Source organism: Bactrocera tryoni, chromosome 1, assembly GCF_016617805.1.
Source record: "Bactrocera tryoni isolate S06 chromosome 1, CSIRO_BtryS06_freeze2, whole genome shotgun sequence".
Taxonomy (NCBI): Eukaryota; Metazoa; Arthropoda; class Insecta; order Diptera; family Tephritidae; genus Bactrocera; species Bactrocera tryoni.
The window spans coordinates 63225850-63514207 of NC_052499.1; the positions used below are offsets into that span (position 1 = coordinate 63225850).

At 35.5% G+C, this 288358-nt stretch overlaps 18 protein-coding genes and 1 long non-coding RNA gene across 28 annotated transcripts; 9 read left to right on the top strand and 10 right to left on the bottom strand.

Moving 5' to 3' along the window:
• Positions 1–35687: 35687 nt before the first annotated feature.
• Positions 35688–36287, bottom strand: LOC120766846 (general odorant-binding protein 99a-like). Its single transcript, XM_040092562.1, has 2 exons — positions 36214–36287; positions 35688–36153 (listed from the first exon to the last, which is right to left on the bottom strand). Exons 1-2 carry the CDS (start codon positions 36250–36252, stop codon positions 35743–35745), a joined length of 450 nt encoding a protein of 149 aa, XP_039948496.1. The 5' UTR covers positions 36253–36287; the 3' UTR covers positions 35688–35742.
• Positions 36288–50687: 14400 nt separating this feature from the next.
• On the top strand, positions 50688–54405 carry LOC120766845 (tetraspanin-13). Of its 2 annotated transcripts, none has more exons than XM_040092561.1 (4): positions 50688–50900; positions 51059–51226; positions 51785–52114; positions 52214–52524. In XM_040092561.1, the coding sequence occupies exons 1-4, from the start codon at positions 50841–50843 to the stop codon at positions 52286–52288; spliced, it is 633 nt and encodes a 210-aa protein (XP_039948495.1). In that variant the 5' UTR covers positions 50688–50840; the 3' UTR covers positions 52289–52524. The 2 variants fall into 2 exon arrangements, with proteins under 2 accessions (XP_039948495.1, XP_039948494.1); XM_040092560.1 differs by lacking the exon at positions 52214–52524 and adding an exon at positions 54186–54405 and having other exon boundaries at positions 50689–50900.
• Positions 54406–67828: 13423 nt separating this feature from the next.
• LOC120766843 (uridine phosphorylase 1-like) lies at positions 67829–118597 on the top strand. Of its 4 annotated transcripts, XM_040092557.1 has the most exons (8): positions 68206–68362; positions 68667–68840; positions 86560–86650; positions 111416–111539; positions 115994–116341; positions 116409–116547; positions 116620–116813; positions 117919–118597. In XM_040092557.1, exons 3-8 carry the CDS (start codon positions 86598–86600, stop codon positions 118093–118095), a joined length of 1035 nt encoding a protein of 344 aa, XP_039948491.1. In that variant the 5' UTR covers positions 68206–68362; positions 68667–68840; positions 86560–86597; the 3' UTR covers positions 118096–118597. The 4 variants fall into 4 exon arrangements, with proteins under 4 accessions (XP_039948492.1, XP_039948491.1, XP_039948490.1 ...); XM_040092558.1 differs by lacking the exons at positions 68206–68362; positions 68667–68840 and adding an exon at positions 67829–67861; XM_040092556.1 differs by lacking the exon at positions 68206–68362 and having other exon boundaries at positions 68573–68840.
• Positions 118598–128414: 9817 nt separating this feature from the next.
• LOC120766839 (probable cytochrome P450 304a1) lies at positions 128415–133163 on the top strand. The gene is made up of 5 exons (XM_040092550.1): positions 128415–128613; positions 128737–128988; positions 131650–132518; positions 132574–132718; positions 132775–133163. Exons 1-5 carry the CDS (start codon positions 128520–128522, stop codon positions 132957–132959), a joined length of 1545 nt encoding a protein of 514 aa, XP_039948484.1. The 5' UTR covers positions 128415–128519; the 3' UTR covers positions 132960–133163.
• A 5413-nt stretch (positions 133164–138576) lies between these two features.
• LOC120766841 (probable cytochrome P450 304a1) lies at positions 138577–142243 on the top strand. 2 transcript variants are annotated; one of them, XM_040092551.1, is made up of 5 exons: positions 138577–139090; positions 139167–139418; positions 140643–141511; positions 141581–141725; positions 141793–142243. In XM_040092551.1, the coding sequence occupies exons 1-5, from the start codon at positions 138997–138999 to the stop codon at positions 141975–141977; spliced, it is 1545 nt and encodes a 514-aa protein (XP_039948485.1). In that variant the 5' UTR covers positions 138577–138996; the 3' UTR covers positions 141978–142243. The 2 variants fall into 2 exon arrangements, with proteins under 2 accessions (XP_039948485.1, XP_039948486.1); XM_040092552.1 differs by having other exon boundaries at positions 139004–139090; positions 139139–139418.
• Positions 142244–142336: 93 nt separating this feature from the next.
• On the top strand, positions 142337–143845 carry LOC120766842 (endonuclease III-like protein 1). Its single transcript, XM_040092553.1, has 4 exons — positions 142337–142502; positions 142568–142960; positions 143023–143193; positions 143252–143845. The coding sequence occupies exons 1-4, from the start codon at positions 142419–142421 to the stop codon at positions 143711–143713; spliced, it is 1110 nt and encodes a 369-aa protein (XP_039948487.1). The 5' UTR covers positions 142337–142418; the 3' UTR covers positions 143714–143845.
• A 444-nt stretch (positions 143846–144289) lies between these two features.
• On the bottom strand, positions 144290–145364 carry LOC120766844 (mitotic checkpoint protein BUB3). Its single transcript, XM_040092559.1, has 2 exons — positions 145173–145364; positions 144290–145111 (listed from the first exon to the last, which is right to left on the bottom strand). Exons 1-2 carry the CDS (start codon positions 145362–145364, stop codon positions 144323–144325), a joined length of 981 nt encoding a protein of 326 aa, XP_039948493.1. The 3' UTR covers positions 144290–144322.
• Positions 145365–147365: 2001 nt separating this feature from the next.
• Positions 147366–161925, bottom strand: LOC120779438 (lysoplasmalogenase-like protein TMEM86A). 2 transcript variants are annotated; one of them, XM_040111680.1, is made up of 5 exons: positions 161404–161925; positions 150361–150527; positions 150099–150289; positions 149579–149796; positions 147366–147909 (listed from the first exon to the last, which is right to left on the bottom strand). In XM_040111680.1, the coding sequence occupies exons 1-5, from the start codon at positions 161449–161451 to the stop codon at positions 147772–147774; spliced, it is 762 nt and encodes a 253-aa protein (XP_039967614.1). In that variant the 5' UTR covers positions 161452–161925; the 3' UTR covers positions 147366–147771. The 2 variants fall into 2 exon arrangements, with proteins under 2 accessions (XP_039967614.1, XP_039967623.1); XM_040111689.1 differs by having other exon boundaries at positions 161431–161914.
• A 2871-nt stretch (positions 161926–164796) lies between these two features.
• On the top strand, positions 164797–176023 carry LOC120782872 (head-specific guanylate cyclase). 2 transcript variants are annotated; one of them, XM_040115419.1, is made up of 9 exons: positions 164797–164923; positions 166739–167076; positions 168922–168995; positions 169071–169311; positions 169889–170273; positions 170352–170536; positions 172736–173351; positions 175305–175473; positions 175540–175735. In XM_040115419.1, exons 2-9 carry the CDS (start codon positions 166912–166914, stop codon positions 175733–175735), a joined length of 2031 nt encoding a protein of 676 aa, XP_039971353.1. In that variant the 5' UTR covers positions 164797–164923; positions 166739–166911. The 2 variants fall into 2 exon arrangements, with proteins under 2 accessions (XP_039971353.1, XP_039971361.1); XM_040115427.1 differs by lacking the exon at positions 164797–164923 and having other exon boundaries at positions 166912–167076; positions 175540–176023.
• LOC120782887 lies at positions 175899–181410 on the bottom strand. 2 transcript variants are annotated; one of them, XM_040091510.1, is made up of 5 exons: positions 181237–181410; positions 178357–178745; positions 178068–178277; positions 177854–178003; positions 175899–176306 (listed from the first exon to the last, which is right to left on the bottom strand). In XM_040091510.1, the coding sequence occupies exons 2-5, from the start codon at positions 178735–178737 to the stop codon at positions 176088–176090; spliced, it is 960 nt and encodes a 319-aa protein (XP_039947444.1). In that variant the 5' UTR covers positions 178738–178745; positions 181237–181410; the 3' UTR covers positions 175899–176087. The 2 variants fall into 2 exon arrangements, with proteins under 2 accessions (XP_039947444.1, XP_039971373.1); XM_040115439.1 differs by having other exon boundaries at positions 178357–178778.
• On the top strand, positions 178602–185072 carry LOC120766194. The gene is made up of 3 exons (XR_005704583.1): positions 178602–178688; positions 178824–179146; positions 184752–185072. It is a non-coding gene; the product is annotated as an uncharacterized LOC120766194 (long non-coding RNA).
• Positions 185073–186939: 1867 nt separating this feature from the next.
• Positions 186940–187586, top strand: LOC120766177 (general odorant-binding protein 99a-like). The gene is made up of 2 exons (XM_040091535.1): positions 186940–187038; positions 187111–187586. The coding sequence occupies exons 1-2, from the start codon at positions 186994–186996 to the stop codon at positions 187495–187497; spliced, it is 432 nt and encodes a 143-aa protein (XP_039947469.1). The 5' UTR covers positions 186940–186993; the 3' UTR covers positions 187498–187586.
• A 4071-nt stretch (positions 187587–191657) lies between these two features.
• Positions 191658–192148, bottom strand: LOC120773907 (general odorant-binding protein 99a-like). Its single transcript, XM_040103126.1, has 2 exons — positions 192134–192148; positions 191658–192059 (listed from the first exon to the last, which is right to left on the bottom strand). The coding sequence occupies exons 1-2, from the start codon at positions 192146–192148 to the stop codon at positions 191658–191660; spliced, it is 417 nt and encodes a 138-aa protein (XP_039959060.1).
• Positions 192149–195795: 3647 nt separating this feature from the next.
• On the bottom strand, positions 195796–196678 carry LOC120766186 (general odorant-binding protein 99a-like). Its single transcript, XM_040091546.1, has 2 exons — positions 196598–196678; positions 195796–196220 (listed from the first exon to the last, which is right to left on the bottom strand). The coding sequence occupies exons 1-2, from the start codon at positions 196634–196636 to the stop codon at positions 195837–195839; spliced, it is 423 nt and encodes a 140-aa protein (XP_039947480.1). The 5' UTR covers positions 196637–196678; the 3' UTR covers positions 195796–195836.
• A 2953-nt stretch (positions 196679–199631) lies between these two features.
• On the bottom strand, positions 199632–200196 carry LOC120766169 (general odorant-binding protein 99a-like). The gene is made up of 2 exons (XM_040091522.1): positions 200158–200196; positions 199632–200093 (listed from the first exon to the last, which is right to left on the bottom strand). Exons 1-2 carry the CDS (start codon positions 200194–200196, stop codon positions 199683–199685), a joined length of 450 nt encoding a protein of 149 aa, XP_039947456.1. The 3' UTR covers positions 199632–199682.
• Positions 200197–207502: 7306 nt separating this feature from the next.
• On the bottom strand, positions 207503–208098 carry LOC120782809 (general odorant-binding protein 99a-like). Its single transcript, XM_040115288.1, has 2 exons — positions 208024–208098; positions 207503–207923 (listed from the first exon to the last, which is right to left on the bottom strand). The coding sequence occupies exons 1-2, from the start codon at positions 208060–208062 to the stop codon at positions 207513–207515; spliced, it is 450 nt and encodes a 149-aa protein (XP_039971222.1). The 5' UTR covers positions 208063–208098; the 3' UTR covers positions 207503–207512.
• A 6595-nt stretch (positions 208099–214693) lies between these two features.
• On the bottom strand, positions 214694–215352 carry LOC120782732 (general odorant-binding protein 99a-like). Its single transcript, XM_040115164.1, has 2 exons — positions 215189–215352; positions 214694–215091 (listed from the first exon to the last, which is right to left on the bottom strand). Exons 1-2 carry the CDS (start codon positions 215225–215227, stop codon positions 214705–214707), a joined length of 426 nt encoding a protein of 141 aa, XP_039971098.1. The 5' UTR covers positions 215228–215352; the 3' UTR covers positions 214694–214704.
• Positions 215353–222038: 6686 nt separating this feature from the next.
• LOC120777346 (general odorant-binding protein 99a-like) lies at positions 222039–222698 on the bottom strand. The gene is made up of 2 exons (XM_040108599.1): positions 222612–222698; positions 222039–222509 (listed from the first exon to the last, which is right to left on the bottom strand). The coding sequence occupies exons 1-2, from the start codon at positions 222648–222650 to the stop codon at positions 222099–222101; spliced, it is 450 nt and encodes a 149-aa protein (XP_039964533.1). The 5' UTR covers positions 222651–222698; the 3' UTR covers positions 222039–222098.
• Positions 222699–253503: 30805 nt separating this feature from the next.
• On the top strand, positions 253504–263554 carry LOC120779000 (doublesex- and mab-3-related transcription factor A2). Of its 2 annotated transcripts, none has more exons than XM_040111106.1 (4): positions 253504–254149; positions 255932–256105; positions 257720–258065; positions 261887–263554. In XM_040111106.1, exons 1-4 carry the CDS (start codon positions 254003–254005, stop codon positions 262867–262869), a joined length of 1650 nt encoding a protein of 549 aa, XP_039967040.1. In that variant the 5' UTR covers positions 253504–254002; the 3' UTR covers positions 262870–263554. The 2 variants fall into 2 exon arrangements, with proteins under 2 accessions (XP_039967040.1, XP_039967051.1); XM_040111117.1 differs by having other exon boundaries at positions 255932–256033.
• The last annotated feature ends 24804 nt before the right edge of the window (positions 263555–288358 follow it).

Below are 288358 nucleotides of genomic sequence, written 5' to 3' on the forward strand. Positions count from 1 at the left end.
AATTACCTAGAAAATTTAACGCTTTTTAGGACAACTTTTATTGCTTTTCAATTAGTGCGCACTTTCCCATATTTTATTTTAACCCTAACCGGCTCGTGTTCCATTAAATATTCAGCGCTTGATCGGTTATTTATCGCCCGGGTTTGCACTGCCATCCGCCATAAGTTGCCAGCTGTCAATTTAAAGTCGAGTACAATCGTTGAATTATGTAATTGAACATTTATTTACAATCTGCTCAAAGTCCAATAAATCGATTGACTAATTTCTCTACTTCGGGGAGTACAGGTAGTCGTCATAAAATCTAGCCAGTGAATGGGTAAGTAGTCGGTTATAAAAACTATAAATTAGAAACGTGCGCTGGAATATTTTACGCTTGTATACATTAGCAGCCGCGGTACCAGTGTGATCTTTCGCTAATATGTTATTTGCATAGGACGTCATGTTTTCAAATTGCATGCATTTTTGTAAACATTTGTAACGATTCAAATGAAGCTTTCACTATTTGCATATTCAAATTCAAAATGCTAATTATTTGCACAAACATGTACATGTAGCTTTAGCATTACTGTTTACAAATTATAAACAGGTTTTATGGTTAAAAGTGTTTTCATGTTCTTTATCTATTTTTGGGTAGTCGAGAAAGTCTTTTCGTATTTCTAATCAAACTTCAACTTAATTTTTTTATTTATTATGAACTTTAATGATTTTTGGTAGACCACTTTTAGCCATTTTTCCGCTAGAGGCATTATTACATCAGTGTAAAACTTTTCTGTTTTCTCGGCGAAAAACTGCGACAAGTAATTTTCTTAGACTTTTTTTGAAGCCAACTTTACTCTAATACGGGAGTTCTGCATTGACCGAAACAAACGGTTGTCCGATGGTGCAAAGTCAGAGCTATATGGTGACGGCATAAAAACATTCCAGCCAAGCTCTCCCAGTGAGTCAGCAAAGATGTGTGTGATCTAGTGTTGTCCTGATGGAAGACGAAGCCCTTTCTGTTGATCAGTTGTGGTTGTTTTTTTTCGATTGCTTGCTTCATTCTCATCAATTGTTGACAGTAAAATGTAAAATCAATCGTTCGACCAGGCTGGAGCAACTAATAGGGAATGATTCCTTTCCAATCCCACTAAACACTCATCATAACCTTTCGAGGCGTCAATACTGGCCCTGCGACCATTTTTTGAGTTTGACCATGCTTGAACCATGATCTTTTTTGCACATTACTGTCGTATTTGATCCACTTTTCGTATCCTTTTACCATTTGCTTCAGAAATGGTTCGATTTCATTTCGTTCTAGCAAGTAAGCGCAGATGTTGATTTGGTCCATTAAATGATTCACAGACAATTCATGTGGTACCCGAACATCGAGCTTCTTTTTGTAGCCAGCCTTTTCTAAATGGCTCAAAGCCGCTTGATGATGAATGTTAAGTTCCTTAGCGATGGCATGGCTGTTTGTGTGACAATAACAATAACAATAATAAAATAACAATAATATGCGGCTAAATTCTGCTTTTAATTTCCTTAAAAATAGTCTTTATGTGAGCGAGTATATAAAGTTTCCATTTTGACATGGGTTCTCTAAGAACATTAGTAATCGGTTATAGCATTAGGGGTAGTCAGAAACAAAAAAAAAATTGCTTAATTTTTGCATTTTCTTTAAGTAAAATGTCTTAGAAATATTCTCTGAAGTAAATTCGACAAATATGTATCTTTCCAGTTATTTGTAAATTAAGAGTTACTACGAGTTGTGCAAAACTTTCAAAAACGTTCGAGAAGTCGTTGAAGGCATGCCTCGTTCTGGACGACTTTCGACCTCTTCAACCAATGAAAATATTAAAAAAGTGAAGGATATGTCGCTTGAAAATCGCCACGCAATCGCCGGAGCTCTCGAGAGTCCGTTCGAATTAATTTGGTGGATATTTTGGGTATAAAAGGCGTTCTTGCTCGAATCGTCGTGATAAAGCTAAGCTCTATTTCCAAAAAGAGTACCGTTAACAGGTCTCTTTGTACATGCTTGATCGTGCACATTCCGATCCCACATTTATGGAGAGCATTATAACTGCCGAAGAGACATGGTTTTATGAGTTTGACATGCAAACAAGTCAAGTATAATCGGAACCAGGCTAAAGCCGTTCAAAAATCAAGCTGATGCTAATTTTTTTCAATATTCGTGGTTTGAAGAATTATGAATTTGTTCCGGAGGACGGTCAATAAGAAGTTATTTTTGGCCGTATTGAGGCGTTTGCGTGAGAACATCCGAAACTAGCTGGAATTGTGGAAGAACAATTCATGGAATTTACAGAATGATAATGCATCGAGCCAAGATTGTGACCGAATTTAAGGCCAAAAATGCGTTGAATATCATCGATCAATCACCGTATTTACCAGATTTGCAACCGTGTAATTTTTTCTTGTTACTGGATTTACTTGAAGGTGACAAAATAAATATTGAGGAATAATCAAATATTTGCATCTTCTTATAATCTCGCAACATGTTGCAACAGAGATTACATTGGCAGATTTGCAACCGTGTAATTTTTTCTTGTTACTGGATTTACTTGAAGGTGACAAAATAAATATTGAGGAATAATCAAATATTTGCATCTTCTTATAATCTCGCAACATGTTGCAACAGAGATTACATTAGGTTACTTCACTTAACGGTTGTTTTTATCACCTAAAAATAATGAGTTAGATATAATAGGGTTGTATATGTAGATACATATGTATGTATAAATGATCAATTTGCCGAGACGAGTTGAAATCCGGGTGACTGTCTGTATTCCCGTCCCTTTGCCCATTTTCTGTCTATTTGTCTGTCCGTTTCCCCCTGCTAACGATAAAAATCGAGATATCTTATGTTTCTTAGCACCCAAGTGGCTTGATATTGCAGTTGTGCGGAATCGGTCTATTGCCTAAATATTAGTTATAAACATTACTACTTAACCACAGGTATAAGAGCATTGTTTACTTTATAAACTTCAGTTTTTCTGTGTTGTTTTTGGTAAGTGAAGGCATTTTTGTTTCGTCAAGTAGATAAATTATGACTCAGTAGCTCAAAATTTACATTTAGACCGAGCAAAATAGAGACAAAAACTCGTATCTATTGGTCTACAAATATGCATAATTGGCAAATTCCAAATCGATGAAATGGCATATTTTGCTTTGGTTCTTTTTCTTAGGTTAAGGGAATGTACTTTTCCTGCAATATGTTGCTAAACATACATATATACAAGCATACATTAAAGATATGAATGGAATAAAGCAGGTGTTGACACTTTTCAGTGTGTGTAAGTATTCATAAGCCTATCACAATAACGGTTTAGAAATCATATCAACGATATTTGCTATTACTTCTTGGCATCTGGATTTCTAGGCACGACTTTTTCACGTGAAATGTAGCTAGATATTTTAGATGAAGGGTTGTTCCATAACATTTTTGTAAACAAATATTTGCTAGCAAATTGTTTCTATTAATTTTCTTCTAACACCTGTGCTCATTTACTGAGCGCTTTTATTCATATAATTGTCATGTATTCTCATTTGTAATGAGTTCAATGGATACTTTATGGGGATTTTATAATGTTATGTAAATTTTGTTATTTTATAGGAGGCTTAACTTTGTCAACTAGTGACAGTTACAATATACCATATTTAGTATGTATATGTATACAAGTCACGAATGACCATGGACTCGAGATTAAATTTGGAGTAGTCGATTTTTTTATGTTCGTTTAAAGGTACAGGGGACCAAATTTAGTGGTTGTGCGATGACTATCGTTTTATGTTTGTCCAAAAAGTCAGTCACAATCATGCTAGAATGTGAAAGCGCATTCAGGTCTTTTGGTACGAGTTTAGCATTAAGAGGCTTCATACCCAAAAATTAACCAAAATATGTTGAGTCCATAAGAGATGTTGAGATGCATTCCGGGAATATCATAAAATTAGAGAAAACAAGTTTCAGCTAAGCCTCATGCTCGATAATAAAATCTCGTTCAACTGGCGCTATTTTGTCTCTTAGCTTCTACCTAAATTCTAAGGTTATTTAAAGGAGCACATTAAGTACCTGGCCGACAGGGGTAATGTTCGCAAAACTCTACGAAAAGATACAGCGTTTAGCAGAATATTTCAAGAGCAGTGCAGACTTTTGTATAACCCCCAGAGGTGATCTAGTGATTGAGTTTTTGCCGCAGTATCCGGCACAGAAAGCAGAGGAAGAGAAAGACCTCCACTCCGTTGGAAAGGTCAGGCTATACATAGAATCTTCAATTGGCGTCAAACAGCGAAAAGGAAGAACGACTGACGCTCTGTTATAAACTCAGCTTTAAACGCGTAAAAGTGGTGTCTACGCCAATAAAGAAGAAGAAGGTATTACTGGTTGTAAATTGGCCATATTATTGGGGATATTTGATTCGGATTATTATTTGTCACGAAAATTTATTTTATTTTATTTTTTAACAGACCTAGCCAATTTTAATATAATGTACTCGAAATTTATACATAAGACTATAGTACTTCAAGAATAGCGAAGACGAAATAATACTGTGTAGAAACACTGTTCAATGTATTTTTAATGTTAACGGGTTTTCCCACAATTCGCTGTCATCATCAATAATTCCCGAAAATCCAAAATATTTGCTTAATAACCCAAAACTCCGTCATCAAATTTATAAAGCTGTCCGTGTACATATTTACATAGAGACAAATATCGTAAGATTTTTTTCTTCTTCTTTCCTTGAATACTAAAACTTTGTTGGCGTAATATGTGCAAATATTTTGGCTTTAAAACACACACTCAAGTTAATAAATATGTCTACAAATAACAACATATTTTGTTTAGCTTTGTCTGCATTGTTCAGACATTATTTTTGGTTTTATTTGAACAGATTCAAGTTTGTTGAATTTTTTACTGTTATAAGGTTTATTCAACCTGTTTTCTTTAAAGTTTTAATTTTTGTATTAAAAAATAAAAGAATCGGGATTTTTATGGTAAAATATAACTATTTAATGAATGAAAGATGAAATTAACATATTCATTCAAAAATCCATTTGGATAACTTGAACTCTCAGAATTTAGCATAAATATGCAAATATATTTGGTTAAACCCAATTAACACAAAAATTGTAGTACACACTTTCAATTTTTAATAGAAAAAATCCCCTAAGAAATAAAAAGTAAGTATATCGTGAGAATAGTAGAAAGCATCATGAGAATTGAATACCATTCTAACTAAGCGTTGTAGTGAAAGGAAATAACATTTTTGTATTGGATTTTGCTTAATTAGCTCATAATTGAAACTGTTTGAAAAAAAAAATTAATTATTTAATAGAGAAAAAAGGACATTTCTTAACCGTAAAAGAATGTCTGCAACTTTTAGAGTAGCGTTTAAAAATATTGATTTCATAATATCTGAAACTCTTGCCAACAGATGGTATTTCGGGCTGAGTAGGCAATTGAGAATTGCTCTCTCGACGAACAAAGGCCAAATTCTATAAGTCACGCATTATTCCCGTCCTGCTTTATGGTGCAGAGGCATGGACGATGGCAACATCTGATGTTTTTTTTTTTAATTTTCAGCTGTGAGAGTGTTCGACGAAATACCCGCGGGGGGAAGCAGAGGAAGAGAAGGCCTCCATTCCGTTGCAGAGATCAGGCGGAGATGGACCCGGCTACACTTGGTATCTCGAATTGGCGCCAAATTTTGAAAAGAAAAAGCGACTGGCACGCTGTTGTTAACTCAGCTGTAACCGCGTAAACGGTGACTACGCCAGTAAAGAAGAAGTAAGCTCAAGTTGGGAAGATTTTGATCATGCAAAACAAAAAAATTTAGTGAAGTCGATGTCAAATCGTGTTTTTCCAATAAATGTCGTTGAAGTCGTATATCTCCAGTGCTACCAATCACATTGTGTAATCCCATATAATGTTGGAAAGGTGATATTTTAAGCTTCATTTAACCAAAAAAAATTAAATTCGGGGAAGTTGAAAAAAAGTTACAGCTGTTCAAAAATATGTGAAAATAATGAAGAAATTCACTATATTTTGAATTTTTTGTATAAAAAGGGAAGAATGCAAGCCACCAATGAAATTTGCGAAGTTTACGAAGACGATGTTGTATCAGTTCGTGTAGCACAACAATGATTCGCTCACTTCCGTTCTGGAATTTCAAAATTTTGACTTACATGGATAAAAGTTTTACATTGATGGAATAATGTATGTAGTGAAAAAATGGCTAAAAGTGGTCGATCAAAATGGTATTATACATATTTGATTATTTATTTATTAGTATGAATATAAACAAAATAAGTTAAAATTTGGTTTGAAATACGAAAAGACTTTTTAGACTACCCCCAATATTAAAAGTTAAGTTGGTACGTATTCGATCTCTTTTTGTCGTATTATTAAACAGAATTTAACTAAATACATTAACAACAACGAAACAGGTTTTGCACTAAATACAAATTTACAATATTTTACCAAGCAATATGACATAGAATATGTTTTAAGTAATCCACTGATAAAAACGGGAGAGGGAAGCTAAATTAAAACTGAGCCTGCGTTTAAACGAGTCTGTGGCACTGTATTAGTAATTAGTAATTAATAAATAAAATCGTGGAATCTATTATAATACAGCGTATATTCGGTTGATATCCCCAATGCTAGAGTCAAACCGTTTCCAGGCTTTCAACGAAGCTTTATTTGATTTTTAATTTCACTGTTCTTATTACATAGAATTTAGTGAGTAACAACCTTCGTATTATTATGGGCATTTTTGCTAACGATGCGTTGCAAATTATGCTAACATCGCGTACTACATCTAATTATTTCATTACTACATACAATTGCTACTTATAAAAATTTACAATTTGTAATTATATTTATAATTTGAGTGAATGCACTCTATCGAACTACCTAGATACATACAAATATTCATACAATATAAATTATTCACCTTTTTCCAACCAATTAGTGTGGCACCTAAATACTCGCAATTTACTGTGCACGCGCAAGCGATTGCCAATTCATGAGGAATGAAATTAGAATTCGCACAATGGAAAAATTAAATGCAGAATGCTATTCGAAAAACACCAATTTTCATTGCCAATTAAACGCAAAAACCTGGCAACGTCCATGCGGTGCCGACAATCGCATGGGTTAATGTGTGCGATTTTTTGTTTGTTTTTGGTTTAACCGACATTCTCCTCAACGGCAAATGTGTGTGTAGGTATGTTTGTGGGCTGGTAACTACTGCTGTACTTATAAAAAATATCAGTTTCGTTTAATTGTTCAAAATTACAACAACGAAACTCACTTAAGCAGTACGGGAAATATTTGTTGCAAATACACACACATATTTACATATAAACAAATGGGTGCAAAAGTAATTTTTTATCGAACACAAAACATCATACCTGCCGGAGCAATTCAATTTGTTTTGAAGCAAACATTTTTATTTTAAAATTTCGATTAAATCAACAGCTCATTTCTGGTGAACTGATAACAGCAAACAAACGCAATTTAATGCAATTTCACTTATTGATTGAAGGTTCAGTAAGTTCGACAAACTGTAGAGCCGCTGAAAGGTTTACGAAGTTCGATAAACCGATGTAGCACATATCAAGGGTTCGAGACTGTGCGAATTGCTATAACTTTATGTAATTTTTTTACTTCCAAAGTCATTTTTTTCAGTACTAACAGGTTTTAATAGTATAGTATATTTTTAATAGTGTATTGCGACCCTATGCTCCTTGCAACACTAACAAGATTATACGTATTTAATATTGTTGATTATTAATTTCATAAATAAATCGCCTGCAAGCTACCTTTCCGGTCAATCCGTCATATAATTCAAAGAAAAATATATATCATAAATATTGACATTCCGGATAACTTGTATTCTAGCATGCTAATATCATAATTTTATCATAATTTTAAATTCTCAAGTTATTCTTCAAAATCTATGTCGTTACTCTCAAAATAATCCCCAACGTTTTTTCCAATCCTCGAAACAGTTGTTAAAGTCAATTTCCGAAATAGCCTTCAATGCGCGTAGCGATTGACATTAAAAATCTTAAATTGACTCAAAGCGATGTCCCCGGAGCGGTCGTTTGAGTTTGTTGAATAGCCACAAGTCACGCGGAGCTAAATCAGACGAATATGGTGGTTGCGGTACGATATTGGTTGAAAATTTGGCGAATAGTTCACGTAGAATCAATAGTGCATTGATGTGGTGCAATCACCAAGAGTTATCGGTCCATAATTCTGACCTCTTTTTACAAATAGCTTCGCGCAAACGACGCACCGACACTCAATCCTTGTGGACAGCTTGGCCGGTCGGAAGGAATAAGGAGTGCGCCATACCTCGAATCGCAGAAAACTGTCAACATAAACTTGTTTTTTGGCCTTGCTTTTGTGTATTTTTCGACTTCGGCTCACCTTTGCCACGATATTCGGCCAACTGATCGTCTGGTTTCGAGCCGTAAGCATAGATCTAAGACTTATCGTCAGTAGTAATACGTTTCATGACGCCCTGGTAGTTGGAAAGCATTGTTACACAGACGTTAACGCGACGCTATTCTTCGAAAAAATTGAGTGATTTTTGAACGAATCTGTCTTGTATGTACTTGTCTTAGGCCAAAATGGTTTTAACTCATCCTTCCGATATTTCAATGAAGCCAGTAATATCTCTGCCTGTTAATCGAAGATTCTCAAGCACCAGTTAATTTATTTTAGTGACATGTTGATCATCAGTTGATGTTGATGGCCATCTTGGATGTCGTTCAATTATCACTGAAGGCCTTTATTGTGAACATTCTGAACATTTATGTACTTCAGAAAAACTAGCGTATACTAAACACTAATGATCATTTTGAAGTGATATTTGGTACAGATGTTGAACTCTTTGTTGTTGAGTCTTACTATTTTCTTATTTATACCCTGAACAGGGTGTATTAAGTTTGACGCGACATAATTACACATAGAAGGACCGTCGGAGACCCTACTCTCCCTACTCCTTTGGTACTCTGAAAATTCGATTGATAGACACCTGTAAAAAAGGCTATCCAAGTATGAGCTTTTAAATGTAAAAATATTTCGTTTTGTGGATTTGGTAGGAAATTGAACGCTTTTCAAAAAGGTCTAAAACGATATTTTCGTAAATCTAATTAAGGATATTAACGGTTAAAGTTTGATTATTTTATTTTATTTTTTATTGTTTGTAATATTGTTTCTAAAGTACATTTAAAAATTAATATTAATTTGCGATTTTGGCGTAATTACAACATTGTACCATTTGATCATCTGCGACCCGAACGTTTACTTTAATGCTTTGTGTCATTTAAATACTACATGTGATCGTGTTAAAGTGGACTCCCCAAAACCCTTACGGAACAGCTTTAGCGATTCCGCAGTCTTAATTCCATTGGAATTAAATTTCGAGGAAACTCGTTATTCTGTTTTTTTTTTGGGTAAAAATTATCAGATAAACTTTTCGTGTCGCAAACAAACAGCTATCAGACACCCTCTAATTGATATTTGGAAATCCAAATTTACGCAGATATAAAAAGGTTATATCAAACTAAGAAATAAATTTTCATTTTTTTAGGTTTGAGCAAATTTGATTAGATTGTATGGTACAGCACACCTGGAATTATAAGAGCAATTTCCTATTATAGTACTTTGGTATGAATTGCTGGATTTAATGAGAGTGAAATGAAGTCAGCGTGATAAAAAAAATGCTTAAGTTGAAAAACACCTCGGTTTGAGTCAGTTGAAAGGAATGTGGAAACTTGCTGATGCTCTATTTTAAACAAAAGCTTGCGCTCTTATGTTAAATAATGCAAATATTGATTCACTTTTTTAATGACAGTGATGAACTTGTTTATTTTGTTGAACGCATTCATTTTGCGCTTAAATTGCAAAGCATTGTCATGACTCTTATTATTGCATGGCGCTACAATACAGGGAAATATTTTTATTGTAAATAAGATAATTTTTTGCATGACCTTGATCAAAGTCACTGTCCAATATAAATTACACGAGTTGCGATTATTTTGAGATGTATCTGTTGTTGTTGCCGCGCTGGCAAGGGAACGCTTTTTTTTAGCGCAAATACCACAAATTAGAAATAAACAATTAGAAAGCGTTTGACTGTAACTAATTTAATTTATTCGCAATTTGGTTAGTTTTTAATTTGTTATGGAACAAATGGAAGAGATTATTCATCATGGAAATACTAAACACCGGTATAGAATGAAAGAATAGGTAAAAAATCAATTATATCTAAGTTTCTAAACGCCCTCAAAAGATATTTTTTCAGCTAGTATAGTCGCTTAGGTACAATAGAATTTTTGTATTGATAAGTTAGTAATATATGGTCATCTAAAATGTAAAATAACGTAACATCACTTTTCACAATGTTGCATGATACGGAAAAAAACGATATACAAAAGTAAGAGAGGGCTATGTTTGGGTGTTATCGAATATTTGATACTCTCACAACTTGCAAGGATGTCGTCTCAAAAATATTTTCAGCGAATTTCCATATTAGGCCCCACAGATTGACCGACCTGTTCAGAAAAAAAAACTATATAGACTGGGGTCCACATTTTTGGTGTCTGGGTGATTGAAAAATTTCGATTTCGACAATTAGGTAATATAGGAAGTAGGCGTGGGTGCCATCGAATTTCGCATTCTTTAATAGGAATGTTTGGGTAACCCCACACACCAAATTTGATTGATATCGGTGAAGTAGTTCCAGTGATATAGGATTTCGTTTAAATGTGGGCGGTGCCCGTATTGAAACAAAACTTAAAATTTGTATATTGCACTTTTAGATATCATGTAATTCCTTCCTCTTCCTGGCGTAACATCATGTTTCCTGCTTCTCCGCCTCTACATTTTTCTACAGCAGTAAATTTCCTACAACATTTGTATGAGCTAACAATATTTATTATTATTGAGTTTTGTCGATTATTCAGTTACATACAAAATTTATGAATCGGAATATTTTTTTATGTACCATAGTTGAAAGGGAGATACAATTTTTCAAACTGATAATAAGAAAAACTATAAAACCGTCAGGCGGACGACCTGCACGTTATAATTAAGAGGTCATACTTGGAGAGACTTTCTTAGATGTGTCTAAGAACCTATTTCTCAGAGCAGAAAACAGAACAGATAATAGTTTCTCTGGCCCACTCTAATGTATACCATATATTTGCACTAAAATGGGTCAAATAACTTTTAATTTTTGTTCCTTAGATACCGTAAAAATAACGTTCGAAATGACGATAAAAATTAGGTAGAATTTGAGCTCTTAACATAAATATTACAGGTGCATTATGATTTTTTATTTCCCATATAAATAACTCAGGAGTATTTTCTTTTTTGTCTGAACCCACAAGAAAGGTCTGACAGCTATGTTAACTCGTTCAAAAGTTATTTGGGTTCATAGTCTAACCTTAAATTGTAAAAGATGGTTTTTAATAATTCTTTAGAAACATTTTCTTGTCAATCTAGTATTTTATATAATTAAGCATACAGAAAATTTAAGAAAAACAATTTTATGGGTAAAATTTTGAAGTCAGCAAACAAAAGATATGTTAAATTTATTTCTTGAAATAACTTTTTTTAGAGGTTGTACATTTGAAATGTTTTAGGTTATTAAATTTAAGAAATAATAATAAATTAATTTTTTTTATCCTTCACAATTACCTATATATATCTTGAAAATGCAAAGAGTTTACTCAAACAGCTGACAATTAGCCCACTTCATTTGTTTCTCAAAACAACAGCAGACTATCGTGCCGCAGTTTTGCAATGAATAATGAAGGCCATCCATGTAATCATCTAACTTCTTAGTAATTTTATTTTGAAATCACTTTCGTGTTAAAAATACAATGCGATTTATTTTTATTTAAGCTTTTTCCAACACGAGATCAACATTATTGCATGCATAATCATTTAAATCAATTTCTACTTATTTTTGCGTTTTCCTCTGGTCTTATTTGAAAACATTATTTGATTATATAAAAAAGTTGCAGGCAAAACAAAGATAAACAACACTCACGTTTATTCTACGGACAATTAATTCTACTACGAGTTAATTGTGGCTGCGCATAATTGCCTTAAATATAAATTATCAAAATGCATGAGTTATTTATTATGTTACCTGCCCCTATAACTGATAATAATTCGACTTACTCGTATGAGATTGCATGTTTCTAATTTTGATCATTCAATTATATGCATAAAAATCACATGTGGGTTTGCAAAAATGGGTAAATTTTCTGCTGTCACTTGTGAAAAATGTGCCAAGCCACCTGACCTACTATATCAGGCCCTGCAAATGTAGAGATATTCGAGTGTAATAATAGAAAGTAGCTTTCTCTTCGACAGATTTGTGGCCGCTATTATCCGGCAAGTAAAGGGCGCTGCAGTTTAAAAATTAATTGAGTGTTAATTATGGTATATTGCGTATATCAATTCTGTAATATTGAAAATTCTATACGTATATTAATATTCACTGCCGGCGCGCCTCTAACGTCATGTGTAACTATTTCGTCTGCTTGTGTTTTGTACACCAAACTAATCGCCTGATTGTCACATGCAAACTCAGTTGTCTATTACTCTATATATGCCCATAAATCTATGTACTTTGTAGGTTTTTAATCACAATTTGAAATGTAAATAAGTGCACCAATTAAAAATGGAAATGATATCGCGGAAATGGTAGTAAATATTTATGTAAATAAGTAAACAGAAACTGTAAGTTAGATTTCTAATTAGAAATGCTAAGTGAAATTGAATGCAGTAAAAAGTGTGAACTTCACACAGTCAATGTTGGCAAGTGAATTTTAGTTCTTTCAATATATTATTTTTAATTTGATTAGCGGCTACATTTACCCCTTTCTTTTTAAGCGAAATTCAAGTTATCACTTCTTCTGAGTTGATTGAAGTTGGCTGCAGACTTGCTTGATAACAACTCGATTATATCCTTGCATCTTCTAAATAAAATTTTAAAAATTATTAGGATATTTTGAAACTTTTGTGCAAAGTGTTAAAAGTTTATACCCGTAAGTTATTCAACATTTTACTAAATTAAAAATTTAACACAGATTTTTTCAAGATTGTTTTTTGAATAGGCATTTTGTTTAATTAATAAAAAATAAAACTGAGTTTGTACAGAATTTAATATATTTTAATAATCGGTGATTCATTTTGAAACATTTTGGATTTGCTTGATCCCGTAGCAGATCCCTAGGAGGACCTTCGAAAACAGTGTCTGGTGGTGAAGAAGATTTTCGATTTAAAATCGTCTCAAATTCAAAAACAAAAAAAAAGATATTTACAATGAATTAATACAAATAATAATGATGGAAGGACAAGTTAAAATTGTGATTTCCAAAAAAGGCGTTTTTTTTTTTTAAATTATACAACAGAGTGGTTTAAAAGATCGAAATTATTATTAAAACTCCTCTGCCTTCGAACATTTTCTCACAAATACATCATTGAAGAAAGGAAGGGAAAAAATTTTAAGCCGATCAGTCAGCTTTTTCGAAGAAATTTTCTTACTAACGTTTTGAGAGCTGATTACGCTAAGTTAAAAAAATTCTTATACCTCCGGAACTATGCATCGTATCAACTTTTCCAAAAATATTTTGAAGCTTATGACATTTAATATATAAGCAAAGAAAATCGATTTTTTTTAATTTACAAATGGATGGATCCACTTCATAAGGAAGAGATAAAGGATTCATCTTCATACAGAGTCCGGCACTCGAAGTGCCAATTAAAAAAGCCATAAATTTGGTTTGGAAAATTATTTTTATGTATTTTAAAGTACAAAATGTGTGAAAATAATCATAAATTCAGGACCAATTCACTTTTGCTCGAGATAACCACCTTTTGCCTTAACTATGCCCTTGAGACGGTCAAAAAACGAATCGCAAGCTGCCCGAAAGTGACTTGCCCGTATTTTGGCCCACTCACGTACAATAAATTTCTTCAGCATCTCGAGACTGGTGTATTTTTTACTTTCGAGAGCCATTGTGTAGTCGTAATGAAGTTCGGAACGTTGCTTTTCAGCCATTCTTGATTAACTTGCGCTTTCAGACGGTGCTGTGTCTTGTTGAAACGTCCATGTTTTGCGACCGAAATATTTGTTTGCCCACGGCTTCAAAGCAGCCTCCAGAACACTTTGCCGATAATATGTCGCATTTATTTTGACGTCATGCTGGACAATTGGAGAGCGCCCATCTGCGGTGACAGCGGCCCAAACCATTATTTGTGGCGGTTGCTGCCTCCTGGTGTCGAACCGATGACTTAGATTCTCGTATGAACGGTCGGTCAAGTAAACCCTATCGTTTTGAGAGTTTACGATTTGCTCAATTGGAAATTTTTTTTCATCAGAAGTTGACCGCTTTCGGCCAAGCGAAGCAACTGCTTCGCTCTCTCAAGTCTTACTTGTTGCTGCTTCGGTGTGAGATGATGTGCCTTTTGGAACTTGTAAGGCTTCACCTTGAGCTCATTTTTCAATATGCGTCGGATGCTGTGGTCGGATATTTTCAGTTCTTTAGCCATTTGATTGGCACTTCGTCGTGGATTTCGCTCAAGTCGCTTCTTCACTTTCCAAACCATCTAAAATGACGTTGCAGTCTTTTGATGACCACCTCCATGGTGTTTTGTGATGCTACCAGTATCAATGTAACAAGTGATGGTGCGATAAACAAAAACTTTATTCACATTAAGGTGTTTGAGCTCACGAACAATTGGTGGCTGTGATTTTCCAGCTAAATATAGAGCAATCACACTATTACGTTTGAATTCCATCGCTTATCACTTTTTTTTGCGTTCACTTTTGGCAAAACGCGTTTGCACACTTGTGAACAATACTCCGAACTGTCATTCAGCAGATTTATAAACAGCTTCCTTCCTGTGCGACAGCTGCCTGTCTGAAGTTGGTTACACTTCGTGTGCGAATTAACTTTATTCTGAATATTAGCGATTAAATCTGTTTTGAAGCAAACCCTAACGGGCAAAAAAAAAATTTCTAACAATAACGAAAAATACTACTTAGGAAGCTCTGACAATTTGATGTCAAAATATACCAAGTGTATTGATGTTATGTTGAACTTAATTTAAAAATTATAATAAAATGAATTTCGAATTGGTTTTCCACAACATTTAGAACATTAATGTCTGTTTTTTTCTGTCAGAAATATTATTTTGATAACGCAAATTCCCTTACCTGCAAGCTTTACCCAATCCATTACAGTGTATTCTTTCATTGCCCTTATATCACTTGCATTAATTAGCTTTGATCAGTATGTAAATACTTAAAAATATATTATATTTAATTGCAAAAGTGCCGCTAATTTAAAACGATCCGCTGCGTAATTATTGTAAAACATCAAAAATATCATGTAAATATATGTAATTACATGTCAATAAATAAAGTATTTGTCACACAATTAAATTAATTTTGTCTAAGTTTTCATATATATGTACGTAATTAAAACAGACATTTAAAATATAACTTCAGGCTTTTCAATAACAGTGATATTTTCACACATACAAAATGAATAATTGTATGGTTTTGTTGAAAACGGAGGCACACAGGCGACGTACCGCAAGGGGCCGCACTTAGACCAGCGTTGTGCCAGCGTTAGGCCTATTGTGCCATGATTATATACAAGTACTTAAATACAAGCTGTTGTAATTATAAAACAGTATTTGTAATTTAATATTCAGTATATGCATTTTGTATCTGTGTGCACGTTTTAATCCACGTTTTTAACAGCACCGGAATCGAAAGAATAAATAAAACCTCTGAAATGTATTACATATTTAGATCTAAAGTGATCATCAAACTGTTTTTTTTTTAATTTTATGTCCTGTGATTTTTTTTAAATATTTTGCTAGAAAAAATTGTCTAATCAGCAGAACTCCAACGTTCTCAAATAAGATATAATATGATATCAGCTCTTGACAAAGTTAACTTTTGTTTAAAAAGTCGGGAAAGAGGGAGAACAAAGACAAAGCGAAATACAAGAATCTAGAGCCCCTGGGTGGCGCCATCTATATGTCGACTGATGTGTGCACGGTTTGTTCCGCACAAATTGACTGACGACCAAAAATTGCTCTCATCGATCGACGCTTGTGACCGATTATTTGACCAAAAATCACATTTTAACCATTAACCACTCCCCGTATTCCCCTGATATGGCAGCGTGCGTCTTCTTCCGTTTCGAAAAAATGCATTTGCCCATGAAAAGAAAGCATTATGCAGACGTAGAAGCCATTCAAGGGGCTTGCAGCGCATACTGGCGGCCATACCGACCAACGAACTAAAACATTCGTTCGACATGCTTTTGGACCGTGCAAAAAGCTGTATTGAAGCAAAAGGAGACTATTTTGAATAAAACAAATTGATTTTGCCGAAAAAACCATTTGTTCTGTTTTTTTTAAGTCCTGTTTACTTTGAAACGCACCTTGTAAATTACATACTTTCGAAGAATCATATTTATCAGTAAGTGGAACTTGGTTTAGTTATGTTGCTAGTCTCCCCTATGTATACTCATACATTTTTATTAGTCTCTTATGAATCTTTCACATAATTATAAAAAAGAAAATCGCAGCATATTCTGAACAACATGTACCCAGCGAGTATAAGTCAGACTTTGTCTTTTCTGCGTTAATCTTAAAGGAATGCTTTTAGGTGAAGTTATATCCAGAAACCCTACAATATATAGATGTATAAATACAATCAGCTTTAGGAGCAGAGTCTGTTTATCCACGTCCGTCTGAGTAAATTTTGTATATGTTACTTTCTCCCCTAGATCATTAATCGGAACCGCTGATATCAGACCATATAAACTGATCGATCAAACTCAAGTTACTGTTTAGAAAACTGTTTTATTTGACAAAGTATATTTCAATTCCATGGCATGAATTATTATTCAAGGCAGCGCTTCAATTGTGTTCAAATTGGAACCATACATACTTGTATTTAATCTGGCAGCTCAAGCTCAAGTTCTTATATGGAAGCTAAGATAAGATACTTGGAACGGAATATTTAAACAGAATATTTTCCAAGGCAACTCTACAATCTTTGAGCCAATTGCTTAGATCGGATCACCATAGCATATAGAGGTCAAAAATTAACCTCAATTATGGGCACCAAGTGGCTCTTATCGAAACTATATTTTGACTCATTTTCTATATACTAATTTTATCAGAATTTTCAAAGCAAAACGGCTAAGTTTTGAGAGTGTAGACTGAAATGAAAGACCACACAACAATCAAGCCATAGAGAAAGCTACCGTCTACCGGTTATGAAAATGAAGTACTAATTTTGACTGGGAAAGGACAAAAAAAATTATTCATAATTACACATACATACATATTTTAGCCACCTTTCTGTCAATTTGTGGAAACTTTTCCCAAAGGAAATGTGCGTATTTTGAAGCAAACCAATCAGACACCCAATATTCGACTTGCGTGTGGGAATCGAAGTGCTGCTCAGCCAATGCGTATTCCATCGATGAAAATAAATGGTAATCGGAAGGGGTCCAAGTCTGGTGAATACGGCGGGTGGAGTAGCAGATCCCAGCCAAGTATACTGAACCAATTTTACTTTGCCGTGTCTTATGACCCATTCTGGTAATTTTTCAATCAATTCATAGTTCAAATTAATCATTTGTTGTCTGTGGCGATTAGTATTAACAGTTTCACTAGCTTTTAGAGGTTCATGGCATACCACACCTTTCTGATCCCACCAAACACAGAGTATTACCTTCTTACCGAACAGTTTTTGCAGTCGATATTGATGATTATACAGGATTAACTCATGATTTTCTCCTTTTAGTATTCTTAAAATAAATCAATTTCTCATCGTCTGTGACTTTTCTTCAAATGGAAACAGAAAATTAAAGCCTTCCGCAAACCATCAGTTTTCGGTACAAATGTTGTTCAATGACTGCAAGGTTCATTGAATATGTTTCACAGATGTCATGCCAGCCAAACAGAAAAAAATTTAAAGATCCACAAGACCAACACATTTGTATCCTAACGTTCACTTCATATGGGTACACGGTAGTTGCTGCCTCTTCATAGCCGCTGATATGACAAAATATTGTGGAGGTAGGTGACAATTGTTCAAAAGCAAGGCAGACGTAAAAAAATTAACTATCATTTAAAGAACAATTAAGATTATTTCACTTGGCATGAAAAAGTAAATCCAGTGATTCTACAAAGAGCGTTCCCAAGTAAACTCAAAAAAAAAACAGAACAAATGATTTTTTCGACAAAATCAATTTATTTTATTCAAAATAGTCTCCTTCTGCTTCAATACAGCTTTTTGCATGGTCGAAAAGCATGTCAAACGAGTGTTGTAGCTAGTGGCCGGTATGGCCGCCAGTATGCCGGTGCAAGCCTTTTGAATGACCTCTACGTCTGCATAACGCTTTCCATTCATGAGCAAATGCATTTTTCCGAAAAGGAAGAAGTCGCACGATGCCATTTTAGGTGAATACGGTGAGTGGTTAATGGTTAAAATGTGATTTTTGCTCAAATAATCGCCCTTAGAATGTTGGATTCTGAGCAATTTTTGGTCGTCAAACAATTTGTGCGGAACAAACCGGGCACACACCTTTCGAGAGCCCAAATGTTCGGTCAAAATGCGATAAATCGATGTTTTGGAGATGTTCAATTCGCTGACTTTTGATGAATTCACGCATAGTAAAAAGTAATAACTTCACTTCCAATCAATGAAATGTCATGAAATTGTCACTGGACAATCGATAAGGATAGCAGATTCTGACGGAGCGGTCGTGTTTACTTCGGAAAGCTCCTTGTATAGTAGTTTCTATGAGATTTATTTATACCAATTCCATTCAAACCAACATTTTAGCCATGTTTAACTTCGCACAGTCTTCACTTCTACGTGCGCCTATTGCTTATGAATTTCTTTCGCTTAAAAATCGCACACCATTTCAAAAGAATCGAAAATCGGGGCAATCACTTTTTATACGCCACTAAGCACCTGATCCTCAAATCATTTGTACATATAAACCTAATAGACGTTCAACGTTCGCAGATTTTCAATGTCGCCTGACGTTGTTAGCATTTCAATTTAGCAAAATATTGGCTAAAAGGTTGATTATTCGTAGCAAGTACTATGAAAGTGTTTATAATATGTTTGTTTGTATGGAGATATTTAGGCATATAAGTAGGCAACACGATGTCATGCAATTTGATTGTCATTTCAACATGGGCCGTTTACAAGAAAATGTCACGTGCTAAATTGCAACTAAAACGTGCAAACATTGCAAATCCAAAAATACAGTGAAAAATAAAACTATTTTGCGGAAGGTCTATAGAAAAATATTAAATATACCCTTGACAACAATCCAACTAATGTTAAATATGACAATTACATCTCTAGAATGTTTTCTTAATTTTCAATTTGAGCCTAGTGAGAGGATTGAAGGTATAGTCTTGAAAAGTTTCGAACTCGAGGTCAGCTATGTACATATACAAGTATATATGTTAACTTAAAACTTTAAAAGCGTTGTTTTCGAAAATGTGACTTCAAAAGCGACTGTCATGATTTATCGCGAGCTACTCAATCGATCTTAATGTGTTAAACACACGATTTTTGTTGTTCAATTACAACTATTGAAGAAAAAAAGATCGAACAATTTTCGCTAAAATTTGAATATTTTCACTTTTCTTTCCCTCATCCAATACCTAGTTTATGGTCATATTTTTATACTCTTCCAACATGTTGCTTCAGAGTATAATAGTTTTATAACACCTAACAGTTCTATGTATCCCCATAAACTCAGCGAGATAGATATACTTATGGGGTTATATATGTATATTCAAATGATCGGGATGACGAAACGAGTTGAAATCTGATTGTCTGTCCACGTAAGCAGTAACTTGTGTAAAAATTAGGATATCTTGATGAAACTTGGTATACATGTTCCTTGGCTAAAAATCTTGCAGATGGCCGTTATCGGACCACTGCCACACCTACAAAACGACATTAACGGAAAATCTATAAAGTGCCTTAACTAAGCACTAAAATTAGATATATAACTTTAATTTGGCAAGGGGGATCACAGTAGGTAGAGTCCCCTGGGGGTACAAAATTTTGAAAAAGTGGGCGTGGCCCCGCCCTTTAATAAGTTTAATGTACATATGTATATCCTAGGCCGCAAAAGATAAAATAACCAAATTCGTTTAAGACAACTTTTATAAGAATTTTTGCCGAAGTGTGAAAAAGAATGAAATCGAATGTTAACTCCGCCCACAAGCATAATCAATAACTAAATACTCCCCGAGAATGGTAAGAAGAGTTTTAAACGAGCTGGTGTAAAAATCGGACGATGGGTGTGGCACCACTAAATTTTAGATAAAATCACATATCTCAGGATCTGCTCGTCCGATTTCATACGTTACATTCTTCTAACAATCTTGTGTCACAGCGTGAGAATTACGCTTACTTCCCATATAACACAATTTTAAATTCCATTTGATTCCTTCTCTTTCTAGTATATGAATCAAGACGCAGTTAATATCACGAGCTAAAACATTGCGTGAATAGTGCCTCTGAAGTATTCCACCATATTTTCTGAATTTATGCAAATCGGGCCGAAACTGCTCAAGCCCTTAGTGACCGAATATGTTGAGCCTAGTATTTATATTTGACTTTTAACCGAATATTTCGGTCAATATATGTGTAATATATGTCTATGTGTCAAAATTAGGTTGAATCGAAGCAATACTCTCTTTAGCTCCCATATACTAACACAACAATTTTCGAATTTCCAGGTTACTTTATACCGCATATATCGGTCAATATGTGAGTTCTTTCAAGGAAAATGAGAGGGTGTATATAACCCATAACAGGGTATGTTTGTACATAAAATAGATGAAATTGGCTGAAAACTTGACCTTGCTCCCATATAACTAATATCAGGATTTTCGAATATCCGGCTGACTTTACTACATATGATGGGTGATTGTAGGTGAGGAACCTTGATGAACCTCAGGGAACATTTTTTTAGTATGTGGTTTATTAATAATATGCAGTATTGTTGAAAATAGATAAAATCGAGTCTATACTATCCACCAATTCCCATATACTACATATGCATAATAATATTCGCTTCTCTAATAAATCTAATGCCGAATTTGTCTATCTGTTTATGAGTTCTATAGAGTAAAAATTTCATATCGGCATACTATAAATTAAACAGAAAGCATGTTCTTGTAATCGTCTATTTAGCTTCAACTTAAACAACTGCAAATTTTCAAAAAAAATATACAAATCGTATGCCTTATCTCTTAAAATAATTTGTAAGTGTTATCAAAAGTTTTATACCATATTTAAGGGGAAAAGTCTTCATTAGAAAAGCGAATATAAAAATATTGAGTTCCCTTAAAACTTAGCAGATTAAAATCAATTTACAGTAAATTCAAAACTATAAGTGGAAAATAGCAACAAAAAAACTGAAAAAATGGTATACAAGTATATAGCAACTTACCTTAATTAAATTTTTGGTTAGTATCCCAGAGTCCATTCAACCATTCTCGCTGATGGTATTTTCTGTAATTGAAAACATTGTTTAAGAAAACTTGTATTGATTAAAAAAATGTTTAAATATCCAATTTATTGTCTTATACCTATTGTATGGTATACAAATAAATAGTATTATTTCGAAATGTTATTAAAAGAACTTTCCTAGAGGAATAACTGTCAAACCAAATATGTATGCCACATACTATATCCGTTCAAGTGTTTTCTTGAATGGTACTTTTAAAAAATTCAAAGATCAAAAAACGATGAAATCACACGGTAAATAAATAAGTAAAAGTTGATCCAAGTAGAGGTAATTTTTTCAATACTGTTATGACATTAAAATTTTTTTATTATTGTTTGGCATTTCATCGTGGAAGGACTTACATTTGAACAACGCTTACAACTCGGGCTGACGTATGACTTGGCGCATTTTATATCGAGATCTTAAATTGAAAGCTCTTGAAAACTTTCAAGAAGATCCAACGTTTTCAAGCCAATTTTCGTTCAGCAAAGAGGCCCATTTATGGCTCCATGGGTAATGAAACAAACAAAATTGCCACATTTAGGACGAAAAGTAACGTGAAGAGATTCAAGATAGAAGAAATATGCCGGTGAGAACGTTACAATGGCGACCATTAAAGCGCGATGACAACCACTATTTGATGCCGGAAATTGAAGATCTCGGCGACATATGGCTTTCAATCAATGGATTTATTGAGAGAACACTTCGCTGTGCAGATAATTTCATGTTTTTGGGCCAGTCGATTGGCGACCAAAATCGTCTGATATCACACCGTTAGACTTTTTCCGTTGCGAATATGTAAAGTCTAAAGTTTATGCGGACAATTCCGCTTCGATTCAGTGCTTGAAGCAAAACATCACGTGTGTCATTCGCCAGTTACGAGTCGAAATGGTCAAACGAATTAAAAGGTCAACATTTGAAAGAGATAATCTACAAATGATAAATAACAAAGAATGATCTTTCGATTGATAATAAACATTCCCCATTAAATTTGAAGTTTCTGTGTTATTGCATTTCAAAAGAAATGACATTTAGTGGGGTTCGCTCGACGAAGGCAATATTGTTCCATTTTGTAGTAAAACTGAAATTAAATGCAACGTTCCAGTTAATAATGGGTATTAGAGGCAAGTGATTGCAATGTCAATATCAATCAACTGAATGCTAAATAATTTCTCGAATGCAACTACTCATACGACATAAAATGGTCCTGCCATTGGGCCGCCTAAGTCACTTGATTTAATTCCGTTAAACTACCTTCGAAGGGTTCGTCAAAACAATGGTGTATGTTGATTAATTAACATATACTGACCATTTCAAAATCAAAGCTTCATCGACAGGATAGTCTTCAGTAGAATTTATGGACTAAATGGTTAAACAGCTAGAAATAACGTTTGGAGGTTCTCGAGTACGTGAAGCATGGGTACAATTGCCTCGGATATGCAGACTGAGAGTGTGAAACTATTGGAGGTATAGTAGATACTCAATTTATTCACATATTTCGACTTTATACTTGCATACCTGTATATAAATAGTAACTTAAAATCCCGCTATATAATTCCGTATACAATACAAATAAATTGCTCGGCTCCCAAGCCAGAGGAGAAATAATAGTTCTCAAAAAAGGAATGAAATTAAAATCGCTTACTTAGCATACTGATTTGTAAATACGAAACTTCGCATTTGTTAGAAATTCTTAATGAATTTTTGTATTTTAAGGACTTCCGCTTGGGTAATATTGACTTTACAGAGTGAAGTGGAAATTTGTTCATGAATTTCCATTTCACTGATGATACTATTATGTTCTGAAGGATGAAGTTCAATGATCGCTAGCACATATACATTAACTTTATACTGTAATAAAAAGCTAACTGCTAATTTATTAGCACCGTTAAGAGCAGTTAGTCCATCGCTTGGAATGCTTTAGTTGAACCGGTTGGCTTTTCTATTACTATGCATCAGATGTGTGGAAACAAATGCAATGCAATTAAATAGTCGCTATGTATGGTTTTAAATTTATGCATATGCTTAGACGAGGGCAGTTTGATAAGTCTATGAAGATTTTAAATTTTTTTCGGCTTGAAAAAATTATACCAAATTTATTGTAGTCAAATTTTGATCCCGTGTATATATTTATATATCAAGCCTAAAATATGGTGGATATCAATGACTCTCAGGTGGAAGCATCTCTGTAGTCATATCACGAGGCAGTCAAACAAGGAGACATGTCAACTGAAAAGTCTCCCAGCTTACCGTAGTAAAATACACTTTTTTTGCAAAATTAGTTTTTTTAATTGAAAATAGTTTAAGGGTAATGTACTGATTATAGTGAACGTCCAACTTTTTGATAATTTTTTTGTAGTATGATTTGTCCTTTGCTTCAAAATAGGCCTCAGTTATGGCGACCCCCTCTTCAAGCGACGAATGTATCTTCCCAGCTAACATTCTTTTGAAATCTGAGAACAGTAAATAGTCCCTTGGGGCCAGATTTGGAGAATACGGTTGCTGCGGAAGCAATTAGAAACTCAATTCATGAATGCTATCGTTTTCGCTGACTTGTGACACGGTGCATTGTCTTGGTGAAACAGAAATTCATTTTACTTCAAATACGGCTTTATTTCAGCAAATTCCGTCCTTCAAGGTAGTTAATAAAAAAGATTTAAACAAATTTGTCATAGGCTCAAAGCGCCTTGTTGATTTATGACGATCAATAGAATTTAGGTACGACAATGAACTGGAAAGCATGGTGAAAGTACTGTTAGGATTGCCATTTTAACGTTACCTTACCTAACCCTATAAAATTTACACTATTTGTTCCACTATTATACACTATTTATCCCTAAAAATTTTTTTTTTTGAAAGCAAAATTTATTTGAGTATAATTCCTTAATTTTAAACTATTTATTTTTTTATTCAGCTATATCCACGAAAACTCTGTAGACTAAAAAAATAACTCAGAAATACGTCTAGGAACAGGAGGAAAGGCGTCCATATCCGAAGCCCAGATCCGGAGACTACAAACGGAGGCGAAATTCTAACAAGTTTTGCCATAGATTTCGCTAAGGACAGTGGCGTAGCTAGGGGAGGGGCGAAGGGGGCCGTTGCCCCGGGCGCAACGTCTTGGGGGCGGCAAAAAGACTTTCGCTGTTTTTTAATATTCAGAAAAATACTTCAACAAATTTTAAAGATAAAGAGTTGTACACTCACAATGTAATAATCTAAATAACAATGAAAAATATTATTTTTTACTCGAATACACTTCAGTCTATGAATTTTTCTTATAACTTTTGGCTTATATCTTTCTTAAAAATAGTAGGCAAAATAGGCAGAAATTCCTGCAAATTGGGCAAAAGTGTACAAGATATAGGGCGAAAATGGGTTTTTTCTGTGGCTTTTAATAAGATGTCTTTTAAATTTACTATCAATTTCCTCAAAAACCGTATTGTGAGAATTTTGGAACTTCAGAATTTGCGTGGCCTCTAGTTCCTAAATTTTATATACTTAATATCGAAGATATTTTGTAAAAATTCACTTTTGTTCGAACCACCTCATGAAACTTGTAGGCAGGTAGACCGGGTAAACCGGGCGCCCGAAGTTGTAGCTACGCCACTGGTTAAGGAAGAATGCTTTCCAAGTTGATTTATAATTTATAGACTAATTGCATTCTTGTTTTGATTTTCTTAATCTGCCTCTGTACATTTCTATAGAATTTGGTGCATGAAACTTAGATAAAATTTGCATAATACAAATTAATGTGGTTATGTTAGACTTCGAATTCCTATCAACAACGATAAATGTTGAGCTCATCGAACCGCCCTCGTATATAAATTTGCATAGGTATTTAAGTGAGATGGAAATAATGTCGCTCAACCGAATTCATTCATATCTTCATTTGGCTTTGCAAATGATATACTACAACGAGCTTTGCCTTTGGAGGCGTTAAGACGCCACAACAATGCATACATATATTTATTTGAAATATGTTTATAAATTTCGCACGATGAAACTTGTATCGATGACAAGTTAAATACATATATGTATATGTGTGTGCATATATTAAAAATTGTACAAGGTGCGTCAATAAATAAGGCACCCTACACAAAAATGTTGCAATTAATTGTTTAGTAAGCGAGTGACAATCGACAGCCCAACTCGGATAAAATTTGTCTAGGTCAAATGTTCCGAATGGATGAAATCACTCCAGCTCTGAGAGTATTCGACTTAGTACCCGCTGGGAAAAACAGGTGGAGAAGGACCTGGCGACACTTGTAATCTCCAATTGGCACAAAACAACGAAAAGGAAGAACAACTGACTGGTTGTTGTAAGCTCGGCTATAACCGCGTAAGCGGTGTCTACGACAATGAAGAAAAAGAAAGAACGGGGAAGAAAATATTTTTCCACTATTCCAACAATTTAATCATATTGTTAGGGGACTTAGTGTATTTTAAGCCAAAAAAAATAAAGTCTTTTAGAAAACACCACCAAAATTTAGTAAAGGGAATTGTGCAAAAAAAAAAGAAATTAGCTCCAAAAAATAAAAATTTCGACTGATCAGTTTTATGATTAATGCAAACACAATTTTGATTTAACACCCACACACCACCACTATTTATACCATATTATATGCGTAGTCCCTCCTAACTAGCTCGATATTGTCCACACCACTGAATGTAGCGTGCATGATTTGTACATATATTAACTGACATTTTTACATATCTACATACATATATGTATTTGATCACATGATGGTCGAAATTGCATAATTTGAAAGTCACATGATAACTTTATAAGCCGTCGAGCGCGTGATTCCTGATTAGACAACCAACGAAACAGAAAAAAAAAACAAAAAATGTTAAGAAAAAATCGAAAACAACTATGGTCGAGAAAATAAAAACACGCATATGTATCTATTCATTAACTTAACCCAATGGTTTTGAACAAGTTTAAACGCCAGCGTTTTTCAAACAGCAAATGTCGCAGCCTAACTTTCAGTTGATCTTCATTGGCGTTGTGCCCAAATCGGGCTGTGGCCGTACACGAGTGCTGACCACTCGTCACCCCACCACGGAACAGGCAAAACGCGTGGCGCTAACGCAGGCAACAGAAATCATCAACACCGGTTGTGGCACCGCAAGCGCCCACGGCACTTACAAACACACCGTTGTAATTACAAGTTGCTTGTCATTTAGCATGCGCCACGTGATCTCTGCAGCATTGATCGATGGGGTTTTTACAAGAAAGCAAAAACGAAAAAGCGCTCTCAGCTTTACGCTCCGAAAAACTAACAAAGTTTTGCGGTATGTAACGGCATATTGACAAAACAGCCAATTTACATTTCTCCACTTTGCAGCGCTGGCGAAATTTTATCATTTATCTAGATGTTGTTAAGGTTTGGGTATGTATTATGGTATGTTTGAGAAATACGATTAGGTATAGCAACGCTAATTTCGAAAAAGTGATGCGAACTCGTTAAAATCGACACTTTTATGTCAAGGCGTTAAATGTAAACAAGTAATTATTAGCGAATGTCGAGAAAAAGGCAAACGCTTATCTTAAATCATCATAGCACAAAAGGGCTATAAATTAGCTACGACAGCATTACATTGCAATTATTAGAAAGTTTAGTAGCTCACCATGCTGAAGGTAGTAATTAATTTCGACCCGTACTATTTTCTAAATAAAGAAATGAGGTCCAATATTAAAAGCATTTTAAGCTTTACTTGTAGATTCACATATATACATATATAACTATTAAAGTGGTAGACAACCCTCTAGTACTTCAAAGTGTTGTTTGAGAAATGCTGAATTCTAAAAGAACTAAAATATATATATGTAGTAGGCACAATCGCACTGGTTTCTTCACCAAATAACATACTGCTAAGAAGCTTAAAGTGCAAAGGCACTCTTAGTATGATGATGGCAGAGTTTTGTAGTCTCGCTTTGGTCTTTCGGTTCACTACTGTATGGCTGACACTTAGCCAAACATGGCGAGTTTTGCTAAACAGGTAAAAACTCTCAAGACCCCTGAACTTTCTCTAGTAGTGTACATATGTTGCGGTGACTAAAAACCAATTGATTTTTTTCGCTTGGTACTCTAAAAAATAGGTTCACCTCAAAAGAAAGTGTCGGCAAGAATAAACGCTTAATTATAACGCCTTGCAGTTTTCTATTATGAGATCGCTGAAAACTGCACAGCCAAATCGGAACGACTACTGGCTACAGGAATATTTACATGTAGAACCTTTGGGCATAGCTTGGTGGGTAATGGCGGTTGGTTGGGAAAGTGCCGATTACATGACACCACTATTCAACTGGGAAAGAGGGTTCAAAGTAAACATAGAAAAATATGGCTGGGGAGTAAAGGTTTGTTATCTACGCGGAACGCTCTATCAATACTGATGGCTTAAAAATAGACGATGGAGTTGGTGCGCAAATATACTGACCATAGTTAGGCATTAGGCAACCTTTCAAGTTGCCGGACCACTGCAGTATATTTCAAGCTGAGGTCTTTACTATTGCGAAAGCAGCGGAGCAGGCAATTCCAGGGTCAACAACTACGTAGACAGACAAGCAGCAAACAAGGCAGTAACCTTGCATCGCGTATCGGCCAGAAGTGTCTTGGGAGACAAGGTAGGAGTGGAAATTGTTGCCAAAAGTAAGCAACTTAACTTCTACTGGGTGCCAGGCCACAAAGGCATCGAGGGTAATGAAATAGATGAGGCGATTGCCAAGATTGTACAGCTAACATCCGAAAACGTGATAAACATTGGGAAACCCATGCATTGTCTATATGACGATCCCGACAAAAGCATGAAGGAGGTATCGACAGTGAGGCCGAAGAGTCTGTTAAAAATCGCGTCAAGTGCGGGCATCCTAAGCGATGACTGCTCCTCTGGGACTTAGCAAGTGAACTCCATCTGGTATCGCAAAGGACCAAACTCTTTTTTTCAGAGTACAAAATGCTTTATGCACTCATAATTCCCGTCCTGCTATATGGTGCAGAGTCTTGGACGATGTCAACAACGGATGAGTCGACGCTGCGAGTTGTCGAGAGAAAAGTTCTGCGAAAGATTTATGGTTCTTTGCGCGTTAGCCACGGCGAATACCGCATTCGATGGAACGATGAGCTGTGAGAGATATATTACGACATCGACATAGTTCAGCGAATTAAAAGACAGCGGCTACGCTGGCTAGGTCATGTTGTCCGGATGGACGAAAACACTCCAGCTTTGAAAGTATTCGACGCAGTGCCCGCCGGGGGAAGCAGAGGAAGAGGAAGACCTCCACTCCGTTGGAAGGACCAAGTGGAGAAGGACCTGGCTTCGCTTAGAATATCCAATTGGCGCCACGTAGCGAAAAGAAGAAACGACTGGCGCGCTGTTGTTAACTCGGCTATAATCGCGTAAGCGGTGTCTACGCCAATTAAGAAGAAGAAGACAAAATGCTTTTTTATCCACCCTAGTGTATGTTCTATTCAGTCACTATTCAAATCCATGCCAAAAGCCAGCTATCCAAACTTATTGTTAGCTGATGAATTCTACCTCATTCTTGCTTAATTAACCTAGAAATGTTAAGTCAATTCTGAAAGGCTGATACATTTTTATGAAATGTACCCCGAATTCAGCTGGGTCAGGTTCACCATTGCGTATAAGTGCCATAATAATAATGATTGTCGGAGCAGGACTATTTAGCGGAAGACCCATCAATTCGATATTTTAGTCGATCACAACTGACATCGCATACATCGCGTTTTATGTATTAACCAAGTAATATTTTTTTGTATTTAAAGTAATTTGGGATATGTAATACAGTATTTTTGAAAAATTTAAAGAAAGGAGGTGACAGTCCGAATCCCTTCCAAAAAACATTGCTTTAGACTACCGCTCACCTGAGAGATTTTTATATAATTTTGCCTGCACTGAAATTCAACGACAACATCGGAGAGTATGGTTGTTGTCTGTGCCCTTCAAAGTCTTAATTGTGCAATTTTGAAATCACTTTCATTAATTTGTTTTTAATTACATTGCCATTGTAACTAGTTAACATAAAATAAACTAACAAACGATTTGGTTTGCTTATTGTATAAAACCATAAATTAAAGTATAAATTGCAGAGAGTCTGGCTACTGTATAAGGTGTGCTTAAGTCTTTCTTTCTTTTAAATTTGATGGACAAGAGCCCTGGCTTCAGCGTTCACGTGGTCAGAAGGTCTTTCCATATGAGACGTTGCATATTTGTTGATTGATGCTGCAACTGAGCCAATTCCGAGATTGCGTTCAAGATCGTGACTCTCTGATCGTGAATCGCTGTATTTGTACAAAGTGCTAGGGCTTGAGCAGCCCCAAAGTTGTATCACATAAGTCCAAACTGGTCTGAACACCTGCTTGTAACCAAAAATTTTGTTATATGTGGATAGGGAGATTTTCTACACAAAGCTAATAGATGTTTATGAATTTTATTTCTAATTCTTCTTTTTCCTTTTTGACACGTGCACTCCATCTAAGTTTTGTGTCCAGGGTCATGCCTAACGATTTCGCAGTATTGTGAAGCGTATATAGGCATAGGATGTGTCTAAACACACTAACCTGTTTTAGTAGAAAAATACTTTTTTCTGAATTATTTTGAAAAGACATTCCATTATTAAAATTCATATATCATCACCGAATTTAATAAGACAATAAAAAAAACCGAAAATCGGTGATTCATTTTGAAAAATTTTTAATTCCCTTCATCCAGTGGCCGATTTCCAGGACGTGCCTGGCGATGCCAGAGAGTATAATAGTTTTGTTCACCTAACGGTTTTTTTTAAGACCTAAAACTAATGGAATTACATATAGAGCTTTATATATATCCTGATCATTTAGGATGAAGACGAGTTCAAGTCTGGGTGATTGTCCGGCCGCCCGTCCGCCCGTCCGCCAGTGCTGTGATAGCTGTAACTTGACAAAGACATATCAATAAGTGAACGCGTCAAAAATATAAAATTTTACATTCGAGATCTTAGGAGGTGCTCATGGCCCACTTTTAGTTTAAAAGACTTATCGACAAATAGCATTGTCCTATTTTCTTATATTGCAGCGCGAAAGTGACCGAAATCGAACCACGCCTACTTTCACCTACCAGTATTAAAATTAAACACAAATTAATATATAGGGATAAAACTTTCCATCGGGTCAAAACTGTTCAAGCCCCCAGGTACCGAGTTCCTATTGCGAACTTGGTATCAAAAATATAATAAATATATATATATATGTATATATAATATATATATATATGTATATAGATAATTTAGATATACTATATATTAGAAACTCATAGAGAATCCTTATCTGATAATGACAGGTCCAGCAGCCAAAAATTGGTTGAATCGGACCTTAGACCCCATATATCTAATACAAAAATTTATACTACGTACATCCATATATTGGCCAATATGCGAGTTACATATGTTAATGAAATTGAGTGAGCGTGTTTTTCTAATAACGGCGCGTCTTTGCGCTTAATGGGGGTATTCTGGTCTAGAAATTTAAACAAATCGAAATTTTTTTTTATATTTTCAAAGTTTAACTATTCAAGAATATGTGTAACAGAGAATTTTTTAAAATTCAAATTATTTTCGGAGATATAGGCATTTTTCTGACCCGGCATCCAAACTGGTTCGGCCGGAACTAATAGACTGCAAAAAACTTCACGCGAAATTTTAAACGCGTTTTTCTCAAAACTGACTTTTTCGGAACGATGCCCACGATTTCTCAGGTTCTACTTGACCGATTTACTTGAAATTTTTACAGAGTCTTCTTTATAGGCTTGTCTATGGTTGGAACTAGCCCCATCCCCAAATTTTTATTTTTATTATTATTAAAACATTCGAAATAGTCAGAAAAAGTGATCCAAAAAAACTTTTTTTTCAGGCAGTCGCCATTTTGTGAAAAAAATTTTTTCCCACTTTTCCGTGGTTCTGGCCATTGCGACATTATTCTAGATTAATAATCTTTTTTTTTTTGGTTTCAGATAACTAGGAGGGTCAAAATCATGGGTATGGTCACGTGGAAATTTTTAGAGACCGCCCACTTCGTCAGCTCATAATTTTTGAAATATTTTATTTTTTTTTTGGTTTTTAATTTTTTCTGTACTCTTCTAAAATTAACAAATAACTAATAAAAAAATGGTTAGTAAAAATATTAATTGCCTTTTTTTTCGACACTTTAAAAATTACCTGCAATTCATGCTTCTAGACCAGAAGACCCACTTAAAATAAATAAAATCGGGTAAAAACTTGACGTTGCCCCCATATAATTAATAAAATGATTTTCAAAAATCTAGTTGACTTTACTTCTAATATTATACATATATTGGTGATGGCATGTGAGGTACCTTCTTCAAACTCAGAGAGCATTTTTTCTGTGAAGCGGTTACATGGGTTTTTTTATTGTCTTATTAAATTCTACAACACCAACATTAGAATAAGTCCTAAATTTTCAAGTTGATCCGAGCCATAGTTTCGAAGAAACAGCCTTGAGAACTTGTGCGCTAGAGGCTGGACTACATACTAATATATAGTAAATATTAATAAAACTAAGTGAGTACAATACCTTCGGTATAGATTAATAATATACCTAAAATATATATGTACCTATTTTTTCGAACAATGGATTTCCTTACTTGTTGTTTTTTTTCTTTAGTTTTTTGTCTTTTTTTTCTAAACTGGCACACAATTGTAAGTTTCACTTATAAAAATTCTCGGGTTGAAGCTTTTATGTCACCTTATTGCAAGTAGAATAATTTCTGGTCTAGAATTGTATTGCTCTTTGGCTGAACATGCTAGAAGTGAAGCTTTTTCCCTAATCGTCCTTTAATTGCTGTTTACTTGTAGTTTGAATATACAAAAACTTACCAAGCTCTGATGTGCCAGCATTAATTAATGAGACAAAAAATGCCAAATCACCACAAAACAAGCACATTTTAGCATTTTAAAGTTAGCAAACTACTTCATACAGACGTTTATATCTTAACTTTTTTATGAAGGTAATACGATTATAACACCTCGCATTAATATTTAATATTTAATTCTTCATTCTTTTTTTTTTGCTGATGCTTAGCAAATTGGCTTCATTTTGCAAAATAATACGAAAAGCACGATCTCATAATTGCTGACAGCCGCGCTGATTGTCATTTATAAGTCATTGTCAAGGCTGAAATTTCTTCGGTCATGTAATGCTGTCGTCGCTTAATAGATATGCTTGTTGAAGCCAGTGTTATATTGACATTTGAATGCATGTGTAAATGTATGTGTAGTTGCTCAGATGAAGCATAATTATTTCTTTACTAATTCGTGAGTGTCGAGCGCATCGCACCAGCGGTGCTTACCTCTAATTGCGCGCAATTTAAAAGCTTCAAAGGAAAATAAAAATATATTAGCTTATGCATGTGGGTATGTACATGTATACATACTATATATGTATGCGTAAGATTCAAAGCGCATGTGTGGAGGAAATTTATAATATAAGAAACATCCATTGACTATAATATGTACAAACATATGTACATTTTCTGGATCTTTAGCCCAGTTGTGCTGCATATGTACTTATACTTACATGTAGGTATAACTTGTATATACATACATATTTCAAAATAAAACCGATTTGGTTCAAACTAGAAATTTGGAGTTCAAAGCGGTACTTGCCGCTGATCATTTGCTCGCCGCGGTGGAAGAAGAAACGCTCTGCCTATAGCTTGTAAGCGCCAGACACAGGTGAGCTAATCAACTTTGAAGCAGCCACTTCAGCCACATGTATATATCATCTTTGTTTGCACAGTATTGTAGATTATTTTTATGGAATGCGTACAAGAACTAATAATGATAAATGAAACTGAGGCTGGATTGCTTCTGCGCTGTGTATTTGATAGCAAAGAGTATGCTTATGTTTAATTAAGGACGTCGCACATACACACATATGTACATATAATATCTACTCTACATATTTATATACTTAAATGCTATAAATGTTATTACTCTGATAACAGATTTAACATGTGATTGTTGAGGCATGGTGTGGCTTTTTAAATCACTTTTTGCTTTTGACAACACAACATTTGAAGAACTCAGGATAACTTACAAACAGAGCAAGAAAAACATTAACTTCGGGCGCTATAATACCCTTCAAAGGCATTTCCTATAGTGTGATCCCTACTTTTTTAAAGAAAAAACACAGAAACATATTCGAAAGAACATTCTTTGGCATTTATTTTTTGAAGATTATCTCTTTCAAATATTGGTCGCGGCTACGCCTCAGTTGGTCCATCCACTGAATCAAATTTTTGATGACTCGTTCGGGCATTTCGACTGGTAACTCCAAGGCTCCAAGGCCTGAGTCGAAACGGGATTTCCGCATATACTTTAGACTTTACATATCCCCACCGAAAAAAATCTAACAGTGCGATTCCACACGATGTGATTGGCCAACTGACCGGCCCAAAACGTGAAATTATCTGCTCACCAAAAAGTTCTCTCAATAAAACCATTGATTGTGCAATGTGTTTTGTTCAAACCAAATGTCGCCCAGATAATGAGCTTCAATTTTAGGCATCAAATTATCGGTTATAATAGCGCGATAACGGTCACTATTGACGGTTACGTTCTCATTGATCACGGCATCATTTTCGAAGAAATATGGGCCGATAATTCCACCAGCCCAGAAACCACATCAAACCGTTGTTTTTTCTAGATGAAATGGCAGCTCTTGAATCCCTTCAGGTTGAACTTCATCCCAATTGTGGCAATTTTCCTTGTTTGCATACCCATTGCGCCAGAAATGGGCCTCATTCATTTTTGAAAAACAATAAAGCGATTTTCTATTTTTAAAATTTGTTTTTGTTCTCGAATCCCGAAATATAAAAGGCAAATGAGATACATGTGATACCAACTTAACCAAAGCTGCCGAGAAAAAGTCAACCAGTTAAACTGAAATCATTATATTCAGGATATATGACATAGACCATGGTCTAGGCCAATCTCATTCACATTCGGCACCAAACTACATTATGTTTAGGAAATTTTTTCACCTAATTTCATTGAAAATCACTTATACTCGTATATATACCAACATAGGCAGCCTAAATATTACCTTAAAGTTGGCAATCATTATATTGGGTGTATTTGGGTCAGGAGAATGCCGGCCAAACTCGAAAACTTTGCTAGTCAACCAACATCTTTTCTATTATATTGTGGTCTGGGGAGAAGTCGGCCACTGCATTTTTCATTTTATGCAACAGACTTAAAACTCTGGGCAGTGTGAACCGATGCTTAATCGTATCGTGCAATTTTCCTAAAAAAATCGAAATGGGGAAAACCAGTTTCATATAGTTTTTTTACGGGTTTGTGTTCATATTAGCATTCTTGTGCAGGTTGCACATACGACATTAGAAGACGACTCCCCACACCGTTTAAATTCTCACTTGACTGCGCAGCGCCAATCAGATTTTTCGGCTTTGTGCTCCGAGTGTGAGAAAGTTATCGTGTTTTTTCGAGCATAGTAAATTTCAATATTCTCAAATATAGGGCCTTTCTAATAGCATACAAACATGGTCTCAAATTTCCTAAAGTAATGCCAAATGTTAATGCAATAAGCCTTGACCTTCTCATTACCCAAACGCTGACATTAAATCGTTAATGATATTTAAATGAAATTAAGTGGATATGTTTTCTTAAATTAATACAAATTATATATGTGCTCCTGCATATGGTTCAGTATTTTATGATTAAACTACTAACAGGTTCATGTTTACTTTCTAACGAATTCAACCAAGTATCAAGATCTCTTTCTGCACCCTCTCCACGTTGGAGTAGAATGAGATAATGCCACAATTCTCATACCCGCATATTTGATAACTGAATCGTTTATCAATATAGAGTGATAATGTCTATATTGTACAGCTTCACTTTATTGCATAAGATTCCATTAATACATCTTGCATTGCCTTGTCACATGATCCAATGTATAATTTTCGGAAGTATGTCTTATAGATGAAAACCATACTTTTTTGCACAAATTTAAATAAAATAAAACATAACCACACAATTATAATACTTAATAAAATATACTTTATTGTTCAACGAAGGGCAGTTCTAGTAATTTAAAGTTTATTGGCTTCTTCCTTGAAATTTTGAATGTAAGTTTTCACACGTTCACCGAGTTTGCTGGCCATCACACACTTGTGAATACGATAGGCCCATACATCAGCGCTGCTACCCTCAACGTTCTTGTCCACGCAACCCTCAGCGACGGCAACGATCTCAGCTTCATCCAAATCCACATTGCATTGTTTGGCAACACGATCGATATGATAGCCCTCATGTTCGGTGAAGAAACCCACTCTCTTAGCGGTACAAAGCATGTACTTGCGAATCGGCTCTTCATCGGGATATTCGAAGCTCGAAAATGTTTGCAGTTGGTCCTTGGTAAGTGGAAAATCCTTGAGGCATTCCTGGACGATAACTTCAAGCTCTGCAACATTTTTCGGCATCCATTCATCTTCAGCGTATGTCTAAAATAGAGATTATATAAGATATAGTAATGGTGTAAAATATTGGTGTGATGTACGTACCAATGCAACGACTGCAAGGATCACAATGAAGAATTTCATTTTGGAATTTGGCTTGTTTGACTTACTCCGCTGGACTCAGAGCACAACTAATGAATGGGACTATTGCAATCCCATATTTATACATCCAACTCGGTTGGTGAGCGGAGAAATGCATTGACTCAATTTCATATTTTTTTGCTGTTTGATAGTTCGTTTGATCGATTTAGTCTCATTACATGACTTACATATTTACGTATATGTATTTAGCGATCTTCTTAACTTAAGCTTGCTTCGATTATTTTTTGATTTATTGACTCAAATTTATGAACTACTACATACAGACATATTTGCAATCATGCATTTGCTTATCTCCTTGATACTCTCCAAAAACTGATTTGAGCATCGGTTATTGATAGTACATGCATATATTAAATACGAGTGTAATTCGGGTCAAAAGTGCACCTGATAATTTTTTAGTATCAAATTTTGTATTTCTAATCAAATTTCGTTTGCGGAATCGTTGTGAATGTTGGAAAAGGCTTATGGTGATTCAGTTTTATCAAAAACACAAACCTACGAGTTGTACAAATCATTCAAAGACGGTCGAGAGATCGTTGAAGACTTGCCTTGTTTTTGACCTCTTCAAGTGATGGAAATATTAAAAGATTGAAGGATATGGTGCTTGAAACTCGTTAGGCAAGTGTTAGAGAGATGGCAAGAGAGCTCGACATCTTTCCCGAGTCCGTTCGAATAATTTTTGTGGATATTTTTCGTACAAAACACGTTCTTGCTCAACTCGTCTCGATAAAGCTGAGCTTTCTTTTCAAAAAGAGTACCGGAAACAGGTCTCTTTGGACATGCTTGATCATGCGTATTCCGATCCCACATTCATGGAGAGCATTGTAACTGCTCATGCGACATGGGTTTATGACTTTGATATGCAAAGAAGTTAGCAATCAACGGAATGGAGAAAACAAAGCGAGCCGAAACCAAAAAAAAAAACAACGCCAAGGCCGCTCAAAAATTAAGGTGATGCTCTTTGTTATTTTCGATATTTGTGGTTAGGTGCATCATGAATTTGTTCCGGAGGTACAGACGGTCAATAAAGAGTCATATTTGGCCGTATTGACGCGTTTGCGTGAGAATACTTCATGAATTTTATGCGATGATAATGCACCATAGAATCGAGCCACGATTCTGACCGAATTTAATGCCATCGGTCAACCACCCTATTCACCAGATTTGGCACCGTGTGATTTTTATTTGTTCCCTAACTGAAATTGCCGCTCCACGAAACCCGCTTTCAGTCGATCGAAGAGATAAGCGATGTCGCTTGGGGAGGTCGAGCGGCTTCAGTTTTTGCACAAGCTGCTTTTGTAAGCTTTCAATTTAAGATTTTGACGTAAAATGCGCCAAGTCGTTTCATGCGTCAGTCCGAGTTGCTGCAAACAGCGCCGAATTGACTCTCCACGGTCTTCGTGCTCACTCGCAGCTACGACTGCTATATTTTCTTGATTGCGGACCGAATGTGGTCTATTCGGTCGAATATTATCCAATAATGAATGCCGGTGATGTGATGGTTTTTCAAATAGTATTCTCAGTAGGCCGATTATGCTGACCATAAGTTAGCGAAGCGCTCGAAATACATTCTTTACAGAACGTGAATTTTCGTAATAAAAATAACGATTTGTAAACATTGTTCAGGCGCAGGTCTTTCGACGATGAAATGCTAAACAATACTAAACAAAAATAACATGACAGCTTGACGAGACTCACGCGTGATCTGCCAAATAAAAGGCTTTTGAAAAAAGTTTGTACGGCAACTATACGCTCTAGTAGTCTGTACAATAACTTCGCTGATTGTACCATACCCTTGGACAGTAATTTTTTCTAAACTTCATGAGGATAATTTGTCACATAAAAAAGTGTTACATACGAGGAATTGATTTTAAGCTATCAGTTTGTATGACAGCTATATGCTATAGCTCCTATATCGACGGTTCCAACAAATGAGCAGTCTTTTGAGGCGGAAATTGTGTGCAAAATTTCAGAACGATATCTCTATTAAAGGACTAGTTCGAGTATAGACAGACAAAGAAACTTAATAGCAAACTTAACATACCTTGTTCAGGGTATAAAAATCTTTCATACACATACACGTGTACATGAAGCTGACGTTTACTTGTTGTTTACTTCCATGCTTATGATTTGCGTAAGGTCAGGTATTTGTTGCCGTGCGTGGCAACATTTTCCCCAAAATAAACAGAATTTAACTGAAATGAATAACAAAGTTGTAAAAATATATGATAAGCGCAAACAAATTTTTTTTACGCAATTGTTGTTGTTTTTTGGAAGATGCAAATATTATGAACCCAAAAAACTGTGCGCGTTATCGCCTCGCAAATGAAACGAACCGGGCAGAGTCTTTCGTCACGTGTTAACAGCTGCTAAACAATGATTTTTGTGTACCAGAGTATTACGAGTAACATTGGCATACATATGCTTAATAACTTATAATCCCTATTTTATTGTGACAAATTAAGAATAGACAAAAATGTTTCATTCCGAGTAATAAAACTATAAATTCTGCAAATTTGAATAAGGAGGTAAAGGTACTTTGCACGGACGTGATACTGAGTAAATGTTGAACTTAAGCAAAATACTCATTTTGTCATTTCTGTCAATGTCGTCGTATATCTCATACAGCGGATCGTTCCATCGACTGCGTTATTCACCGCTAATGCGCAAAGGACCATAAATTCTCCGTAGAACCTTTATCCCGAAAACTCTAATCGCCGACTCATCAAATGTTGTCATCGTCTATGCCTCTGCCCCATATAGCAGGTCGGAGAAGATGAGTGACTTGCAGAATTTAGTCTTTGTTCGTCGAGAGAGGACTTTACTTCACAACTGCCTACTCAGTTCGAAGTATGTTGCCCTGTTTAGCAAGAGTTATTCTCCGTTGAATTTTGAGGCTGGCGTTGTTGTTTGTGTTAATGTTGGTTCCAAGATAGACAAAACTAACTGAGAAATTTGGCCGTAAGTCGTTATATTTACATTTCTATATCTTTCTATATCACCGGGCCGATCCGAATTAATATCCAGCAAAGAGCTGCCAATTCGGCAACAGTTTCTAAGGAACTTTAGCCGCAACAACCACAATAACCGATTCAAAATTGTCATTTTAAATTTGTATATGACAAGTAATTTTTCTGTTGTTGTAGGCATGAGGGAGGTCTCAACGAATAACTTAATTTAAGTCAGAAGAAAGTGTCATCATCATCGCTGAGGAGAAAATATTAATAACGAACTGAACAGCGGCTGCTAATATACAGGATTAAAAGGCACAAGGACATTCCAGGTAACAAACTAGCTGATGGAGTATGCCAAATGTGCCATCCGTCTGTTGCCAAAATTGTATAAAAAAGTAGTCGCCAAAACGATACATAATGAAATTTCCAAAAGGGCTGACAGCCGGTTCATGGAGAGGTGGAATGCCTTAAGGACAGTCAAAATCGCCCAGATCATGTGCCTAGGCCCCGAAAAATACGCGCTTACTTTTTACTGACACGGTCTCGAAAAGACTACAGAAAGGTTGTTGGCTTAATGACAGGTTAAAACTTTCTAGCATCATATACGAACCGGATAGGTATTAGTAATGACGATTCATGCAGAAAGTGCAGGGAAGTAGGCATGAGAGACGCTGGAATGAGGAGGTATTCCGCTTCTGTCTAGCGCTATCTAAAACTCATCTTGGTTATCGAGTAGTTTCGCAGTTCAAGGAACTAAATTTAATATCAAAACTAGAAAACAAATCTTTCTTAAAGTTCGCAAAAAGCGTTGACGTTATTTTTGACTTCTTGACTTTTGCTCGAATTGAAGTGTACACCTCCATCAGACATTGTTGTGGTCTATGTATGGCGTGGCAGTCGGCCAGTAAAACCTAACATTACCTTATAAATGATGGTGAACTTGGTGTATACAATAAGATCCCTATTGTTTGACCGGACGACTCAAGAAGATAGATAGGTCAAGGTTTTACTAAATTTTTCATTCATTTACTCTGTGACAGTGTATAACAAATTCATACTAAAAGACTTTACGGTCAAGAGACTTACAATGCTTTCAAGTTATATAAGCAAGTAAATTGGAATTGGAACTAAAATGCTTCGCCACCTCGATAACGACCATACCCATTGCTGTATGATTTTTAGCATAATATGTAGAACACGTAATTTATATCAGGTCAGGAACTACCTTACTCACACTGTGGGAAAAGTACCAAAACCTATAAAAGAACAAATATTTTAGACTATTCAGAACATAAAACCTCATCACTGTCAGATATTTAAAGATGTACATTCAACGATTGAAGGCAGTGGACTAAGGTTCAAAGATATCAGTGATGGCTTTAAAAACCATAGATTTAGCAGACGTCCTCGTCTTTCACAAGTTCGATATTAAGGGGTCAGTAGGGCAATATTTTTTCAATTTTTTTTTTTTTGCATTTTCTGTTCTCTTATAGCCTTAGAATTATTGCATAAACCCACTTTACCATTGGAAGGTTTCGAAAAAGGCCCAAAAATAATAATACCGCTCGACATTCGGAGCGCTCGGAGTGCGCTTTAAACGCGTTTTTCTCAAAACTGTTTTAAACTGGCGGACATGATTCCAGTCGAACTACTCAACCGATTTTCTTAATTGTTTTAAAATGTCCAAAAAACGCCTGGCTATCGTCCCTACTAGATTCATAATTTTTTATTATTTATTGACAATGTTATGACGAAATTTATGCAAAAAAACAAGGGGAAAAATAAAAAAAAAAAACGTTAATTCCTTTTTTATTTATCAACATTTTTTCATGATTCTAGTAGAGACGATAACCATTCACGTACTTTTTAAGAATAAGTTGGATTTTGTGTTTCAGATGATCCAAACAAAAGAAATCGTGTCCGCCAGTGAAAAAAACGCATCTCATTCACCCAGCATAAAATGTATAAAATTGTTTGCTTTAAAAAATCTTTTAAAATTATAAAAACAACAAATTCTCAACTGATAATCATACACATGCTTACGACAATGATAATCACGAGCAAACGCAAAAAAATATCCGTTAAGGTAATGAAGATAATATCTTGATAGGTAACTGCTCATATGGGTATGTTTAAAATTTACATAATAAGTTGCTAAGTAAATATTTTCGGTATTTCTTTCTTTTGCGTATCTAAGTATGAACTTTTTTGTTGCAAAACCAAGAAAAGCTACATACATACGAGTATGTGCATATAGATGCAAGATATACATAAATAATGTTATAATAACTAACCACAAAAATAATATAGCAATTTATTTTATCTCTGCTCATTACGTTTTATGTTATGGCCTCTACACACGCTCATATCTAACCCTATACGTGTATGGTAAATAACAGTAACATCATCTGTAAGTGCGATGTAGAGTATGCAGCTTGAAAATTGAATTCTCTCACGTTTGTGGGCTGAAGTTTAGAGCCAACAAAATGTATATACTTACATTGTGACAAAAAAACAAATTCCGATCACATATTCTTGGAGAACATTATAACTGCCGATGAGATATGGGTTTATGAGTTTGACAAATTTCGGGACGGAACCCTAAGACTGGAAAGATCGTTTGCATAATTGTATTACATCGGGGCGTGACTACTTTGAAGGCGTTCAAGGCGGTACAAAATTTGACATTTTCAGTATAAGGAAAAGGTTACTGAATATGTCTTACAGATGTGATGCCAACCAAACAGAATAGAAATTACGGCTCGTTCACAACAAATGTTCCCTACCAACACAACGGTACGTCTAGATAGCGCCACTACCACAGCAGAAATGTACTGTAATGGATTTTAGATCGAAATCGAAGAAAGTGGAATATCAACCGTCGTATTGATTATGCAGTGGAATTAAAGAGCGCTTGATGAAGCACACCCAGGTTTCCCGTAAACGACTACCATGGAGGAAAACGTGACAAAATTCCACAATATCACGTTGGCCCACCGGCGATTGAAGGTGAATGAGATAGATGAGACAGTGGGCATCCCAAAAAATGACATCTGTCATATACTATATGAAATATTGGACTATGGAAATCAATGGGTGCCGCGCCAAAAAGTGCAACCTTGAGACCACATCACAAATAGTCTTCTAGTACACCGACCCTAAAGACGGTGACCACCGTTTTCTGCACTTGACAAGGTGTTATCTACTTCAAATACCAGGATATGGGTAAAATGGTCACAGTTATCTACTGTGTCGAACTGCAGAAAAATTTGCCCTATTTTGTGAAGAAAAAAGTGCGCTTCCATCATGACAGCCGGTGCCTAATAACTCGCCATGCCCAATTTGATCTAATTAGGTTACGAACTACTGCCCCATTCAACTCAGATTTCCCTTCAATTCGTTTAAAAAAATCGGCCTAAGCGTTTGTATCTCCATTTATATTTTTTATAACAAATACACAAGAAGACTATGGACCATTGCTAATTGACTCAAATACGCCTGAACTGGAAGCGATAACGAGTATGAGTATGCCCCATTTGCCTCCTAAAAACTAAAAAGAAAACTTAACCAGCACTTTAATACGAATACAATTATGACTAACTCGGAGAACTAAAATTACAGCATTTAGTGTTAATTTCTTTATAATGGACTTAAAAATACGTAAATAAAAAAAGTCTGGCTGTTTGGGCGAATTTCATTGAAACATTAGCTCTTAACCATTATGATGGTATAAATAATTATTTATCTAGTGATTAGCACAAACAATTAGCGAGCAGTCTACTGATCCCCTAAAAACCTAAATAGCAGAGTTCAAAATAAATCTTTCCATTATTGCATGGCGCCTTGAGTCACCGGTGGATGGGTTTATTCTACGAAAATGGCAACAGTCGATGAGGAAGTGCTATATATCACTTACTTGGCGTTTATATCATTGAATATGCACAGTTGTTTTTAACTAAAAATTTTTAGCAAATAAATAGCTGATATTTTGTTGCTTTTGCGTAAATCCGATTCAGATGTTAAATGCTGCGCTAATTCCTTGTGTCAATGAACATATACACATATATGCTTTTCACACATAAATACCTGTATGAATGAGTATACAAAATATAATTCTCAAGCGGGTGAATTTTGATGTGCAAATTTAATGCAAATTTTCATGTGGGTGTGATTTAATAATGCCTTAAGTAAATATTGTTAACTCCAAGTTTGATAACAGTAAACATTTAACACATACATACGTACATATTTATATAGCTATACTAAAATTTTCCTTCTTTGGCTAGAAGTTATTAGAGAACATTTAAATATTATTTATTGATTTCAGTGGCTATATTTGAAAGTTCCTCATTTAAGAGTTTCTTTTTTAGTTTTGACTATTGCCTTCATGGTTATGTTAGAGTGCCAACTACGGGTTGATAATGAACTCTCTGTGGCTTTGTGAAATATTTTATTAATTTCGTAATCCTCTGCAGTTCTATTTGCACAACACAATAGATTTCAGCCCCAGGTTGCTTGAATCATTGATTGATTGATTAATCTTTACCTTCACTGCAATTATTATGCTATTCCTTTGCTTCCCCGGCGGGTACTACGTCGAATACTTTCATAGCTGAAGTGTTTTTATCCATTCGGACGACATGGCCTAGCCGTCTGCAGAACCATTTTCTCGAAAATTCGTAGCGCCGACTTATTAGATGTTGACATAGTTCATGCGCCTGCACCATATAGCCATATACCCCGAGGATGATGAGTGACTTGTAGAATGTGCTCTATGTTAATCGAGAGAGAACTTTACTTCTCATTTGTCTTCTCAGTCTGAAGTAGCATCTGTTGGCAAGAGTTATTCTACCTTGGATATCGGGTTGATTATATTGTTGGTGTTAATACTGGTTCCAAGATAGAAGAAATTATCTACGACTTCGAAGCTATGACTGTCAACAGTGACGTGTTAGCCAAGTCGCGAGTGAGACGATTGTTTGTTTGATGATAGGAGATATTTCGTCTTGCCTTCGCCCACTGCCAGACCCATCTGTTTCCCTTCTTTAACCCGTTTGGAGAAAGCAGAACTAACGATATCAATATCATCGGCATACGCCAGCAGCTGTACACTCTTATAAAAGATTGTACTTGCTCGATTAAGTTCTGCAGCTTGAATTATTTTCTCCAGCAGTAGATTGAAGAAGTCGCATGAAAGGGAGTCGCCTTGTCTGGCGGAGCTTTTGGTATTGCTCCTTTTCGTGCTGTCAAAAGCAGCTTTGAAATCGACGAAAAGGTGCTGTGAGTCGATTATCTTCTTACGCGTTTTACATAATATCACTCACAAGTATTTGGGTATGAGAAAGCTCTGGACCTTTTGTTTAATTTTTGACCAAAAAAAGATTAGTTGGTGATTCGGAGCAGTGTTTGGAGATATCCTAGCGTAATAAATCCGAGTACATTGTTAGACTGTGGCATAGTTTTCATCGACTACCTTGAAAAGGGAAGGACTAACAACACACGCTATTACATAGCGTTATTGGACCGTTTGAAAAGAGAAAGTGCTGTTTCACCAAGCTAATGTACGGTGTCACAAGTCAATGAAAACGATAACAAAAATCCGTGAATTGGTCTTCGGATTGCTATCGCATCCGACGCATTCTCCAGATCTGGCCCCCGGCGACTATTTGCTTTTCTCAGAACTTTGAAGGAAACTTTGTTGAATGAAAAAAGGAATTTTTCATAAAAACTGTATTTTACTTTGGTAGGCTAAGTTGGCAATAGTCAATTTACCCAAGATAAGGTTTGTTCGATTCGTTACTTTCTACAACACACGGCTGTGAATAAATTTTTTCGAGAAATTAAGTTATAATTAAAAAAAAATAGTTCCTGCATTTATCAAAGTTAGTTAAGCGGAAAAGATGAGGTGTTTGTTAACTCTGAAAAATCATGGGAATCACGTCGTGTTGCTATTCAAGAGATATTATCTTAGAGGCCCTTAAGATCTGATATGGAACAGAATTTTAAGCAAAATTAACATTGAGTGGAAAACACACTGTATATCATTCTAATGAAATGGACATAGCAACACTGAAAGTTCAGGCACCATTTGCGCCAATTTTGAATTATTTATAAAAACTAGGATATTTTGGGGAACTGTGTGATATATGTAAGACCACTTGTCATATATACTAAATCTATATACTATTCAAACAAGTGTTTAATATGTGTATTAAAATACTTCTTAACACAATACTGAAAAGCAATTTGTTAAAACAAACGAAAACAAAAGCAAAATCATATTTTTCCATTTATTTCCATTGTCTTTATCGCTTGTGGAATATGCGTAAATGAGTTGAGCAATTATTTTATTAAATTGTTGGAAATTTTTGCGCAATCGCTAACTAAGCGTGACAAAAATATCACAACCATGTACAGTTATGCGGAATCAAATAATTAAGAGCAAAATTGTATACAAAACTGCAAAAAGGTTCTTTGTAAAAGTTCTTGCTTCCAACACTATCATATTTATGCTAGTATATGAGTTTTTACGGTATTTAATGTTAGTTATCTGAAAAATATAGTTGATGATAATGTCATGTGCAAACAGGTCAATTAGCTGAGGGAATTCTTATGTAAACAATGAGTGTTTGAAAGTGGTCTATAGAAGAAAAGGAGGATGATTTTGTAAATATTTACAAATTGAAATTTTATTTTCCACTTGCAAGTCGGAAAAAACGCATTTTTCGCGAATTTGTCTTAAGAGGGGAGTAAGGTTTGAGAACTATTTTTCCATTTTTTTTTATCAACATCTCAAGAATATTGTGTTAAAGTTTTAGGTCATTCGGAGAAAAACTAACGAAGTTACAGCAGGTTGAATAACGCTATCTCTAATTACCTGCGCTGAGTGTACAAAACTTTGAATCGATTTTCCCAAATATGTCATTTTTAAAGGCTGTGACCAGCCTACAGAAAAAACTACTGCATCGATTGTTTTGAAATTTTGTACAAATATTCTACATATATATAGCTCACGAATGACGTCGAGTTTTTTCCAAAAATTTTAATTTCTAAGAATTTTACAGTAACAAATAGGACGATTTTTTCGTCCAAAATCGTCATTTTGGCTTGAAAATGGTACCAAAAATTGAAAAATTGAAAAATTAAAAAAAAACTCGACGTCAATTGAAAGATAAACTAATAAACTAAAGAAAGCATTTTAATTTTTTGGTTTCAGATGATCAAGTGACGCTGTAGGCTGGTCACCGCACAAAAACTTTTTTTCGAGGTGCCTGCAGAGATCGACGATAAATCCGTTATTCCTCGCTATTTTTCGACAAAACTTTTTTAAGTATCCTTCAAAGGTTGTACTTTCATATAATAATAAGTAAAATAAACCTACAGCAATAATTTTTTCTAAAAAAATTCACGAAAAAAGCAAAGCTGTAGGTAATGAAAAGGTCTATAACTTTTGTATACAAACTTTTCACATGTAACCTCAAAATGTATGTGAAAGATTATAATATTTTAGTGATAACAAAGTTTTTGGACTTTTATCTTTATCTCCTCAAATCACTCATAAATTACTTTATCTTCCTTTTCCAAAGATTTTCATCCACTTGCATCTTCATATATACATATGTATATATGTACTTATGTATACATATATACATTTTTATATGTGTAACATAGAGATATTTACATATATACTCATATCTAAGTAAGTAAATTTGTTCAACAATTAAAAATATACAAATGTGAAATCATAACTGAAATTATTTATTATTATTGCTTACTGTTTTTGCATTTCTATTTGTAGGCATTGCAACTGAATTGCACCGTTTCGCATCACTGCACGCTTTGGAATGCTACAATTGTACCGGTGTGACGTCATGGCAGCGCCAACGAGTGTTAAGCAATAATAACAGACACCACTCGCCCGTATAAATATTTGTTTGTATAAAGCAAAGAGAGCACAAACTTAAAAGAAAATCATAAGTGAGTTGGAAAAATTCGCTTCACTGCTTTTCTTTGCACATTCCCACACTTTAGGGTGTGCACGCACGATTATTTCAATTTGTTATGTTTAATTATATTCGCTTCCGTTTGACAGCCATAGAGATTTTATATACATTTACATATGTTTATTTTTAAAATTTCAAGTGCTTATGTACATATGTCCATACATACTTGCAAAGTTGCAGACGTCTGTGTGCATGTGTATATTATACGCAAGCTCACGCTAGGGTGCCGCAAAATGTTTGCAGTTTAACTAAGCGACGCTTCGGATTTGGGAATGTCGGACTAATAACACAGCATTTGCTTTCTAACTTTACTTTAACTAAAAACCACTGAGATCAAAGCTTGGTTTAAGGTAAATTCAAGTCGACGAATTATATGTATATATATAGATCCGGAAGAAGTTTTTTGAAAAATGAAAGTATAAAATGATCCAAGGTGCTTTTTACAGTAGCTTTTTTTGACAGATCACGTATGATTCCTGACAAGCTGTCATGTGGAGAGTCATTTGAACAAACTCGTTTTATGTTGAGATCTTAAATTGAAATCCAATAAATTACGATGGGCTCTTGAAAAGCTCCAAGACGATCCAAGGTTTTCGAGGGAAATTTTGTTCAGCGGTCAGTCCCATATCTGGCTCAATGAGTGTATAAACAATGACGCATTTGGGACGAAGAGCAACCTGAGGACTATTTGATGCCTGAAATTGAAGCTTGTGATCTCGGCGATCAACAAAACTCCGCCACTTTTTACACGTCGCATAAGTTAATGGATTTATTAAGAGAACATATCTGTGACGGATGGATCATCTGAGACGTAGGCGTGGCCAACATTTCAAAGAGATTTAAATTTGAAGTTTATGTGTTTTTTCTTTAAAAAAAAAAAGGGAACCTTGGATTGGATTACACTATACTCGTATAACTGATCAGCGTGACAAGTGAGTCGACGCCTGTATAAAGCAAAGTCTGTTCGTATATACGCGATGTTTTAGATGTCGCTATGAAAATTTGCACACGTCTTTTTCTGTCAAAGAAGCTGCTGATTTGTTGGAACCGTCGATATCTGGCCACTATAGCACATAGCTGCCATACAAACTGATCAAGCAAGACATCGTTCAAAATTAAATTCTTATATGGACATTTTATTATTTAACTTTATTTAACAAGATATCTTCACGAAATTCGGAAAATATTATCACCCAAGGCAACGATAGAAACTACAAATAAATTGTTAGGATAGAAGAACTGTAGCATTTAGCACCATACAAACTGGTCGACTGATAAGTTGTGATCGTATTTGGGACATAAAAAGGTTAGTTTAGCCAAAATTTCGTGAAAAGTAATATATATTTTTTTAAATATAAAAATTAAAATTGAAAACAAAAATCAAGAAAAGTAAAAAATGCATCTATGAAGGGTATTTAACGGTACTTAACGGTTTTTCTTGTTTTTAACAAAATTTTAACATTTAAGTTTATTTTTGAGCCAAGTCCACAACTCATCAACACACCTTCGTACTGCTTTTCTTATGCGTTGAATTAGTTCAATTTTGCTGAAAAATACAGCTTTCTTTGTTGCGAATTTTTAATTAGTATTAATTATATAAAAATTCACTAACTAACTAGCTTTACGCATACATGTACATATCTACATAAATACATAAATATGTAAATGTGGGTATGCTGTCTATGTAAGCAATCACTAAAAGGTTTATTGTTTTTGTTACTTTTGTTTCGTGATTTTATTTTGCTATTATTTTTTATTTAGTATATGGCATCGCTTTGGTTTTAGCCACGTTTTCACACTTCGTTTCGGGTTTTGGTCAAAGTGGGCCGCTTAAGGTGAATACAAAATTGCCAATTTTCAAACGCAACCACCTGCCTGCGTTAAATATTATATACTAAGTTAAATGTTAACAGCTGTATAATCTACTCACTTTGCTTGATCGCCAATACTAACACAAAGCAGACACTGCTTGAAAAATTTACACACACACTCAAAGAAATAAAAAACAAATTATTATATATACTTGTATACTTGTATAATTGTATATATTTATATTTATTTTATTTCTTTTCTCATATAATTTATCAAAAATTGCATTCACAGAAATCGTTCACTTGCAAAAACTGGCAAAAAGTTCACCGCAAACAATAAACAGACAGAAACTGACTAATAATCCGCAAACGCCGCTCAATTAGCACGAGTGTAAATACCGTAAGCTGCTGCTGTTTGTTAGCTAAGAGTGGCTCTTTGGATTTCATTTTTCCCTTCCATTTCACGAAGATCGCCACAAGTGTTTGCTGCGTGTGGCATTTGATTATATACATATATTTATATATGTAAGGATGTGTGTGTGTTTGATTGTTACAGAGCAAAGCTTTAATGCAAAGTCAAGCGCAAGCGATAATTACTCGCATGATATTGTCAACTGCTCTGATAGGTGAACGCATTTTGCGAATATCTATTGGTTACTGCGAAGATATGTTCAGCAAAAGTACGCATGAGAAATGAGGTGTGCTTTTAGGCGCAGTTGCTTGCTTATAAATTACTGTTATTTATTATTCTAATGAGAATTATGTTTTTATGTAGAAATAATAAATTAATTCCGCTTTCGTTACTTTTATAGTTCATTAGTCGATATTTTGTGGTTATTAGGCAATTAAGTTCAAGTTGAAAGCTATTAGGCCAGTACAGAAGCTTTTGAAAATGATAAAAAATGGAAAAAATTGTAGTATTCTACCTACTAAGCCTACCAAATTAAAAAAAAATAATATTTCAAAGTAAGAATTTTCGATTGACAAGTAGGGTTTTTTCCAATATTAGGTTAAAAGGAACAAAATAAATATTTTACATCAAAAAAAAGTTACGGTTATATTTGGTACATAAAAACGTTAGTTTACCCAGAATTTCATTAAAGAAAATATTTTTCTTTTGTATTTTACTTTTTTTGTATAGGACCCATTAGGTAAAACTATGCCAAAAATCGAGATAAGCCGCTGTGAGTGCTAAAAATTCAAATTCTCTCCTCCCCTTCCTATTGCCATATATTTTTTTAGTGGTATGGAGAAAAATAAATGTGAATATTTTGAGAATTGTAAATAAGCATAACAAAATTAATTACAATTTCCAATAAATTTTATATTTTGAAAAAAGTTCTTTTCCAAAAGCGTTTTTTAATTTTTAATTTAAATATTAATAGATAAATGCATTTTCAAATGACTGATCTAATTTTCTTTATATAAACTAAATTTTAAATTGTGGATTTGCATATCATGTAATTTCCAATACACTTTTAAAACACCCCAGCAGTGCACTTCAAATATAACATGCTCTTATCAAAACTGTTTTATTTTCATACATTCTCACATTCATACCTTTGCCTACCAACGGCAACCCTGCTTAACAGATGTATATGAAATGAAACAATTGGATTGGAACACTAAGAAAATTTGGAAAATGCAAAGCAAATGTATAACAAAAGCAAAATCAAGTAAAGAGCAGCTGGTATACGATTTATAGTTAAGTTAGCGCATAAAGTTTAAAAAAAATAATAAAAAAGTTAAAGTGACTTTTTTTTAATAAGTGTAAGTAGTTATATATAGCAGCTGGTGTTAAAATGTGTGGAGGTTTTACTTGTTCGAAGAATGCGCTAATTGCGCTGAATATTTTGTATGTGGTAAGTACATACTGAGGACTTTTCTTTGGCCTTCTGTCACAATGGGGCAATACCCTCAGGGTCGTGATTTTGTGCATGCACGGAAGTGCCCAAGAGAATCCTTAAAAGAGTTATTGATTTTACAATATTCTCCTGTATGAATATGAATATGTTTACAGATGGTGGGATTCCTGTTGATTGGCGTTGGAGTCTATGCGCGTGCAGCTTCCATTGTCACAAATCTACCAATTGTAGGTGGTATTTTAGCCTGTGGCGTGATACTGATATTAATATCAATTCTCGGACTGGTCGGTGCAGTGAAGCATCATCAAGTCATGCTATTTTTTGTATCCTTTTAAAAAAATATCAGTAAAGATATCGTAAAATATTTAAGAGGTTTAAGAAAGTGCTCGTGTTAAATATAACTGTGATAATAAGATTAGTTATATTTATATAAGGAGATAATGAAGAGTGCAAGATTTGTTTATCTCCAATTAAAAGCACCTAATTTTCTTAAGTGATAATTTATAGTATTTAAAAGCAAAGTAATTAAAGTACTTTGTGTGAATAAAATAAACAAACTGGTGGTGCCGCTTAAAATTTATACACAAAAATGAATTTACATTCATAATTAAATACATATTCAGTATGTTTCCGACTGCGATAATGATATCATTGGTTGTTGTAAAGAAGGCTATCGCTTCGATTGACCTTATGTACACAGACATATTTAATTTAAATTCAAATATTGAAGCTCATATTTATTTGCCTTAACGCAATTTAATTAAGGCAATTAAGTTGTTAATACGAAAGCTCATGTGTTGCGAAAGTGAATTCATTGACTAAATAATGCCAAACACTTTATTCTTGTTTTCCTTAACTTGAAATCGTTTTAAAATGCACAGTACATGATCATTCTCTTCATGCTCTTCCTCATTCAATTCTCCATTGCCAGCTCTTGCTTGGCTGTCAATTCGGAGCAGCAAAAAGAGTTCGCTGAGGAGGGTTGGAATAATGTACCAGATTCGATGCGCATGCAAGTTCAGGATACATTTACTTGCTGTGGCTTTAATTCGACCAACACGGGCACATCATGCGAAGCAGTCACCAAGAAATGTTGTCCAGATTATGTGGACAATTGCGCTTGCCCACCATGTCTACCCGCTTTGGAGGATAAGATCAGTTATGCATTTAAATTGTGCGGCGGTTTGGGTATTTTCTTCAGTTTCACTGAGGTAAGCATGCATTTCATTTTATTTTCATCAAAATTATTTGTTTGATTGTACATTAACGAATTCATATTAATTCTTTTATTTGGACATGCAAACATGCAGTTCATTGGTGTATGGCTAACAGTCCGTTATCGCAATCAGAAAGATCCACGCGGTTTGCCGAGTGCATTTCTATAAAATGCCTTGTGCTGCAAGCAATTAAACAACTAATAATACATATTTAAACAATATATATATCATACTAATACGTATTCATACATAAATCATCCATACTACATTCCTTAACCTATTTAAAAAACAAAAAAAAAAACAAGAAACCGTACCAACGTCATAGGTTTTCATGCATTTATATAATTAACATACCTACATACAATCATAGCTGTTTACGAAACTGATTCATATACATATATGTACATATAGTTATAAATATATATATAAAGTGAAACTACACACATAATATGAAACATATTTAACGATAACTTACGCATTTCAAACATAACACAAATGTTTGCCGCAATTTTGGCGTCTTTTTTAATAACTGCAAAAGTAATATCATAAAACTGCGATTTGATCACTTAAGCCAGGTATCAAATGTATTTATGTATGTATATTGTACCGCCGTTGCCGCTGATCTCAGTAGTACCGTTATTGGATTGGGCATGCAATTAATAACACCACCTTAGTATACACACAAATTTACAATATATATGCACTTTAACAGCAGTTTCAAGTGGATTATACAGCTGACTTTTCTCCACCGTCATCAATATTATACATACCTATATGAGTGTTGTACTTAAATACTAGGGTGAGCAATCGTTGTACTACTTTTCAAATTTTAGTATGTTCTTTGGTCTTTAGTTCATAATTTTTTAATAATATGGTCAATTTCTTTTTCGGCTTCTATGCATTTCTATTGCACTTTGTTATCGTAAATTGTTTAGCACGCAGCCTTTTCGCTTTCTGTTGAGTAATTGTTATTGTATTATTTTAATACATTTAAAAAACTGTAATTATTATCTTCTGTGGTAGTTATTGATATTAAATATTTAAAACTGTTTGGCGCTATAAAAATTATTGGTTTAAAATTTATTCACCGTTAATGTAAAATTTTCTTGAAAAGAGAATATAACGGTTACCAGCCCCTTAAGGGGTTATATACAGTTAGAAGCCCGAATCAAGCAAATTTTTCAGAATTTCGTTAAAATAATGTTAAATCTAGTAATTAGTCGGAGGAACAAGTAAAATAATTTTTTTTTTACAAAATGGCTATTTCTAAAAAAAATCGATGTTCGACCAAAATATCTGACTTAAATTGTTTATATTAATTACTAAAAAATATATTTAAGCTTGTGTCAAAATTTGAGAATAATCGGTTAAGCCGTTTTCTAGTAATGTTGGTAACTGAATTTGAAGACACCATTTTGAGAAAACGCGCACTTTCACTTCGACTGCATCGAAGCTAAAATACCATTTATTTTTTAAGCAGACTGTAGCGTAAATTTCGTGAGGATGTCTCGTTAAACAAAGTTTTCTACACAAGGACTTTATTTTGACCTCAGAGTTTGTATGACAGCTATATGTATGTATGTATGTCATAGTGGTCGGATATCGGTTCTTCCGAGATAGAAGCAGCTTCCTGGTAAAAAAAGAACTTGGAAAATTTCAAAAACAGAGAGTAGTTCGCTTATATACAGACAGGCAGACGGACAGACAATCGGAAATTACTAAATCTACTCAGCTTATCTAGCTGATATGTACTTTATACGGTCACCGTGATTTCCTTGTGGGTGTTATAAACTTAATGTTAAACTAAATATACCCTGTTCATAAAAAAAATTTCAGCCTTTCTTTAACATACAGATAATTTGTATACTAAAATTACTTTCGTGGAAATTACTGTAAATATTTATATTTCAATATCGCAGCATTCTGGCACCTTTGACAAACATAATTTTTTATTTATTTTAATTTAAATTAAATTTCTGCTTTATTCTTACGTTGATTATATAGCTGTAAATGTAAACAGTACTATTTGAATTATATTTTTATACACATTGCATTTATGTTCCAGGTACTGGCAGTCTTCTTGGCGCGTCGCTATCGCAATCAACATGATCCACACTATCCAGAAGCGCGCGCAATTTTCCCACACAATTACCAGTATTAGCAAAATATCATGAAACCAGTTTGAAAAGAAAGCAGTTAGCGCAAAATATTTACCTAAATTAAGCTTTAAGTTTGCGCGGACGAGTATATTTTGGCTTGGAACCGATTTAGAGGAAACGAACAAATTACAAAACACATACATACACTAATTTAAATGTTCATATATATTAGGTTGTCAAAAAGTCTTGCGGTATGGTTTCAACGTTTTCGTTCTGGTGTAGAGGTGGTCGAAGATGCGCCACGCTCCGGAAGGCCTGTCGTCGAAAATTGCGATAAAATCGCTGAATTGGTCGAAAGAGACCGGCATAGTACCAGCCGTAGCATCGGTCAAGAGCTGGGAATGAGTTATCAAAAATTCATTTCAATTTCAATAAAAAAAAATTAATAAAAATACCGCAAGACTTTTTTGACAACCCATTATGTATGTATATTTTTCGAACATTTTTTTAGTCACAATTTATTAGTTTGCTTTTGAAAATTTCCAATTCTTTTCTATGTACACTTATTTTGGTTGTAATTTTTGTATTCAATTTTCGCTTGCATTCACTTAGTCAAAGTTTAAATTAAGTTTATATAAACTACATTTGCATCTTTAATATTCTAGTGATTTTTAATAACTAATGCAAATTGTCTTTACTTTTGTTTACAATTTGTTTAATTTAGTTAATTCTTTGAGATTATTATTTTTTAAATAAAGTATATAATTTAAATAGCATAGCTGTAATTTTGTGTATAGGTTGTTAAGAACAAAAATAATACACATAATATATACCTTACATGTGCTATCTATGTTTGCTCAATAGCTCCATTTTAAAATACGTGTATATGATATCCAGGGTTGCAAATAATGCATTAAAAAATAATGGAATTAACATTTGAATTCAATAATTTTGTAATTCCGAAAATATAATTTTAAAAATCATTTAAAAATTTTTAATCCAAAATACCAGCTCAAAAACGTTGTGTGTAATGGCAAATACTGGATTAAAAAAAAACAGAAACATACCAAATACGGGATTAAAAAATAAAAAAATAATAATAAAAGTAATTGTTCAATAAAATTTTACAAAAAATACAATCTCAAATACGGAATTAAAAATAAAAAAAAATTTCATCCCAAAACCAAATTAATTCTTTTTTAAAAATTTATTTTTAATTTGGTTTAGACTTCAAAAGATTAAATTTAAAAATTTATTTATATTTTATTAATTTCTGTTTTAATTTTGATTTTGGCTTAAAAAAATAAATTTTAAATATATTATATTAAATTAAAATACAAAGTTTAATCCCCCACATATTTGGTTGTAAGTTAAATTTTAATTTTTTAATTCCGATTTGTGATTAAAATAAAATTAAAAATTAAATTTTAGTTTTTTGATTTCGATTTTGAGAATAAAAACCAAAAACCAAGATGTTTGGTATTAAAAATTTAAAATTGATTTTTTTTAATTTAGTAGTAAAAAATTGTAAAAATATAAAATTTTTAAACCATAATTTTTTGCATGAAAAAAATCGCAACCCCGCTGGTATGTAGATTTCTATTGTAAATGCTCCTTAAATTTTTAACAACTATCCAACACTGAAGGCAATCAAGTAAAAAAGCGTAGACATTATCGAGAAAATATTACAAAAATAATGTCGTAAGGCGCTCACATCAAATCCAATAATTAACATAATTATGAAACACTCTAAATACGATAAATACGAATCCTACCGCAGCAGCTTCCTTGCAAACAGGTGCTTTATTGAGGTATACAGACCCCGTTCTTCGGTTAAAAATCTTTGCTAATTTCCACAAATCATTCATTACACATTCATTACACTCGAAATGCATTGTAGCAGCAAATGCACACACATAAATACATACAAATTTATTAACAAAATTCTTAATATTGTATGGGCATTTGCAAATAACATACTTATACATACATACATATACGATGAAGTACGATAATATTCTCTGTATTCTGTGCTGTGATTGAAATAAATATGATCTTTAAACTGTACACCAAACTAAATTTAAAGTTATACTTATATAAACACATACATACATATATAATAAGGCTATAATGGAAACCGAGTGCAAGTCATTTGATGCCGTTGATGCAATTTGCTGAAAACTGGCAACATAAATACAAACGAACGTGTGTAGTGGGTGAAAAATATGCAAATACTTTCTATTATGCAAATGATTTATGGGAGAAATATATGCACGCCAATATATAATATATACAAATTTCTCGTGTGTGTGCGCATCATCCTGCGTCCTGCATGAATAAGTTCAGCTCATATTGCTCGCTTATTTTGCATTTCATTATTCATGTCAACTAAAACGCTTCTCAAGCAGCTAAGCAATAACAACTGTGTGGTAGTCAGTTGTCTAGTGAGATGATGGCAAGCACTGACAGTGAACTGTCGTCATTGTTGTTGGGTTATTGCCATTATTTATATTGTTGTAAGCAACTTGTCTGCGTCAAATAAATTTATACAAAACAAGTGCATACGAGAATGTACATACATATGTATATGCATATGTATATGCGTGTCCACGTAAGGACAAAGATGCTGACGCTAATTCAAGGCGTTTTTTAGTGGCAGATTTAGAGACTGTCAACAACATTTTGTGCTAGAGACATGGCTAGATCAGGCCAAAAGGCTTTTACAGGGTTTGTCCGGAAAGTAACAGGACTGAGTCGATTTAAAAACATTTATTGAACTAATTGGTACAATTGTTTAAAACTTTCCAAATAGGCTCTTTCTGCGTCGATGCAGCGCATTCTCCGGAATAGCCTTGAGAACCGAGGTGCTTGCTGCTTGAATCCCCTCTGTCGTCTCAAAAGGTCTCTTTCAAAAATTGGAGATCACTTTCACACATGTTAAAATTTTCTTGGCACACTTCCCTCGCCGCGTTTTCTGGTCGTCAGTGAGTACTTTTGGTGCCATTTTCGCGCACACCTTGCGCATGTTCAAGTTCTCCGTCACAATGTCATGAACCACAGATTATGATACATTTAACATCTGGGCAATTAAACGAATACTTAGTCGACGGTCTGAGTTCAAAACTTTGCGCACGCGAGTCACATTGTCGGTGTTTGTCTAAGTCGCAGGTTTCCCAGAACGGTTTTCATCAGCGACCTCTACGCGGCCCTCCAAAAGGGACTAGTGCCACCAAAACACACCACTTCTTCCTAAAGGCACATCTAGGTAAGCCTGCTTGATCATATCAAAAGTCTCAGTCACAGATTTATTGAGTGTCGTAGGAACAGTGTGAACTAAGGAATGATCCAAGTAGAGGTACTTTTTTCAAAATAGCCTTTTTTTGACAGATCACGCGTGAGTTGTGTCAAGCTGTCATGTTATTTATGTTAGTATTGTTTGGCATTTCATCATGGAACGACTTACGCCTGAACAAGGTTTTCAACTTTATGTCGTAAAGTCACATTCTGAAAAGAATGTGCTACGCGCGCTTCGCTCAACTTATATCAACATAATCGGCCTACTGAGCGTATTATTTGTAAAACCATCACCCATCTTGAGGGATAATATTCGACCCGAGAGACCACTTTCAGCACGCAGTGAAGAAAATATAGCAGCGGTAGCTGAGAATGTACATGAAGATCGTGGAGAGTCGATTCGGCACCGTTCGCAGTAACTCGGACTGACGTATGAAACGACTTCGCACATTTTACATCGACATCTTAAATTGAAAGCGTACAAAATATAGCTTGTGCAAGTACTGAAGCGGCTCGATCTTCCCAAAGAAGATCGCCTCGCTCTATGGGCTCTTGAAAAAATCCAAGAAGATCCGACTATCTGATCCGTTCCGATCCGAAGCCAACATTTGAAAGAAATAATCTTCAATAATTAAATGCCAAAGAACGTTCTTTCATATGATAATAAACATTTCCCATTAATTTGAAGTTTTTGTGTTTTTCTTTGTGTGTGTGATCCATTTATTTCATTGATATATAAAATAAGGACATTTGTAGAAATTAAATTGGTGTTCCGCTCCACCCAAGGATTTTAAATCACTGATTACAAGGTTAAAAACAAAGAACAAATAAAGAACTAATTTGAAAAAAACTAAAGATATAGAAAATTATCCGAAATAATATTTTTGCTCTCTTTTTATCCGATAACCTGGTTAGATTTCCCAGACAATCAGCTGTGATGAATATTATCGTTACTGAGGCTGTTGACTTGGGAACTTAAGCGTTATTTAGAATATAAATAAATAGTGGTCCAATCTGAGCAATACTGGCTTGAGAGATTACTTCGTTGCCTTGGACAATAACTATGTGAAATTCAATATAATAAAAAAATGCTTTCCATACAAGGACTTGATTTTGATCGGATAAGAATTTTGTTCATACCTCAATATATCAAAAACAAATTGTAACGGGTTTGTTTCTCGCTAAAATATTTTACACTCAGAATTGAGCATTGAGTGAAATGCTCAAAGTGCGCTCTAAAAGCTTTCCGTTTACGCCGAATCGGCTCATCATATGCTAATATGTATGCAGCTACGTAACTAATGATGCCTTATATATTAAATATATACAGTTATCTCAACGTTGTTGTTATGCAATGCAATATATTTCTTTCCTGCGGCTCACGTGCCCCCTTTTTGTCGTCTATGGCAACGACAGTGGTAAAAGTTTTGACGCTTTTGACCGATTATCTGTTTGGCCGTCTGGCTTTTGTTGTGTACACATACATATGCTTATATTATATAACAGTATAATAGATATTAAGTGCAATCTACATAGTATATATTTTGGTACTATAGAACATTCAATTTATATGTATTCATATATATTATACATATACATATATATATACATCTATACAAGTCTATACATATATCTGTCGTTTTATATTTCATGAGAGTATTGCATTCAAATTTTAGTTATCAATTTCCTCATTGTTCTGTAAATAATACATGTTTTATGTATGAATGAGTGACAGTTAGAAAAATGGGCGTGGTAGTTGCGCCTGCTTACTTAAGCTTAACGGAGAACGTTTTGTTGTATTTTGGTATAGTATTTATGCACTTAGCCAAAACCGGTCGAAAATCCTTCTGCATTTCGTACAGCTTGGCAAGCAACAACCCAATTCTCTTCCTTCGCTGTGCCAGTGCGCTTCCCACACGCTTCTCTCACGCTTTCCCTCACCCTTTCTATTTTTTCTATTTCTCTCTTCCGCCCACTTTCTCGCTGGTTTTCGACGATTTCGTGTCACTAAAGTGCCGGAATGCAATGCTTATCTTCAACGGAATTTCCGGTCTATGACGTGCTTGAAGGGATTCTTACGAAACTAATGCCCTTACAATTTTAGTATACTGAAAGTTTGTATACACATATTATAGAGTGTGTACTCACACATTGTCCTGCAATTTCAAAGACATTATTTACACATTTTAATGGCGAAAAAATAAGCAGTGTTTGTTTGACAATGATAAGGGGCTAGGACAGTATATAGTATGATTTTCAAAAAATCGATTTTGTTGACTATAAACACAATTTCATCAAATAAAGAAAGTTTTCCATACAAGAACCTGATTTTGATCGGTCAGTTTGTATGGCAGCTATATGCTAAAGTGGCGGTTTCGATAAAAAGTAGCGTTTTGTAGAGAAAAGGACATATGTGAAATTTCAGATGTATGTATATCTCAAAAACTGAGAGACCAGTTCGACTGTGTACAGAAAGGAGAACAGACAGCCGGACATGGCTCAATCAATTCAGCTTCGACAGTTATCCGAATTATCCGACGTTGCCTTCTGTGTCTTACAAGCTTCGTGTTAAGGAGTTACATGGGTATCCTCGGCTAAAAAACAGTATTTTTTCAATCTTTTTCTTATATAAAAAATGAAATATTTTATTTGAACTTTTTATTTTTACCAACACACATTATTAACAAAGAAATTCTGAAATTTTTGGAAAAAAAAAAATTTTAAATTCGACCATTGCGAGCCATTCTCGTGACCCTTCGGAAAAAAGATGTACGGGGGCAGGATAACTCCTTACAGGATTATCTAAAGTTAAAAATACGGGTTTAAGTTAAAACCTTAACTCAGAACTTGGACGAAGGAGAAAACCTGAAAATTGCTTTTTTAGCAGACATTTTTACAAAATAATGAAAATTTCTTTGAAAATTTCGCAATATTTTTTTCCAAATAGTTGTAATTGAAAAAAATCCTTCGTCCAAGTCTTTAAGATTTATATCTCAAAGACCTGTATGAAATTCCATGAACATCGGTTAAGTAGTTCTCGAGAAATCTAGCCAAGCGACTTCAAAAACACAGTTTTGAGAAGAAGGCGTTTAAAGACGGCATACATAGCCTAGCTAGCTTCGACCTCGCAAGTTCTCAAAATTGTATCTCCGAAACTATTATTTGGATCAACTTGAAATTTAGGACATTATTCTAAAGCTGTTGTAGAATTTAATAAGACAATAAAAAATTGAATTTTTTGAAACCGCTAAACACATGTAATCCCTTAAAATTAATATACTCTTTCTAATTTTTATACCCTAAAGATGTTTTTAGTAAAGTCTAAGTGCCTTTCCTTTTCTCTCACTTCCAGAATAAATGAGGGTTTAACGACTTTGTTTTTTTTCAGCTACAAGATTTACGCATTCTGCGTTCTTTACAAATTTCTTTATACCCACTTCATATGCCAAACCCCTTTAAACTTTCCTTTGTTGATCATTTTATCTGCTCGCTTTTCCCATGTTTTCCTTGGCGCTGCCGACAACATCAGCTGTCGCTGGCAATTTAAATAATTCTCGAATTGCCTGTTTGTGTGGCACCAGTTGCCAGCTGTGCGTGTGGGCCGACTAGATTACTAACAACAACAATAATCACAATAATCAGGCGGCTGCCTGCCGCCTCAAACGTGCTGCTAATGGCAACTCGGTTCCTCTTACAGTCGACGAGGGAGAGTGCCGGGAGTTCTGCGACCCACTTTCGATTATTTTCTTGCCATCCAACAAGTGAATCAACACAGTCTTATATCTTATAAACGAGTATGCCGTTATGATTGACGTGCGGCGCTACAGGCGAAGCACACTTGTTTGTTGTTAGTGTCACTCACTCTCAACTTAGCGTACAAGGACATCAACGGGTATACAATTTAGAGTTATTAAGAACAGTTATTGTGTTGTGCGATAGTTGGCAGCATTTTAAATTGAATTACATAACAATATTTCTAAATTGCCGCTGTTAGGGATTTGAATTTCAACTGAAAGTGAGTAGAAGTGCGGCGGTTCGCCTTAATTGCTACGCATATTTTAGAATATCGAATTCGCACCAATGTCAGCGTTGAGATTTCTAAAGGTCACATAGGTCATAGGCTTTGAAAAATATGAGTATATGTCTGTTCATATGTATATAAAAAAGAAAACTTGCGTGAGATGTGTGAAAGCCTATCTGCGATGAGAGCAACTATTCTTACGCACACTTATGCTTACTTACATATACACATTTGTATAGTACATACTATACATATGTGTAGTTTTGTACACGAATGCTGTTGATTCGCTTCTCCGCTTTGGCAAGTTGCTTAAAAAGTAGGCATTATAGGCGCAACAAGCTTTTTTTGGTTGCTGTAGATTATAGTGGTCTGATACTGCCGGTTCCGACAAGTGAACAGCTGTTGGGAAGAAAAGAGCGTGTGGATAATTTTGGATCGATATCTCAAAAACTGAGGGACTAGTTCGCGAAAACGAGACAGATATACGGTCCGACGGATATTGCTAAATCTATTCAGCTTGAATCACTGATCATTTGTGCATTTATTTTAGTGGTCTCCACCGTTTCCTTCAGGAACACTTCGTGGCAAGCTTAACAAACCCTGTTCAGGATATAAAAATATCCAACAAAATACTTTAGTGATATCCAAAAATTGCTATTGAATTGGCCCCACCAATGACCAAAAAGAAGTCTAACGGAGTCTAATCACATGACTTAGGTGGCCAACTAAGAGTCAGAGTCTTAGAGTCTGAGGATTGAAATAATTCGGTCAATAAAAATCACCCACATAAAGTGATGGTTTAGCGCGCTGTATGGCTTGTTCATCACTTTTCAGGAATCATTTAATATCTAGGCGATCGATATTGCCATAGAAATCCAAGAAGTTCACTTCTCTACATCGGTTACCATTGGTGATAACTTCGGCCCCATCGTCAGTTTCACTAGGCAAAACAGTATACTGATGCAGCAACTTTTTCGAAATAAGTGTTAGACAGGAGATAATACCTGGAAATTGTTACTTTAGGTCAAAAACGAGACTTATCGCTGATATTTTGGATTTTCTGTAAGCTTCTTGCATAGAGCCGAAATTTCAACGGTTTTAAAAGTGTTTCCATGACATATACCTATATTTTAGCATTTTATTTTTTCGCATGGGTTTACTTTAATAAATATGGTGCGAACGATCTCTCTAGAAAACTCTATATTTATAAAAAAAAAACTCTATAATACTATGTGCAAGAGTCTTCTTCCTAATCTAAGCTTAATATCTATAAATAAAGTATATATTCCGAGAACTTTTGAAGAAGCAGAAGAAGTTCAACTATTTTTTCTTAGAAATCGCAGCTTAATGGTTAGTGGTCTTAAGGGGTTACATGGGTTTCAAAAAATCGAATTTTTTATTATCTTATTAGGTTAGGAATAGGTTAGGTTAGAATATTGTTCTAAATTTTCAATTTCATCCGAGTAATAGTTTCGGAGATACAGCCTTGACAACTTGTGTACTAGCTAGGCTAAATGCGCTGTCTTTAAACGCGTTTTTTTCGAAACTGTGTTTTTAAAAGTCTTTGAGATACAATTCTTAAAGATTTGGACGAAGGATTTTTTTCGATTACAACTATTTGAAAAAAAAAAATGTCGAGGAATTTTCACTGAAATTTCCATTTTTTTGTAAAAATGTCTGCCAAAAATCCAATTTTCAGTTTTTTTCCCTTCGTTCAAGTTCTAGGTTTTAACTAAAACACGATTTTTTCATTTTAGATGATCCTGTAAGAAGTTATCCTGCCAACGCGGGCACATCTTTTTTCCGATGAGTCACCGGGAATGGCGTCGCAAGGGCCAATTTAAAATATTTTTTTTTTCAAGAATTTCAGAATTTCTTTGTTAATAGTGTATGTTAACAATAAAAAATTCGAATAAAATATTTAATTTTTTATATAAGAAAAATATTGTTGAAAAAAAATGCAGTTTTTTACCCGACGAAACCCATGTAACCCCTTAAATGCAGTAAGTAATGCACAGAAAATTAGAGCTTTCGTGCGACTTTTCCCTTTAATATATCTCCTGAAATATCTGAAAACTTGAATAAAATATATCAACTTTACTTTATTTATTATCAAAATAATTTCAATTTAAATATTACTGAAAATGTAAATAAATACGTATACACACGTGTCTACTTATATTGGCATGTACATATGTTTGTTCGCAAATCATTCCTAAACCATACCGGTCCACACACATAAGCATTTGTATAAGTTTGACATTCGAATTTGTCATATTAATCTGGTGGATGTGTGTGCGTGTACCTCTTTTGGGCACCCACACATTCACGCCTTGGCGTATGAGTGACCTCAGCCGACTGCATTACGAAAATTAGTTGCTCATACGCAATGGTGTGAAAAGCTCTGCTGATTTATTGATTTGTGTATGCATTATTTACATACTTATAAACACAAATCTATTGAAACACAGAAGCGTTTACACATATTTATGAATCCATTTAGGTGTTTATAGATAAGTTTACCTCCAAAGTAGTTAAAGTGACTAAGAGTTGAGGTTATGCTAATTACATATATTTTCTATACATTTATTAGCAATTAATCAAATCGATAACTAATAAGATGAATACCCTCACTTTCGACTTCGGAACGGCAACTGGGTTCCGAATAACTGCTAATATTGGCAGTAAGAAGGGTATTTTATTGAGATTGGTGGTATTTATGGCAAAGAAGTCAACGAGGTTTATGGTCTAAGTTAATATTACGCCTTTTATTCATTTGCGCTAATTGAGTTGTTACTATTCAAGTCATAATATTTGTACTACATATGCATGTAAGCATGTTCATGGGTATACATGTGCGTAAATCAGTGTCTTTCACTAGGCAATTATGTTTTATATACAGCTGCAAATGTGCATGCTCTAGAAGCTTTCAAGGTCAGTTGATGTGAGCCAAATTTTCTGTTATTACAGGGTTCGGCACTCGACCAATTAAAAAAACCACAAATTCGGTTTGGAAAATTATTTTTATTTACTATTTTAAAGTACAAAATGTGCGAAAATAATCATAAATTCAGGACCAATTCAATTTTGCTTGATATGACCACTTTTTGCTTTAACTATGGCTTTGAGACGGTCAAAAACCGAATCGCAAGCTGCCCGAATGTGACTTGCCGGTATTTTGGCCCACTCACGGGCAATGGCTTTCTTCAGCATCTCGAGACTGGTGTATTTTTTACTTCGGACCTTGCTCTCCAAAATGGCTCAGAGAGAATAATACATTGGATTCGCATCTGGTGAATTCGAGAGCCATTGTGTGGTCGTAATGAAGTTCGGAACGTTGTTTTTCAGCCATTCTTGATTCACTCGCGCTTTGTGAGACGGTGCTGAGTCTTGTTGAAACGTCCATGGTTTGTGACCGAAATGTTTGTTTGCCCACGGCTTCAAAGCAGCCTGCAGAACACTTTCCCGATAATATGTCGCATTTACTTTGACGCCAGGCTCGATGAAAATAATTGGAGAGCGCCCATCTGCGGTGACAGCGGCCCAAACCATTATTTGTGGCGGATGCTACCTCCTGGTGGCCAACCGATGACTTAGATTCGCGTATGAACGGTCGGTCAAGTAAACCCTATCGTTTTGAAGGTTTACGAATTGCTCAATTAGAAAATTTTTTTCGTCAAAAAACACAATGTTCGGAAGTTGACCGCTTTCGGCCAAGCGAAGCAACTGCTTCGCTCTTTCAAGTCTTACTTGTTGCTGCTTCGGTGTGAGATCATGGGCCTTTTGGAACTTGTAAGGCTTGACCTTGAGCTCATTTTTCGATATGCATCGGATGCTGCGGTCGGATATTTTCAGTTCTTTAGCCATTTAATTGGCACTTCGTCGTGGATTTCGCTTAAGTCGCTTTTTCTCTTTCCGAACTATCTCACACCGATGTTGCAGTCTTTTGATGACCACCTCCATGGCGTTTTCCGATGCTACCAGTATCATTGTAACGAGTGATGGTGCGATAAACCAAAACTTTATTCACATTAAGGTGTTTGAGCTCACGAACAATTGCTGGCTGTGATTTTCCAGCTAAATATAAAGCAATCACACTATTACGTTTGAATTCCATCGCTTATCACTTCTTTTGCGTTCATTTTTGGCAAAACGCTTTTGTACACTTGTGAACAATACTCCGAACTGTCATTCAGCAGATTTATAAACAGCTGATTCCAGTGCGACAGCCGCGCGAACGGTTGGTTACACTTCGAGTGCTGGAGGTGCCTTTCACATCAAAATCATCATTAGTGTTTAGTATACGCTTGTCTTTCTGAACTACATGAAGTGCTTTCGGCAATTTTTACGGTAAGTGAAATTATTCAAAAAAGAAGTTCCATTAAATTTTGTGTGCGGAATCCAATTTCTGGTGCTGAAGCGCTCAGAATGTCTTCGGTGATAATTCTTTGTCGCGAGCAAGTGTATTTGATTGGTACAAATTATTCAAAGAGGGTCCGAAAACGCGTTTAGGACGGCCATCAACATCAACTGATGATCACACGATAATAAAATAAAGAAACTGATACTTGAGAATCGACGATTAATAGTCAGAGATCTTTCTGGCATCGTTGGATAAGTGAAAACAATTTTGGAGGATCATTTGGGCATAAGAAAAGTGAAAGCACGATTGGTTCCTAAATCTCTAAATTTGTTCGAAAAACACTGTCGCGTTAACGTTTGTGAATCAATGCTTTGAGACTACCAGAATGTCATGAAACGGATTATTACTGGCGGTGAGTCTTGGTTCAATGCTTTCGATCCAGAAACAAACGATCAATCGGCCGAATATCAATAAAATACAAGTGAAGAAATGGCAAAAGTGCGCCAAAGCTAGAAAAACTACGTCAAAGCAGGTCAAAAGTCAAGGTTATTGACATTTTTCCTTGATTATTGAGGTGTGTTGTATTCCGAATTCCTTACCTCCAGCCAAACTGTCAACTATTCTATTTCTATTCTATTTGAATGTTATGCGTCGTTTGCGCAAATTTATTCGTAAAGAGAGGTCGGAATTATGGGCCGACAACTCTTGGTTTTTACCCCACGATAATTCACCCTCACACACTGCATTGATTCTTTCTTCCTTTTCACCGAAACCACCGTATTTACCTGTTTTAGACTTCTAACTCAGTAAACTCAAATGACCGCTCCGGTCAGACCGTTTTGAGTCAATTGAAGACATTCAACCTCAATCGCCAGGAGCATTGAAGGCTATTCCGGAATTTGAATGAACTTCTGAGATAAGTTTGATTTGCTTAAAGCCTTACTCATATATAGAGTAATAATATATAAATTATTATTTTTCGTTGATTGAGATATCTATTTCGAAAGTCTTGACATAACAGTTTTTTATGCTAAAAGTAAATCGTATACATATTTTGGAATACAAAAGACGGAAGGTATAATGTGAACCCACAAAGGGTACATACACATATACATACATATATGTAAATAAATGTTGCGCATACGCCGAAGTGAGCAATCCATGTTGATATGCCACCGCCAGACATTCCTACGTGTGTACACAGAAATGTCTCTATATATTTGGCTGCGTGCATTTGATGTTTAACTGCAAGTGTTAGCAGGGCTTACAACAAGAGCAACAAATAAAATACAAGTGAAGAAATGAGCATTCCAATACTTGCAAGAGAGTGGTGTGTGTGTGTGAGCAACTGTGCTTAAAAAATAAAATAAATCGCTTTAGTGCTTACTTAAAATGTAGAGATATACTTACATACAGTTATAATTTTATAAGCTTAAAGGTGCACGCACTCATACATTAATCAACATTTGGTTCGCAGCTTTGTGACATTTGTTGATATGACCCCGACCAACGTCACACCAACAGCCGCTGCAAGCGCACTCCATTCAACGTCATTGCTGACAAAGAACTTGTGTGAATATAGCTATATACAAATATTTCGTTTATATATGTACATATTGTGGTATATACATAAATCACAAAGCGTTAGGAACGTCACTCTGAGAGTGCGTCTGTGTGAGTGTTGTTGCTGCAGGATACCATGCGCACAACTCAGCGCTTTCCTGTTGTTGGTGACTGCGCTCACAATCACTCTATATTGAGTGAAAGTGTTGTGAGGAGAAAAGCTTTCTCTCTGACTTAATTGGCGTGTGAGTGCTAGTGCGCTCTTCATTTAATGCTCCGCTATTGAGTCATTTGCCGCTACGGCGTTAAACATTAAAGTAAATTACAATTTTTTTCTCATTTTCATTATCTTCGCTTTCCATTGAAGCCAACCGAGCGCCGTCAAAGTCAAACGAGTAAAGGTATGAATCAGCGACCGAAAAAAATTAACTTTTATTTCGGTTTACCTCATATTTGTATGTATGTATATAAGTATATATTCTGGCATTTTTCGGCAAACCTTGGCAGTTTGCTTTGTTGTTGTTGTATGCTTATGCCGTAATTATCTGACGTATTGTTTGGTGTTGAGGAAGTTGTGCGCAGCTTTCGCCAGCTGTGAGTGAAATGTCGCATGAGCGCTTCTGGCCAAGCACCACATAAGAGCTTAGCTGTTTATTTACATTGTTACTGAGCCACTCAGATGTGTCGAACATGGAGTTGTACATACACATAGCATATACAGTTAGTTTGGCCATAAAACAGCAAAATCAGTTAGCTTTGTACATTTCGGGGTGTTGGTTGTAATTGTGTGTTCGCATCGCCGCATTGGAGTAATATTTTAGGTGCACGATATTGGCCAGTTGCAGTGACAGATTATTGCTAACACCAATTGACAGCGTGCATGCCACGAGAATTATACAACGGTAGCTTAGTTGAAGTAGCAAAAAAAAGAATCTAACGAAAAAATAATTAATGAAATTCAATTTAATTGAAAAAATAAAATAATAATAATTTGAAAAATCAAAAAAAACTGTATCGAAAAAAAATTTCAAAAAAAGTTTATCAAAACAAATTATCTAAAAAAAGTTATCGAAAAAATTATCGAAAAAATTATTGAAAAGGTTATAGAAAAACTTTCGAAAAAGTTATCGAAAAAAATTTATCGCAAAAGAAATTATTTTAACCCAAAAAAAGCCTATCATTAAAAAGCAATTATCGTTAATTTAGTGACCGTCATAAATCAAAGCTGTTCATACACATCTACTGTAGATAAAATTTGAATTTTCTAAGAAATTTACTAAATTTCGGCATAAAAGTAAAAGTGTAAAGGTTGCTGGACGCCAACTTGGTAGCTAACGGGAAAACAGCTTTTAACCATAACTGCCATAAATTCAAAATTCAGTAAGTAGATAAGCTACCTATTTACATATGTATATATAAGTAGAAACTGACATATATGCATATATCACATAAAATGCAAAACAACGTATCCTCAAAAAAAAATATTATTAATTGAAAGTCGTTGTCAAATAAATAACCGTTTTATAACCAAAACTCATATTTTGTTTCAATATGAGTGAATGATAACCAATATATAACCATTTTACAATCAAAACTTAAATGTTGCTTCAAGATAAGTGAATGATAACCAATATATAAGCATTTTATAACCAAAACTCACATATTTTTTTCAATATGAGTGGTTTATCCTTCGCCTGTAAACTTATAAAAAGTGATGTTACGTTATTTTGTACTTTAGGTGACGATAAATATGTATAAAAATGTATGTACATATGTATATAAAAACATGTAGATATTTGCACATTTGTATGTACATATATTAAGTAAATATGGGCGCAATTGGGGAACCTAACTTAAATTTATGCTTCAATTTGGCAAACAACAAGCAAAGGTCACACAAATATTTACATATCTACCTACGCAGATACCAATTACTAATTAACTATTTCTTGTTATAATATTTAAGCATATTTTGTTTAAAGCCAACATTGAAAATTAAAAAGTCTAGTTTGTTTGATTTTAAAATTTTTTTGTTTGCATGAGTAACAATGCTTACTTATACTATATACATATGTATGTACGTAGAATAAGTATGTAACCTCTCTCAACCTCATTACTCACTGCTGTCCACAGCACACCCACACTACTAAAGCAAGTAACAATTTCTTTGAAAATTTTTACGAAAAAATAATTATTCTTGAAAATGCTAAAACAAAAAGCGCCGCACCAAAAGCGACAAGTGTATGCCGAAGAAAGCGCCCAAAATATGAGCATTCGCAGACCAACAGACACAACAGAAAAATCAATAGCAAAAACTTGCCTTAAGCGTTAGGCGGGACGGGGGAGGGGTACGGCTGGCAAGACATGCATTGAACAGTTATTCATATTCATATTCTATGTTGCATGACAGCGTATTGCTTTAAGATGCCGATGTTGAAATGCCAATGAGGCACATTTATTACTCCTTACTGTCATTATTTATGTATAACGGTTATATAACTACATAAGTGATAGAAAAATGAGTCGGCTGCAGACTGTTGAAATAGTTGACGACAACTGTTTACTGATTACATATACAGATACAGTTTTATATCAATTTTATTACATGCACGTTTTATATAACTGTATGTATCTAAATATATAAAGATTTATTGATACATAAAAACTAAATAAACCATATGAGAACACATGCTATTGTCATCATAAGGAAGATTTGTCGTGATTATGATTCATGAAGATCGTTATATAGGTACATACTATATATTGTGTGTTACTTACGTTATACTTACATATATGTATAATATTTACTTGAATTACATTTCATTGTAATGGGTATTGTAATTTCATATCAAAAAGCATTTTAAAAATATTGAAATTTGAGCTAGCTGTGTTACTCTACATACATACTCTTGCAACTTGCAAGGATTATGGGGTTACATGGGCTTACGGGTTTTAAAAAATCGAATTCTTTTATTGTCTTATTAAATTCTACAACACCCTTAGAATAGTCTCATAAATTTTCTTGTTGATCAGAGTTTCGGAGATACAGCCTTGAGAACTTGTGCGCTTGAGGCTAGTTAGGCTAAGTGCGCCGTCTTTATCGCGTTTTTTTCAAGACTATTTCGGTTGGCGAGAACTAGTCAAATGATCTTCATGCATTTTTATACAGGTCTTCATGATACAATTCTTAAAGACTAGGTCGAAGAGTTTTGTTTTTTCGATTACTATTTGAAATAAAATGTCTCAAAATTTTCATTTTAAGTTTTTTTTCCTTCGTCCAAGTTCTATGTTAAGGTTTTAACTAAAATACGTATTTTTCACTTTAGATTATCCTTTAAGGAGTTATCCTGCCAACGCAGGCGCATATTTTTTCCGAGGGGTTACCGGAAATTTGAAATATTTTTTCCCCAAAATTTCAGAATTTCTTTGTTAATAGTGTAATTTTCTAACAATAAAAAATTCTAATAAAATATTTAATTTTTATATGAGTAATAAGTTGTTGAAAAAAGGCAGTTTTTTACTCGAGGAACATAGTATGTAACCCCTTAAGCTTTGTAGTAACATGTTACAAGAGTATAAAAATAGACTAACATCTTACAGTACGAGTTTGATTATTTATTCGAAAGTCATGCTGATTTGAATATTTGAGTACCAAAGGTTTGTGAAAGGTATAGTAAAGCGTACGAGTATATTTCTCTCCTGGAAATACTTCTCTTCTTCAATTAATAGCGGCGGTTTAATACATGTACAATCTTCCTTTACAACGTTATTACGCTTGCCCTTACAATCTAACTGTAAGTTATTTCTTGATTGTTTCTCCTTGCTGCAGTAAAAATCTTTTTGAAACGTATTAGGTTACCAGGACAGCGATAGTCGTTTCAAAGGAAGAAGCTATCCTTGAAAATCGGGGAAACATTTTCTTTTGATTACTTGTGACCTTGAACACTGAAGTTAACAAGAGTCGCAATTTTACAGAAGGAGACTATAAACGAGAGCTTTTGGGTTAATCAAATTCTCTTACAACTTTTACCAAAGCTGCAAAGTTTTTCTTTGCCTTCGAACAAAAGTTTCCATAGAAGAACTTGATTTTGATCGGCCAGTTTGTATGACAGTTATATGCTATAATGGTCCGATCTGAACAATTTCTTCAAATATTACCTTTATATCGTTGCTTTTGACAATAATGAAGACATTTTCTCAAATAAAAAAGTTTCCCATCAAAAACTTGATGCCGATCATTCAGTTTGTAGAAAAGGGCGTATACAAAATGTCAGATCGATATCTAAAAAATTGAGGGACAAGTTCTCGTTTATAAAAACAGGCAGACAGAAAGACATAAGTAGGTCTTCGAAGCTTCTTCTTAATGAAAAACTTTATATACCCCGTTTAAGCTATAAATACCGTGCAACATAAATGAAGACAAAGTTTTTTTTTAATATCTTCCTTATTTTTAGGCTTTTGTATAAGTATTTCCACATATAAGCTTAGCAGAGTTATCTTGAGAAAAACCTCTTCAATCAGGTAGGTTATGTTACACACTGATTTCAAGTCCGATAATTCAATTTGGATAATAACAGTTATGCTTTGATGATTGTAACATTAGCACACCTTTATATGTCAACAGTATGTCTTGGGTCCAGCTTAGATGATTTATTTTAATACCAAAAATATGAAAGTGCTTTCATCTAGAACAGGTCAAACGAAAAATTAAATAATTTTAATTCACAATTTTCTATGCAGCTTCTATAATTGGTACCAGTACATGTTTTCCTTCTTATACAATGGAAGAAAATTTGACAGGCCGATTTTTTTTGTGTAGAGAGAGTTATATTTTGTTGAGCCGAACCTAAGTAGTTCACGAGTCCTTCTGAGATTCACCAAGGTCAGAAGCACTTTGCAACAAACTAAGCTCACAGAGCTAGAACAAGTCAAGTGAATTTTTAGTATTATATTCTAAATGAGCCCAACGTATCTCCAAACGTATCAGTTATCCATCGCTACAATAGTAACAAAATGATTTCTAGCAGTTAGTTCTATATTTTTGGTCAAGGTTATTAAAATCCTTTGTTTGAATGAAGTGTCAAAGCCATCCCCAATTCAAAGTCAATTCTACTTAGAGAACACTTTGAAGCCTTTAAAAACATATCGCACTACGAAAAAATATAATAACGTAGACAATTCAAAAACTTTAACTTCAAAAGCTTTGAACTTTGCGCGTTAACTTTCCGCATTTTCGTGCAGTTTTATTAAAATTTAGTACAGCAACGCAAATAAAAGTAAGCTTAAGTACTACAATTTAAATATAATTGCATATTCATACACACACGCACACTCGCATACATATGCATTCATGTATACGTCATTATGTAGACGGTTGCCACTTGAAAGAGCGCAAGTGTTGTTAACTGCCGCTAAGTTTCGGCGAAGGCAAAGTTCATTTTTCATACTTTCGGTAGTTGAATTACTTTTTCAAGGGCACTTTCAGACAACAGTATGTGCACAGTGGTTGGTAAATGCAAATATCTGGAACTATGGCAACTCTATGATAAATAAAAAACAAGTTAATACCTTTGAAAATGAAATAAAAGCATGAAAGGAAACCAAAAAACGAAATTTATATTCTGCAGACAACAAAATGTAATACATACTAGTACATACCCATTACATATGTACAATCAAGCTACAACAAATTCCATTTCGATAGTCATAGGTTGCACTTTTTATTGACTTCGAGCAGTTGGGAACCTAATTTTCATTAAAGCAAGTCTAATTAAAGATAATTATGCACACTTAAAATCATTTGTGGTGTGTCCATTTAATTACCGTTATTCAAATTTCGGAAAACTGCTTCCAGTTAGTTAATTGCTGTACATTGCACATGTTGACAACGGTGGTCGGTACCAGATAATAAATACTGTTTGTTCGAGCATTTTCTGTTATTTCAAAGAATGATTGTGAACATTTCCAGGGGGTTCACATAGAGAATGATGTCATCCCATGTTTAAACGGAGATTTACAAACAATATATATCTGAATTTCAATTATATATACATATACTCGTATATATATACATATATGTATATTTGGTACTTAATAGGTCTTTTTGCGTTTTTTGTTTCAAAATTTTAACGTTCTTTAATAAAAAACAAGTACATACTCGTATATATGTGCATAAAGTATTGCTCACCTGAAGCTGGAATATTTTTTCATGTTTCTGGCAAAGTGTGGAAAGAATCAAATACATTTTTTATTCCCTGTTCTGATGTGAACCTTATTAAGGATGTGAGTGAGGACCAGAATAAAGAGTAAAACTTCCTGACCGCTGTTTTCCAAATCGTTTCTAACCGGTCTGCAGCACGAGGTCGAGCGTTATCAAGATTGAAATTGTTTTCCACGTATCTAGTCACAAAATTCCGGGCATGGGCCATCGCTCGCTACAGTTTTACGAGTTGTTATCGGTAACGTTTCCCATTATTAGTTTCACCAGGTGTTCATAATCCATCCTTTTTGATCCTCTAAAAACGGAGCATTATTTTGTCGGCAGGGATATTCGGCCTTGCCGTTGATTTGGTTGGTTAAACAGGTTTCACATATGACTTTAGCGTTTTATGTTGTCGAAATGGTTCGATTTTTTATCGTCAGTTACAATCTGATGCAAACGAGACTCCTTTTTGCGTTCAAGCAGCATTTCTTACATGCAAAAACGCTTTTCAATGCCTTTTGGCTTCAATTCATATCCAGTTTCTTAGCTTTTGAATGTATTCGGCTACTTTTAAAATTTGGAAATGGTTGGTGATTCACAACAATCTTCTTCGAGTGAAAGTTCCAGTTGCTCATCTTTAATCTTGTTTGATCGCGCAGAACTTTTTTCACTTTCTATGGCGGCTATAACCGCGTGACCGGTATCTACGCCGGTAAAGAAGAAGAAGAAGTCAAAATCACCACTTTTAAATAGTGTGAACAACAACACGTTTGCTCAGATATCATAAATAATGTTCACCATAAACTATCACCAAAATTCGATGACTCAATTTTTACTCAAGTTACAGCATGCACGGACAGACGGACGGACGGATAGGCAGACATCCGGATTTCAACTCTACTCGTCACCCTGATCACTTTGGTATATATAACCCTATATCTGACTCTTTTAGTTTTAGGACTTACAAACAACTGTTATGTGAACAAAACTATAATACTCTCCTTAGCAACTTTGTTGCGAGAGTATAAAAATCCTATTATTATTAACAAGTATGGAAGAGCTAAGTTCGTGTGTAACCTAATTTTTTATACTTGCAAGGATTAAAGCCAGGGAAATACCAGTCTCCGATATGTGATTTCACCTAAAAATGCGGTGTGCCACGTACATCGTCCAATTTTGACACCGGTTCCTAGGAAGCCCTCTTAAACCAGGGAGGTACCTCCCGGTCGAGGGTAAAATTTAATGTATCTGGATGTATTTGAGATTTATCACACTTTTTATCGTTTTTAACAGTACTGTTGGGGGAGTGGGCGGGATTATCATTCGATTTCATCCATTTTCACACTGTCAGAAGGAGTTCCCATACTATTAGGGCTAAATACAGGAACTAAGTACCTTTAGTGGTTTAAAAGACTTACCTACGTGTATGATAAATACATATGTAGGTACATACATAGTATGCACCACTCCTGTTCTCATGCTATACTCCAAAACCTGAATTTCGTCTTAACATCAATGCCAAATTGCAAAATAGTTTAGGCGAAAAATGGTCCATTTCAAACCTTTTTCTGTAAAGCTTACATGAACAAAACATACCACTAATATAAAAAGTTTTGAAGTTTTGAAGAGATACTTGTATGTTGCTAATATTACCATCTCTAACAGATACTTTACTACCGCATAATGAAATAGGATTAACGTCTCCGCGTTTAGTCACGCAAGCGAACCTCAATGACCTGGTTTGTGATGCAAAAACGACAAACGAAAAGAAAGCCGAAATAATTGGTTTTCGTTTGTAAAACTTGATGAATGTAACAGTTTATATTGAACAGCTGAGCGTAAAGCCGCTTGCAGACTTCAATATAACGAATAAGCATTTTGTTAGAGAGCTGTACTATAATTACATACTATATATTATATAATAAAAATATTCGTTTCAAATGCTTAAGCTACTTGTCTATCTGAAAACTGTGAAAATAATATGACAACACTGGATTTTATAAAATGTAGTCGACACATTACTTGCTAATATTGAAAAATGCTTTCAAATACATCAAAGTTTTTTTGTGCATATGAGAAGTAGGTGTATCTCCAAACACAAACTGGCTGGCTTTCCATATAATTTTTCCGTTAGAACAGTTCCAACCAACATTGACCACATACTTTAGCCGGTAAATTAGCGTCTTATACATATCGAGCTTCGATTTCCGATCGTGAATTATAGCACGTAAAAAAGGCAGGCATACAAGTTAGTTGTCTAATTAGACTTAATCCCCAAAACACGTGTGTAAATTTCACTGCTGTTTTGTTTTTTTTTGAAAACCTCAAGTTTTGGTATTTGAATAAAATGATGCGGAGGATGAATGATGCTCCAAGCGAAGCGCCAATTAAAAGGGTAGTGAGCTTAATTCCGTACAGGCGGTATGATTACCGAAGAGATAATCTATTAGATGTCGAAAAAAGGCCGATATAGATGAAAACATCAAAAACTCGAAACATAAGACGAAATAAAGTTGATAAATTTGTAAGTCAAAATTTTAATATAGTTTAATCTATTCGAATTATTGTCAACAGTAGCATCTGGGGTCCACACGGTATGATACACTGAATGAGTTATCGATAGTGAGGCTGCCGAGTTTGTTAAAACTCGCGTCAAGTGCAGGCATCTTAACAGATGACTACTTTTTTTGGGCCTAGGAACTGAACTCCATCTGATATCGCAAAGGACAAAAACTGTTGCTTGCATGGCTTATTGGCCTACCGGTTTAATTTGACCTAACCTAATGTCGACAGGAATTTCGCTGCATCCAAAGTGTGAAAAGACGTAACAATGTACTGGCAAAGTTGTGGCTTCGTAGAATTCAAATGAAATAATATATTATATGAATATTTAAAATGGTGTAGCAATGGTACTGTGATCGACAGTACCAGCAACGAAATTTATATATTCCCCCATGTATCAAAGAGTGAAAGAGGAACAGGACAAACTTCTTCTGCAGCAAACCATAAATAGAAAGTTGCTTCTAATAAAATTACTAAAATTCAGTCTTTCAGGCCGAAATTGTTGGAATAATAGAGGGTGCAATAGAAGGTGCTGGGTGGGTAAGTCCATTAACTTCCTATCGGATGTAGACAATAAAGACAATGCACATCGCCAACACGAATTGTCACTACGTCAGATTATGTATGGAGGGAATAATTAGACTTTTAGTGGAAAACTCGGTGAATATCATCTGGGTATCCAGTTAGATAGTAGCAGCAGGAATTGAAATCCCTTAATCTTCCCTAAACAATGCAGCTTTTTTAAAACAATCATATCAAGAACACAGTGCATACCACACTAATAACAGTACTTTGGGATATTATTGATAACGGGCAGACTAAAAATCTGCTACATACATGTAAAGGAGAATCTGTCTCTAAAATACCGCCTTCAGCTCTTGGTAGAGGAGAATCGGCAGAATGCAGAGCATGTGCGGTGGACGATGAGACGCTGGATCAATACCACTTTGAATGGTCAACATTCAGTCGATTGAGACAGGATATTTTGTCACTTAAAAGGTATTGTAAGGTTAATATGCCAAAAATCAGATTTTTTCATATCCACTGAACCGCTGAAAAATGCATAATTTCTTACGAATTGGGAGCACCATGACCCTAATGATGGCTGAAGAGCAGCCGCCTGCATCTTTAAAAGCAATAAAAAACATCAAAAGCGAATCTTATTAATGCTCATATACTTGTATAATATTTAGTGGCGGAATACCGATTCCATGTGTAGGAGGAAATTGTTTTTTCATCAAAATTATGTATTTTGCTTCAAATCAATAAAGACGATGACAAAATTGCATGATTCGGGTTTCGATGCGGATTCTAGGTAATTTTCTCTGTCTTGAAGCTTGAATAAAATGATTGCTGGAGAGGTAATAATAGATAATGAGGCTTTCTATATTTTGAATCAAAAGATAAATTGCATTATAAATATTGTAACGAAAAGTTGAAATCTCCATAATCGGTGAGTCAGCCTTGATGGTAAATATATTGATAATGAAAACGAAAAATCGCCGAAGAACTAAATTTGTCTTAAAAACGAAGTACCAAAGAGTTACTGTTCCATTAACTAAATTTTAAATTCTAAAGGATCCAATGTAATAGTTGTCTGCATTTTTTCAACGAAACACATGTGGTGTGGGTAATTTTAGTCCGATAATCATTCGGTCCATTCATTTTACAAGTGGAATGATTGATTTAATCTTGAAACACTAACAAAACATTTTAAACCCTCCTTTTAGAATATACAAGTCTGGCTACTCTGCACAAAGTTTTGTTGCATTATAATAACAGACAGTTGTAAATAACGGCATTTATATTTACTCCCACATTTGTTTCCGCAATTGTCCTTTGGCAACGAGATCTAACAATATCATTTATTTACCTATTACGTTTCACTTTATTGTCACGTGAAATTTATTGAACATATTTGCTCTTTAACGTCCGCAAAATAATATAAAAAATAAATAAATACTTTAGCAATAAAACAGTTTTTTTATCTCATGAGACAAAGTTATTTCAGCATGATTTGTTGCATATGCGAACTCCAGTGACGCACACATTTCATGTCGCTGGCATTTATTGTAAGACTCACTAATCGCAGAGGTCTTTGCAAACATTTCACCACTGAGCCCTGCTCTATTGTCTCACTTTTTGCACACAAAAACCTTGAACTCTAATATTGTGCAGAACAGGGGAAAAAGTGAAAGCTTAAATGCTTTGCGGGAAATTAGTTCCCCCAGTCAACACATATTATATACATAAAAACATATATGTATATGTGTGTGTAAGGTATGTCGCCCATCTTTTATTCACACGAATATGCCTTGTTTGCGGACGTGCTTAATCTAATATTTTACTACCAAAAAAATTGCGGAAAAACAAAAAGCCAGAAGTGTACTAGAAAAATGGCAGAGCAAACAATGAAAAACACGACAACATACGAGTCACTACTCACAGGTGATACAGTTGAGATAGTGTGCAAAACCCATCTTTACCTAAGTTGAAAAAGAAAAACGAAATACAAATTAAGTTTTCGCCAAATTTTTGGTGCAGACAAAGTGGTAATGGATGAGAGTTGTGTAACATACCCAAAAGCAAATATTCATGATTCTGCTGACGTTTGCGTTCGCCAATTCGCTGTCAACGGCAGTGCCCTGGCTGTCTACCGTTAGTAAACTGGCAACCACACACCTTTGGAAGCCACATATCTACGCATGTATGTATGTGCATATTAGCCTATTGATAGGGTGAGCCTAAAACATTACGAGTTCGGGTGATTGCTTTCTCTCTCTCTCTCGGTGAATATCCTAACAGAAACACAGTGGCGTATCTGTAAAGAACGAAATGATCTCTTTAGAATTAATTTTATTTTGAGAGGCCTAGTAGCAATATCCAACCGCTGGTGTTTCGAAACTACCGTTAGTCTGACAAGTCCTTTTCTCTCCAAGAAACTGCCCATTTATCGGACCACTATGGCATTTGTATAGCTGCCATGCAACTAAACACCCAAAATGAAGTCCTTGTTTGGAATTTTTTTTTATTTGACGAGATACTATTATGTTCTCGAAAATTGACATGGATAATTATTCAAGGTAACGTGACGATCTCCGAATTAATTGTTCAGATCGGGATTGTATATCATATAGCTGACATACAAACTGTCTGATGAAAATCAGGTTTCTGTATGGGAAATTTTTTTATTTGTGAAACTACAGCTTCGTTGCAACCGAAGTTAACGTTTTTTTCTTATTTTTATTCTTATTTTTTCAAATCCAACATTAATACTCTCTCACTTAACAAGCGAGAATAAAATAATGGATACCTTTGTAGAGTATTTGATAGTGATACTATATTAAAATAAAGTTATCGATACACTCGATTGTTTTCCATCACTAGAACATACCACCATAAATGCCAATTCGATCGACAGAACTTTTTTACGTCAAGAAATTCGAGATAAGGGCGTAAGCTTGGATGTGACCTCAATTTTCACCTTCAAACCTGTGCTCAGCAAGTCAACTAACATCTAAAACCCACTTTTTTACCAGATGGTCCTACTTGAGAACTCTGTTAAAGCGAGTGATCTTTCTTACTAAGAGAATTAAGTCTTTTTATATACGATTTTTCAATAGGGCACTACAAAAGTAGACCGAGACGCCATATTTTTTCCCGCTCTTTTGACATTTCTCTTCAGTAAGGTTTGCCATTTCATCATGAAAAGAAATACGATCCAAAAACGAGTCAAAATTATTAAAATTTATTATCGAAAGTCGGAGTCAGTGGCCTTAACTTTTAGAGCGGGTTTTTCAATAAGAACGCTACAAAAATGTTTTATTAATAAAACAAAAACTTTATGCCTGTAAAAGAACATTCGAGGCCATTATGTACGGAACTCGATTTCTTTTGCATGGTCATCATGAGCACTACTATAGAAGGAAATAATTGCACGGACCATCTTGCATACACATAATTTAACTGTAACTGTGCTGGTGTCGGCAATTCGGCTTTTATGAAATTTCAACTTGAACAACTAATGGCCGCTCTTTGCAGGACAAAAGGTGAGAAGTCAGCATGAAGGACACGTGCACCTCCAAATCTAATTACGCCCAAAACAAAAAGCATTAACCACTTCTCTTCGCACAATGTGACCCCTGCAACACGCTGCACAGGTTGTAGCCGTAACAATTGGCTAAAATGTGAATACTTTGACGCCTTTGTGCGCACCTGAATGTATGTGTAAGCACAGATTCTTTCGCTTGTGTTGGTGAGTGCGCGATTTTGTCGAGTTGCTACCACAACATCTGTAAAAGGAAGTGCGTTGGTTGCATGTAGTTGTTTGGTGGTCGGTGGAGCATGGCAGCTCACTATCGTAAACGTCTGCTATTAAACAGACTGAAAAGTTTTAGCAGCAATGCTGTCAAAATTTTGCTGCAGTGTTGCGTAACTTTTTTATTACATGCCACAAAAACATACACAGTAATCATAAAAGAATATACATATATATGCTGCTCAGAATGCATTTAACATTCAAATGTGTTTCATTAGGGTGGGTCGCGTAAGCTACTGATTATTTATAATACTTCAAAAATTTAAAATTCTCTCAGTTCGTCTGTATATATTTTTAATATTGTAGCGACAATTTTTCTTGAATAAATGTTATTAAAATTATCTGTAAAGATTTTGTATCGTTTCGAAAGAAATATAAGGCTCATAGATGTTTTTTGTGAAATATTCGACTAGGGTACTGCAAGATTAAGACTTAAGCTAGATAAGTACTTAGGTTCAGCGTCGTATGATGCCAGATGGCGCAAAATGGCGCACTATGGTGTACTGAATACAACCGATTTCGAATTTTAATTTTGTGGTGGCCTCCTGTGAAAGCTGATGTGTCCGCGTATCAAAGAAAAATGGGAAAAGAGGAACATCGGTCTGAGCTCTTCACCTTCGAAGACGAAGACCCAAACGATGACATTTCAAAAACCGTGTGGGCCGTAGAGAGGCCGGGAACGTAGTAAATTTTTGTAGAAAAAAAACTAGAACACATTGTTCCAAGGTACCGGGCTCCACCGAAAACTGGCCTGGAAAGTATTGCTCCCGATCTCCCCCAATATACTTCACTAAGTGTTGGTCATATCCTATATCAAATATTGGGCATATGAAACTGTCAGCGTGTTGGGCGTCACTTTGCTCACTCACTGGAAAACCAGCTCTTAATTCTAATTGCGGATAAACGATGCTACTTCACCATCGAAGATGAAGACCCACACGATAGTGTTGCAAAATGGGCAGTCAGTGTCAGGTAGGAATTTGTTCTCGATCTCCCCCTTATTTTCTTTACAACATGGGTCAGGTCCTAAATGAAATATTGGTCATGAGAAACTGTCAGCGTGATTGGTGCCACCGTTGTTCATTATGAAAAACCAGCGCATCCATGAGACCTTGTCACAACAGTGCTCTGACGCTCTTTAACAACCTGAACGCGAAGGAGTTGCTGCGTCGTTTTGTGACCATCCACGAAATATGATTATCCCATTTAAAGAAAAAGTCTTTTCCATTAAGACAGTCCATCAGTTTACACCTTCGTCATCCCACAGCTAATTTGTTCGCACAACTCTAATTACTACTGCCCCATCCACCGTGTTCTCCGGATTTGGTCACGTGCGACTTCTTTTCGTTTCCAATCATGAAAAAGTCACTCACCGTGCATAAATTTTAGTCGAGGCTACCACGGAGACCTATTTTGTAACCTCACAGGAAACGTATTTTTCAGACGGATGAATAAAGTTGGAGCATCGCTAAGTAAAGTGTATCGAGTTAAAAGCAATGTTGCAATTTTTCCAAAATTTTCGTTCTTCTTTCGTTGGCTAAGTAGTTATTGGATCGCCTTCGTTTGACGTTCATACTAATTTTACTAAGGGCCTCCGAGATAACCTTTTAAGCCTAAGGAACAAATAGAGAGGCACAACTGTTAGGTAGGAAATTAACAAATCAATTTAGTTAATAAAGTGGTATACTTTCTCCCCATATAGGGTTTTAAAGGTGTCGTAATCGGATAATAATCGCTAAACGCCCACATGAGTTTTAACTCATTAAAAGAGGTCTTAAAGTGAGATTTCGATTATATTAACGACTATAAAACCCGTGTGCTAGTTTTTCCGCTCGGGTACTAAGGAGAGTTGGTTTCAATAATAAACCATAGTTGGGTGTGCTGGTCTAATGTGCATTCCTAACATTAGAGTCGGTCGATTTATGGTACGTAGATATTAAATTTCATTCGGTTTTCTCAAAAACTGACGAACAAATTTTTACACACACTAAAAGCTAAAGTTCGACTTAAAATTCGCCAGCTTGAAATCAAGTTTAGACCTATAGTTTCTTAAGCTATGTTGCTCAAAATTTTCCATACAACATTTTCTGCATTTGCGATTTTATAGAAAAAATCGACCCGCTCTAATATATATACCCAAAAAGGCATTATTAGCTATGAAATTGTATAATCATTTTGTGCAGCAAGTTTGCGAACGTTTTGGATTCGCTGAAACCATCAAATTTTCAGTTTCTTTGTAATTTTATTTTAGTGGTGTTCATAAAGTTGTGGTTTACCACGCGATTTCAATTTTAACACCGTCTGGTAACGACACGTTTATAGAGATTGATAGAAAGTTATGAAAATAAAATTATGTAATTATGTAGAGGGATAATGCGGAATAAATATTTGCTTGCTGTATACTGGCAATTAGCGACGGTTTGCAATTTATACAAATTAAAAAGTTTCGTTTCATTTCTGTGGTTTCCCTTTGTTATTCAAAATGAAAAACTAGTAAGTTGAATTCAACAAATATTTACAACTTAGTGCTATTGTGAGAGTGATGGAGGTGGAATTGCTATGGAGTTTGGAGTATAAATAATATTTTTTCCGACTATTGGTATCTTAAATCAGTTTCGAACCAGCGATTTTTATGGCGAAGTGTTTTAGGGATTATAAAAGTTTTTCATTAGGTTTTGAGATATTCAATTGAAATTTGGATGGGTGTATATTGATATCCGATTGATAATTAATCGAAATCGGTCAGATCGGACAACTATATCACTTATCTCTCAAACAATCGATTATTCGGAATTTTTAAACTTAGCCTTTTCTCCACTTTAGGCACAAAGATATACTGTTATCAGTAAAACACGCTCTTTCATTTTCATTGAGGAAACTCACATAATAGCCATTTTAGTCGGGATAAAGTCTCCCGGAAATTCGAAAATCTTTAAATTAGGTTTAGGGCGGCTAAAGGAAGTGTTGACCCGATTCAACCAATTACACACTATTGTCAGCAAAGGAGTATATCCGAATTTCAATTATCAATGTATGAGAAATGATCGATGTTTACATTGGAATGTCACAGACAAAATTTAGCCGAAATCAGTCGGACGGGTCCCAAGATTTGTGATTTCGCCTAAAAGTGGGCGGTAGTATGCGCATCATCCAATTTTTACTCTGGATCCCCTAACGCCCTCTCATACCTCTCATACACATGTCTCTGGCATATTTAGTCATTGATTTATCGCACTCTTGGTAGTTTTTAACAGTACCGTTATATGGGTTATCTTCCGATTTCATTCATGGTTACAGTGTCGATTGGGGTGCTATAGGAATTTGTTGTCAGCGAATTTATTTGTTGCCTAAGTGGTTTAGGAGATACATTTGTATATACAAGTAAAGTCAAAAAAAGAATTTTTTTTCCCACAAAAGCCCTCGATCTTCAGTTCTATGTCGTAATTTAGTGCTTAGTTATGACCGTTTATACGGCTTTTCCGGCTTATTTTTTTGCCAAGGGATATGTGTACCAAGTTTCATTAAGATGACATCTTAATTTTTACTCAAGGGGAGACAGACATCCACTCGGATTTCAAATCATCTCGTCCCCCTGATCATTTATACATGCATATATAACCCTATATCTATATCGATTAGTTTTAGGTTATAGAGACAACCGTTAGGTGCACAAAGCTATCATAATCTGTAGCAACAGGTTGCAATACTATCTATAAAAATTGACCCGCTCTAGTATTTATAGATAGACGGAAATGGCTAAATCGACTCAGCTCGTTATGCTGATTACTCTGGTCCACAGTGGTTTTGTTGCCCTAAACATAAGAATGATTTTGGATATATTATATTTGTTCTCACAATTCATGACATCATATCAGTTTCTCGTTTATTTTTAAATCCTTATTTTTATTATCCATTTTCTAGGTAATAATCTCTTTTAAGGAATCAACAGCAATCTGCCATCGTTGTATGACGATCTCAGCAACCTCAATACCATTCTTCCATCACTTCCCGTTTCTGGTTGAACCGTTCTAGCTGTTCCGCACTATTATCGCCAAAATTATCTCAAAATGTATCCAGATAAATAGGGAGATAGTCTAACTTTTTACTCTAATTTGGAGTCAGTTCTGAGTCTGACAGTTGGTCTGGTTGTTTCGGAATTTTCAACTATTAACATAAACCTTTTACAAGCTTTAATTTATGTTAGTTATAAACTTGATATATTCTGTATATTTTATTAAGTAATTGCGTTATTGGAGGACTATCAAATATTCCACCGTTCAACTTTTTCATACTTGAAAATTACTTTTCAAACGTTTCGTTCGGGTGTTACGAACTTCGTGGCGAACTTAATACTTTTCTTCAATATAAATTTTACTGAACACTGAGTGAATATACGCGTCTTATACCTGTCTAAGGGGCTATAAAAGTACCTTTTTTAATTGCCGCAATTACCTCGACGCTGTGCTTTTGATTTCAGTTAATGGCTGTTTAATGTTCATGGCATGTGATGCGAACAGCTGTGACCAAATGAAATATTAATGTTGGAATATATAAGCTCACAGCATAGTTACCAACACGTTCATAAATTACATTCTGGATAAATTTTATCGTTTAATTGCGTATAATCAATTTATTTAATTGGTAATATATAAATACGGATTATAAGCAGCCATAGGAAGCTTATGTGATTTTGTGAATATTTCAACAAAATAAAATACTAGCGTTAGAGATTAAATATCATTTCTAAATTAAATTTTTAGACATTAAAAACAACTGCAAAAAGAGAAAAACTGTTGATGTTCATACAATAATTTTCGAATTTGATTTAAGGGTGTATGTGTATGTTTTTTGAAAATTTAGATGTTTATCTGCCGATAAGGTTTTTTAAAATTGAAGTGGCTTTTAAAGTTCTACCTATTTTAGTGTCGTTGACACTACGCCGGCTTAGGTTTAACTTAAAGCTTTAAGCGCGATTTTCTCGAAACTGTTTTTTTCAAAAGGATACCCACGTTTTGTCAGGTTCTATTTATTGGAAATTTTAAAAAAAGTTTTCTCTATAGACTTGTCTATGTCCGGAGCTAGTCAAATAAACAAATTTAAAATATTACTATTTTTAAAAAATCCGAAACATTAAATAAAATTGGTGAAATTAATGTCTTTTCTTCATGCAGTCGTCATTTCGTGAAATTTTTTCCAGCTTTTCCAACATGGGTACCATTGAGTTATTTTATTTATTTTAAAAATTTTCAAACGATTTACATTCTGACAAAAAAGTACCCGAAAATTGTAATTTAAATTTCCCGGGTACATGATATGCCTCGTTCTGGACGACCAAGGATATGGTGCTTGAAAATGGTCAAGCAAGTGCTATAGAGATGGCAAAAGAGCCCCACATCTCTCGCGAGGCCGTTCGAATAATTGTGGTAAATATTTTGGGTACAAAATGCGTTTTGCACGACTCGTCCCGATACAGCAGATTTTTTTTCAAACAGGGTACCGCAAACAGGTCTCTTTGAACATGCTTGAACGTGCGAATTCCGATCTGACATTCATGGAAAGCATTATAACTGCCGTTGAGACATGGGCTTATGCGTTTAACAATCAAACGAGTCAAAAATCATCGGAATGGAACAAGTTTGTATTCAAACGAAGAGATAAAACAAAATTCGTTGAATGAACTGAAGGCCATCCCAAAAGTGCTTATGAAAATTGTTTCGAGGACTGGAAAAATCATTGGCATGAGAATATTACATCTGTCGGGGATCACCTTGAAGGCGACGAAATAAATGTCAGTTATTTCATTGATTCTGTTCTATAAAAAATCGGTGGCAACGCTTGCCAAGGCACATACTTTCCTGTCAATTTACTTTTATGGCACTTTAAAATTTCAAATATATGGCAACCTTATTTTTTGTTTTGTAATAAACTACTGTTAATATACTATTCTTAAGAATTATTCAACTTATGATAATAAACGCAAAAATTTAACTATTTTCTCACTTTTAATCTAATTGCAGAAATATTTAAGTTCGAGGATTTGCCGATAAGACCCAAGATGTCTCTTTTCGGCGGCAACAGTCACTCCATTTCCGAGGAAGAGATCGATGAGTGAGTCCATATTACGCTTAACATATGTATATTTCTTAAAACACAGCTATGAAAAGTTTTTTTGGTAGTCGAATTGGCATGTGCAAGAGCAAAATTATTTAGCGATAGGGTTACCACTTTATGAATGATCTTTTTTATTATTACTATGGAACTTTTTTCATATTATACATACCTGCATACTTCGAACACAAATAAACATACATACATCAATACTTAATTGCAAATATGCTGCGGAAACAGGTAATGGATTCATGCATTTAATTATATGTTATAATTATTTTTAGTTATTTTTTCAAGTATGGTAATCAATATGCAACTCTTTTGGTGCCTAAGAGCTTTTTATGTCAGAAATAAGTTCATAATTTTAGTTAGTTACTAACTGTTTGACCGCAGAGCTTATTTTGTTGAAAAACTGTAGCGCCATCATGATATGGTTTAAAATTATGTATAAAAGTGTGCGTAATCATGCAAAATATTTTTTTTAGAATTGTTCATATTTGTTGCTGTTTTGCGCTCTATTTTTATTTCAATATCTGTTCTTTTATTAAGTACATTTTAAGTTGCCAATGACCTTTAGAATTACCATGACTTTGCAGAGTACCATTTTTATAATAGTTTAATTTCGAGCTATGTTATGTAAGTAGATAGCAAATTGTGTTCAAAAACTAAACATTTAACAATCAATTTACAAACAAAATGAATTCAACCTGTCAAGAAATCCAATACTTTTATAACATATATACAATATCCTACACCGAACATTGAAATCAGATACTGGAAAAAGTGAACAATACCAAATTGAATTGCAAATTAAGAAAACTTAAGAGGAAATGATAGAAATTATGCTACAGGTGGCAACACAGAACCGGCACAGTGCCAATTATTAAATTGAATAGCATATATTTAGGCGCGCATACAGGAGGATGACATCGCGTCGCCTATAAATGCCCTTCACATAAACTAACCTTCATAGATCGCTGATTTCCCTCGTCAACATATCCGCCCGCATAATTGCGGTAATGCTATCAGAGCAACGCAGCCAGGCTGCTGCACCATTTACCCACTACACAAGTAGTCTCAGACACATCCTGATAAATATTGTCATGTTGGCATACGCATTTCTTTTGTGTTTGTTTGGCGCAGTCAATGGGGATGCTTAACAGTGTGTAAACCTGTCAAGTACTCAGTCAATTGTTAAATTGAGTTCCGATCGAAAACAGAAAACAAAAGCGCACACGCTATATATACACACACGTGTGTACGCTCTCGGACGTTCACATATATGAGCTAATACTTGCACATTGAATGCGCTCTTCACGCTTTTTTCCTAGCATAATTTTCAGTTCTAGCTCGTGGTACAACAAGCATAGAATAATGAGATTTGCCCACAGTATACTGCAGTGTGAGAAAATAATATGTTAGCATAACAACTTCTTATGGAAAATTGTAGTCCAATTTTTTTGTTAATTAATAATAATATAAATCTATAAATTTATAATAATGAAGAAAAGAAATTGAAATTGGCTGTAAATGAAATCCTCCAATAATCTATACATTGAGTAGGTAGGTAGGAGTGCAGCCCTATCGGGCTCAATTAGCACTTGATGTGCCATTTTGATACATTGAGTAGTCGAAAAAGTATTTTCGTATTTCATCAATAGATGTTGCAGTCATATATCTCCAGTGTTACCAAACACATTGAGTCATACCACAGAGTATTGGAAAGGTGAGATTTTAAGCTTCATTTAACCTAAAATAAATTTGGAGCGATTGAAAAAAGTTACAGCTGTTCAAAAATGACAAATTGGAAAGGAAAATAGAAACATTTCAGATTAAAACTTCAATACGATATCGAGATGAAAAAATACAACACTGTTAAGGTATCCAATTTATTTTTTTTTAAATAATCACAATAAGGAGAGTTTCTGTGTTTTAATTTTGATCAAAGCAGTGATCGCCGCTTACGTTCTCACAGTAATCTCTTGAATCTCTTCATGTTGCTCCTCCTCCCAAATATGGCAATTCTGCTTGTTTATATACCCATTGAACCAGAAATGGGCCTCTTGGCTGAACAAAATTTGACTCCAAAACGTTGAATCTTCTTGGAACTTTTCAAGAGCCCATAGAGCGAAGCGATGTAGCTTAAAAAGGTCGAGCGAATTCAGTTCTTGCACAAGCTGTATTTTGTACGCTTTCAATTTAAGATCTCGACGCATTCTACGCCAAGTCGTTCTATACGCCATACGAAAATTTTCAAATTTTCGGATACCGAATATCAGAAGTTCCGAGCCTATAGCTGGCTTCCAACTGAAATTACCAATGAATTTTTAAGATAGCTTGATAAAATTTAGTGAACATTCTTTCCTGTTGACCATGTAGACTGGTGCTAAAACTAAAATCGGAGAGTTCTCATATATCTAATATATATTTCCGGTAGTCTGGTTGACTTTATACCACATAACAGAACTGTAATCGGAAATTGTAAATACAAAAGGCAAAATATTTAAATATTCATCAATATTTACTTTGTCGCCTTTAAAGTAATTCCACCAGATGTAATACACTTGTAGGCATAAGTTTTTAGTCCTCGAAAAACTTTTCATAAGCTTTTTTGTGTGATGGCTTTCAACTCCTTCAGTGAATTTGGTTTTATCTCTTCGATCGACTGAAAACGGGTTACATTCCGATCATTATTGACTTGTTTGCATGTCAAACTCATAAATTCATGTCTCATTAGCAGTTGTGATGCTCCCCATGATCGTGGGATCGGATTCGCACGATCGACATGTCCAAAGAGACCTGTTTTTGGTACTCTTTTGAAAAAAATTCAGTTTTATCGGGATCTCTTGCCATCCCTCGAACACTTGCTTTTTAAGCGCCGTATCTTTTACTTTTTTTAAATATTTTCATCAGTTGAAGAGCTCGAAGGTCGTCCAGAACGAGGCAAGTCTTCAACGATCTCTGTCCGTCTTTGAAGGCTTTGCACCACTATTAGATATTTTTATTCATTGTAAAAATCGCAACGCACTACTGATGTGTACCGACTGCTGTAGATGCTGTAAACAAACTGGTTGACAGATCGCGCTCATATTTGGCATAATAATTAAGGACAGTCCTACGAACTTAGCAAAACACATAGTTTTGAAATATCAATATAATTTTAATTTCCGGCTACTTTTTCACAATTTATATCGGACACAACGTAAGTTGAGTGCACTCATTATTTTAGAGTTCAGACTAAGACTAGGTCATAGTCATGTGAGAAATCCCATATTCTGAATGTAATGATTTTCGTTTTAATTCTAGTGGACTTATTCTATTATATCGCTCAATTTGTTAATTGTACTAATAAAAATGTGTAAGAATATTTTCTATATAGGTAATTTGGTGCAATGCCAAGAAAATCGGATCAGATCCTGTACCTCATAATGTAATGATATGTGAGGTGTTTTTTGGCAATAGGGAACAAATTATTTTAGGCATAATGTGGTTTGGTGGTAAATATTAATGGAACATACTTGTATGAACAAATTTTTTATAACCTATATAGAGCTCAATATAATGCTTCAAATTCTTACCAAATGGAAAAAAGAAAAAGAGGGTTCTTAAATTCATTTCGTATACTACTTTTTGTAACACATGATTATTTTTTGAATGCACTGTATACATGTATACGTATTTATGCACAAGTTTTATGCATGACGAGGTGTTCTTCACATTGCTTTTATAAAGCCGGCCTCTGTTGAGTAAATGAGTGCATGAACCTATTTCTATCGAGGACTTCTAAATATGTAAGTAGGTATGTTTGCAGGTATATTTCTTATGCAGACGTCTATTTACACAATTTCCTCCTTATACTTTTAATGCACTTAATATATTTACATTTGCGTATGTTTGTGCGTGCCTTAGTTGATGCATACCTATATAGGCTTGAATAAATAAGTACGTAAGTAAGTAGGCTTTATAGATACATATGTGTTTCAAGAATGCAGATGCGCACATGCTGCGGCCTTTTTATGGCAGGGCAAATATTGACCTGCTAAGGTGAGATGTACACAGAAACTGTACACATTGCAATTTAATACTTTATATTGCCAGTGACGTTCATTACAACTAAATTATTAAAATACAGTGTTGATTGCATAAATCTGTATGAAACGGATCTAAACAAAATAAAATTTTAAATTAATTTTCAGTATTTCCACCAGTGGTTGGCAGCTCTATTATATAATATATCTAAATTGGAGACTTCTCCATGAGTTTTTCGGAACAGTTTTAATCGTCTTAGATTTTGTAATATTTTCTATGGGTGGCGCCAATATCGAAAATTATACATATATTTCTTAAAAACTCGCCGGACGGGTTGCTTATAAGCGTTGATCCATCTTTTCTTAAGTGGGTGGCAACTCTATTCCAAAATATTTTTAATATTAAATATATAATTTGATGACTTCCTCAATAGTTCCACGAAAGACTTTTTAAATGTGTTACATTTTGTACACGCTTTGTAATATTTTCTAAGAATGGTAACAATATTCAAAATTTTTTTTAAATTGAGGAAAATTAAACATTTCTGAAAAACTTATCCGACGATCGGTTTAAATATTAATTTTTTCATCGGCGCGTGGCAACTCTATTTCAAAATACACATTTTGTAATATTTCCTGTCGATTTTTTTGATTTCATTAGGGGGCAACTCTATTCCAATACATATATAATGGTACACTCAAACATGCTCTTCAATATTACTGTTTTATACATATGTGCATTATAGTTGACTTCCCTATTTAAGATATCTGAAAATTAAAGCTCTCCGCAGCATCTTCCGTTTAAAACAGCTTTCAACAAATTTGTCCAAAATGGCTATTAGGGATTGATATGCCCAAGCTTAAAAACTATAGAAAAGACGTAGAAAAGTGGTTTACTAAGAAAATGTAAGGTTTATAGGTATCTTTATTCTGGCTTCCTATTATACATACATACATACATATGTACATCACTTATTCATTATGTTCGTTCCCCAGTACCTATAAAGGCAGCATAAAACCACTACGCAAAAGCTTTTAATAAGAGAAAGCATCAATCGACATTTCATGAAGAGTCATATGATTAATATCTAATTAAACGAATTACATTTCTTCTCTCTGTTGCTTGTCGTTTCATTTTTCTCATCTTCTTTTAAACTCATTGAAGCATGAAAGCTTTTGCATTTGGTTCTAGGAAGAAATGCGAAATTAAGTTTATTTTAATTAGGGCAATTAGTCTCTGTAAAGAGTATGATTGAAGATTATTTCTTCATTATTACATATTGAGTGTTAGGGGTATTTCGAAGAACAATAAAAGTGGAAATGCTCCGTTCTGAAAATAGGTGAGACACTATGATAAAGGAAAATATTAAGATTTAATTATGATTTGGGTTTAAGGGTTCATGTGAATTTGTTACAGACTGGTTTTTAAGCGGTATAGAAGTTCTTAAAATAAGAATATATTGACATGATCAAAAAATTGCCTTTATTAGTTCGAAAATTTCTTGACATTTAGTGTTTGAAGTCTTGAACTATAAGCTAGAACTAGGTTACTTCACAAAACCATACAGAAATGATTGCGAGACGAATATTTATTTCCACGAACATTGTTTCCGTTCAACTTTGGAACATTTGTATATGGTATTTTTTTGCAAAATTTATCGATCGAACACATATTTTTGGCTTAACTGGGATTCTCATAGCAATTCTTTAGTATGTACATATATTGTTCGTATATGGAGTAATTATATACACCGAGTTTTACTATAGAGATTATATGATTTCTAAGTATCGTTTCGGCCATTATTAATATTTCATGAGCTTTTCATTATATGGTAGTCTTTTCGTATTTCTAATCAAACTTCAACATAGTTTTTTTTTTTATATTTATAATAATAAATAAACAAATATGTACCATTTTGGTCGACCACTCTTTGCCATTTTTCCGTTACAGACATTATTGCATCAGTGTAAATCGATATTTCGAAATTTCCAGAACGAAAGCGAGCGAACCATTCGTGCTCCCCGAACTGATTACAAATAAAAGCGAATTTCTTCATTATTTTCCCTCTTTTAATTACAATGTAATTGGTAGCACTGGAGGTATACGACTGCAACGACATCTATTGACAAATACGAAAAGACTTTTTCGACTACCTACTATAAACTTTAAGTGTCAATAAGACGAAGAACCGCTCGAAGTAATGAAAATATTGTTGCCGTTCATCAAGTGTTGCTGAAGACCACAATTTGTCGATTCTAGGGCGATCTCAAGAATTAGGACTGTTTCTAACCACAACTTGGCGGATTTTGAGAAGGGATTTGGGCTTGCATCCGTATAGAATTGTTCTCAATCAAGAACTGAAGCCATTGGACCACTGTAAACGTCGTGAAACTTCTGATTTTGCCTTGGAACGACTTAAAACTGATAACAATTTGAAAAAAAAAACCATCTTCTCCGATGAGGCTACTTTCATCTGAGTGGTGCGGTAAATAAAAAAAAAAATGGGGATTCTGTTGCGTAGAAAATCCACAAAGTATTCATAAACAACTATTACATTTACCTAAATTGACAGTTGGCTGTGTTTTTGCTTTGGTGGAGTCATCGTTACGCACTTCCTACGAAATGTAGCTGGTGACACCGTTACTGTCAATTGAGTGCGTTATAGATCGATGATAACCAAACTTGTATAGGCACAATAGAAGAAGTTGATCTTGACAAAATCTGTTTCCAGCAAGACGGCGCTATGTGCCACACAGCACGTGCAATAACGAGAAAAGTTTGGAGATTTGATTATGTATTTCAAGAAAATATGCCATTGAATGGCCTCCAAGAAGTTGTGATTTAACGTCATTAGACTGCTTATTGTTGGGTTATTTGAAGTCTTTGGTTTTTAGCAAGAAACCAGCATTAGAAGTCAATATGGAACGTGATATTCATGACATACGACTTGATTTAGTGGAACAGGTTCTCGAAAATTGGGTTCATTGATTCCGCTACTGCAAAAGAAGTCGTGAATTATGATATATTCAGAACTTAATTGTATTGATTCTACTTCACATAAAAGAAAAAATTGAATTTCCTTAACAATTATTGTGTTTTTTTAAGATCTAATATCACTATAGGATTGGAAACCCCTGTATATAAAGCATGCACTTCTGAAATTATTTGTTTTCAGCTTTGTTTATTTAAATTCATGCAAACTTGTTTATTTACACGAAAGCTTTCGTTATCAAATGGGTTTGTTTTTGAGATTCTACTCAAATAAAATTCAGCATAATAATTAATTTAATATAATATACAATACATATAAGCCCCGTTAAACATCCGTAGGGAATTCCCATTTAGTGGATTGCACATCAATAGACTTCTACTTCTACTTATGTCCATATAAACATTTGCTGCTACTCAAATACAGACATCAGTATAATATAAACAGTCATTTATTTTAATTTATAAGGTCCATTAAAGATCCGTTGGAAAAAGGGGAATTCCCGTTTAGTGGAGTGCACATGAACTTATCTACTTTTGCTTATGTACATATGTCCATTTATATATTATTTTTTTCATGACAAGCCTAAAATTTCATATTCCCAGCTTATATCAAAATAAAACCTTTATGATGTTAATGACAAACGAAAGATAAAGCAAGAATAAATATACACACATGAATATGTATGAAATTATGACCTATATACATACGTACCTTTGCATATGTAAATATCATACCGCACTCATAGATTATGTACTTTACTTGGAAAATCCTGCGGTGCGCCACGAGGACACTGACGTTTTTTCATTTGCATATTTTAATTGATTCCTCTTCATTTTGTTGCTTTATATCTTCATCCTCAGCTGCGTTGAATGATTTTATGAATAAAATTATGGAACTGGGAAATAAGACAAATATTGCTTGATGAATTTTCATTGTTGAACTTGGTAATACATACACACATACATATACAATCGGGAATGTTAATGTTTCCGATTTTTACGATTCGGTGGTTTTCGTTACTTGGAACGGAATTGTTGGGAATAACAGTAATATGTCATTACTTGTCCTCAACTCAATATTCTTTCCTTTCTTCCCCGTTAACTAAGTCTTAGAAACTAAATTTTAGAAATGCAACAAGTTTTCATACTTCATCGATATTAATCTACATTATGTGTATAAGAAATATTTTTTATAATTGTCTTAAAGTGGCGACTGCTGAATTCATTAACAAGGTCAATTCAGATTAAAATTCCATTAACTACACGTTTACAAAAATAAACAAGCTGGTTGCATAACCCTATAGAAGATAAAAGTGCGCTAATAAATAACGAAATATCTGGCTAAACATGGAGAAGAAGGGTCATTTGGATGGTGAGAGTTTAAAATGGTTAAAGTGACGAAGCTATTGTAAGATAACCATAATAAAGAGTCATCGAAAATCGCTTTATTACATTTAAAAATATTATCCATTATTATCTTAAGAGCTATACACTTTGGCTTGCGTTTAAACCAACGAAGCAATTTTACCACTCTTATTGAGATATCTCCAAAACATGTGTTCTGAACGCATCAACCGCCTCTAAGGGCCAAAAGCATTGACATTTCAGTGTTTTCTTTTACGAACGGGAATAAAAAGAAGTCATTTGGTTCTAAGTCCGGCCTATACACTCATCAAACTGATGGTTTGAATGCTGAAAAATGCAGTTGTTTCAGTCGATGTGTCAGAGCTCGCATCGTTTTGCAGATTTCTTGAAAGACAACTGGCAAACAAATGGTTGTATATCACTCAGAATTTACTGTTCTCCCTTGTTCTGATTGTATGATTACGATATGTTTAGTTTTTCCAAATAAAAAATAGGTAAACATTTGCTTGGAAGTGCTTTGTACGCGAAATGCTTTGGTTGAATTTGGCTCATTTTTAAACATCCATACAATCGACTGCTTTTACTTTCGTGTTCATATACGTAATTCCACCTTTCGTATTTTGTTAACAAATCTCCCGACCAATCGACACGAGCTGTTTTTAGATCGATTGACAAATTGTATGGGATCCAAAGTGAAAAAATTTTTTAGCACTCAAATATTCATGCGAATATTGTGTGCTAGTCAAATTAATGTTTATAGTTGCCTGAATCTCGCGATAGGTCACATGACGAGCTTGAGCACGTTATTAGTAGTTTCCGGATCAAAAACTGATTTTTCACAACCTTCACGAAATTCGTCTTGGAGTGATCCACGAACTCGATTATGGTATCATTGAATAAAATTTTATTGCACCCTTGATAAGTTAATCCACGTCGAGAGTTGTTAAAAATAATGGTGCGAAAATTTTCCTGACTTAACTCCATTTTTTGGCTGAGATGAATATTTTAACGTAAGCAATACAGATAGCGTTAATATGTCAAAATGTTCTGAATGTGTTCTTCTTCTTCTTTATTGGCATATACACCCCTTGCGCAATTATAGCCGAGTTCTGAGTATGTGTACAATCAAAAATGTCAAACTTTACGATAAATTTGCGAGTTGCAAATTTAGTACACTTCCAGAGTAGAAATTTTCTTTTGATTCTTGTATTAGATCCCACCAGATCAAATGTATAGCTCAAATTCAGTAGTTATCGAATTACGAACCATCTTATGGGCGGACCCTGTAGAAACAACTCGTTTAACGTTGAAAACATCCCACCAAACTAGCGAGAGTGGAAATTAAACGCCTGTGCAAATTTGTATTGGCTACTAAGCGTTTTGCTAATTTATTAGTTTGAACACAAGAGTTCTTGCTTTCTATGGCTTCACAGAGGACTACATAGAACAGCCGCTAGAACAGCAATCTAACCTAACCTAACGTTGAACATAACTCATAATTTCTTTCCGCAACAAACCAATCTATAACTCGTTATATGTTAAAAGATATAACCTCAATATAAAACTTTTGTCTTAGAGATCTAACCTTAACTAGAATACTGTCATCGGATCTTTTAAAATGAAACACTCTGTCCAGAAAAGTCACAAGAGACCGTAACGTCAGTAGCCATCACGAAAATCTGTGAATATTTTGTGGGTGACTGCAAAATAAAATTGTGTTCTTAAATTAACATCATTGGCATTTCAATCGGCAGTGATGGTGGTTGAGTTCAAAGTCAAATTCTTCAGATCAAGCACTGTACATATGTATATGTAGTACCTATATTTTCTTCATTTGAAGCAAGGCAACAGCAAGTACGACACTATACAACTTACTACTGGGTAGTCAGTAATTGAACATGCCTTCATTAATAAGTGAAATAAGCATACAGTTATAATTGAATATTGAGAGAAAATTATGAAGCTTTCAAATTAATTGAGTAGCGCTCGGACCTTCATACAAAATGACATCTAAGACTGAGCGCAAGTTAATTTATGTGAGTGAATTGACAATGGGCATGTAGTAGAAATAGCCCATATTTAATTTATGTTGATGAAATTTCAACTTCAGTTCGGAATAAAAGAGAGGGGAGGGGATATAATTCAATGAAATAACTTTGTGAGATTTGCAATGTTAAATTCGCCAACTGTTCACGCGGAAAAGAACAAAACCAAAAACTGGTTATGATGCATAGTGAATCAGAATCTAACCAGTTTTGAACTAGCGTATTTCCCTGCCGGGCAGTTGCATTGCAATTGTGCGCAACAGTAAATGGGTGTACTTAATAAAAAACTACGTCACTATGACGTTTGCAGAAATGTAAGAAAATTGAATCGTGCTGATTTAATCAGTTTTTCCTTCATTTGCAATATCAGGGATGTTTGTCGGGCAACTGTGCGACTCAATTAATCATATTGTATCGGTATATGCATAAATGTTATGAATGAAGGAATGTATGCAACCGCACGTGTATTCATTATTACATAAGATCTATGACATTAACCAATTGAAAATGCATATCTTCGACTATTCAAGTAGAGTGTAAAGACAATGCGATCTTTAGATGTTATGTAAGACATTGACATTCAAGATATTGGTGTAATGAATTGAAATCTTCATAATACATACCTACAGATGGATGTTTGTAATTGAAATTATAGCTGTGTAAAAGTAATGACTTTTCTTAATCAAAATTAATTACTTTTTCTAATTTACACATACATCTTCATCTTATCAAGTTGACTAATGATTTCTAAGAAATGTTTCTTGTTTAAAGTTGATATTTAATATTGCGCCAAAGCACGTATCAGCAGCCACGGATGAATAAGAATCCGTGTATCAATGTATTTATGTTCATAAGTAAAAGAGCATTAGTCGATTTACAGTTTCTATATGACATATAATGTCAGCTAATATGTATGCAGTTATGAGCAATTTAGATTACGACAAAAAAATACGTCAACTTCGGCTGCAATCTTCACAAGTGCATTTCTTTTAGCATAAAAGAGCAAAAGATCTTTGTCCTGATTTTCATCCGTCAGTTTGTATGGCAGCTATATGCAAAGGTAATCCGATCTGGACAATACGTTCGGAGATTGTAGCGTTGCCCAGCACAAAAACTAATGCCATTTTTGAGGAAAATATCAAATAAAAAAGTTTTCCGCACTAGAACTTGATTAGGATCTTTGTTCCATCGCCAATACACTGCAAGAAGACAGATTGAAATCCTAAAGAGAATAATTTTATAATTAGAATATTGTGTGAAACTTTATCAAAACCTTTAGAGAAATCTGTATAAATCTATTCAAAATCCAGCGGAGAAGGCAGGCATGCAATAATCACTAAAAACAGCGAAATTTGACACAGTACATCATAAACAAACGCATTAATGATTTATTTAACTGTAAAAAATAACATATTTTTAGCAGAACTTTTCAGAAATTTTTGAAATAGTAGAAAGTTAAGAGATAGGCCAGTAATTGAAGTTTACATCCCTTCTACCACCTTACTTTTAGGTTTAACTTGCAACGAACATATCGAACAATAAATAAAACATCTTAATGAAACGAAACGATCTTTAACTTAATTTTTTCGGCAAACTAATTAAATTTCTTCTCTGAAATTTATATATCACAAATCAGAGCGTCAAAAACGAGTTACATTATAAAATACTTATATTAGGTTGAAATTTACTAGGCAATTACGTCCTGGTCGAGATAGTAAATCGCTGGTGATAAATTTTTTAAGAAAAAAAAGAAAGAAGTAGGGTTTTTTGCGAAAATTGACATGTCAAAAGAGAAAACTTCGGTGAATAGGTAACTTCGAAAATAAAATCAAACATCTACTGAATAAGAGTAAAATCGAAAGTAAAATTCTTTTAGAGATTGTCAACTGATTATTGGTCGTCGTCAAAAAGAAGGTCTCTCATCCGAGCCTGTTTTGGTTTTTTCATTAGGGGCGTTCTTTTACGTGGCCGGTCCCAAGTCCAGCGCACAATCCTGTTGGGGAATGTTTCGCCTTCTTACTTTAGCTCGCCTTCAAACCGATGTTTTTGACTACCGAGAGGATACTTGGTGTAAGACCGGAAGTCGTGCGCTGCATGAGCCATGTGTACAAGAATCGTTTCTAGCCACTCCTAAGTGAATGGCGCTCAAAGTACTTTCTTCACTTGCGTGAACTATCTATTGATTTTATCTATTTATTTTCGACTAGTACCAAATGGAACTTATATATTTCTAATGTAAGCCTGGTCGAAATCTGACAAGGCGAAGTTTAGTCAATCGACAGCAAGTAAAAATATCAATTATTTGCATGAGAAAAAGATCGTTGACTGATTAGTTGGGTTCTGTTTCATACTAGTTGTAAACTAGTCAATAAGTAGTTGATTAATGACAAGTTTTATACTTCAGCGCAGAAAACATGATAAATGAAGCAAAAAACGTAAACAATGCATTATGAAAACATTTCTTCGGTACTTTATCCACTCTTCAAGTTTGATGAAAGAGCTGACTCATGTATTTTAACAGTAAAAATAATGTATGAGCACCGATACGTACACATTATGTATAATATATACATACATATATGTATGTATATAAGTATATTATGTATAAATGGAAGAGACGTGCAAAATACGGTATATGTGTATATACTTATTTACGTTAATTCCAATAAAAATGTTTATATACATCTAAAGTATATATATAAAAAAAATGTGTGTACCTTTTTGATTTCTTGCCTATATATATTTACTTATGTACAAGTGCATATATGCAAGTAAACCAAAGCAATTTGAGAAACTTTTTCACAAACCATCATATATAGTATAAGTACATACATACATACATATATACATATGTATGTGAGTTGCTAGCAGAGTCGAGCCCCTCTGTTTGATACTCACAGGTTTCGTGTTACCTGCTAATAACAAGCAGAGAGCGAGAGATTATGTACTTTTGAAATCAAATAACTTAGCTTTTATCTGTTATACCCTCTAAGAAAGATTTTGTTATTTATTATTTAAATTATATATTATTAAATTTATATTAATATATTTTTGTACATACTTTTTTTAAAAACTAATATTTGGGAATGTATTTTTCGACTAAAATATTCCTACGGGCAGGCACGAAATTGATTTTGTAATACAAAAACAAAAAATTACTTCAGTATTGTATAAAAAAGATTTATTATAGTATATAAGATTGAAAAGTGAACTTAGTAAAGTGGCATAAAGTTCCTTCCAGGCTAAACCGACGACTTAATGCCAAATATTGCCACAAAGTTCAATATGGCAAAAAATTGTGTGCTATAATGTGGTAATCAAACATAATTAAATATAAAACCACTTCTACATATTAAGTGTGTGTAGTCCTTAGGCTTGAAAATGCTCTCCATTAAGATTAAAACCAGTAGCGGTCAAATTGACAGACTCAAAGAGACTTGATTGCGAAAAGAGATAAAATATTGAGCATAGTATACATATGTAACTACACACTACTACATACATATTAACATGTATATTCGGCCTCCTTTTAGAAGAAATAATAAGTTCTATATTGCAAGTTAACTGGTTTTCTTGTGGAATGCCGAAATAAAACCAGTTGGTGGCTAATAATTTCAGAATAAATGTTAATTATATAATTTGCGCAAAAAAATATGCAAGCATATACATACTTGTACATACATATGTAGCTAGGCTTCAATCAACAGGGACGTAAATGAACGCGTAAAAAATACATCGAAAATAAATGAAAGAAACAAGAAAAAATAGAATAAAAATATATTTAACTTGACTTTGATTGGCCAGATTGTGATAGTATATTCTATAGTAATCCGGTTTGAACAATTTCTTTGGAATTTATGCAGTTTCCTTGGATAATAGTCCAAGTCAAACTCCTTAAAGACATCTCATAAAATACAAATTTTCCATACGGGGACGGGATTTTGATTGATCAGTTTGCATAGCTTAGTAATCCGATCTGAAAAATTTTTTTGGATATTTTACCGTTTCCCTGGGTCCAAGCCCAATTCCGTGAAGATATCTGCTATAGTAATCCGATCTAAGCAATTTCTTCGGATATAATTGTGTCGCCTTGAGAAATAATTCATTCCAAATTTCGTGAAGATATCTCGTCAAACAAAAATGTTATCTGACCAATCCGATATCGGCGGTTCCGACAACTTCTTGGAGAGAAAAAGACGTGAGCGAATATCTTTATCTATATCTCTTTATATCAAAAGCTGAAAGATTAGTCTGCGTATGTACAGACAGACTAGGCTTTGATAAACCGCGGAGTTCAAGCATGACGAGTGGAGAAGTGGTGAATCAACTACAACTGATTGAACCATGGCTTTATGTCTCTAGCACCAAAGTAATTTTCCATTTATGAACAGCTGGGAACATTTCCAACAATGTCGGCCTAACTTAAAAAACGTTTTTCGAAAAATCGAGATATTTTTTCTAAAAAACAAAAAAACAAAAATGTTTTGAAAACTTTTGGCTATTAAACAATGGTTTGCGAAAAAAACTGGTTTAATTATACTGGGATTATAATGATTTTCTGCCGTGTACATGGGTCAAAACCCCCCTTTGTGCACTGTACGTACATACATATGTATATAATTAATACAAAAGAGATCACGAAAAAGCGGTGAGAAAAGAAAATAAATCAGCTTAAGAAGCATAATTCTAGAATCGTGTTCTCAACTATAAAGGCTGGTGCAAGGAATTTCTTCTGGCTTGAGTAATTTTTTTCATACAACCCCTAAAATACAAATTAGAAGTAGCTAAGTAACAATACAGCTGTTTTCATGTGGATAGAGAACAGAAAATCTGCACAGCTGTTTGCCGGCTCAAAGTAATTGCGATTATTCAACTACTCATACAACCATACAGCTGTGCGAACAAATACTAACAAAGGTAATCAAAACCGATGGTCGTAAAACGATAATTTGTTCGAGAAGAACCAGTTCTTGACTGGTTGCCATTTGAGTAGTTAGAATTGGACTATTCAAAATAATGAAAATCTGCAAAGCAAAAAACACCAATTGGATTACTTTATTGAGTTTAAGGAGATTAATTAAAAAATTAACAAAAAACAACCTAGAAAAACTCTATAGAAATTTCGAACAACTCTAACCAACTTCACACGAAATTCTTTACAACCTTTCCTATCGTAAGGCATTTCTCTTAACTTCTTTATTCTGGTGTGATTTTCTAACCTAGAAATATATATAGATATGTATTACCAGACAAATTCCTGTCAGTATTTTGAAGATTCTCCGCGAAATTTTAATTCAGTGTATTGTGCGTTTCGTACTAGCTTACAAACTTACAGGCTAAATATGATAAATCGGCTTAACCTACGGCCAGTTCTTGTGTGGAATGCTCTTCACGAAATGATATTCTAATATTATATGACAGATACAGCCATTGATAGGGTTATAATGACGGACCAATACCGGTTACGGTGCGGAATACATGATGACAAAACCAGGGTGACTTTTATTGTATATTGCAGAGAGGCGACTACAGTGGTGATGCGGTGGAACCAAATACGAACCTCTTCTCACTGTCTGCGTATGTACATACATTTATAAAAAACACATGATTGATTTCTTTTTGGCTCTTTTGTAGACCCACCGCATTGTTGATCTATGTACAATGCACACATATACGTTTTAATAAAAAAGTTTTACCGTGGCGAAAACTAATCAGTCGAGTTTGAGCGTTTGAAGCGTTTAAGTCGCTTATAGTATAGTGTTGCTTTCGATAGTAATCGTGTACCTAGTTTGTGTTTTATATTTGATTTGGAGCAAATATTGCAGATATTCATATTCTGTACAAAGTATCCTGTTGTTTAAAATTATATCCTGAAAAGTGATTTAAAAAAAAATAATAGTTTTGTAAAAAAAAACAATAATTTTGTAAAAACAATTTAAAGAGACTGTGAAATATTGAAAAAAATGCCACCAACTGGTCTAATTGCTGTAAACAGCGAGGATTGCAAGCGCTGCAATGAAGACTACGAGGAGGAGTATGAATTTCACGCTAGTGTTTGTGTTTGGACCAGGTAGAATTATGTATTTGGTAGATGTATGTGTATGTTAGATAATTATAAAAAGAAACTGAAAACTGGTGGCCGTTCTTATGTTGCGCAAATTATGCCAGTTGTTGTCGAATTGAAATTGATGGCGTATGCAAAATGAAAAATATGATTTTTTTTTTTAATTTTTGGCAACTGTTGTAGATAGGTGTCGATATGTAACATAACTAAGGATATTATGTATGTAGTTATGTGTTTAAGTAAACAGACTCGAAGTTTATTTGCTTAAGCTTGCCTTTAAATGCTAGCCAGCATCAGCGTCAGCGAGGTGATGAAAAGCTCAAAATATTTTAGTGCTTTTAGAGAAAGAACCAAATTCCAAAAAATAATATACTTGAAAATATTTTTTTGAAATGATGTTTTGACAAAACCATTGACCTCAATTAGGTGGGAATATACTATTTTGTTCCTAAACTTTATCATATGCAGCGAAAAAAACTTTACGGTGATTATTTGATTTAGCAAAAATTAAAATATTGGGTAGTCGAAAAAGTATTTTCGTATTGTCGTATATCTCAAGTGCTACCAATCACATTGTGTCATAGCATATAGTGTTGGGAATGTTAGATTTTAAGCTTCACTTGACCAAAAAAAAAATTGAACTCTGGGAAATCGAAAAAAATTACAGCTGTTCAAAAATGAGTGAAAATAATGAGGGAATTCGCCATATTTTGAAATTTTTGTACAAAAAAGGGAAGAATGCCACGCAAGCCACCAATGAAATTTGCTAAGTTTACGGAGACGTTGCTGTATCAGTTCGTGTAGCATAACAATGGTTCGCTCGCTTTCGTTCTGGAAGTTTCGAAATTTCGATTTATGTACACTGATGGAATAATGTCTTTAGCGGAAAAATTGCAAAAAGTGATCGACCAAAACGCTATATATTTGTTTATTTATTATTATAAATATAAAAAAAACTATGTTGAAGTTTGATTAGCAATACGAAAAGACTTTTTCGACTACTAAATATAATTTTATAATTCTGAACAACATTCCATAATGCAATATCAATAATCATGAGATAATTCGATTAATTGAATGACAGGTTTATTTAATTAATTATGATCTAATTGGATTAAATTGCTTTTTAGACAATATTTTATTGAATTTTCAGTAAAAATATTCTGTTTTGTAGTTAAAGCACACTTAAAGTCTATATTCAGATATGTTATGCTATATAATTTTCATTATTTCTACATATGTTTATAACGGGTTTTTCAATAAGAGCACTACAAAAGTTTTTTTTTTTTAAATAAAACAAAAATGGTTTGGGACATCAATGAAATTCTTTACCGTGAAAGTACATTCGATTCCATTATGTATGGAACTCGATTTCTTTTACATGACCACCACGGGCACACTTGTGAACGCTTGAGACGCTGAAGCCAATTTTCGACGGTTTTCAACCATTAATCGGCCGATACTGTTGCAACTTCACTCTCGATATTCCGACGAAGTTTATCAACCGTCGCTGACTTGTTGGTATTCACAGTAACATGTTGGTCTTGATCTTCACGGAAGAAGTACAGCCCAATGACGCCGCCGCCCCATAAACCGCACCAAACTGTAATTTTACGTGTGAATTGCTGCCTGACCAATAACGCATATTTTGCTTATTGACGAAGACATTACGCCAGAAATAACTCTCATCGCTGAAGTTGTTTTTTCGATGAAAATCGGATCATTTTCAAGTTGTTGCTCAGCCTAATTCACGAACATACGACGATTCTGGTGATCAAGCGGCTTTAGTTCTTGCGTCAATTTGATCATGTAAGGATGTAGGCCATGACCTTTTAGCAAAATTCGCCACAACGACGTCACAAAGTCGCTTGAGATTGTAGTGTGAAAGACTGATTTGGGTCTTCCTCAATTGATGCGCTAGGGGCAGCAATATTCTTGACACTACGGGTACTTCTTTGTCCCACTGGCACGGCAACATTTGTTACTGTGCCTGTGAATTCAAATTTTTCTACTAAACGCTCAACTGTTGATCTGACTGAAGAATATGACCACCATAAATTGGACGTAACGCTCTTAAAGTTGAGGCCACTGACTCCGAATTTTGGTAATCAATTTTAATAATTTCGACTGGTTGTTGGATCGTACATCTTTCCATTATAAAATAGCAAACCTTACTGAAGAAAAATGTCAAAAGAGCGGGCAAAAATATAGCGTATACTTTTGTAGTGTCCCTATTGGAAACCTATATGTATGTGGCAGCAATCCCAAGTTTTAAATCTCCATTATATTTCGCTACTTTGAAGATAGTTGAGTTGTAAGTTGTGATTTGGTGGAATAAAATATTACTTAACACTGAGGATATATCGGTCAGACAGTTGACATTTTTCTTAACGAAATGTCTATTAAAATAAAGATATCTTCTCACAATTTATAACCGAATATTATCTAAGGCAGTGTCTATATTCTTTGCAGAAATTATTCAAATACAAATGATCACTATAACATATAATTGCCAAAAAACTGAACGATCTCGAATTTTGGCATGAGTATTGTATTATATAAGGCAGTGGTGTAATCTCCTAGGAAATTGTTCTGGACCGATCAATGCAGCAAATAACTACCATGCAAACTAAAAGACAGAAATCAAGTTGTTGTAAGGGTTATTTTGAATTTGTTACGGGTAATATAGCTTCGGTTCAACCAAAGTTAACGTTTTTTCATGTTAATTTTTTTTAAACTGCTATCATTGGGTGTATATTTGTCTGACCTTATTTAACTTAATAAACTCATTTGTGTCACGGTGTCTAGCAGGTATTTTGCTGCTAAGAAAATATTAATTCTTTTAAGAGTAGTCCGCCTTAGTAGCGAAAAATGTAATATGAAATCTTAATTTCTATTACAAATGTATTGTCGAAACTTATAGAACTATTTACGGTATATGATTTTCTGAGATATATTTAGTATATAGTATATAGTAATTTTTTCAAATTGTTGATTAAGCAGTAAAAAAAATATCTGAATATTTCGCAGAAATATAAACTTAGCTGTCAAACTACTAAACTTACAATTTAGTGCAAGCCATAGTTATGAGTATAATTATTCAGAAATTAGTTGGTTATTCTGATAATTATTGTCAATCAGCAGCTATATTCGACCTCCTTTAGCAATATTGCCGCTGATAAATTTATCAAGATATCCACTCATGCCCATAAAGAGAGCAAATCGCAGTTGCTTGCTATAGAAAATAAGTGATTTTTGTTGTAACATGAGTAATATTTGCCAATAAGTCACGGGAATTCCCCTCTTTTAGTTTTTCAGTAGCTTATTTGTTTTGAAAAAGTATTTTCGAGGCATCTTATTACTCGAAATTCGTGGAATTGATGCTGATTTCCTGATGAAAGTTTATCAGTTTATTTTAAGACATATTTTGCCTTAAATGCCCGTTATTTATGTAAATACTCTTTAAAAGAGATGTAGTTGGAAAAAACTGAAGAATTTGTAAATAAGAAATTCGCAGAAACAACCGAACTTCATCCGATTATTGTAATGCAAAACTATAACGAGAATTTTGTAATTTTATTTATCTTTGTTATGCTCTATTTTATAAGGCGAAAACCAAAATCGATCAGTGACCTAAGTCTATTTCCTAAATCTATCCTCCATTTGCTAACCTAAGTCTGGTAGGCCAACGAGCAACGCGTAGACCAGTTTTGGTCCTTTGCAATACCAGATGAAGCTCTGTTACTAGGTCCATGAGGAGTAGACATCTTTTAGAATGCCTGTGCTTGGCGCAAATTTCAACATACTTTGTGGCCTCACTATCGATATCTCTTCCAGTTCATCATACCGTGAGAACCCCAGATGCTTACAGCGTAGTCTTGCCAATGCGGTACACAAGAAATACTCCATTATTTCCCCGGTGCCATGCTCTAAACATTTCCAGTAGTCTTCTCGATCTGTCGGTACCATTCTGCGAACGTGTGTCGTCACCAGACAGTGACCAGTTAGTATTTCGATCATTTTCCTACAGTCTCTTCAATTGAGTGCCAATAGGAATTTTGTGCAAGTACACACTACCGTTTTACACATGACTTCTGCAGTTTTTTACCCAGGTAGCTTCTTCCATTTTCTTTGCCATGCTTCTGTTCAGATCGTCGTAAAGACAATGTATGAGTTGATCACGTTTTCAGGTGTTAGCCCAACACCATTTTGACCTGGCACCAAGTGATTTTGCATGCTTTTGGCAACACTTTCCATTGCAGCCCTGCTTCCCAAGGCACTTCTGACCGATATGCGGTAGGAAATTACGGTCTCGACTGCTGCTTGGCTGTCTACGTAGATGTTGAGTCTGGAATTTCTTGCAGGTGCATTTGATGCCAGTTCCACGGCTTTCGCTTGAAATATACTGCACTGCTCCGGCGACTTAAAAGGCTGCCTTATGCCTAACTGTGGACAGTATATCTCCGCTCCAGCTCCGTCCTCCATTTTCTAGCCATTTGTAAAAATGTTTAGAGTGTTGCGCGTAGCTAACATACCTTGGTCTATGTTTACTTGGAACTTTCTTTCCCAGTTGGAAAGTGGGATCATGTAGTCGGTGTTTGTTATTATCCATTATCCGAGCTATGTTCGAAGGTATCTAAAAACCCATTATCATTTACATAACTGCATAATTACTTAATTATCATAAAGCGAAAAAACTGTTACGGATGTGACGTTCAGTACCGTTATTCATACGCGCATAAAAAATCGCAAGTTTACTGTTATCGAATGTATGACCTGTTTGCTGTCCCGCGTGATCATTCCGCATTTCTGGTACATATATGTACATATGTATGGGTTTTTTATCGCGTTGCCATTATATAAAAAAAACGTTCTTATCTTTTAAGTGAAAATATTCGCTTTTTAGCATACTTATGTCAGCAAGCAATCGCTAAGGGGGGTGTGTCGCCCTAATTAACTGATAAGTAATTGAAATGCCAAGGGCAATTAATAAAATTAACATTAACATTTAAGAGCGTAGGTAGTATTTAAAAGCGTGATTAATATGATTTGATATCTAAATACAATAATACTGAGAATGCTAACAAGTGCATGTTTTTGACTTCTTGTTCAAAATTGGTATCAATTTCTAGCCTCTATATGAAACAGTGAGAGTATAGCAATTGAGAGATTTAAGCATTTCCTTAAATTTTTGTTTTTTTACGACCCTAATGTTCATATAAGTGTATTTATGTATGCACAAATTTCTAACATTTCCGTTTGCACTTTCGTTTTTATCAATTTCGAATTGTTTATTGCCCCGAGCAATAGTTGCCGCTTTTGGAAGTTTTCGTATGTTATACATTTTGCTGCTTCAATGACATTGCTGATGTTTGCCGCCGATTATTGAATGAGTTTGAATGTGAATGAGTGTTTTGAAATACTACACATTATCAATGACAAGTTTGTGAAATAAAAATGAACTGTTGTTCGAGCAATAAATATTTGTTTATAGAGTATATAGTATTTACATATTTTTATTTGTATATACATACATATGTACATATCGTCACCTAAAATGGAAAATAACGTAACAACATTTTCGAAAATTTACAGTGGCGTGAATGAAACACGAAATAAAATGGAACAAGAGTGAAAAAAATTTTTAATATTGTTTAAAACTGGTTCATATATGAGCGCAGAACCTGAAAATGTTGGACATATGTAATATTATGTATGTAATTTGAAGTAGTAAATCGTAATCAATAGGATACTCAATTTCGATTTTTTTGATGATACGTTATTTTGCATTTTAGGTGACTGAATACTGTATGTCTTATCAGCTGTTTCCTGTTTGATTTCACACAACATTTTTGCAAAAATATTTTCGTTTTGATTAAACAACAGTTCAATAATAATTTTATAGTAAATTTCGTTAGTTGAGCTCTACAAATAAACATATGTATATGTAAATATTATGAAAATTCTATAGTTTAAATGTACACGTAAATAAATATTAAATGAGAATTGCGTAACAACTACGTATTTAGTAATGTAAAGTCTTCTGTAACACACAAATGAGATCTGAGATGATTAATATCACATATTATGGCAAAAAAACGCCTGGAAATTGTTATTAAATTCCCCTGGTAAATGATATTTAAAAAAAAAATAATAATTTTGCTAAGTTGGTAGGACTGTCCAAATATAAACGCGATCTGTGAACCAGTTTGTTTGCAGCAGTTGCTTAAGTCAGTACACCTCAGTAGTGCGTTGCGGTTCACAATGGATAAATATATTCAGCAAGGATTTATTTCTAACCAAACTTCGTGTACGGAATAGTCGCGAATATTGAAAAGGCGCACGGTGATCTACTTTTATCAAAAACGCAAGCCTGCGAGTGGTTTAAAGCCTTCAAAGACGGTCGAGAGATCGTTGAAACATGCCTCGTTGTGGTCGAGCTTCAACCTCTTCAACTGACGAAAATATTAAAAAAGTGAAAGATGTAGTGCTTGAAAAAAGTCAAGCACGTGTTGGAAAGATGGCAAGAGACTCGTCTTCTCTCATAAGTTCGTTCGAATGATTTTGGTGGATATTTTTGGTATCAAACGCTCGTCCCCATGAAGCTATTCCGCTTTTTTCAAAATGAAGACCTTAAACAGGTCTCTTTGGACATGCTTGATCGTCCGAATTCCGATCACATATTCATGGAGAGCACTATAAATACCGAAAAGACAAGGTTTTATGAGTTTGACATGCAAACAAGTCAACAATCATCGGAATGAAGAGAAAAACGAGCCGAAAGCAAAAAAACCACGCCAAAGCCGCTCAAAAATCAAGGAAATGGTCATTTTTTTTTTTCAATATTCGTGGTTTGGTGCGTCATGAAATGGTTCCGGAGGGACAGACGGTCAATAAGGAGGTCTATTTGATCGTATTGTGGCGTTTGCGTGAGAACTTCCGACGAAAACGGCCAGAATTAAGGAAGAACAATTCATGGAGTTTACACAATAATAATGCGCCATCGCATCGAGTCTCGATTGTGACCGAATATAAACCTAAAAACGCAATGAATAACATCGATCAACCGCCTTATTCACCAGATTTGGCTTCGTGTGATTTTTTCTTGTTTCCCAAACTGAGATTGCCGCTCTAAGGAACCCGTTTTCAGTGAATCAGATAGATCCCAAAAATTGCTTATGAAAAGTGTTTCGAGGACTGCAAGAATCGTTGGTGTAAGTGTATTACATTTGGTGGGGATTAGTGTGAAGGCGACATAAAACTATTGATGAATAATTACAATTTGAATTTTTGAAAAGAATTTATTTCTATTTTTTGTATATTTCGATAGTCTGCACCCTTAAAAATCCCACACTCAAATTTCAAATGAATATCTCAAATACCTTTTCAGTTACAGGTTTGTAATGCTCATCCGCTGAGTTCACACAGTTTATCATTAAATTGTTTTGGCAGACAAAAAACTACCAAAATTTTGAGTACAAGCCAATCTTTTTAAACGCCGTCATTTTGTTAATTTTTTCGTCACAGTTGTACAGACAATATCTTCTAGAAACAGATTTTTTAGGTTTCTTTCATGGAGGAGTTTGTAATCGCTGCAGCAGTAGAGGACCTTTTGTTGAACGCGTGTATAAATGAATAAATTTCATAAAATGTTTTTACAAAACAAAAAAATTAATTTACCCTTAAAATTTTAAAAGAATTTATTTAATCGTTTTTTTTAGTTTCACAAAATCTCCTTTTTTGTACTGTCAGAGTAGGCGCGAATCCTAAATAAGTTTTAAACCTTTTGTTTGGTATGTCTCCTAACTTTTATTGCTTCAATTCCCTTTAAATAGTAGTTTTAAAATATATCAAATAAGTCATATTTGACAAGCTGTTGGCCACGAACTTAGCCATATAGAAAGGTCCTTGCACCCTTTGAAATCAATTTAAATTTTAAGTACGGAATGTAAATGATTTTACTTTTTTTATAATATTGGTATTGGCAGAGCCACTTAATAGCTGATTTATCAGCATTTTTAATTTTTTTGCTTTTAGTTAAATTGCTGCACTATTAATTTTTAATGTAAACCCTTTTCTAATTAATAGATATACCATGTAACATTATTATAAATAGTATACTTTATTGCTTTGAGTGTTCTTAAATAAGCTTGATACCAAGTACTGACAGGTATTAACATTTCAATGTGGCCTGGTTTTCTACTAACACACCTATATAGAGAAAATAGTTTCAAAACTTTTATAACTTTCTTTATTCTTTTATTCGCTTAGATATTCCGATGGCACCGTAAAGCTGCGTAATTCGAACATCGAACTGATGGATCAAGATATTCTCTACCATCTTGCTCTGGGCAGTGAAAGTCATGATTTGCACGAAATGTTCGGTGATGTTAAAGTAAGTAAGGAGATTTTCATAAAAAATAATATTATTATATGTGACCTGGTCTACGAAAAGCGAAAACTAGTTTTCTGGGAAAAGCTGTTAAAAATAATCGTCAGTTTCTCGTTATCTCATTAATTGTTCTCCTTTTTTTGACACCTAAGCCCCTTTTCGTAGACCAGGTCACATATATATAATACTCTTTCTAACGTACAAAACTTAAATTTATAGAGGACTCTATAGGGAACCCTATCAATTGACATTTCTTCATACTTTAATTAATTTGACGTGCACCTGCTCGCTATGCATAAACTTTGATCTTGTCTACAAAAATTTAGCACCAAATTCACGGAATTGAGTTCAATGCAAGGGATTATTAGGCCTTCTCATGATAATGGTATAACCGCGAACTATTCTAAATTTCTTTAATTATGTCAAACTATTTTATTTATACCAGTTGTCTTTTCGAAACGCTACCCTTTTTGAATCCGATAAATATTATCTAACGACCAAACAGTTTTCTACTTGTATTAATTTATGGATTAAACAGAAAGAGAGGTTGAAGAACACATTCAAAACAGAGTTAAACAGATTAAACCAGGGTAATCTTCAACTTCTTAATGACGTTTACACTTTTTGTAATGCTGTACCTTGGGAGAAGAGCCAGTTGTATTTCGCCACTTACATAAGTCCTTTATGCGACGGGAAGAGATTACCTTACCTCTGCCAAGACCTTCTGCTGACATTTGGAGTGTGTGTTTGGCTATCTGACCGATTACTTGGTGAATCGGTATGACATCCAGCATGACTTCAAGTGCCGCCGACGGACATGTGCACCGACCATGTGCGCCGACACGCAGATGCAGGCGAGTCGTTGTAGTTTCGATAATTGAAGTACTACCGAAGACTGCGATGCTTTCGAAGTCTCAGCCGCTGCTCCATATGTGATAATCGATCGCACGATAATGTTGTACAGCCACCTGAAAATCTTTGGCTTTCAGCCTCAGGATTTAACAGCTTGCCGATTGGCACAGACATACTACAAGTATGTCTAGCACAAGATATTTCTTTAGTTGGGTTTGAAATCATATGCCAACCCATCACGCCCATTTTCTATAAAACGCTATTTGAAATCCCAGCTCAATAAATACTTCGCGGCCAAAATTAAATTTATTTGTTTCCGTATAGATATCCTTTTGTTTCTATAGCTTATGTCGGTCAACATTTTAGATATCTTAATAAAGCTAGAATATATTTTGAGTCGTATATTTACAGTTATACTATATAACAGCATTTCTTGTTTGCAAATATGTAAATTAAAAGTCAAGTAACACATTTTCCTAGAAGCCTGTTAAGCAGGTCATGGATTTTGAACACCCCTCATTAACATTAAAACTAATCACAATGTTGTTCTATAAATTTGCTACACTATAAATATATAATTAATAAATATGCAAGTATAATTATAGTAAACAAATATGTGAATATATAACAATATTAAATGAACTTGAAAATGCCGCTCAGAGTTATTCTACCGGATCTTTGAGGTGCCATGTAAATTGTGTGAATTTTGCTTGAAATCGAATCAACTAATGTTTGAAATAATTAATTCGCCTTTTATTAAACTAAAACGTAATTGATGTGATAAGCTATCATTTAAATTAAATCCCGCTAATCTCGGCGCTAATATTCACTTACATACACACGCGCATACATACATATGTATGTACATCTCGGCGTACAATTGGGAATTAACATACAATGACTGTGTCACAATTTATACACAAATTAAAATGATTGCCGCTGATACATATGTATGTGTATTTATAGTAGATATGTATATTTTGGTATTAGAGGTCAAAGATGAACAAACATGCCACGAGAAAGAAATATATTGCACTCACATACATATAATAAGAGATATTTTTATTAAATACAAGTATGTACAGTAGATGGCATTAGTAGACATTAGCAAAGTCAGGCTTTCGAAAATAGAATTTTTCTAGAAATGCAAAATCTACCAACAAGCTTCATTAATAAATAACGCCATAAGCCAAAATATTTGAATACTTGTATATATTTGCATTAAAATTCGAAATATTTCGCTGTACTGCCTCACCTTCAACTTGACCACTTTCACACTTGGCTCAAATATGCATAAATTGGCTTCGGCTATTTCGGGCAAGAACAAGTTTCAAATCCTGCAGTTGTGTATAAATTGTTTGCTAAGTGCAAATTTAAAGTTTGTACATATGTGTGTACCAACAACTCATTACTCAACGAATCAAAGCAAATAGCTGATGTGAGTAATCGGTTGGAAATTGTGCAATCAGAAGAGCGAATAACCATTTTGGCGCCTAAACGTATGCTTCAATTTATAATTCATTTAATAAACATGTATGATACTACAGTGCACTCCCGCTAATATGAACACTGTGTATGTTGAATTAGGTTAGGCTATTCAAAAGCAATTTCTTTATTTCTTTCCAAATCTTCAATTGCTACAGTCAAAGCAAACTTTAAGTACTTAGGCTAGTGTGTTAGGCAGTAGAAAAGCAGTAGATATTTGTTGTTGTAACGGTTACCGATCATCTAAGTGTACTATGGTCCAGAAAAGAGCTGTAGGTAAGAACCATATTTTGTATAAAATTATAGATTGTTAATGAAACAACTTATTCCGACAGGGTTGTACCATAAGAGAGGGACGGGTCGTTATATTAGTGGACTTAAATGGAGATTTTGTGCGTTATAGATTCGGATTTTAGTACCAGATAATCATTCTTCTTCTTCCGAGTTTACAACAGTGTGCCAGTCGTGTTTCTTTTGCACTATTTGGCGCCAATTTGAAATTAAAAGTGCAGCCAGGTCCTTCTCTAGCTGGTATTTTTAACGGAGTGGAGCTCTTACTCTGCTTCTCCCGGCGGGTACTGCGTCGAATACTTTCAGAGCTGTAGTATTTTCATCCATTCGAAGAACATGACCTAGCCAGCATAGCCGCTCTTTCCTTATTCGCTGATCTATGTCAATGATGACGTTATCCCGTACAGCTCAGCATTCCATCGTTTTCTCTGAGAACTCACGAGGCCTACTCATCAGATGTTGTCATTGGCCATGCCGCTGCATCTTATAGCAGGACGGAGATGATGAGTGACTTGTAGAATTACCGCTCTCGGCCAATTTGAGAAGCTCTTCGTACTCACGCATTTCGGCCTCTCTTATTTTTTGCCTGCAAATGCATCTCGTTTCCATCTTCAACTCTCGGTATGATTTCATCCTGTAAGTTTGTTTTCTCTCCACTGAGACATGACTTCGTATCAGATGCTCTTTTGCCTTTTCCGTAAGCCAATGGTTTCTTTTGTAGCTGTACATAAGGATATTGAAATGCCGTCCCACTGTTCCCTTATACCGAGTTCCTGATGAGTGCTCTCTGTTGTGATTGCAGCTTCTCGACGTCGACGCAACAAAATAGTGCTTCGAGTCAATGCTAGGCCTTCGGAGCGTACGCACGTCTAAAACACTGAAGACGTGTCTTCCTTCTGTCTCAGCATGACCGACCTGGTTGGTGGCTTTCGATCCGGAGACAGCCCAGATGAATTTTCCTATGCTCGAATCTAGTACTACAGATAACCATAATCATACACAGTAAGCAAATAGGACAGACTGAAGGAAATGGAAAGATTAATTGATGTCAAGATCGTGATAGTAATAGACAGCTTCCTTTGAAAGCTGTGTATAAGGTCGAATATCATTCGAGTGTTTTAGGAAATACTTTTGAATATTCTTGGGAGATGAACCGCAGGCGTAATTTGCGTAATATTAGACCTTAATGTTGTGTTATCAATTTGATGATCTACTGACAGCTTTTTCATTCAAGTTCCATAGAAAAAAGGGAGATAAAGCTACTTAATTAATATAAAGTTTATTACCAGGCAATTGCCTTCTAATCAACAACATTTCTTTGACGCTTTCGCCGAGTACAGCTAGATGAGGATCTAAGTTTTCATTTAGCTCTGTTATATTGATCGTATTTAGAATATATGGTATAGGTACAAACTTTCAAAAGTTCGAATAAATAATCGACGGATTTTTGTACTCCTTCGGCAATTTGCCGAGGCGATGAAAAGGGGTTACCGTGAGTTGTTGCGGGTCGAATTTTTATATGAAATTGAATATGGGAAATATTCTACGAATTATTCTAAACAGCTTTGCTCAAGAGACTATCGGTCTAAAACCGGTTTCAAGCCAGCGATTTTTATGGCAAAGTTTAAAAAATGTGAAAAATCGTTATATTGGAGATATGTATGTGATATATGTAGTTGTCGTATCTGGTTGATTCCAACAAATGACCAATATAATATCAAAATGCATCTAGTTATGTATTAAATTTCATTCGGATATCTCAAAAACTGACGAACACATTTGAATAATCTCTAAAAAAATTTAAAAATTGTCTTCTATTTTTCTTTCAGTTTGTTTGCATGGGCGGAACACCAAAGCGTATGGAAAACTTTGCACATTTCATTATGGGCGAAATTGGTTATAAATTACCCGCCGGTACAAAATTGGAAGACATCAGCGCCTATTCATATCGCTACTCAATGTACAAAGTAGGTCCAGTGCTTTGTGTTAGTCACGGCATGGGAACACCCTCTGTCAGCATATTGTTGCACGAATTGATCAAACTCATGTATCACGCCAAGTGTCAAGACCCCATATTTATACGTATTGGCACTTGTGGTGGTGTTGGAGTTGAGGGGGGTACTGTTATCATCACCGAAGAAGCGCTCGATAGCCACATGCGGAATGCGCACGAATTTGTAAGTAAAAATACCCTTGAAAATTACTTGAAATAACTTTTTCTTACAAAAATTTACTTGCTTCCAGACAATTTTGGGCAAAACTGTTTTGCGACCTGCCAAATTGGATAAGAAACTGGCACGTGAGCTGAAAGCGCTTGCCAGTGAGGATGATCCTTATGACACGATTATCGGCAAAACTCTCTGTACAAATGACTTCTATGAAGGTATGAAGAATTAATTAATTGTATTATTTATATTATGAATCGGAATTATTATTTTTTTCCTTGCTTTTGCAGGTCAAGGTCGTTTGGATGGCGCATTCTGTGAATTCACCGAAACCGATAAAATGGAGTATTTGGAGATGTTGAGCAGCAAAGGTGTGGTCAACATCGAAATGGAGAGTACCATTTTCGCTGCACTTACATATCATGCTGGCATTAAAGCGGCAGTCGTATGCGTTGCGCTATTAAATCGTCTAAATGGTGATCAGGTGAGTTGCATCGAAATTACAGAGGGATGAAAGTACTTCATGAGCCATTAATTTCTGGTTCGGTGTTCTTCACTTCATGAAGGAGAAGTCATAATCTAACGAAATACTATATCAAACTAATTATGGAGTTGTGATAATCATCGGCTTTTATTAAGTCAAATTCAATGAAAAAAATCGCTTATGTCAAATTCAATGGCGACAAAACTCTCATGTCAAACACAATGAAAATCTGCAAAACTGACAACAGCACAACATACAATGTCATTTTATATTCAGGTTTTCACTAGACTTTTGAAAATTTTTGTCATAATTATACAATTTTAGGTTTGACTAGAAGTGTCATTGATTTTGACATTGTGCAAAATCGCCATCCCGTCTATATTCAAAGATAAAAAGATTTTTTACAAAATTAGTTTTGTATCTTTTTTTGCCGTTTGGTACATAGGGAACACTTGGCATTAGATAAAAAATGAACTTTGGAACAAACAATATGCAATATCTCAAAAACTGAGAGAGTAGTTCGCCTATATACACAGAAACGGGCATTGTTAAATCGACTCAGCTCGTCACGTTGATCATTATCGGCGTTTCCTTTTGGGTCAACAGTCATGAAGTGAATGGGACTCAGCTCTGCTTTAGAGGTCTAATCGTAAACTAAATTCTGGCGCCACAGGGGGCAGTAAACCTTTGAAGATCACTCAAATCTGTTTATTTCGGTCCGTTGTTGGAAAAGCATCTTGATTGCTGTGGTTTAAGCAAAGAAAAATGGAAAATAGCAGAGCTTGTGTCAGTGGAGTCAGAATGGTCCAGAATGGCCGAGTGCCAAATCCGAGCAAGGAGGAATTACATATATTAATTTCCTCCAAATTGATACCAAATATTGCTTGCATTGTTTGCGGCGCTGATGAGGGCGTTGTTTTTGATCCGCTGTGCTTTTGAGCGCCCTGTGGTTAGGTTGAAACACGATAGGTACTTACGTAACATACACACGACGTTGTTTACTTTTGAGTGTTACAAACTTCGTGTCAAACTATATACTATATAACTGTATATACGCTGTTCAAGCTATAATGAACTAAATTCCAATGAATCCATTTATTTTCAGGTAAATGCACCCAAAGAGGTAATGCACGAATGGCAGAATCGGCCGCAAACGCTCATTTCCCGTTACATATGCAAAACGTTAGCGCAGAAAGGGCAACTGAAGTCACTCTCCCGAGGCTCAATAAAGTCGCCACGACGCTTCAAGCTGGTGCAACAAGAGTCACAGGCGCATGAATAAGCGCCACAAGTGTTTTATAACTAAATATATATAAACGAATATAAATACGTACATACCTACATACATACTACATATATTGACGAAGATCATTTGTTGCCAGTTAACTTGCCAGTCACAATGGGTGGTAGAGCGCAACATACGCATTAGATACTATATACCACGCATACCCACATATAAACATACAATTAATTGCATATAGATGTATTTATAAATATGTTAACAAGTAAATTTAATAATAACAAAAACAAAATGTTAAAAGACACTCCATACGAAACATTCCAAATACAAAAAAAAAAAAATGAAGCGTTAAAAGACCAAAAACTAATTGTTAGCCAGTGTTGCACATGCAATTTTTTTTAAGAATATAATATACAATGAAGCACAGCAATTTATTATAGAAAAATCAATTTGCTGAAACGTTTAAAATATCGGTATTTATATACACATATGTGTAGCGGTTTGTTTAATACACGCTTTATTGTGGAAGGAAAATTTAATTTTACTTTGTATTTATGCTTATTTAAGTGTTTAAGTTATTTAATTACGAAATTATTTTTTAAGTTTTCGAGTTTTTAAGCAAATAAATAAAATTTCTAAAGAAAAGCAAGCAACGAAAATTTTGCATTAATTCCAATGAAGCGATTGAGACACCTAAATACCGTTACGAAAATAGTAAATGGTCAGTTTATGTACTACGTGCATTTGGGAACAAAATATGTGTATCACCTTTAGTAGGCGTGGCAACTGCAGATGCATTTGAGGGGCACACCTGGTGTTCTATTAAAAATATATTTAAAAATGTTTCATCTTTCGATAGATTACAACTTTAAAAATTACATATTATATATAATATCTCAAATATTTCTTGAGTTAAAGCCTTTAAAAATGTAACCACTCATTTAAACCAGCTTAGTCAGTCAGCTTAAGGGGTAATAGGGAGTTAGAAGGCCTTAAAAATGAATTTTTCAGAATTTTTTCTTAGAAAACTTTTAATATTACGAATCCAGAAATTTGTAAACATATTTATGTATGGTATGTTTTAGCTGTATTTGAAGACTTGGTATTAGTAAAAATATTTGTTTGGAAAGGAACTACAGCGGATTTCTGGGAGCTACTCTCAAAAAAGACGTTTTGCGGTGACCACTATAACTCTGCACTGATATACCGAAATTAAAAAAAAAAAACCTAGAGATTTCGTTAAAGTAATGTTAGATCTAGTAGTTAATCGAGGGAATAAGCAAAAAAGAAACAATTTTTACAAAATGGCGATCTCTAAAAAAAAATATTGATTTTTGACCAAAATTTCGGGCTTAAATTGTTTATAAATAAATATATATGTCGATGAGAAATCTTATTAAAAAATATATTTAAGATGCTCGTGTTAAAATTTGAGAGTAATCGGCTTAGCAGTTTTCGACTTTCACCGACTTTGAAAACACCATTTTGAGAAAAACGCGTTTCAAGTTTGGAATATACTTCCAAGCACTTTTCAAATTTGCATGTACCTTCGAAAATATTTACCGGAACTATATGAAATTTTCTGTGTGTATTTTTAAGTATAATACATACATATATGTACATTAAGAAAATAAAATTAAAAAATTGATTTTTTGTAAATTCTAACTGTATTTAACCTCTTAATGCAAGTTTTACTGGGATCAATATTTTTTGAATTTGCAGCAGTGATTACTCGAAGACAAATGATCCGATTACTATATTGTATAATTCTACATCAGTTTTGTGATCTGATCAAAAATCAAAATTTTTGCACGTCAAAAATTATCAAAATTTTGGATGAAATTTAATTTTTTTTTTTGACATTTTCCGGTGGTAGATCATTGTATAGACAGTATTTTCTAGTAAGAATTTTTTTCAGATTTCATCTAAGAAAATCCCCAAAATCAACTTTTTTAAGCTGTCATAAAGGGTGTGCTCTTTAGTTATGTTTCAAATTAATCGTGTATGCTTGCGTGTCTCGCATAATAATTAAAAAAATTAAAATTATAACATACCTATCTAAGTATATTTACATAGTTGCACTAAGTCTTTGTTTTTGTAAGCGAGTGGCAAAAAATGCACAACTCGGTTAAAATATCTCTGGAAGTGTTTAGCAACGGTTTATCAGCTGTTGGTATGTGATTATTAGCTGCAATTGCATAAAATTTTCACAGTATTTATTTATTCTCATTACTATAGCCGTGTTCGATTCGCCACAACACTGCTGACGTTGTTGAGCACTGCTCATATGACACATAATTTTTATATAAGCAATAAAATAACAAGTAGACAGCTCCCACGATAGTCGGATCAAAGTAACCGGGACCCGGATTTTTTTCCAGCCAAGATCTGTCAACCCGGCACTTTACCTCGAAATTACTTCAGGTAGCTTAGGAGTTTTTTCTGTCGCTACAACAACAACAACCAAAGGGCATTTTATACTTGAGAGTGACACCTCATCTCAATGGCAAGTTCCTTGCTATTCTAATTGATTTATGCGATTGTTTTTCCGTTTCTCCCGCTCAAAGGTTTCTTTAATTATTATTTCAAGGCGTCGAGTTCGCATAGGATTTTATCAATCTGGCAGAAATCGAAAAAATTGTTGATTTTTTGTTGTTATTCTAAAAATAATAAATTTTAGCGAGTATTCTTTTGCCGCTGGCTTGCAACTACATATGAGAGCTCGATATTATTATAATTTATATATTTATTATTATTATTGTTAATAATATTAATTGAAATGTAGATGTTTAAATTAAAGGCAAGCCAAATTAATAGTTTGCAAGTATATATTTATATACACAGATTATATAAATATTTGCAAGTTAAAATTGCAACAAAAATATATATTTTTATTTTAAAATTTATTTTATTATATTTATATTTATATTAATACTTGTTCAATAAAAAAATGTTGTTTTCATTTATTCAAACGAATTTTCAAGAAAGAGAAACATAAAAAACTTGTGTGCTTTTTCTATGCACGTCACTGTAAAATAGCCTAAATGAAAGCAATTCAAATTATGCACAGTTCATATAAAGTTCTAAAATATTTACAATTATAATACAAATTTGAACATTTACAAGAAATAATTATGTAATTGCAAAACAAAAACAATAGATTAAAGCGTAAACAAATAATAGCATTAAACACAAATAATTATATTTATAAAAAAATTAAATAAATAAATGGAATTGCAAATAATGTTAAGTTTTTAAATTAACTTATCGCTTTTGAACACCCACACATAAGCCTCACTATTTGTACATATGTACTTATGCATACATATGCATTATATGTATGTGTAATTGATTAATTGTATTGTATTTGTTAGTTGTACTATTTCATTGTGAATTTAAACGTTGCTAATCTTATTAAACCAAATTTCTCTCAAGTTATCTTATTCGTATTCTCTAATTGGTCGATATGCACTGTTGAAAATACATAATATAAATACTAACTTAAATACATGCATATGTTTATCACAACACTACTAAATATTATATACCTACTATATAATTAATATAATTAATATTGACGAGGAAAAATAAAACGGAAATTCCATAAATAGATTAACCGAAAGTTATTGAATTCTTATTTACAAAATTTAGTTCGAAATAAAAAAATCTAACTGCCGTATATTCTCTTTATGTAGCATCTAGCGACTTATTTTGTCCTCCGTTCCCACAACAGTCAGGTCTCCGTAAGCGGAATGGACCCGGCTTTTTATCCGGCCAGTGGCTATCAACTCAGCAGATTTCTACCGCTACAACAACAACTCATTTTGTCCTCAGACAAATGTACACTCGAAAAATATTTAACAACAATGTAGACAAAATTAAAAAGTCTGGCGCTTATTTTGAAGCAAAACACGATTTTTTCCTTAAAGTGGTATCGAAAAGTTGGAAAATGGCTATAATCATTATATGTGACCTGGTCTACGGAAAGGGGGCTTAGGTGTCAAAAATAGTTAATGAGATAACGAGAAATGACGAAACGAGTTGTTCATTTTAACAGCTGTTTCCCAGAAAACTAGTTTTCGCAAGTTACCTCCCTTTTCGTAGACCAGGTCACATACATATATGTATACAGATATACTATATTGGTCAAACCTGAAGTTTCGAAGTCATTCATTCAACGAAATCCGCTCTGCGCGCTCACATTTGCGAATAAAAGTTGTTATAATATGCATACTACCACAAAATATAGTAAGACTTTGCTCATAATTTGAAAATTCTTAATTTATTCTGCAAAATGTATGTCGTCCCCTCAAAGTAATTCCCCTTTGGCCCCAATACACTTGTGCCAACGTTTTTTCCAATCCTCGAAACAGTTGTTAAAGTCAATTTCCAGAAGAGCCTTCAATGCGCGTAGTGATTCGCATTAATGTCTTCAGTTGTCTTAAAACGGTTTCCCCGGAGCGGTCGTTTGAGTTTGCTGAACAGCCAAAAATCGCACGAAACTAAATCAGGTGAACTTGGTGATTGCGGCACGATATTGGTTGAAAATGCGGCGAAAAACTCACGAAGAATCAATACAGTATGCGACGGTGCATTATCGACAAACCAAGGTTTGTCGGTCCATAATTCCAGCCTCTTTTCACGAATAACTTCGCATAACAATAATATTCGCTGTTAAGAGTTTGGCCGGTCAGAAAGAATTCGGAGTGCACCAGACTTCGATAATCCCAGAAAAATTTTAACTTAACCTTGATTTTTGACCTGCTTTGACGTGGTTTTCCGGTTCTGTCCACCTTTGCCACGATGTCGGCCGATTGATCGTCTGCTTCCGGGTCGTAATCATAGACCATTTAAAAGATCATTTGAGCCAAGGAGAAGTGAAAGCATGATTGGTTCTAATCACTCAATTTGCTCGATGATATCATGAGACGTATTACTACTTCATCGCCAGTAGTGATTTTAGAACAAATCGTGCTCTCACTTTCCTTAGTCCCACAAATGATCTTTCAAAATGGTTTTCACTAATCCTTCCGATATTCCAAAGATGCTAGTAAGACCTCTGACTGCTAATCGTCGATTCTCAAGCACCAATTCCTTTATTTTATTAACGTGTCAATCATCAGTTGACGTTGATGGCCGTCCTGGCCGTGGTTCATCGGAAAGAGTGAGATCGTTGGGTTATAATTATTGGGTCGATCACTAAGTAAATTCGCTTAATGAAAAGAGCTGATCTTATTGAATTTTTCGCAGCCAACTTCACAGCTGATATTGTAAGGCTTGCTTGTGAAACATTTTTTAAAATTTTTTAAAATAATTTTTGTCTGATGTCCTATCGAAAATGGGAGATCGAAAACCGCAATTTCGGTATGCTTTACAGTTTTACTATCAAATGGGTTAAAATGCAGTTGAAGCGAAGCGAAAATTAGGTGATTTGTACAGAGAAGATATGTTGATCGTTTCCTTCTGACAATTTCCATCTTGAGGATGCATCACGTCCTGGAAGGACTCTTGAAGTCGATGTGGATCAAATAAAGTTGTTTGTCGATTCAAAATGTAGAATAACAACTCGAGATTGCTGACAGATTAAATTTGTCCAACACGAGTGACTGACGACTGTAATTTACTTATCAAACATCAAAGAAGAGATACATTTTTAAAGCGCATTATTTCTGGCGACATAAAGTGGGTTGTTTAGAGGAATGTAAAGCGCTAAAAATCATGGTCTAAAAAGGATGAAACAGCTCAAACCACATCGATAGTCGATAGGTCGATAGTCACCAAAAAAGGTAATGTTATCTGTTCAGCGGATTTCAAAGGGATCGTTCCGCTCTTGGCGGACAATACCACGATTAATTCTGAGGTGTATTGTGATCAGATGCACAAATTGAGCGATGCCCACAAAGAGAAGAGACCTGTGTTGATCAATAGAAGAGGTGTAGTGTTCCACCAGGATAATGGGAAACCTCATACAATTTTGATCACTCCCGAGTGCCTTTTCAACGTGATTGGCATGTGCTAATACACCTACCATATTCTCCAGGCTTATCACCTTCGGACTATTACTTGTTCCAGTCTGCAAAATTTTTTTAGTGACACAATTTTAACTTCAAATCAGGACGTCAAAAACCGGTTGAACCAGTTTTTCGTCTGCAAGGATCAAAAAGTTTATGAGCGTGGAATCAATTTCTTGTCCGAAAGATGGCAAAAGGTATTGGATCAAAATGGCGAATATATAATTTTATAAAATGTTATACCCAATAGAAAATCATGTATAAAATTCACTAAAAAAAACAACGAAATTACTTGGTGAACGTATTTTTGGAATGTACGTATACACTTTGAATACAAAAGCGCACACATTTTATCTATAACCTTGACTTGGTCTTAATGACGAATCATGGCCACGGCCGAATAAACTTGAAAACCACAAACTTCTTGTAAAAGGGGGTATTTTAGTATAAATGTTTATCGCTCATTGGTGCGTCTTTTTTCTTTTAGGGGTATTATATATGTATTATAACATTCTAATTTTAAATTCGCTGGCAGTGATAAGAGAATCTGTGATAAAATATATTTATTGTCAAGAATAGTTTGCACTTAAAAGTACATTCAACTTTATTTTTATTGTAAGGCACATATGAAAGTGCACACGAATATGTACTATGTACAAATATATATGTATGTATACATATAATCAAATTATTTCTACACTTTTTGAAGGGATTTGGGTGGATGAGCTTTTTATTTATAAATTAGCTTAGCATTATCGGAATCAAATTAAATTAAAAAATCATTAGAAGAAAAAAACTCTCAACCATTTTTTTGCTACTTTAAAAAGTCTCAAATAAATTAGAAGGTCCAGCTAATTTAAGTCCACCAAGTAAGAAAAAGACTATCGGTCGCGATTATCGGGTTAGATCCCCAATACTGTCAACCGGAAGAAGAAGCATCTAGCAGAGATGTGAGGGTGATTATTTATGGTATATACCATTTACTAAATACAAAAAATTGAAGTTACGTACTTGCTCGCTAATATGCCTTCAATTGCTTAACAGTTTTCAGCAAAAGAAACATCGTATTAAAAAAAATTCAAATAAATGGGTTTTGGTATAAAAAGATACAAATCTGCAGAACAACTTTTCCTTTCGGGTATTTGTTTAATAAGCAAAAACTCGGGTTTAAATAAAAATATTAATAAATCTTCAGAATATTGCTAAAAATTTTTTAAAATTTCTATAACCCAAGAATTGTAAAATTGTTTGGAAATATAATGTGTTAAGTCTCTGCAGTCAGTTCAACAAAAATGCCGAGCTGGAACCTTTTAAATTGTTGTTACTTGCAATTTTTTTACTCCGACCTGAAAGCTTAATTTTTATACTCTCGCAACAAAGTTGCTAAGGAGAGTATTATAGTTTTGTTCACATAACGGTTGTTTGTAAGTCCTAAAACTAAAAGAGTCAGATATAGGGTTATATATACCAAACTGATCAGGGTGACGAGTAAAGTTGAAATCCGGATGTCTGTCTCTGTCCGTCTGTCCGTGCGTCTGTACGTGCAAATTGAGATATCATGAGTGAAACTTGGATATCATGATGAAACTTGGTACATAAGAAGGTTAAGTTCGAAGATTGGCAAAATCGGCCCACTGCACGCCCACAAAATTTCGGAAACCTGAAACCTATAAAGTGTCATAACTAAGCCATAAATAAAGATATTAAATTGAAATTTGGCACAAAGGATCGCATTGGAGAGGAGCGTATTTGGACGTAATTTTTTTGGAAAAGTGGGCGTGGCCCCGCCCCCTACTAAGTTTTTTGTACATATCTCGGAAACTACTATAGCTATGTCAACCAACCTCTATAGAGTCGTTTTTTACAGGCATTTCCATGTACGGATCATAAATGGAAGAAATCGGATATTAACCACGCCCACCTCCAATACAAAGGTTATGTTGAAAACCACTAAAAGTCCGTTAACCGACTAACAAAAAACGTCAGAAACATTAAATTTTACGAAAGAAATGGCAGAAGGAAGCTGCACCCAGGCTTTTTTTAAAAATTGAAAATGGGCGTGGCGTCGCCTACTTATGGACCAAAAACCATAGCTCGGGAACTACTCTACCGATTTCAATGAAATTCGGTATGTAATATTTTCTTAACACCCTGATGATATGTACATAATATGGGTGAAATCGGTTCACAACCACGCCTTCTTCCAATATAACGCTATTTTGAATTCCATCTGATGCCTTCTCTTTACATTATATACATTAGGAACCAATGATGATAGCGGAATAAAAGTTTACACAAATACGGTATTTGAAAAATATATAAATGACGGATAATGAAATCTTGATTATTACTTTATCATGCGAGAGTATAAAATGTTCGGTGACACCCGAACTTAGCCCTTCCTTACTTGTTTTAAATATGTTTTAAATATATTTTTTTAAATGTTCTCGTGATTTTGTAACTATTACGAAGCTTTCAATCATTTGTCAGTTACCGGTTAAACAAGAAGTTAGAAAATGTTTTATTTTAATTGGATCATTGCATAACTGACACTTAACGCCCAGCAAGAAACTTGTAAATTATTTTTCAGGACTATCAAAATCTACTTATGATCAACACATCAGTAAAATAAAGAAATTGTTACTTAAGAATCGACGAATAACACTCAGAGATCTTACTGGCATCATTGGAATATCGGAAAGATAAGTGAAAATCATTTTGAAAGATCATATGGGCCTAAAAAAATGAAAACCCGATTGGTTCCCAATTCTTGGATCTATGCTTGCGATCTGGAAACAGACGATTAAAAAACTAACGTCAAAGGAGGTCAAAATCAAGGTTATGATGACAGTTTTCTTCGAATATTAAGGTGTGGTGCACTACGAATTCCTTCCGACCGGCCAAACTGTCAAAAAGAAATATCATCTTAATGTGTAATGTGTCGTTTGCCCAAAGCTATTTTTAACAAGAGGTCTGACTCGAAATGGACTTTAACAACGGTTTCGAGGATTGGAAAAAACGTAGCCACAAGTGTATTGGGGCCAAGATGGATTACTTTAAAAAAGTCCAGTTTGCTTATATACAGTTGTATATACTTTACAGGACTCTTTCACGTTTTCTTCGTGGCAAACTTAAAACCCAGGTTCTGCGTATGAACATACTCATATTCTCTCTCATATTCTAATAAAGATTCCTATTGGGTGTTTTCCGTATTAACAAAATGTGCATTAGTACTTTCGCCAATATTTTTTTTCTCTGAATTATTTAATAAATGCATCACTCAAGGCACAAAAATAATTTCCCTACGCGAACTTCCTGACAGGCGGTAGTGTAATATGTCTATAAGTATGAATGTACATTCGAATACTAATATTATTAAATGTTATCAATTTGCGTTTTAGTTATTCAATATTATAATTAAACTGTGTGTCAAGTAATTGTTGTTTTAAACGGTAGCTACTACGAATCTGTGTCATTATGTGTACATATATGTATACAGACATGCTCGGATATAATAAACATATTGTGTCACATTTGGGTACTTAATTGATATATAGGGTAGGACTTTTGACACCGTCATAACAATAATATTCTACAATTGATATGCGAGTAGGGTTGTAAAATATGGGTCAGTAACCACAAGTTTTGTTGTTTTGGATGAATTTGAGTGTAATTTAGATAACATTAGATTTCAGGCTAATTTTTCTTCGTATTTCAATTGTCGAAACGCAAATAATTTTTACAGTAATTTTGCGCCTATGATGTTAGAGGTTGTTTTCTACAAGTTTTTGGGTTGCTAAAATGGAAAATGAAAGTAAAAATTCTCTAACACTCAGTAATTTTTGTGTTTTAGTCAAGGGATGTAGGAGTCAAATCAACACCATTTACTAAAATCACAAAACTAGCTGTACGTAATGGCAAATTTTCGAACTCAAATTCAGGATACTTCAAATACCCCACAGACCTCTTAGTACATCAGTCGCAAATTCTTCCTTTATATCTGTTGAGCAGTGTAATATTAATTAATCATTAAAAGCTAACATTAATTTCTACAATCTGCTTAACCGTAGTTCAAGAGAAATTCATCTAATTTGACTATGATTGAGTGTTGTAAACATTGCCAAACATTCAGAATTGCAATGCAATAATAAAATTAATAAACGTTTCCGATTGCAAAATGCTAATCTGTTAAATTGTTTTGCCATCAATCAGAAGTGGAAGTGCCAACACAATTAGCACACTCTGTGACAAGCTAGATTAGATTCAATTAAATATTCGCAATTATATGCATTAAAAAATATATGTAAATAATTTCAATTTCGCTTAATCTTTGCGCATTTGGCGCTGATTTGGCGAACAAAAGCACATACGCGCCGTTAATTGCAGCTCAGTCGGTTATTGCCGTTGTCGCACATCATTTCGCCAATACAAAGTTGTATCTAAGAAATTTTGAAAATGTTAACTGAAATTTTGTTGTGCATTTGCGCTGTGGTTTGCCTATATTTATCTTATCGCTATGCGGTCGGGCGTCCTGAAGGATTTCCGCCGGGTGAGTATGCCCATGTGTATGTGTGCGTGTGTTAATTTGTTTTTCTACCGCTATTTAATTACAATTTTAATTTCGAATTTTTCGTTATGTGTTGGAAATTGAATTTGTGTCATGCCGTTGCAGGTCCCCCACGCATACCATTCTTCGGCAGCTATTTATTCATGATGCTGGCGAATGCCAAATATTTGCACAAAGGTGTGTTGAAATTTAGTAAATGGTATAAATCCGACATTGTGGGCTTTCATGTCGGCCCATTTCCAGTGGTGGCAGTGCATAATGTCGAGGGAGTGCGTGAAGTTTTGAATCGAACGGAGTTCGATGGACGTCCTCAAGTGTATTTGGGTGAAATACGTACACCGTGTAAAAAAATTTTGGGTAAGTTTATCGCTGCAAAATACCAAAGAATACCTCTGTTGCAATGACTATGTACTAAAGTAGATTTATAAAGCAAGCGGATGTTTTTACAAGTTCACAACTCGTGCTGAAAAGTGTCAATTCCGAAATTTAGTATGCTGTTATTTAAACAGACTGTAGGGTTAACCTTATAAACCCTGTCCCTTTAAAGTCGTGGGAATTTAAGAATTCAACTGTTAATTTAAGGAGAAATTTGGTTGGGTCTAACAAATCTCAAAATCTTTGAATACACAGGTAGGTAGGTAGGTAGGTAGGAGTGTAGCCCTGTTGTCTTTCGGGCTTAATTAGCACTGGCTGTGCCATTTTGACGCACTATTCGTAGACCGTTTATATCTGCTATCACGTTTCACCTTCTCTTTCAAACCATTTTGAGGTTTAGATGAAGCTACTTACATATATATATTAGTAGAAATCCATACAAGGTTTGGTGCTTTATGGACTCCAAGTTTTCTGTGTCGGATCTGTGATAGGGTTGGGCATTCACAGGGAAAGCGGAAAATTGTTTCCTTGTTCCCTGCTATTCCGCAGCCTCGGCAGATGTTGTTGTAGGGCATACACATTTTGGACGCATGTTCTCCAAATGGCCAGTGCCCTGTTATGATAGCTGTACTCTGTAGATACTTTTCCTAGACCTATTTAATAAGTAGTTTGTTCTTTTCTTGCCATATGTTGGCCATAATTGTTCAGTTATACTTGTAATACATTTTGTTATTTTTTTCCATCTGTTATTAGCAACTTGTTGAAATGGTCTATTGATCTCTCTATTGATCGATCATAGCGGGCTTGGTATTAGCACCGCCTCGGATTTGTTAAGGAAAGCTTCTGCCTTTGCCAACTCGTCTGCTTTTTCGTTCCTGTGCTCGGGAACCCAGATCAAGTCTAGGTGGAGCTTGTCTTTTATTGAGCTCAGTGCTTTCTTGCAATTGTGAACTATACTGGAATTTTTCAAGGCCAGGAGCACCGCCTGGCTATCTGTAAATATTGCTGCTTTACGTATAGTCTTGTGGTTTCCAATAGAGCTTCGCAGGCCTTTTCTATTCCCAGTACTTCCGCTTGGAAGTTACTAGCCATGTTCGGTAGACGGATATACAATTTATTGGCTATTTGGTGGATTTAGAAATTTTGTTGGTGACTTCTGGACCAAAACTTCTAAATTATCTTCAACAACTTTTTTGAAGTTTGTAGCAACGTGTGGAGCAATTAAAACAGGCTCTTGACTCACCTACGCATAATTTGTGACACACTTTTGCAAAAATCACTCAATAACCGATTCAATGATGATTTAATCCATTTTTTTTTTTTTTCAAAAATAATATTAGGTCGATCACCAAGTAATTTCGTTTGACAGCTGATCTTGAATTTTTCGCAGCCAACTTCACAATTAATCGCTTGACTGTTATATTTTTGAACAGTTGATATTATAAGGCTTGTTTATAAAACATATTCCTTAAACTTTTTGGGATAATTTTTGTCAAAGATTGAAAACCGCATTTTCGGCATATTTTAAAGTTTTACTATCAAAAGGTTCAAAAAGCAGGAGAAGATGTGTTGACCGAACGCCAATGCCAAAATTGGAAAATTTCGTTCCGGAAATTTCCATTTTGAAGATGCACTACGTCCTGAAAGGACTTTTGAAACCATTGTGAATAAAATAAAGTCGTTGATCGATGTAAATCGTCGAATAACAACTGGGGGGGATTGCTGACAGATTAAGTTTGTCTAACGCGACCGTTCACAAGCTCATGAAACATCTAGGATTAATTTCGAAGCTTAACAAATGGTTTCGTCATGTTCTTACATAAAGAAATTTGCTTCGTCGCCTTAACGGCTGTGATTTGCTTATCAAACGTTAAAAAAGTAATCCATTTTTGAAGCGCATTGCTTCTGGTGACGCGAGATGGGTTGTTTGCAGGAATGTAAAGTGCTAGAAATCTTGGTCTAAACAGAATGAACCTGCTGAAACTACATCGAAGGTCGATAGACATCCAAAAAGGTTAAGTTCTCTGTTTGGTGGGTTTCAAAGCCATCGTTTATTTTGAGCTTTCGCCCGACAATACCATGTTTAATTCTGAAGTCTTTTGTGCTCAGATGGGCAAATTAAGTGATACATTCAAAGAGAAGAAGCCAGAGGTGATCAATAGTAAAGGTGAGGTTTCGCATTATCCTCATACAATTTTGATCGCACGCCAAAAGCCTTTGCAACTTGATTGGCATATCTACCACACCCACCATATTCTCCAGCTTTGTCACTTTCGGACTATTACTTGTTCCGGTCTCGGTAAATTTTTTTGTAAGGGAGAATCTTCAACTCACCTTAATCAGGGTCTCAAGAACCACTTGGGCCGGTTTTTTTGCCTGCAAGGATCAAAAATGTTATGAGCGTAGCATCAATCTCATCAAAATCGAAAATTCGCACAATCTTCGACTAATTTCGTCGTGGGTAAATATACCGAGTTTTCAATTTGCATAAAATTTGTTGGGATTAATGGGATTTTGGAAGTATCTCGACTTCTGCGCCATCTTTCAATTCATATCATTTTATTTAATACTACAGTATTTTATCACATTAGTACACAAGACTCAGCTGAGCATAAGTGATCTCCATTTTGTTTCAATTTACAGGCATTTTCTTCCGTGAAGGGCCCGTCTGGAAGGAACAACGTCGCTTCATATTGCGTTATCTACGTGACTACGGCTTCGGTCGCCGTTTCGGCGAATTGGAATCGATCATGCAAGAGGAGATCACCGATCTGTTGGATCTCATACGTAACGGGCCACAGTATCCGCATGAATATGAACTCTCCAAAGTAGGAGGTCATCGCATTTCTATACCAAATATACTTAGTCCATTCGTGGCCAACTCATTTTTTCACATTCTCATGAATGAGCGCGTCCCACGCGCAGAACAAGCGGAATTACTGCAGTTGGTCAAGATGGGTATGCAGTTCCAGCGTCGTGCTGACGATTATGGCAAAATGCTAAGTATAATGCCATGGATACGTCATGTCTTTCCGAAGGCCAGCTCATACGAAGCACTCATGGAATCGAACGTATTTATTTACGGTTATTTTGAAAAAATCGTCGACTATCACATACGCACTTACGATGAGTGTAGTGAACGCAATTTCATTGATTTATATATTAAACAAATGAAGCAGGAACACGCGAATGGGCATACAGATTGCTACTATCGTGAACAGTTCATTTTGAGTTTGGCCGATTTTTCCTTTCCCTCATTCACAGCAGTCGGCGCACAATTGGGCTTCCTCATACAATATTTCCTAATGTATCCGGAAGTGTTGAAGCGCGTACAAGCGGAAATCGATGCGGTGGTGGGTAGTGGACGTTTGCCCACGTTGGAAGATCGCCAAAATTTACACTATACGGAGGCGACTTTGCGCGAGGGTATGCGTATTGAGACTTTGGTGCCATCCGATTTGCCGCACAAAGCTTTGGTGGACACTGAGCTTATGGGCTATAAGATACCAAAGGTAAATATTTACTTGGTGATTTAAATAGTATAGTTGAACTTCATTTTTATTTTAGGATACGATTGTGATACCTGGTCTCTACGCTTTTCACTCGGATCCACGTCTGTGGGGTGACCCGGAGAGCTTTAGGCCAGAACGTTTTTTGGACGATAATGGCAAATTGAGCTTGAAGAAAGATATTACATTGCCGTTTAGTGCGGGTGAGTTGAAATTCTATAATAATAACTATTGAGAGGTTGTCATGACTTTAATTTAGGCAAGCGTCTCTGTGCTGGCGAAACTTTCGCTCGAAATATAATGTTTTTAATGACGACGGCGCTGTGTCAAAATTTCAACTTTGTTTTGGCACCCGGCGATAAATTGCCTGATATGTCAAAAAATTTGAATGGACTTTCTACAACACCTTTGGATTTCTGGGTGCAAGTGGAGGAAAGAAAGTGACGTATGGTTTCTGTTATTCTTACTTACATTTGTAAATATGTTGATTAGTACGAAAAGAAAAGGCTGACTGATAGCATTATGAAAGGTTTTACACATATTCGTAGAGCGTGTTATATATAATAATGATAAATATGCTTATGCTCAAAAATTATAAAATTTATGAAATAAACTTAATATTAGAGGAACTTTGTTCGAATATGTCCATTTACTATTGAATAATTCCTAACTCCAATTGGTCTTACATTAAATTTGGTTGAGGCATTTTGCATAAAATGTAAAACTGTTTGATGTAAGAAGTCTTTTTCAAGTAGGAACTGGGTCCAATGAAGAAGTGATCCCACACAAGTACCTACATTGGCTTGAATCTTGAAAGGATATCGTGTTTTCAACATTTGCGAAACAAAACTTATTTTCTTGTTTGATATAACTTAATAAATTTAAGATACGGACATCCCAATAAGTGCTTAACTTTACATTGCGATGTCGCCACTATCGCAAGTGAAATTTACTAATAAAGGGTAATGCATTTCGAAGTTCCTTACTTAAAACAAAAACACAGAAAAACATTCAAATTTAATGGGAATTTTTATTATCATTCGAAAGAGCATTATTTGGCATTTATTTTTTGAAGATTATCTCTTTCAAATGATGGTCGCGGCTACGTCTCAGATGGTCCATCCGTTGAGTCCACTTTTCGATGACTCGTTTGAGCATTTCGACTGGTGACTAGCGAATGACGCGCGTAGTGTTTTCCTTCAACTTACTACACTTTAGACTTTACATATTCCCACAGAAAAAAGTCTAACGGGGATATCACATACCTTGGTGGCCACTCGACCGGCCCAAAAAGTTAAATCATCTGCTCACCGAAGTGTTCTCTCAATTAATCCATTGATTGTTGCGAGGTGTGGGAAGTGGCGCTGTCTTGTTAAAACCAAATGTCGCCGAGATAACGAGCTTCAATGTCAGCCATAAAATAGTCGGTTATCATGGCGCGATGACTGTCGACATTGACGGTTACGTTCTCACCGGCATCATTTTTGAAGAAATATGGATCATACTCATTGAACCAGTATTAGGGCGACCTCATAGTTGAACAAAATTTTGCTCGAAAACGTCGGATCTTCTTAGAAATTTTCATGAGTCCATAAAACCCATAGCGAACCGATGTCGCTTGGGAAGGTCGAGCGGCTTAAGTTCTTGCAGAAGCTGTATTTTTTATTGTTTCTTATTAAGATCTCGACGTAAAATGCGCCAAGTCGTTCTATACATCAGTCCGAGTTGCTACGAACCGACTGTCCACGGTCTTCGTGTACACTTTCCGCCACGGCTGCTATATTTCCTTTACTGCGTGCTGGACGTGGCCTATTCGGTCTAATTTTATCCAATAATGAAGGATGGGTCTCAAGATGGGTGATGGTGTTGCGAATAGTACGCTTAGTAGGCCGATTATGTTGACCATAAGTTGAGCGAAGCGCTTGAAACACATTCTTTACAGAACGCGAATTTTCGTAAAAGTTGAACAATTTGTAAAAGTTGTTCAGGCGTAAGTCTATTCATGATGAAATGTCAATCAATACCGAACAAAAATAACATGACAGCTTGACACTACACGCGCGTGATGTGTCAAAAAAGGTTATTAAAAATAGTATCTGTACTTGGATGAGCCGTTATGTATTCGTATTCTTTTAGACGGCTACAGTCGGCCGAACCGGAGTCATTGTTGTATTTTGACCGCGTGTAGAAATGAGGAAAGCGTGGGATTGAAAAAATTTAAAATAATTTGTGGACTTCACTTGCCGATTCTGCTGTGAAGATAGTGACCGTTCTTTCGTATAGACCACCGTTTTCTAAGAACGTTCCACTAACTATATTTAGGAAATAACGTTATTTTTGACGTATGATTTTCTATGAGACTTACTTTTTTCGAAGCTGGTCTTTTTGACAGCTGCTTCTTGATTTATACTCAGTTTGGCTTACCGTTTCATAGTGAATAGACTTATTTCGAAATAACATTTGCAAATCGAGTAAATTTATTGTCAAAATAATGGTTCGGTCCTTTGTCTCCAATATTTGGTGGACATTATCATCTAGCAGAATCGGTTACGCACCAAGTTTACTCTAATGGAAAGCCGCCAGACAATACGCACCGAAGACGCTGTTGCTGCTGTGAAGCACTGCGCCGGAGAAGACGCGAATGAATCCATCCGCCATCGCGCGCTACAGTTGTAGCCCATTCACTTTATGAAAGCATTTGTGGAAGGATTTTGATTTGTGAACTTACAAAATCAAACTAATGCAAGAATTGAAGTCGAACTACAAGCAAGCGCGTCTCACTTACGGTGAATGGGTCCAATACGAGATGGCCACAAATCCCGACCATCACAGGACAGTTTTGATCAACGATGAAGCTCACTTTTGGTTGCTTTGGTACGTTAATAAACAAAATTGTCGCATTTGGAGTGATGATAATCCACAAGCCATTATACAGACGCCGTTACATCTTCAAAAAGTCACAGTTTGGTGTGCTCTACTATAAGTAGAGGGAATCATTGGTCTACCATGCTATATCGCTTCAAAACGCTAAGAGTCGTGATTCATGAGTTCATCGTCCTTGAGAATGTTAATGTATAGGTTGGTTGATTCCAACTAAAAGTCAAAAGTAGTCGACAATTGGGCCACTCGGCTGGAATTGCCCGAAATTATTTAAAAAAAATGGCAAACCCTTATCTTTAGAACAAAGCTCAATTCTTGGCCGTGACATTAAATAATATGGCTTTTATTTCTACTTGATAACCACATGTCTAAAACAACAACAATCTTCATTTTCACATATCACTCGATATTTTTTTGGCGTAAAGGCCTGCCTATACCAACATACAATTCATTAGTATTTTAAACAGTGTCAATGTACCTGACTTTTTTTTGTACCTTTTCCATGACTTATTACTACATACAAAATTTGGCATGTGTTCTTTTTTATTTCATCAACTTAAAAAATGTTTTGCTGCTTGTTAGAAGTCTGGCAGATTATCGCAGGGTCATTAGCAGCAACAATGGCGCTTTCAAAGAAATTATATATGCGAAGAAATGATATATAAAATATTCTTGGCATGCTATTTGAAATATAGTATAGTATACCGTCAGGCATGTGGCAATGCATATACATACATGCATTTAATATGCACGCATATGTATATAGCAGATGTACAGAAGTCGATATGTATGTAGGTATGCAGTTAAATTCATACAAAAGTGGGTGAATGCGCTGAGTCGCTGCCAATTTCTCGCGTTCGTTAACTCATTTAAATGCTGGCATTGCCAATTATAATGATATTTTAATAGGTGAAAGATTATTATCAAATATAACACCCCTGCAGGAAAATTATGTACTAGCAATATGAACATCCAGAACATAACGGCGAATTATTGAAAATGTTAAAAAAAAATGTATGGGAAAGACTTAAAATTCGTAATTGATCAAGATGTTTAGAAAAAAATGACGGGAATTTCCGTTTTTGAAAAAAATAGTTATTCTTTCGTCTACTTTAATGTTTCCACCTTCAAAATAGTTCGCATTCGATATTATCCACTTATGTCAGAACATATTCCAATAGCCTTCTCAAAATTTATGGGATATAAGAGATTATCCAAGTAGAGGTACTTTTTTCAATAGCTTTTTTTGACAGTAGAGTTGATTCGACGCTATTCGCAGCAACTCGGACTGACGTACGGAGCGTCTTGGCGCATTTTACTTCGAGATCTTAAATTGAAAACGTACAAAATAGAGCTTGTGCAAGGAGTGAAGCCGCTCGATCTCCCCAAGCGACATCGATTCGCTCTATGGGCTTTATGGACAGCGATGATGGCCATTTCTGGCTGAAAAGGTTTGTAAACGAGTAAAATCGTCGCATTTGTGACGAAGAAAAAACTAAAGATATTCAAGAGCTACCATTTTCTCCAGAAAAAGCAACGGTTTGGTGTGGTTTGTGGGTTGGTGGAATCATTGGCCCTTATTTCTTCAAAAATGATGCCGGTGAGAACGTAACCGTCAATGGTGACCGTTATCGAGCCTTGATAACCGACCATTTGATGCCAGAAATTGAAGCTCGTGATCTCGGCGGCATTTGGTTTCACAAGACAGCGTTACTTCCCACACATCACATCAATCAAAGAATTTGTCGAAAGAACAGCAGATAATTTAGCCGCAGTCAATATTTGAAAGAGATTATCTTCAAAAAATAGATGCCAAAGTATGTTCTTTCGAATGAGAATAAACATTTCCCAATAAATTTGAAGCTTCTGTGTTCTTTTATTTAAAAAGTAAGGAACCTCGAAATGGATCACCCTTTATAAATAAACAAGTAAAAGGTTATCTACCTTGTTTTCTTAAAATTTATGAAAAAAATAATAATTTGATACTTGAAATGAAGTCCTTCCGCTCTTTATAGGAGTGAAATATATGTATATTCCATATATTACAATGTATACAAATTTAAAATAAATTCACATAATTTACTCTGTGAAAATAAGCACATACATACATACTAATATATACTAATTACGTACTTAAGTGTGAATGACCAGAGAGATCATACTTCTTAAAGAAGCTTAAGGCGTTATCAGTTTCGCGCGTGGCTATAAATGCAGCTACAGGTATCTATAACCTCATAATGGCAAAATCGAAATGAAAGCAAATGAAAGCTATGCTTGTGGCTTACAATAAAACGCAACTGAATTTTAGAATAGAGTTGAGCTTATTGGTGAAGATAACACTGATGGTGAAGATAAGAATGAATGATAGTTCAAATAATTCGTCAATTTAAGTAAATAAATAGAAAAAAAAGAAAAAATGATGCTTACCACCCACACGCCGTTGAAATTAAAGAAAAATGTCTTTAAAAATAAATTTTTTTTAAATTTTTTTTTTGGAAGAACCAATTTTGACGCCGTACAACATTAATAGATGTAAGCTTGACCGAAAATTTAAATTAAATTTAAATACTTTATTTTAAATGATTTAATGCAGAGTGCGTACATCACAAAAGTGATGAAAAAGCGTTAACTTCGGTTGCACCGAAGCTAAATACCCTTCACAGGTGCATTTCTGTTAGTAACTATGTGTTCAGTTTGTATGGAAGCTATATGCTATAGTCAACCGATCTGATCAATTTCTTCGGAGATTACATTGTTGCTTTAGGAAATAATATATACCAAATTTCGTGAATATATCTTGTCAAATGTGAAAGTTTTCCATACAAGCATTTGATTCCGATCGTTCAGTTTGTATGGCAGCTATATGCTATAGTCAACCGATCTGATCAATTTCTTCGGAGATTACATTGTTGCTTTAGGAAATAATATATACCAAATTTCGTGAATATATCTTGTCAAATGTGAAAGTTTTCCATACAAGCATTTGATTCCGATCGTTCAGTTTGTATGGCAGCTATATGTTATAGTGGTCCGATATCGGCCGTTCCGACGTTTGCAAAATTTCAAAACGATATCTTAAAAACTGAGGGACTAATTCGTATATATACAGACAGACAGACACACATGGCTAAATCGACTCAGCTCGACATACTGATCATTTATATATGGATATACTTTATAGGGTCTCCGACGATTCCTTCTGTGTGTTACAAACTTCGTGACAAACTTAATATACACTGTTCAGGGTATAACAAATGCTAAATGAGTTTCTCGCCTTTCTTGGCTGAATAATTGCCAAGAGGACAACACGTGTCATTTCAAGACAAGCAGAAAATGCAGAGGAAACATATTTATGTTATTTATATACAATCATATATTGTATAGAGGCCTATCGGTTCATGGAATATATGGAAGTGAACTCTGCAGAAAAGAGCAGGATTGCGTCACGATCAGATTATTCTGTGCGCAGTCCGACTGCACTGGACGCGCTGGCGCACAAAAACAAAGTGTCAACAAGTAGAGCAATTCAGTTGATCTTCATCATTCATTGCTTTGATTCGACGTGTTAATGTCATACAAATCGCGAAGTAACATTTAGGAAATGTTAACGGAAATACTTTTATGCATTTGTACTGTGTTCTCTCTTTACTTATCCTATCGCTATGCTGTTGGCCGTCCCGAAGGATTTCCGCCGGGTTAGTTTTTTCTTAAATTTAATTTACTTTTTGGAAATTAATGTGAAGTTTTTTTGTGCTGATGCCACCCTTTAAGGTCCGCCGCGCATACCGCTCTTTGGCAGTTATTTATTCATGATGCTGGCTAATAAGAAATACTTGCATAAAGGTGTTTTGAAGTTCACCAAGTGGTACAAGTCTGATATCGTGGGTTTTCATGTCGGCAGCTTTCCTGTTGTGGCCGTGCATAATTACGAGGGCGTCAGGGAAGTTTTGAATAGGCGAGAATTTGATGGACGTCCAGCAATATTTTTAGCAGCGATGCGTGCACCGAAGGATGAATTGTTGGGTGAGTAGGGAACGTATTATGCAAATAAATATAGCTATCGCCAAAGATAATAAAAAAAATGTTTAATATTTTGTAATTTTTCCATATAACAATATAAGAAAATGAAACCTTTGAAAAAATTAATTACAACTTTCATGAATGTCATTGAAAACGACAGTTATGCAGTTTTTATTTTGACAATGAAAGTGTGACACTATTTTAACATTGTGAAATTGAATTTAAATTTGTGAAATATTTGTTACTTTTTTAGTTACTTTTTCAATATTTTTTGTATTATTACTAAACATTTTATTGCAAAATTCTTGTTAATTTTCTATATATTTCATCTACATATATTATTAATATAAATACTTTCTGTATTATTAGGTATTAAATATTTTTTTTACTACAAAATTTTATATTTTTGTTCCTTTATCTATATTTTTCATCTATGTATTATATATTATTAAACTTTTATAACAATATTTTATATTTTTAGCAAATTTTTATTATATTCACTTTTTTCAAATTTTAAATTTAACTTTTATGACAATTTTTTTGCTATTTTTTCAACAATACTTTTAAATTTTTTAAGTATAACATTTTTTTTATTTTTAACAAATTTATTTATTTATAACTTTTTTTTTTCAATTTACAGTTTCTTTGCATGATTATAGATCAAATTTTGCTTATTTAATATTTTTTATTGCAAATATTTTTTTACGATTAAAATATTTTTATATTATTCGCCAAAATGTTTGTAATTTTTATTTTAAAATTGCAATAAATTTTATTAGGTGCCTTATATATAGCCTTACTGTCGTTAACTGTACAAATTTCAACTATACATGAGTCTAAAGTGCATCTCTGCTAAAAATAATGTCAATGGAATGATTGATGGTGACATACGAAAAGATAGGGAGCAGCAATAAACACAACAGAAATTAAACTTTTTAAATTAAATATAAATACACATACATATATATGTATGTATGTAGATGAACATATGTATGTACATGTAGGTGTATATAATACTTCCATACGCAAATTAGTAGATTTATGGTGTTTAAATTGCAACTTCTTTTACGTACCGCATAAATAACCGATAATAAATAGGTAATTAACTCGAATTATGCAATCAGTAGAGAAACAAAGGAAATATTTCAGCATATTATTTATGGCAGTAGCTAGTAGGTTAGTAATAGGTCAATGTACTTACATAATTTTATATTCCTTTTTTTGTAGGCATCTTCTTCCGTGACGGTCCAGTATGGAAAGAACAGCGCCGTTTCATTTTACGCTATCTTCGTGATTTCGGTTTTGGTCGACGCTACGCTGAACTTGAATCAGTCATTCAAGAGGAGATAACTGATCTTTTAGATCTTATTCGAAATGGTCCACGTTATACACATGAACGAGAAATATCAAAGCCCGGCGGCTATAGAGTTTGTGTGCCAAATCTATTTAGCCCGTTTACATACAACTCTTTCTTTCACATCATGATGAATGAGCGACGGCCACGTTCAGAGCAGGGCGAGGTATTGCATTTGATTAAAATGGGTATGCAATTTCAGCGCAACGGTGATGATTATGGAAAAATGCTATCGGTAATACCATGGATTCGCTATGTATTTCCCAAATGGAGTGCCTATGATGTTTTGACGGAGGCGAATACATTTCTTTATGAGTATTTCGAAAAAATTGTAGATGAACATATTGCCACATATGATGAGTGTAGTGAGCGAAATTTTCTCGATTTATATATTAAACAAATGAAGCTCGAGCATGCGGAGCAGCAAGCGGATGTTTATTATCGCACTCAATTCATAATGGGTTTGATAGATTTTGCTTTCCCTGCGTTTACAGCGCTTGGCGTACAAATGACATTTTTGCTACAACACCTTCTTCTTCAACCGGAAGTGATGAAACGTATACAAACGGAAATAGATGAGGTTGTAGGTAGAGGGCGTTTGCCCACACTTGAGGATAGAAAGAATTTACACTTTACAGAAGCTGCTGTTCGTGAGGGCTTGAGAATTGAGACGTTAGTGCCATCAGATGTACCACACAAAGCATTGGTAGACACGGAGCTAATGGGCTACAAGATACCAAAGGTATTTGAAGCATTTTACAATCTATTTCAATAAATTATTTAGTGAATTTCTTACATAAACTTTATTTAGGATACCATTGTTGTACCTAGCTTGTATGCTTTCCATGCTGATGAACGCACCTGGGGTGATCCACAAACATTTAGACCGGATCGCTTTCTGGATGAAAACGGAAAGCTCTCGCTGAAGAAGGATGTGTCACTTCCTTTCGGCGCTGGTAAGGATCGGCAATTGTTGCTTTTACATTTAATTTTTATAACTGTAACTATTTCACTCTTTTATAGGAAAACGTCTTTGCGCGGGAGAAACATTTGCACGAAATATGCTATTTCTTTTGACTGCATCACTTTGTCAAAATTTCAATTTTACTTTAGGTCCGGAGGACTCGTTGCCAGATTTATCGAAAAATTTTAACGGTTTAATTACAACTCCCTATGATTTCTGGTTGCAATTAGAAGAAAGAAACTGATTTTTAATTTTCTTTTCTATATATATTTATGTGTTTATGTAAAATGATGAAAGTAATAATAATAAACGAAAATACATAAATACAACGGAAAATTGTTTAGCAGACTTTAATAAAAAGCTTCCGGTGTGTCAATACCCAATTTTTCTTTCCCTTCTTTCAGTTTAAGGGTGACAAAAAACATTTTAGAGTAATGAAACGAGTTGTGGTGGAAGCTAATAAGCAACAGCAATCGATTCTAGAGTATTCCTGCGAAGAATATATTTGTGTAATAAATTGTTTTAAATCTTTGTGAACTCACCTAATGGTAAAAAGAAGAATATATGCATAGAAAGTGCCGATATAATCGTATCTTGCATTATCACTGTGACTGATAAACGTCCTCAATTGACCGGGAAAACAATTCGCTATTTTCGCATTAATGAAAACTGAAAATTTTCTGCAATGAGTGCAAAAGGTGTAACAACAAAAGCACTAGCAAAGAAATTGTCTGAAAAGAGCCGAATTGTTCAAGCTGTTAAAGTTCAGGTGAGTATCTGTTTTGTGATTTTAGTTTTACATTTTGCGAATAACGGACTATTTGTTGGCTAAAGGACATAGAAGATGCTGTAAAATCACCATATTTCTCACCCGTTCAAACCCGACAACAACGTAAAAACACCAAGAGCCAACTAAAAAGATCGGAAGCGCTAGTCAAATCGGAAAAATCAACTTCCACCTCAGCGAACAGTAAACCCATTAAAGTAAATGCTTTAACTAATAACATTGAACTTCAAAGCGTTAAAATTAAGGAAGATGTCGAAGAAAGAAAATTTATACATTTGGATTCGAACGAAGCAAATACTAAAACGGAAAGTCAGGACAAATGGGAACCGCAAAATTGGCGCCTTATTTTGAAAAATATTAGAGCTATGCGTGCTGACGCTGCAGCACCAGTAGACACAATGGGATGTCACAAATGTTCCGATAATGAGGCAGATGAAAAGGTATATTTACATAAATTTAGCATCACCATTTTGTGTTAAAACGAAATATTTTATTTGAATAGACTCAACGCTTCCAAAAGCTTGTTGCTCTTATGCTTTCAAGTCAAACGAAAGATGAAATTACTTACGAAGCAATGCAGCGGCTTAAAAGTAGTGGTTTAACACCTCAAGCTATTATAGAAATAGAAACAGGAAAACTTGAAGAACTGTTAAAACCAGTTTCATTTTATAAAGTAAAAAATTATTTAACTGAAATTAATTTGTAGAATATTAATTAATTTTTCATTCAAGAACAAAGCCAAATACTTGCAACTAGCCTCGAGAATGCTTATGGAGAAATACGACAGTGACATTCCTGGCACTAGTAAAGAGCTCCAAACTTTACCCGGTGTAGGACCAAAAATGGCACATATATGCATGGCAACGGCATGGAATCAAGTAACCGGTATTGGAGTTGACGTGCATGTACATCGTATAGTAAATCGACTTAGGTGGTTACCTAAACCCACAAAAGAACCTGAGCAGACTCGTGTGGAACTGGAGTCGTGGCTTCCACGAGACATGTGGCAAGATGTAAATCATTTGCTAGTTGGCTTTGGTCAAACAGTTTGTAAAGCTGTGCGGCCGCATTGTTCCGAATGCTTAAATCGTGAGATATGTCCAGCATCAACATATAAAAGTCCAACTAAGACAAAAATTAAATCGGAATCAGCAAATATTGCGGCAAAAATATCAAAATTAGAGAATCCGTAAATGTATAATAAAAAGTGCCATAGAATGGAAAGTAAACTTGAAGACAGATATATTGTTTGATTGTTGGGGAAAAATACCACTACTTACTGTATTATTAGATTAGTAAAACATTTACATATTACATTGAATTTATATTATTTGGGTTTTTTTCAAATACATGAGCGTTTACAATGAATGAAAATTGAATTTCAACAATTTGCTAGTGAAGGTACTATAAATATATACATTTTTCTGAGTAAACTAAACATTTTGAGGTTATACAATAAACTAAAATGATACATATCCTATTACAACATAAAAATAAGACTTGGCTTCTTAAAGATAGAGAAGTAAATGAGATTTTAAAATCTCCTAATTTTACAAATAAAATACATCAATAATTTAAATTTAATAGAAATGAAACAATATGAAAGATTTTATTTATGTTAGTCGTCGTTACTCCAAAGCCAAACATATATTTTCAAATAAAAATGCGACGTTTGTATAAATATTACAGCTCATTCAAACAAATGGACAAGAATTAGAGCATTCTCGATTATATATAGAATTGTAAATGTCCATTGAAATTTCGTAAAATTATCTTATAACAAGACGTGTATCTATTATACTTTATTTCTGCTTAGTTTCTTGATCAGTTACATAACGCACATATATAACAGGATTTGGCACATTGGCAGGTGGTTCCTCAAACTCATCCATATATGAACAGGCAATAGCTAATGTGCTGCCGTCATGACTGAAGTTTAGCGATGAGATAGAGGTGTCATATTGATGGAATTGACACAAACGCTTTTTGTTAAAACCATCCCATATGTTCACCAAACTATCTGATCCGCCCGTCGCAAAGGTATTATAAACGTTGTGGAAACTAATTGCATTTACTGGATAAATATGTTCAATGCTATCCTCTTTGTTCCGGTGACACTTAAAAGCAAACTTTCGCTTTTGTACTTCTGGATCAGGATCCAAATACTCTACAGCAACGCGTCCTTCAATTGAAGACATCACATACCCCTCTTTATTTGGAAACAATCGAATGCAACGTGTTTGATATTTGAGCGATGATTCACGTTTCATCATATATTCTTCCATCTTTCGCAGATCCCAAATAAGAACTTTGCGATCGGACGTGGCCACAACGATTTTCTCATCATTCACAGACATTGAATACACTTTGCCGTTGCTCTGTTCGAAGGTGCCAACGCAACGTTTCTCCCGCATATCCCACAATTTAATTGTTTTATCCCAACTACCAGTCAATATGCCATTTACAGATTCAGCATATTCAACACAGCTTACAGCATCATCATGCGTACCAACTATGTTTTCGGTATGCGTATTCACATCGTACAAACGTAATTGTTTATCCAGCGAACCACTTACGACATGCACTATGTCCTAAAATTAAAAGTTACATAAATATTTGTTGGTATCTGAAATTAGCACACTAATTATTTACCATGAATGCAACATCCATTACGGGCATATCCTCCACGAACTTCTGGCGCATGGCATTGTTGACGACATCGTAAAACCTGACCGTGCCGTCCCAGGCAGATGCGATTAGATATTGGTTAGTTTTTGGACCAAATTTGACCGCAGATATAGCATCCTCGGGCGGGTTGTTCAATTTTACTTCTGTTGGGCGCATGTCCTTTATTTGCTCGTTTCAGCTAAAATATTTTCTTCTAAATTTCCGCACTCCTACAACTAGCGTCCAAATATCGGCGATCTTGTTCTTCTTCTGGCGGCAATTCACCATAAGTAGCAAACAGTTGATTTTCAAACTATTCTATCAGGGTTGCTGGGCAATGAAATAATTTGATGCTGCCATATTACTGAAGTAAATAGAAATCAGAGCTATTGAGAAATGTTAAGAATAAAGATATTGAGGAATTATTAGGTTAGATATATCGTATCAACGTGACAAGCGCTTGTCACACCTTATATTATTGTGACTTTTGGATTGTGATACACATTGATGAAATGCGATTGAATGCCACACGTTCAATTTTTATTGCGCTAGAATTTTTTCGTAGGAAATAGGGTTTTTTAAAAGAAATATAAAAAAAAGATTTTGCTTTATTAATTATTTAATTATTCGTTCGTTTTTTAATAAAATATCCAAGAAAACGGAAGAAAAGTGTTTGGCTTTAAAAAAAAATTCAAAAAATTGACTAGAACATTTTAGTATGAATCGAACTATTTTAAATTTTTAACCATTTTAGCTCAACCATCAATATTTATCGCGCGATCTACAATCTGGAACCTTAATTTCAAATTATAAAATATTTTGTGATTTGGATCACGATGCATCAATATTACATACCAAATATTCCAGTAACGTAGAAGCGGCTGTCTGCTAAACTGCTAAACATATTATTTTTGTTGTTGTAGCGGGTACCTAATCGCCGTTAGGATGGTAAGGATTAGCTAAATTGCCGTCGACGTCATCCACCGGTATGCCCAAGAAACGTGCTGTTTTGACGGGGTAAAAGGATTAGCTGAGTTGTCGTCGACCTCATCCAACGGTTCGATGAGATCGGACCAAAGGGAGAGGGGTGTCAGATGAGTAGAGCTAGTGGGGCATGCAAAAAGGTGGTCAGTGTCATGCGGACTTAAGACATATGTTGGATATGTCGAAGTCTATCCTGGATAATTATGAGTTTAACCTGCTATACTATCCAGAACAAAGCTGCGCAAGGATCACTCTTGTTTCTCGTGGCAACCCGAGCTCTTCGTCTGCAATGGGTGCGGGTTTAACTCCAAGTACGCCAGGAATCGGTGAAGGTGTTGATGGCTCCATTGTGAATAGCGGTTAGTGCTTATCGGAAGTTAGTTGCGTCTGAAGTCTGGTCGGCGTATTGTTTGATATCTCCGATGTAGTTGAAGAATGACCTCTTGATGCTTCTAGGAGGCGGTTTCGCACCAAGCAGGTGACTGCAGAGCAAGATACAACAAGAGGCATCTTGTCGTAGTCCGTATTCGGACAAGTCCGGAGCTCCCTTTCAGATCGGTGCACTTGACTCAGCGATGCTCAAACTTTTTTAGTCCTTTAAAAAAATCGTTTTCTTGCAATTTAGCAATCCGTGGTGGCGATAATCAAATTTCCGTATGCCGAATGAATTATCAATTCGAAAAGAAAACAGTCACACAACGCCAAAGCAAGAATATACGGCGGACAGCAATTTAGCAGTGGTCCACGCTGTTGGACCATTTTTTTCTCGATTCGGAATCGAATCAGTCCAGTAATACCGTCCTTTTGACAGTGTCTCCCAGTCCAGGTCCAGGAAGTCATCGCTGCATGCCTATGGAGTAGTGCCACAGGTATTCGTGCGAAAAGCTATGAACCTTATGACGTTTAGTTGGTGCGCACAGCAAGCACTCTATCTAGCGGAAAGACATGGAGGTCTTCCTTTGATTGGAAAGATCTGACTTTTTACTTTGGCAAACTCTTTTACTTTGTACGAATTAGTAGTTTTTCTATTCTGGAATCAAGTTCCTTCAGAAGGAAACCAAGTCAATATAATAAATTGAGCTTTAGTGGCTCTACGATACTGATAAAGGGTTAATTCTACGAACTCGGATAAATTTACAATAAGATGTTCCTTTATTTCTTGGAAAAAACAACACCAAAATCTAAAAACTACAGTTAATTTAACCAACTATTATTTATAAATAAATTGACACATTTATAATACCTAGACTAACAAGATTAAATAAGTAAATACATATGTATATAAGTATATAACATGTATGTGTATACTATGTATAAATACTTGTCGATAGTAAACAGTTGAATGCATGTTTATATGTACTTCCGAAATGCATGTGTGTATGTGTTTATAGTATATGCTAAAGTAACTCGTTTTCCGCACGAAAATCTCCAGACATTAAAGGTACAATGGAAGTTTTTAGGGCATGTTAGTTCGTTTCGTATTTGTTGTTTTGTTGGTGGTGACTGTTCGGCGTAGGCAACGCAGTTTTACTTATGACAATGTTATTGCTTCGCAACTTGAGCGACACTTTTAATGGAGCGTAAATTGCTCGGTAACTGATCAGTCTTTTGTTTTGACGCGTTGACCTTTATGCGCCGGTTCGCTATTCCCCATATGCCTCCAAGGTCCTGGGCTGTCGTTGGCAGTGCTGAATGCAATGGCGAATTGAGCAGTGTAATACGTGGACATAATGATGATCTGTGAAAAGAATAAACCATAATGAGCTGACTATGAAAGTATTTCGATAAGTTGCGGAATAGATAGTTCGATAGTTTTTAGAACAACAATTTTTATGTATTTTAATGCGACCAACGTTTTCTAAACCGCAATGATGATGAAATTGCTTTATAGCATTCGAAAGTCAAATAAATAATTTGACTAAAACGCAAAATCCTTCGACCTCCATCGTTTCTCAAATATAATGGGTCATCCAAGTAGAGATACTTTAAAATTTTTTTTTTTTTATTTAGTATTGTTTGGCATCCTGGAAGGACTCACGTCTGAACAAAGTTTACAAATCGTACAACTTTATTACGAAAATTAGCGTTCTGTATAGAATGTGTTTCGTGCGCATCCCTTAACTGTTCGGCCTAATCGGCCAACTGAGCGTACTATTCGCAGCACCATCACCCCTCATGAGACCCAGCATTCATTATTGGGTAATATTCGACCGAATATACCAAATCTAGCACGCAGTGATGAAAATATAGCAGCCGTAGCTGACAGTGTACAGGAAGACTGTGGAGGTCGATTCAGCGTCGCTCGCATCAACTTGGACTGACGTATGGAATGACTTCGCAGATTTTACTTCGAGATCTTAAATTGAACGCGTACAAAATACAGCTGGTGAAAAAACTGAAGCCGTTCGACCTTCCCTACAGACATCGCTTAGCGCAATGGGCTCTTGAAAAGTTCCAAGAAGATCTGACGTTGTTCAGCCAAATTTTAGGGACGTTTTTGAGGCAAATTTTGTTAGCGATGAGACACATTTCTGGCTCATTGGGAAGGTAAACAAGCAAAATTGCCGCATTTGGGACGAAGACCAACCTGAAGAGTTTCAAGATCTGCCATTTCATTCAGAAAAAACAACGTTATTTGTGGGGCGTCCACATTTTTCCAAAACTGATGCCGGTGAGAACGTAGCCGTCAATGGTGAGCGTTATCGCGCCATCATAACCGACTATTTGATGCCTGAAATTGAAGCTCGTGATCTCGGCGACATTTGGTTTCAACATGACGGTGCCACACCCCTCATATCGCAACAATCAATGTATTTATTGAGGGAAAACTTCGGTGAGCAAATAATTTTACGTTTTGGACCGGTCGATTGGCCACCAAGATCGCGGGATATCACTTCGTTAAATTTTTTTCTGTGAGGATATGTAAAGTCTAAAGTCTATGCGGACAATTTTGTTTCGCTTCAGGCCTTGGAGCAAAACATTACACGTGTCATTCGTCAGTTACCTGTCGAAATGCTCAAACGAGTCATCGAAAATTGGACTCAACGGATGGACCATCTGAAACGTGGCCACGACAAACAGTTGAAAGAGATAATCTTCAAAAAATAAATGCCAATGTATGTTCTTTCGAATGATAATAAATATTTCCCATTAAATTTGTAGTTTCTGTGTTATTTCTTGAAAAAAAAGTAGGGAACCTCGAAATGGATCACTTTATAGAATACCCCACATTTACTTTCCCAGTTCAGTGTATACAAATTCCAGAATATTCGAACGATTCCATCAATCTATATTCTTTAACGAATTAGAAATCGCCTTATCCACGGAAAGTATCCTCTCGAGAAGAGACGAATCAAACTCTAATTCGGGAAATTAAATGTAATAAATGTCCAATAATTTTTACTTACTCTTGAATACGGCACTGGTGTCAAGAACATATGAATGCCAATAACCGAATCGGATAGGAGAAACAGTACTGTACCCACAGCACAGAAGTTATTTATGAAGCTGGAGTTTTGGAGAGCGCGAGCAAGGGCACGCCAACAAGTGGTCGCTAAAAGGGCAGTATAAATTGGAACGCCAATAGCAAGCACACCGTCCAGACGGGTGAAAGCCAACGAAATAGCTGAAATATTTAGAAGTAGTTTTGTAAAAATTTAAAAAATTATTAATTTATAGAATGATTTTTTTTTTAATCCAAAGTGCGGCTGTACTATTCGCAGATCTTCGATCTTCACGAACTCAGTTTCCATAACTTAGTTCCATCTACATCTAGCGTTAATTTTTTTACTATGTTAAGTCAGTAGCTCACATATAAATATTTAGACGTATGCAAGATATGTCGACGGATTGCTCTTTCGAGGTTACCAATTGTTGTTGGAGAGCCTTACCTTCGAACTTTCATTTGTTATTATCTACCTAACTTACCCAAAGCACCGCAAATGTACAACGCCACACCGATTGGCAGTCTCAAAGGCTTCCAACCAAACGCTGATATGTACCAGATATGACCGATAGCAAATGCGCCCATGCCTTCCAGGAAGAGATTAATATTGAGCAACGCATCGCCAGCGCATGAGCAAATTAAGCCGAGCAGTATGCGCTGAGAGTACTTATAACTACGTAAAGTAAGTGTAGAAAACGAAATTAGTGGCGATTTTAAAGCGAAGAAAATGGCGAATTGACTTACGCGGACGTAAAGGCGAATCCTTTGGCCACAACATACAAAATTAACATCACAATCGGCAGACATTTTAGAACTGTTGTCCAGAGTTCGCCGTGTGGATCTTGTACGAAGGCAAAGTAAACAAAAACTGCATTGAAGAATGGCATCAATTTCAACGTTTGCGTTCTTAGCTGAAATTAGAAGACGAAAAAAATTGTAAGAAAGCATGATATATAACTACATATCAGTTTTAGATATTTGTTTGTTATTGTAAATGGATTGACAGAAGAGTAGAACTTGTTAAAACGGCACAGGTGTTACTGTTATTTTTATAAAGTCTTAAAAATCAGACCAAAAAACCCATGATCTGGATTACGGAATAATCTCTTCCTAACAATGATATGATTGTATGTCAAAAATCGGTTGAATCGGTTGAATCGGTTCAATACTTTCCTTAGCCAGCATATACTTATTACAAAGATTTTCGAACTTCCAGGTGGCTTTTTACCGCTAATATCGTTCAATTGTGAGTTATCTTACTGAAAATTAGAGAGGGTATTTTACTTAGAACAGTGTATCCTTTGTTAAAATGGATGAAATACACTATCCACTAATATCAGGATTTTCGAACATCCGGCTGACTTTACTCCATTTGATGGGCACACATGTATATTTAGTATTTGAGATGTGTAGTATTCAAAAATTCGGTTGCATTCGTACTTAGCCTTCCTTACTTGTTTCTATTGTTTTCTTCCTTAACTGTCACTTTATTATGCGCCCGAAATTTCTTGTTCTTTTGAAAGAAAGAGATCAGAGACAATTCCTCCCAGGCCCGGTGTTCCGCAATTATTGTACAAATTACTTGATGATTTGCAGCTTTTATGTGGCATGCTATATTGAATGAAGGTCGAACATTTGCCAATGGTACTTTGTCAACTTTACCGTTCAATTGTAAAAAGAAACCCGCAAAATAGTGCCGGAGGATTTGGAAGATACTTGTACTGCTGAAGAGATTGATTTCACAAGCAAAACTTTCTGTGTTAGAATGGACTTGATCATAGCGGGAATCACGAACAGGTTTTTTGGCTTTGGAAACAGAAGAAGTGCGACTGCTGCTCTCAAATTCGCTAAATACCATCCTATTAACGAAATATCAACTGAGATGATCTACTTAAAAAGCCTGTATAGTGCCAAATTTGCTCACAGTTCTACAACTTGTATTTATGTCTCCATTTAATTTGTTGAATGCCGTCACTTTGAAAAATTTGGATACACAGTTCCCGCTTACCTGTATTGCTTTAGTAATATTTGAACGTTGTCATTCTCAGTTGCCAGTGTTTTGTCAAGAATAAAGAACTATCATCGTTCTTCTAAAAGCCAAGCTCGAATCTGAACTAGTGAGAAAATTAAACCTCGGAGAAATCATCAACATCAACGATTAACTGTCAGAGATCTTACTGGAAGGATCAGTGAAACCCATTTTGAAATATAATTTGGACGTAAGAGAACTAAGAGAAGTGAAATCACGATTGGTTCTAAAATCACTTAATTTTTTCGAAAAAAAGCGTCCCGTTAACTTAACAATGCTTTCCAAACTGTCAGGAAACATTATTACTAGCAACGAGTCTTGGATGTATGCTTACGACCCGGAAGCAAACGATCAATCAGCCTAATGTTATGGCAAAAGTGAACCGAACCCGAAAAAACCAAGTCAGAACAGGTCAAAAATCAAGGATATGTTGACAGTTTTCTTCGATTATCGAGGTGTGATGTACTCGGAATTCCTTCGGACCGGCCAAACTGTTAACAGGGCATACTACTTGAGTGTTATGCGTCGTTTGTGCGAAGCTATTCGTAAAAAGAGGCCGACAACTCTTGGATTTTCTGCCATGACAACGCAGCGTAGCATACTAACAAATTTCCAACCAATATCGTGCCGCAAGCACCGTATTCGACTGATTTAGCACCGTGTGATTTCTGGCCAATCAGCAAACTCAAACGACCGCTCCGGGGAAGCGGTTTTAAGTCAACAGTTTTGAAGATAAGTAAAGACTTTGATACAATTGTATTGGAAAGGGGGATTACCTTGAGGGGTCGACATAGATTTTGAATAATATATTAAGAATTTTAAAATTATGAACAAAGTCTTACTATTTTTTGCTCATACTTGTATATAAATATTTTGTATTGAAAATTTGCGGATTATTGAGAAACTGTTTTCTAAACGTTTAAGAAGTAAAAATATTCTTGTGGACTTAAAAATGTCAATAAACTTTCTCTCTTATTTCAGAGTTTTTCAAAGAAGCCTTAAAAGCGAAAAAACAATCCTATATATGAAAGGCTTTTAAGGGTCCAAGAGACATAGATCACTATTTCTATAAAAGATAGAACATCATAACTTCAGTTATCATTGTAACAATGTAATCTTTTCAACTTTACTGTTCCGCACTAAACGCGTTAAGATATATGTATGTATGTATAAAGTACAACATCTAAATATGAATGGTATGTAGTATGTATGTATATATACAAGCACATATGTATATCTGAAGATGTAACAACAATTTCACTGAACAATTTATCCACTGGCATGGACGCTTAACGTGAAGCTAAAAAAACACAAAGCGCTGCCAACGACTTAATGACAGTCCAGAGCGCTGCGAACGCAAATCAAACTGACGAATTGAAATGGGAAAAAGCAAAAACGCGCGCACTCACCTGTCACTCAATTCACTGATAATTTATCATGAATGTGCATAAGTATAAATGCAAAGTAATTGTGTCAATTGTTTGTGCAATTGTCAAACGAAATACAAAAAATAACGAATCTCGAATAAGTTCTGTGGAATGCATTGGCTTGTGACGGCGCGAAGGCGGAATAGCCCGCGATCGCTGAAGCGTGTAAATGTGCATGTTAGAGAGGTTTGGCGCTTCACTGCTTGCTTTGTTTGAGCTCGGCTCTCTTGTAGAAAAAATAAATGTGAAAGCAACAACAAAATTTGATCTCAACATGGGAGCTTACGGGGATATTTCATTCAAATAGTATAATTGTTTCTATTCCATCTCCATTTCATAAAGCTTGTCTATGATTTGATTTACGCCACATGTTCGATTCGCCACTCTTCAAAATTGAATGACAACAAGAAAGGATATTAACTTCGAATGTACCGAATACTTAATGCTCTTCACATGTGCGTTTTTTATAACAAACAAATCAGTTTGGATGACACTATAAGCTTCGATAGTTCGATCTAAACGATTTATTCGGGGATTTTAACAATGCTTTGGCAATTTTTTTGAAGAACCTCCTTAAATGAAAAGGTATCCACAGAAGCACTTGATTTCAATGATTCAGTTTTTATAGTTGTCCGATGTCGGTGGATCCAACAAATAGGCAGATTCTTGGTGAGAGAAGGACGTGTGCGCAATTTCAGATCAATATCTTAAAAACTGAAAAACTAGTTCACGGATTTAAAGACGGTCAGACCGGCGGATAGGGAGGCGGGCATGGCTAAAATGACTCAGCCTGTCACGCTGATTATATATGTATGTATGGTATGGTATACATTTTGTGAGGTTTCCACCGTTTCATACTGAGTTTCCCCCAGCGGGTAAGGTAGCGGACAATTTGCTCGCGGTAAAGTATCCCTGTCGCAAGAGGCGGCTAATATCCAATATCCACTATGTCTGTTTTTTGGCTTGCTTTGAAATTTCAACATAACTTTGTCCTAAATATTGCTATAATACTCAGCTTGAACTATTATTAAAGACTTTGACTGACAAATGTCACGTGTCATTGAGTTTGATGGGTGATCAACTGGTAGTAACAAAAGCTACAAGGTCAGACTGGAGACTTAAATCTGATACCACGGGGAGCAGTTAGGCCTTGGAGTTCGCTCCAATCTGCTCATTGGGTTTGGTCTTTTGGGGAGATTCTTGATGGCTGTGGTTTAAGCCTAAAGGCAGGTAGAATTGAAAATTCAGTTCAGTGTGGAGTCGCACTGTGGCCGGGTGCCGAACCCATAGCACGGCAAATTGTCATGACTTTTTTATCGAAAGAATTATTTAGCTGATCTCCTTTTTTCTTTTTAAACCTGATTTTACAGACAAAAACTTCATTTGTTTTCGTGGTACCAAGAAAAAAGAACAGTATTTTTGAATTCTGAAGAACTATTTGATGCGTTTTTAGTGGTTACCTCAATCGGACTGGGTAAAAAAATGTACTATCTTGTCATACATTTTCATAGACGGCTTCTTATTGCTGCATTGACCGCGTCTGAAAAGTGGTGTATCCGCGGATTTTAAAAAGCAAAAGGAACAATATGGGAGACTCGATTTTTATTTTTTGGAAGGGAAATGAGAAAGTCAAGTAAAAGAGCGCTTGGATCCTGTAACAATACTTTTTCTCCTCAGATGGCGACCATCAAAAATTGGTCTATCGAAATTCAACATGGTCGTAAGCCGGTTTTGATGAGAAAATGACGATTACTGAAGAAGTTGAAGGTTTCTACTATTTACAGGCTTTGATCTATATCGACTACCTGTAGCAGGGCAAATTACTCGATTCTACTATACTGAATTATGGGTCCGATTCCGAAAAATCAATAAACCTTAGCGAAAAATAAAGTACTTTTCGCTATAATAAATAATGCTGTCCTCGCGACCGCCGGATTATCTAAGAAGATCACATTTTTCTAAAATTTTCGATATTTGCAAAATTTTCGCCGCCATGATGTTTAGCCGTCCTCATAACGATATATGGTCATATATAAATATATTGAAATGATATTTATATTCAAATAACCTGATCTCCTCAACTAGAATATTTGGTCATGTAAAAAAGCTAACTTTTGTTCTAAAAATATCTAGATTTATGTAGCTCATATATATGTATGTAGTAGATAGTAGATATGTACATATGTGTATACCTACAAATTCAAAAATATATTTATTGATTATTAATTTTAAATAATTATCGAAAATATACAAACATACAAGTATGTACATCATGCAAGCTATAAATTCTTTTATATACATATGTATATATACATACTTGCGTATATATGTATATTATCAAAAAAGTCTAAAATTCTGTGCATCTCTTTGACCAACTTTTACTTTCATCTGCTCTCATTCGCTGGAGCAAATGAAAGCTTTATCTCAGCGCAGCATTAAAAATGTTCTCCATAATCTTGATACAATGCACAGCCGAAACAATAACAAACGCCCTTACTCTCAGGTAAACGAGGTTAGGGAGAACACTGTGATACAGGCATAAAAGCAAATGTGTGCATTGAGCAAATATGAGGAGAAAAAAAACAGAAAACGGAAAATCTGTAACGACAAGGTCAAGGACATGAAAAACGCAAGTGGTTGAAACATGTGGGCCTATAGTTGGCAGGAACACAAATATGACGGTGTGAATGTGAGTAAATATTTATGTGTACACATTGCATAACCCTGACGGCAAGTAAAGTGAAACCAATGAAAACTGTAACTTTTTTTAGAAAAGAATGTTTTGAAATAAATACATATAGTATAATCCGGAAAATTGTATAATATTTTTTATTAATTCAAAAATAATTGAACAAAATCATATTGGCTTTCCGAAATTGTAAGAATCAAATTCGAGTGACATATTTCCAGGTTAAAAATGACCAATATATGGATTATAATTTCATTATTAAACAAAATTATGAACGAATCGGCATCATGCATTTTTCTCTAGGTCATGTGATCACTTATATCTGGATTATTTACTTTCAAAGCAACTTTATTCACAGAAATCCCTGTATTCATCGTAGTATAAGTACTGAAGGAAAGTATGGGCTGCGGGATAAACGAAATATCATAGATTTAAATACCCTTAACAGAATATATTAAGGTTGCCACGAAGTTTGTAACAAGCAGGAAACGACGGAGACCCTATAAAGTATATCATACATATGTACATGTACATATATTAGGGTGATTCAAAAAAAAAATTGTTTTTTTCGTTTGGTACCCGGAAAAATAGGCTCCTAGACACCTCTAAGAAAGCCTCTCCAAGCATGAGTTCTTAATTGTAACGGGAAGGTCCTCCTACATACAGTTTTCTATTTTTTCTTATTATCGGATAGAAAAATTTATATCTCGCTTCCAACTACTTGAAAAAATATCTTGTTCCTTAGATTTTGTAGGAAATTGAATACTCTACAAAAAAAGGTCTACTACGATTTTTTCGTAAACCCAACCGTTTAAAAGATATTAACAGTTAAAGTTTGATTATTTTTGGGAAAATTTTTTATTTCTTATGAATTTTATAACTCAATGAAAAAAACTTATTATGAATGATGAAACTCATAGGTTTTTGGAGAGGCTTTCTTAGAGGGGTCTAGGAACCTATTTTTCAGAGTCCCAAACGAAAAAAAATTTTTTTTTGAATCACCCTAATGTACATATGTACATATATAATGGGTGATGCAAGTAAAGGCAGTTTTGTTTATAGTCTTGTTTTTGACAGATCACGCGTCAGTCGTGTCAAGCTGTCATGTTATATTTGTTCAATATTGTTTGGCGTTTCATCATGGACAGACTTACCATTGAACAACGTTTACAAATCGTTCAACTTTTAAGAAAATTCATGTTCTGTGAAGTAGTATTTGCAACACGATCACCTAACTTGGTTTATTATTGGATAATATTTGACCGAATAGCCCACGTCCAGCACCCAGTGAAGAAAATATAGCAGCCGTAGCTGAGAGTATACACAAAGACCATGGAGAGTTGATTCGACGCCGTTCGCAGCAACTCCGACTGACGTATGGAACAACTTCCCGCATTTTGCGCAGCGATCTTAAATTGAAAGCGTACAAAATACAGCCTGTGTAAGAACTGAAGCCGACCGACTTTCCCAGACGACATCGCTTCACTCTGTGGGCTCTTAAAAAGTTCCAAGAACATCTGACGTTTTCGAGCCAAATTTGGTTCAGCCATGAGACCCATTTCTGGCGCATGGGTATGTAAACAAGCAAAATTTAACATGATGGATGAAGAACAACCTGAAGAGATTCAACAGCTGTCATTACATCCAGAAAAAATAACGGTTTGAGGGCCAGTGGAATCATCGATACATATTTTTTCAAAAATGATGTCGGCGAGAACGTATCCGTCAATGGCGACCGTTATCGCGCCATATAACCGATGATTTGATGACTGAAAAATAAGCTTGTGATCTCGGCGACATTTGGTTTCAACAAGACGACGCAATTTCCCACTCATTGCATCAATCAGTTGATTAATTGAGAGAACATTTCTGTGAGCAGATAATTTCACGTTTTGGGCCGATCGATTGGCCACTAAGATCGAATAAACAATTTCCTGCGGGAATATGTAAAGTCTATAGTCTATGCGGATAGTACTGCTTCGATTCAGGCTTTGACGCAAAACATCACGAGTGTCATTCGCCAGTTACCAGTCGAAATGCTCGAACGAGTCATCGAAAATTGAACTCAACGTACAGACCATCTGAGTAGTAGCCGCGACCACCACTTGAAAGATATAATCTTCAAAAAATAAATTCCAAAGAATGTTCTCTCGAACGATAATAAACATTCCCCATTCAATTTGAAGTTTCTGTGTTTGTTTTTATAAGTAGGGAACGTGGAAATGTATCACTCGTTAAATGATCAGTGTGACGAACAGAGCTGATTTAGCCACATCCATCTGTTTGTCTGTATATACGCGAACTAGTCCCTTAGGTCTGGAATTTTACACACGTACTTTTCTCCTTTGACAAAACGGATATTTCGAAGGTTCAATACGTGATTACGGCTTTTTCATATTTCTTTCAGCAAGACATCCCAATTCACAATCGAGTTATGCACGGACCACAGATCTACCGTTCTTTCATGGCGAGGAACGTTCACACCGATAAGAGGACACTGATTTTAACCTTAAACGCACTGAGCATGCGCTTGATATAAGTTAAGGATGCTTGTCCAGCGTAAACTAAAGTATCTGTAAGGAAGGGCGCTCTCATCTTGCTAAGAAAAGCGTTCCCAAAATGCTTCAGGTTCGAGTTAAATCGTTGGAATTCGCATAAACATGTAATCCTTAACTAGAATGATTAAATTTTAACTGGGCACTGTTCGGCGAGGTGATCTATCTTAAACCGCATTCAACCGTTGATGAATGATGCAATTAAGATCCTTTGTCGGGCTTATATCAATTTTTTTAAATTTTTCGCATCACAAAAGACTTTCCTTTAGTTTAAAAATTTTACCTCATCATTCCAATAATTTTATATATGTACATATGTACGTATATAACCCAATATATCTGTCTTTCATTGGTTTATGACTATGTAACTATAATTATGATTGAAAATTTCATCATAAAAACATAAATTAATTTTCGTACAATGACTGCGTCCATTTAACCGTTAACTAAAATCGAAATAATCCCACAAAAATCATAACCAAGCTAAATGTTTGCTTATTGGACATAAATACTTATGAATGTACATATGTATTTACAACACATTTTATGAGAATTACTCGAAATTATTACAATAAATTGACGAATAATAGCTTGCTCCCAACAAGCAAGCGCAATCGTTTGAGAAATGTGTGTGCACTATTTGGGGCTGTGGGAAGATGACATCGCGCATTCTTTGTAAGGATTTATGCAATCTACGCACGAAAGTGGCGCTAAAAAGCGAAAGCGCCAAATAAAACAATAAATTAGCAAAATTGCTTGAGGTTCCGGTGTGCTTGACTTGACTCATTTGCATAACAATGCGAGGAAGTGCGTTCACTGAAGTGGTATTTGCTCAGATATTCCTTTCGAGTTGAGCATGTAACCAAAGATTATCGTTTTATTAAATCGAGGCATCCATCAAATAAAATAATTGCGTATGCGCTGTGATAAACATCTGGAAGGTAGATACCAGTGGACTACTAGCTCTCATGTAAGGTTTGTAGTTCGTTGAATGGAAGCATTGCAGGGGATTAGTATGCTAAAGGTGTGTCGGAAATAAAATTTGTGATTGTAAATTGGCAAGTTCGTTTATAAGTCCTTTTTAAAGGTGTAAAGTCTGACTTTATATTTCCCATGTTAAGCCCAGAAAATTCGTTTGGGTCACTAGTCCTACTTGAAATGACTTGAGAAGTGGCAAAGTAGATAAGGAATGATGAGTTTTTTTCCTTCATTATCCTGAATCCCTACAGACGGGTCCAATATGGAGAGCGAAAGAGGCGCAATGGAATAGCCAAACAACTATATATTACTAACGCTTGCCTTTGTCCATTTTTACCGGTACCTTCTTAGTGAGAGTATTAAACATTAAAACTTTAAGAAGGTCGAATTAGTAAAGTAGACAAAAACATCTGATACAATCACTGTGATGTATATTTTTTCAAATATAATTAATTAAATTAAAGCTGAATGAAATCACTTTTTCAACCATAAAATTGGCACAGTTAAAGTACAGTAAAAATTCATCAGGAAAGAAATAAAAATATTTTTATAACAACTAGTTTGCATTAGAATATTTCCAGATATCGATTATTTTCCAATATATTATATATATTTTTTATCGAATTAATAGAAGTCTGCAAAGTATAAAAAAAAAATATTAAAAATACCAGTTTTATTAGAATATTTTATATTATCGATTTATTTTCAACAACTAAAAACCATCAATTATTTTCTATAAAACTACCAAAAACCTGCAAAAAATAAAATTAATTAAACAGCAACTAGTTTGCATTAAAGTATTTTGATATATCGATTATTTTTCAGCGCATACAAAATATCGATTATTTTCTATCGAATTAATAAAAAACTTCAAAAAATTAAAAATATAAAAATCAACCCGTTTTAATTATAATATTTCAAATTATCTATTTATTTTTAACAATTACAAATTATCGATTATTTTCTATCGAATTAACAAAACAAAAAAGTCCCGATCTTTTTATACCTTCGACAATTAAATCCACACTGGAATATGTCGGAGACCCTATAAAGTATATGTATGTACATATATACATATATGTCCAAATCCGTCTAACTGTCTGCATACCTAATGTACGCGAACTTGATCCTCAGCTTTTTAGAAATCGATCTAAGATTTTACACACGACCTTTTCTGCTCAAGAAGCCACTCATTTGTTGAAGCCGCCGATATCGTACAACTATATGATATACGTACATACATAGCTGTCATACAAACTAACCAATCAAAATCAAGTTCTTATATAAAAAACTATTTTATTTGAACAAATTTTTCTACTTAAAATATATTCTCCGAAAAAATTGTTTCGATCGGAGTAGTTTATCTTCAAACTTCCATATTAACTCACCGATAAAAATCAAGAAAGAAAGTTTATACCCTTATATGCCATAAGAAATGCACCTGGGAAAGCTATTATAGCTTCGGTGCATCGGAAGTTAACGTGTTTTCTTATTGAATCATGATCATTCTGCTACCTGAGTAAAAGTGTACTGTGTACCAGGACACATACATATGTATGTATATGTAATAGGATGAGTGCTCTTCTTGAGCTTTGAACGATGGTTTTCGATATTTCTGACGTCCAGTTTAACATTGATCAACTTTCAAACTCTCCGTTCTGCTAATAGTAAATTGTTAGCGCTTATTCAATGCCAAAATACACCTTCAAGTTCTTGTCTCTGGTAATACTTGTACGCCACCTACTACCACTTAATTATGGAAAGGCCATGTGAGTAACACTCAAAAGTACTAATAACGACGTTAAATAGAATAATTAATAGACTCTGGAAATTAGTTTTATCAGCGGTTGGCACTGAATGTAACTCTGCAACCTCATTTAAAAATAAGGACTAACGGAAAATTTCTCTTTATATTATGACACAGGCTATGTATGGTACACGCGTATGTGCTTATGTGTTCTAGGTGATTAAAGCCCGAGTCCAAGTACTGCAAGTGCAATTGCACGCTTTATAAGTGAACATATGTGCATATCACATTAGCTATGTGACGGCTTATGTGCCAATGCCAGTAATGTATGTATGTACATGTATGTGCATGTTGGTGCATACCTGCACATGTGGCGGATGAAAACTTACAAGATGCATTATATCAGCCATGACGCCTTTTCGGCTAGCAATTACTTCGATAAGCTGTGTGTTGGGTAGCACCCGCGCCCCCTCTTTACAGGTGAGGTGTTGCGCAAGTTTTAAGCGTTTTGTTTACAAGCGTTTTGGTTTTCACGACTACTCATTTGCGCTGCTTTTGTACAAAACTTCTTTTCCTTTGTTTACTCAAGTGCTGGCACAATTTTGTTGTTTTTTTGTTAGGTGGGTGATATTTTTTATATTATTTATACTTCATTTGTTTTGATTTCAACCGTTTTCGCACTTTGTACATTAATGAAACTCTACACAAAATCAGCGCGTTGTGTGAATATCCGTGAATAAAGAAAGCAAGCAAACGCACATAAATATACCGAAAAAAATAATTTATTTACACAAACGTCCAGCCGCCCCGCCAACGTGCGTCGTCTTGCTGTATCCAATTAAAACTGAAACGTGCGAAAGGCAATTGAGTGTCTCCAAGCTCGCCGAAACAGATGAGCGCCGTGCGGTGCAATATGCTCAACGACGCCGAAAAACGTCGTCAGTGCCAATGATGATACCGATGTCGAAATCAGAGCGGCGACGATGATAAGCGACCGACCGACCGCAGTGCAAATTGCAAAGCAAATTTAACTGACATTGCACTTCATTGCGTTGGTTTACAGCTGGGATTTTGAGCTTATCTACTCGCATATGTACATACATACATAGTATGTATATACGATGCGTATTGTGTTTACGAATTTCTGTGTACAGGGTGCGCCACATGTAAGTTCAAATCATAGAACAGGTGATTTTGAGACTTTACCAGAGAAATTTTAAATTGTAGAGAAAATTTGGACAACAAAGTGTTTTATAAATTCCAGAATTTTTTAAAATTATTTTCACTAAAAATTAGACAAAAACTAGTGAACACTATTGTTTAAAAAAATTATATTTCATCAGTTGCTCTGTATATATGTACATACATATGTATGTATGTACATATTTAAGCAGTTGAAAATATGTTTCGAGGTATTTTAAGGATAAAGACAGTCTAGAGCCCTCAAAACAAGAATAATTTTGGCAATTTGAAGGCAAAATGTTAAAATGACGGCTACTGTAACAATTTTCGAAATCAAATTTTTTCAAAAGAAGCTCTTATGATACAACTTGGCTTTGACTTCTACTTGTTTGATTTCATAATTTCGTTTTTGCTTGAAAAAGTATTGAAAGATGGTTTCCTGTTTTATAGGGTATTATGGCTATGTCTTTTAATATGTCGGTAGAAAGAACGATACAGATTTAAAAAAAAAATAAAACTTTTAAATAACAATTTCTCTAAAATAAAATATTTCGAATTATCGATAACTCTTAAACAATCACGAAATATCGATTATTTTATATCGATTAAATTAAAATCTCAAAATAGCAACTATTTTAATTAGCATTGCAAAATTTTCGATTATTTTCCAACAACCACAAAATATCGATTACTTTATATCGACTAAATTAAAATCTTTAAATAAAAATAAAAAAAATAAAAATATCGATTATTCTCCATCGATTTAATTAAAATATTTAAAGAGCAACTAATTTCAATGAAAACAGTAAAATAAATCTAATTATTTTTCAAAGCCACATAATATCGATTATGTTGTATCGAGTTAATAAAATTTTTTAAATTGTAATGTTTAAAATTATCTATTATTTTCCAACTATTACAAACTATCGATTATTTTTAATCGATTAAATTGAAATATTTAAACAGGAACTAGTTTTAATTAAAGTATCAAAATTGAATAAAATTATTTTTCAACAAGCACAAAATATCGATTATTTTTTATCGAATTAACAAAAATTTCCAAAATATACAAATACTTAAAGATCAACTAGTTTGTATTAGAATATTTAAAATTATCGATTATTTTCCAACTATTGCAAACTATCGATTTATTTCTATCAACAATAAATAAAAATGTTCCATTAGCAACTAGAATTAGTTATAATTTTAAGCATTATCGTTTTAAGATTTAAAGCAATTTTTTCTCAAATAACGAAATTGTAAAAACCAAAAATAACCTAAAAAATATGCAATAACTTCTTAAAATTTCATGAAACTTGCCTTTGAACCACCCTTTATACGTTTATGGATATATGAAATTGCATTCGGAAATATTTCCACTCGGCTGCTAAGTGAAAGCTTTTGACAGCTGTTACTGCTCTCCGATGCTCTGTTTTGTTTACACACAATCGATAGGTGGGTGGTGTGTCGGGAAAGCTGCACGAAATCACTTGCATCGGCACGAAGCTCTGCTTCTTTGTTTTTTATCAATACTGCACACACACAGTTTGCTGCGTTGATATGCAACAGGTTGTTATGATTTGTTTGATTTGTTATCGTTAGGTGGACAGAGAGCGAAAGAACAGATAAGTAATTTATTGTTGTTGTTGTTGCATATTCGCATTTATTTATGTTGGCGATGACAGTCGAAAGCCTGTTGGTTTCCTATCGTTGCGCTGCGTTGTCGATTATAGTGTGTGTGATTAATGTTTGGAACATTTTTATAAGTATCACTTGTTATGAATTGTAGTATTTGATATTATGTACTTAAAAATATTTGAAAAGGAGTGCTAATAGTGTATACATTTTCAGCATATCTTTGTTTTGTATATGTTATATAAACTTTTGAACTGGAATTTATAGATAATATGTACTTTACTTAGTAGTCGCTGTTCTACTAAAATTATCTTACGACCAGTGCAAGATGGTTGATTGCGAAATAGTTGCATACATTTAGGCAGTCACTTAAATTAATTTCCTGTATTCTTTCTAGCAAAGCGGATATGCTACGCTAATTAGATATTACTATTATAGTTAGAGATGGTTGGTATAGTTGCGCGAGTTCGTCTCGCGTTAATAGACGGCATGCTGGCTTGGACTGCGCTTGATATGGTGCGAAAAGCTGTTATTACTCGGATTGCAGAAAGCCTATGCAGTGCTTTTACTGGTCTTGCAGGTTGAAGTTAACTTTTTTAAGCAGCTGTAAGAGTATGCATTTAAAACTTATTGGAATTTTTTTTAATATATTTCCGATATTCATTGTTTTTTGTGGCAATAAAAATCTATATCGATCATTTCGCGATATGTGGACTCTCAATGGTCTGCTATCGTTAAGAAATTCAACTTCTGCTAAAGTAAATTACAAAAATTAAAAGACAAGTAAATCTCATGAGCGAATAAAATAACGAGAGAAGTAGGACCTGTGCGCCGAAGCAAATTTTAAGTTCACATAAAGCTTTCAAATGCGTGCTTTAAAGCTCCAGACAGTAACAGGATACGAATAGGAGTTGGCCAGCGTTTCAGTAGCAGTTACTCCTTCGTCAAATAAACAGCAAGTTGTCGGTGAGCGCATACCTAGTATAACGCCACCATTACCAACGGGTGCGGATGCAGCACCGAATTGCCTTCATATAAAAAGTGCAAGAAACTGCTGCATTTTCGGTAAGCGGCTTTCGAAAATAAATTTTTTGAAAATTTTCTCGTTGTATTGCTAAAAATTTATACCAAATTCTCGCTTACAAGACTTCGAGCGAAAATGTGTATTCGTTGCAAGTTTTCATTTTGAGATACAGAAAGTAAATCGGCTTAGCGGCCGATTTGTGTTGTGGCCCGAGGTCAAGAGAGGCACGACAGAAATAGTTTGGGTGTGTAGAACAATGGCAAATTCATATAAATTATGAAATGTGCACTTTATTGTGTGTAAATGGAAAGTGTTCAGTAATTTCTGAATTATGGGCTATTTCCATAAAGATGTTGAGGTTATTTAGCTGATCAATTGAGCTTTATTGTGTTCGATAAATTTTGTAGCAAAGAAAATTGCAAGGCGTGGAATAAATGTGCTAAGCATTTGAACTGTGAACCAAAAATGTTACGTTTTAAGTATAAAAATATTTTATGCGTATTTGTTTGTGAATTATACGTAGGGTTTCTCATCCCTTCAGCTTATGAAATTGCCGTTATAAATGTGCTGTGAACTATCTTTCTTGTTTACTGACAAGTTTTGTTATTTTTTCCGAAACATTCTGGAACAATAATTGGCAAATAACAATATCTAAAACATGTTTGAAGTCGCTTCCGTAGGCTTGATGCATTTTCCTACTGTTTCCAATTATTCCAAATATTGTATATGTACAAGTATATTTAAAGGAGCGAAAGTGGAAAATATAAATTTACTCGAAATAAGTTTCAATCTGAACTATCAGTTTTATAGTCTGAACAGAGAATTTCAAGTTGCACCTAGGTACCGTATATTTAGACCCCCGCACGTATGGTTGACTTTTGGTCGAAATTTCTTATATAACTAATATCAGGATTTTCCAACATCAGGCTGATTCTAATCTACATATATGATTGGTTTCGCTGGCTTTGATTCTTGCATCAGTTGCACCCGAACTTAGTCCTTCCTTACTTGTTATTAGATAATTTTTTCGGTTATGGACCATAGCAAAGATAGTGAAATAATACAGGAGTGAATGGTAATCGGAGGAAAATATTCTCAAAAAAATATCTTAATACCTTCAATATAGCTTTACTACTATAAAGCATTGATGACATCGAAAAGCTTGCATTGTTCTGTAAAAATAGAGAAAAAAGCATTCCTGAATACGGTAAAATATTATTTAGATATTATTCTGATCGTAACTACATTTATGGCTGTCAAATCAAATTCAGTTCACCTTTCACTCTATAAAATCGAATAAGTTGCTTTAAACCGCTATCCATGTTGTAATGCAGGCGTGAATGTCGGTGGGTGCATATACTATATACAATGAACCTATTCAGTCTCAGTTGTCCCTGTGTCGTGCCAATGAGGAAAAGCCTTCAGTTGTTTGCAAGTCAAATAGATACTTTTACTGTTTTTTATTTGTTGCAGCTGGCAGAAGCAAAGAAAAATGTCATAAATTACAACAACTGAAACAGTAATAATCACATTTTGTCACTGGAAAATGACCTAAGTGCACATTGAACTTGGTGAGCCGACAACTTAGCCACACTTTAGTCACATAAGCCCATCCACTATGACAAATTGATTGTGAGGCTTTCAAAGTGTCGCAAAGCCGCTGTGGCCTGACATACCGCCCGCCGTTTGCCTTCGCCGTGGCCTTACAATGTGTACCGTCATTTATTGTTTTTGCACTTTTACTTTCTGTGTGTTTGTCTTTGTTTGCGCTTTTCCGCTTTGCTTTCCCTTTCCAAATGAGCGGCAATAGACACTAACATAATATGTGTGTGTACAATTTTCATTTTACATTTCAGTGTCAAGTCGTTGCAGCCTTACAACGGCTCACTTGTGTGCGGTTAGTCATAACACTTGGCAGCGTACGGCGTGGCGTATACGCAACACAACAAACCTACAGACATAATTGGCGCGCAAACTTGAAGCCTACAGCAGCGCAGTACGCACCTATTTCCATTGTAGGACATTGAAAATGGCTTGCCCCTTTTTTCGTCGCAGCGACTCGTTGGCGCGTCAGCCATCGGTTTGTGCGGAAACGAGCAACAACACTTGGCAATTGGAGGATGAAGAGCAGTCGGGCGATGCGTTGACACTGACACATTTGCAAATGGCCATACAGCTGCTCACAGCGCCATCGGTAAGTGAACACATAAACACACCATACAATACTATATAGAATTCGAAAGTTTACTTTGTAATTACGATAAGTTCCGATATTTATTAACCAATAATTATTGCAATAGTATAAAAGTTACTTTGGGTCGTCAACGTTTACGTGCTTAATTAGTTTTACTAGGGTGTATTAAAACTTTTGTACTCCTTACTCTTTCTCCAATTATAATAAACTCTCGTAAAAGCACGTTGGTTCAAAGAGTTCAAAAAGAGAGCTGAAAGAGTCTTTGGTTATAGTTACGAGGTTAGATATGTCAAACAAGTGAATGCATGCTTAAGATATGTTGACTGATTCCTATAGACGAGAAAATAAGTTTTGAAATTATTAGAATCGATTCCAAGTATTAACTTATTGAGATAGTAACGTTAACAAATGGCGGCGCTAAAACATTATCGGACCGCGTCTAACATATATTTTAACTAAACTGGCGGACACATAACACACACGTTAATTTTGTTTTACTGAAAATATGAGATGTATGCCCAGAGTATAATGTAATTATGGAGGAAACGCTTACCCGTCTAAAGAACAACAAAGCAGTCGGCGCTGACAGATTGCCGGTCGAGCTATTTAAATACGGCGGCAAAGAACTGGTAAGGAGCATGCATCAGCTTCTTTTTAGAATATGGTCGGACGAAAACATGCCCGACGATTGGAATTTAAGTATGCTCTGTCCAATCCACAAAAAAGGGAGATCCCACAATCTGCGCCAACTACCATGGATAAGTCTCCTTAACATCGCATTTTAGGTTATATTGAGCGTACTGTGTGAAAGATTAAAATCCACTGTCAGCAAACTGCTTGGACTTTATAAATGTGGCTTTTCGCCTGGAAAATCAACAACTGACGAGATATTCACCATACGCCAAACCTTGGAAAAAACCCGTGAAAAGCGGGTCGATACACACCAACTCTTGGTGGTTTTAAAAACTGCTTTTGACAAGGCGATGTCTGAATTTGGTATCCCCGCAAAACTAATACTGCTATGTAAACTGACGTTAAGCAATACCAGAAGCTCCGTCAGGATCGGGAAAGACCTCTCTTTGTCGTTCGATACCAAATGAAGTTTCAGACAAGGCGAGTCCCTATCGCGTGACTTTTTCAATCTACCGCTGGAGAAAATGATTCGAGATGCAGAGCTTAATCAAGCAAGTATAATCTTCTACAAGAGTGTACAGAAGCGAAGTAAATGGATCTGGTTGTGAACGGGGGCGAGACGAAATATCTCCTGTCATAAATCAAACAGTCGTCGCGTTCGCGACTTCGCATCTACGTAACTGTTATAATAACTTCGGAGTCGTTGATAATTTCGTCTATCTTGGAACCAGTATTAACAGCAACAACGATGACAGCCTCGAAATCCAACTATGGTGCAGAAGCATGGATGATGACAACATCTGATGAGACGGCCTTCGGATTTTTCGAGAGAAAAGTTCTGCGGAAGATTTATGGTCTTTTGCGCATTGGCAACGTCGAACGATGAGCTGTACGAGATATAAGACGACATTGACATATGTAAGTAGACCTCCACTCCGTCGGAAAGACCAGTTGGAGAAGGACCTGGCTGCACTTAGAATCTCCAATTGGCGCCAACATCAAAAGGGAAGAACGGCTGGCGCTCGGTCGTAAAGAAGATATGTAGAAATTATCAAAATTCACCTCCTGGTATCTAGTCTGTACTTATAGTAAATTTGCAAAACTATTATACTCTGTAGCAACATGTTGGAAGATTTGAAAAAGTAGATATTGTACTGTGAAGCTACAGTTCAAATTTTCAGTGGTCTAATCTCTTAAATACTTTTCTTACAGAATTCTGATTTGAATACCGCTGTTACGTCGCTTATTGCCAAGTACAGTCAAAGTTGGCCGAAGATTTCCAAATTGTTAGTATAAGCAAAACATAAGTAACGGTACATTTGTGCTAGTCACAGCAATCTACCACGCTTTCTACTTTTCAGACGCATTGATTTGGACACACTGAAAAGTGTACCCAACTATGATTACTTGGCCGATATACAGGATATACTGCTGGAGATGGACGAATCGAGTGCTAGCGAAATTCTAGTGTTGCTCGGCGAGGAATTGATCACTTCGTGTTGCACTGGCATTATCGAGCGCGCCTTTCGTTGCCTCGGCACTGATCTGCAAGAGTTCCTTGGCTCACTAGATGGCGTTTATGATGTGCTAAAGCTGCAGGAGGTAAGAGGAATTGATTTTCATTTGCTAGTATATCATTCAAGGACTTGAAGGTTCCTTAAAAATATTTTCTGTTTGTGTAGAATTCAAAAACTCGTAAAACTATACGATACCATGGGTATCCCTCTACAGACAAGGTTGAATGCAAAAATAGTGGCAGACGGCGGATTAATCGATTTTTATCTTGAAATGATTCCTTTCAGCCGTTTTAAATATATTTTAATCTTACATACTAGAGTTAATATACTGAACAATATTCTTCTGAGCTCGAACTAGGGCCAACTGCCAAAGTGAATCTAACCAAACTCACGATGGTGATTTATTTCTTCCGAAGTTGACGTCAAGACAACACATTCTAGTCTTTCCAAATATCTTTTCCGCTAGGAACTAGGAAAAAAATTTTTAGCAAGAGTTTGCTACATGAAAAGGTCAGCGATACACCAATACACCAACAGTCCCAACTTGCAAATTGGTTTCTTAAAAACATTTATTATCAACAAGACATCAATATACTTACCGGTTTTTTCTCTGTGGCACACGCAAAATATTAATTTACTAATTACCCACATAACTCTTTCAGGAAGACGTCACCGACACCGGTTTCGTGTGCGCAGGCGATGGTGAGCTAATATTCACCTCTGAACGTCCTGTAATCGCTTGGCTGCTACTCGGCTCATTGAAGGCTCTAACCCGAATGCTATACAATGTGCAGGTCAATATTAAAATAGAACCGGTCGAAGGTGATTCGCGTCGCTATCGCTATTTATTTTCGTTGGTCAAGGAGTACACTGGTTCAACGGTACCGTTGCAGCGCAGTAGCGTCGAGATGGTTAAACCAACAGTTTTGCCAGCGCAGCGGAATAACTCGAGCAAAGCTGCCGATTTGGCGATGAATTCGAACACCTTTTGCAAGGCATTCCCCTGGCATTTCATTATGAATGAGAAACTAGAATTGCTGCAAATGGGTAAGTCCTCACTTGTAACCTGATCTATAAATATATATATACATATATAGGAATTTACTTATACTTTGTTATTTCTAGGTCGCGGTTTCAGTAAACTATACAAGCCACATATAACCGATCACGGTTGTCAGGCGACCACTTACTTTGACTTTAAACGACCCAAAGGTTTGACCATGAAATTCCGCGATATCGCTCGTCGTACATACACACCATTTTTGATTGCTTTAAAGAGTCCACCAAACATCAGTGAGTTTCCGGCGAAGGTGAGTTAAAAAAACCATTTGAAAATATACATTTTGAAATAAAACGAAGGGTTGTTCGGTAAAAACGTTCGGTTATTTGTGAAGCTGTCATCCGCAATGTCATTAAGTGAGAGGAAAAGAACATTTCCTAAGATTTGCCATTACAACTGAAAAAAACCAGGTCCAGACTCATGCATGCCTTCCCTAAAATTTGCCATTACAACTGGAAAAAATCTATTGCATCGAACATAAAATGCTGGTATTTCGAAAATACAAATCTTGGTATTTATATAACCAACTAAATTAGAGAATTTTCGCTTGAATATAGAAAATTCCAACGGTCTTGTTGATCGCCTTATTCACTGATATCTTGGACAAAAGCACTAACATTTTAAGCAGCCTAAACGGATCGTGAATTGAAAATTGTTGAACCGGTCATAAATGGTAGATATACTTGTAGCTGGTCGATCTGAACGATATATTCCTAGATGGTAACATTGGTCTGGTCTCCATGACAAATTTCGTGTCATTTCGTGTCGTGTTTCAAATAAAAAAATGGCTTTCCTTGATTTGGATCGGTTAGTTTGTATGGCATAGTGGTCCGAGCTAAATCATTTATTCGGCTATTTTAGCGATATTTTTAATAATAATCTCGTCCAAATCTCTTATCGAATGGAAAATTTTACCTTATAAGAAATTGATTTTGAACGACAAATTTGTATGACAGTTATACTTCTCTTTATTGGTGTCCATAACTGGAGCCTCCAAGTGTATCCAGGTTATTCTCCGCCTGGTCTTTCTCTGCTTCCCTTGTGGGAACTGCGTCGAACACTCTCAGAGCTGAAGTGTTTTCATGCATTCGGACGACATGACCTAGCCACCAAAGTCGCTGTCTCTTAATTCGCTGAACTATGTCAATGTCGTCGTTTATCTCGGACAGCTCATCGTACTGTCCAACATTCATTACTCCGACTCAAGACAGACATGTTGTCATCATCCATGCCTCTGCACCATATAGCAGGACGGGGACTTTTGAACGACTTGTAGAGTGTGACCTTTGTTCGTCGAGATGGAACTTAAGTTCTCAATTATCTACTCCGTTCAAAGCCGCACCTGTTGGCAAGAGTTATTCTGCGTTCGATTTCGATGATGACGTTTTTGTTGATGTTAATGCTAGTACCTAGAGACGACTTCGAAATTATGACTGCTAACAGTGACGTAGGAGCCAAGTCGAGAGTGCGATGACAGAAGATATTCCGTCTTGTCCTCGTTTACTACCAGACGCATTTGCCTCGGTTGTTTATCCAGTCTGGAGTAAACAGAACCAATGGCGCGGTTGTTGAGGCCAATGATATCAATATCATTGGCGTACGCTAACAGCTATACACTCTTACAGAAGATTGTACCTTCTCTATTCAGCTCTGCAGTTAAATTTATTTTCTATAGCAGTAGATTGAAAATGTTGTAGCTTTGTTTAAAACCTCGTTTGGTATCGAACGGCTCGGAGAGGTCCTTTCCACTCCTGACGGGGGTTTTGGTATTTCTCAGCGTCAGTTAACACAGTCGTGTTAGTTTTGAGGGGGTAAGACAGCTTTGCGCTGAGCCGAAAAAGACGCTTGGAAGAAAAAAACGTGTGCAAAATTTCAGATTGATATATCAAATATTGAGGGACTATTTCGCGAGTATAAAATTGGAATGACGTGCATGATGACTATTCAGCACCCCACGCTGATTATTTATATATATTTATTATTAGCTTCTCGACGTTTTCTTCTGGGCGTAGGTAGGTAGAGTGGCTATCTGACTACGCACCTAGGCCTTTGGGAGACCCATTGTGATACCACCGTGAATAAATTCCCTCACACTACTGTCTCCTCTTTGAAGAAACTCCTTGCTTCCGATGAACTTCGAGAGATTTCGATTTTTTCAATGAGAGTTTTCTTATAACCTATCAATTGTGTCTTACGTTTTATGATTTATATATTGATTTAGTTATATTTTTGAAGTAAAATATAAAGGTCTAAAACCTCAGCCAGATTTAAAGTAAACTGCAAGCCTCGTATTAATTACTGAGTTAGAACACTTTAAGTAACAATAATAATAATTTGGAATTGTATGGTAAAGAATAAAGCATCATATTTTTCTAAACATATTATTTCGAGCATAATACTTTTAATAATTTTCAATAATGTACGAGTAATATTATTTTCACTATTCGAGGGTTTGGAAATCAAAGGACAAATGGTACATTGCCCTGAATCCAATTCGTTACTCTTCATGGGGTCACCATTTCTCGATGGTTTGGATGGTCTCACATGTAATGGACTCTTCATATCGGATATTCCACTACACGATGCTACACGCGAAGTTATTTTGGTCGGCGAACAAGCACGTGCTCAGGATGGTTTGCGTCGTCGCATGGACAAATTGAAAAGCTCAATCGAAGAGGCCAATGCCGCCGTGGCTAAAGAACGTAAAAAGAATGTCAGTCTATTGCATCTAATATTTCCAGCTGAGATAGCAGAACGCTTATGGTTGGGTGCCAGTATCGATGCCAAAACCTATCCGGATGTAACAATACTGTTCAGTGACATTGTTGGTTTTACCAGTATTTGTTCGCGTGCTACACCCTTCATGGTCATCAGTATGCTAGAGAGTTTGTATAAAGATTTCGATGAGTTCTGTGATCTCTTCGACGTGTACAAAGTGGAGACAATTGGCGATGCTTATTGCGTGGCTAGTGGTTTGCACCGAGCTTCGATCTATGATGCTCACAAGGTAGCATGGATGGCATTGAAGATGATCGTTGCTTGTGCCAAGCACATAACCCATGATGGTGAGTAAAAAATAATTATTAACTAATATGGTTTGCATTTTATTATTTTTAATGACAAAAAATTTCATATATGCAGCTGTTTGGAGACAACTTAATTTTTTAGGTGTCTTCAGACCTTAGCTATAATCGTATTATAATACCTTCATCTTTAGAATGTGATTCAAATAACACAGAAAGAACTTAGTTTGCATTTAAAATTGTTCTGTCTAACACCAATTGGGCACAAGGCTCAATAGTCGTCGACCAACGTCTGCTAAGCGCTCGCGAGGTCCACTCTGATGGAGTGGGGTAGAGGTGCACCGTTATGCTAGCTCATCGGCTGTACAGTTTCCAGCGATTCCTCTGTTACCAGACACCCAAACGAGTTTGATGATGATCGTATTTCAGAAGAGAACAGAAACCCCTCGACTAATTTTGAGTATTGAGTAGGAGTGAATGCTCACCACGCTGAAAGAGGCAACACTCCGGAGCAGTAAGTCCACTATCTTAAGAACGGCTACTTCTGCCTGGAAAATACTACAGTACAGTGAAAGTAAAGCTAAGCTCGAGGGCGAGCTTCTTACAAAAGACTCTTCTCTAACCTTCCCTTCAAGCTTCGAACCATCCGTGGAAAGGCACATTGCGCCTCTTCCCCAGAAACTTCTCCCAGTTCACATAACCCTTGTGTTTATGTGAGCGCAGAAATAGGCGCCAGGAATAACCTCCACAACGCATCGGTCCAAGATTTAAGGGATGCAATTGAATAAATAGATTTTCAGGGAACTCCGTTTGCAATCTTTCATATACTTATTACATCTTCTCTGAGAGCGGTCTTCACCACAATGCCCTACCGGAAATATCTACAACTGCTTTGTGGAGAATGGCATTAAGCGCCATTATTGGTGATTACGGAGTTGCGTTCAATATTCATATCGAGTGTAGCCTTTTCGACACCATCCACAAGACGAATACGTTAGAAACATTATTGGCTTGACTATGGTTACCCTATAGTTCATCTATAGCAATATAAGGTAACCGATGCCTTCTTTACTCTCTCCGCAATATTTGGCCTCCCTGAAAGCTATCTATCAAGGATAAGTCCCAAGTATTTTACCTTATCATGAAGTTGAAGGCGCGAAACTCTGTAAAAGGGGAGAGGGACCTCTGGGATTTTGTACTTCATGGTAAATAAACCACTTCAGTTTTACTTGACTTGACACTTCTATTCGTTCAGTTGGATACGCCGAGCTACTCTTAGGTTACTCGTAGCCGGTACGTACTTGTAAAATTTTTCCTTTTATCATATCAGCAACGTCGGAAGGGGAGGCTGTCACTTGAAAACCTCGTTCTTGGATTCTCTATTAGGACATTGACCACCAGGAGCTAGAGTAATATTCATTCAACTGTTCGCAGCCAGTTCTGCTTAGTAAGCAGTATAGGGACCGCCATTTCGGAAAGCATTCATCGACTTCGACGATTTCTTTGATCTTTCCGGTCATTATTATCCATTGTATCCATTGACATGTCATTCATGTCCCGCCAATGTTCTTAAAGAATTGAACTTTCAATGCCAATATAAGTATATGTCCCTTATACGGCAATTTACTCACATTTTGGCCCTGTTCTACTACAATTTTAACAAACAAGCTTAGTGAACCCAAAAACTTCATTTTAGAATAGATCATCTGTTTCTATGTTTATGAATTGAATTTACGTGCCCAAAGAATGGCTTCATCTTGCTATATTTTCTAGTAATATAAAAAAAAGCATTCGGATCACTTATCCGAATTCCGTATCATCCGCATACGATTGGAGATTTCCAAACCTAAAATCCGCCGTTTTTGCTTTGTAGCATGGCCATCTAGATGAAAATGCTATGATGGTAGTGAAAGTTCTTTTTCCAAATTTGAATCACAAACTATCGACAACCGTCCCTGTACCGCGACTTTCTTTTCATAAAGTTTGTATTTTCAGATCAAGAAATCCAGATGCGCATTGGTCTGCACACCGGCACAGTATTGGCTGGAGTCGTTGGTCGCAAAATGCCGCGTTATTGCCTTTTCGGGCATAATGTCACCATAGCCAATAAGTTTGAGTCCGGTAGCGAGGCTTGCAAAATAAACGTCAGCCCAACAACGAAGGAGTAAGTTTTAATTAATATGAACCACTCATAAGAAATACCTAAAAGCTTTCTACCTTATACTCGTAGCTGGCTGGTCAAATATCCTGGTTTCGAGTTTGACTTGAAAGCACGAGATCCTTCCTGCTTGCCCAAAGAGTTTCCGGATACAAGTGGCGACAAGACATGCTACTTCCTTGAAGGTTATCGTCATCCAACACTAAGCGCGCATTCGCCCCTAGTGGAGCACATCAGCGAAGCGCTGAAGTCCATTTCGGAGCAATAAAGAAAAAAAGTAAACAGTCAAAAAGAAACAATATTTACGATAAAGAATGATATTATATCCAATAAAAAAGCAAAGTTGACGAATAAGGACGATTGAGGCATGCCACATAACTAAGTGTCGACACAATGCCGCACCCTGTAAGCAAAAGCCGAAACTTTCAATGTTATATTTATTGTTGTTTGCTCATAATTATCGCCGATAAAGCACAATCCATTTTGAGCTGTTAAAGGAACAAATCAAAAACTCAATAAAGCATAAGTGGCCAAAGCCCAAATAACAAGTACCATATAGAGGATGCGATATTTTATTTTGAAGACTATTAGTTTCTGCAACCGTTATTTCACTATTTTATTTAATAATCACATATTACTTGATTCCAATATTGGAGGACAAATGAGTAATCGTCAGGTATATTCTTCGTCAGACAAGTTGTCATCTGTTGTGCCATCTCCTCGCTATTTTTACCCTGGAGGAAATAGGCATTAGCAAGATGTGCGCAGTTCCTTATAACCCGCCCGTTGTGTGCCGTTAAACGAGCCGATCCTGCAAAGCTGTGTATAATTTCCGACGCCTAAAATAATGAAAGCAAAGGAAAGACACTATTAAACCCTTTCAACATACATATATTACAATAAAGTCTAGTCAATTAACGGTTATGAGTTCGTAACACTTTAAAATAGTCGAGCGATTTATTTGTAACTAAACGATCGGAGTGATGATAGATAATGAATTTGGAATGTCTGCCAACCCGTCTGTCTGGCTGTGTGAGCCACAGCTCGAGTTGGCACATTTTGATGTAATTCCTTATGAGAACATTTCGGTAATTGCTTTACCTCACCTCGTGTGGTAGATTTTAGTGGACGACTACTATCATAATTTCAGCCGAATTGGACTCGTTTTGTTTTGATAGCGCGTATCCGCGAATTCTAAGAAAATGGAAAGAGTTCTTAGAAAAGAAACTGCGAAGCGAAATCAAGAGACGCTTGGGTGCTGTAAACGGCGACACCTTTTCTTGTATGGCGACCATAAAAATTTGGTTTAACGAATTTTCATGGAAGATAACGTGACGGAATTCCACATTATATTTTCCGAACGCTAACTTGATTGCCGAAATAGATGAGACAGTAGGCAGCATCGCTAAATACCACATGGGTGTCGCGTTTGCTCCCAACGGACAACAAGCGGACATGTCAGACCTCTTTACAGAAAAGTATAAAATTTAAGCACAATCCGAAGATGATTCTACATCAAGTCTCGCCGTCGAAGAAAACTAAATCCACTGATACATATCAGAGACCAATTAGTATTCGACCTAGTGGACTTCCACCCGGTGGATATGCTTCAAGAAAGCGAAGGATCGGCCGAAAAGTTGAGAGACGCCATTTAATGGAATTCTTGTGTTCTACAACTGAAGAGATCCTATGTTCAATGCGAATCGAGGTCGAATTGCAAAAAAACTACGATCCTACTTGGTGAGGAAATATTACAAAGGCAATGCACCCCGCTCTCACTCCAACCAAATTTGTAGTATTTAAACTCATTCCAAAGAAGATTAAACAAAGAGTCTCGCCCGGCGAGAAAAATTGGATCCACTGAAACACAACAGAGACCAAGAAATAGTCGACCGAGTGGAGTACCAGCCGATGAAAGCGCTCCCAAGAAGGCCGATCTTTCATCAGCCGAAAAGGTGAGAGCCACCATTTTATGGAATTCGTATGATCTACATCTGAAGAGCGCCTATGTCCAATGCGAATCGAGGTCGAATTGTAAAAGCAACGATCCAACTTGGTGAAGAAATAATATAAAGGCAATGCCACTCGCTCTCGACCGCACTAAATTTGTAGAATTTAGCTACGAACTGCAGACCTATGTATCGTATTCTCCAGATTTGAGCCAAAAGAGACAGCCACGGAAGCTTTCTTTATTGATCTCCAGAAAACTTAATTTTCTGTCTGGTTAAATATATTGAAACGTCGCTGGATCAAATGTATCAAGCCATTTTATTAGTTAAATACTTATCGGGTAGCCCTCGTGTGCTATTTTAAAATTGTTCTTCGCCAATTATGGTCTCTAATCTATATTATGTATGCTTGAATATTATAAAACGGAAAAACTTACATCAATTCGTCCATAACTGTCAATGTAGTGTAACTGTGAATATATACAAAGCGCAAATACTGGTGATTTCATGTCCACAGTATCTTCCATTAACACAGCGGAACAAAATCGATATGGTTCAACACCAGGTTCCCGATATAGAGGTAAGGGCTAAGAATCATACATAAAGAAAAATATACAAACTTAAATAATAAAGGTGAAACTCATCGCCTACTTCTTCAAATGGCAACTGCTCCAATTGCACGTCGTAGTAAAATAAGGAATTGAAACCCAATTCACAATCTTGACGGAGCTTCATCCACATTTCGTAATATGGCTCACATTTCCCATTCATTTCGCCTGTCTTATACAATGCATCTAAGCAATTCGTGGACAAGTTTTGATGCCCACGTAAATTCCATAACATCGCAAGCAAACGGTCCGACTACAAGAGTACGAAGATAAATAAGAATAATTAAATGAGTTACCAAGCCAAGAGTCTACATATGTACATACATACTTACATCCCAACCCAACGTGTCAAGCCGTATGAGTCCCACGCGACGCAGAAAACATTTTACATAGCAATGTGTGTCGTGTGCCTCCGCTTCGTTACTGAAAATTTGCACTCCCCAATTGACATTCGCTCTTGGCAGATCGCGGCTGCAGCGATGCTTTGCATAACGTACAACCTCTGGCATTAGGCCCGGAAAGACGCTCGGATCTTCAGCGTCACTGAATACTTCACTTTCAGCTTCCTTCGATATATTAGCATTCACATAATCCACTTGTATGCCGCTCAGAGCTGTGCTGTTGGAGTTCTCAGTGTTCGTGTAGAACGCCAAAGCGGAATTGGGTAGGTGTAAAAAAATATCCGAAAGGCAAAAGAAAATTAACGCGTTCATTTAAGCGACTGAAGATAGAAGTGGAGATTTCACTTTTGTGTCTGTTAAAATTGGAAAACTTCAGAATATTTTTTTTTATATTTCAGAGTTGACGTATGTACATATGTATGGGGCCTGAAAAACTACCTTTTTCTTAAGTGAGCTTGTAGAATCTGTTGATAACTGATTGATAAAAGCTATGTGTTTCATAGTTCATAATTCGTTGGACAAATGGATCGTAAATTTTGGTGTTAACAAAAAAAGATATATGAAAGAGAGGAATGAAAATCAGTCAGCTAGAAGTACTATGACTCCAATAATTTCGTGTGAAGGGATTACTTTTCTTCCAATATCTCGAAAAACGGAAAGTCACTACACTCCGCTGGAAAGAGTTCTATCGACAATGAGGGAGTAACTTCAAGACTAAGAGGTATTTTGAAATGAAAAATAAAAAAAAAAACGGTCTCAAAAAGTTGGATGACCGTTATAAACGCTTTATCGCTTCTAATAGCAACTATAAGGAAAAATAAAGCCGAGTTTTACGAATACAATTTCTTTGAACCGATTCGTCTTACTGCAATATAGCACCAGATGTATCGTATAGTAAGTTTCTCAAATTCTTGGAGCCATGTACAGTTGCGTGCAACTAATTATTTTCTCTTCGATTTTGAAACTTCGCCATACTTACAAGAAAAGTAAGGATATATTTAAACCAATAGTTGCAGATTAGCTCATCTTGAAAAACAGTTCAATAGAAACTTCTTTTTCGTCTCTTCTACTGGCGTATACACTGCACGCTAGTCGTTTCTTTTTTTGCTATTGGGCACCAATTCGAAATAACATGCCAGCAGCCAGATCCTTCTCCATCTGATCATTCAGCGGCTGCTGAATCGAAAACCTTCAAAGCTGGAGTGTTCTCTCCTTATTCGCTTAACTATGTCAATGTTCCCGTATATCAAATGCGGGGTCTTTCGTACAAGGCGGTTGTTTCTTTTTCATTATGAGTGGCTTTTACGTGGCAGGTCCCAAGCCCAGCGCACTACCTAGCTAGGTAGTATAAAGCTTTATAGACATTTTAATAGCGAGCCGCTTGTTTCAAGAACGGCGAAGCTGCAATTAGACTTCAGCGAAACCTTAAACCGAATATGTCGTACTGGCTACAACTGTACTGCTTACCCAAAAGCATAACTATACCCCATTGCAATATCTTGTAACAAAATCATTTCTATCGATTACCTCTTGACATCTGCGTTGCTTTGACCCCACTAATCTTTGCCATATTTCTTATGGAATCGCTTCTCACTATTTTTTCGATATTTCGTACAATTTGTCAAAAATTTTATTTATTGCTGTACCTTTTTTCAGGTGAGGTTATTGATTTGCTTAAGGTTTGGACTGCAAGAAAACCAGTCAAAAGCGAAACCATTTCTTAGCTGTGTACCCTATTTCGGATCGTTGTTGTTCTGATACATGTTTCGTCAGAAAACAATTCCTTTTTTCCATTCAATTGTTGTCCAGTGGCGGTATTTTTAGTGAACTTCAATCGAGTTTTCGATCCGAAAATAGCGACTTTTTCTGGGAAATCACTTCACATAGTCCTACTTCTCTCAATCGCTTTCTATGTCTGGTGAGGTTTTCTTTTTTTGGTTCCTTAGCCCAAAATTCGAAGATCTAATATTTACGGAGCGCGTCATTGTTAATTAGTTGCACGCAAGTGTAGTACCAGAGACCACCTCACTACGCCAAATAGCAAATTTCTCAATGTTATATCGAACTATGAAACATTCTACGAACAAGAATCAGTACGATGAATCAATCAGAAATGTATCACTACCAAGTATAAAATGATCTAGTTAAAATAGAGAATTATTTAGGTTAGGTTCCGCGGAAGACTTATGGTCCTTTGCGGTTTGGCACTGGCCAATATCGCATTCGATGGAACGATGAGCTGTACGAGTTATACGATGATATTGCCTTAGTTCAGCGAATTAAGAGACAACGACTGCGTTGGCTAGGTCATGTCGTCCGTATGAATGAAAACACTCCAGCTCTGAAAGTGACCTATGCAATACCCTCCGGAGGAAGCAGAGGAAGAAGAAGACCTTCACTCCATTGGAGAGATCAGATGGAGAAGGACCTGGCTGCACTTGGTATCTCGAACTGGCGCCAAATTGCTAAAAAAAAAGAAACGACTGGCGCGCTGTTCTTAACTCTGCTATAACCGCGTAAGTGGTGTCTACGCCATTAAAGACGAAGAAGATTTAGGTTATTGATTGTAACGGTACCATAATTTAGCCATTATGGAAGTTAATGGTCGTGTTTGCTTATATATCACATTTTTATACAAAGGAGTAACACGTTCCTTTGTAATACGCAGTTTTCTTTATGTGAAACTCAATGGCGGCCGAGGCCGTTATTTTTATAGTAATTTGTGTCAATTCTCGAGTCAAACTGGAACCTCGTGAATATACAAGTACTATAGATTCAATTTGTGTTTGAGTAAAAAAGTGGACGGTTTACTTGAGAGCTGGGCTGGGCTTATTTTTGGCTCCGCAAATGACTTAACGTAACTCTTTTTTTTACCGATTTTTAAATAACAATACGAATAATTTCTGAATTTATTAGAACACTTTGAATGTATTAGTTCTTGAAATGATTTTTTTCCTAAACAGAATTTTTCGCAAAATAATGATTTCACAGTCACAGCTAACTTATAACTGAAACTTTGAATGAATTTTAGAATTGTCTCTGCATTTCATAAAAAATATATTTTAAGATAACAAAGATAACAATAACGTGTAGTTTATTGTCAACAAAACAAAATGTGTTTTATGTTTATATTTTTCAAGGGAGCACTGTGCGTAATGAATAAACACAAGCGTTGAGTAATTAGAACTTGTTTCAAGTCAGACATAAAAACATGGCATTAAATAACCGGTTATTCAATAATACCAACTAGTAAGATAGAGCTTAATTCAAACGCAGTTGAAGATTAGATGACCAAATTGTAGGAACCTAGGAAAAGTGGACGTAAGTATACCATCGTATAAAGAATGGTGTCCAAACAAGCGGAACCAGTGTATTCGAAACATTGGAACCTATATCGCAATAATCGTTTTTAAAATAGGTAGGTCTACTTATGTCTCAGATGGCCTATCCGTTGAGTCCAATTTTCGATGACTCGTCTGAGCATTTCGAGTGCTAACTGACGAATGAAATGCGTGATGTTTTGTTCCAGGGTCTGAATCGAAACGGAATTGTACGCTAGACTTTAGACTTAACATATTCTCACCGGATAAAGTCTAACGGTATGAGATCTTACGATTTTGGTGATCAATCGACCGGCCCAAACGTGATTATCTGCTCACCGAAGTCTTCTCTCAATAAATCCATTGATTGATACGAAATAGGGAAGGTGGCGCCGTCTTGTTGCCAAAAATGTCACCGAAAATCACGAGCTTCAATGTCAGGCATCAAATAGTCGGTTATCATGGCGGGATAACGGGCGCCATGACAGTTATGTTTTCACCGGTATTAATTTTGATGAAATATGGACCGATGATTCCATCAAACCAGACCAAACCGTTGTTTTTTTCTGGATGAAATGGCAACTCTTGAATTTCTTCAGGTTGTTCTTCGACCCATATGCGGCAATTTCGTTTGTTCATATACCCATTGAGCCAGAAATTATTGGAATTTTGTTTTGTACGCTTTCAATTTCAGATCTCGACGTAAAATGTGAAAAGTCGTTTTATATGTCAGTCCAAGTTGGTGCGAACGCCGCCGAATCGACTCTCCACGGTCTTCATGTACACTCTCAGCTACAGCTGCAATTTTTATACCCTGAACAGGGTATATTAAGTTTGTCACGAAGTTTGTAACACCCAGAAGGAATCGTCGGAGACCCTATAAAGTATATATATAAATGATCAGTATGTCGAGCTGAGTCGATTTACCCATGTCCGTCTGTCTGTCTGTCCGTCTGTCTGTATATATACGAACTAGTCTCTCAGTTTTTCAGATATCGTTTTGAAATTTTGCAAACGTCATTTTCTCTTCAAGAAGCTGCTCAACGGCCGATATCGGACCACTATAACATATAGCTGCCATACAAACTGAACGATCGGAATCAAATGTTTGTATGGAAAACTTTCACGAAATTTGATATATGTTATTTTCAAAGGCAACAATGTAATCTCCGAAGAAATTGTTCAGATCGGTTAACTATAGCATATAGCTGCCATACAAACTGAACGATCGGAATCAAGCTCTTGTATGGAAAACTTTCACATTTGACAAGATATATTCACGAAATTCGGTATATATTATTTTCTAAAGTAACAATGTTATCTCCGAAGAAACTGATCAGTTCGGTTAACTATAGCATATAGCTGCCATACAAACTGAACGATCGGAATCAAGTTATTGTATGGACAACTTTCACATTTGACAAGATATATTCACAAAATTTGGTATAGATTATTTTCTAAGACAACAGAGTAATCTCCGAAGAAATTGTTCAGATCAGTTAACTATAGCATATAGCTGCCATACAAACTGAACGATCGGAATGAAGTTCTTGTATGGACAACTTTCACATTTGACAAGATATATTCACGAAATTTGGTAGAGATTATTTTCTAAAGCAACAATGTAATCTCCGAAGAAATTGTTCAGATCGGTTAACTATAGCATATAGCTGCCATACAAACTGAACACATAGTTACTAACAGAAATGCACCTGTGAAGGGTATTTAGCTTCGGTGCAACCGAAGTTAACGTTTTTTCTTGTTTTATATTATTATATCCAATAAAGAATGCATTGTCTCAAGTTGAATGATGGTATTGCGAATAGTATGCTAAGTAGGTTCAATCACATTAGCTTTCTCAGTCGAATTAATCTACTTCGGCATGAGGTATGTATGTATAGGAAAAAAGTTTGAAGAAAAATGCAAAAAGCACACACAGGACAACTTTCATATAGGGTTCTACTGTAACTGCTATGAGTGGCCTCTGAAATCCTAAGACATTATTCACCGCAAAAGATTTAGTGAAGGAGTTCCTTTTTGTCTTAGGTCCTTATCATTATGTCACAACATTAGGTTGCAGCGACGTACACTTTGGATTGGTTGTCGGCATATTTTATCGACACTGATAACAGATGACACCAATTTCATGGTGGGAAAGTGGGTGTATAATAAGGAAGGAATAGTGCTAAGTAGAAGCTGTTGGCCTGATCTCATGAGAAACTTAGATTTTTTAAGGTCTCATGAGAAATTTAGAATTTTAATGTCATTCAAAGTTCATTCAGTGACTGTGCGGTGGCTGAAATTATAACTGAACTGTCGAACAGAACTCAAATATGAGTTCAGATATGCTATAGACAGCACATGATACGTTTATGGTTGATTTTAGGCTTCTATCGCAGGAAGTACAGCCCTTGACGGAATTGAATTCGAGCCGAGTACATGAAGTACTAAATTCTAAATTCGGTGTAATAAGTTAAATTATTTAAGATTTAAGACTTCCATGAATCTTATAATTTTTTCGAACAGGGAATTCTTGTTTTATCACTCATTATTAATTGATAATAATTAAGTCATTAGTGAGCAATTTATTAAACGTCATCCGAACTCAGTGATTACTTAGAAATGTATATATGTATAATGTAAACACATAAACGTCAGAGAAGATTGATAACATTCTATTTAGTTTCTTAGGTTGTTTTTTGTTTTTGCAGAAATATATATATTTATTGTGGTTATAATTCAGGCATAGGTGGTAAAGGTGTAATAATTATAAAGCTAACAACAGTTTAATCTCTGTTTGATAATCACTATTTTGCTTCAACATCGCAAACCAACAGAAACAGTTATTTCTGAAAAATTTTCCTAGTCTCATAATGATTAGTACATATATAAAAACGAAAAAATATTTATATACATATGTTGCTACAATTTATTTTAATATTTGTTATTATTTACTTTAACTCACCTCAGTAACTTGACTGATGCTCCAGCTGATAATATTTACAGGGTCGTTGAAAAAGATGTATATTCCTTAATGCAGAAAAGAAAGCACAAAATTCCTCTATGGAGGTTCCCTTCGATAAATGGGGCGCAACACTCTCTCAAGGACCGCACCAAGTACTTTGGGGTAGTCTTGGACAGAAAATTGCTGTAGAAGCCGTACGGATATCCACTTACCAGAAGCCAATGGAAAGGGTACAGAGGCTCGCTTCTCTGTGCATAACAGGAGATTGAAGAACTGGTACTTAACCTGCCACCTAGAGACCTCTTCACTGAAAACTGCTTAGCAGCATCGTCGGTACGACTACTGGCAGTAAACAAATTTACATATAGAACCTTCGGGCATAGCTCGGTGGATAATGGCATTTGGGCAAACACGGACCGTCGCCCCGTTCGCAACGTCTTGGGGGCGGCAAAACGATCTTCGCTGTTTTATAATATTCAGAAAAATACTGCAACACATTTTTTTACAAAATTTATTATAAAAGATAAAGAGTTGTACACTCACAATGTAATAATCTGAATAACATTGAAAAATATTAATTTTTACTCGAATACTCTTCAGTCTTTGAATTTGCCTTATATCTTTCTTAAAAATAGTGATAGAACTTAAAGATGCACTTTTCTAGCTTTGTCTAACGACGAGTCACTCTCACAGTTACCCTATGCTTTGTTTGTAACAAATACTTTTATTTCTCCAAATTTTCAAAAATGGTATTTAAAAACTCCAATTCGGGCAAAAATTCCTGAAAATTGTGTCAAAAGTGTACAAGATATAGGGCGAAAATGGGTTTTTATATGGCTTTTAATAAGATGTCTTGTAAATTTCCTATCAATTTCCTCAAAAAACGTATTGTGAGAATTTTGGAACTTCAGAATTTGCGTGGCTTCTAGTTACTAAATTTTATATATTTAATATCGAAGATATTTTGTAAAAATTCACTTTTGTTCGAACCACCTCATGAAACTTGTAGGTAGGTAGATAAAGGGGGGGCGGCAGAACATCCTTGGCCCCGGGCGCCCCAAGTTGTAGCTACGCCACTGACTGCAGAAAATGTCTAGAGCAGGAAAATTAAATAATAAGTTCCTAATAATTTTGAGAAATATTGGCAAGATGACAGCCCTTGGACGAATAGTTCTGCTCCGAGTTTGATGGATAGAAGACAGCCTGTTCTTGATTTATTACATAGGGAGGGTAGGACAGTACAATTGACTTTAGATGTGAATTGAGTGTAAGTAACAATATCGTAAACGCAAATTTGATGCAAGTTATATTGGACATACTTAGCTGAGAGCTACTGTTGCAAGCGAAAAATTGTACGAGATGCGGTAAAATTATTTTTACTGAGTTTTACATTATCTTCTTCCTGTATCTCGGGCGGTGTAACGGGAGTTTCGACATGAATATTTACATTGAGCTCAAACATGATCTGAGGAATGGTGGCGCCCACTTTGTCTTTACCTCCACAAATAAGTTAAATGTGGGGATCGGGCTGGAAGGTCAATGCAATTTTTTTTGCCGTCAGATTTTTAGAAATGTTTGCTGTAGTAAAAATTATTAGCAATCTAAACCTTTTTCTAGCATTTGTGGTCAGATATTATGAGCCAATAATCTATCTACATATATGTATGAGTTTCCATCGACTGGTATTTCCTTCTGAAAAAATATGGGGGTTTTGGTCATTTGTCTATTTAATGGCGTTTCATGGATCTGAAATCTATTTTTGTTTGCCCAAAGTGAAAATTTTGATTATTGGTATCATCAAAGCCGATTTCTGGTTAACAAAAAATGCATATATTTTATACAGCGATATAAATGAAGATGTACCCTATATAATAACTCAAATGGGGTTACCAAGTCAACATTACATCAGATTGAATTATCCCGTGAACCTTGCAAATATAAACAATAGTTCGCTGGAATCGATAATCAATAAATATATGCATACATACATACGAGTCTATATGTATGTATACATACATGTACATATATATATTTTTTCCCCATAGTCCCTAGGTGGAACATATGGCCTTTAAATATAAATATGCTTGAATATAACTTGTAGCGCCTCAACAAAATCTCTTATCAGTTCACCGGTTAAATAAATGAAGAATTTATTGATGACCTACGAAGGTAATTAATACTAAAGGGCCAAATATAGTTATCAGCCTGCAGCAGTATAAATAGGAGGCTACATGAAGGAATTCGGTAGTTCACTAAGTGAAGTTGTCAAACGAGAAAATCAAAATGAAATACTTTATGTGCATTGTGATCCTTGCAGTGATTGCTCTGGTAAGTACATTCACATAATAACAGCTTCAAATATCCTTAAGGGATAATAAATTGCGAAATTTCCTTCATTAGGTACAAGCCGATCACTGGAGTCCAAAGACCGTCGATGATATTAAAAATATTCGCGAAGAATGTATGAAAGAAGTGCCATCCACTGATGAAGAATTCGAAAAGAGGAAGGAGAATGACTATCCCGACGTAGAGTCCGTACGGAAATATATGCTTTGCACTAGCAAAGCATGGGGCCTCTACAAAGAGGGTAAGGGTTTTAATGCCGACCGTGTTGCCGAGCAATTCAAAGACGATATGCCGGAAGACGAGATCAAAGCCATTATTCATGATTGTGATGAAAAGACCAAAGAGGATACCGATGATGAGAGATGCTACCATATTTTGAAGTGTGCCTGCTCAACCAAGCTCGGTGATCATATTAAAGATCTCATTAAGCGATCAGAGTAAGCACTGGAGGTGTACTGAATAAACTGTAGATTATCACTATTATAGTTTGTGATGAATAAATTAATAAAGCAATTTTGGTAAGTGAGCAATGACATTTTTTTATGATTCTTTGGCATTGTTTAGGTCTTTTAGAGCTCCCACTCGTTATCGCTTAGTATTCCCAGATACTTTATTTGACTAAAAAGGGTATTCTCGCAGCATAATTAGTTACAACCCACAAAGATGCTGTAAATAATAATTAGAGTCTCATGAATTAGTCTGTACGAATTGACTAAATGAAAATCTTTTTTTTTTGTTTCCAATGGAACTACGGCCACGGACGAGATCATCGAAAATGAGATTAGGGCACATATTAAAGTTTCATAAAGCATTTAGTGAAGGTCCTGAAGTCATCGAAAACTTGTCTCTTGCTATTTAGTCGTCCACCCACTTTCACCAAGAACGATAATATCGAAAAAGTTAAAAAACAGTGCTTGAAAGTCATAGTGTTGGCATCAGAAAGAGAGAGAGAGCATCTAAACATCTCTTATGAATCGACTCAACACATTTTGGTTAATATTTCGGTTATAAAATGTGTCAATTCTAAATTCATACCAAAAGCTTTGAATCTTATGCGAAAACGACGTCTTGTAGATACCGAAAGAGAGATGCTTGACAATATAGCTGAGGACCTTAGATTCATCAAACGCATCATTACTGATGACGTGACCCGGGCTTATGAATATGACGTCAAAACTGTCCAACGAATATTGCTATAAAAACGAGCCGAAATTCAAATGAGTCAAAACATACAAATTTGTGTCATCATAAAAACTAAAGTGCTGTTAGTTAGGTACCGATAGATGCTGTGAACAAAGTTTCATAACTTAGTTCCACCTAGTGTTCGTTTCTTCACTGTGTTAGGTTTTCAGTGGCAACTGATCGAGCTACCTTGGTAGAGCCATGATTGAGGTATCACCATAACATTTACTCTGAACGAAACAATTGACTCTTCAGGTGTTCAAAAACGTTGACCTCTTAGTTTATTTTTTACGAACGGGAATAAAAAGAAATTATTCGATGTCAAATCAGGATTATACGGTGGAAGACTTATCAAATCGATGTTTTGAAAGCTATGCAGTTCTTTCAGTCGTTTTGTAAAAGCCTGCATTGTCATAATGAAGAGTGATCCGTCTTCGGCTGTTGGTTTGTCTGCTATGTTAGTCCAACTAATGTCCATAGTTGTCTCAATCTCACGGTAGGTCTTATGACGATCCTGCGGTATTAGCTTGTAATCAGAATCAAAAGTTTCCTCAACAAAAACTGATTTTTGACGACCTTCACAAAATTCATCTCGAAGTGATCTCCGACCTCGTTTGGATTCACCATAGAATCAATAAACAATGGTTTTTGATGACGCTTTGTTACTCACAAATGGAATTAAGTTCATCTATGCACACCTTATGAGTTAATCCAAAATGAAAATGTTCGAGATTTTATTAAATTTTTGGATCGAAAAGAATATTTTAAGTTACTGTAAACAACACAAATAGGGCTCGTATGTCAAAACATATTGAGTACCAAATATCAAACTTTACGCGAAATTGCCAAATCCCGAAATATAAAAGGCAACCTACGTACTAGATATGACCGATAGCAAATGCGGACATGCCTTCTAAGTATTATTTTAATAGTAAAACAAATTTACGCAAATTCGTTAAAAATAACTCTTCGACTTTTAGTTCTTGTAAAGATGAGATGAACGTTTTAATACGATCGTGACTTCGCCATCGCTAAATTTCATTCTTTTGATTTTATTGTGAGATTTCCAGAAAAATTTGCCTAGAACTTTCGTATACCAAAATTTTTATGAGCAATATGTACAACGTTGTAAGATCAGCTCATTAAATCGCTGGGTTTTGTCCAACGCAAATTCCAGTGTTACAGTTATGGCGGAATGAAATGGTGATAGTGACTACACATCGAAGTATAATAATAGATTTACATTCACATCTGATTGAAAACGCTAAAGAAAATCTGAGACTTGAGTTAATAGAGAGTTTGTGGCAAGCTCCACTTTGGGGTTCGATGGATCGGCAATAGAGCTGCTTGCCCCATTAAACGTATGTACATCACGGGTATGAAGCTGAGTTGAAGCCACCATGAGCTTGGATAGGATTCGTGAATCTGATAGCCTTAACAAATTGTTTCAAAAATTAATACAAATAACAACAAAAACTATTAATTTTCACAAAGATTATAAAAAAGACGAAAAACTAAGTCAATTAGAAATATACATAAATTGCCAATTTACCAGATAAAGATTCAAGAGGAAAATATAACTATTATTAATTCTAATAAAAACTGCTTAAGCGTTATTATTTTAACATTATTATTCCACAGCAGAACTGCCTAAGCACAAAATACTAATTAAAGGTAAATAGTAATTGTGTAATTTATAAGTAATATGTAGTACAATGTCGTTAACGACTTAATGTCAGTGCGGAGCGCGCAAACTTACCAATTTGAAGGGGAAATGCAAAAACGTGCGAGTCACCTGTCACTCCTTAAGCTGATAATTAATTTATCGTTAATGTCTAAATAAATGCAAAGCAATTGTTGATTGAAGTTGTATCAATTGTTGGTGCTGTGGTCAAACAAATTGCAAATTATGAACCCAGAATAATTTGTGCGCATCGGTGAAGCGTGTAAATGTGCGTGTTCGATTCGTCGCTACACGACATTTATTTGAACACCAGAGAGATAGCAGAGGATCTCAATATCTCTTGCGGACATATATACTTCTGATATTCGTATACTGTCTCATACGAAAATAGGGGAAATCATCATATTGACAATACCTTAAAGACTTACTTTGGTAGCATGTTAATAATAAGTAGTATTGTCAAATAAAGATAAAATCAGTTAAATACTACCACCAACGCCCATATACTAAATACTATAATGATTTTCGTTTTTATACTCTCGCAACAAAGTTGCTAAGGAGAGTATTATAGTTTTGTTCACATAACGGTTGTTTGTAAGTCCTAAAACTAAAAGAGTCAGATATAGGGTTATATATACCAAAGTGATCAGGGCGACAAGTAGAGTCGAAATCCGGACGTCTGTCTGTCCGTCCGTCAGTTTGTCCGTCCGTCTGTCCGTCCGTCCGTGCAAGCTGTAACTTGAGTAAAAATTGAGATATCATGATGAAACTTGGTACACGTATTCCTTGGCTCCTTAAGAAGGTTAAGTTCGAAGATGGGCCAAATCGGCCCACTGCCACGCCCACAAAATGGCGGAAACCGAAAACCTATAAAGTGTCATAACTAAGCCATAAATAAAGATATTAAAGTGAAATTTGGCACAAAGGATCGCATTAGGGAGGGGCATATTTGGACGCAATTGTTTTGGAAAAGTGGGCGTGGCCCCGCCCCTACTAAGTTTTTTGTACATATCTCGGGAACTACTATAGCTATTCCAACCAAAGTCTACAAAGTCGTTTTCTTCAGGTATTTCCATATACAGTTCAAAAATGGAAGAAATCGGATAATAACCACGCCCACCTCCCATACAAAGGTTATGTTCAAAATCACTAAAAGTGCGTTAACCGACTAACAAAAAACGTCAGAAACACTAAATTTTACGGAAGAAGTGGCAGAGGGAAGCTGCACCCAGGCTTTTTTTAAAAATTGAAAATGGGCGTGGCGCCGCCCACTTATGGACCAAGAACCATATCTCAGGAGCTACTCAACCGATTTCAATGAAATTCGGTATATAATATTTCTTAACACCCTGATGACATGTACGAAATATGGGTGAAATCGGTTCACAACCACGCCTTCTTCAATATAAAGCTATTTTGAATTCCATCTGATGCCTTCTCTGTATAATACGAGTATAAACATTAGGAACCAATGATGATAGCGGAATAAAACTTTACAAAAATACGGTATTTGAAAAATATGTAAATGACGTATTATGAAATCTCGATTATCACTTTACCATGCGAGAGTATAAAATGTTCGGTGACACCCGAACTTAGCCCTTCCTTACTTGTTCTAAGTAGTTTTATTCCAAAACAGGTCTATGGATAAATTAAAACAAAATTAGCACAACCACAACATTAAAATACTTAATAAAATAGACTTTATTGTTCAACGAATGACAATACTAATAATTTATTGCTTATATGATTCATCTCTGCTTTTAGCCTTCACACGATCACCGATCTTGCTGGCCATAACACACTTGCGACAACGATAGACCCACACATCGTCGCTGCTACCTTCAATGTTTTTATCCACGCAACCCTCAACAATGGCAAGGGCCTCAGCCTCATCCAAATCCATTTTAAATTGCTTAACAACACGATCGACATTATAGCCCTCACCCTCGCGAAAGATACCAAATTTCTTTACGGTACAAAGTAAGTACTTGCGTACGGGCTCTTCATCGGGATATTCGAAGTTCTTCATTTTTTGGATGTATTCCTCACTGAGTGGGAAATTTTTAAGGCATTCCTGGCGGATAGCCTTGATTTGGGCAACATTTTTCGGCATCCATTCATCTTCAGCGTATGCCTAAAAGAGGGATTATATAATGTATAGTAACGGTGTTATTTATTTGTGTGAAGTGCAACGTGTGCAAGGATCACAATGAAGAATTTCATTTTGCCTTTGTATTCGTTTGACTTCTCTCGCTGGACTTAGAGCACAACTGAAGTATGTAACTATTGAAACCCCATATTTATATCACATTCAGTTCGATTGTATTTGTTTCATACTTTGTTTGCTGCTTGATTGCTTTACTCTCAATAATGACACACAACCGTTAGGTGAACAAATTTATTAAACTGCCCGCAACTTAATGCGAGGGTGCCATAAGTAAGGAAGCTGTAAGTTCGGGTGGAACCAAAAATGTTTACTCTCACAATTTATTAAGTTATATTATAGGTCGAAGATTCACTTATGAAAAGGTAATCGCCGAAAATTTTATATTCTTGCAACTTGGAAGAATCAAAGCCAGGGAAATATTTTAAGGTGTAAAACCAATCACATTGACCGATATTTTCGATCAAAAGTCAGCTGTAGGTACTGGGGTCGGAATATTCGATACCTAAAGACTTGAACAGTTTTTGTTGTATCTGGTAATTTTTTGACCATAATGTGGCATACACTAAAGACATTATTCGTGCTAAACTTCGCGTTATATTAATTGCTTCTTGGTTTGTGTACTGGAAAGTAAAGAAATTTAAAATTGTGCTATATGGAAAGTAGGCGTGGTTGTTGTCATAGAAATGTGTTGTTGACATAGAAATGTGAAAAAAATAGCATACACCAAATTTTCGAAATCGGTCAGTCGGATCCCGAGATATGGGATTTCACCAAAAAGTAGGCGGTGCCACGCCCATCGTCCAATTTTTACCCTGGTCCCTATAAAGCTCTGTCATACCACCCCGTTGGCGCATTTAATTATTGATTTGTCACGCTTTTTGTTGTTTTGAACAGTACCGTTATATGGTGAGTGAACGGGGTTTTTATCCGATTTCGTCCATATTCACACTATAGGTAGGAGTTCGTGTAATAGTCGTGCTGAGTGAATTTGGTTATTGTAGCTTTAGTGGTTTCGGAGGTATATATATTAAACTTATTAGAGGGCAGGGCCACAATTCTAATTTTTTTCAAAAGTTTTATTTTTCCACATTTTCCATATTTTATATGTTAATTTGTTGCTTCATTATGGCACTTTATAGGTTTTCGGTTAATGGCGATTTGTGGGCGTGACAGTGGTTCTAATACGGTTATCTACGAATTCGTATTTTTTTCGTACTATGAATATGTGGACTTTAAGATTTTTCAATTTTTACTCAGGTTGCAGCTTGCACGGACAGACAGACAGTCACCCGGATTTCAACTTTAACGGGTCACCCTGATCATTTATTTATATGTTATCTTATATCTATCTCAATTAGTTTTAGGTGATACGTACAACAGCTAGGTGAACAAAACTATCATACTCTGTAGCAACTGGTTGCAAGAGTATAAAAATAATCGAGATAGACATATAGTTAAATACAGGGGCGGATCCAGAAATAGCTTTTTGGAGGCTGGCGAGCGGTTGAAATAAACATGTACTTGAAACATGAATATTATGATATTAAATATCTTTATACAGTTTAATATCATGGTGGAAAAATTGACCTTCTAATATCTTATGTTGGCCAAGTTTTGAGAATCTTTCGAGAACTTCTTCTACAGTGACTTCAATTTCATGGTGCGTGTGCAGGCCCATCAATCTATCTTGAATGAAGTGATCAAGTTCACATTTGAGATTCAAACGTCGCACGATGTTGTCATTATCCAAAAAACATTTGAATCTATTTATCAAGCAGTCAATAAGATTTTCCATTTCTTTGGTTTTCAAAGCTTCAAAGCATACTTTTCAGGAAGCAACAAACTCAGTTGAAATCCATTCAATACTTTCTAGAAAAGCTCGTCTTCAAATTTTCGCCGATTGTATCCAACAGAAGAATGGACTGAGACCCTGTAGTATTATTCGCTAGTTCTTGGTTTTTCTTCGCCAACTTTCCGTTCTGCCGCTATTTTTTCGTGTCTGAATAAATGGATCGAAAATGAACCTCAGATTTTTGTCTTCGATTTCGGAACATTACAAGCAGCGTATCTATCATATTTGATGCCTTTGCCAGATCGATCGATACTTTTTGAGTGAATGAGTTATAATTATATACAATTATAAATTCATATTTTACGACGGCGACGATGAGTATCGTTGCTTTTTCTGCTGTTCCTTATTTTTCTAGTTACTAATTTTTGTCAGAGCTTTGACGATCAACAATAATTTCGCCAGTTTGGGTGTGTTCGCTAAGAGTGGTAGTTTGAAATGTCCCCCGTTTCACCCCTCTGAATCCGCCATTGGTTACATATATGTATATATGTATACATAACTGATCAGAATGACAAATCTGAGTATCGATTCACACGCTTTTGGAAGGTGAAGAAAAACCCAAAGGAATCCATACTTTCAATCTCTCATCGAATTTGCGAAAAAAATATCCAAAAGAACTACGAATGGGAATTAAGATGGAGCCAATGTAAGTACCCTGCCAATTAAAGAACCCTTTATCCCGAATATTGATATTGGACAGGCAATCTAAACTCACAGCGTTAAGCTGATTCTTAGGCAATAAACAATCCTTACCTAAACAACACAAAGTAAATGCGAAATTTAATTAAGCGATCCAACATTATTTACCACACCATGCATACATATATTAAAATCGAACGTATAATTATAAAAATTACTCAGAATTACTCAAGGCAATAGGACCTCATCCAACATACGACCCCATGGCAGAGCCCGTAGCATCACTTCAGCATCAGAAAATGAAGCCACGTCTCGACTCACAAGTAATGATAACCACCACACGATCCGAGCACCCACTACCCACGGACGAACAACCAATACTCACTGTTATGAAGGTTGCGAAGTAAGCAGAATGATTTGCAACTTACCCTACAAAGTCACCATTGCAAAAACCACAAAAACTACGAGAGCGCCATTAAACATCGCTATTGTGTTACTGATTAACTGGGTTACATAAAATGAAAGGATGTACAAGCAGGAATTTATATACCACCTGGAATGAGAAGAACACTCTTACACCGTTATTCAAGGCTATTCCCAGCCAACGAATTAAAGGAAAGGAATTAAAACTTAAAACTTTTATATGGAGACACAATCTTCATACTTAATACTCGCTCTTGAAACTCTTACAGACACAGTGAATATCTATTTGTAGTGCGATGAGTATCTTCATTTGGAATGCTGCTCGATCATCACACAATTTAGTTCTGCTTGACCGTCAATTTAACAGCAAGAATTAATGTTGGAGCTTGAAATAGATTCTACCCACCCATCATCAGAAGCGGGTTGCTTAACTCAGACAATTTCAGAAAAGAAGAAGAGCGGAAAATACAGCATCTTCCTGGACATTAACTGGTCCATATAATAGTCAACAATCCAGAGTATACTCGCACTTTTGATGACTCAAACTGAATTTTATCAATTAGTACCCCCCACTAAGCTAAATTTACTTCGGAGATACTGCAAGGCGGTCGGGATGTTTAAGGCAAAATATAAACACAACGAATAAGACAATGAAGAAACATTATTTACACATACCCACACAAATATAGGCAAATAAGTCTACACACCCATAATATACATACAATATTGAATTTTATAATGTTCACACTAAAACTAATTGTCTTTATTTAAAACAAAAATTGACCCATTCGTCGTGTAGTTATTTATTTTTTTTTGGTTCCCCACCGCTCTTAAGAAAGTAAAGCCTTCACACGATCACCGATCTTGCTGGCCACCACACACTGGTGACCACGATAGGCCCATACATCGGCACTGCTGCCTTCTAAGTTTTTATCCAAGCAACCCTCAACAATGGCAAGGGCCTCAGCCTCATCCAAATCCATTTTAAATTGCTTGGCAACACGATCGGCATTATAGCCCTCACGCTCGCAGAAGACACCCAATTTCTTAACTGTACAAAGCAAAATTTTACGTGCGGGCTCTTCATCGGTATATTCGAAGTTATTAATTTTTTGGATGTATTCCTCGCTGAGTGGGAATTCCTTGAGGCATTCTTGGCGGATAACATTAAGCTCTGCCATAGTTTTCGGTATCCATTCATCTTCAGCGAAAGTCTAAAAGAGAGATTACATAAAGTAACGTAACGGTGTATTTCTGTTTGTATGTATGTATGGGGTGTACGTACGGATGGGATGTACGTTAGAGCGGGCCGATTTTTATCTATAAAAACGTGTAGACAATTTAAAAAATCTATACGAACGATTGTATGCGAGATATGTGACATAGTTGTCCGATTTGAATGATCTACGACAATTGATCAATAGAATATCAAAATGCCCAAAAACTGGCGACCAAAGTTTCATGATCCTTTAAAACCGCCGGTTTTAGACCCATATTCTCTTAGACGAAGTTGTTTAGAATGAACTGTAGAACATTTCCCGCATACGCGATTTTTTGTTTTTGTTTTTGGTTCTTTGTAAATCAACCGTACCCGTGAAACAACTGCAAGAATCACAAGGAAGAATTTCATTTTTGATTTCCCTTTTGGTATTCGAATGACAATTCGCGTTGGACTTAGTGCACAACTGATTTGATGGAATTATTGGAATTTCAAATTTATACATTCAGCTCGGCTGATGCGCGAGCAAATGCACATTTAATTTTTTTTTACTTTGTTTGTTGTTTGCTTGGTTTAACGCTCACTAATGACGCGTAACCGTTAGGTGAACAAAATTACTATGCGCCCCGCAACTTAATTCGAGGGTGTTACAAGTAAGGAAGGGGTAAATTCGGGTGTACCGAACATTTTATGCTTAGGCAACTTGGAGGGATCAAAGGCAGAGAAATACTTTAAGGTGTAAAATGTCAAACCAGAGGATCGCAATTCAAGCAATTTTACATATACTCTGGTACATATATTGACCCGATTTTATCTATTATCATGCCACGTACGAAAAAAATGTTCCCTGAGTTTCATTAAGGTACTTTTTAATCATATGGTGTAAAATCAGCCGGATGTTCGAAAATCCTGATATTACTTGGTTATATACCGGTTAATACTGACCGATATTTTTGGTCAAAAGTCAACAGCAGACATCACATTTACGGTATTTGTGGGATTTTAATAGTTTTGCTGATTTGGGAAATTTTTGGTCACAAGGTTTAAAGTATATTTAAAATAATTATTAGTGCAAATTTCTATCCCGTTATATTAATTACTTGATTTGTATGTATAATGGAAAATGAAAGAATCAAGTGCTATTTAAAGTTGTGCTATATGGGAAGTAGGCGTGGTTGTAGTCCAATTTTGCCCATATTCGCAATATGACATAGGAATGTGAGTGTGAATGTCACGTATTAAATTTAGTTGAAATCGGCCGGGTTCCGAGATATTGGATTACACCAAAAGTGGACGGACGATTACGTCTTGCTCAGTTTTAGGTGATACAAACAACCGTAAGGTAAACCAAACTATTATACTCTGTAGCAACATGTTGCAAGAACATAAAAATGTTGCAAAAGTATTCAACATTAATGATTGCAATCAATTATTAACTTATATTATAGCTATTATAGTCTCATTACGAAAATATTGTTTTATGTTTTTGCAAATTAACACATGTTCAAGTGTGCTCACTGATGCGTATTATTCGGTCAGCTTATTATCGATGTGTCACATTGTGCCGCGAAGTAAGAGAAATAAGTGTCCAGTATAAGAAACGTTTCGGAGCAGCCTTTCTAACCAATCATCTTAAATATTAAAACTGTGGGTGTAACCGAATACTTACATATTTTACATTCTTCCAAATTAGAGCAATTAAAAAATGTTGTGGTGAAGGAATTCAAGTTGCTTTATTTTACAAAATCGTGAATAAATTATACAGTTAAATGTATCTACTTATTAACTTACGACAAAAATATTAAGACTTTGTTCATAATAAATTCTTAATTTATTCTTCGAAATTCTATATCGTCGCCATCAAAGTAATCCCCCTTCGTCCAAACACACTTGTGTCAAAGCGGTTGCCAATCTTCGAAGCAGTTGTTAGAGTCAATTTCCGGAATAGCGTTCAATTTGCATCATGTTTAATTTCTTCAATAGACTCTAAACGGTTTCCTCAAGTTGTGTTGTTTGAGTTTGCTGAATAGCCAGAAGTCACACGGCACTACATCAGTAGAACACGGTGGTTACAGCACGATAATGGTTAAAAATTTGGCGGAAAACTAAAGAAGAATCAATACCGTATGCGACGGTGCATCGTTTCACATTAACGCGACGCTGTTTTTCGAAAATATTGAGTGAACTTGGAACTAATCGTTCTTTTACTTTTCTAAGGCCCAAATGGTGTTTAAAAATGATTTTCACTGATCTTTTCATTATTCCAAAGATGCCAGAAAGGGTCCTGACTGTTAATCGCCGATTCTCAAGCACCATTCCTTTATATTATTGACGTGTTGATCATCAGTAGATGTTGCTCGTGACAAACAATTATCACCGAAAGCCTTTTCCAACATTCTGAACGTTTCGGCATCAAAAATTAGACTTCATACACAAAATATAATGGAACTTCTTAGTTGAATAATTTCATCGTAAAAATCGGCGAGTGCACTTTATGTACTTTAGAAAGACAAGAGGTACTAAACACTTAGGATTATTTTGATGTAACGTTTGGCACAGATGAACCTGAGGGTCATACCAACCTAGAAAAATAAATATGTATGTCGACGAATGGATTTTCGCGCGAAATTTAAATCAAAAAGTGTTACTATTTTTTGCTCACAGTAACTAGACTAGACAACAGTTGGGTGAACAAAACTATTACATATATATCTAATATGAATCCATTCGTTCTTTGACGTGAATTATCGTGTTTCTCGGAGCATAGTTCATTGGTGGTTTTTTCTTTAGTTTTAATATTCCTAAATATAGAGCCTTCCTTATCACTTTTTGAACAGTCATAAGTTCATTTTAGCACCAGTATTTGCCCGGATCTTAACGGTCGATGCATGAGAGTTTCATGATTTTCTTTATTTGCTTCATTTCAACCATAATCCGAATTATTACGAAAGAAATTGTATGTGCGTAACTTTTTAACTTCTGCCGACTTATATATGTATATATGTATGTATGTACTTATATAATATGGTGTTGTAAATCGTAATCGTGCTTCTGCATATGTTCGGTATTTCATGGTTAAACTACTAACAGGTTCATGTTTACTCTCTAACGAATTCCGCCGAGTATCAAGACACGTTTCGCCACCCTTTTGAAACAAATTTGGAATAAAATAACCTTCTGCATTGGAATCGATCGATATATTTGATAATTGAATCGCATATGAATAAGGAGTGATAATGTCTATATTATAAAGCTTCGCTTTTCCGAACAAGATTTAATTAATATATTTTACTTTGCCTTGTCACAAGATCCAATGCAAAGTTTTCGGAAGTACATATGTCTGATAAATGAAAGCTATATTTTTGTGCACAAATTTAAATAAAATAAAACTTAACCACACAATTACAATACTTAATAAAATATACTTTATTGTTCAACGAAGGGCAGTTCTAGTAATTTAATGTTTTTTGGCTTCTTCCTTGAGATTTTGAATGTAAGCTTTCACACGTTCACCGAGCTTGCTGGTCATCACACACTTATGAATACGATAGGCCCATACATCAGCGCTGCTACCCTCGACGTTCTTGTCTGCGCAACCCTCAGCGATGGCAGCGACCTCAGCCTCATCCAAATCCATTTTGCATTGTTTGGCAACACGATCGATATGATAGCCCTCATGTTCGGTGAAGATACCCGCTGCCTTAGTGAGACAAAGCAAGTACTTGCGTATGGGCTCTTCATCGGGATATTCGAAGCTCGAAATTTTTTGCTGTTGTTCCTTGCTAAGTGGGAAATCTTTGACGCATTCTTGGCGGATAACGCTAACTTCTGCATCATTTTTCGGCATCCATTCATCTTCAGCGTATGCCTGCAACGGAGATTACATAAGATATAGTAACGGTGTAATTTATTTGCGTAATGTACGTACGTACCAGTGCAACGACTGCAAGGATCACAATGAAGAACTTCATTTTGGGTTTTGGCTTGATTGGTTTTCCCCGCGGGACTCAGAGCACAACTGATGTTTAGAACTATTGCAATCCCATATTTATACCTCCAACTCGGTTGGTGTATTTAGCAATCTTTTTAACTTAAGCTTGTTGTGATTAATTTTTTTTTGTTTTTGTGCTTAAATTTATGTACCACAACATACATATGTACATACTTACGTACTCACAAGACCTTATCTCATTAATAGCTTCCAAACACTGACTTGAGCATCGGTTATTGGTAGTACATGTGTATATTAAACAAGGGTGAGTAAATTGCTTTTCTAGCTAATTCGGGTCAAAAGTGTACCTGATAACTTTCTTGTATCAAATTTTGTACTTCTAACCTAATTTCGTTGTGCATCATCTGCTGGGATTACTTTGAAGAAGGCGACAAAATAAAAATTGATGAGTAATTAAACATTTTGCTCTTTATTTGTAATTTCAGGTATCACAATGTATGTGTTATTAACTCAACACAGACTAACAACTCTCGGAGAATATTATTCGAGCTGCAGAGCTTAATCAAGCAGGTATAGTTTTCTATAAGAGTGTACAGTTGCTGACGTACGCCGATGATACTGATATCATTGACCTCAACCATTGCGTCGTTACTTCTGCTTTCTCTAGTAGTGAACGGGGGCCAGACGAAATATTTTCTGTCATCAAACAAACAGTCGTCGCACTTGCGACTTGGCTCCCACGTCACTGTTGACAGTCATAACTCCGAAATCGTAGATAATTCCGTCTATTGTGGAACCCATATCAACACCAACAGCAATGTCAGCCTCGAAATCCAACAAAGAATAACTCTTGCCCACAAGTGCTACTTCTTACTGAGTAAGCAACTGAGAAGTAAAGTCCTCTCTCGACGAACAAAGCCATGACTGTATAAGTCACTTATTATTTCCGTCCAGATATATGGTGCAGAGGCATGGACGACGACATCTGATGAGTCGACGTTACGAGTTTTCGAGAGAAAGGTTTATGATCCTTTCCGCTTTGGCAATGGCGAGTATCGCATTCGATGGAACGATGAGTTTTACGAGATATAGGACTACATTAACTTATGTAGTTCAGCGAATTAAAAGACAGAGGCTCCGCTGGCTAGGTCATATCGTCTGAATGGATAAAAGCAAAATGGTGTTTGACCGTTTTTAAATATAAATACTAATACTCGTAAATAAGGAGAGTGCGGCAATTCATATTCCGATATTGGAAAATCTTATTGAATCCATGTGCGATATGAATATTGAGAGCTATTCTCTTGCAAATGTATGAATTTTATCGAGAAATTTATATGTTAAAAGAACAACAAAGTTGCCCAACCAAAAAGCTGGAGACATTAATTCAATTTATTGAAAATAAATCTATGTGGATATTATTTATTCGACAGAAAAATATGCTTGGAATTGGGATAATACTTTTTATTGGTATTAGCATAAAACGCAAATCTTGATTACAAATGAAAAGTTCAAAGATACTTACATATGTACATATGTGGAAAAAAGTATTCTGCTGAAAACCTTCTGACCCCAATTCTGTGAAATGCACTTTCGCCTCATATCAGAACACTTTTATTGATGGTAATCTATTAACAGTTCTTAAAAGAAATTCATTGCTGATGGCTTAGCTCACGTGAATATATACTTGTAGTTCCAAGGAAGACAATCCATCGGCTCGAAACATCGCTTATCAAACAAACAGATTGGTGAATAAATTTATAATTTATGAGTTTTTTTTTAGACATCAATAATTGCTAACTGTATAAATATATTTGTCGATATAAAAGAACAGAGACATTTTTTTTTTGTTTTTTTTTTAAACAGCTGCCAAACTCACTAATTGACATATGGAGATCCAACTTTAATTAAAAGGCTGTACCAATCTGGAAAAATTTTTATATACAGTGGTCCAAAACAGTATTCGACATGTAATAACTTCTGCGAATAATGATGCATAAAAACAATATTATCAACAAAAACAAACAACTTTTGAATAATTTGGTACAAATATGATTTCAGCTTCTCTTGCGGAATTTATTGTAACTACAAAAACAAACCAAACCAGAAAGTTAACGGTATTAATATTCAAAAGCAGTTAATTAAGCAAAATAAGTATTCGACATTTAAAAAAATACAATGAAAACGTAATAATAATGAAAAATTAATATTTTGTTGCTTTTCCTCTGCGACGAATAACTTCCCTCAAACGTCTTGGCATCGATTTCACCAAATTTTTGGTTACCTTTGTTTCGATTTTAAGCCATTCCTCTTCCAGGACTCTATCCATTTGATTTTTGCTGGCAAATTGACGCTCTCTCTATCGTTTCTCCAAAATGCTCCACAAGTGCTCAATCGGGTTGAGATCCGGACTTTCAGTAGGCGTTTTAATAACTTTAGGACAATTGTACAGCAACCAAAGCCTTGTATTGTGAGCTGAATGTTTCGGATCATTATCCTGGTAATACTGATAATCTTCTTCAATTCCCAATTTCACAGCACTGGGTCGTAAATTTTCTTTTAAAATATTTATGTAGTATAAGTGGTCCATAGTTCCATTAATTGTCACAATATTTCCCACTCCTGAAGCCGCCATACACCCCCAAACCATTATACTGCCGCCGCCATGTTTTACGGTAGAAACCATATTTCGTTCTTCCAGCTCCGTATTTCGCTTTCTGTATACTATTACTCTGCCGTCACATCCAAAGAGATTAAATTTGCTCTCATCTGCATAAATTACGTTGAACCAAAACTCTTCAGGCATATTTACATATTTTCTGGCAAATTCTAATCTCTGCAGTCGATTCTTTCTGGAGATATAAGGCTTCTTCCGTGCTATTCTAGCTTTAAATCCGTTATGTTTTAAATAATTTCTAATGGTTTGAGGTGTAACATCTATGCCTACGTAATTCCTAGTAATTTTTGCTAGTTTTGATGCATTAATTTTGGGGTTTTTCTTAACTTCGCGAACCAACCATCGCTCCGCTGTTTCAGTAATTTTCTTTGGTCGACCCGATCTTAGTTTATTATCAACTGATTTCCTTTTTTTGAATTTTTTTTATTATATAGTGAACACTTGTTCTGGGCCTATTTATTATAGACGATATGTGATTTCAGAAAATCCGTTTTCAAAGTGAGTAATAATTAAATTTTTAATTTCGACTGACAACTCTGCTCGTTTACGCCCCATTTTTCCAAAAGTTTAAATAAAACTGCGTTCATTGTATACAGAAATAGTCAATATATTTCAATTCCGAAAATTCGCTATTCCACATAACGGTACCTTCGAGTTTTCCTTTTCAAAATTCAGCAAAGCCATCTGTGTCGAATACTTATTTTGTTTACTTAATTGCTTTTGAATATTAATACCGTTAACTTTCTGATTTAGTTTGTTTTTGTGGTTACAATAATTTCCGCAATAGAAGCTGAAATCATATTTGTACCAAATCATTCAAAACTTATTGGTTTTTGTTGATAATATTGTTTTTACGCATTATTATTCGCAGAATTCGTTACATGTCGAATATGTACTTTGTTTGACCGCTGTATATGTATCAGTGATCTGCAGTGAATACTTGGCTTATGAATACACTCTCATATTCATGAATCACCCCCAATATTCACTCACACTTGCTCTCACTAAAAATATTATCTTCTCACAATCACATGGCTTGCTTCTGTAATAATGAGTGTGAATATGTCTCACAATCACTTAGCGCTCACACTTGGCTTGGCTTGCTTCTCTGTATACAATTGTCTGAGCTATTCGTTGCATACTATTAGATGAGTTGAAAGGCTCATGAATACATTCACTAATAAGTGAATCATTGTTTATTCATGAATATATTCACGAATTCCGTGCCTATTCAAAATATATTTTATACCTACGCGGGTGGGTTTTAAAAGGAACGAAACGCGTGATTGTAATGACTACAAAACTGAAACTTCTTTATTTCTTATCCTTTTATTCAATTATTTTCTTAAGCTTTATCTTACATTCTAGAAATTGGAGAGCTTAGGTAGATGAGTCCCTGAAGTTTATACCTACGCGGGTGGGTTTTAAAAGGAACGAAACGCGTGATTGTAATGACTACAAAACTGAAACTTCTTTATTTCTTATCCTTTTATTCAATTATTTTCTTAAGCTTTATCTTACATTCTAGAAATTGGAGAGCTTAGGTAGATGAGTCCCTGAAGTTTATACCTACGCGGAGGGGTTTTAAAAGGAACGAAACGCGTGATTGTAATGACTACAAAACTGAAACTTCTTTATTTCTTATCCTTTTATTCAATTATTTTCTTAAGCTTTATCTTACATTCTAGAAATTGGAGAGCTTAGGTAGATGAGTCCCTGAAGTTTATACCTACGCGGAGGGGTTTTAAAAGAAACGAAACCCGTGATTCTAGTGACTTCGTAAAAACTACAAAACTGAAACTTCTTTATTTCTTATCCTTTTATTCAATTATTTTCTTAAGCTTTATTTTAAAATAGCACAATAAATCACATTAAAACATAGTAAAATACATATATTCAAGAAATGTCGGCGGGTTATGTGTCAGGCAAGATGTGTGCTTACGACGGTCCGAGTACTCTCCTACCTATTTGAAAAGCGATAAAGAGGAAAAGATTTTCAAAGGCGAGTCAATGTTGGTTTGAAGCTTAAGTATACAGATTTAAGAGTAAGAAAACCTGAAAAGTAAGTCTTAGTAATAAATTATGGTAAATATCATCTTGAAAGTGAATTATCATTTTATAAATAAAATGTAATGTTATAAGTGATAACATATGTAATATACATATATGTAATTTTTTTAATAATAGAGAAAATTAATACAAAATATGAAAACCCCTTTTTTTATTTCATTAGATCTAGTCATTATTAGTTAGAACCAATTACAAAATCCTTTTTTTTTATATTTTAGATTTTCTAGCCTTTGGTTCATAGCGTTACGGCTCAAAAGGCTTGCAAGTGGCTTGCGCACAACTGAGCTTCTTCGTATATTCACAAGTGTTTTGTATTCATGAATGTCAGAGAATCCTAAGCAAAGATTCATAAGTATTGTGAGCTCATAAGCAAACACTTGTGAATATATGCTTCATACAAGCTAATCAGCTCACAAGCCAAAACTCTCTCTCATAATTGTAAGTGAGCAGTATTCACACTTATACCCATTCCGTGAATAATTTGCTTGCTTCATACTCAATTTTTCGCAAGTGGCTCAAAGTTGTGTTTAACTGATTCACTGCAGATCACTACAGATATGTATATTGATTCGGTTTTTGTGCGCAGTTTCTATGGACCAGTCCGGTTTAGTTGTGATCACATGGTATTTTTCGAAACTAAACATAAAACAAGTAAGACGCAACCGAACATTTTATATTCTAGAAACTTGCAAGAATCAAAGACAAGGAAATGCTTTAAGGTGTAAAACGTCAACCAGGCGATCAGAGTCCCAGCTATTTTATATATACATATACTATATATGTATAACTCATGCACTGTCCGACATATTCGATAAAAGGATTAAAACAAAAACGGTTAGGATAGGTTTGGGATATCAATAAAGTTTTTTATTCTTGTGAAAGTACATTTGATGCCATTATGTATGGAAGTCGATTTCTTTGGCCACCACGGGCACGTTTGTAGAAGTCCACACGCTGAACCTAATTTTCGTCGGGTTTCAAGCATAAATCGATCGATACTTTTGTAATTTCACGTTTGATATTCGTACGAAGTTCATCAATCATCGCTGGCTTGTTGGCATAGACCATAGACTTGACGTAGCCTCACAGGAAATAGTCTAACGGCGTCAAATCGTATGACCGAGGCGGCCAATTGACTGGGCCTTTTTGTGAGATAACACTTTCAACAAACTTGGTTTTCAATTAATCGATTGTGGCAATCGCTGTGTGGCTTGTGGCGCCCTCCTGTTGGAAACAGATTTTATCCAAGTCCATATCATCCAAATCGGGCCAAAAATATTCGGTTGTCATTTAGCGGTAGCGATTCCATTCACACTAACGTGGCGGTCTTGATCATCATGGAAGAAGTACGGTCCAATGACGCCGCCAGCTCATAAACCACACCAAACCTTAATTGGATTACTGCCTGACCAATAAAGTAGTTTTTGCTTATTGACAAAGTCATTCCGCTATCGCTGAAGATGATTTTTCGATGAAAATCCGGATAACTTTCAAGTTGTTGCTCAACCTAATGGACGAACAATTCAAGTTCAATTTGATGTTGTAAGATCTTGAGATATAGTCATAGGTCTTTTCGCAAAAATCACCACAACGGCGTCAAAGAGATGCTCAACGCTTGTGAACGACGTGTGAGAGACTGATTTGGGTCTTCCTTAATTGATGCGGTAGCGGTAGCAATATTCTCGACACTACGGGCATTTCTTTGTCTCACTGGCACGGGAACATTTATTGCTATGCCTGTGGATGCACGATTATGACGACCAAAAATTGGACGTAGCGCTCTTAAAGTTGAGGCCACTGACTCCGAATTATGGTATTTAATTTTAATAATTTCGATTTCATGATGAAATGGCAAACCTTACTGAAGAGAAAAGTCAAAATTGCGGGAAAAAATAGGCTGACGGAAGTGTGAGAGTGTGTGTTTTGAGAATACGTAAATGTACACTTTAGGCGCCGATAATGATACATATGATCATGATTTTCTTTATTCAGCAGATTTTATACCGCATATGTTCAGTATGTGAGCTATATTCTCAATTAATTTCAAAAATTTTCAAATTTCCTGAAGTAATGCCAAAAGTTAGACCTTCTCATTACCCAAACCCTGGCAATAAATCGTTTATGATATTTAAATGAAATTAAGTGTATATGTTTTCTTAAATTAATACAAATAATATATGTGCTTCTGCATACGGCTCGGTATTTCGTGGTTAAACTACTATCAGGTTCATGTTTACTCTCTAACGAATTCTGCCGAGTATCAAGACACGTTTCTCCACCCTTTTGAAACGAATTCGGAATAAAGTGAGATGCTGCATTGCAATGGAATGATATATTTGATAGCTGAATCACCTATCAATGAGTAGTGATAATGTCTGTACTATACAGCTTCGCTTTTTCGAACAAGATTTCTTTAATATTTCTTACTTTACTTTGTCACATGATCCAATGTAAAAATATCGGAAGGGTGTCTCATAAATGAAAACCATACTTTTTTGCACAAATTTAAATAAAATAAAACTTAACCACACAATTACAATACTTAATAATATCTACTTTATTGTTCAACGAAGGGCAGTTCTAGTAATTTAATGTTTTTTTGCTTCTTCCTTGAGATTTTGAATATAAGCCTTCAAACGTTCACCGATCTTGCTGGCTATCACACACTTGTAACCACGATAGGCCCACACATCAACGCTGCTACCCTCGACGTTCTTGTCCGCGCAACCCTCAGCGATGGCAACGATCTCAGCCTCATCCAAATCTATTTTAAATTGTTTGGCAACTCGATCGGCATGATAACCCTCATGTTCGCTGAAGAAGCCCACTCTCTTAGCGGTACAAAGCATATACTTTCGAATGGGCTCTTCATCGGGATATTGGTAGGTCGCATATTTCTGGAGTTGTTCATTGCTAAGTGGGAAATCTTTGAGGCATTCCTTGACGATAACGGCTAGTTCGGCTTCGGTTTTCGGCACCCATTCATCTTTAGCGTATGCCTAAAAGATATACATATTATATAGCGAAAGTAACGGTGTATATGTATTTTATATACTTATGTATGTATAGTATATGTATGTATGTATGGAGTGTACGTACCAGTGCAATGACTGCAAGGATCACAATGAAGAATTTCATTTTGGATATTGATTTGATTGGCTTTCCCCGTTGGACTCAGAGCACAACTGATGAATAGAATTATTGCAATCCCATATTTATACCTCCAACTCGGTTGATGTGTTTAGCGATCTTCTTAACTTAAGCTTATTTTGATTATTTTTTAATTTATTCACTTAAATTTATGTACGGATACTACTACATACATACATACGCATCTCATTAATAGGTTCCAAAAACTGACTTGAGCTTCGGTTATTAGTATAGTAAATGCGCACGTATATTAATTACGGGTGAGTAAATTGCTTTTCTAGCTAATTCGGGTCAAAAGTGTATCTCATAACTTTCTTGCATCAAATTTTGTATTTCTATCCAAATTTCGTTTGAGGAATCGTTTATGAAAACACAAACCTACGAATGGTACAAATCCTTCAAAAACGGTCTAGAGAGTCTGAAGACATGCCTCGTTTTCGACCTCTTCAACTGATGAAAATAAAAAGATTGAATGATATGGTGCTTGAAAATCGTCTGCCAAGTGTTAGTGAGTTCAAGTACAAGTCTGTTCGTTTGATTTTGGTGAATATTTTGGTTTTTGCTGGACTCGTCTCATCTCTGGACATGCTTAATATTGCGAATTCCGATCCACATTCATGGAGAGCATTATAACTGCCCATGAGACATGGGTTGATGAGTTTGACATGCAAACAAGTCAACAATCATCGAGGAATGGGGGGAATAAACGAGCCGAAACCACTAAAAAAAACTGGCCAAAGCCGCTCAAAAATCAAGGAGCATTGTTTTTTCGATATTCGTGGTTTGGTGCTTAATGAATTTGTTCCGGATATACAGGCGGTTATTAAGGAGTTCTATTTGGCCGTATTGGGGCGCTTGTGTGAGTACAGCCGTCGAAAGCGGCCGGAATTCATGGATTTTACACAATGATAATGTAGCATCGCATCGAGCCACAATTGTGACCGAAGTTAAAGCCATCGATCAACCACCCTATTCAGCAGATATGGCACCGTGTGTTTCTTCCTTTTTCCCAAACTGAAATTTCCGCTCCTTGGAACCCGTTTTCATCGAAGAGTTAAAACAAATTTCGCTGAAGGAGCTGAAGGCTATTCCAAACAGCGATCTTTTGAAAAGTGTTTCGAAGGCTGGAAAAATCGAATTATATTACTGGTACGGATAAATTTCAAGGTGACAAACTAAATATTGAAGAATAATTGAATATTTTGCGCTTCATTTACAAATTCCGGGTATCACAAAGTATGTGATATTAACTGAACCTAGCCTCTTTTTAATATATTGGGTACAAAAGGAGGAAGAAATAACCAACTATTGAAACGGAAATCGTTATTGTAGGGATAAGGGGTCTAGACTACGGTCTACTATTTAATTCATATTCAGCGCTAAACCACATTATGTTTACGAAAGTGTATTCACTTAATTTCATTGAAATCACACAGACTGACTGACATTTTCAGTAAAAAAAACAACAGCCATTGCTTGATAGACACCTCTAAGATAAGTTATTTAAGCATGCGTTCTTAATTTGAACGGGAAGATTCTTATTAAGACATCTAAATTTTTCTCAACTTACATTATGCATGGACAGACAGACGGATGGTCCCCGGGAGTTCAACTTGTCTCGTGATTCTAGTCGTGTACAAATAGAAAGGGACTGAACTGATCATAAGAACTCAAAAAATTAAAAACTCCTTTTTCATTGGGTGTGTATTTCAGGAATTTGTGCATTCACATCCATATGCACTAAAAGGAATATTTATACACAAATCTAATAATAAAATTCAAAAACTTAAAATTATTTATTTCAATGAGTCTTTAAAAGGCTCTAAGAACGATCTTTTTTTTTCTTTTTTTAGTAATTTAGAGTTTTTCGATTTTTTGCCTACAGTAACTAGTTTAGTTTTAGGTGATACAAACAACAGTCAGATAAACAAAACGATTATACAACTCATATGAATCCATTCGTTGTTCGACCAAATCGTGAATGGATTACAATCACTTTTGCAATCATATTAACTTATATATGGCTTTATTTAGTTTATTACTAGTTATACCCTGAACAGGCTATGCGTAGGTTGCTTTTTATACTTCGGAATTTGGCAACACTAATGTTGTAATCCGGCAACTCGCAACTTTATCTTAAATATGACTCCCTCATCTCTGCCGAGTACCCTTGCGAAAAGTTACGATATCTGAATCGTGAACCTTCTCTATGATATACTTACGTTCTCTGGTTTGACTTTTTGATGTTATACATTCAGAAGGGGAAATGGGGGACATTTCGCCCCTCACCCCAGGGGCTAAGTGGCTTATTAATAACTTTATTACTCTGAAAAAATATGAAGTAATAAATATGTTATCCAGAAATTTGCCATTTTATTTCGCAAACAATAAAAAATAAAAGACTATCTCCTATTTATATATTATATGGATGAAATCGCAGGATAACCCCGCTCACTCCCCATATAACGGTACTGTTCAGAACTACTAAAAGCGCGATAAATCAGTAACTAAATACGCCAGAGACATTAAATACGATGTCCACAATACCACCGAGATGTTATGAGAGAGCTTTAGAGAGCCGCAGAATAACTCTTGCCAACAGGTGCTACTTTGGACTGAGTAGGCAATTCCTCTCTCGACGAACAAAAAGCAGGATATCAATGAAATTCTTTATTCCAGTGAAAGTACATTCGATACCATTATGTAACTCGACGCTGAACCCAAATTTCGACCGTTTTTAAACATAAATCTACTTGTAAATAAGGAGAGTGTGGCAATTCATATTTCGATATTGGGAAATCCTATTGAATCCATCTTCGATATGGAGATTTTATTAGATAGCCACTGCCTATACTTATGTGGTTATTATTTATTCGACAGAAAAATCTACTTAAGATTGGGATAATACTACTTATTAGTATAAGCATAAAACGCAAATTTCGATTAAAAATGAAAAGTTCAAAAATTCTTATGTGGAAAAAAAGTATTTTACCGGAAATCTTTTGACCACAATTTCTCTGAAAATACACTCTCGCCTCATAGTGGCAGTTCACAGCAGCGAAGTCTTATCAGAGCGCTTTTATTCATGGTAATTATTTAATAGTTCTTAGAAGAAATTCATTGCTGATGGCTTAGCTCACGTGATTATATAGTTCCAAGAAAGACAGTCCATCAGTTCGAAACGGCTTATCAAACAAACAGATTGTTAAAGAAATTCATAATTTATGAGTTTTGTCTTGAGACATCAATGATTGCGAACTGTTTATACATACATATATAAATATGTTTGTCGATATAGTAGAGCAGACACATCTGTGTTTGTTTATTTGACCTTACGGCAAAAGCGTCTTGGGTGCTTATATAATAAACCACCAAAAAATAATGCGTCTGAATAAAATATACATATGAACTGACAGTACTTGCTTTCAATCATATTTGATAAATTTAAAAATAAAACAAGTAAGGAAGGGCTAAGTTCGGGTGTCACCGTACATTTTATACTCTCGCATGGTAAAGTGATAATCGGGATTTCATTATCCATCATTTACATATTTTTAAAATACCGTATTCGTGTAAAGTTTTATACCGCTACCATCATTGGTTCCTAATGTTTATACTCGTATTATACAAAGAAGGCATCAGATGGAATTCAAAATAGCGTTATATTGGAAGAAGCCGTGGTTTTGAACCGATTTCATACATATTTCGTACATGTCATCAGGGTGTTAAGAAAATTTTATATACCGAATTTCATTGAAATCGGTTGAGTAGTTCCTGAGATTTGGTTTTTGGTCCATAAGTGGGGGACGCCACACCCATTTTCAATTTAAAAAAAAAGCCTGGGTGCAGCTTCCTTCTGCCATTTTTTCCGTGAAATTTAGTGTTTCTGACGTTTTTGGTTAGTCGGTTAACGCACTTTTAGTGATTTTCAACATAACCTTTGTATGGGAGGTGGGCGTGGTTATTATCCGATTTCTTCCATTTTTGAACTGTATATGGAAATGCCTGAAGGAAATGCCTGAAGGAAACGACTCTATAGAGTTTGGTTGACATATCTATAGTAGTTTCCGAGATATGTACAAAAAACTTAGTAGGGGGCGGGGCCACTCCCTTTTTTCCAAAAAAAATTGCGTACAAATATGCTCCTCTCTAATGGGATCCTTTGTGCCAAATTTCACTTTAATATCTTTATTTATGGTTTAGTTATGACACTTTATAGGTTTTCGGTTTCTGCCATTTTGTGGGCGTGGCAGTGGGCCGATTTTGCCCATCTTCGAACTTAACCTTCTTATGGAGCCAGGGAATACGTGTACCAAGTTTCATCATGATAATTTTTCAATTTTTACTCAAGTTACAGCTTGCACGGACGGACAGACAGACATCCGGATTTCAACTCTACTCGTCACCCTGATCACTTTGTTAGTTTTAGGACTTGCAAACAACCGTTATGTGAACAAAACTATAATACTCTCCTTAGCAACTTTGTTGCGAGAGCATAAAAAACGTCAACATGTAAAAATGCAATGAGAATTATTACACACGGTCATTGTTCCGCAGTTAGATTGTTGCACTGTACCGACGTCATATCCATGAACCATGCATTTGGTGAATCTAGAGTACTCTAAAAGCCTTTCTTTTGTGGCCTCTTCTCGACGGCGTTTTGCAAAAGATTTTTGGTACGATTCTAGCATACCCAAAACATTAACCAAAATGTGTTGAGTTGATCCAAAAGAGATATTGAGATCCACTGTTATTGCCAAAATGATGATTTTCAAGCACTATTTCTATAACGTTTTTCATGTTATCGTCATTAACAGAGATGGTCGTACGACCAGGTAAGATTTCGCTGACTTCGCGACCATCATTGAATGCTTTGTGCTACTAAAGTACTCGTATTCGCGAAAAAGTAGACTCTCCAAAACTTCAATGCAGCATTTTCAATGATGCGGAAGCCATGATTTCATTAGAAACCCAAATCTGGAAAAAAAAATTGTTGATTCGGTTTGTACGCACAGTTTCTATGGACTAGTCCGGTTTAGATTTGATCACATGGTATTTTTCGAAACTAAGTATAAAACAACTTGCAAGAATCAAAGCCTGGGAAATGCCTTAAGTATATGATATAAGTAAAACACGCTAGTTAATTTTCATAGCGATTACTCACATATTGACCGATATATGCGCTGGAAAGTAAAAGAATCAAGTGGAATTTAAAATTCTGATATATGGGAAGTAGTAGTTATAGATACAATGTCTGTCGCAAAAGAAACAGGACTATTAAAAGAAACAAAAAAAATTAATATTTTTTCAAAAGTTATATTTTTGAATTCAAAGTAGTAGTTTCCTTGTGCTTCGATACAGCGTTTCGCCCGATCAATTAGCATTTCAAATGAGTGTTTAAGGCCATTTTTCGGAATGCTCTTGAGAATATCGGTCGTCGCCTTTTGGATAGCTGAAATGTCCTGAAACCAGTGTCCTTTCATGGGCAAATGAAGTTTTCCAAATAGGTAAAAATCACAGGGTGCCAGATCAGGTGAGTCGACCGATGACACGGCGGATTATCGTGCAACAGGCGTCAGGACCCTGCCTCACGGTAGCCCGGTCAATGAGCATTTCAAATGAGTGTTTAAGGTCATTTTTCGGAATGCTCTTGAGAATATCGGTCGTCGCCTTTTGGATAGCTGAAATGTCCTGAAACCAACGATCTTTCATGGGCAAATGAAGTTTCCAAATAGGTAAAAATCACAGGGTGCCAGAACATTTTTATTTTTGACTTCTGAAGACGACCGACTTCTCATCGTCACAGAGGCTCTCACGACCTTTTTGGAATCGCTTAAACCACTCATGCACATTACTACGAGATAGGCACTGATCACCATAAACTTTTTTCATCATTTGAAAGTTTAAACGTTTTCCCAAGTTTAAAACAAAATTTAATATTTGCTCTTTGTTCAAAATGCATTTTACGACCGATGATCAAAAGCCGCTGTCACTTTTTGATCGATAACATCGATTGTAGTTATCCAATTGTCTTAAAATTTTTACGAAATGTCAACATTAAACTTATTAGAGACCGTAGCCCCCCCACATTTTTCAAAATTTTTTTCTAGCAAGTGCCCCTTGCTACTGTGATCTCCTGCTCCAAAAAAGAGTTTTACATCTTAATTAAGTGCTTAGTTATGGCACTTTACATGTTTTCGGTTAATGGCGATTTGTGGGTGTGGCAATGGTTCGATTACGCCCACCTAAGAACTCGTAATTTTTTTTTCTACTATGAAACCTGCATACTAAGTTCTACCAAGATATCTCAATTATTGCTCAAGTTACAGCTTGCACGGACGGAATGACGGACAGACAGACAGTCAACCGGATTTTAACTTTTCTCGTCATTCTGATCATATATGTATGTATATATATATACATACACATATATAACCCTATATCTACATATGTACTTATATCGCTTAGTTACGTGCCACCGTTAGGTGAACAAAACTATAATACTCAGTAGCAACAGGTTGCAAGAGTATAATAAAACATAACCACACAATTATAATTCTTAATAAAATACACTTTATTATTCAATGAAGTACAGTTCTAGTATTTTAATGATTTTGGCTTCCTCTACGCCTATTCTGGGTAGAGAGCTTTCAAACGATCACCCATCTTGCTGGTCATCAAACACTTGTGAATACGATAGGCCCACACATGAACGCTGCTACCCTCGACGTTCTTGTCCGTGCAACGCTCAGCGATGGCAGCGACCTCAGCTTCATCCAAATCTATTTTGAATTGGTTAACAACCCGATCGACATGATAGCCCTCATGTTCGCTGAAGAAACCCAATTTCTTAGTAATACAAAGCGAGTACTTGCGTATGGCCTCTTCCTCGGGATATACTAAGCTCGTATATTTTTGGAGTTGTTCCTTGCTAAGAGGGAAATCCCTGAGGCATTCCGGGGAGATAGCATCAAGTTCTGCTTCAGTCTTTGGCACCCAATCATCTTTAGCGTATGCCTAAAAGAGATATTATATAGCGTAAGTAACGATGTATATATATTTCATATATGTATGTATATACGTATGTATGTATGTATGTATGTGGTATATGTACCAGTGCAACGACTGCAAGGATCACAATGAAGAATTTCATTTTGAATTTTGGCTTGATTGACTTTCTCCGCTGGACTCAGAGCACAACTGATGTATAGATCCATTGCAGTCCCTTATTTATACATCCAATTCGGTTGGTGTGTTTAGCGATCTTCTTACTTAATACCTTATCTTCTTGATATTCTCTGAAGCAGATTTGAGCATCGGTTATTGATAGTACATGCGTATATTAAACATGCGTAAGTAAATTGCTTTTCTAGCTAATTCGGGTCAAAAGTGTACCTGATAACTTTCGTGTATCAAATTTTGTATTTCTAACCAAATTTCGTTTGTGGAATCGTAGCGAATGTAGCAAAATGCTAACGGTGATTCAGTTTTTCCGATCTCTTCAACTGATGAAAATATAATATTAAAATATTGAAGAAAATGGTGCTTGAAAATCGTCTGGCAAGTCTTAGAGAGATGGCAAGAGAGCTCAACATTTCTGGCGAGTTCTCTCTTAAAATTTATAAATATGTAGCATTGACAATAATGACATCAGAAATGTAGAAAAAATATTTTATCGGGAAGCCAAAAAAATGGCCAGATATTCGCACTGCTACAAAAACATAAATCCCTATCGATGTACTCCAATCTTTCCTACAATAATATCCAAGAGACAGTGTATTATATATGTACGTATACGCGCTTTTGACTTAGTCACACCAAACTAACTCACAAACATTTATTGGCTAGTCTACCCATACTGCAACTTGGAGAATCTCACAGTTCAACATTTAATAGAAAACTTTCAAGATTAGATTACGTCAGACTAGAACTCAATAACCTTAACTTAAGTGAATTGTTAACAAATATAACACATTCTAACAATAGAGTCTTTATTAATGTTGTATGTATTTGAAGTGTGATAATGTAATACAATTAGTTCAGAAGATTTATTTAATAAGTTATGAAGCTGATGGCCTTAATCGCTAAAGCTAAAACTTTTTGTATTGTTAAGGTTTAATTTTATTTTCCTTTTCATAAATAATAATAATACTTGTAATAATAATAATAACAAAAATGAAGGAGCTGGAGGCCATCCTAAACAGCGATCTTTTGAAAGGTGTTTCGGGGATTAGAAGAATCGAATTATAACATCTTGTGAGGATTACTTTGAAGGCGACAAAATAAATATTGATAAATAATTAAATTTATGCGCTTTATTTACAATTTTCGGGTATCACAATGTACATATGTATGTGATATTAACTCAACCTAGTCTATTTTTAATACGCTTTTATTAGCTTCACTTGTATGTATGTTTGTTTGTAACTTTTTGTAGTACTGAAACCTAGAATAGATTGAGCGACACTGTAGGAAGGCGATAGTAACTTTAACCGTGCGATTCTGTAACTTGAGACAGTCTCAAGTCTCTAAATTTGAGATTTTAAGTTAGAGACAATTTTTGATACTATTGTAATATGTATATTAAGTTTTCTGATATTATGACAGTATCACATATACAAATACATACATATGTATATTTATTTACAAACATATTCATTTACATATGAATGAAAATAATATATTGTCGATAACAAAAGAAATTTTTAATAACATAGTCAAAAAACATATTTATCAATATAAATAAAAATATATGTTGACTTTGTTTCATAATATTTACGAAATTTATGTAAAATTGATTTATTTTTAACCTTTTCGTGTTTGAGTTGTTTACAAAATATAAAGAAACGACAATCGATTAATATCTATGATGATCTCTATTCAGTATATTCAAAATGGCAGACAAGAGTTCTTTTTAGATTTGTGACCTGCTAACTACCAGGTCTCAATATTTTGAGACTAACGCTAGAGACTGTTTAGTGAATAGTAACAAGTCTCAAATTGAGACTTTGCCTCAAAATGTCTCAAATAGAGACTAGAGACTGGTTACAGAATCCCGCTATAAGCAGCTCACCAAAAAGATGCGCTTAAAAGTATGCAACATCTATACAAAACTAGTTTTGGTGACATTTGAATAGCAAATGTACATATATACTGAAGTATATACAGAGAACGTATATTTCAGAGAACGTATATTACAGAGAAGGTTCACGACGCCGAGAATTTCGGGATATTTCAATTTTGGGATATTACCTGTTTTGGATGGGTGCATTTCACCACAGAAAATTATTAGCGCATTTCACCATTTAACATCAGGGGCACGACAATAACAGAACTGAGTAGTTATTAGAGCCAATGGGAAAAAATATGTTAATTTCAATGTTTAGAAATGTACGCTTACAGATTCCCTTTTCTATGCGCAAACGATGCTGCATATAATTTATAGATCGGTATACATATGTACATATATTTGTTATGGAAGCACATAAGTGTGTACATACATATGTATGTATGTATATATTTTAAGATTGAGCTATTTTATGATGAATTGCATTAAATCTTTGCAAATATATAATTCAATAAGATTTGTATTACTACCTAAATATGCATTTTATATAGGTTTGGTACGACATACATACATATGTATATTTACATATATACTTAAATAAATATTTGCTTTGGTCATTAAACTTTTCGATATCATGTTAAAAGACCAAGCGGTCGCACATTTGTCCATATATAATTATGTGTGCATGTAAACAAATATGACAAACCATACGCATAATGTTTGTAAATTTGTCTACATGCAACATATGTACACTCAATGCTTCATGCGAAATCTACGTTGACGCGGACAACCAATTGCGAAGCTCATATTTTTGCTTTCATGTCAAAGAATCAATGTGTCGAAAGAATGACGCGACGACAAAGCTTCACAACATTGTGTTGTTGGTAGAAAATCCGAGCTGTGCCGAAAACACAAACGAACGATCGCCAATTGCCACTGCTTCCCTTGCCGCTGTACCAGCTTCGCCGGCAAACCAGCGTAGATATATATGTTTGTGTGTGAGCTTGCATACATATCGACGCAGATTTTTGCGAGTCACGGAAAAATATTTTAGACAAATATTGTAAATCGACAACGACTATGTTGCCACTTTTGTCACTTCTTTCTGTGAAGAATCATCAGAAAGTTGTTCAATTTATGATTTTTAGCTTTTGCCATCGTTGCGAAAAGACGCTTGTTGGCAAAGGCATGCTCGGGGAGATGTTACGGCGTCTGTTTTTATGAATGAAGCAAGTTTGCCTGTTGAAAGTGTGCTTGCGTTCATGAATGAAAATATTGTTGTTGTGTGTTCTTCTACAAATTTGGGCATCGACTTGGCTGCCATATTGACTTGTGACGCTGCTGATGCTACTTGAAACCATTGTGGTTTTTGTAGAGCAATATTCGTAGTTTTTGCGGGTGACATACTTATCTACATGTGAACGTATGTATGTTGTGTATGCATTATTTGTGTGGGAATGTCATGCGCACATATGTATTTACATGTGTACTCATATTTGTATGTTGGTTGGTATACATTATTTGTTCGGCAATGTCGTACACATATGCATGTACAAACATATAGAGCAGTGCGCGCACACTTTTTACTGATAAATGACATTACGATTTGAATTTGAATTGTACATACATACTATGTGCATATGTAATTATGTATGCGCTGATATGTAGATGCGTATGAAAATTAAATGACATATTATTGTAATATGTGTATTAAGTTTTTATGATATTATGATAGTATCTCATATACATACATATTCATACATATGTATATTATATTTACAAACATATTCATATACATATGAAATTATAATATATTCTCAAACATAAGAAATATTTTAATAAATAACTCTTAATTGCACATTAACTACAAATATTGTTTTGAAAATAGCATAATTTAATTAGAATGATATAAATTATGCACATATTCATAGAAATACGTAAAATGGTAATCACATCAATTAACATGATGGCATATGAGCATATAAAAATATAAGCAAAAGGCCAACATACGTCTGTAATAGCAATGCATGTTTCTGAGCACAATTTTCATTAAATGCTCAGCTCTGTTCACGCGCCACTGTTAAGATTTCTCCTTCTTAGCTAGCTGTGGTGAAATGCACCCATCGCATTTTGTTAGCTTTTGACAGTTTACACGCCTGTCCGTTGTTGGACCTTCTCTATAAAATATACGTTCTCTGGTATGTATATCCTTAAAGAATGTATACTTTATATAGATATACCTATGTATATATAACCGCACACCAAAAGAAATAATCAGGGGTGTTGTGGAATCCAAGACAGAATTGCTTAGCTGTCAGAACTGCAAACCAGTTCTGATTTTCAATGGTGTCACAGAATCTCATTGGATTTTCGTCTTTTCGAACATATGCAAAACCAATAATCGAATCAGCTGTTTACTTATGCGACACACAAACTTACAAATGAATACATTTGGAAGCAATCCAATTCAAGTTTTTAATGAGTTCCGAATTAAAGAAAGATTTTAAGAGATAACATTTATCGAACGAATAAAGACGCATTTGGGTGTTAAATTACATTTATTACATTTTACAGGGAGCCTGCTTTGGAAGCTTTAAAAAAATGAATTATTTTTTGCTTAAATCTCCTTAAAAATTTTCCAAACTTAACTTGAACATAAGTTATTAAAAAATATGAATCTCTTTGAATTTTTTGTTTCCGATAGAAATCTCGACCTGCATCCTGCCCGCCGTCTGGCATATGTACATGCGAGAAGCATCTGGCAATTTCATTTCAAATGCAGAATGTTAAAGATTTCGTATCCAAAAAATTTGCGGATGATATTTAAATATATCTTATAGTACATATGTATGTATAAATATAAACCCTACAAATTTCGCTTTAATAATTTATTTCTTTCCCTCCCAAAAAAAGCTAAGAAAAATGATATTTTTAAGCCTGTAAAAACGGCTCTCCTCTTAAATATACGCATTTTTTTCCAAAACTCAATAATTAAGACATTTCGTGTTTTATTCTAATATTTTCTCCTATAGAAATAAAGATAAATTAATTTGTAACAATAAAATAACTTGATTTCTTAACTTACAATTCAAATCTGTGTGCGACTATCTTCTTGATTTGTTTCTGACAGCGAAACCGATAAAATTGAATTCCGTGACACCCAAAACCGATACAAATTCTGTTTCGAATGTCAAATCAATAATATCTGAATTCATGACACCTACTGCTTTTTTTGATCGGTTTCAATTGTGATTCCGACAACTATCAGATTCCACAACACCCCTGACTAGTTTTCAAAACGCCTCCGAAAAGCAACTGCAATAGAAAACTCCTTTTTTAAACTTTGGCAGTCACGTCAATGCGAGCTTTTCAAAAATTGTCACCGAATCTAATGCGGGAGAATACGATTTAAGTTATATTCGTTTATATTTCACAATATTGGTTATATTCGTTTATATTTCACAATATTGGTAAATCTCACAAAAGAAAAAAATAGATTCTTTCAATGTAAAATAAGAATTCGTAAAAATTTAAAATACACAAAGAAATATTCTACCTACCTTCTTTGTATAAACTAACAATAATAATGAAGGAAAAATTCCTGCAATATTGTGAGAAGCGTGGGATGCTTTGTGACATATTTTTCATACATCGAGGATTCCACGCTATTTTCACAATAATGCAGGAATTTTTCCTTTCACTTTTTAATTTGAAATGCTTTAAAAGCGTGCTTTTTAGTTTTTTAAACTGTATTTATTTATATATTGGGTATAAAAGGAGGAGAAAGAGAAAACCGGTGAAACGGAAATCATTATTTGAGGGATAAAGAGAGAAGGCTGGAGTCGATTGGTCGAAATAAATGTTAAAAAATAGGATTGCAGTGCTTCGAAACACGGATATGACAACGTAACAAATGATGAATAGTAGATAAGTCGAATCCAACAAAATTCATTCGGGCACTTCGAGGTTTCAGACAAGGCGTGTCTATCTTTCGTGCGACTTGCTCTATCTTCTCTTGGAGAAAATAATTCGAGCTGCAGAGCTTTATCCAGCAGGTACAATCTTCTATTATAAGAGTGTACAACTGTTGGCGTACGCTCAACAACCGAACCGTTAATTCTGCTTTCTCCAGACTGAATAAGGAAAGGAAGCGTATGGTTATGGTTGTGAACGAGGGGAGAGACGAAATGTCTCCTATCATCAAACAAAAATTCGTCGCAATAGGGACTTCGCTCCGAATTCGTAGATAATTTCGTCTATCTTGAATCCAGCCAACACCAACAATAACGTCAGCTTCGAAGTCCAACGCAGAATAACTCTTGCCAACAGGTGCTACTTCGGACTGAGTAGGCAATTAAAAAGCAAAGTCACTCACTATCCCCGTCCTGCTATATGGTGCAGAAGCATGGACGATGACAACATCTGATGCATCGGCGATAGAGGTTTTATAGAGAAAACTTCTGCAGAAGATTTATAGTCTTTTGCACTTTGGCAATGGTGAATACCGCAATCGATGGAACGACGACTACTGTACGAGATATACGACGTAATTGAAATAGTTAAGGAACAGGGGCTACGCTGGCTAGGTCATATCGTCCGAGCGGTTGAAAACACTCCAGTTCTGAGAGTATTCGATGCGGCAACCGCTGGAGTATGCAGAGGAACAGGAAGACCTCTACTGCGTTGGAAAGACCTGGCTTCACTTGGAATCACCACATTGCGAAAAGAAGAAACGACTGGCGCGCTATTGTTAACTCAGATATTACCGCGTAAACGGTGTCTACACCAGTAAAGAAGGAGAATACTTTTGATAAGCTTCGATTATTGCTTTCTCTTGAACCTAATAAATGAAAACCATACATTTGGGTACAAATTTAAATAAAACCAAACGTAACCATACAATTATAATACTTAATAAAATATACTTTATTGTTCAACGAAGGGCAGTATCAGTCATTTAGTGTTTCTTGGCTTCTTCTACGCTCTTTTGGATGTAAGCCTTCACACGTTCACCGATCTTGCTGGCCATCACACACTTGTGTCCACGATAGGCCCACACATCAGCGCTGCTACCCTCGACGTTCTTGTCTGCGCAACCCTCAGCGATAGCAATGACCTCAGCCTCATCCAAATCCATTTTGAATTGCTTGGCAACACGATCGGCATGATAGCCTTCATGTTCGCAGAAGACACCCAATTTCTTAGCGGTACAAAGCAAGTACTTGCGTACGGGCTCTTCATCGGGATATTCGAAGTTCTTCATTTTTTGAATGTATTCCTCGCTGAGTGGGAAATCCTTGATGCATTCCTGACGGATAGCCTTGATTTGGGCAACATTTTTCGGAACCCATTCTTCGTCGGCGTATGCCTAAAAGAGATATTATATAACCTAAGTATATATGTATATATGTATGTATGTATATATGTATATATGTATGTATGTATATATGTATATATGTGGTGTACGTACCAGTGCAACGACTGCAAGGATCACAATGAAAAATTTCATTTTGGATTTTGGCTTGATTGACTTTCTCCGCTGGACACAGAACACAACTGATGTATAGAACTATTGCAGTCCCATATTTATACATACATTCAGCTCGGTTGGTGAGCGGACAAATGCATTGACTCAATTTCATATTTTATTTGCTGTTTGATAGTTCGTCTGATCGGTTTACTCTCACAACATGACATATACATGTATCTATGTATGTGTATACAGTGATCTTCTTAACTTAAGCTTGTTTTGATTATTTTTTGATTTATTGACTTGAATTCATGTACTACTGCAAACATACATACATACTTACAATACCTTATCTCCTTGATACTCTCCAAAAACTGACTTGAGCATCGGTTATTGATAGTACACTCGTATACGTAAATACGCATGAGTACTTTGCTTTTTTAGTTCATTCGGGTCAAAAGTGTACCTGATAACTTTCTTTTGTGCAGTGATAATTGAATAAATACGTATAATTTTATGAGGCGGGCACAGCGGTGTGCAAGGAAATGAGATCACCGGTTTTCAAAAGTTGTACACGGTTGAAACGGCGAACAAAAATTCGAAAATTAATCATTTAAGGTCTTTGTTCATAAGTTTTTCGCCGACAAGCTTTTTTATCCGATAATTAAAAGCTTAATCAAATTTCAATAGAAGGCTATTACCCTACATACTATAGTTAATACTCTTTTAATTTTATGGGCCAGTTCCTATGACAGCTTTATATTGTAATTGGACAATTATCCATGCCTAAATTTCCTGGTGATAACTCGACAAATAAAAAAGTTTTTCATATAAGAGTTTGTTTCTGATCTTTCAGTGTGCATGACAGCTATGTGCTATAGTGGTTCGATCTGAACAATTTCTTCGGAGATTAACTTATTGTATTAAGTAATAATTCAAGCAATATTTGTGACGATATCTCTCCAAATAAACAAGTTTTTCATATAAGGACTAGTTTCTGATTGCTCAGTTTGTATGACACTAAAGGAACGAATATATTTTTACTATATACACCCTGTCGAGAAAGTATCGCGAATTCTTCATTTCCCCCTCTCATCTCCTGCTTATATAGAAGACAGGTAAATTTTTTTTCCTAAATATGTACAACTGACCTTAATTATGATGCCACTAATTAGCGCGATCTGTCAACCAGTGTGTTTACAGCAGCTGTTTATGTCAGTCGAGCTCAGTAGTGTTTGTCGAATTTTAAAATTTAAATCAACGTATTTGTGTTAAACTTTGGCCAAACGCTCAACAAATATTATTGAGCAAGCACCGTATTCACCTGATATGGCCGCCTGTAACTTTTACCTTTCCACACACTGAAATATCCACTTCGGGGAGCACGCTTCGACTCAAGTGAAGACATCAAAACAAATTCGACGCGCGAGCTGAAGACCATCCCGGAAAGTGCCTACAAAAATGTTTGACGATTGGAAAAAGGGTTGGCACATGTGCATCGCTTCAAATGGATGTTACTTTCAAGGCGATAAAATAAATTTGGATGTTGATTGCAAAATTTTCGTTTTATTTATAAATTCCCCATACTTTCTGATATCTATTTCAGCGAGACCTACCCATTTTTTCCAAAGTTGTCTTTATGCCATGAAAATATTTAACTGTAGGCACAGAATACGCTACGCTAAATATGGGCCCAGTTTCGCCTGTTTCGCAGCTTATAACGAGAGTGATGATTTAAAGAAAAACTAACGAAAATTCACTTCAGAAAAAAGTTAACTATATGATACTAGAAAGCAACAAGAACTAAGTTAAAAGTCGATTTAAAAATTTCTATCAAGTTATGACATTATATATTATATATTCTGAGGCTTAAATACATATTATCATATCAAATTCATTGCGAGAGAATGAGCATGACCACCTTAATAAAATTGCGGTAAACTCAAAACGATTCGTCGATCTATCAGGAACTCATGATCTGCTTTTAGTAATTTATGCGTAATAGTATGAGCACCAATAGCTCATATACCAGTGTGATCCTAATCTAAACCGCGTTATTGGTTCTATTACATTGGACACTGCTGTATATAGAGAAACGAATACCAAATAGAGTTGGTGGAGTTCATGATTATATGTAATATGGTATAATAAACATACAAAGACAACAAATATAACAGATACAGACTTATAATGCCAGAGAGATAATGAAAAATTGACGTGTCTTTTAAAACTCGTTTCAGAGCATGTGTGAGTTATAGTTGCTTTGTTTAAATAATAATTTTAGTAAAACTCTACAAGAAGCCATTTGATTTTTAAAATAAGAAAACTAAAAATGAGCAACAGAACCCAGTTCGGGTCTTTGACCTCTTGAAGGGCTGATTTATTTTTTATTGCCATCGATAATTGGAATACAAGTTTCACTGTATTATTGTGAGGCTATTGTGATTCCTGTGTCTGAATACATCGATCTATTTTACTTCTAACATAGCTCTATATAATCAAGGGAACGAGATATTTTTTTTATTGAACCATGAGTTATCTCTTGGGAAGTAAATGAAGTTGATGGGATTCAAAAATGCCCTCTTTGAAAGGAGAGTGATTGTATGCCGATTTCGCCCATTTTCAAAATATCGCACAAGGTTCAAGATTGCGAGAAATATTTTTTGTTTGCCTAAAAACTTGAATCAATTGAAATTCGTGGATAATCTCTTCATGATAATGGTATGTATGTATGTGTGTCGAAAATTGGTTGAATCATGTCAATACTTCCCTTAGCTCCCAATACAACGATTTTCGAGCTTCCAAGTGATTTTATACCGCATATATCAGCCAACTTGTGAGTTATCTCAATAAAAATGAGAGAGCATGTTTTACTGCTAACAGTGTATCTCTGTGCCTAAAATGAATAAAATTGGTCGAAAACCTAACGAAAACACATACCATTTGGGTATATCCTGAAGTCATCGAAAACTTAACTAATCGTGCAAGCTCCTCTGTTAATGTCGCTAACATGAAAAACGTTAAAGAAAAAGCGATTTAAAATTGTCCTGTTGGCAATAACAGTGGATCTCAATATCTCTTGGTATGAAGCGGGTCAATGCTACAATCGTACCAAAATTTTTTTGCAAAAACGCCGTCGAAAAGAGGCCACAAAAGGAAGGCTAGTTGAGAACTCTACATTCACCTTACGCATCATTAGGTACTATCGACGAGGTGTGGGTTTATGGATATGACGTCATAGCCGTGCAACAATTTAAGAGCGGAACAATGACCGCGTGTAATAGTTCTTATTTCAAGATTCTGCAAAAAAAAAAGTATTAGTAGACATTTGTGCACGTTTTGCCGTTATATTTTTATTTTCCAAACAGCAATTTTATTAAATAATTAAATTGCACACTTTTATAGAAACAGCTGTGCCTTAAATATGTGTGAACATCTGTATAAGACATAATAAGAATATATCAGCTTCAAATGCGATTAAAAGCAAATATTGCCAGTTTATATATTTTATTCTGAGGCATCATTTCATAGTGGCTTATTATACATATAAGCATCCAAGACGCTTTTGCCGTGAGGTCAAAACAAAAAATAAACAAAAACAGATGTGTCTATTGTGCTTTATCGACAAATTTTTTTATATTTATACATTTGACAATTATTGATGTCTCAAAAATAAACTAATCGATATACATATACACACATGAATTATGCATTTATTTACAAATCTGTTAGTTTGATAAGCTGTTTTGAACGCATGGATCGTCTTGTTTGGAACTTTCATAGTCATCAACAATGAATTTCTTCTAAGAACTAGTAAGTAAATAATGTAAATCAAAGTGCTCTGATAAGGCTAGCCTGCTGTGAACTGCCACTATGAGACGAGAGAATTATTTTTACAGACAAATGTTCAAAAGATTTCCAGAAGAATATTTGTAGTTTTACGTAAGGATCCTTGAACTTTAATAATATCCAAATACATACATATATTTATTTTAAATAAATTGAATCAATGCCTCTTAAGGGGCTATACCAGTGTGACGCATGAAAAATTAGGCGATTTTCGTGAATTTTTTTAAAAGAAAGTACTAGATTGAATGTTTCGACGTTCTATGGACGTAATAAAGTATATTTTTAGCTATATTAAAAAAATTTTACAAAAATATTGAAAAATAACGGAGTAATGTGCTGTCTGCGGAAGTGCCAAAAAGTGCCTCAACTGCTGGCATGATTCCGGTTGATTGAGTAGCTGAAACAAAAAAATTCAAAATGTTTATTAAACTTAAATATATTTTCTATACAATGGACTACGATCTTTGAAAAATATCAAAAATTAAGAAAATGGCGCCATTTTGAAAAAAAATCGTTTTTTTACGAAAAAAATTGTCGTTTTTTTAATGCCAAATTGACAATTTTCAGCCGATCAAAAAGATCGTAGTCTATTGTCTAGCAAATGTACTCAACTATATCCAGTTTTAATTTGAAGTCGATCGGTTAATTTCTTGTTGAGTTATAATGTCAGCAAATTTGAAAAATGTCGTTTCGAGAAAAACGCCGATTTCACAGGATATTTTTGAATATATAAGCTATCGAAAAAAGCAAAAAAAAAAAATTTTTTTTGTGAAAGTGTCACACTGGTATAGCCCCTTAAATAGATATCCTCTTTTTTTTTTTTTTTTGGAAACTTCGTTGTTCTTTTTTCATTTAAATTTCTCGTTAAAATTCAAACATTTTTAATAGAACATTACTCAAAGCAAGTGCACCGAGGCACATGGTATTGTGACAAGAAAGTACGGAATGGTCGCCATTAAAGTAGTCCCCACCAGATAGAACACACTTGCAACAACGATTCTTCCAGTTCTCGAAACACTTTTCACACATTTTTGGTATGGCCTTCAGCTGCTTCAGCGAATTTTGTTTATTTCTCTTCGATTGAGTGAAAACGCGTTCCACGGAGCGACAATTTCAATTTGGGAAACAAGAAAAAATCACAGGGGGTCAAATCTGGTAAATACGGTAGTGGATCAATGGTATTCATTTCATTTTTGGCTTTAAGTTCAGTAATAATCGTGGCTCGAAGCGATGGTGCATTATCATCGTATAAAATTCATTAAACGTTCTTCCACAATTCCACCTCTCCAGAACAAATTCATGATTCGCCAAACCACGATTATCGAAAAAAACAATGCACATCATCTTGCTTTTTGAGCGACTTTGGCTTGTTTTTTTTTGGCTTCGATTCATTTTCATTTTCTTTCCATCCCGATGATTGTTTAACTGTTTGCATGTCGAACTCATAAACCCATAACTCATTGGCAGTTATAATAAGTCTCTATGAATGTGGGATCGGATTCGCACCATCAAGCAAGTCCAAAGAAATTCTTTTTGAACAAAAGGCTCTGTTTTATCGAGACGAGTCGAGCAAGAACGTGTTTCATACCCAAAATATCCACCAAAAGTCATACGAACGGACTCGCGAGAGATGTCGAGCTCTTTTGCCATTTCTCGAACACTTGCTTTTTATCATACCCTTCACTTATTTTTTAATATTTTCATCAGTTGAAGAGTTTGAAGGTCGTCGCATGTCTTCAACGATCTTTCGACCATCTTTGAAGGCTTTGCACCACTCGTAGGATTTCGCACACGACCAACCAACTGGTCTACAGATCGCGCTCATGTTTGGTATAGTAATTAAGGGGGAGCCTGCTTTAGAGGCTTCAAAAGATCGATTTTTTTAAGGATTTTTTCGGGAGGGAAAGAAATAAGAGATTAAAGCGAAATTTCTAGGGTTTATAGTTATATTTAAACATCATTCACAAATTTTTTGGATACGAAATCTTTGATATTCGGCTTTAGGCAATTGCCCGATGCATCTCGCGTGTGCATTTGTCGGACGTCGAGCAGGATGCAGGTTGCAATTTCTATCGGAAACAAAAAATTCAAAGAGATTCATATTTTTTAATAATTTTTTAATAATTTCTCTTCTAGTTAAACTAAAACAAGTTCAAAAAAATGTGTAAAATTTTTTAAATTTTTTAAAAAATAAAAAAGTGGGTTTTGACCAAAAAAATTTTACTTCCAGTTGTTTTAAAATATGTTCAAACTTGACTTTTCCCCAATTCCATACGACGTATAGATTTTTTTCTATCCTGCCCGCCAATTAAGAAAAATCGTAGAACTGAAAACCGAGAAATCGCGTGTCAAAGTTTTCACTTTCTGTACAATCGCTCATATATCCGCTAGACGCTAGGTCACTTTTTTCCTTCTAGCTTCGAATATATTTCGAATTCCCATCTTAAACTTTGGGACATATTCTTAGATTATTTTTAAAGTGATTTAAGCAAAAAAAAAATAATGGATTTTTTGAAGCTTCTGTTATGACCGCAAATTCGATATTTTTCGACGGACAATATATTCTAGTTGAGAATTTATTTTGTAGGTTTCCTTCAACAACAACAGCAACAGTGGCGTCGAAGATCGAGTGTAACACGAAAAATATTTAGTTTTCTCTTCAAAATTTTTTTTCAAATATGTGTAAATATCCCCGCCATATTTGAAAACAACTGATACAGTAGTTTTTTTTTAAGAATATCCCACTAGTTGTATCCATTTAAACAAAGAAACGCTAGGCCTTGGTCAAAAAACGTTGCTCTTCATTTGCCAAAAATCGCATACATACAAGTATTTGCGATGACTGTCTATGTAGAATGAGATCACGTGTGATCTGTCAAAAAAAGGCTATTGAAAAAAGTACCTCTACTTGGATCACCCATTAAAATGAGAAGATTGGTTATTTCTTGGTTTTTGGGTTTTCTGCCACAAATAATTTATTGAATATTGATATTGCGATTTAACTTCATTTATCGCTTCAGCTTCCATTGCTTGGTGTTACCAGCGCCATCGTGCGGTCGTTAGACGTAGCGATTCGTTTACTCAATAATGGTTGTTGAAATCGGAGTGAGTCATGGTACTCCGTACACTGTAAAATGTATTTCGAAAATAATTTATTGCAAAAAGGAGAAAAGCATTAACGGTTGCACCGTAGTTTGAATACCCTTCAAAAATCAAGAAGTTACTACACAAGAACTTGACTCCGTTAGTGCAGTTTGTATGAGACCTTTGTTATTGTTGTTGTTGTGGCAAAAAACATTCCTGAATTAATTTCGAGACATGATGCCGAGTTGAGGGTCCTTATCCGGATAAAAATCTGGATCCGTGCCGGTCGACTATCGTAGGAACGGAACACCTATATATATGTAGTTCAGTCTATACAATTTCTTCAGACATTCTAGCATTTTCTAGGAAAATAATGTATGTCAAATTTCGTGAAGATATCTCGTAAACTAAAAGAGTTTCTCATGCAAGAACTTGCTTTTGATCATTCAGCTTGTATGGCAACTTTATGTTGGTTACAACAAATGAGTAGTTTCTGTGCAAGAAAAGTACGCGTGCAAATTCCCAAAGTGATATCTCAAAAACTGTGGGACTAGTCATATTTATATATTTTATAGCGTCACAGACGTTTTCTTCTAGATGTCACAAACTTCGTGACAAACATAGTATACCCTGTTCAGAATATAAATATTAGTATCTATAATTAAATTAATAAACTAAAAAACTTACTAAAAATTTTATGAATCAATTCACTTCAGTTTCATAAACTTAGAAACGCACCCTCGTATACAGAAATTGTTTGTAATTCATTCTTACATATGCATGTATGTATGTTCATTGCATCCTCATGCGAGTGATGGCAAATAATTTCAATAGCACACTGCCAGCAGTTGCTCAGCACAAGGAAATACAATTTAATTTAATTTTAATTAAACAACAAAAGCTAAAGCATCGAATTCCAGGAGGAAGTGCGCGCAGATTATACTATATATGTACATACATATGTACACATGTTGTTGTATATCGCTTACAATATATTTTACAAAAATCAATATCCAGTTGCACGCACAGGAGTTTTGTGCAATAAAAGCGCAAACAGATATACGCACACACATTTGTATGTATGTATATACATGAACACATACACCTATATAAAAAATATCAATATATCACTGTAAGCATGTGCGTTCACCTTCATCTTCTTCAATAAGGTACAAATAAAAGTGTTCCATTTCAAAGCAGCCTTTATGCATACACACATACTCGTACATACATCTGTACACGTGTATGTGTGTTGTACTGGATAAAATTGCGAAAGAAGGCGCAAAAAACACTTTGTTGCTAACTAGTCAGGAATATATGCGCCAGCTAGAAACAAATTTGCTAAAACACATACATATATACACTCCCATACATACACATCTACTCATGTGCTGGTGTGCGTTTGTCTATATCATTGCCAAAGTCGCAGGAAATCAATTTGACACCATCTTTGTTGCAATTTCACAAATTCTCAATCAGTAGCTTATTAGTTTTTGTTGGTTTTTTTCGCTCGAAAATATTTGTATACTTTGTGTTATTTGAGGCCAGCTAGCACTCGATGGCACAATGCGGCATGAGTATGCCATTGAAGAAGTTATTGTAATAACACTATTTATGGCAAGTAATAAGGGTGTTAATTCAATAAGAGTTTCAAATGCCATGACACACCAATAATATACACACACACATACATACATATGCCCTTACGCAATTTTTTTCCCGGAATTGCTGTTGTTAGTGTTTTATTCTATGTGAAATTTATGCAATGCTCGCTGGCTTTGACCTTTTCGGCTCAGTCGACGCTGTTGAGATGCTAATCAACGCTTTGTTTGCCCATTTATAGGGTAAATACTGTTTCCGATATCTAAGTAGGTACTTCAGCGTTACCTTGTTTGTTGCAGTCTTTGTACATATGTTTGTTTGTTTGTAATCCACATTACAGTATTTTAGCGTGCGCATATCTGCCTGGGGTCTCATGCACACCAAATGCAATATGCAACCGGTTGACGCCCATTTCGCGCCCTTCCCAGCCACGATACTGTTATTAGTTTTGCAGACAATTCTTTTTTTATTAATTCATTCTCCATTCAAATGACATTTGAGTAGCAAAGTAACTATTAAGCTGCAGTTGCGGACTCTCTCATAATTTCATTAGTGCGAGCGGGACTGGGGAGTGGTGCGAATATGGCGCATTCGCCGAAAGGGTGGGTACTTCAAATATATATATTCTTGATTTCTAATCCCTCTTACTGATATGTATGTATGCACGTACATATGTATATATGTTTGTATGTGGGTATGAATGTAATTGTCTGCTTATTTTAACTCTGTAGCATTGCATGAGTAGCCGTATGATGTGATATGCCCTCAGGTTATGCCAGAAATGGTGCGACAATGGTGGTTTGTTGTTGCTGTTGCTTAATTTTTTGTTTTTTAATTTCATTATATAATCCAGCTGTGAATTTTATTTGAATTTTATTAGGAAAGTTTTACCCCCTCGTGCGCATGTATATGGGTTATAAATATGTAGTTACTATGTATTAATATGCATATGTAAGCATATGTGAGAATATAATAAAAAAATAACATAGAATTTAAAAAAAAATTTAAGAATCTAAAAAAAAATTTAAACATACATACATATGTATGTACATATAATATTTTTCCGTTCCGATGTCCTAACATTGAACCGGACCACTATCTTTTTGTAGCCAAGATATGCACCCGCCTCTGCGCAGCAAAAAACGCACGTCAATTCACACATGGAAGGTTCGACGTCGAGAAGCTGCATTCACACCGATTAAAATTATGAAGGGAATACTTCTGTAGCCTGCAAAATTGCCGTGAAAGCATAAAAACAAGAGATGATGAACCCCATTCCCGAATCGATAACAATGGCGCGGACGTTCCATTGCCCGAACATGGAGAAGTTCGAATAGAAATTACCCGTAAGAAGAACAACAAAGCGACGGGGACGATGGATTGCCGGCCGAGCTATTCAAACACGGCGGCGAAGAACTGATAAGCAGTATGCATCAGCTTCTTTGTAAAATATGGTCGGACGAAAGAATGCCTGACAATTGGAATTTAGGTGTGCTCTGTCCAATCCACAAAAATGGAGACCCCACAGACTGCGGCAACTGCCTATCCAATGGCATCGCATATAATTTTCTATTGACCATATTTTGTGAAAGATTAAAGCCCATCGTCAACAAACAGTTTGGACCGTAACAGTGTGGCTTTAGACCTGGAAAATCTATAACTGACCAGATATAGCGGGATTTCTCCAATCTACTCATGGAGTAACAAATTAAAGCTGCAGATCTTCTACAAGAGTGTACAACTGCTGGCGTACGCCGATGACATAGATATCATTGGCCATAACAAAGAAGTGAAGCAAATGAGTCTGGTGGTGAGTGAGGGCAAGACGAGATATTTCGTTTGTCACCAAACAAACAGTAGTTGCATTCGCGACTTGGCTTCCACGTCACTGTTGACAGTCATGACTTCGAAGGCGTAAATAATTTCGTCCATCTTGGTGTCAGCATTAACACCAACAACAACCTCGATTTCCAACGCAGAATAAGTAGATAATATGGCTCTGTGGTATGGAAGCCTAGTTATCAAATCCATTCCGACAAGTTTGAGTCTGTTCCAAACCAGTTTTTACTTGTCGTCTTAGGGCATTTCCGATAGGATTCTGGGTTAAGTCTTCATCCATACACTAATCGTTTAAATCTTATAAATCTACCTATACTGCCTAGTCGTAGGGAAAATATTTGGCATAATATTCTTAGTGAAACCTTTGAAGAGAATAATTTGCACTTCTGTCATCTTGTCTGAAGACATATTTAATATGCTGGCTCGCGTATCGAGGTATTACTGTTAAAATCTTTTAGCTTTTAAGTGTCGAAATTTTTGTTTTTATTGCTGAGCAGTTTTAGATTTCGATGCTTAAAATACTCTCTTGTCTTTCAAGACTTGGCTAATTACGCACCTACAACCCCCCTTGTGTGGGAGTTGCATGCCTCACCTTGGTTGAGCGGGAATCTGGTAATCAGCGGGTAATCATTGGGTTATTATTAATATTGTTCAGTTATAAACAAAGGTTTCTAAAAATCAGTTTATATTCAGCTAAGACTCGTGAACGAACATTTGTAATAAGTTCTTCAGTAAATTTCGATTCCAGCAAATAATTTTTTCCGTTACTTCATACTTGTAGATACGCAATAATTATTAGCTTGCTACTTAAGTTTATGTAACAGTTAATTTTGAGTACTGCAACATTTGCTATTGTTGTTGCTGCTTTTTTTATTGAGATCACAAAAATCAGATAATGACAAGATGCAATTGCCCAGGTCGCTGCTCCGTTGTTATGTAAGTGATACTTTTATTGCGCCTCCCCCGCTGACGCAGCCACTTATTATCCCTTTCAATTGCCTAAATTCAAATAACCCACTCCTTTCGGCAACACAAGTGCTTGGGAAACAGCAGTCGGCATTTGGCTGGTTTTCGTATGTTTGTTTGCGTTTTTCGCGGTTTTGTTTGTTCTATTCTATTCTGTATTGCTCTGCGGTTTGTCGATAAATATCAAATTTTGCTCCGCCACTTGCCGCGCTAACCACCTGCGGCGGTGCAACAAATAAATGTGTATATATGTACACTTTTGTACGTATGTATATATGCATATGAAAGCGCGTAATATTGTATGCGGTGATAGCGGTATGCGCAATCTGGGTCCTCTAATGGTATATTAGGATCGTGGGAAATACCACTGACTTTTGTTGTTTTCGCACAAAGCAAATACCTTAAATCAATTGTAAATTGTACAGGATGCATCTGATAATATTGAATTTTGTGTAATATTGAATTTGTTATTGTAAATACGAGTACATAAATATGATCCTTTTATATTTGTTTCTTTATATGTATGGTTGTATACGTTTATGTAAGTGCTTAGTATGATTTGACTATCATGTGCTTTTAGAGTGAAATTTTTTCTGGCTCTGGATCAGTCTTTGTTGCACGCAAATATTTGCAATACAAATGAAATTTTATATTGTCAAGATAATTAAATAAATACGATTTAGGCTGTTCTTTTCGAAAAATAAAAAAAATTTAATTACACAAATTTGTCTTTTTGTGCAGCACTCCATTGATCTTTGCTATAATAATTATGTATTAGTTCCCTATAATTTTTTCCATTTTTACCATTGACAGTAAGAATTTCCAAAAACTTCTAACCCTCAAAGTAATCCCCCTTAGATCCAATACACTTGTGTCAACGTTTTTTCCAATCCCCAAAACAGTTGTTTAAGTAATTTTTCGGAACAGCCGTCAATGCGCATAGCGATTCACGTTTAATGTCTTCAGTTGACTCAAAACGATTTCCCCGAAGCGGTCGTTTCAGTTTGCTGATTTGCCAGAAGTCACACGAAGCTAAATCAGGCGAATATGTTTGTTGCGGCTCGATATTGGTTGAAATTTTGGCGAAAAACTCACGAAGAATCAATACAGTATGTGACAGTACATTGTCGTGGTGCGAAACCTAAGCTTTTACGAATAGCTTCGAAAGCGACGCATAACACCCAAATAGTATTCCTTGTTGACCGTTTGGCCGGTCGGAAAGCCGTACCCCTCGATAATCGAAGAAAACTCTCAACATGAACTTGATGTTTGACTTGCTTTGACGTGATTTGTTTGGCTTCGCTCACCTTTGCCACGATATTCAGCCGTCTGAATCGTCTTTTTCGGGGTCGTAAGCATGGATCCAAGATTAATCGCCTGTAATAATACGTTTCATGATATCGTGATTGTTGAAAAGCATTGTTTCGCGGACGTTAATGCAACGCTGTTTTAGTCATTTTGGAACCAATCGTGTTTTCACTTTTCTTAGGTCGAAATGACCTTTCAAAATAGTTTTCACTGATTCTTCCGATATTCCAACGTTGCCAGTGAGATATCTGTTAATCGCCGATTCTCAAGCACCACACCCTTTATTTTATTGACGTGTTGATCATCAGTTGATGTTGATGGCCGTCCTGGACGTGGTTCGTCGTCGGATAATTTGTTCCAATATCAAACACTTGCACGTGACGAACAATGATGAAAGTCATTTTATTTTGAATCTGCACACAAAATTTATTGGAACTTACGCTTACGTGGTTATAGCCGAGTTTACAACAGCGCGCCAGTCGTTTGTTCTTTTCGCTATTTTGTGCCGATACCAGATACTAAGTGCAGCCTGGTCTCTTCCGATCCGACCGATGACGGAGTGAAGGTCTTCCTCTTCTGCTTCCCCTGGCGGGTACTGCGTCAAATACTTTCAGAACAGTAGTGTTTTCAACCATCAGCAGCTTATCGTTCCATCGACTGCGGTATTCGCCGTTGCCAATATGCAATCAATCGAGAGAGGAATTTACTTCTCAATTGTCTCCTCAGTCAAAAGTAGCAAATGTTGGCAAGAGTCATTCTGACAAGATTCGCTTTGTAGTCCAGTCATTTCAGCTTAAATTAGGTAAGAATCTCGGAATTCATATACCCATTTATATGTCTGTAAATACTTGTATATTGACACCCTATACCTAACATATGTAAGTTTTGAGACAACTTTAGGGTGTCAATATACAAGTATTTACAGACATATAAATGGGTATATCGAATTCCGAGGTGAACTTACTATAATGACTGGACTATTGTCTGAAACCTTGTTTGGTATCGAACGTCTCGGAGAGGTCGCCGTATCAGTTTTGCAGAAATATCAAAGTCTGACATAGCGGCATAGAGGCAGCTCCTTTTTCTGTTGTCAAAAGCAGCTTTGAAATCGACGAAGAGGTGGTCACGAGTCACGAGTCTTTTCCGTGATTTGGCTAATGGTGAATATCTGGTAAGGTCCGATCGGTTTTTGATGACGGGTTTTAATTCTCTACACAATACGCTCGATAGTACCTTACATACGATTTTGAAGTTGCTTATCCCACGGTTATTGGCGCAGGTTTGTGGATTGGGCTGAGTATACTTAAATTTCCAATCGTCGGACGTGCTTTCGCCCGACCGTATTCTACAAAGCTGATGCATGCCCGTTTCTCAAGAAAAGCGCGTCTTCAAATGTTCGCAGATTGTCTCCAACAGAGGATTGTACACTGAGACCTTGTAGTGTTTCTCGGCCGCAGATTCTTGCTTTTTTTCGACAACTTTCAGTTCTGCCATCATTTTTTTCGTGTCTGAATAAGGCGATCGAAAATGTTCCCCAGCTTTTTGTCTTCGATTTTGGAACGTTACAAGCAGCGTATCCATCATTTTTGAGGCCCTTGCCAGAGCAACTGATTCTTTCTGAAGAATTACGCTGAGTGAATGAGTTTGAGATGGATCACATCGACAAAAAATCCCAATTATAAATTGAATTTCCCACATGGCTGCGATGAGTATTTCCCCCCATTTCACCCCTCTGAATCCGCCACTGGTATATATAAATATATTCATTTCATTTGTCAGCGTTCAAGTAACTGAAAACATTTACAGAAATACTCGTATCGAGTTTATCTCAAACCCAGATAAAACTGTTGTCCGCAATTTTAAGAAATTCAAAGTTGCACATCTTCACTGTTTCGTCTTCTGCAAATGACAATTTACAAATGTATGTAAAAGCATTCTAAGCAACACCCACACACACACACACAGAAGAAAAATCCAAAAACAATGCAAACTGTTATAAGAAGAAGAACTTGAAAGAAAAGCAATTTTGTACTATTTGGCACAGACTCTCCCGCTTCTTCGTTTATCATTTGGTGACTTCTCAACTTTGGCTGTTGGTTAGCAACCAGTAACAACAACAACAACAACTAACAACTGACTCAAATGTATACAAAAAGTTAAATACAATTTCATGCCTCGTTGGACACAACACACCACAACAACAACTACAAAAATTACAAGAACAACTACAACAGTAATATAAATAACTTAATACAATAGCATAATGCCGGCAACGAGCGTGAAGATACCAACCAACGAAACTTCTGTTGAACTTGCAACCTGCGAACTTGTTTAAAATGAAGATGGTGGCGCCGCTGTAATGTGTGGCAAGCCAAGAAGGAGGCTACTGATAACGGTTGATATGCTCGCATATTACCGAACAACTGGGTAGAGAATAAATCAGGAATTTGTAAGACAAAATAAAATTGCAGTCAAGCTATGAGAAAAGGCTGTGGCAGGCGTTACTTGTAAACTCGCGAAAGTCCTGCGACCCACTCGCTTGCTTGAGGCATGTACTTTGGAGGCCAAGTGGCTGTACGTATGTTACCTAGACGACTCGCGGCGTTCGGGTCCACACAAACGACACTACGCTTCCGATTAGTTGCGTAGCGGAAATAAAACAATATCCGCTTGACGCTTTCCAATCAATTTCAAACTACAAACACACAAATGAAGCAGCCAAACTCGTCGTTGTAAAGAAAAATTGTAAAACATGCGACGAAATTACTTTATAGCTGAGACGGCAACAATTGCTGTTAGCAGTAGATCACTGTAGTTGTTGTTATGGCATGCTTGTTGTGGTTGCTGCTTTCCCTTCGGAGATCTAATATCGAAACCGTGTCGGTTTCTGATTGGTTTTGTTGCTTCGCACTTGAAATTAAATTAACTTTTTTCCCATCAAGTATCATTGAGTGCATTTGACAGTTGCAAACAGGAGCAGCACAGCCAACATAAGCTGGCAACAATTGCTGTGCCCAACAACATAAGAGAAAGCAAATAGAATGTAAGTGTGTATGCGAGCAAGTACAAGTATGTGGCGTGTTGATTCTCAGTGATTTTTAAAATACGAAGATTTCATTGTTTTCTCATTTAAAGAAATATGCTAAAGGAAAAGTGCCGACAAAGGGAGAGATGAACTTTAATGGACTGGTAGGAAGTAATAAACCTCACGAAAGCCCTATAGTGTCAGGAAGGTGGACATGGGTTATACTTCTAAGATGTGTGAACTTTCAATGGTTTTTTTTGGGAGTCCTAATCTATTTACTACGTTTTAAGGTGTTACATGGATTAACGGGTTTCAAAAATCTTTTTTTTTTTATTATCTTATTAAATTGTACAACACTTCTGGAATATTGTCCTAAATTTTCAAGTTGATCCAAGTAATAGTTTCGGAGGTAGGCCAAGTACACCGCCTTTAAACGTGTATTTCTCGAAACTGTGTTTTTGAAGTCGGTTGGCCATATGAATCCGATTCCCCAATCGCTGACTATGGAACAAACGTTCCATTGACCGACTTTGAAGAAGATTGGATAGCAATTACACGTATGAAGAACAGCAAAGCGGCGGAGACTATGGATTGCCGGCCGAGCTATTAAAACACGGCGAAGAATTGATAAGGAGCATGCAACAGCTTCTTTGTAAAATATGGTCGGACGAAAGAATTCCCCACAATTGGAATTTAAGTGTGCTCTGTCCAATCCACAAAACAGCCTCTTCAACATCGCATATAAGGTTCCATCGAGTGTACGGTGCAAAGCCCACCGTCAGCTTGGATTGGACCTTATCAATGTGGCTTCAGGCCTGGAAAATCAACAACTGCCCAGATATTTACCATGTGCCAAGTTTTTGAAAAGATCCGTGAGAAGACGATCGACGCACACAACCTCTTCGTCGATTTCCAAGCTGTTTTTGAAAAGGAGCTGGCTTTATGCCGCTATGCCTGAATTTGGTATCCCTGCAAAACTAAAACGGCTGTGTAAACTTACTTTGAGCAATAACAAAAGCTCCGTCAGGATCGGGAAGGACCTCTTCGAGCCATTTGATGCTAAACGAGGTTTCTTACAAGGCGATTCCCTTTCCGATGATATTGATATCATTGACCTCAACAACTGCGTCGTTAGTTCTGCTTTCTCTAGGCTGTATAAAAAAGCGAAGCAAATGGCGCTGGTAGTGAACGAGGGCAAGACGAAATATCTCCTGTCATCATACAAACTGTCGTTGCACTCGCAACTTGGCTCCCACCTCACTATTAGCACTCATAACTGCGAAGTCGTAGATAATTTCGACTATCTTGGAACCAGTATGAACACCAACAACAATGTCTGCCTCGAAATCCAACGCAGAATAACTCTTGCTAACAGATGCTACTTCGAACTGAGTAGGTAATTGAAAAGTAAAGTCCTCTTTTGACGAACGAAGACCAAATTCTACAAGTCACTCGTCATCTCCGTCCTGCTATATGGTGCATATGCATGGACGATGACAACATCTAATGAGCCGGCGTTACGAGCTTTCGAGAGAAAGGATCTGCTTTCTGCAGATTGGTATGGTTCTTTGCGCATTGGTAACGGCGAATACCGCAGTCGATGGAGCGATGAACTGTACGAGATACTATACGATGACATTGACATAGTTCAGCAAATTAAGAACTACGCCAATAAAAAGAACTCTTCTTTGTTTAAATAATAGTTCAAGTGTTGACGAAGCGTAGTTTTGCTGTGAAGTCAATGGTACTGAAGCTAAAAAGAAGTAGATACACCAGTTAAGAACACACAATAAGGACTAGACTACATATTCTTGTTTTTTATAGCTATTTATTAGATGCTTTGTCAAGCTTTCCCTTTCATTTACTGTATAATATGCACCTGTACTGTTTGCCTGGAATGATATGACTTACAAATCTCATGTTCAAAAATATTAAAATCCTTTAGTGAGAATTTTTTTCATTATAGACAATGCTAAATGGATTTCCATTTGTCGACCTTATTTAAGGCCAATTAATCGAATAAAGTGTCAACGGCATGAAGGAGAAGACTGAAAAATAGCGCCGGCATCTTGTAGTTTCTGCTATCGATCAATAAGTAACCAAGATTGCTTAAGACAAATTTATTACAAAACATTTGACGATTTTCATTGCAAACAACATTAAAACATGTAAACAGGGTTGTCTACACAACAAAAATTCACAACTTATATACATACATATGTTTGTAAGTATATGGCGAGCTTTAGAAAAAAAATTTTAAAATAAAAAACAGCAAACATAAATTAATATTTTGACCGCCTCTTTTAACTTATTTTTGACAATGTCCCACAAATATATTATTTATGTACTTACTTACCTATGTGTGAATGTATATGTGCAAATGCCTGCCCAAAAAAGTACTTGAATTACTGTGTCGCGGTCAATGTAGCGCAAATATTTGTCGAGATTTTAAAAATTTTGTCAACATACGTTCAAAATTGACTAATTAAAAAAGTAGTTCCACATTTGGATAAATGTCTTAAGACCGCGTGATGGTTGTTTGTGTTATTTTTGTTAGCGGCATTGTTGCAATTCATGCGTAGACATTGTACTTGGCATATGAAATGTCAAATTGATATTTGTATATTTTCACAACATTTATTACTGTACTGTTATGACGGATTCCGCTCTTTTATATAGACTTAAGGATGTGTATGTACGTACATATGTAAATAGAAGCGAATTCAAAAGCAACAAAAAGAAGTTGAACACCAGTATAACTGCAGTTATAATAAGATAGACTAGTAAAAAATGCATTTGTATGTGTATGTTGATATGTTCATATGTATATCAATATATACATATTTACAAACCAACAATAATAAAGCAATGTAAATAGCCAACAGCGCGGTAGGTCAATCAGCCGTAACAGTAGTAGCGTCCAACAAGCATTTAGACATTTCCACATTTAACTCAAAATTGAATAAATTTCTTAGTTATTAATTTTTGTTGATCTTACAGCGATTCGAAATGTCTTTGTAATATTGTATTGTGCCGCATAACCACATGCCCACATACACATATACTCCAAAGTAGTTGTTATTGCTATCACTACTGTTATTATTATTGTCTTAACATTTGTGTAAACATTTCGGAAATATTCGTATATTGAGCCCCATACATAATGGACCGCCTCGCATAATGAGACGAACTCAAGCGACGTTCGCGCGTCTGTCACTCAGCCGAAAGCCTGCTTTCTTACCACAGTTGGTCAAGAGTACGTGTGTGTGTATGTGTGTGTGCGGCATGGCATTAATGGTCGGCGAGTGCGTCGGTCAGGTAATGAAGCACTCAAGCCACTGTTGCCAGTGAAACGATGTTGCCAAACTAATTTACATATTCTGCGGCTACCGTAGTTAACGCCTCAATGATGCGCACACTCGAGTGGTCGCGTACGAATGAGGCGGCACAGTGGTCGTAACTGCATTAATATTCCCGAAGAAAAAAATGATGAGAATCACATTTAATTACATTAAATTAATTAAATTTAATTAAAAACTTAAATTTGTACAGAAAACAAAAACAAAAATTGCTTAAAACATTGGAGTAAAGGCTTATCTCAGTATACATGCCTATAAAGTGCCTATACTGGAATTAGTAATAAAAATAATTGAATTTCTCTTTTTTTTTGTGAATTTGAGTATATAGAATTTGTTTCATGTTTACACTTTAATACAAAATGGTGGTTATTGAAGCCTAATATATGTACATACATATGTATACATATATATAGCTTGCTAGTATGGTACTAAAAACATTAAGTTATCTAAATTTTTCGCAAAATGGCGGAATTTAAGCAAAATGCTAAAAATTTTAGCGAAAAAATGTGGCGGTAAATTGTAAAATATAAACAAAAACTCACAAATTACTAGAATGATACCTTGAATCTACGACGATCAGGTCAATTTCAAAACGCGGTTTTTCTCGAAAAAAATTTTGCTTGTTGAGCTGACTACCCGAACGCTTTCGCAGGCTGCATGGGTTCCTGCACTATGGAGTTTGCCTAAATCTGAAATATTTGAGAGATGAGCTTTGAACCCGATTGCATCACGCCTTATTGCTAAGGTTTTCTTATAGTAGCAGGTAGTAGAACGTTAAAATCTCTTATTCATGGTCGGTAAGAAAGTATTAGAAATGACGTTCTACTGTTTGATCTGCGGAAGCTACGAATCTCTTAGTTTGTTTGTAGTGATTGTAGCTTTGTTTCTGTTGACGGACATTCGCCTACGATCTGGAGTCAGCCATCAAGATATATGTAATTTCTTGAACTCAAACTGGTCACCACATTCCATATATAACTCAATTACCGAAATCTTTAACGGTATCTGAAATATGTAGGATGTTCCAATAATCGTTCTCTCTTCTATCTTTGGCACTATATAGTTGACAATAAAATTGTTTTCATTCTGATAATTGTCAGTAGAAGTGTTAGGAATTAATATTAATTTATACTGCAGTGCTTCGGATCATCAATTCGTTGTTGTTTTTGATCAAAAGTTAGCTCAGGCGGCACCCATATTTCCCAGATCTCTTTTATACCCAAAAATTCGTCAATGATATAATGTACAATCGATCAATTGATATCTTTAGAGTGCCTGCTATCTCGAGCTACTTCACTTTACGGTCATCCAAAATTACTTTGTGGACTTTTTTGATGTTTTCTTTGGTAACAACCTTCTTTGGGCGTCCACTGGATTCACTGTCTTCGGTACTTATTTTACCACGTCTAGACATAGTATAGCAATCCTCATGGTTAATTTTCTTGGAGCAGTGTCCGGAAACTCGTCATCAAGCCAAGCTTTAACTATATTTTATCTCTTCAAAAAGCAATAATTTATCAACAAGCGAAATTCCCTTTTATTAATTTTTTTCACACTAACAAAAGTTGCTTCACTCAAAATGCTAAACCATAATTCACATACTAATGATCCGACAGCTGTCAAATTTAAACAATCGCCTTTAGAAGTTTAGGGCAAAGTAAAAATCGCATGGATTTAATGGGATGTGTCAGGCCAGGGACTTTTCAATTAACCTGTTAGTTAAAAGTAATTTCTCCGTTTTTCGGTGTTATTTCCAATACATGAAATATTTGCGAGCGACTCCGGAAGCTGAAAAATACTGAACTAAGTTTTGAAAATTCGCCGCCGAATCTATCATAAAAAACGAGGCGTCGTACTTTTTCAGTCTGAAAAACACTCGCATATGATTCAAATCTAACAAATATTATTTGAACCATGTTTATGCTCGACTTGAAACACTGTTAAATCACTGAAAGCCTATGCATTAGCATCCAATATAATACGATGAAGTGGAGTGGAGGCGTGTGGGACGTGTGGTATATGTTGGAAGCAATGGAGTGGTGCCTTAAGTGGCTGTCATTCGGAAATGCCACCAAGGTGGCATTCATTAAAGTCATTCATAATAATGCGACAGTAGCTATGACTAGTTTCAGGCAACACAATGCAGCAGCACGATCGTTAAAATATATACATATACATATGTACATACGAATGTATATACATAAATGCATATGCAAATTGTCAAAGGACCTTCTGGTTTCCATATTTATACTTATGTGTATGTATATATTTACAAATCTTTATATATTCTTACATATTTTCTCACATGTACAGTATTGGATAAAACTAAAGCACCTCCTACTATGGTTCAGCCCGAACTTAGCTGTTTTCAGACAATAAAAATAAATAAATGCAAAATGTTGACTTATTTCAATGCGTTACTTAATAATTTTTAATAAAATAAAGCTTTTCATTTTCAGTTTTCAAAATTAATTAAGTTAAAACAACAAAAACATTTACAGTTTAAATACTTACTGGACAAAACTAAAGCACCCCTTTCATCGGTTTGAAAATAATATCTGAAAATTAAAAAAATAGTAGCAAATCCTTTATTTTAGGTGACTGAGACGCATATTTTGGGCATAGAAGAAATTAAATTATTTACTATATACGTACCAAGTGGTATGCCATTCTAAGCAATTTGTTCAGGTTCTAAGGGTTGATCCTCGGTTTTACGGTTTTCCCTATTTGTTTTGGAATTAACGATCTCCCACAAGTTCTCGATGGATTTGACATCTAGTGATTATGCCTGCAAATCTAAAACATCAACTCTGTAACTTCACAATCAAGTTTTGCCTAGAATTATACTTAGGATCATTGTATTGCTGGAACCAACATTATAGTGGCATATCCTTAATACATATACGGTAGCATGCCGTTTTTTAAAATGTCGATGTAAACAAACCGGTCCCTTATTCCATTTATTATTATATGAATAGGTCCAGTCCCGTGCCCAGAGAAAGAGCTCCAGACCATAACATTACCACCGCCATATTTAATAGTCGCAACATAATACGTTGGTTTGAGTCCTTGTCTTTTCCGCCTTCTCACACATTATATTTCGATTCGTCTGAGAATTAAATGGTATTCAATTTTTGAATGCTTCAATCAAGATGAGCTATCGCAAATATGAGTTTGGCCTTTCAAATTTTTGCTGAAGTAAAGGTCTTTCTAGCTGGACGCCAACAGAACAACCCGCCCTCAACAGCTCGTCTTCTAATTGTTCATGCATTAATTAGTAAGCAAAAGTGTTTCTGTATTTGATTGGAAAAGACTGTGGGATAAATTTGGGTAACTTTTTTGATCAATGAATTCTCTCTTTATATAATTTTTCGCTGTCTTCCTCAGCTGTATCGAAAAAGTGCATTGCCAGTTTGCTGAAATTAATTTATTAATCGGGGGCACCACTGATCAATTCACCGAATATTTTTAACTAATTTTATGTTGAGATGTACCGTTCTGCCAACCACTTATTATTTTTTTATTTGTAAAGTCGGCTGAATAAGTATTTTCCGCCAATTTTGATATTTAAACTCTAAATCGCAACTGAACGAACAGTGACGACGTCAAAAAACTCTTTACAAAAAGTCTCAATAATATTTGTAACGGTTTCTTGCTAACGTCTTCAACGAACAACGTACTTTTACAGTAGCGTGATACTATTTTTCCTAACAAATTTTAGGGGGGTGTTTTACTTTTGTCCAACACTGTATATGATATATGTAAATAGTTATATCCCTCCTTTTATACATGTTATATACACACATGCACAGCACACTGGAAGCAAAGAAAAATTGTGTGGTTTTTGTCCTTCAATTCGTTATTAAAACTTTTCATATGAATCAAAAAGTTGCTTGCTAGCTGCCTCCAACAAAGTCTGCATACAGCTGCTATGAAATAAAGTTTCATTTAAAAACTGCAATAACAACATCCGCCCTTACGAGAAAATTAAATAAGTGCATATAAACATAAGTACATACATATACATATACATACACATACATATATAATGCGTTTGGTACTTAACTACGTAATTATGTATACATACATATATGTATACGCCTACACATGATAAGTCAAAGCAGATCCCCACTCCAACTATAACATTTCGCAAAATGCCGTCGCTATCAGAAACAACCTGAGCAACATCGCTACCCTAACTTTCAGATTCTACATTTAAGCTTAGAAAAAAGTAGTCCTTTTTATGCGACAACGTTTGCTAGTAACTTGTTTCCTTTTTATTCACTTCCTTCCGTTCGTAGGTGTATATGTATGTACATATGTATGTCTTTATGCACACTTGTATGTTCACTTGGTCGCTTTCAGCCCACTTGAAAAAGTTATTTAACGTTGTTTTTGTAACTAGCGCGTAACATTTCTACTCTTGCGTCTGTGTTAATATTTTGTATCAACATATCCGTTGAACGTGTGTGTGTGTGTGTGTATTTGTTACATATAAGTAGGCTAGCTCCACCTCTATTCGAAACACATGCGCATTTCCGCGGATCTCTCTTTTGCTCTCTTCAGTTTTGTAGCAAATGTTGCGTTATTTCTTTTCTCTGCGCTCTGAGGCGGAGTTTGCTTCGCTGCAAGTGTATTAGTGACGGCGCACATACTATGAAGTGGCAGATGGTATGGTGTTTTGTGGCAACATTCTTAATATTATACATATTTGTGGTTTGATTTTGTTATATTGCGGCATGTACCTACGTATGTATGTATGTATGTGCAGTGGTGTGTATGAGCGCTCACACATAAGTGTTATTGTTAGCTGTTATTTTGTAACATTCTTATAGGTTGAATGGCTACCCTCCCCATCTTAAATATACTCCAATGTTTCGTTGATGTGTAAGTGTATTTGTATTACATACCTACATATATACATATGTATATGTGTGAATGCTTAAAAATATTGTAAATGTAGCCACAATACGTAATATATAATAGTAGAGAAGCATTACTGAATCGGAAGGTACATATGGATGTGTGTATAATATATTATATATGTAAGATCTTATAGAGAAAACCACTACCGAGGTTTTTATTTCTTATTTTATGATATTCTTTATTTTTGTTTTGATGAATAACCCTAGTGTACCTACAAGAAAAATTACACTCTCATGATATCCCATCATCTCTTCGAAAGATAGCCTATTGTACCGGGAATCATGATCGTAGCTGGATATCTTAGCAGAGATGTGTGTGCGTGAACTTTTTTATTACAAGGAGGGTTTAAAGGGTTAGGTGGGTTTGAAAATTTCAAAGTCGCGATTTTTTTTGGTTTCAACTTATTAAATAGTACAATATACTCGTATTTAAAATATTCTCCCAAAATTTGAAATCGATAGGAGTAAAATTTTAAGATTTAGACCCTTCGGAAGTTTCGCAAGCCACGTCAGGGCAGCACTTTTCACTTAAACACGTTTATCTCCAAACTTCATTTTGGAAGTCGGTGGACAATATTTCTTGAAAAGTTATGGACCGATTTAGTTCGTATTACGTACACATTTTTAAAATAACATTTTCTAGTTATTGAACGAAGGTTTTTGTTTTTTTTTCATTACAACTTATTTTTTTAAGCCAATAACTGATGAAATTTTGACCAAAAAATGAGATTTTTTGTTCAAAGTCTGAGAAAAAATGAAAATTTTGTTTGTTTTTCCTTCGTTCAAACGCGAGATTAATATATCTACTAAAGGAATTTGGGTAATTTTGGTTTTTTTAATTTTAGATGAACCAACAATACTTGTCAGTTATGCTGTCCAAGGCGAGCATTTCTTTTGAGGGACACCCAGGGATATGAAGTCTCAACGGCCGAATTTTCTATATTTTTATATCAAACATTTCAGGAGACATTGCTTACATACATATGCACCTTTGATATGCGATAATATTTTTTTTGAAATATATGATTGTTTATATTAAATAAGAATCGTAAAAATATCTTTTTGTACCTCTGAAACCCACTCAAACCCTTAATGTGCTAAGTGTCTTTATTAAAAGAAATTTATAATTTATATAATTTAAATAATAAGTACATCGAAGGAATAGGAAAATAAATTTTTTTGGTTTCTCAACAAAAAAATAAAACAAATTTTTACCAACATTTCCGCCTTAAATTGTTTATAAAAAAATATTTATCAGTGAGAACATATCTTCGTTTAATTACTAAAAATTGTTTTTAAGAAGCTCGTGCGCCATTTTGAGAAAACCGCCTTTAAAGTTTGGCCTTGTACTTCCAAGCACTCTGAAACGCCTTTTCAAATTTACGTAGAACTTCGAAAATATTCAACGGGACGATATGACTTTTCTGTGCGTATTCTTAAATATATTATATATATGTACATTAAGAGAATGAAATAAAAAAAACGATTTTGTGAAAATTCTAACTATTTATAACCCCTTAAAGTAGTATAACCTCTATTTTTTGGCCAAATGTCGGTATTTACCACACATTTGTATCTATTAGATAACAAAATGAACTACATATATTAAACAGAACGGTTTGAAAATTTTTTTTAGTCATTTTTAGGTTTATTTTTACTGATATTCCAGTATTATAAAAATCGTATGAAAATTTTATACATGGTATTTTTGATAATTGTTTTATAAGTCAAGATTTGAACCGAAGAAAATTCTTCTACTCACTGAAGGACACTAACTTTCAATCCAAAATTCTCATGTCACAATATCAGCATTTTAAAAAATTTGTGGGCTTTTTCTTCGTCGAAAATATCTGATAGTATAAAAAATATAAACGTAATTATGTATGCAAAGTTCTCTCAAAAAATGCAAAAAGCAGCCGCACCAAACGATACAGAGCTTTCACCTACGTGTAAAAATTATTTCTCTTTAAATTTTTGTTATAATTTTTTTTCCTTTCCAATGGGCCTCAACCTATTATTACTTTTTCCACCTTTACCACATTCAAACCTTCCCGCACTGATCTATAAGCTATGGTTCCATCTACATATGTAAACTAACAAATTTCTAAGTTGAATTCTTCTCTCGCTAACCTTTAAATAATGAGCGCACGAAAGTTTTGATTTCCGTTATTGTTTTGCTAAAATACAAGTACTCAGTTGTCGATTCTGCGCCGTAAAGCTTTGAGCGCCAAACATCAAGCAGCCAATGCAAATGAAAATGAGAGTGGAGCATTGGGAAAACGCCTCAGCCCCATGAATATTTGTACACGCTGCAAATACTGTTGCAAATAGTGGATATTGTGTGAAGGACTATAAGCATGTGCAACGGAATGCATACGAACCCACATAGCTATATATGCACATATACATGTGTATGTAATATAGCTACACTTAAGTAGTAAGTACTCACATGCACCTTTAGATATTTTTTAGTTTTCTACAAGGAAAAGGATGTTGAGTAACAAATTAGATATTCTCAAGTGGAATATTGTATTGGAGAATTGAAGAAGATGCCATTTATTTAAAAATATTTAGATGTTCATACGTACATATGTACGTGTATGAATAAATCAAAAAAATATTTGTTCTTTGAAATTACATCCAAAATAATTTAAGAACTTTTATCCATGTATACTGTCAAATGTATTCAATGTTTAACCACTAAAGAGAGAACATGGTTTTTTAACTTTTTTCAATTTTCTTTTTTGTCTTAAATTAATCTATAATATCTCAAAAAGTGTGTGTCAACATTTCAAGTCGATTGGATTTTAAAAAAATTTTAATATTTTTCATTTGACATAAAAAATTTCGCAAAAAATCGGAATAAATAAAAAGTATAAAATTTAAATTTCGAAACCCCCTTTAGTGTTACCTGGGCAAACCGATTATCTAACGATATAATTAAAATTTTTTGATTTCAGAAAATTTTCTTGAGACGCTCCAGAGTAATTGCTGCTACTGTCATATTTTTTAAAATATGTTTATTAATAGTTTTTTTCCGTGTAAATCAGAATATTTGTCAAATATCATACTATGATGCAGATTTTGTCTGTTTTATAAAAAAATATCAAAAAGGTGGAACTTGTTTGACACGAATAAGCCCTACTCTCCCTTTGAGGGGTTACATGGGTTTCTTAGGGTAAAAACAGCAATTTTGAACAATTTTTTTCTCATATAAAAAATGAAGTATCTTATTAGAATTTTTATTGTTACAAACATATACTATTAACAAAGAAATTCTGAAATTTTTGAAAAAAAAGTATTTTAAAGTCGGTCGTTGCGACGCCTTTTCAGGTGAACCCTCGGAAAAACGATGCGACCGCGTTGACAGGATAACTTCTTACAGGATCATCTAATGTGCAAAAATACGTGTTTTAGTTAAAACGCTAACTTAGAACTTGGACGAAGAGAAAAAACTTCAAATTGAATTTTTGACAGACATTTGTAGAAAAAAATTAAAATTTCAGTAAAAACTTCGCTAAATTTTTTTCAAAAAGTTGTAATCGAAAACAAAATCTTCGTCTAAGTCTTTAAGAATTGTAGCTCAAAGATCTGTATAAAATTTCATGAAGATCGGTTGAGTAGTGCTTGAGAAATCTTGCAAACCAACTTCAAAAACACAGTTTCGAGAAAAACGCGTTTAAAGACGGCGCACTTAGATTAGCTATACTCGAGCGCACAAGTTCTCGAGGCTGCATCTCCGAAGCTAAGTATTACTCGGATGAATTTAGGACAATATTCTAGAGGTTTTGTAGAATTTAATAATTTAATAATATCTGACTGTAGATTATAAGTTAAACCAAAAAGCATAGGTAAGAAGCGAAAACTACTTAAACAGGCTCTGGATGAAAAAAGTTTAAAACTTTAATGACAAATATTCGGTATTACAGCCAATGGACCAAGGTATTAACCTTAACATAAGACGGCACTACATAAAGGTGATTTTACTGAATGTTTTAACTCAAAGGGAGAAAAAAACCTCTACTGTCATTAAAATTTTAAACAAAATATGGAATGTCTATTAAAAAGCATTAAGAATTATGAACTGCTTCCGAATTTCTGGATTCTGAAAAGATGCCATATGTGCTCAGACAAATATGTGAGACGAAGAAGATTATATATGTACTCATATCCGAATTTGAGGTTTTACATCTTTTAATGATTACCTCGGGGTTGATGAATGTGCCAGCACCATGGGAACCCCTCTTCGACGAAGATATTCTGCAAAGTGTTATGGAAAATGCTAAAATTTCAGATATCTGAAGGCGTATGCCTTTAAAATTATGACCAACAAATTAATAAACATACATACAGTATGAGGGATTCTATGTAACGAGGTTCTGCTGTCCCTTTGAAATACTTTCAAATTTATGTTTTAATGTAAATCATGGTTTGGAGTTTGTTAAATGTTGGGATTACTTAGGGAGTACAGTAATTTAAACAGTTTTAAGTATTCACGAGTGCAATTAAAATTATTTTCAAAACAAAAGTATTACTACTAACCTGCGTGAGGTATGTATATTTCGAAATTTTCAAAAATTTGACAGCATATTTGAGGATCAATTCCAGATCTGAAAACAAACGAGTATGCTATTAAATATATGAAAATGTTGGAATAAATCAGTAAATATCGATAAAAAAGTTATTTACAATACAAATGCCTCAGTATGTACAAAAGAATATTAAGAATATGCGCATATGTACAAGTATAAAAAAGCAAGTAAAATAACATATACAAAACAATACATACAACCCTATATACTTCTTAGAAATACATGCACTTCAATAACCCTCCAAGTTTTACTTTGAAATAAATAAAATAAATCACAGGATACCTCAGAATATGAAATATAGTCGCCATTGCACAGAACTCCTTTCACTTTACACGCGCAAAAATCTCACAGTAAACGTGTGCGCTGCAAGCCTCAACTCACAAACCGGAGCGCCCACAATATACGTACGCCCATTATGTAATGTATGTAGGCGCCTCCGCCCAACCTACGGCACTCATTATCATGAACAACAACAAATTTTAACAGTCACATATTATGCCATTTGCATTGTTGTACCCCTTCAAAACGTTGCTTGGTATTGGTTGCTTGACATGCGTGTGCCAGTTTGTGTGTGTGCGTGTGTGTGTTAGTAGATGAGTGCGACTGCCGCCATGCGAACCAGCAACAAAACGGCAACAGAAACACAAGTTTGGCATAGCCGAGAGAGAGGGTACTGCCAGAGTGCGGCCAAAGCGATGGCAAAGCTTTTGGTTGGCTATTACAATTGCTGCGGCTGTGGCTGCTGCCGCTACCACTACTACCACGCGTGAGGATGCAGCAAATGTTGCTGTTGTCGCTGTTACTTTTCTCTTCAGGCAGCTGAACAATCACATTTGACTGAGTGTTGGTGCTGGGAGGGCAACAAGCCCTTGGTATGTATGTACATTTTCAAGTTGAAAGCAGCGCGGAAATCGAACAAAAACATAAAACCCAGAGAGGAACAAGAAGTAACAGAAACACATGAGAAACTTGCTGGAGAATTATATTCGGTATAAAAGACATTTGTGATACGGAAAGGTAATTCTTTCAAGTTTTTTTTTTTTGGTTTTAATGTTGAATTTATTGATAAAGAGAATTGTTTTGAGTGATTTCGTATTTTCATTATATCGAATCCATATCGAGCTTATTCGAATTTCTCGGCATTGAGTGTTTATAAATTTGTTTAAAGTGACGTTAATGAAAGGGCTGTCTGGCATCTGGCAGGAGTAGCAACTGTCATAAATGCTCTGAAAAGGACGACGATATTTCTTCAATTATTCCGAAGAAAATATCCAAAATATGACTTTTACATTTAAACGAATTATGATTTATTTACTCTTAAAAAAAAACCTAAAAACTTGCATATTTGAGTTAAAAAAAAAGAATTAAAAAAGAAACTTAAAATCTGAATATTTGATTTTTCACATAAATTTTGAGGTTATGTGAAAATGGTCAAGAACCCGAAAATATCTCAAGGATTTCTGCACTTACCTCCACCTTGTACCGCATTATCAAGCTTTTTAATGAATTTTATTTTACTTTTCTATAATAAACTTCTATTGGTTCAATATTACCAAAAACCAGCAAAGTCTTGCCGTGGAACTGTAGCGTGCCCACATAAAACCAAAAGAAGTCGCAACGGCAATGTCGACGAGTTTAAGAGGCAACAACAACAAATAGTGCGCTTTAAATTATATACTTCCAGAATTGTAAATAGTTATTCACATACATACATACATCCATATATATTGCACATACATACATACATATGTACAAATGCAATTATAACACAAGGTGAGCATGTCGGCGGCAGAGGCGCAACCGACTGAGTGAGCAACTTTGTATACAGTGCCCAAAAACTCGAATTTGGAAACTTTTTTAATTACACGCCCGTCCGTCCGTCCGTCAGCCAGCTGTGTCAGCAGCCTACTCCGGCACCGTCGCCGTAGCCGTCGCCGTCACCAACTCCACTGTCAAGCATTGCTGTCGTTTGGTCTTTGCTATTGCCATTGCTCAATGTTGGTGATTGCCGCTGCTGCTGCGGCTCATTGTTGTTGCTGCTGTTACAGTTGCGGTGGTTGTTGCACTGTATGTAGCAGCCAAGAAGAAACTCCGTTGACAGCAGCAGCCGCGAGGGTAGGAGCAGGCGGTTGCCATTTCAACCCTCGTGCGCCACATTTACTCGCTCGCTCGCTCACTCACACGCCTTCCAATTGCATATATGTATATATGTGTGTATGCATGTGCACATTGAATTACTTTTGCCTTTAGTCAAAAGTAACTGTGTGTGAATGGCGGACTGACTGGTTGCCTGCGAAGGCGCAGCGTTGGCTTGCTTGATGCTTGTTTGGTGCGTTGGTTGGTTGGTTGGCTGGTTGTTTGATGGACTCAATGACTGGGGGCTTCGTCGGTGCTTGGCAAAGTTGATTCAGTTTCAATTGAGTATCCGTCGTGTAACAACGTCGCAACGGTGGCAAAGCGCGTCAATGTGCAACAAACCGGAATTCTATTAAAGGACCGTCAGTGGTTTGTGTACGAGCACGAAAGCAAAAAAATACAACAACAAAAACATACACACTAAGTGTTTATAACAAAAAAACTAAACAAATATGTTTATTTGTTAAATAAAAAACAGAAAAAAACTATTGTGCTGCTGTAACAAAACTGATATAAAAATGTTGCAGTATTGCCAGTGAACAAAAAAAAATAAAGATACATATGTACATTTCATGCGATTCTCAACGCTTTCGTGCCAATATGTTTTATTAAAAACTTTTTTAAAAGTGCTGTGTATTAACTAAATAATTGCTGTGCATATTTCCTTTGCCTTACAATTTGACTTTGCTTCAGCATCGCTTGCAACATGAGTTTACCCACCGGCGTGGATATGCAGAATCTAATGTCGCAGCATCCAGTTTTAGGCGCCTTGCCGCCCGCCTTCTTTCTGCGCGCCGCCTCTGAGCGCTACCAGCGGACACCGAAATGTGCGCGCTGTCGCAATCATGGCGTGGTGCGTCCTTTATATTATTTTTTAATGAGAAAATCTTTTTTTTTTTAAACTGTATAGCTAAAAATATTGATGTTAGAAAAGAAAATTAAAAAAAAAATACATACATATGTACATATGTATATATTTTGTATCATCATTTTTATGCACTTCAAAACTTGTTTCCTTGTCAAATATTTTTCAAAAAAGCTCGTATTACATTCTATATATTAATTCGCTTAGAGAAATAAAGAGATTCACAATTTAGTCGGTTCAGCTTTGAAATAAGCACTTTCGAAGCTAAAAAATAATCCTCGCAACGAAATGATAAGCATTAATTTATTTCAAAGCCGTCAAATTTTAACAAAATCGTAGTATAAAACCGGTCTTAATCATTAATTTTAATTTTTTAAATTTTATTTCAATTTATTTCATTCATAAATTTAAATCTCTGTCTTCATCTCTTTTTCTCAATTAAATTTTTTAAACTAAATTTTATGATTTTCGTCAATAAAATATAATTTTAAGTTTTACTATTGATAAATAATAATATTTCAATTACTTTCTATAATATAATCGTCAACTAAAATGCAAAATAACGTAACACCACTTAAGTGAGTTATGAGTTTACAGGCGAAGGAAAGTCGATATAAAAATAATACTCATATTACAACAAAAATTGAATTTTGGTTATAAAATAGTTATATATTGGTTATACCTCACAACGACTGAAAATTTTATAGGAAAAGTTTATCTAAACTATAAACATGAATTGAAACTTTTTGCTTTGAAATCTTTCCAAATTCACTATATGTATTCACTTAAGTGGCACACCCTAAAAATTTACGATTTTTAGCATAAAAAGTACTGTAGCAAGAGTTTTCAAACTTTAGGTATATATTTATACATATTTTAGGAATACACGGTAACATTTTTGAAGAAAAATCTTAAATACTTTTCGAATTACTAGCGAGTTCCGACGGCGTTGAAAAAAGGAGCGCCACTGTTAAAGCGTTTCTTCGTGGATGAAACAAAAAAAAAATTCTCTTTGTACTAGCATATATTTTTCGTACAATAAATTAGGGTTGAAAAAAATAAAAATTGAAAAATGAGGGCGTTAAAAAATTTGTGAATTCTACCCAAAATGCTTGGTTGCTTTTGGGCGGCCGAAATTTGACTATAGATCAGAGCAAAAACTTGGTATGTATGTATATCTGCACAGAATATGCAGCACAAATTTGACTATGATCCGATCATATGTCTCACTCAAGCAATTTTGGAAAATGTAATTTTGAGAAAAACTCTTTTAAAAAATAAACTGATGGCGCTGATTGAACTGATTGCACTAAGCGGCCACACTTTAAAATGTTGCAACTCAAAAAACAAGTGAGGTATAGATTGGATATCGATACAATTTTTTTTATTAGAGATATCGATAAATATGGAATTTTTTTTTAACTTTCACGCTATGCGTGTCCCATAATATATACATATATATATGTACATACATATGTATATGTACAAATAGGTGTTATTTTTTTGGATATTTGGAAATGGATATTACTTATTTCGTTACTGATAATGATAACGGATAATATACTACAAAAAAAATAATTAAAAATTTAGTTAAAAAACATAAAATTATACTACAATTAATAAATATATTTAGTCTACTTTTTTAACCTTTGTCAAACATTAAGTACAACTGTTATTTACAAGTCTATTATTTTTACAAAAAAAAAAAATTGTAAAAATCATTTTTAAACAAAAAGAACACTCATAAATCAATTCTCTATCATTTTGCAGGTTAGCGCCCTCAAAGGACACAAGCGTTATTGCCGTTGGCGTGATTGTGTTTGTGCGAAATGCACTTTGATTGCGGAGCGACAACGCGTTATGGCCGCACAGGTACGCATTAAGGTCGATTCACAACTAACAGCACGGAACGATGCGTTACAATACTTTAGAAACTGCTATCAAGTAAATGAAATCTAACAACAAAACTAAAAACAAAAAAAAAAAATAATACAAAAACAAAAAACTCAAAGTAGTATTATAATTCGCACTCAGCGGCAGCGGAGTGCATTAAAAGCAGACAATGCAGGGAAATTTGCGTAATGAACTAAATAAATTTCATAATTTTATAAAAAAAAAAGTTAATAACGCTGGCTCGAAAGTTTTGAAAATTTATGAGAAATATCTAAAATACTAATTGTAAGCAAACTAGCGGTCGGAAAACAAAAACAAACATGCTTTTCAGTTTTAAAAAATTTTAAACCAAATTCCATTTAAAAATGTAGCTCCGTCGCTATTTGTTCAATGGAACTTAGACTAAAGGAAAAACTAAGACAAGACGTTAACTTCGAAGGCACTGAAACTATAATACCCTTCACAGTTGCATTTTTTATATCATAAAAGGGTATACAAGACATTTATCTTAATATTGAACTGTCAACTTACATTACAGCTATATGCCATAGTGGTCCGATTTGCACAATTTTTTCGGAAATTATCGAGACACGTCGGATAATAATCCATGCTAAGCTACGTGGAGATATATTGTCAAATAAGCAAGTATTCCGTACAAGGACTTGAGTTTGATCGGTCAGTTTGTATGACAGCTATATGCTAAAGCTGTTCGATCTAAACTATTTCTTCACAAATTATATCGGTATATGATATAATAATCCATGCAAAATTTTCTGATGTTAGCTCTACAAATAAACAAGTTTTCCGTACAAGGACTTGAGTTTGATCGGTCAGTTTGTATGACAGCTATATGCTAAAGCTGTTCGATCTAAACAATTTCTTGAGAGATCGTAGCACTGCTTTGTATTATTATCTGTGCTAAATTTCGTTAAGATAATTTGGGAAATTAAAAAGTTTTCCATACAAGTACTTGATTCCGATCGTTCAGTTTGTATGGCAGCTATACCCTATAGCGGTCCAATATAGTCGTTTCCATCAAATGAGCAGCTTCTTGGTGAGGTATGGGTCTGCGCAAAATTTCAAGTTGATATCTCGAAAACTGCAGCACTATTTCGCGTATAGTATACAGACGGACAAGGCTAACTCGACAGCTTGTCATGCTAATCATTTATATATGTATATTCTTTGTAGGTTATCCGAAGTTACCTTTTGGGTATTATAAATTTCGTGGAAAACTTCATATACCCTGTTCAGGGTTTAAATATAGCGAATATAATTTTATTTCAATAAGTTCAATGGATCCAACCAAACCATTAGAATAACAGAATTTAAATACAGCAAATTTCAAACAGGATAGTGATTTCTATGAAGAATGTAAAAAATAAACAAACTAATTAATATACTCAAAATTTCTCAAAACTGAGTTACGCTATTTTAACTATAAAGCTTAAATTTTTAAACTACAAAAACTGTTTTTCAAATTTTGTTAAGCATTTAATTGTTCGCCACTGTGTTGTGCTGTCTCGTGTCGTGCTGTGCCCTGCCATTGGGTGTGAATCTCTGTATATAAATCTTTCAAACTCTATTAGACTAAACTAAAATCGCCAAAGAAACCATAATTGCAACAACACTCATGCGCTTTTCTTTTTTCCGCTATCGCTGCAGGTTGCGTTGCGTCGCCAGCAAGCGCAAGAGGAGAACGAGGCGCGCGAATTGGGCCTACTCTACACCAACGTGCCGCCGGGCCAGTCGAATGGCGTGGATGGCGGTGGCGGTGGCGGAGGCGGCGGTGTGGTCACACCAAATCAGCACAGTCCCGCGCCACCGATGACCAATGCAGCCGCCTTTCATCCCGGCATACCGTCACCGCCCAGCGACGGCCTGGACACCAGCAACGGTCAGCGCATACAGTATAACGGCAATGAATCAGACACGGATGTGCGTATGCGTTCGTCGGAGCGGCTGTCGATGGGCTATTCGCCGGATCGCAGCACCGAAGTGGAGAGCCCAGGTGAGTGTACGCTGCAATGAAGCAGCAGCGGTAAAAAAACAACAAATCTCGGCATGAGAAGTTGAGCGGGTGCAGAGCATAGCGAATGTGTGTGGAGGTGGTTATGAGTTGTGAGTGGCGCAAGATGTTGCACATTTTAAGACGCTTTCTTGTTGTTGTTGTGCTGATGTGGTGCAGTGTGTTGCTGCTGTTATTGCACTTAAGCGCTGAAGTGTGTTTGCGCGCACTTTGGCGACTTCCGCGCAAGAACACCGTTAAGAGTGCGGAAAAATTACAACGTACGTCTGTTTAAAATGTGCAAAAGGCGGCTTGAGCGCTCCGTTAGCGCATTGGCGGAAGTGCAACGATGCGTTGAGTGCTTACTCGAGTGGGTGGTTAAGTTGTGCGCTGTTGTGTGGGTGTGTGTGTGGGCGGTTTTCGTTGCAATTGGTGCTGTGCGCGTGTGGGTGCTTTGGAAAGGGTATTTGCTCATGAAATGCGAAAAGTGACAAAATTAAGAGAAAAGTTGATCGAGTGTTGATTTTCGTTGTGCAGTTTACGGAAGTAGTGCGAAAACGTGTTTGTTTGCTTAACTATGAACGCTGTGAGAGTTTTCGGTGAGTTAACTTATTAGCAAACTGTAAATGTAGTTTTCATGCTATTCGAAGTTTTTGATGAGCAAAAAATCGAGAATGAAGAATAACCGAACATGTATTCATATAATTTAAACAAAATCTGATAAATCTTAGAAATCTGTTATTATTTCTTTTTTCAATTTAATAAAGGTCCATAACATATTGCGAGCTCTCGAGGTTTTTTGAATATCCAAATGTAGGCGAAACTCGCTAAATATGAAAAAAAAATAAATAATAAAAGGAATTGCACCCTTTCTAATTTCAATATTAGCGCATAATAGACTTACATATATATATGATTTTTTGGTGCTAAACTAGGCGCAGTAAATGGAGGTCCATATTTCAGCGTTGGTTTTACGTAATAAATTGAATATATTATTAAGAGCCATATTTTTTTTTATTACTACTCTTGCTACGTAGTTCCGACATTGTTTATTTTGTTAATTTACAAAAAAATTTCGAAACGTACAAAAATGAGGCAACTTGCGAGATATTGGCGTATTTCCACTGGAGATATGAGTATCTTAACCTTTTCAGCTATAGTCGGGTGTTTTCTTAGGCATGTAGTTTTTATTGGAGCAAAACATTTTTCGGAGCCTTTTTGACCGCGCTTCCTTGGCTTATAATCAGTTTGCTCCACTTCATAATGAACAGACTAACTTCGAAACAATTTTTGTACATTGTGCAAATTTATCGCCGAAATAATTGATTCGAGCAAATTTATTCGCGTCCTTCATCCAGTATTCGGTCCAGAAAGTGTCGGTAATTCAAGCAACCATGGGACTGTTTCGCACCCCTTTTACTCTAGTGGATAATGCACATCCTCAGAGACGCCATACAATGTGCACTGAAGGCGCTGCTACTACTTGGGAGCAGTGATGCGTAGAAAACCCGAATTAGTGCATCCGCAAACTCGCGGCAGAATTAGGGCTGTGCCCTTCTACTTTATGAACGATTTTTCAGAGCCAAAAACTAACAAATCGAATTAAAGGGAACCTCAGTACAAACCAAAAATGTTCCTTTAACGAAACATTTTAAAAATGTGTCGGTTGGCATTCAAAGGTTTACTACTGTTACTATAAAGAACACATAAGAAATCTTGGTTTGGATCTTGGTTTGCGAGTTTACGAAATTCAACTCGTGTAAGAATTAAAGCGGAACGACCATATAGCTACTCTCAGATTCGGTGAATGGGCTCAAAACGAGATGACCGATTTTCACAAGAAACTTTTCTTCAGCTATTAAACTCACTTTTGGTTGAATACACAAGCCACTGTTCAGATACCGTTTTTATTCTTCTTTACTGGCATAGACACCGTTTACGCGGTTATAGTCGAGTTAACAACAGCGCGCCAGTCGTTTCTTCTTTTTCCTATTTGGCGCCAATTTGAGATACCAAGGGCAGCCAAGTTATTCTCCACCTTATCTCTCCAACAGAGTGGAGGTCTTCTACTTCCTCTACTTCCACTGGCGGGTGCTGCATCGAAAACCTTCAAAGCTGGAGTGTTCTCTTCTATTCGGACGACGTGACCTAGCCAGCGTAGCCGCTGTCTCGTATATCTCGTACAGCTCATCGTTCCATTGACTGCGGTATTCGCCGTTGTCAATCGTCAAAGGATTATAAGCCATCCGCAGAACCTTTCTCTCGGACGCTCGTAACGTCGACTCATCGGTTGCTGTCGTCGTCCAAGCCTCTGCACCATATAGCAGGACAGTGATGATGAGTGAATTGTAGAAGTTTTGTTTTGTTCGACGAGAGAGGCCTTTACTTCTCAATTGCCTACTGATGTCCGAAGTAGCATCTGTTGGCAAGACTTTTTCTGCGTTGTATTTCGAGGCTAGCGTTGTTGCAGGTGTTAATGCTGGTTCCAAGATAGAGGAAATTATGTATGACGTCGTAGTTATGACTGCTAACATTGACATGGGAGCCAAGTTGCGAGTGCGACGAGGAAATATTTCGTCTTGCCCACGTTCCCTATCAGCCCCTTTTGCTTCGCTTCTTTGTCCAACTTGCAGAAAGCAGAACTAAAGGTGGGGTTGTTGAGGCCAATGATATCAATATCGTACACGTTCGCCAGCAGTTGTGCACTTTTGTAGATGATTGTACCTTCTCTCTTCAGCTCTGCAGCTCGAATTATTTTCTCCAGAAGTAGATTTAAGAAGCCGGCATGCCTTGTCTGAAACTTCGTTTAGTATCGAACGGCTTGGAGAGGTCCTTCTCGATCATTAAAGAACTTTTGGTACTGCTCAACGTCAGCTTATACACAAGAATTAGTTTTGTGGGGATTTTGAACTGTTATACCTAAGTAAAAATGTTTGATATTCCCATCAAATAACACATATGTATGAGGTACATAATAGCTATCATTGGCTTTGTTTACAGAAGACCTTGTGGAATACCTAAAAATGAAAAATGAAAAATTTCAAAAATAGAGTATTACTTACAATTTAAATAGTAAGCGGAGCACAATAAAAAAAAATACACCACCTGTCAATAACCAAATTAAACACACTTTTATGGACTTAATTAAATTACAACGCCATAGTACTCAATCGGCAAGTCACCAAATAACATTTCAAGCAAAACAAAGCAAATAAAAAAGTTGAAGTCGAATGCAGAAGATATCAAATGACTATTTGCTATTTTTTCCATTTCTCGGTTCGTTTCCAAGCGACGAACACCTGCCTACCCTTGAAGCTGCCCATGTTCGGTACTCAACTCGCACTCATGTAAGCATGCGTGTGCATGTGTTTGTCTGTACTATTAGAAGTCCCGTGCTGATTGCAATATTTAACGTTGATGTGATTACATTTTTTCTAACTTTTATTCGATACTTTCTTTTGCGAAGAAGGAGAGCAAGTTCTTTGTTTGTGAGTTTGCATAGAGTAACTTCGAGGTATCAAGTGTCTGTTTCTTGTTTGCAGTTACCTTGGTGTGGGTTCAGACAAAATTTTAAAATTAGTTTGTTTTTGTAATTCCTGAGAATGAAAATGTTGCTGTATTTGTGCTTGTACGGTTTATGCAAATTTGTTTTTGTAAGTGAGGTCGTAGGCCAAATTGTTTTGTAAATTGAGGAGAAACTAGACAATCAATTGAAAGCAATATCGGACAGAAATTTCAAACGCTCTAAAGACAATCTCACTAGTTACCATTATACTCGCAAATTCCGCATACTTAATCGCATTTCCTTCTACACTCATTCGCAGGTTCGAAACGCGCACGCCTCTCCAACGAGACCGATCAAGACACCGGTTCCGAGTCATCGCCCAGCAGTCCGCGCATGAAGTCCCGCAACTACCATGACAGCGGCAATCTTTCGCCCACACGCACCGGACCGCCCAGCTCGCCAGAATCCGATCTGGATGTGGACTCGGCGCCCGATGAGGCGACACCCGAGAATCTCAGCCTGAAAAAGGAGGACTCCACTTCGCCACCAAACACGCCCACTGATAATTTGCATTTGCTGCGCACATTCAACAACGGCGCCGCACAAGGTTTCATACCATATCATCACACGCAGTTCCTTGCCGCCGCCATGCCTGCTGCTGCCGCCGCTGCCGCTGCCGGCGTCGGTGTACATCCACATAATCAGCATTCACCGCACGCACAACATCATCAGCATCAACATCATGCAGCGCATCAACAGCAACAACAACAACAACAACAACAGCAGCAGCAACAGCAGCATGCGCTGCCACTCGCAATGATGCAACAACAAATACAAGCTGCACAACCACAACAACGTTCACCCGTCGATGTGCTGTTGCGCGTCTTTCCCAACCGTCGTCGCAGCGATGTCGAACAGTTGCTGGCGCGCTATCGCGGTGACGTGCTCCAAGCCATGGAGGCTATGCTGTCCGGCGAAGACATGACGCAGGCGCTTGCTTCGGCCGCAGTAGCGGCTGCCGCTGCATCGGCCGCGGCATCACCACCGAACGTGCCGCCGTCACCGCCATTCCCGCTCAAGTCGGCCTTCTCACCGCTGGTGCCACCCGCTGCAGTGTTCGGCTCGCCAACCCATCGCTACCCGCCCTTCATGCAGGCGCACGCGAAACGCTTCCTCGCCGGCCCGTATGCGGGCGCCGCGTACTTGCCCGGTGTGCTGCCGCCCGATGTGATCGATCAAGCGGAGTCGAATGGCGGCGCGTCGATGGATCGCAATAGCAATGCTGGCGACTCGCAAGATTGAAAAAGCTGCTGCAAGCAGTGCCCATTGGGTGTGAGTAATATGTTCAGGCCGTATGTGTAGCGTGTATTCCGAGAGGCGCCTGTGGCCTGCTCTCGCACTGCTGCACATCGCTTCGCTGAGGTGATTTCATTCCGTGTATATATGTTGTCGTTGTAAATAGTGGTAAATTCAAATTACGTAAATCATAACTAGGAAATAACCGTTATATATAGTGCATGCATACAAATTTACACTTGTATATACATATGTGTGTGTGTATATCCATTTTAACCAGTGTTAACCAAAAGTGTAAGCATTTCATTCAAAATTCGTAACATATACATACATGTGTATATGCATATATATGTATGTATGTATATACAGTTACGCATATATTCTTTTAGTATTTAAGTTCTACCTTTTAAGCAACGTTCTTTGTATCCTAGATAAACTTGAAGCACTAGTTAAACCAATAACAAAATATTGATTTATATAATAAATATTATTGTGCGTCGTTAAAAAAATCTTTGCGCATATACAATATGTATGTATGTATGTACATACATGCATATATGTATACATACGAAATGTATAGCGTAAAACTATCGATAAAATTTAAAGGAAGTGAACGAGATATAAAATTAATTGTAGCTTTTAGTTATAAGCAAAATTATTATCTACCATAAACTATATACAAATACTGTGTTAAAACGTAAAAGATAATAAAAATTCTAAAAAAAAAAAATATTTTGTATTTATTAACACATTATGGCATTAAAACTTGGTAACCGTATTAATTTTTATCTGCATAGTGTGACCCATTTCGAGGTTCCCTACTTTTCTAAAGAAAAAGCACAGAAATTTGAAATTTAATGAATAATATTTATTCGAAAAAAAGGTTCGAAAGAATATTTTTTGGCATTTATTTCTTGAAGATTATTTCTTTCAAATGTTGGCCGTGCCTCATTTCAGATGGTCCAGCTGTTGAGTCTAATATTCGATGACTCGTTCGGGCATTTCGACTGATAAATGCCGAATGACACGCGTGATGTTTTCCAAGGCCTGGATCGAAGTGGGACTGTTCGCATAGACTTTAGACTTTACATATCCTAACAGGAAAAAGTCTAACGGTGGTCAATCGACCGGCACAAAACGTGAAATTATCTGCTAACCGAAGTGTTCTCTCAATAAATCCATTGATTGATGCGATGTGTGGGAAGTTCCTTTGGAAATATTGTTGAAACCAAATGTCGCGAAGATCACGAGCTTCAATTTCAGCCATGGAATAGTCGGTTATCATGGCGAGATAACAGTACCCATTGAGGATTACGCTTCCACCGGTATAATTTTTGAAGAAATATGGACCAATGATTCCACTGGCTCATAAACCAGACCAAATCGTTGTTCTTACTGGATAAAATGGCAGCTCTTAAATCTCTTTAGGTTGCTCTTCATCCTAAATACCTTAATTTTGCCTATTTACATACTCATTGAGCCTTCTGGCTCATTTCTCATCGTTGAACAAAATATGGTTCGAAAACGTCGGATTTTCTTGGAACTTTTCAAGAGCCCATAGAGCGAAGCGCTTGCAAAGGTCGAGCGGCTTCTGTTCTTGCACAAGCTGTATTCTCTACGCTATTGAAAAAGTACCTCTTTTTTGATCATCCGTTACTTTGAAAATGGACAAACTAAAATTTGAAATTGATATCTCAAATACTTTTTGCGTTTCGCTCAGTTCCATTCGGTCTACTAGTTTATTTTTAAAACCATACTTCTCCAAACATCATGAATTTTATTGAAAAGCGAATTTTTGCAGGCCAAAAGCGACCAAAAGTTTGGGTAAAACTCGATTAACTTTCTTTCAGCTTTAATTGTTTTTTTTTTCTTTTTTTTTATAGGTCATGTACAGAGAAAATCTTCTAGTAACAGTTTTTTCTTTAGCTCTGAGCGAGGGAGAAGGCAGGAGTGGGAGTACCTTATTTAGATCGAATATCCCATGTAGCTCGAAACATATTTAATATTATTCTTCAAAAGTTTGTTAAGAAAATTGATTCATGCGCTTTTTTTTTAATTCCAAAACATTGTGCTTTGAGACTCTCTTAAGAGTTTTTTACTGTAAAATTAAATGAAACAGCGGATTTTCCAAAGTCCGCTAGCTATTTTTGTTTGAGCACTGACTAGATGCGAATCGAAAAACCAACTGATATAATACCTAACAACTACACTACTTTACTCAGGAGAGTAAATACCACTCCTTTAATCCTTTAATAATAAGTAAAACTTCGGAATCACGTTTTTGTAGAGAGCGAACGATTTCAGTGACTATTATCATATGAAACAAAATAAAAACAGGATCTCAGTATGTTTTCAGTTTTACTTACATTATTCGGGAATTTAAGACTCTAAAACGTACGTATTATAATACAATTATAATAATAAACAATGTTAAACTTTAAAGTGCATGCTTGATTGCCTTCGAGTACCATCGTCAGCGAATTTGAAAAGTTAATTTTCTCATTTAAAGATTTACATAATGAACTGACTGATGAGACCGCTCCGACACTATAACGGATTGGAAAAAGAAGTACATAGTTCGTTTTTACAGAATCGTCTACGAACTCTTTAGTATTAAAGTACTTGGAGAATGGTGGATCGAACAAACAAACGATCGAATAACAAGCGGTTCTTCCACTTTAAAGTATTATCCTATCAACAAAGATCTCTTGTACAAGTATTGAATTCAATGGAGGGTAGCTGAAATATTGCTTGTAAAGGAGTGTTGACTCAAACATAGCTATAAAATGGGAGCAATTTCTTAAGTCAGTCACTGTTTAAAATGCTCTCTTAGTTATTTATGAGCTTTCGACCACATAAAGGTGCAAAATATCAAAAATTCATGAACACGTTTTCTAAACTAAATACTAAAACGTCAAGAGCTAGAACTATTTAAAATATTAAACAAATATCTACCATCTGGATTTATTGAGAGAACACTTGACGGTAGGCAGATCAGCACATCAATACGAGAAATCATAGCCAAAATACAACAGGTTTTTGAAGATCGTCGATTGACTGAGAGAGATTTAGTAGAGGCTCCACTCATCGCATTAGGCAGTGCGAACCATACTTTAAGTGACATACATTAAGTGACAAAGTTTTAGAAAGCTGTGTGCACATTCGCTAACAATCGAAGAAAAACACATTCGAGTGCGACTTTCTCAGCAACATTTGGAGCATTTTAAAAAAGATCAAATGGATTTTGTGCATCGTTTCATCACTATGGATGAGACTTGGGTCTATCACCATGATCCTGAAACAAAACAAGATGCTAAGGAGTGGTGTGAACCAGGTTGTTTGGCTACGAAACGAGTTCCTGTCCGGAAATCGGCCAAGAATGTTATGGCCTCAGTTTTTGGGATGCGAGAGAAATTTTGTTTGTGGATAACTTGCGAACTGGTAACACAATTAATTCTGAATATTATTGCAACCTTTTGGACCAGTTGAAGGGAAAAATTCGTGAAAAAACACCCGGTTTGCAGAAGAAAAAAATCCTCTTTCATCAGGACAATTCACCGTGTCACAAGATCATTTCGACAATGGCTAAAATCCATGTATTAGAGTTCGTTTTGTTGCAGCATCAACCGTATTCACCACATTTGGCCCCAGCGACTTCCATTTTTTTCCAGAACTCAAAAAGTGTATGCGTGGCAATCGTTTTTCATCAAATGGGTCATAGACCTCATAACGGCTGTTGAAGCGTATTTTGCAGACCTTTCGGATTCTCACTTCATGGATGGGATCCACAGATTGGAGGATTGTTGGAGCAAGTGGATTAATGATCGGGAAGATTATACTGAATAATAAAGTGTACTTTGAATTATAAAATTGTGTTTTTCTTATCAAACGACAAAACTTATTGAACAACTTGGTAATCAAGGTCGCTGATGTAGAGAGTTAATGAAATTTAAAGAAAATTAATTAAATTTTTTGTTTAAATTTCAAGTTCCAAATGAAAATATTTTCCATTGTGCGATTTAATTGAATCCATAATTGTATACAATTTACTATCAAAATTTCGTTTTTGGTCACGTGCAGCATATCAATACCGCCTATCTCATTATTCCCACAGAGGCGCAAACAACAAACAAATTGTTGACTTTTACCTATAAGCGGTCAATAAGTTGAAATTCACACCAATAATTATTTATCTTGATGAATATCACACCCACTCACAAAGGCCCCAAACAAAGAAGGCCCCGACGGTTGGTCACCATATTTTATAAATCATGAACACACATGACCGGGATTAGAATAGATATGTACATATGTATGTATGAAGTTGGGCAAACATTTTCAACTTTAGCCGAACTGAACTGCCTAACAATGGCAGCAACAACAACTATGTTAAGGATATGCTACTGAATGTGAGAATTAATGACCAGCAAGGCTGGGAGTGCTGTGAAAGTGATCAAACAATCAACAAGCTCGGCCGGTTAATAATTCACACACGCACACACACATACAAGTGTACCCATGCTCATTATTATATGGCATTAATGTGTTTGAGGGATCAAGTGTGAAATCCCTTTTCACTTTTACGGCTACACACACGAGCCACACTAATCCCAGCCATATTTGTTGCTGCAATAGTTTAACTATTGTAATAATAAATTTATTATTTGTGTGCTTCCTGCGTGTATGCGTGTGTTTGTGTTCCTTTTGTTGCTTTAATGACCAGCATAGAGCGTTCGCACTGAAAATTTACAATAGCAAAATAATATAGTATCGATTACACAAATCAGGAGAAACTTTTATTAAATGCTTTACAGACATATGTATATATTTGCGTATGCAATTCTGTGTCGTTAGGGTGTGCCACATTTCAAAGTGGGTTTCCACTATAATTTTTAACGGCTTTTCAAAAGCCTGCGTTTTGAAATGAGAAATTTTAGCTTAAAATGAAATAGAGAGAATACATTGGAAGAATGGAACCATTTATAGAAGTTCAAGGAAGTGAGGAAAATCCTCTGAGCGCCATTCACTTGGAAATTACCAGAAATGATTATTTTACTTACGGCTCAAGTAGCACACGACTTCCGGTCTTAGACCAAATATCCTCTAGGTAGACAAAAAACATCCGTTTGAAGGCGAGCTAAAGTGAGAAGGCAAAACATCCCTTCCCAGGCTTGTGCACTGGGTTTGGCGTCCGCCAGGTAAGGAACACCCCCAATGAAAAGAAATACCCGTGAAAAGACGATCGCCATACATCACCTCATCGTGGAATTTTGACAGCTCGAAAAGGAGCTGCCTTTATGCTGCGATGTCTGAATTTGGTATACCCGAAAAACTAATATATCTGTGCAAATTGACTTGGAACAATACCAAAAGCTTCGTCAGGATCTAGAAGGACCTCTCCGAGTCATTCGATACCAAACGAGGTTTCAGACAAGGCGACTCCCTATCATGTGACTTCTTCAGTCTACTCCTTTAGAAAATAATTCGAGCTTTTTTCTTAGAAAACTTTTCATTTTATTGAAAAAATTTGTACACCTATTATAGTGTATTTTAGCTGTAATTTACGACTTAGTATTAGTAAAAATATTTATTTGGGAAGGAACTACAGCAGGTATCTGGGAGCTCCTCTCAAAAAAGACGTTTTGTGGTGACCTCTATATCTCAGAACTGGGACCTCTGAAATTAATAAACCAAACTGATTTCGTTAAAAAATGTTATATCTAGTAATTAATTAGAGAAATAAGTAAAATAAAAACACAAAATGGCGGTTACTCAAAAAAAAAAAATCGATTTTGACCAAATTTCCAAGTTCTTGCAGCCTTAAATGGGTTCAAATTTACACACATCCTATCAATGATTGACACAACAATAGTTCATACAGATTTAGCCTAACTATGCTTTAGCAAATAACCAGATCAAACTGACAGTTTATTGGATCAACCGCGCGAATACCCAGACGACAAACAACTAATTGGCCAAGAAATCATGCCAAGGAAGCGAAATGTAAAAACTAATCAGAGGAGACTATCTGTTTCCGGATGAACACAACTAATGGTATAACTGCAAACCAAGAACAAGAAAATTCCATTTGCCAGCGAATCCTTCAAGTGACAAATACAAGCTGTGAGAGTATTTCCCATTGTAACTATGAGTAAAACAACTGAAAATTACTAGAAAAATATGTAAAAGAACTACTATCATGGGACAGAAAATTTTTATGTACATACATATATTTGTCTTGATGGAACACAAGGCCTCAGTAGCTAACAGTTAAAATGAACGAATGGAGCTGGTGATACGAACATACAGGTCATCCCTCCCAAATGTCAACCTTACCTTCACGTCTTATTCAATATGAACGCGACTCGGACGAACGAATAAAGGCGGTATATCCTTATCACCAACGAGGTGGATACTCTTGCCAGCCAGGAGGGAGACCGTTAGCCACGGATCTTGACTAATTTTAAATCAATTCAATTACAGATGCACTGACTCGTGCGAAATCATAACAACAACTGGCGAAAATGTTTTTTTTCTGGTAGCCATCCCAGTGAGAGAACGCCTGTTGTAGCGACTTCTATAGAAAGAAAAGCAGATTCTGTTAGGATCATCTGGATGAGATTGCTTACAAAAGCAAGGAACATGACAATAGTTCAATATTATGGAACGACAAATGTTACTGACTTTGTTGTTTATTATATGTACATTTCATAATATCAACAGTGGTGATATAGTTATGCCAATGGGCGACATGAACGTTCAAGTTTTCGGATGTAATTTGGGTATATTTATATGATATATTATAGAGTATGCTATGTAAGTTAAAAAAAAATAAAAAATAAATGTCTATAGTCCAAGTAGTATTTCGAAATTAAGCAGGTTAGGAGAGTAAAAGTTGTCGGATATCGCCGAAATCGGAGCACTATTGGAAATAGCTGTCATACAAACTTATCCATCGAAATTTAGTCAATGTATTGAAAAATGTTTACGTCACAAGATACAATCTCCTGACATATTGTTCAGATCAGATCACTATTGATTATCAAAATCAAGTAAAAATCTTCAGAATATATTTTTTTCCTTATAAAGTAACCTTAATTCGACTTGAAGATTGTTTATGAAAACCCAAGCTATAAGAAATGCACTATGGGATACTCTAATATAGACGGCACTATGCAGAAGTGTGACAGAATTTAACATTCCTATACATAACTTGATGAGAGGTTGGAAAGTGTTTTATATTTCGGCATTGGCAACAGTAGCTTTACAATATGGAAACTCACGTTATGATCGTAAAGTTTGAGACTTTTGATGTTATAATTACAAAGAATGAATCGACATACGAGCGCTATTTGTGTACTTTACAGTAACTAAAAAAACATTTTTCTCGACCAAAAAATGGAGTTAAGCCGTAAACTTTTTCACGTGGTTATTTTTTACAACTTTCGACGAACTTAACTCAATTTTTGGTGATGAAGCTTCAATAAGGACCAGGGTTTATCAATGGTATGGTGTATTCAATCAAGGTCGTAGATCACTCCAAGACAAATTTCGGGAACTGATTTCGCTAACTGATTCTGCAAGGTCGTTATGTGACCTGTAGGGAAATTGAACACTGAATTCTGAGTGGTATAAAACTATTGTTTGTTTGCCAGTTGTCTTTCAAGAAATCATGAAAACCAACCACCGAAGGCGAATCACTTTTCACCTTGACAATGCGAGCTCTCACACACCGACTTAATTTTTTGTTTTTTTTTTTGAGCACTCAAAACATCGATTGATGTATCATTCTCCATATAGTCCTGACTTGGCACCGAATCACTTCTTTTTATTTCAATATGTAAATAAAAAAAACTAAAATTTCACTCTTTTATGGCACCTGAAGAGGCGGCTGATGCGTTCAGAAGGGATATTTTGCAGTTACCTCAATCAGAGTGACAAGAGTGCTTCGACAATTGGTTCAAACACATACTAAAGTGTATAAATCTTAATAGAGAATATTATGAAAAACAGTAAAGTGCTTTTCGATGATTAAAATTTGTGTCTGTTCTCGAATTCCGAGGATTTAGTTTTGACCTTCTCGTTAGATTAATAACATTAAAATCAGCTAATGCTTTCTTGAATGTGCCATAAAGTCGAAGTATTATACTATAGTTTTCTAAATGTTAATATAAGACACTGAAAGTTCTTCAATTCCCGACTGACCACCCTAATGCTTACATATACATTAACATTTGCATCGTCAAATAGTCAAGTCCAAATGGGAATGCGATAATGCAAGTATGAAATTACATTAACAAAAGTACGCGAAACAAATAGATACCAAAGTAATATAAATAAAGATAACAACAATAACATTGGATTATTATAAATTGTATGTACGTACATACATACAATCGAAACGCACAAATATGCAGAAACACATCGAATTCCATACATATGTATATATATATACATTATATGTATGTATTATAAGTATGTACATATACAAAAGCATCCAACTGAGCAGTGGTCAAGCGACAGAGCAGCCAATGCCAGTCTCCGGACTCAGCCAAAAGCCCTGGCTAAAACACAAGGAACCCCACCTACGCATAACTCACAGCGCATAGCTTGCATGAATGTATAGTACATCATGTGTGTGTGTGTGTGTGTGTGTGTGCGTGGTAGGCATGCCATTACGCTCGGCCATGTTCGTCCGACTAAGCGGCCTGTGGTCTCTTGTCACCATTGTTCGCTGAAACAATGAAAACTATTATCTGTGGAAATTTCTCTGCTTCCTATTGTGCTTCCACAAATGATTGTTGTAGTTATTATTATGATTGTTTGTTGCTGTTGCTCCCGTTGTTGCTGCTGACATTGCTGCTTCTGTAGTTCTTGCTGTTGTTGCCCGCTTGTGAGTGTATTTATTTGAATTGCTGCTGCTTGTAGTTGCTTGGCCATTTTTCATTGTTTTTGTTGTTGTCATCAACGTTCTTCCCATTGCTGGCGAGAATTTTTCTTCATTTTTGCCAAGTTATGTTCTTTCTCAACTAAATCCCCTCAGCAGCTGCTAAACTTCTAAGTCAAAACTGGTTGGCCAATGGCTACAATGGCTTTTGTGTGTTGTTGCTGGAGCGAGAAACATTTACGAGGAGGGCGAGCGTATGTTGTAGGTATGATGAACATAACGAACAACAAAACCGAATACTTTCGCTTTAAGAATAGGCAATGCCTTCGTTGCGCTTTATAGACATTCGAGAAATACATATGTTTGTGTGGATGTGTGTGTGTGTGTGTATAAAATTGCAAATACAAATGGCATTTCCTTTATTGAATTCCCATATCAAATGGTACACGAATGAGTTGTTAAAATGTGATACTCATACTCTTGGGAAATGCTGTGGCGAATGAGCGAAAAAGCAGTGTTTTACGGAAAGTGGGAATATTTAGTTATAGAAATAAGTTTCATTTGCGGATTTGTACATGAAATGGAATAATATAAAACATTAATTTTGGCACTAAAGGCTTGTCTTCGAACTTAGGAAGAAAACAAGTGTCTTAAGTGACAAGAAAAGATAAGATAGATCCATATGATTCGCGCCTAGGGTCCCTCGTCAGTGTGAATGTTCTTTGAATTTTGATTATCTCGCCGATAATACATTGTAACGGTATCTTTCTTGGCCCCCACTATCTAATCGTTGGCCGTCACTACCAGACCCGTTTCTTTCGTTTCTTTGTTCAACGTGGAGAAAGCAGAACTAACGGCTCAGTTGTTATGGCCAATCAAATCGAGCAGTTATACAATCTTGTAAAAGATGGTACCTTTCTATTCAGCTCTGCAGCTGGAATTATTTACAAGAGAAGATTGAAGAAGTCGCACGATAGGGAGTCGCCTTTTCTGAAACGTTGTTGGGTATCGAACAGCTCGGAGAGGTTCCTGACGGAGCTCTTGGTATTACTCAACGTCAGTTTGCACATCCGTTTAGGGTCAAATTTGAAAAGGTATAATAATAAGAACTTCGTACTTGGTGTTATACATATGTATACCATATGTACATACTACATGAGAAGAGAGTGACGTGTTTTTTTCTATAATATTAAAATTCATAAGAACCTGACCCAATTCCTACCCTGACATAAGAGTTACGCTTTAAAAGATCGTTTAAATTATTTTCAAAATTATAATGTCTGGCTTACGAGGGCTTCTGCGGTAATACCAAAGCCCAGGCTAGAGCTACCTCAAGCCAGATTTTGTCAGTATTTGCTCAAGGTATATGAGGCCAACAACAACGTCAGACTCGAAGTCCAACGCAGAATAACTCTTGCCCACAGGTGCTACTTGGGATTGAGTAGGCAATTAAAAAGTAAAGTAATGCACGATGACAACACCTGACGAGTCGCCGTTGCGAGTGTTCGAAAGAAAAGTTCCAGGAAGATTTATGGTCCTTTGCGCATTGGCAACAGCGAATACCGCGAAACCGTTGACTACGCCAATAATAAGAAGAAGTAAGAAAACAAGTAAGGAAGGGCTAAGTTCGGGCGTCACCGATCATTTTATACTCTCACATGATAAAGTGATAGTCGAGATTTCATTATCCGTCATTTACATATTTTTCAAATACCGTATTTGTGTAAAGTTTTATTCCGCTATCATCATTGGTTCCTAATGTATGTACATACATATATGTATATTATACAGAGAAAGCATCAGATGGAATTCAAAATAGCGTTATATTGGAAGAATGCGTGGTTGAGAACCGATTTCAACCTTATTTCGTACATGTCATCAGGGTGTTAAGAAAATATTATAAACCAAATTTCATTGAAATCGGTAGAGTAGTTCCTGAGATATGGTTTTTGGTCCATAAGTGGTCGATGCCACGCCCATTTAAAAAAAAAGGGTGCAGCTTCCTTCTGCCATTTCTTCCGAAAAATTTGGTGTTTCTGACGTTTTTTTTTAGTCGGTTAACACACTTTTAGGGATTTTCAACATAACCTTTGTAAGGGAGGTGGGCGTGGTTATTATCCGATTTATTCCACTTTTGAACTGTATATGGAAATGCCTGAAGTACACAACTCTATAGAGTTTGGTTGACATAGGTATAGTAGTTTCCGAGATATGTACAAAAAACTTAGTAAGGGGCGGGGCCACTCCCACTTTTCCAAAAGAAATTACGTCCAAATATGCCCCTACCTAATGCGATCCTTTGTGCCAAATTTCACTTTAATATCTTTATTTATGGCTTAGTTATGACACTTTACAGGTTTTCGGTTTTCACCATTTTGTGGGCGTGGCAGTGGGCCGATTTTGCCCATCTTCGAACTTAACTCTTCTTATGGAGCAAAGAAAGAACGTGCACCAAGTTTCATCATCTCAATTTTTATTCAAGTTACAGCTTGCACGGACGGACGGACGGACGGACAGACGGACGGACTCTACTCGTGACCCTGATCACTTTGGTATATATAACCCTATATCTGACTCTTTTAGTTTTAGGACTTACATTCAACCGTTATGTGAGCAAAACTATAATACTCTCCTTAGCAACTTTGTTGCGAGAGTATAAAAATATGAAGCACTCGTCAAGGACCAGTTATTCGATAGAAGTATAGATCGACTGCAGCACCCCGTAGTTATAAAAAATTAGCGCTAAATCACACGGTCGAAGATACATTTGTATATTGGGATGTTGTTGTACGAGGTCATTCGCCTTACAACCATTGCAAACAAATACGAACACAACGAAAGGATAAAAAGCAAACAATTATTTGTTAAATGAAAGCGGAAACTTACTTGACCGACCAACGGTTATAAGACCATTATCGAAGAAGACGAACAAATAAAACTAATATTTTTCTTAATATGTATACATACATATGCATATGTACATATAGTATACGAATAATATTTGTCATGAGCGCCGCTCTGAGTTGTAACATTTGTTCTTTTATAAAAGAAAAGTAATGTCAACAATATTTTTTTATTTTGTTTTCTCGGATAGGTATGTGCGGCATCATACTAAAGCGCAGCACTTATCAGTGTGTGCATATCACAGCCTCCGAAGGCTACTTAAGACAAATGTTATTTCTTATTTTTATTTTTTGTAATAACTACCGAAATTTGAAATCGAATATGAGATGACTGTGTAAACAAAGTGACCTCCCAAGTGTAAGGCAATCAACGGTATGTTAGTATGTATGTATGAATATATATGTAGTATATGTGTGTATAAATATGAATGTGCGCAAACACCTATGCCCATACATACATATATGCCCCTACTTTAGTAACTATTGATGAACCAACCAATTGCTGTGTAAATATGCATATGAATACCACATATAAATATACAGAAATGTATATGTATGACGTATACACCGGTAGCACCGACATTTTTGAGTGCACGGATGTCATGTAAACATTTCCATTTCGACTTCTTTAAATTGAATACTATTTTCTTATACTTTCTTTTGTGGCATTTTTTACGCTTCATTGATGCGCTCAGCTATGTATAGTCGAGCACGCATATACATATGTACATATACACATACATAAGTACATTTACTTATGTGAACGTTTGAATGTGATTGGCCTCATATTTATTGACACGCAATGCCTTCTTAAATGCTCGCACATACGCTTGCGCTTACGGAGACATTCCCCCTTGGCGGCTAACCATAAAGCAAAAGTTTCCAAATGTGTAAGATCACAAAATATTGAAATTATGTAGTGTATACAAGAGAAGATCCCAATAATATTATAATTTGACAGTGTTACAAGCCAGACATTTCAAGGAGGATCATTGGGGGTGCACTCATTACTGCTAATAATTATTATATGTGTTATATGTTTCTGTAAAAGCATCTAAACTTAACTTAACATAGCTTAACTTAACTTAACTTAACTTAACTTAGCTTAACTTAACTTAACTTAACTTAACTTAACTTAACTTAACTGAACTTAACTTAGCTTAACTGAACTTAACTTAAGTGAACTTAACTTAACTTAACATAACTGAACTTAGCTAACTTAACTTAACTTAACTTAACTTAACTTAACTTAACTTAACTTAGCTTAACTTAACTGAACTTAACTTGGCTTAACTGAACTTAGCTCAACTTAACTTAACTTAACTTGACTTAACTTAACTTAACTGAACTTAGCTTAACTTAACTTAACCTAATTTAACTTAAATTAACTTAACTTACTTTATCTTATCTTATCTTATACACGTTAGTATAAAAACGATCAGCGTTACGAGCTGAGTCGATTTACCCATGTCCGTCTGTCTTGTATATGCGAACTAGCCGCTCAGTTTTTGAGAGATCTGAAAATGTATACACAATTTATACATATTCTCATTTATCGGACCATTATGACATAAGATCTTTTTACGAGTATACACTTTTACACGCAAAGAAGACCCCTCTTTACAATTTTCTACTGGAATGTTGGTTTATTAACCTTATTTATTTACTTTTCAAAAACAGCACAACATTTCTTCCTCACAAACAGTAGCAGCTGCCAAACTGGAAGCATGTATGTATGTGTTGGTGTATGCGTATGTAAGTGATGTTTATTTTTTCTTTGCTTGCCGATTCGTTAAAATCATTGCTTTACCTGGTTGAATTTTATATTATAATCCATGATTTTTGACCGAACCAACACGCTAATGCCTCAATGCTACATGTGCTCTTATTAGACATGACCCAATACCATTAACATTAGTGATTGGTTCGTTCGAAAGAAAGTTAGGCCAATTAGTATAGGCCACATGAAATTGTATGGGGTTTGATACCAAGGTACAAAACTAGTAATCTGTGTATATTACTTTTAATAAATGGTATTTTCTGATTTTTTCTCAAAATACTATTCATAATAACAAGGTCCTTCTAAAAAATATTCATTTCACAAAATAAAAAGGATATATTATATAGTGTATATATTTGATTCGCTGAGTCGTTGCAAAATTGTATTTTTTGGCATTTCAAGACTAACGCCTGAACAACGTTTACAAATCAACTCAACGTATAGTCCACATATTCAGCCTACTAAGCGTACTATTCGCAACACTATCACTTATTTTGGGACCCTATATTCATTATTGGATAATACACTATCGACTATACCACGTCAAGCACCATGGAGAGTGGACTCGGCGCCGTTCGCAGCAAATCGGACTGACATATATAGTATAACAACCTAGCGCATTTTACGTCGAGATCTTAAATTGAAAGAGTTCAAAATACAGCTTGTGCAAGAACTAGAGCCGCACGACCTTTCCAAGTGGCATTGGTTTGCTCTATTAGCTCTCGAAAAATTGCAAGAAGATCCGACGTTTCCGAGCCAAATTTTGTTTAGCGATGAGACCGATTTCTGGCTCAATGGGTATGTAAGCAAGCAAAATTGCCGAATTTGAGGCGAAGAGCAACATGAAGAGATTCCAGATCTGCCATTTCATCCAGAAAATCAACGGTTTGGTGTGGTTTGTGGGCCGGTGGAATCATCGGTCCAAATTTCTTCAAAAATGATGCCGCTAAGAACATAACCGTCAACGCCGACCGTTATCGCGCCATAATAACCGACTATTTGATACCTGAAATTAAAGCTCGTGATCTCGGCTACATTTGGTTTCGAAAAGGCGGCGCCACTTTCCACTCATCGCATAAATCAATGGATTTATTGAGAGAAAACTTCGTACTTATATACATATATATATTTATCGAACAAAAGAACGACTTATGGAGAATCAAAAGAGAGGTGGTATTTTAATCATTCAACAAAAACCCGTGACTTCCAGTTTTCACACTTGTTCCAGCTTGTTGGGTATTTATGTAACCGCCTTACACATTGTATGTTATATTCCCACTTTCCTTCGACGAATCGAAGGGACAGTAATCATGTTTTTCTGGCTGTTTGAATGCACTAACTTCCGGGATTATAAGTCATCTCATTCCTGGTTAAAAGTTCTTAATACCCAATTAACATCAATGGGTGGGTTTTTAATTTATTGCTAGACGCCATTTCGAAGTTATACGAAAGAAGATGTCGTCAAAACATCTCCGTACTTCCGTTTTGGCTGCTTGGACGATATTTGTTGCCGAACTCAGTCTAAACACCGAATCTAACCTAATAATTTGATTAACCTTGCTAAATAGGATGACTATGTAGATGAAGTATTCTTTTAATACGAAGTTTGCCTATAGACTTCTCTTTTATTATTCTACTCTCCTCAATTACAAATTAATAACAAACAATTACTGATCACAGAAATTAAGAAATATCTCTTTCATCTTTTTAGTTGTTTGCCGTCGGTTTGCTGTATGTCTTACCGGATAGTATTGTAGCTAAATGGCAGCACTTGAGCACCACACGCCCATCTTATGGCGGTTTTGAAGATGGGTGCTCTTCACCGCGTCTAACTGTGCATATGCCAACGCTCTGCCACACACACACTCCGTGCCATTTGATGTGTTTATCTAAGCGTTGCGCGCTGTCAGTGCTCATTGCCAGTATTTGTACTTAAAGAGCGCATGGGAGACCCCCATTACCTCAACTAGTACATTAGCCATGTACTGTATTATATCTGTAGATATTTTTGTAGTTGTAACGAGTGAGGTGGCACATAGCCGCTTTGGTGGTATACCCATGCATTCTCTGTTGTTGGCACATTTCCGATACTCAATGGAAACCATTTGGCATTTGTTGCCATTCGTTTGTCGGTAAAATTTATTTAGTATCTCCCGCCCATGTTGTTATTTTAACTATCGATTGCTTATTTTTATGTGTTTGGGTGGCATTACTTGAGTATTTCCTTGCTTCGGCTACTTTAAAATCAATGCATTAGCTTACAGTAATATTTTTGTTGGTTTTGTTATTGTTATATATTAGTCTTTCGCTGTGTGGATCACTTTCAAAGATAATAAAAGCAAATCGTTTCTTTAAGAAAACACAGCGAGTTGGTTAGCATAGCATTCGGCAGTGAAATATACCCGACGACCACCCGAACTGCTTGTTTGTATTATTCTAAGTTAAATCTTCCTTAAATCATATGTCGCCTTGGGTAGTGCCAGCGACCTACACCTACGATGCCTACTACCATATGCAACAGCCTGTGGCACCCTTTCTTTGGCGATTACGCGCCAATTTTGGAACACCGCAGGCCTTAATCAGTTTCTGCTCAAACCCATTACTCCATTCGAACCGCGCTTTAGCCAACCGTGCCACCAAAAGCAAATAAGCAACAAGCCAAATAAGCAATCGGTGTTGTTGTTCATGTTTTTTTATTTGCAAAAGTATCTGCTAAATGCCGCAAAATGCCATGGAGGCACACACAAATATTTACAACAGTGCGTAAAGGACATTATTCCCCCAAAATATATCCTCGCTCACTGACGCCTGACGGCTGCGCAGGGAAAGTGCAAATTTAACCAACTTTTTGTGGGGTTGAAAATGAAATTAACAATTAAACGCCGTCAAGATGTTATCAACTCCCTTGTTGTGTCTATATTTGTTGCTTGCTATTTTTTTTTGTTTGCTTGGTTGTTTGATTCCTTGGTGTTACCGCTTAAGTATAAAGATGATAATGGTGCTGTTGAAGTTGTTGCTGTTATGTTTTTTGCCGCTTTATTTGTCGTTTGTTGCCTTCATTAATGTCTTAAATGAAGTGCGTACACCACTTAATTGTTGAAGTATTATATCCCGAAGCGTTGCAATGGTTGCTGCTCGCAATCAGGCTCAGAGCCAGCTGTGGCATCCACCGTTGAGATTACGTCGTTGAGAGAAAGTAGATGCGGCGCACGGTGTTTGATGAGTTAATAATGTTGATGAGATTAACGAGTGGAAAAAACACAGCAATTTAGGTGAGCATCTATTTTGCCAAATTGCTAAACAGGCGTATGTGAATCAGTCGCGAGGGGAAGAGTGATCTTTTTTTATTAAGGCTCTTGATAGCGAAATGAAAGAGTTAGCAGAATAAAGATAACTTTTTTGATAATACAAAATATAATTTGGAAATCTTGCTAAAAATTGTGTTAAACATTCGTAAAAGTTTTCAATAATTCCTGACTTATCAGTTTAAAAATATTGTTTGCACTGATTTCTTTACAACTTTTCTTAAATTAATTTAGTCTGGTAGATTAATAAACAATTCATAAATCAGTTTTGGTTCGTAGTGTCGTTACGGATTTATACAGACTATGCGGCATCATTAGCAACAGCTCAACCAGTGTTTCATACCGTAGAATGCCCAAATGCTTCAACCGTCGGCAGAACAACAAAGCGGCGAGGGCCAATGGATTGTCAGCCGAGCTGTTCAAATACGGCGGCGAAGTACTGATAAGGGGCATACGAGCTGCAGAACTGATAGAGATGTTACAATACTCAACAATAGTTTACAACTGCTGGCGTACGCCGAAGACATCGATATCGGTGGCCTCAACAACCCCGCCGTTAGTTCTGCTTTCTCCATGTTGAAAAAAGAAGCGAGGCTTGGCTTTCACGTCACTGTTGACAGTCATAACTTCGAAGTCGTAGATAATTTAATTCATTTTGGAACCAGTATTAACTGCAACAACGACAACTTCGAAATTCAACGCAGAATAATAGCTTAAAATCAACAAATTACCTTTTTCTTTTATTTAGCCCGGAAATCTCAAATTTATAAACATAGCCAAGGATAGCTAAAATCCGGATATTACTAACACTCGCTCATGTTCGAATTTTAAATTGCAGAAATTCGGAAAAAAGTCATTTAAAAAAAACATAAATTTTCACTTAGTTTTAAGCAAATCTTTCGTAACACCTTCAAAACAGGCTCCTAAGTCAATACAAGCGTGCTAACGCATAATCCAATTTTCCATACACTAAGCCTCGGCTGGGACGGCTTTTAGTGAATTCTTTTTTTTCAATTTCGGCTTAATTTTAGAGCGCCATTTGCTTGTTGGATAGTTTCGATATCATATTCATTAATCCACGTCTCGCCGTCAGTAATGAAGCGTAGAGTGTCCTCAGTAGTCACGAAACTTCTTTGCGACTTCTACTCAACATCGTTTTTGCAAAATATACGTGTCTAATATTGAAGAGCTCCATCAACCAAAGTCTGTTGAGCCATTCCATTCCAGTTGCTGAGATCCGCTGTTATCTCTCTAAAGCCAACCCCACGAATTTCAAGCACTGTTTCTTTAGCTTTTTCGAGGAGAGAACAAAGGTGGATGGACAAATTGAATCAGGCAAGTTCAGGTTACGACCTTCTGAAGGCACTCAAATACTTGTGTTTGTTATAAAGTAGACTCCCAAAACACTTCTGCAACATTTCCGTCGATTTCATAGTCGTCACTACATGATCAATATACAAAAGTATTCTAAAAGGATACAGGTTAGAACAGCTTTGCTTGCATTTATTCACAAAAGCCAACTTTTAGGAGTGTAAAGAGAATGCTTAATTTAGTAGAAGCTCGATAAAATTGGCTCCCCGAGAGGTCTTGGCTACAGGTTTTTGAAATTTTATAGCATTTATTTTTGTCCTTAATAGCACTACCGTTGAGGATACTTGTTTTCTAAGCTATTCCTCATGGAGTATCGCATATTGGCCAGAAGTGTCTTGGGAATTAGGACAGCAGTGGAAAATGTTGCTAAAAGTAGGCAACTTCATGGACGAGGTTGCCTATAATGATGTGTGGCTAAAATCCGAAAAACGTGATCAACATTGGAAAATCCATCCATTGTCTATACCACGATCTTGAAGGAGGGATGGTAAAGAAATTCAAAACCCGATGAAACGAGGTACCTGGGTGCAAAACTGCAAAAGTCATGTACAAAATGGTAGATCGGAAGTACACAAAATTCCTATTAGAACTCGAACATTAAAAAAATTATGACGTTGAATAATAATTGATAAGTAATCAGTACATTCGGTATTATTTGTAATCGAATTACCATACTTAAAAATTGTTTAATCATTATCTATCAATCTAACTAACACAGCAGTCAGCAATGCCTTATAAAGCACTCTTAACAAAGGATTAAACTGTGGCCATCATATTTTGCATAAAGGCAATGACGCGCTCTGGGGCGTTACACAAAAACTCGCCACAATATAATAAACAATAAAAGCATTTTGCTTAACAAAGCTGAAGCTTTATACGAAAGTAGATCTACTGGGATAAACGTATGCACAAGCTCATTTGGTTCCTCGGTACGACGGGTGACGAACTAGTCGCGAACGACGCGCATGTCAAATGTGTCACGTGTGGCGCGCTGCGGTTGACAGCGCCGATAATTTTACATACATACGCACAGGACATTTACAATGGCGGGGTGCGCGTGTTTGAGTCGCGTTAGCTGAGCTTGCGGCATGCAGTGTACCGCAAAGCCGCAACAGACGTGTTTTTTTACGTGACACACAATCAGATTTTTGTGAACTATGAAAATGTTTATTGAATTTAATTTTTCTAAAATTCAAATGCAATGGCAAATATAATGTATATGTATATATACATACTTGCTTATGTATATTAATCCATTCTTTGTGGTGGTGTGGGGTGTTTGTCGAATGCGGTGCCCAATCTTTTAGGGTTGCCATATCATTTAGAGCAAACGATTGCCATCCGTCGCAGGCGGATTCTTTCATTTTTTAATGCTGGAAATCGCCAATTTAAGTAAGTATGTAAATTTAACTTAAGTATTTGTCTAAAGAACGTGAATTGGTACATCTCTTCTCTTGAAGATCGTCCATTTACCTTTCCCAAAGTGAAACAAAAGTTCCTCGGGAATCATCATGGCCACCATAGAGGGATATCAGAGGTTATCAACGTCTGTTATGAATCGACCCAACACACCTTGGCCAACTTAATCGGTTTTGCTCAACTTATGGTCGACATAATCGGCCCACTGAGCGTACTATTCTCAACACTATCACCCATCTTGAGACCCCGCATTCGAGTAGTGAATAAAATATAGCAGCCGTAGCTGAGAGTGTACACGAAGACCATGGAGTGTCGATTCGGCGCCGTTCGTAGCAATTCGGACCGACATATGGAATGACCTGGTGCATTTTACGTCCAGATCTTAAATTGAAAGCGTACAAAATACAAACGATGCAAGAACTGAAGCCACTCGACTTTCCCAAGCGACATCGCTTCGCTCTATGAAGATCCGAAGTTTTCGAGCCAGTTCTGCAAGAACTGACGCCGTTCGATTTTCCCAAGCGACATCGCTTCGTTTTATGAAGATCCGAGGTTTTTGAGCCAAATTTTATTTAGCGATAAAACCCATTTCTGGCTCAATGGGTATGTAAAGAAGAAAAATTTACACAATCGGGACGAAGAAAAATTTGAAGAGATTCCATTTGCTGCCATTTCATCCAGAAAAAACAACGGTTTGATGTGGTCTGTGGGCCGGTGAATTCATCGGTCTATATTTCTTCATAATTGATACCAGTGAGAGATAACCGACAATGACGACCGTTATCGCGCCACGATTACCCATTCTTTGATGCCAGAAATTGAAGCTCGTTTGGTTTCGACAAGATGGCGCCACTTCCCATACATCGCATCAGTCAATAGATTTATTAAGAGAGCACTTCGGTTAGCAGATAATTTCACGTTTTTGCCGATCGATTGGCCACCAAGATCGTGTGATAGCACACCGTGAGACTTATTTCTGTGGGGATATGTTAAGTCAAAAGTCTGTGCGGACAATCCCGTTTCGTTTCAAGCCTTAGAGCACAACATTACACGTGTCATTCGCCAGTTACTAGTCGAAATGCTCGAACGAGTCATCGAAAATTAGACTTAACGAATGGACCATCGAAACGTAACCGCGGCCAACATTTGAAAAAGATAATCTTCAAGAGCTAAGTGCCAAAGAATGTTCTTTCGAGTGAAAATAAACCTTCTCTATTACATTTAAAATTTCTGTGTTATTTTCATTAAAAAAGTAGGGACTCCGAAATGGATCACCGCTTCTAATGGTTTAAAATTGGCGGGGACAAAAGAGCAGCTTCTTACGGAGAAACGGATGTGTGCCAAATTTCAGCTCGTTATTCTAATTTCCAACAGAGGGCTCAGCTTATGCAAACCCCTGTATATAGACAGACGAGCATGGCTAAATCGACGTATGTAGCTCGTCACGCTTGTATGGTCAGGGTTCAAATATTCATATTAAAATCTCTTTCTAAACCTGTCTAATTTGTGTACGTACTTTACATACATACATATGTATATGTAGTATAAATGCTTTCATAAGTCAGCTTCATAAACAACACTCATCAGCATAAGCGACTCACAACGCATCAATCGCATTGCTCGGCAACGTGTGCATACGAGTATTCCTGATTCGTTCATGCTGATATTATATTTATTCACATCCCTGCCAGTTAAGTCGCCGTGTCGTGTGAGAAACAAAGCAATCATGTTTGCTTAGGCAAGTCGTATGTGTGTTTAGCATTTGCTATTTAACACTATTATGTCATTATAGCTATTATTATTACTATTGTTGTTGTTATTAGCGTCACTTAATCGCTTGTTTTGAGCCACCAACTCGTCGGAGTGTGTGACAACAACATACTGTGGCTTTCATTTACTAAAACAAATCCTGTGGAGTTTTTGTTTTGATATTCTCTAATTATTTTTATTTAATTTGTTTTCCAAATTTTCTGCTTCAAAATTTTCCAACTCCTTCTGACTTTGTCGAATTCACCAATGAAACGCTTTGAATTCTGCATATCGTTGGCATATACATACATACGTGAATATACCCTTTGTGACATGGACTAATTAATGCCTTGAATATAATAAGCAAATATTTACCACACATACATATATGCATATATATACTTATATATATTTAAAAATATATTAATGCCAATCCTTAGGCTATGCGTTTGTGCTAATGTCCTTCGAATCCTTAGCATTATTTTTGCAATCGGCGGCAATATTCGCGCCGAACGTTAAGTGTGGTAAAGAAAAATAGTAAATAGAGTGTTCTAAGCTCAAAGTAAGTACGTAAACACTCAAGAATATAAAAGCGAGCTTAATAATGATCTTCCGCAATTTTACCGTTAGCTTGCAAATATTATTAATTAATTTAAAGTAAAATAAATGAAGTTTTACAACAACTTCCGAAAAGATTGGTTGAAGGCGGAGAATGTACAGAATTTTAGCGTGGAATTGTCTTGATTCTGCTATTTAAGAGAAAACTTAAATTTAGAAAATTGTTTCTGTTCAAAAAACTAAAAGTCTGTTAATCTATCAGAGGATCGTGTATGTCAATCACCCAGTAAATTAAACGTTACCAACGAAATTCGACAAATTCGACATAAGGTTTGTTAGAAAAACGAAAATCACCATACGTAGTAACATACATATATGGGAGTTGGAGTAGTATCTACCCGATATCTATTAACTACATATTATCATGCCACATGCTAAAAAAGTTTTCACAGGGTTGTATTAAGGTGTCTCACATACAATCACCAATCATATAGAATGAAGCCGGATGGTCGAAAATGCTGATATTAGTTATATGGGGGTTAGGTCCAGTGTTCGCCAAATTTTGTCCATTTTAGGCACACAGTTTGTCACTGTTACGAGTAAAACACGCTCTTTCATTTTCATTGAGATAACTCACATATGCGGTACAAAGACACCAGGAAGATCAAAAATCTTTTTATTAGGTATACCTGATTCAACCCATTTTTGATAAATGGAATAAGGAAAACATTCTCTCTGAATTTCAATTGCATATTCCATACATCGACGAATATTTTCGGTTAGAAGTCATCTATATATGTATACTGGTTGGATTGTTAATAAGGTGGACTGTTCTAAAGGTATTATTCGTGCTAAGTTGTATACAGTTATATTAATTTCTTCTTGATTAGTGTACTGGAAAGTGAAGGAATCAAATGGAATTTAAAATTGTGCAATATGCCAAGTAGACGTATTTATAGTCCGATTTTTGCCCATTTTCACACTGTCGCTAGAAGCACCTATATTATTCACGCTAAGCGAATATGGTTGTTGTAGCTCTCGTGGATTAGGTTCTATGTACATTAAACTGATTAGAGGACGGGGCATGCACACTTTTTCAAAACTTTTTGCCCACGAAAAGTAATCCATTCAGACGACCTGACCTAGCAAGCATAGCCGTTGTCTCTTAATTCGCTGAATTATGTCAATGTCGTCGTATATCTCATATAGCTCATCGTTCCATCAAATGTGATATTCGCCGTTGCCAATATTCAAAGAATCGTAAATCTTTTGCATAACCTTCCTTTCGAAAACTCGGAATGCCGACTCATCAGATATTGTCTCTTGCCCATATGCCAGGATGGACTTGATGAGTTGCTTGTATAGTTTGGTCTTTGTTTGTCGAGTGGGACTTTACTTCTCAATTGCCTGCTCAGTCCGAAGTATAATAGCACTTGTGGGCAAGAGTTATTCTGCGTTGGATTTCGAGGCTGCCATTGTTATTGGTGTTAATGCTGATTTCAAGATAGACGAGATTATCTCCGACTTCGAAGTTATGACAGTCAGCAGGGACGTGGATGCCAAGTCGAGAATGCGAAGGCTATTTGTTTGATGACAAAAGATATTTCGTCTTGGCCTCGTTCACTACCATTCCCATCTCTTTCGTTTCCTTATCCAGTCTGAAGAAAGCAGAACAAACGACGCGGGTGATGAGGCCAATGATATCAATATCATTCAGCAGTAGTTTGAAGAAGTCGCACAATAGGGAGTCTCCTTATCTGAAACCTCGTTTGGTATTGAACGGCTCGGAGAGGTCCTTCCCGATCCTATCGAAACTTTTGGGATTGCTCAACGTCTGCTTTCACAACAGTATTAGATTTGCAGGGACACCAAATACAGACATAGCGGCATAAAGACAGATCCTGTCCATGCTGTCAAGAGCAGCTTTGAAATCGACGAAGAGGTCGTGTGTGTCGATTCTCTTTTCACCGGTCATTTCTAAGATTTTGCGCACGGTGACTATCTGGTCGGTTGTTGATATTCCAGGCCTAAAGCTATACTGATAATGTCCCATCAGTTTGTTGACATGGAGCTTTAATCTTTCACACAGTACGCCCGATAGAATCTTATGTGCGATGTTAAGTAGGCTTATCCCACGGTAGTTGACGAAGATTGTGGGAAAAAATTACGAAAAAAGTTAGTGATCTGGATAATACGTAAAATATGAAGAGTAATCGGTGAGCTTAAAACCCTTTTTTAAATTCTGACTACAAAGACCACTCCCGAAATAATAGTTACTGAACACAGATCTTTGTTAACTCGGCTATAATCGCGTAAGCGGTGTCTACGCCAATTAAGAAGAAAAAGAGCACTAAATTATATATCTATTTCTCTTTATTAATTGACTGGTCGTTCCACGCTGCAAATTGATCTCGTATTATTTGGAAACCTAAACTCTTCCACTCATAATATACATAATAAAATAATTAATTATTATGAAATTGTTATTTTATTTGTATTATTTGAAGCTAAAAACATAATTAATCATTAAACAAGCGAAAAGAAAAGAAATAATACCTAGAGGGCCACTAAAGTTAACAAAGAACTAAAAAAGGGGAAGGGTTTCTCTTTGTAAATTATATACTAATATTTGAAAGTTTGCAACCAAAGGCACAAAGGTAGAAAAAGCACACTATATACACACTATTTCCACAAGAAATCGTTTTTGTACTTTGCACACTGCAACCCTCCAACCCCGAACACGAATACACACACACACACTCATACACACCCGGCAAGCTGCTTGTATTTCGAATTTAAATTAAAAACAGTTTTTCTATAATTTTGGTGTGTGTTTGTTGGTTTGTTGTTGTGATGTAAAAAGCAAAAGGCACTCATACATTCGCACTGAAAAGGCACAAGAGGATAAAGGACGAAACAACGATAAACACTATGGCCAACAATCAAAAGAGAACAATTATCAAAAAGAAATACGTTAATAAGTGGCGAAAAGAGAATAAAAAAAATTAAATTAAATGCAACCGTTAAAATGAGAAACACATAAACGAGATGAAATGAAATTACAATTGAATATTTTTTTTTTAATTTTGTTGTTGTTGCCTTTGTGTTAACAGTCGCAAACGCCTGTGTAATATTGCATTGCAGATAAAAAATGAATAAACGCACACGCCCTCACGCAAAAAACACTAAAATATATACATAACTGCACAGATATGTATATGAAAGACTCGAGTACTTGTTGTTATTGTTGTACCCTGAACAGGGTTGAAGTACCCACGAAGTTTGTTGAAAGGAACTGATCGATCCAACACCAGTCCTTGTATGGAATACTTTTCAATTTGCCGAGACACCTTTCGAAAGTTGCTACGATTTTTTTCAAAAGCAATGCTAAAAGCTTCGTAGTACCTAATTTTTCATATTCGACGACTATATCATAAAGCTGTCCTACAAACTGACCGACCGATCAAATTCAAGGCCTTGAATGAAACAGATTTTTATTTAGCAAATTATCTTCACGAAATTT

Excerpts from the sequence above, each read along its gene's own strand:
- LOC120782732 (XM_040115164.1), bottom strand. The coding sequence starts at position 215,227 with ATGAAATTCTTCATTGTGATCCTTGCAGTCGTTGCACTG. Across the intron at positions 215,092-215,188 it reads TCCTTGCAGTCGTTGCACTG|GCATACGCTAAAGATGATTG; the intron begins GTACATATACCA and ends TATCTCTTTTAG.
- LOC120766842 (XM_040092553.1), top strand. The coding sequence starts at position 142,419 with ATGAGTGCAAAAGGTGTAACAACAAAAGCACTAGCAAAGAAATTGTCT. Across the intron at positions 142,961-143,022 it reads ATAATGAGGCAGATGAAAAG|ACTCAACGCTTCCAAAAGCT; the intron begins GTATATTTACAT and ends TTATTTGAATAG. Across the intron at positions 143,194-143,251 it reads AACCAGTTTCATTTTATAAA|AACAAAGCCAAATACTTGCA; the intron begins GTAAAAAATTAT and ends TTTTCATTCAAG.
- LOC120766839 (XM_040092550.1), top strand. The coding sequence starts at position 128,520 with ATGTTAACTGAAATTTTGTTGTGCATTTGCGCTGTGGTTTGCCTATAT. Across the intron at positions 128,614-128,736 it reads TCCTGAAGGATTTCCGCCGG|GTCCCCCACGCATACCATTC; the intron begins GTGAGTATGCCC and ends ATGCCGTTGCAG. Across the intron at positions 132,719-132,774 it reads TACATTGCCGTTTAGTGCGG|GCAAGCGTCTCTGTGCTGGC; the intron begins GTGAGTTGAAAT and ends ACTTTAATTTAG.
- LOC120777346 (XM_040108599.1), bottom strand. The coding sequence starts at position 222,650 with ATGAAATTTTTCATTGTGATCCTTGCAGTCGTTGCACTG. Across the intron at positions 222,510-222,611 it reads TCCTTGCAGTCGTTGCACTG|GCATACGCCGACGAAGAATG; the intron begins GTACGTACACCA and ends TATCTCTTTTAG.
- LOC120766169 (XM_040091522.1), bottom strand. The coding sequence starts at position 200,196 with ATGAAGTTCTTCATTGTGATCCTTGCAGTCGTTGCACTG. Across the intron at positions 200,094-200,157 it reads TCCTTGCAGTCGTTGCACTG|GCATACGCTGAAGATGAATG; the intron begins GTACGTACGTAC and ends TCTCCGTTGCAG.
- LOC120766846 (XM_040092562.1), bottom strand. The coding sequence starts at position 36,252 with ATGAAATTCTTCATTGTGATCCTTGCAGTCGTTGCATTG. Across the intron at positions 36,154-36,213 it reads TCCTTGCAGTCGTTGCATTG|ACATACGCTGAAGATGAATG; the intron begins GTACGTACATCA and ends TCTCTATTTTAG.
- LOC120766845 (XM_040092560.1), top strand. The coding sequence starts at position 50,841 with ATGTGTGGAGGTTTTACTTGTTCGAAGAATGCGCTAATTGCGCTGAAT. Across the intron at positions 50,901-51,058 it reads CGCTGAATATTTTGTATGTG|ATGGTGGGATTCCTGTTGAT; the intron begins GTAAGTACATAC and ends ATATGTTTACAG. Across the intron at positions 51,227-51,784 it reads ATCAAGTCATGCTATTTTTT|TACATGATCATTCTCTTCAT; the intron begins GTATCCTTTTAA and ends TAAAATGCACAG.
- LOC120779438 (XM_040111680.1), bottom strand. The coding sequence starts at position 161,451 with ATGGCTGATATAATGCATCTTGTAAGTTTTCATCCGCCACATGTGCAG. Across the intron at positions 150,290-150,360 it reads GGATTCGCCTTTACGTCCGC|TTATAAGTACTCTCAGCGCA; the intron begins GTAAGTCAATTC and ends TACTTTACGTAG. Across the intron at positions 149,797-150,098 it reads GTACATTTGCGGTGCTTTGG|CTATTTCGTTGGCTTTCACC; the intron begins GTAAGTTAGGTA and ends TAAATATTTCAG.
- LOC120766841 (XM_040092551.1), top strand. The coding sequence starts at position 138,997 with ATGTTAACGGAAATACTTTTATGCATTTGTACTGTGTTCTCTCTTTAC. Across the intron at positions 139,091-139,166 it reads TCCCGAAGGATTTCCGCCGG|GTCCGCCGCGCATACCGCTC; the intron begins GTTAGTTTTTTC and ends CCACCCTTTAAG. Across the intron at positions 139,419-140,642 it reads ACCGAAGGATGAATTGTTGG|GCATCTTCTTCCGTGACGGT; the intron begins GTGAGTAGGGAA and ends CTTTTTTTGTAG.
- LOC120779000 (XM_040111106.1), top strand. The coding sequence starts at position 254,003 with ATGAGTTTACCCACCGGCGTGGATATGCAGAATCTAATGTCGCAGCAT. Across the intron at positions 254,150-255,931 it reads GCTGTCGCAATCATGGCGTG|GTTAGCGCCCTCAAAGGACA; the intron begins GTGCGTCCTTTA and ends ATCATTTTGCAG. Across the intron at positions 258,066-261,886 it reads CACCGAAGTGGAGAGCCCAG|GTTCGAAACGCGCACGCCTC; the intron begins GTGAGTGTACGC and ends ACTCATTCGCAG.
- LOC120782887 (XM_040091510.1), bottom strand. The coding sequence starts at position 178,737 with ATGAACGCGTTAATTTTCTTTTGCCTTTCGGATATTTTTTTACACCTA. Across the intron at positions 178,278-178,356 it reads TTGACACGTTGGGTTGGGAT|TCGGACCGTTTGCTTGCGAT; the intron begins GTAAGTATGTAT and ends GTACTCTTGTAG. Across the intron at positions 176,307-177,853 it reads ACAGTTATGGACGAATTGAT|GCGTCGGAAATTATACACAG; the intron begins GTAAGTTTTTCC and ends TCATTATTTTAG.
- LOC120766186 (XM_040091546.1), bottom strand. The coding sequence starts at position 196,636 with ATGAAATTCTTCCTTGTGATTCTTGCAGTTGTTTCACGG. Across the intron at positions 196,221-196,597 it reads TTCTTGCAGTTGTTTCACGG|ACTTTCGCTGAAGATGAATG; the intron begins GTACGGTTGATT and ends TCTCTCTTTTAG.
- LOC120782809 (XM_040115288.1), bottom strand. The coding sequence starts at position 208,062 with ATGAAATTCTTCATTGTGATCCTTGCAGTCATTGCACTG. Across the intron at positions 207,924-208,023 it reads TCCTTGCAGTCATTGCACTG|GCATACGCTAAAGATGAATG; the intron begins GTACGTACACTC and ends TATATCTTTTAG.
- LOC120766843 (XM_040092555.1), top strand. The coding sequence starts at position 103,044 with ATGCCACCAACTGGTCTAATTGCTGTAAACAGCGAGGATTGCAAGCGC. Across the intron at positions 103,151-111,415 it reads AGTGTTTGTGTTTGGACCAG|ATATTCCGATGGCACCGTAA; the intron begins GTAGAATTATGT and ends TTATTCGCTTAG. Across the intron at positions 116,342-116,408 it reads TGCGGAATGCGCACGAATTT|ACAATTTTGGGCAAAACTGT; the intron begins GTAAGTAAAAAT and ends ACTTGCTTCCAG.
- LOC120766177 (XM_040091535.1), top strand. The coding sequence starts at position 186,994 with ATGAAATACTTTATGTGCATTGTGATCCTTGCAGTGATTGCTCTG. Across the intron at positions 187,039-187,110 it reads TCCTTGCAGTGATTGCTCTG|GTACAAGCCGATCACTGGAG; the intron begins GTAAGTACATTC and ends TTCCTTCATTAG.
- LOC120766844 (XM_040092559.1), bottom strand. The coding sequence starts at position 145,364 with ATGCGCCCAACAGAAGTAAAATTGAACAACCCGCCCGAGGATGCTATA. Across the intron at positions 145,112-145,172 it reads TAATGGATGTTGCATTCATG|GACATAGTGCATGTCGTAAG; the intron begins GTAAATAATTAG and ends TTTTAATTTTAG.
- LOC120782872 (XM_040115419.1), top strand. The coding sequence starts at position 166,912 with ATGGCTTGCCCCTTTTTTCGTCGCAGCGACTCGTTGGCGCGTCAGCCA. Across the intron at positions 167,077-168,921 it reads AGCTGCTCACAGCGCCATCG|AATTCTGATTTGAATACCGC; the intron begins GTAAGTGAACAC and ends CTTTTCTTACAG. Across the intron at positions 175,474-175,539 it reads GTCAGCCCAACAACGAAGGA|CTGGCTGGTCAAATATCCTG; the intron begins GTAAGTTTTAAT and ends TTATACTCGTAG.